The sequence below is a fragment of the Anabrus simplex genome, chromosome 1 (genome assembly GCF_040414725.1).
Source record: "Anabrus simplex isolate iqAnaSimp1 chromosome 1, ASM4041472v1, whole genome shotgun sequence".
NCBI classification, from domain to species: Eukaryota; Metazoa; Arthropoda; class Insecta; order Orthoptera; family Tettigoniidae; genus Anabrus; species Anabrus simplex.
The window spans coordinates 1,356,451,914-1,356,740,271 of NC_090265.1; the positions used below are offsets into that span (position 1 = coordinate 1,356,451,914).

Here is a 288,358-nt window from a genome sequence, read left to right on the forward strand (position 1 = left end):
ATCTGTACCCAGCCCTTTCCCTGATTATCCAGCTTATAAACAACCGCTAATTTCAGCGATGATTAAGAGAAGGGATTCAAGCACAGAGACGTCTAACAAGAGCTCTTCAAACACCATTGCAGAAAATGGTAAGCGTAAGATTTGAAGTATTACATACTAAGTAATATAATATCTGGGGACACTGTACTGTTAAATGTGAAGGTACAAAACGGAATAATATGCTGTCATAGATTCCATTGTCCGCCTCTGTGGTGGTAGTGGTTAGTGTGATTAGCTGCTAACGCCGGAGGCCCGGGTTTGATTCCCGACTCTGCTACGAAATTTGAAAAGTGGTACGAGGGCTGGAACGGGGTCCACTCAGCCTCGGGAGGTCAACTGAGTAGAGGTGGGTTCGATTCCCACCTCAGCCATCCTGGAAGTGGTTTTCCGTGGTTTCCCACTTCTCCTCCAGGCAACTGCCGGGAGCTTCCTTCACCCTTCCAAGGCCCCTGTTCAGCATAGCAGGTGAGGCCGCCTGGGCGATGTACTGGTCATCCTCCCCAGTTTCATCCGCCCGACCCAGAGTCTGAAGCTCCAGGACACTGCCCTTGAGGCGGTAGAGGTGGGATCCTTCGCTGAGTCCGAGGGAAAAGCCAACCCTGGAGGGTAAGCAGATTAAGATTCCATTACGAGTCTTTTGCTAGTAGTATAATATCGTGTCAATATACTGCTCATTTTACTACTATTATTATTTACGCAAGTAGGGCCTATTGAGTTAATTAGTTAATTCCAGTGGCTCGGGGGCTGGGGTGTGTATGGCATCTTCAGCATTAGAAATCATCCTAGGTAGGGCTTTCATCTTCACAGATATGCAAGTCGCCTAATAGGCCGTCTATTATTATTATTCCCTGAGTATGTACTTGATTTACTGGAAGATTTTCGTGAGCCCCCTGAGTCAGTGTGTGTCACTTCGGAAACTGCTTACCGGGGATTAGTGTGTGGTTATTTAGTGCGTGTAATCGAAGAAAAAACAGAATGCAGCACGTGCCTGAATAACGTTTCTACCTCATTTAATTCATCCCCATTGATAGCTGCGCCAGCCCTAGCAACGATTTATTGGCCTAATTATGAGGCTTCAGAAATTTGTTGAGGCGGCTCTACCGTACTGCAAGAAATCTGCAAGTCTGCTCCAGATTATAAAAAACTATGTTCTACCTTCTTTGTGCCAATGTAAGTTTTTAAAGTGTTTTAGTAACAATAAGCACCAGGAACTTGTGTCAGAAACTGTGCTGGCCAAAGTCGTGAAACCTCTACTTAGTAATGTAGGGAAGTACCATACAGACAAAGTTTCCAGGTTTTCTTGTTCGTCGAAACCTCTTTCTCGAAAAGTGCTGAAGCTATAACTCTCTAGAGCACCACTTTATACGTAAAATTCTTTAATATTTCTCTTACTTTCAGATTTTAAATTTTGCTGGTATGCTTATCTAGTTATATTCACGCGGTAAATGGGTACGTTTGCTGCTGCCATCTAGCGGCAGATTGTTTGTAAGGCGTGTTACACGTTTGAGTATGGAATGAGCAGGCAGTTTAAGCAGCCATCGGATGCAGATCGAGCAGGCAGTGGTTATATAGTAATTCTTTGCACATTGTGCGCGTTAAATAAATTATTATTATAAGCATCAAGAAAGCAGAAGAAGAAGTATCGGTGATGGCGGCTGGGTCTTGGTTGAAACAGCTGAAACGAAATAAGATTTTCCATGTTGTCGTTAGTTGACATGAACATAAGTTAAACTCTGTTCGTTTTTTTGGTTGCTTCGTGACCGTGTATATCTCTGTTAGAGATATCGTTTCATGTTAAGCATCACATTGTGGGTATAGTTCAAGGCTTCTGATTTTATTCAATGCGGTATGACTAACGAAAATGAGGTTTGGGAAGACTTGTCAAGTATACCAGCCGATCCGCCCAAAATGCGAGAAATTTGTACGCGATGCAGGTTAGAATATAATTCCTCCGATTAAAACTTCACCGTTGTCTTGAAATATTTGGTATGTTATTATGCTAAATGTTTCAGACGACCTTGTGTGGTTTGCTGGTGCCCGTTTCTGCCATCAACCCCACTTCACACCCTCTGTCGAGTAGTTTTACTACAGCATCCTGCTGAGGAACGGAGATGTCTTCGTACAGCTCCTATGCTCTCACACAGTCTTGCTACTGATCGATGTCTTATCTATAAAGGGAAACGGTTTCCACAAAACAGGTAAGTCTATTACCTTGTGAATTGCGTATCTATGTTCTTGTGTGGGTCCATTTTAATTTTCTGTTGTGCATTTCAGTAGCAGATAAAGTCGGTACTTTTATGTTTAATCATTTCAAATCAAAATCACTTTATTTGCACTAATGAGGTGTCTACCTCGGTGGCAAATGGTACACTAAAATACATTATTGTCAATCACTAAATTTTAAATTAACAAGAGAAGAAAACAATTTTTTTTCTAGAATACAATAATATACAATTTATGCTAACATTTTTTTTTCTATTAAACAGAGCATCCTTAATAAATTTGTATTGTTTACATCATTCTACTTATAATATCTCCTATACTTATCATAGCCAATTCATACAGTATGTGGATTTACTTCAAATAATACTATGCAACTGGTATAAGATTAAAATTTACATTGCATTTATTTACTTTTTTTTTTTTTACCCATTTTGGAACCTAAGTAGCATAACGACCTGATGCGTCTTAACCAGAGCCCCCTTTTGCCACCACTTTTCAGAGTTCCTGAGGGGCCTTCACAGCTACTGTAGCGGTCCCAGGGCCCTCGAAGTCCCCACTGTACTTCACCCCTACAGGCAGTCCCCTACTTTGGCTGTCCAAACTCCATGGACCAGGGGATGGAATTAATTATTTTTTTTAACACACATTTTTTATTTACAATAGCCTGCACTGGTCGAATGCCCTCTAACATTTCATTTATTTTCCCTGTTGCTCTTTATTCTCTTCTTGAATACCTGTACAGATTTTGGAAAAGGATCAAACACTACCCCTGGTAAACTGTTCCACTCCTTTACGCCCTTCCCAATGAGTGAAAATTTACCCCAGTCGCTTCTGCTAAAATTCCTTCTAATTTTATACTTGTGGTCAGTTCTGCCAATATAATTATTTTCCAACTGAAGCCTCTCACGGATTTCTCCCCATGCTGCTTCTCCTGTATAGGCTCTATACAATCCTATAAGTCTAGTTTTCTCCCTTCTCTTACTTAAAGTTTCCCACCCAAGTTCCTCTAACATTTCTGATACACTACTGTTTCTCCTGAAATCCCCTGTTACAAATCTTGCTGCTTTCCTCTGCACACTATCTATTTCTTTTATTAGGTATTCTTGGTGAGGATCCCAAACACTGTTTGCATATTCCAATAATGGACAAACCATACTTAAGTAACTTTTTTCTTTTAATTCTTTGTTGCGTCCTTTAAGTAGTCTCATTATGACATGTAACGATCTGTATGCTTTCCCAACAATGTCATCAACATGACCCTTCCAGTGCAAATTACTTTCAAATCTCACACCTAAGTATTTGCACTTGCCATCTTTTGGGATAACTACCTCATCCAAAGTATATTCAAATTCAGTTTTAAAGCTCCTGTTTGTAAATGTTGTAACAGTTGATTTGCCTCCATTAACCTTCATAATATTTTCTTCAACCCACTGTTGGATACTTTCAAGGTCCCTTTATAATTCTGAACAATCCTCAATGTTATTTATTTCCCTATAAACAATTATATCATCTGCATACAATCTTATTTTTGATGTTATATTGTTCCCTAAATCATTTGTGTAGCCTATATTAAGAAAAGTAACGGACCGATTATACTACCCTGTGCAATTCCCTTCCAAACTTTCTCTTCCTGTGATATATTATTTCCTACTTTGAATTTCTGAACCCTTGAATTTAGAAATGTTCTTATCCAACGTATAACCCTTACGTCCAATCCTATTCCCTCCAGTTTCTTTAATAATATTCCATGTTCCACTCTATCAAAGGCTTTGGAGAGATCTATGGCTATGCAATCTAACTGGCCTCCTGAATCCAACTGATCTGATATGTCCTGCTGAAATCCCACGAGTTGTGCCTCACAAGAAAATTTCTTTCTAAATCCATACTGACTCCTCATGAACCAATTTTTATCATCACATATCCCTCTGATGTACTTTGCTATTAAACTCTCCAGTATTTTACAAACTATACTGGTCAGGCTGATTGGTCTGTAGTTCTCTGGTTTCCTTTGAGGTGATATCTGCAATTTTACTGGTTTTATAATAAGATTATTAAGATTTTTATTATGTTGGAGTGAGTAGGCCCTAAATGTCTTTCCAAAAACAAAGTTATGAAGAAAAATCTCTCCTGCAGCTAGTTACGTACCTTGTCATTTCACTGTTCAGCGATTATGTACATAGCTAATAGACAACTTGATGTCTTTGGAGTGTACAGACCGGGAAAGGCTAGCTGATTCAGAGTTATTTGATAAGATTACCTGCTATGTGGGAAACGATATGGAAAGGAACGTGATTGTAGCGGGTGACTTCAATTTACCAAATGTCAATTGGGAAGGTAATGCGGATGACAGGAAGCATGACCAACAAATGGCCAATAAGTTAATATGGGAAGGGCAGCTGATTCAGAAAGTGATGGAACCAACTAGAGGGAAGAATATACTGGATGTGGTGCTAGTAAAACTAGATGAGCTCTATAGAGAAACGGAAGTAATAGATGGTACTAGTGATCAGGAAGCTGTTTTTGTCGTTGTTAAAAATAAATGACCACGAACCTACTACGCTGGCGTAGCAAAGGCAGAGATGATATTCCCAGGTGGCGGATGGGGGGGGGGGGGTCCTAAATGGCTTGCCAGAGGACTTGAGCGAAATAAAATAGCTCTCGCTGACCAAACACACAACCCCCTGTGGGTGGGAGACGCAGACAAAGAATACACCCACGGTATCCCCTGCCTGTCGTCAGGGGCGACCAAGGGATGATCGAATTAGAACCATGAGACTACTTGTAATTAGTACCATCACGCAGGGAACACCATGGGTCGCTTTTACTTGCGCGTAGTACCACTATGTTAGGTACACAGTAGATTTGCGATTAGTTGCAACAGTGCATGCTTCCGGCTGGCTTTTACAGTACCTGTGATTAGTACCACTGTATGAGCGATACCATGGTTCTGCCTTACCTCTGATTAGTACCCACTATGTGAGGAACACCACGCGATAGAAAGAGTCCCTGTGGTTAGTACACATATGTGAGGAACACCATAGGTCTGTGTTACATGTGCACATTACATTACCTGTGAGTAGTACCATAATGTGTGGAATACCGCGAGTCTACGCTACTATTGATTAGTATGGTACCTCAACATGACAAATACCATGGTTCTACTTTCCTAGCAATAAGTACCATTATGAGGGGCCGATGACCTGGATTTTGGACCTCTTTAGACTACAAGCATCATCGATTCAGTATTGTGCTCTAGAAGCAGTCCCTTGGTCAGTCATACTATTGTTTAACGCTAGTTTCTGGGAATGTAAGGCATTGTGGGTGTGATCCACTAATTGTTTTAAATTCATATCCATCCTTTCATTCTTCATCCTCGTGTTTTGAATTCTGGTGTGTGGAGGATTTTGTACTTTTAAATTGTCATTACATTTCGTCTCATTTCATACCATTAAGGGCCGATGACCTAGATGTTAGGCCCCTTTAAACAACAAGCATCATCATAATCATCAAAAATAAATGTGATAGAAAGGAAGATATTAAAATTAGGACTATTAGGCAGTACCATATGGCTGATAAAACAGGCATGAGGGAGTTTTTAAAAAGTAACTACGATCGGTGGAAAACGGTAAGTAAAAATGTAAACAGACTCTGGGATGGGTTTCAAGCAATTATTGACAAATGTGAAAACAGGTTTGTACCTTTAAGGGTGGTAAGAGCAGAAGCCTAGGGTACTCACTCCGCTTGCTGTACACGGAGGCTCGGCGGCAGGTGATGCTCTTTTATTTTTAGTTCACCGGATTGCCAATACAAGCGTCTTTACAATCTGCCAGTGATTTGTGAACTGTTACCAACTGTTAAGGAAGTGTCCAACGAAACATTACAAAATTGTGCAATACTATCACGAGAAGATAGGTTTAGTTGTAGTATTGCTATGGCTTTGTGTGGAGGCTGCAAGTTAAAAATTAGTTCACGTAGTCGTTTGGAGGAGAATTTAAAGGAGATCTTGGATGTTTATCAACGGCACGGGTTGATAACGAGGAAGAGAACCTGTGAGAAGTGTGGAGGACTCATAAAATTAAGTGTATTGAGAAATAACATTATTTTCCACTGCAATCGGTGCGTAGGAGGGGTGAAATACACCTGGAGTGAGAGTGACAGGAAGAACACTTTCTTTGAAAAGTCACGCCTTTCATTGTACCAGATAAGGTTCCTTTCTGTTTTGTGGTGCCTTTTAAGCAATTCGGAAACCCCTCTTCTTCAATTGGAGCTGGATATTGCAAAGCAGATTATTGACTGGAGGAGCTTCTGCTGTAAGGTGTGTGTGGCGTGGGTGGACAGAAACAAAAAGAAAATTGGAGGGACGGGTGGTTATGTCGAGTAATAAATGTAAGAAATTTGTTCCACCTATTCAATACAATTCAAAATACTGATGTTTGAGTTAAAACATCATTAAAATGAGAGTTGGGACATGTTTCAACCTTTATTATGGGGCATCATCAGCCATATCAATACCTCAAATCCTACCAGGTACCTTGATTAATTAATTAATCAATTAATTAGTGTATCGACAGGGTAGAAAATAATAAATACTTAGTTGTGAATCAGTTAAGAGCCTCTCAAAGGGATTGTGCCCCCAAAGGGGGCCACTGTTACGACAGAGCTTGGCCTGGATTTGCAAAGATAGGTTACAACTACTAAATTACTTCCTTTTTCCTTATTACTTGTTATGAGTCTCATTATGATAGCCATATTGGAGTACAGAATGTAAAAAGTTTCAAACAAACTTATTAAAAACCACCAATCCAATCCTTTTTTTTCTTGCCGTGCGGGCAGTATACGCCGCGGCGATAGTTAAGAGCCTCTCAAAGAGAGCGTTCTCATGACAGAACTTGGCCTGGATTTGTAAAGATAGGTTACAGCTACTAAATTTACATTTTTTTTCTTGCCAAGCCTTTTGCGATGTTTTTATTTTGCGTGGGTTGGTAATGGAAGCAGCGAGTTAGGAATTCTGGGAATGACGTCATGGCGGCCAATTGCTCTTAGCTGGCCGGCTAATGGTCAGTGGTGCGTGAAATCTTCGTTAGGTTATAAAAGTAAATGTACCTTTTTGGGTCGGGGTGGGTCCGTGGCATTGTTAATGAACCCATCTCTCTTCTACGAGGATCTTAAGGTATGACTCATATATATTTATATATATTTCTTCGCAAAGTTGCGTGTTATAAGCTAGAATGAGTACACTAGGTTTATAACATTGTAAGGAATGGTAAAGATCCACTATATTGTAACAGAGAAGTAAAGAGACTAAGGAGGAGGTGGAAAGAAATAGTTAGAAATGGCTGTGGAATTAAGGAGAAATTGAAGGAACTTACTAGAAAATTGAATCTAGCAAAGAAGTTGCTTAAGGATAACATGATGGCAAGCATAATTGGCGGTCATACAAATTTTAGTGAAAAATGGAAGGTTATGTATAGGTACTTCACGGCAGAAACAGGTTCCATGGAGGACATTCCAGGAATCATTAATGAAAAGGGGGAGTGTGTATGCAATGATCTACAAAAGGCAGAGGTATTGTCAGCAGTATCTAAAGATTGTTGGTTATAAGGATATTGTCTAAATAAGGAGGTGACTAATACTAAAGAAGTATTAAAATTTACCTATGATAGTGACATTTACAGTAAGATACAAAAGTTGAAAACTAGAAAAGCAGCCAGAATTAATAAGGTTTTGGGGGATATATTGAAGACAATGGGTTGGGGTATAGTACCATCTGAAGTACTTATTTGATTATTGTTGGCATGAAGGAGCTAGCTGTACCAAATGAATGGATAGTTGCTATAGTAGTCATTGTGTATAAAGGAAAGGGTGACTGATAGAGCCCTGCACGGATGCGGATACCCGCAAAGTTATATCTTGGTGGATGCAAACTGTATGGCAGTGCAGATAATTTTGCTGATGATTTCTAAATAATGTTTATTAATTTTCACTCAGGTATACTCTTAGTTTTGCTTGTGGTTAGGTGACCCATGACAGTGGTATGGGAGAATGGTGATATATAACGAGCCCTGAGACCATACAGCCATAAATCTGACCAAAACCTAACTTAGGCATTGTTTAACCGTAGACATCATCTAAATACCGTTTCTGCAATCGGCCTCTTGTGCCCCAGCGTTTCTTCGCAAGAATCCTGAATAGTGGTCTTCGAGTTCTCCCAATGTTGTGTTATATCCTGATGATTCTCCTTTTACAGTGTCTGATGAAACATTGTGAGGTATATTCTGAAATTCCAAATTTCACTGTATCAAAAGCGTGTTGACAGCTCTTCTGTAGTTTTCTCCTCTGAGCGGATAGTGAAAAATTTATAACTGATCTGGCAAGTCGGTGATCTGTCCAACAGTCATCAGCTCCTGTCATTGTTTTGGTGCTATAAACATTGTATAGATCTTTCTTGCAGACAATTCCATAATAATTAGATGCCAGTGCTTTGATCTAGGATGCTGCTGTGAAGTTTTATGGTGATTCTTTCTGCAAAAAATGGTGTTAGAGATTGTTAAATCATGTTTAGTAGATTTTGAGAGGAGCGAATACCATCAACCATTATTTTCTCTTATTGATTGACAGAATGCCATCCAGACCTGAATAAAATGATCCTTTGATATCATCAGAATCTAAGGTGGGGGCCATATGCACTGATCACCGTGGCATATTGGTTGTCTCTCAGCCAAAGTCTTAATGTTATAAGGCATTCATTACATCCAGTGGAAAGTTTTGACAGTTCCTGGAGAAGATTGTTCTTGATAGCAAAGCTGACTTTGTGCATTCGGTGCTCATTAGTAGCTTTTCCTTCCCAGCAGACGTGTAACCTGCAGCTTGTTCATTCAACTAACCTTCCTCAGTAAGGCACCTTTCCTGGAGTGCTGCAATGTTGGATGTTATATCTTCTTAATTCTCTGCTCACTAGGGCTGTTTTTTCAGGTCTCTGTGTGCAGGGTTATCATTGAGCGTTCTTACATTCCATGCTGCAAAATATAATTTCATGTTTGTTCGGGCACATAAAGATGATACCATCAGATGCGGCCATCCGATCAGTAATATTAGTGGTTGACTATGTTTAGGTCATCTTTTCTAGCCCCTTCTCCATGTGAGGTGAGCAGAGTGGACCCTGTATAGGACTGCTCAGTCGTAGATACAGCAACTGAAATGCTCTACAGCTTCAGCCCTGAGCAAAACCACCAATCACACATCTACTGCCTGTGTACCAAGTTATCACTAGAGGCTTCCAGGCATCACAATCCTGCCATGTCACAACTTCTTGATTGCCTTAGGACTTTTGGAAAAAGTTATATGATGTTTGAAGACTGCTCTGTGTAAATTTTTTTAGAGTGAGTGTGTTGCTGCACATCAACAAACACACATTACTTGATAACTAGAAAAATATGTTAGATGGCAAGCAGGTGCAAGACGATTGGAGGATTCCTAGTCACTGCAGCCTTAATCTGCCATTCCAACTGAGTAGGGACTTAGACACCCTGTCGATGCACCCGGTCCAACCATTGAGGACATTCTATGCCACTGACCACATGTGGTTTATCCGCCTTCAGGAGAAGTTTCCCATCCCAAGGTCGAGAGAGTGCCCTAACAACTACCAGCTCATTATTGCATGATAGCGGGGGACTTCTTATCCTGGGAGCCATTCAGTCGCCATAATTGAAAATTCGTTGTTTTGAACAACAATTTAATCTGTGATTTTAATTGGACTTCATGCTTCATATCATGTTCACGTCGCACCATTTTAACATTGAAGATTGACTAGACGCCATCACGCCGCGTCACAGGATACAAAGACTTTTTATTCACTTATTTCAACGTGTCCTCGCCTTATTTTTAATGTTTTGTATTTGTGACTGAAGATGTCCCATAAGAGGACGAAACATGTTTCACGAGTATAATTTAATGTAGTCTTTTTAATAAAGACAATTAAAGTATTGTAAAGGTGGAATTATAAATTCCAAATTTTCACAAGTTGTTACCTTGACAATACGGGCTCTAATATGAACTTTATAACGTGCAATAATTAAAGTGATGTGGTTTGAACATGGAAACTGTACAGGGAGACATGAACTGGTGACAACTTGCCTTGCAGTTTATCTAAGGGCCACGACTGCAGTCGATGACTTATGTTCTAATTTCAGTTTGGAGGAACCCCAAATACACAATTTGTCCCTGTCAAACTCATTCGGTTGGCTGTAGGAAGCACAAATGCATCTCCGTGGCATGGCGCCTGTTTGTTTCCCACGTTTACATCACACTGAGCCTGATGGCTGTAAACATTCCCTATTAAAGGGTACACGCAGATGGTGCTCTGGCAGCTATGTCACTACGCTATCTGTTGGCGGGCGACATTGAAACCATTATCACTACATCTACTATCCCCCAGGTGGCATCTGCCATCATCGGATCAAAATCAATGTCGTGTACTTTTTTTTTTCCCCGGTAGTGTAGTTCACATTGGAGAAAATACTGTTTGCTAGTTCAGTATGAGCTTTTAGCAAGCAAGACCATGTTAATTGGTATGTTGTGAAATCTAAAGGTGGCGACTTACTGCTAATAGAACATTGTAATGTAACACGAGCATTCACTAGTCGGTATAATGCAACAACCGGAAAACGGAGCTACTCATTGCGAGCTTCGATGTTCCACTTCGCTGTTGGTTTTTCCAGAAACCCCTTTGAGTGTTGTTACAAATTGGTATACGTCTGCGAGCCAAGTTTGCATTGGTCATCAGTTTTCCTGTCACTCGGAAAAGAAGTGGTGGTGTGACATATACTAGCACACCAGAAACTACTCATTCTCCATGCATGTACAACTCCACATCCACAGCTTCTGCATCAAACTCAGTGCATACAGTGTATGTATGTGCTCAAACCAATCTTCTTCATACATCTACACAGACCTCGACATCCATCGAAATACTTCGGACAACACCTCTGCACCCTTCAATCCAAAATCAGGAAGTGAAAGATTTTTAGAAGTATATGGCGATCTTTTTGTAGTCGTAACATTTAAAAAAACCTTGTAGGCATATGCATTTTGAAATAAATTCATTGTTAGATTAATTACTTTTTTCTTTCTCTTTTTTTTTTTTAGGTCTTCAGTCATTCCTTCACTAGTTTACCTATATATAATTTATCTGCCTGCTGTCATTTCTTGATGGATACAGTACTTTTGCATCCATCTCTTGGCACAGTCGAGAGTAAAGTGTAGCTTACACCGAAGTCCCAGTCAACATCCATGACTGTGACAATATGGAAGTTGCTGGGGTATGGGTAGTGCTGAGTAATGACATTCGGAGCATGACTAGTGCATCTGAGTGTTATGAAAGGTGCTGCTCATATTGTCAGTCGTGCTGCAATAGTACTCTCTGACCCAGTGAGGAAAGCAATGGCAAACTACCTCACTCCTCATCTTACCTAGTATGCCTCATTTTGGTGCTACCATTGGTTATTGGGGTTTCCTTATAACCGCATAACCTTTGGTGGTGCTATTTGAGGATCCAACCAGCCTCTGGGCTGATGACCTAACAGACAACACAAACACATATAATTTATATTTTAACATGTTTACTACTGATGTGTAGAGGGCAGTATATTTGCCAACCTGAGATTGATTGTTGTACGGAACTGCGTGTAACTAATTTCTTCATCTCTCTGCACCCACCGTAGTGGATTTATTTAATTTGAAATTGGTCTTTTTAGGCCTCATTAGTCGATGAAACTAAATTGTTAGTAATCTGGGCAAAACATGCATAAAACAAAAAATAAATAACATACCACAGGCAAAAATGATTGTCTCCAGTTCCAGCATTTTACTGAACTTTTTTGCAATGATGATATAATAATAATTTATTACAGTACCAGAATCACTTGTAATTTTCTTGAAATAAGAAAATACTGTTCTGTACTGTGCATTGTACACTCATGTTCATAAAAACCAGAATATCTTGAAAGACTAGAGATACGAAGTTCATATTCATAGGAGACGTGCATTAGTATGTTCTGAAGAAATTATTGTCGGCCCTCAGGTTCAAGGTCCACATCGATATCTCCTTGCACCACCGACTGGTAAAATGTGCCTGTGGCTCCCGTTGCTATAAACCGAAGGTAATGGATCGGTGTGACTTGAGCAGACGTGTAGGATGCCTCGCAGACTTATGCGAGAACTGTACCGTCGAATGAGTCTGAAAGAGGGTGCATTATTGGCATGAGAGAATGTGATGCATCCACCCGGGAAATTGCTGCTCGTGTGCGACGAAGTGTCAGCGGTGCAATGGGTGTGTATAGAATGGTTCACAGAAGGCCGTAGAACGCAACGAGATGGATCTGGTCGCACCGCCCAGACTCACTCCCCCACCCCCCGAGAAGATCGACACCCCATCCGAATGGCATTGCAGGACAGATATGCGTCCTCCTTGGCTCTGGCACAACAATGTAACACATCATACACTATCAGGAGTGACGGTCCGTCACCGTTTATTACGGTCTGGGTTACTGGCACGTCCACTTCTCCGCCTACCTTTCACTAATGTGCATACACATGCTAGACTGCAATGGTGTATGGAACGACGTCACTGGGGACAGGAATGGCAGCAGATAGTGTTTTCGAACAAATCCAGGTTCTGTGTGAAAATGATGGTCGCATTTTGGTTCGCTGCAAACAGGGGGGAGGCATCACATTGACTGCATTCGCACAAGACATGCAGCGCCAACTCAAGGCCTTATGGTGTGCGGTGCTATTGGGTACAACCACAAATCACAGTTGGTGCGCATCCAGGGCACTGCTCAGTTTGACCTATGTGAATGACATCCTGCGACCCATAGCCATACCCTTTCTGCAAGACACCCTAGATGCCATATTTCAGCAGGACAATGAACCACCACATGTTGGTTCACGAACACGTGCCTTCTTGTTGTCACAGGATGTCAGACTGTCGCCCTGGCCCGCCCGATCACTGGACTTGTCACCATTCAAAAATGTGTGGGATATGGTGAAACGACGGGTGCGACACTGTGACCCAATGCCAACCACTAAAGATGAACTGTGGAACCATGGCAGCATGGATGGCTATACCCCAAGATGCAATTTACGCCTTATACGCATAAATGCCGTCACGCATGGAACAAGTTATCAATGCCCATGGATGACCCAGTGCCTACTTGGCAACAGGACACATGCTGAACCTAAGTGATTGAAATTCTAATCGTTTCTGCAGAACATACTAATGAACATGAACTTCCTATCTCTACTCTTTCAAGGTGTTGTGGGGTTTTTTTTTTTTTTTTTTTTTTTTTTTTTTTAACATGAGTTTAGGTGTCTTCTTATTGAAGGTCCCTAAAAGACTGATGGCATGTGACGAAAACTGTGAGAGGAAATATACAGTGACCAGAGTACGCTTGCATAAATCAGACAACAGCTGAACTGGCTAGTACGTTTGGCTTACAGGAAGTGTATAACGAATTGCAAGCTGTTCTTACCAAGCAAGAAACCTGTCTTTCATTGTTCCTTGCCCTCTTCCTATTTTGATCCGCATAGAACATGTTAAAGGTACGGTAAAGTGGTAAAAAAAAAACATCTGGGCCATAAAAGTTTAAAGCAACCGTTAATCTTTCTGTCACCCAGATATAGCTCTTCTGAATACAGTGTCGTCTTTTGCAACTCTTTTAACCTAAACAGGTACTCAAAATCTCTAGAAATCATTCTAATGAAATATTTATAACGACTACAGATTTACAAATGAATGAAAGATTGTAGAGATTCTCTTCCAGTATCTCCCTGCTTGTCATAACAGGTGACTAAAAGGGACGACCAAGGTATGATCGAATTATAACCACAAAACTACTTGTAATTAGTACCATCACGCGGGGAACACCATGGGTCGCCTTTACTTGCGAGTAGTACCACTATGTTAGGTACACAATAGGTTTGTGATTACTGGCAACAGAGTGTGAATCAGGATGGGGTCTACAATGCCCATGATTAGTACCACTACATGCGGAACACCACAGGCTTACATTGCCTGTAATTAGTACCATTACGTGAGAAACACCACGGGTCTGGGTGTTGCCTGTGATTAGTACCACTATATGAGCGACACCGTGGATCTGCGTTGCCTGTGATTAGTACCCACTATGTGAGGAACATCACGGGATAGTACAAGTCCCTGTCATTAGTACACCTATGTGAGGAACACCATAGGTTTGCGTTGCCTGTAAGTTGCGCCGCAATGTGCGAAACACCCTAGGTCTGCGTTACATGTACGTAGTACATTACCATAACATGGAATACCGCGAGTCTATGCTACTTTTCATTGATACCGCAACATAAAAAATTACAGTCGTTCCACATTATTAGCGATCAGTACCATTATGAGGGGCCAATGACCTGGATTTTGGTCTCCTTTAGACAATAAGCATCATTGATTCAGGATTGTGGTTTAATAGCAGTCCCTTGGTCAGTAATACTATTGTTTTACGATCGTTTCTGGGAACGTGGGGCAATGCGGTTTGGATCCACTGATTGTTTTCAATTAATTTTTATCCATTCATTCTTCGTCATGTTTTGAATTCCGGTCAGTGGATGATTTTGGACTTTTAAGTTGTCATTACATTTTGTCTCATTTCGTGCCATTAGGGGCCGATGACCTAGATGTTAGGCCCCTTTAAACAACAAGCATCATCATCATCAACTTTCAACTGTCTTTCAGCCTCTTCAACAAATTTTTGACGAAGGTTTTATCCAAGACATTTTTGAACAAGCTGGCGAGTACACAGTTTTTACAGAGTTGGTGTGTCTATTTTAATTTGTACAAAAAATGTTTTAATGTGTGTATCCTATTTTTAGTGTGTCACTGCCATGTGATTAAAATACAGGGTCATCCGTTTGAGATATCAGAAAAGTATAACGTTATAGCTATTATGTTAATGCATATATATCTATGCAATTTTCTGTAATATACGTGACGATGGGAGTTAACAGTGACTCTCTTTGCAACAATGACTTCCGCGAGACAATGCAGCAGTGTAGTTCATAGTGCAATCACCAGATGTCAGGTACAGAGGCGGGCAAGTTAGCGCGTGCTCAGTGTTGATACAGAGTTGAGTGAAGATGGTCATTACACCACAACAACGCGCTCAGTGTGCCGTATGGTATGCCAAATTTTCGAGTGTGGTGGAGACCCAGCGAGCTTTCAGACGTCAGTACAATGTTAGGCATGTCGCATCACATCGGGACATTGTTAAATGATACATGTTTTTGGAAAATGGATTGCAGATGCCTCACACAGGTGGAAAGCGGTGTGATAGCAACAAGGAGGAAGATATTCGACAAGCCATGACGCATAGTCCACAAAAGTCACTCAGCTGCTTATCAGCAGAGCAGAATGCACCATACCCAACATGTCACAGGACTGTTAGGCATTATCTTCACATGCATCCATACCGTATGCAGCGCATGCAAACATTGACACAGCTGAATTAAGGAGCTTGACTCAATTTTGTTTCGATGATGTGTGTGCGGCACGAAGGTGACGATCAGTGGTTAAAACGATTGATGTTCACGGACGAAGCCACATTCCATGTGAGTGGCCGAGTCAACACGCATAACTGCATCATTTGGGGAACAGAAAATCCACGTCTCATACGAACTCGAAAGAGCCAGCCCTAAAGTGAATGTGTGGTGCGGTGTGACCTCTGAGAAAGAGTACGGACCATTCTTTTTTGCGGAAGAGACTGTTTGCGCCGTCAGTTATCTTGACATGATCGAGTAGTATGTGGTCCCTCAATTACAGTAAGATGGGATACTGGACACCATTATCTATCAACAGGAAAGGTGCTCCACCGCATTGGGCTATCGTAGTGAGGGAACAATTAAACCTCATATTCAACGATCGCTGGTGCGGCCGTGGTGGACCTATCCCATGGCCTCCTAATAGCCTTGACCTAACCCCTCCAAATTTTTTTGTATGGGGCTACGTCAAGTCGACAGTGTACGCACAAAGACCACAGAATCTGGCTGACCTACGGAGGGAGATTACAGCGGCCTTTCAGCAAATCACTCCAGAAATGCTGCGTGCCACGTGGCGCGACATGGATCCGAGGTATCGTTTGTACCGCGCGTGCGATGTTGGACATGTTGAGCACTAATGTGCTGTGACACAAACTCCACACGCTCCTTAACATGTAAGTACCGTTAACAAGCAATAAATAAGCATAGTTTCTTGTGTATAGCGTTTTAATTTTCTGATATCCCAAACGGATGACCCTGTATTATTTTAGTCTAGCTGAATATGGCCACAAGAAGGCCAAAACATGTTCTAGTTTAGGCATGGCTATTTAATTATTAAATAGTTGATATTAAGTATTAAATAGGTGGAATCTTAATAATAAATTATCTTTTAGAATTCATTTGAATATCTTTTTACTACTGATTTCCTTATTTTTCAAAATATTGAGTAAGTTCTGTGCACTTATGTTTCTATACAGATCCTCTTGCCATCACCGTTTGATTTCCTTTCTTCTCCATATAACACTGTCCCAAAAGAATTAAAGCAGCACTCGCAACTGTATGTCCGACATCTCAAACACAATTGAAGCATTACAAGTTGTCCATTTCATGACCGTATCGATGTTTAATCAAGATTATAAAATTCTTTTATTAATAACCACCTACTCAATACAATATAATACACTCATTGAATTATAAAATAATCATGAGGTGTCTTAAAAAATGGCTTAAATAACGGAACATGTTTCGTTCTGCATTGCGAACATCATCAGCCGTTAGTACAAAGACTACAGTAAGGTCAGGGCCCTGAACTTAAGTGATTAAAATTGTTAAAAGAATAACAATGTCGTAATAAAAAGTAATATGATGACATTAGACTTAATTAGTAACAGTATGCACAGATCAACAACAAGAATTTATGGTGAAATATATTGAGCAATAGCAGTCTGTGGAGTTAAAAACAATCATGGGGTTGTTAAAGTAAAATAAAACAAAAATAGATATTGTAGACAATTAAAATATACGTCAATGTGTAAAGCGTGGATTAACCATTGACGTTGGAGTTCTTACAATTGTGCGAAAACAAAAGTTGAATTAGTGTTAATTGAACAGTACGAGTCAAATAGAACCAGTCAAAAGGCACATGACGACGTAACCAAGGTTGATATGACGTGATCACCGGTAATTGCAAATTTTGTAGGAGAGAGAATCACAATGCCAGAAGGAATACAAGTTGAACTAGTCCATATTCACGCGCTAGCTTAAAATTAAAAACGTATACAATGTAGAACATCAATGATGAACTCATTAAGGAGTAACAGTGATCTTGAATAAGGGAGATTTCAGGCAATCTGTAGATGAATGAAGCAGATTATGGCACAATTGGAGTTTGAAATCTGGAATGAAAGAAAAGGGAGGAAAATAAAATTATGTTATAACGGAAAATGAAGAAGGAAAAAGAAAAAATTGAAAGAGGAGGCTTACCCTAGGGACTAGTGTGAGGTGTCCACTAGTGTTAGCTGCGTGAAGTAGACTGGCGAGCAGCTTTATTGCTGCTTCTAGTGTTATATGTATCTATATGTAGAGGCGGGGAGTGAGTCGTGAGGCGGAGGGGCGACCGATTCTTTGGGCGAGTCGAATGTTCGTGGAGGGGGTGTTGCATGAAGGGGCGGTAGAGCAGTAGCTGTTGTTATAGAGGAAATATTATTAGCGGTTGTATAATTAAAAATTATCATAAAGTTATTATTATTTATATTGAAAAGAGAAAGTAGTTCTGGAATTTTTTCGATTATTGGACTTTTAATTTCTGAAGTATCATTTAAATTTTGATTTCTATTAAAATACTGGTCTAAGAATATATGAATGTTCTCAAACTCTGTCATAAGTTTACTTTTATTGACGTATTTCAAGATTTGAAGGTCTTTTTCAATTGTCGTAAAACTGTGGCCAGGTTCTTCCATATGGGTGCTCATGGCGGAATACTTTTTATGTTTCGAAGGATACTGTGACTGTCATTTATTTCCTTGTTAATTATGGCATAGGTATCAACATATCGAAGCCAGAGATCGAGTTCTTTAATGTGACTTACTATCTGAGTGTGTTCCAAATAGTTGGGGTAAATATTAGCTAAAATTCCAGAAGCCGGCGCTCCCATTGGAAGTCCATCTTGCTGATATATTTTATTATTAAAAGAGAAGAAATTGTGGTTCAAAACGAATTCCAAGATAGTAATGAAGTTTTCTATTTCAGGTATATTGATACGTTTGTGAACTAATAAATTCGTCTTTATAATCTCAATGGTGTTCTTAATAGGAATATTCGTGTACATGTCCTTGATGTCGAAGGAACTTGTTACATGAGATGAAGTTAACTTCAAATCTTTAATAGCAATGCAGTCACAGTATCCTTAATACTTTGAATAATTTAGACCCGAACATAAAATTTACAGCTGAAGAAGAAGAGAAAGGCATACTCAATTTTCTGGATATCCAAACAATTCGTAAAGACAACCATTTCCAATTTAAAATATACAGGAAACCCACTTTTACCCCGACCACAATCAAAAGTGATTCTTTACATCCCATCTCGCAAAAGAAATCCGCTTATTATAGTTTCGTCAACAGAGCCTTTGAAATTCCGCTAACAGAAACAGACAGAAAAAAGGAACTTTCTTTCATTCGTCAACAGGCTCTACATAATGGTTTCAGTTTGAAATTCATCAATAAAATCATCACTAAATGCAAATACCAACAACAAATTAAACTTAAACAGCTTTCAGAAAAAGAAAAAGGATATGTAAAATTCACCTTTAATAACCCGAAGATTTACGAAATCACCAACTTATTCAAGAAACACAATACCAAAGTAGCCTTCTCTACAAACAACAACACGAAACATAGATTCTTTAATCACAATAAAGCTAATAAACTTAAAGATGATGAATTCCAGGAATCGGGTATTTATAAGCTGACTTGTGCTCAATGTAAAAAACTTACGTGGGACAATCTGGAAGGAACTTCTTAATTAGATATCAAGAACACGTCAACGCTGAAAAATACAAAAGATTCTCTGCCATGGGATCCCATATGAAAGAGTCCAACCACAAATTCACCAATATAAAACAGGACCTTCAAATTATCTGTATGATAAATAAAGGTAATCTTATGAACAACCTGGAAAACATCCACATCGTTCTTGATAAATTGGAAAACGGTGAAGAGAATCTCAACGAAAACGAGCATAAAAACATCTTATACGAGAATATTAGCAAATACTTAGAATGGGTAGACATGAAACAGACTAGAAGAACAAGAGATATATTCAAACACGACATCGCAGAAGCACAGCCCAATCTCCCTCCTCCCTCACATGTTATTTTAGATGACGATAAAACTCTACTTCCCTTCTCTCCAGAGCTTACCATGAACTGTCAAACTGTATCACATCGTTACTTCACCAGGTCGCGCTCAAACACAGACCCTCTAGACAGCGCAGAATAAACATCTTTTCCAAACAAGAACGAGAGTTCTTTATTTATACAGCTGAAGAGGACCACTAAGTGATCGAAACATGTCCTGTAAGTTTTAATTTTATTCAATTTTGCCTGAGGCAATAATACAGTATCGATTAGGTGGTTATTTACACTTACTTCTTGACAATTGAAGCACTCGCTACACTGATACTTTGCTCACTGTGAGCATTACATTACAGTGCTCAGCTCTAGTTATTTGCCATCTTAAGAGTTTACTAACTGGTGAATTGAAGTTTTAATTTATGATAGAAGTGCTGTATTTGTCTGGTGTATCTCTTTGCAGACATGATGGCCTGGAAGAAATTTTGAAATCGCCAAATTCTGTTCTGTTGTATCCTTCCAAAGACGCAGTTGAAATTCAGAACTTGCCTCTTGTATCTGAAATTATTGAGCCTTATAATTTGATTATCATAGATGGTACTTGGCCCCAAGCAAAGGCAATTTACCATAGTACAACCATGCTTCATCACCTTAAACAGGTGCGTATTGTTCAAAATTTATTTGCACACAAATTATTACACTGTGTATATTTTTATGACAGGTTATGATGATAATTATGTACTCTTGAGTTGATATCACTACATGTGTTGATCAACATAATGAAAGTGAACTAATCTTCTCTCTGAACCTTTTTTTAAATATTTGTTTTTTATGAGCACTTTTGGGACTTTATTTGTAATTTATAATCTTTGAGTGTTAAGTTTTATGCTTGTACAGTATATTGTAGCATGTCCATCATAGCCTGAATCTGTTGTGAATAGCATGTGGGGAAGCGTAACACAAAAAGAAAGATCTGGTAGTCAGGGGCTGACTACTCCGATAGAAAAGCATTATCTTGGATCACTTGAGCCAGTCGGGCAGTACTGCATTAATGCAGCACTGTTGCATGCTCATCCATGTCAGATATCACTACTGTTTACTTCAGTCTGGACTGTGTGCACATTGGCCCCTCCACAGTTTATCATTGTCACTCCAGCATGTCTGCTGGGCTGCAGTGAAGCAATGAATGATGCAAGTGATGTGACAAATGGCACAGTATTATACTTTCAAATAAATTACGCTTCTGAACAGGGCAAGACAATGCCAGGATTGGTGTCTGCAGATGACAGGAGTGTTTTGACGGGATGTATTCCATATCAAGCATATTGCTCCAAGAAGTAACTTACTGGTCCATGGTGCCTCTCATGTGAGTCGGTACTAGCATAACGAGTGCTTCAATTTAACATTGGTCAGTTGATTGCCCTTCTATATCTTCAAGGCATCCCTGGGATCACATTTCAGCAACACGATCAACTCAACATCGTGCAGTGCAAATGTTTGCCTTCTTCCATGAAAACACCTTGCCACTACAGCCCTCACCTGGAACGATATGGAAAGGAACATGATTGAAGTGGGTGATCTTAATTTACCAAATGTTAACTGAGAAGGTAAAGTGAATGACAGGATGAACAACAAATATTAAGTTTATTTGGGTAGGTCAGCTGAATCATAAAATAGTAGAGCTAAAAGGAAAATTATTTTTGAAATGGTGCTGATAAAACCAGATGGTCAGTATAGAGATACTGTAATCATAGATGGCATAAGTGATCAGCAAGCTGGTTTAGCTGCAGTTAAAAATAAATGTGATAGGAAGATTGTAAAGTAGGACTATTAAGCAGTACCATATGGTTGATAAGAAAGGTGTGGAGTTTAAAAACTCTAATTATGATTGGTGTAGAATGGTAAATAAAAATGTAAACTACTTATGGGATGGGTGTAAAGCAGTAGTCAAGGAGTGTGAATACAGGTATGTACCTTTGAATGTGGTAAGGAATAGTAAAGAACTACAGTACTCTGATATAATAGAGAAATACAGAGGTTGAGGAGGTGGTGCAGGTTAGAGAGAAACAGAGTTAGGAATGGTTGTTGAAGTAAGGAGAGATTGAAGGAAATTTCTAGGAAATTAAATTTAGCAAAAAGTCAGCCATGGATAACATGATGGCAGGTATAATTGACAGACATATGAATTTTAGTGAAAAAGGTAGGGATCTACTGTAAAATCTTTCTATAACGGACACCTCCAGGACTGAAAAATATGTCCAGTATACAAGGGTGTCTGCTTGACAGAGGGTATGAAATGGGTGTAATTAAAATAAGTAGGAACACAATTACTCATCTACTATATGTCACAAAAACTCATGCAAATTAGTAGTACATACTGTACAGTATACTGTATTATATTTCTGCAAATGAGAAAGCCTCTTTCTGAATCTTGCTAAGCAACCCTTGAAGTCTTTGAAATCTCCATTACGTAATTCTGCCGTGAATTCTTAAACTTTCACGTGTATTATTGGTCCTGGCAAGGGGACATTCTGTCTCCTTATTTTATTGAACAAGTCTAATGTTGCTTTGTCAGTGAGAACACCACCGCTTTGAAACTGTTTCATCAGCTGTTCATTGCCTTTTAAATGCTGTTCTTTCATTGGTTCCTCTTGGTTTTTTTGAATTGCTGCTTCCTCTTTCTTCACAATCTTAAACACCTTGGACAGTTTATCCTGATCACACTTCTCGCATTTATGATAGTCATTCATGTCTATCATTCCTTTTAGAGTTAAAAACGCATGTAACATAAAACACATCAAAAGCATGCGAGTGAATTTGAAAGTAACCTGACAGTGAAGGTACAAATTCCAGCATTGGTAGAGCATTGCAGATAACAGAAATGCCAAGGGATGAGAGGAGAGCTTAGTGTTACCTTCCAAGAATGTGTTCAACGTGCACTGCAAGTTACTCTTTATCAGTTTGAAAGGGGCCTCATTGTGGCTGCCTGGTTGAATTGTACATTATCCCAGATGTGACAATGGTCCGATGTAGGAATGCATGGGAATGCGAGGGGAGGCATACTCTTCGTCAGGGTCCAGTCAACCATGTCTGGTAATCGGGAGATAGTGGGTTCGAGCCCCACTGCTGGCAGCCGTGAAGATGGTTTTTCCGTGGTTTCCCCATTTTCACACCAGGCAAATGCCGGGGCTGTACCTTAAGCAAATAGCAAAAAACAAAACAAAAAAAAAAAAAGCAACCATATATATCTGACCACCAAAACCACAAACCTACTACGCGTCTAGGAATGATTGAATTAAAACCATGAAACTACTTGAACTACTTGTGGTTAGTACCACCACGCGGGGAACACCATGGGTCACTTTTACGTGCACTATGTCAGATACCATATAGGTTTGTGATTAGTAGTAACAGAGTACGGTGCCGGCTTTTACAGTACCTATGATTAGTACCACTATATGAGCGACACCATGGTTCTGGCTTGCCTATGATTAGTGCCCACTATATGAGGAACACCATGGGATAGTGCATGTCCCTGTGGTTAGTATGTGATGAACACGATAGGTTTGCGTTGCCTGTAAATTGCGCCGCAATGTGTGAAGCACCATAGGTCTGTATTACATGTGCGAATTTCATTACCTGTGAGTAGTACCATACTGTGTGGAATACTGCGAGTCTACCCTACTTTTAATTAGTACCGCACCATGACAAATACCATGGTTCTACTTTCCTAGCGATAAGTACCATTTTGAGGGGCCGATGACTTGGATTTTGGACCCCTTTATACTAAAAACATCATCGATTCAGTATAACGCTTGGTCAGTAATACTACTATTTCACGTTAGTTTCTGTGAATGCAAGACATTGCGGTTCTGATCCACTGATTGTTTTAAATTCATATCCATCCATTCATTCTTCGTCCTCACGTTTTGAATTCTGGTCAGTGGAGGATTTTGGACTTTTAATTTGTCATTCCATTTTGTCTCATTTCGTACATTTAGGGGCTGATGACCTCGATGTTAGGCCCCTTTAAACAACAAGCATCATCATCATGACCACCCAAGGGAGGATCGCCGCATTGTGCACCAAGCACATCATAACCCCTTTACATCTGCGCCTGCCATCCGAGAACAAGAAATGGACTCCCTGTAACATTCTGTGTCATCCTGCACTTTTGGTCAGAGACTAACAGCAGCCGGACTAGGTAATTGCCACCCCATGTGTAGGCTACTGTTAACACCACAACACAAACGGCTGTGCTTGGAGTGATGCTGTGACTGGGAAGCATGGACTGCTGATGAATGGCATGGCATTCTGTTCAGTGATAAATTGCAGTTCTGCACTGTCCCAGAGAGACCATCGTTAGTATGGGGGTGACCTGGAGAGAGGCCCCTTTCTTCTAGTGTTTTGGGGAGCCACAGCGGTGTTACTCCTAACATCATGGTGTGGGGAGCCATCGGATATGACTTCAAATGACAATATCGTGGTGCCATTTTTCAACATGACAATGCTCTTCCACATGTGGCACGTGTCTGTGAACTTTATGTGATGTTGAGATACTCCCGTGGCCAGCAAGATCCCCAAATCTGTCTCTGATAGAACATGTGGGACCAGCTCAGATGTTAATTCTGTCCTAGTGCCAGTATCTAGGATATGAAAAACCTGTTACAAAAGTTGTGAGCCAGCTTGCCTCAGGAGAGGATACAACGGCTTTCTGACACCCTTCCCAAGCGAATCGGTGCATACATCCAAGCCAGAGGGGGTGTAGCATCACACTGATAAGTGGGCTCATACTGCCTAGTTCTTTGTAAATTTGACTGGATTTTGTAATCACTGAAATAACATCACATACTCTCTCAACTCGTGAAGTTTCATTTCATTTCCTCCTCCCCTTCTGGGTGCTTCAATTTTTTTGTCAGGTAGTGTATATAGAGATAGATCCAGCAGTAACTGTGAGAGCGTTTAGGTCTATATTAATTGCAGGTAGAAAATAAAGTGTACTGCAATTTCTGTAATATTTTTGTTCCCATTTTTAACTTCACGTTCCTCAAATATTAATTTATTTTGTACAAGAAATATAGCTGCGACAAGACTCAAATTCACGTTATCGAAGTTCGTAGACAAGTACAGTGACCACTCGGCCGCCGCTCCAGTTGAATGCGATGTAACTCTCCAAGTATATTAACGTTGCGTTTGATTCGGGGATTCATCAATTTTTCGGAAATTATTAGGTTGCAGACCTGACATGTTGAAGTAAAAATTTTTTCGCCTTTTAATGTTCTGCGCCATGACGTTTGACCTCACTTTTTCAAAAACGAAAGCATACATTACTGTTGAGTGTCCCCCATCCTCCCCCACAGGTACATTGAAATTTGTTGAAATTGGTTGGATATTATGCTAGATGTTAAATAATATGCTTCAGACTCTTCTCGTGTAATTGTAGGTGACTATGTTCTTGAGTGCAACACGAGAGTCTAGAATTCTGCAAAGAATTCCTGTTACCATTGCAGCATTAACAAGGCATTATATTATTTTCCCTGCAATAAAAGAATGCCCCAAAATTATTTAAGATTTATCAATCATATTTTCTTGGTGATGTAGGAGGAGCCTTAGATTGCACTCATATGAGAATATATTGAATGTTGTGATATAACAGTCTGTTCTTTCATTTTTCAAGCATACTCACATACTTCCAAATTAAATCTATAAAAACATTTGTCTCCACTAACCATAACCTATAATAATGTCAACCATGTGTGACAAAATACTATTTCAACACACCACTAGGAGCAATTTATGTAAAGAAACAAAAGATACCCTTCGCCAAACACTTTCAGAAATCTCACAGAAATGTGTTCATTTGTCTTTAACAATGTTTCATAACAAATGTTGGAAGTGTGTTTGTGAAACAGGATACTTTTAACTGAAGTGTTAAATGAATAACAATTTATTGTTACTTAACATTTATTAAGTAAAATTTAACAGAGTTGAAGAAACCAGACCATAGACAAATAGTTGGGGAACAAGAAAAGGAATACAAAATAGGACAAACAAAAAGGCAGTCAGTGTGTGAAGAGGGAGCTACAGAAAGATGAAACAAGGACAAACATGAAAGGACAAAAACAATCTTTATATCTCCATACACTGCCATCAACAAATAGATAGGCTCTCTCCTCATCAATCCTATTTCTACTACATCCACCTCTTCTTTGCCCCAATGAGTTCATTTCCGCTTCCCAGTTTCATCAGGAGGGTGGGCATCAACACTCATTGAGGTGCCATCTTGACAGAACTTCAGTCTTGATACAGGAAGTGTAGGATAAAAAGAAAGATGGATAAATACAGGAAAAGGGAAGAAACATAAGTACATGTGGTAAATGATTAAGAACACACGACAAACACAACAGGAGTTTAGGATCCCAACAGTATGATATAAGTATTGGTTTGACACTTAACTTGTTTGTTCCTTTCCTGTGCTTATAGTGTGTAAAGATAGTTGGACATCAGGATAATATCCACGTAGAGAAGGTGACTAATGTTAGTGAAGTACCAAAATTTACCAATAATTAAAAATATATTTATAAAAAGATAAGTTCAAAATGAGAAAAGCAGTTGGAATTGATATGATTTCTAGGGATATGCTAAATACAATGGATTGGGATATAGTATATCTGAAGTACTTGCCTGATTGATGTTTGCATGTAGGAGCAATACCAAATGAATGGATATTTGCCTTAATTACATGTAATAAATATCATTTTTGGTCCGTATTGATGATGTAGATTGAAATAATAACATTAAGTTATTTATTAGACCACCTAATCAATACAAAATCGTCTTGGATGATTTACATAAATTTGTTAGCTAATAGTGGGACCACTATTAGCTAACAAATTTATGTAAATCATCCAAGACGATTTTGTATTGATTAGGTGGTCTAATAAATAACTTAATGTTATTATTTCAATATTTGCCTTAATACCGGTAGCTCCAGTGCGCAGAGTAAAGGGTGATAAACATATTGTATTCAAGATGGCGGCGGGTCGACATGTAGTGTTCCAAGTGCTTCGTATTTTCTTGTTGTTTATAGTGGTTAAACGCGTCACATTTGGAAATAACAAAGTGATCTTTAATGGTGTGGTGTTCAGTGAGTGTCCTAGTGGTTCAATCCTCCAAGAGAACTTGCTAATTGTGAAAAATTGTAAAATATCGTGCTTAACATGGTGTGCCAGTGAAAATGTGTACGTGACCGCTGGTACTGGCAGTGTGCTTCAAGCGAGGCGCAGGGTTGCCAGACCACCCTCTTCAACATTTCACCTCATTCTCCTTGCCATAGCTGCGTGTGGAGATGTAGAAACAAATCCAGGACCTCCGAACAGAAATGTGAGTAACATAGAATGTAATATTTGCTTTTCTAAGGGCCGCATCAATCAGCTGTACGTGAAGTGTGTGTCGTGTGAAATGTCGACGCATAAGACCTGCACGAAAATCTCTCCATCTGATTACCATAAAATTAAACATGGCTTTTCGTCTTGGCAGTGCTGGAAGTGTTGTCTCCCAGTACCATCGGACTCGTTCTTTGAAGTTCCAGACAAAGTAAATTATGTAAATAACTCTGTAAATAGTAATGACTCAGTTACCAGTGTACAGGGCTCCTGAAACATCACCATTCTCTCATTTAATGCCCGTATCATAATGGGTTATAGGAGACAGCAGGAGATAAGAACATCACTGGCAAGTATTGAACCATCAATCGTAAGTGTCTGTGAAACGTGGTTGTGCAGTGCTACTTATGACGGTGAAGTATTTCCACAACCATACTTGTTATTCAGGAAAGATAGAACGTGGACATCTGGAGGGGGTGTTCTCCTGGCTATACGACCGGAATTACAACCAATCCGGCTTGGATACTTGGAAACTGACATTGAAGCTCTATGGGTGGAGGTGACATGTAGGGGCAACAAATTCTTGATAGGTAGCATATATCGGGCTCCGAAATCCAAGCCCTGTATAAATGAAGGATTACTGGAATCTCTAAGATGAATGCAACTCATTCAGCACAAGTACAATGCCGTCTACCTCACAGGCAACTTTAATCTGGACATAATATGGACCAGTGATTCCGCTCCCATCCCTGGAAATCCATTGGCAGACACATTCCTAACCGCGTTCTACGATCTCTTTCTAGAACAACTTGTTTTAGAAGCAACACGTATCACCAAAACATCCCTTTCTATATTAGATCTATTTCTCACCAATCATCCCTCCTCAGTATCTCGAGTTGAAGTCATACCCGGCTTCAGTGATCACCACGCCATTCAAGCGACTCTAGCTACCCTAGATTGCAGAAAACCTGTCAAAAACAAATCCAGGCCTCAATATAACTTCAGGAAAGCTGACTGGAAATCCCTCTCCACCTTACTACTGAATCACCTACCCACTCCAACCTCCTTATCAACCTGTGACGTAGACTCTTTGTGGCTCGCCTGGAAAAATACATTTTTCTTGTGCGTTGACCAAACTGCACCAAAATGCACTTTAAAAAGAGAGAAGAAAGCCCCGTGGATTAAGAAAGAGCTTTTGAAGTTAATAAGGAAACGGAACAATCTATACAAAAAGTGGAAACAGTGCCAAACGGAACAAGCGTGGGGAAAGTAGGAATCCGCACGCAAAGACATTAAGAATAGGATCAAGGAGGCTTACAATCAGTACATTCACAAGGCTTGCTCAGATACCAAAGAGCTGTGGAAGCTACTAAAAAGGAACTGTGGCAGCGCTGCACCAAGCTCCTTTCAAGCTAACGTGAAATCCATCTCCACGCCCACAGACATTGCCTCAGCCTTCAGTGACAAATTTAAAGAGAATTTCTCCCAGGCACAATCAGCTGGGGACATGTATATAACCAACACACCTGTACCACCCCTCCCTCTCACCAGCCTCTACTTCTCGGAACTTGAGGTACTAGCAAGTTTGAAGAGGATTCGACCCCATGTGGCGAGCAGCCCTGATGAAATACCCAGCCGTATACTCCGTGACTGCGCTGAGTCACTGGCACCATCTCTCTGCGAACTATTCAACCTGTCGCTTCACTGTGGATCACTACCCCAAGATTGGAAGTGTGCTGATGTAGTTCCGATTTTCAAGAAAGGGTACAAAGCACTCATTGACAACTATCGGCCAGTGTCTCTCACATCCCACGTATGTAAATGTATGGAACGACTGGTAGCCTCTAATATACGGGAATACTTCCGGGAAGGTAATCTGCTAAGTGAAAGCCAGCATGGTTTTCTTCCAGGAAGATCCTGTAATACTTTATTAACAAAGGTTATTGATGAGTGGCAGTTCTCTCTGGAGAAATCTAAAATTGTTCAGGTTGACTGCGTGGCTTTGGACCGGGCTAAAGCTTTTGATCAAATCCCTCATGAACGACTTTTGTTAAAAAAGTGTACTGGCATGGTCATTTCTCGAGGGTCAAACACAACGTGTTGTGTTTGATGGAGTTTGATCATCGACCGTTAAAGTAACCTCAGGAGTATGTCAAGGCACCGTCCTCGGACCTTTATTATTTAATGCATTTGTCTCTGATTTACCTACATGTGACCTCAACCATAGCTCAGTACGCTGATGATACTGTAATGTACAGGGATATACAATGTGCTGATGATTGTCTGAAGTTACAGTTGCACTTGGACACTATAGCGATGTGGTGTTACGTCAACGGTCTCAGCATTAATGCTGGCAAATGTAAATACATTAGATTAAGTAGGTCTCGACACCCAGTAGAATGTATATATAACATTAATAATGTACATATTGAGCGAGTTAAAACTATGCATTTGTTAGGAATGACCATTTCTGAACAACTAAAATGGAACGCACAAACAGAGGAAGTGAGATGCAAAGCTGCCAGGGTGCTCAGTTTTATGCACAGAAGCCTCCATGGGTGCAAGTCGAATGCTATACGGACGGCTTACCTGACACTAGTGAGACCTATACTAACGCATGGTCTACCTGCATGGCACCCTACCACTGCAGCTAACCTTCACAAACTAGAAGGAATCCAACGTCGCACTGAACGACTAATTAACAAGAACAGCTGCCTGTCTTCCCTCCCGTCAATCGCCTCCTTGTGTAAACAAAGCGACATCACCTTCTTACACAAGTCCCTCACAGGGGCCATTCATCTTTCACCATTCCCTCAACTCTCCTTATCTTACAGTTCTGTCCGTAGAGGCAAAGAGGTGTGTCTTATACCCCCCTTTGCGCGAACTGAGTCCTACAAACTAGGTTTCTTTGCTCGTTCAGCACGGCTTTGGAATGATCTACCCGCCAACATTAAATGTAGAAATGTAAATATAGTTAAATGTTATGTTAGGAAGCACATACAGTGAGAAAATGCATGTGAATATGTGGAAGAATGTACGAGGAAGTGAAAGGTTGTATAAATGAGAAATATGTATATATTAGGCTATACTTTGTTACTTTACCTGTAAATAGTGTATATGACTGTTTTACTTTAAGATTTAGGTAATTATTTCAAAGGTCGGGGGGCACTACGTGTAGGGGACTTGTCCTTTTCCCCTGCCCTTCCATAGATACTGTAAAAGGTTTATGGTAAATAAATAATGAATGAATGAATGAATGAATGAATGAATGCAGATAATTACAGCCCAGTCAGCTGTTTCATTGCATGTAAGCTTTCGGAGAGCTTTCTTTCTGATTATATTAGACACATTTGCAAAATTACCAACTTGTGTAATAGAAGGCAGTTTAGGGTTTTGGGAAAGTTGTTTGAGTAAAGCTGAGTTCACCTGGTGGCCATGGTCTGACACTGTTTAGTCACTTCAAATCCTGTTGGTGAAAATAAATTGACTATTAAGAATGTTGGCCAGCAGGGTAGGAGAGGTGTTATACAATTTCTAATCACTAGATTGCATGCCAAAAGCCTGGGTTCAATTCCAAACCTGTCCACACTGTTCATATGGAGTGAGGGCTTATGACGCTGTTGATGTTGATTCATCCTTCAGATCGAGACGTAAAGCGTTGAGCTGACCCTTTTATGCTATTTGACAGGAGTAGGCTATGTGTCGGCACAGGGTTTCACCTACTCCCTATCATATATCACGTCATTCGTTTTATCTCGGTAACTCCTGTGATGAGATTGACATCAGGAAGGGCATCTGGTCCAGAAGTAACCATGATATTTAGTATGTTCTTCCTGTGCATGTTCAAAAGAAGTCTTCACATCATCATCTAACCGTATGATCCTGTCCATTATTTCATGGCTCAAGAAGTGACTCGCCATTGTTTAATCATCAAAACTTGCTAGCGAGTGTAATGACGACTTCCAAGTGCATCATAGTTGCCAATTATGGGTTCTTTTATGGCTGAAATGACCACTTATAGAACCACAAGCTCTGCCACAATGCTGACATACCATATTAGCCAAAACTCCATGGTGCGGTGGAAACTAGTCATTTCTTCTTCTGATTTTCTCATTACATCTTGCTTTACGTCGCACCGACACATATAGGTCTTATGGTGTGATGGGATATGAAAGGTCTAGGTGTGGGAAAGAATCGGCTGTGGCCTTAAGATACAGCTCCAGCATTTGCCGGGTGTGAACATGGGAAACCACGGAAAACCATCTTCAGGGCTGCCGACAGTGGGGCTCGAACCCACTAACTCCTGGATGGAAGCTTGACACTTGTTATGATATGAAAGACCACTCCAGGTTGCTGCCAGTTGTTTGCTAAAAATATAAGTTATGTGTTGTTGGAGATTCATAGAAAAAGACTCGTACACACTCTAACGGCGTTATGTGATTTGGATATGCAATCTCCCTGTACATAGTTTAGTATTTCAAGTATGAGCTCCTGCTATCTAGCGGAGCTACTGGGAACTGCCATATCGCTTGTATTTATGCTTTTGTTTTGTACTGGTTTGTAGTAAGCAAGAATAAAGATGGCAGCCATGACGAAGTAAAGTGATTCAGTCTTTTATTTATTAGTGATATCCCCAACATGTGTTGTCATATTCAGTTGTTTGTGTTGCTCACAAAATAAAGTGCTTTATATAGTATTTTATCTACTTTAATCCTTTAGAAATAGCTGTTCTAGTTTTGATCTTCTTTTTCTTCCCCCCTTCAGGTAAAGCTAACTTCTGGAGGTATCAGTGAATATGTGATCAGAACTCAGCCAACTGATGGATGCCTTTCTACTTTAGAAACAGCTGCGCAAGCCTTGGCTATTGTTGAAAGAAGGAAAGATATTATAGACATTCTGTTGCAACCAATGAAAGCACTGTGTTCCTTTCAACTTAATCATGGAGCAGTAACTCATCAAAGTAAGGAATTCAGAATAAAGAATGAAACATACCCTAAACAAATAGGGAAGCGTCTTAGTAGACTCTTGAAGCAGACTGAAGCTAGTAATAGTAATGTTAGTTGACATAAATGTCATTGTAGGATTTTACTGACTGAAGTATGTGATCTTTGTGCTTTAATAGAAGGATGGATATTATTTATATTTGGAATTACAGAATTATTCCCAAGTGGAAAGTTTGTTATATTAGCCAGTTAGAATCTGGTTGTTCGAACATATCGCTAATAAATACTCTATACACACAGTCTTTCATTGATGTTTTACAAGTAGATTGATTCTGTAGTAACTTAATTTGAAATGTTTTTACATTTGAGCTGGAGTAAAATATTGTGTTCTGTTGAATAAAAAGTTACTTGCCTATTCTTTTTAAATCTTTACCTATATTTCTTCCTACTTTTAACCAGGGTGCAATGATTTAAATTGGTTAATTTTTATATTAAAATCTATGATTTAAATTAGTTTATTTTTATAATATATGATTAAAAACATTTGTCTTACTTATTCTCATTTTATTACTTGCTGTCCATTGTTCAAAATTAATATAAAATCAACTACTTAAAATCAGTTTGCTCTCTTATTGTTGTCTTGTTGCTTGTGGTCTTACGGGTGGCGCTTTGGTGCACATTCCGCATGTTTGGAATCTTAGAAAATTGTTTTACTATACCTGAAGTAGCAGAGATGCTTGTCAGCAGTCCATCCCAAGAAGTTTTGTTACTTATATAGAAGAATCAAAACTGAGACAGCGTACAACATTATCCATATAAGTAATTATCAAATGTTTCCTCTTCCCCAAAGGACTTTAATATTCATAAATATTCTATGTAATAATAAGATTGAACTAGTGGTCAGTCTGAGACGGGGCCTTGAGATTTCTTGAGACTAGTGCAAGCGCCTGTTTCTCACAAGAGATATCGAGAGCGTTGTTCACGAGTTGTGCGGTGAGCAGCGTGTCGTAGACCTACAGGTAGCGTGAGCTGAACTTTGTTTGTGCCGAGTACACGAATAGCCAACCACGGGCCTTCTCCGTTCCGTAAATACATGTCAACAAGTGACTAGACCTTTCTTTCCTACAGAGGTCTATCTTGATGCGGTATAACATAATTATATAGGATACGCATTCTGGCATTGTATGCATCCTTAAGTACACGAATGAGTAGGCTAAGTGCTGAAAATGACTGCTATTGTAGGTGTACATAGTTATCACTCATACTTTATTAGAACCCACATTCAATATCTATTTGACCAGTGCTTGTGTTTATGGACGTGGTGACGAGGGAAAAAATTTCTTACAATGTTAGAGTATTTGCGTCATAATTAGTACTTTGGTATATGATGGTGCTATGTGTAATTGTGTCTAATTGTTTGCAACAATTTTAAGAAGATATCCACAACGCAATGCAAGTCTTGAACATGGGATAATTTTGAAGAGATGCCTCATAGCTGTGTTGTTTCTTCGTAAGAAGTAAAATAAGTCACCATAAATACTACTGGGATGATCCGGCACTTATTATTACTGAAGGGGAATTGTCACAGAGAACACCTCTGGCCCGGTCTGCATCACAAGTAGCTACTCTATCGCCAACAGTTGTGAGGCATCCAGGTAGGTGTACATCCTATCTACAGTTATTAAAAAATTATACACAGAGTTATTCAGCTAAGATAGGCACTCGTGAACAGTTTAAGATACTGATATCCTGTTTTAACTTTCGTTGATGGTATTAAGGGGCTCATAGTTGAGTATGCAACGCTCTTCCAGGCTTTTCCATATGAGAACGTTATTTCATGCAATGACTGCTGATACGCCAGTAGTTACTGGAACATCGCACAGATCACTGCACAGAAAAATCGGTCTCGATCTGTTGCGTCAGTCTCGAGCGAGAGCTTTGCCCATCACTATAGAGTATCCAGCGTTGAAGAAAGACTGTGGAGCCTTAGGCCGGTATTAGCCGAGGGCGACTAGATGCTCCGGCGAGTCGCGAACCATGAATCAAATGGGACCTTGTGGGGCGAATAATTGCGGCCCGGCAACCGCTCTGGCGACTCGTAATTGCTCAGGGTAGGACACTGCAGTAAATGTAACCTGTTAGCCATGCGCAATTAGTCACCCAATGTACCTGCGCACGCATAAGGAATATGACTCAAAATTGTGTTCTCCACCCATATATTTCTTCATTAGCTTGTTGGTGTCATGCTGTGGTAGGGTGAATATTTTAATCGTTCATGTGCATTACCATATTTTGGTAGTTCTTTTAATGAGCATGGATACATCAGATAAACTAGAAATGAGTTGACAAAACTATTTGAAAGTCTAATACTATACTGACCAAGCAAGTGGTTGTGTGGTTTGGGTCACGTAGCTATCCCCTTGCATTCGAGAGAAAGTGGTTTCGAAGCCCACTGTCGGCAGCCCTGAAGATGGCTTTCACACCAGGCAATTGCTGGTCGGTTGTAACTTAATTAAGGCCACAGTCGCTTCTTTCCCATTTCTAGCTCTTTCCTATCTCATCGTTGCCATCAGACCTATCTGTGTTGGTGCAATGTAAAGCCATTTATTTAAAAAAAATCTAATAAATACTCAATTAATTTTTGAGAATGAAAGAAAACTGGCCAATTGAGATTCCAGGATTGAAGCTTACACAGACAAAGTAGAAAAACTGAATTCTTCATTTTAAAGAACTTCATTCCAGAATATTTCACTCAGTGCAAAAGAATTATTTGTAGCCTAGATTGTAGTGGTTCATCCCCGGACTTTTTATACTGATTTTCATTAAATTCTCTTCAGTCGTTTTCTTGTGATGCCTGTACATACATAGACAGAAATTACAGAGAAGTAAAAAGTGCATTTCCCTGTTACTGTGGACATGGCCGGTACAGAAATACCATTCTTTTCAAGTTCTGAGCAATGTACAGACAAAACTTATTTTATATATATATTAAAGTTTTATAATAAACATAAGTTGATTTATTATCCAACTTATTTACTACTAGTTACTAAAAATATATTCAAAGCAAAGTAAATATTTCTGCAGAAATTTTATATTAAGTAACAATCATGATTTTTTCCTATTTAGAATGATTTTAAATATATTTTATTATGAAAAATTAGTTAGTGCGTAACAACTATTAAACCGTCAATGACTAGAGGCATCTGTTTTTCGCAAGGCGCGAAATTTTACGAATTAGGCTCAAACATCTGTTACTATTTACGTTTAAGCAAAATCATGAAATTATTCGGAATTGCATCATTTGAAGCTAACGACGGAGATTCGAGGCGAGTTGTGGCAATAAGATTCGATAATCGATGCCACAATCGACTTTATACCTGTTCGATATAGATCGAAAGCTAAGATATGGTATATCGATTATCCTGGGCAAGCGAGAAACTTATTCACAATTATGTGACGGAGTGATGTAATCTAAAATGCTTCAGATTGCTCAAATTCTTTCGACAGATAAGTGCACATCGTTATCAGACCCCACATTTAATAACATATGACCACTGCTTGTGCTTACTGATATTTTGGTGACGAAGGAAACAATTCCTTGCAATGTCATAGAATATTCCCGTCATAATTAGGTACTTCGATATATGACGGTGCAATGTGAAATTGTACTAGTTTTACGCAAAACTAGAAGACGATGTCCGAGACGGAACGCAAGTCGTGGATGTCGGTTATTTTGAAGAAATGTCACATAGCACAGCCTGCTGTGTTTCTTGTTCAAAAGAAGTAAAATACGTCGGCAGAAATGTTTCTGGGATGATCCGGCACGTACAAACGCATAATATCAATGAAGAGCAATCGCCATAGAACACCTCCGGCCCGGTCTGGATCAAGGGAAGCTACCCTGCCGACAACGATTGTGAGGCATCCAGGTGGGTGTACATCCTAATAACAGTTAATAACAAATTATACGGGTTATTCAGCTAAGAATTCCACCTGAAATAACTCGTGAACAGTTTAAGATACTGGCATTCTGTCTTCACTTTCGTTAATGGTATTAAGGAGCGCAAAGTTCAACATGCAGTGCTTTCCTAAGCTTTTGACAAAATTTATCGTCACACACATTTCCATACGAAAACTATTGATAACTATCAAGCTTGCACTCGTAGTTACCGGGACGACGCGTCGCACAGCTCGCAACTCACGAGAATCCGTCTCGAGATCGTTGCACATCTGAATATCCATAGCCTGTTTCCAGTCGTTTGTCCGGGTCGGGCATGAAATGAATGAAGCCCCCTTCTTGCGGCGAGGATGGTAATTGTGCCGGCCGCCGAGGACTGTCGCACTCCTCTGGAGCGTTGCCCATCTCCCTTGCTGAAATAATTGGAGCAAAGTCGGCCATTTTAGATTACACGTTCCACGCATGTGTAATGGGGGTTGCATATGTAGCAAAGCGCATCTTTCCCCGTCTCAAGTTCGAATAACGCACGCATCTAGTATCCAGAGTAGGTGTACATCCTATCTACAGTTATTCACAAATTATGCAGGGTTATTCAGCTAAGATGTCCACCTCAAATGAGCCGTGAACAGTATAAGATACTGATATTCGGTTTTCACTTTCGTTAATGGTATTAAGGGGTTCATAGTTGAACATGCAGTACCATACTTTTCCCGGCTTTTGATCAAATGTATTGGTTCACACGTTTTCATATGAGAACGTTATTTCACGCAATAACTGCCACTGATATACTATCAAGTTTACAGTCGTAGTTACTGGTACGTCGCACAGCTTGCACTACAGGAGGATCGGTCTCGAGATTCTAGAGATCTGCGACATCAGTCTCGAGCGAGAGCGTTGCCCATCACTACCTGCTACAATAATGTTCTTGTCTGTCATTTCCCACATAGCTGATTATCTTGTCAAATAATTCCTCATCAGCATCAGTGCCAGCCCTTCAAGGTTGGTACACCCCCTTCCCCCCGAAAAAGAAACATCTTTAGAGATTAGTCTCACACCTAGAATTCCATGTTTCTCATCCATAACTTTTTTGTAGTTTAAAAATTCTTCTTTCACCAGTATCAGTACTCCCCCTCCTATTGCCCCTAACCTGTTTTTACGTTAAACACTCCAGTCCTATGAAAAATATGTCTGCATCCATAATATCATTTCTCAGCCATTATTCAATTCCTATCACAATATCTGGTAAATATATGTGAATGCCTGAGAAAGAGGTATGTGCCAGAGGGATTGGTAAGGAAAGTTCAGATGCTGTAAGAGCACCGTACCAGCTGTGTACAATTGGGTGATGGACATTCATCCTGGTGGAGTCCAGCAAGGCAGTACACCATCCCCATTATTGTTTATCACCTTGATCCGTGACATAATGAAGAATGAATAATTTAATGCAATGCTTTCGCTGATGACATTATGATCTGGGGATAAACTCAGGATCATATACAGTTGAGTTAAGTTCCAGGAATTTAATCTCAAGATAAGCAAAGCCAAAACAGGAGTGATGGCAACAAACAGTGTGGGAAAACCAGCGAACATCATGCTAGAAAACATTCACTTGAAGGTGTGGAAAACTTGACATACCTGGGCAGTGTAATTTTTCGAGACACACTACCTACAAATAGAGAGCAGAAGAGCTCTCACTTTTTCCAGCAAGTATGAACACTCCTCTGGGATCTAAAATTACCAACAAAATCGAAGCTTGTGATATCCAGTCAGTACTTCATACTAATCATAACCTATGGTATCTAAACCTGCACTCTCATTAAGTAGGTCTCATCAAGGTTACAGGCATCTGAAATGAAGTTCCTGAGCTCCACAATTCAAAAAACTGGACAAGTTAAGGAATGATATCGTTAAAAAGGAAGCTGGGACTGAGATGACATTATTAGATTGGATCAGCATGTCCAGACTGAAGTGGTTCAGGCATGTAGTGAGGATAGAACCGGCAAGGACAGCTTATGTTAGCTTGGACAGACATATGGTAGGAAAACTGATGGTGGGGAGACCAAGAACCCACTGGATGAACATCTTAAAGATGGACATTGCAGACCAGGGAGGGCCATTGGAGGATGTTATTAACAACAGAATGTATCTCAACAAGACAGAGGAGAAGAGGCTTGCCAACAGCCCCTGGAAACTGGAACTGCAAAATGATTACAAAATTGTATGAATTGAAATAACTCGTACCTAGAACTGAGGTGGTGATTTTGGAAGTGGAGTGGAACATGTTCAAGAAGGCATTTGTAATATGTGCAGATAATGCTTGTGGCAAAATAGCTCAAAGTAGTGATGGGCAGTCTGAGACGAGGTCTCGAGATTTCTCGAGACTGGCGCAGGCATTATTTCTCGCGAGAAATTTCGAGAAATCTCGAGAGCGTTGTCCCACAATGTGCGCGAGCAGCGTTTCGTAGGCCTGCAGGTAGCCGGAGCTGAATGTTGTTTGTTCCCAATATGCGAATAGCCAACCACGGGCCTTCTCATTGTCGTAAATACGTGTCAACAAGCGACTAGGGCGTTCATTTAAACCGAGGTCTATTTTGACTCAGTATAACATAAAGGATACGCATTCGGGCATTGTATGCACTGGTAGGTACACAAATGAGTGGTTTAAGTACAGAACCTGACGGCTACTGTAGGTACACGTACCTGGATACTAGAGGCATGCAATATTCGAACTCGAGACGAGGCAAGATGCGCCTTGCTGCATATGTAACCACCATTACGCACGAGTGGAATGTGGAATCTAAATTGCTACAGAGTATTCGCGTCATAATCAGGTAGGTACCGTACTTCATATATGACGGTGCAATGTGAACTTTGTCGAATTGTACGCGACAACTTGAAGACGATGTCCGAAACGCAACGTAAGTCGTGGATGTCGGTTATTTTTAAGAGATGTCACATAGCACAGCCCACTGTGTTGCTTATTCAAAAGAAGTAAAATACATCGGCAGAAATACTTCTGGGATGATCCGGCACTTACAAATTTAATATAATGTCAATGAAGAGGAATCGTCACAGAACACCTCCGGCCCGCTCTGAACCACAAGAAACTACCCTGCCGACAACGATTGTGAGGCATCCAGGTAGGATCACATCCTAATAATAATTATTAACAAATTATACGGGTTATTCAGCTAAGAAATCCACCTGACATAACTCGTGAACAGTTTAAGATACTGGCATTCTGTATTCACTTTCGTTAATGGTAAGGAGCTCATAGTTCAACATGCAGTGCTTTCATAGGATTTTGAAAAAATCTATCGTCACACACGTCTCCATGTGAGAACTGCTGATGATAACTATCAAGCTTACATTCGTAGTTACTGGGACATCTCACAGGAATCGGTCTCGAGAGCGTTGCCCATCACCCCTGTTACACGTTCTACTCATGTGTAATGGGGGTTGCGTATGTAGCAAAGCACATCTCCCCCGTCTCAGGTTCGAATAATGCACGCCTGTAGCATCCAAGTAGGTGTATATCCTATCCACAGTTATTCACAAATTATGCATTGTTATTCACCTAAGATGTCCACCCAAAATAAGTCGTGAACAGTTTATGATACTGACATTCTGTTTTCACTTTCGTTAATGGTATTAAGGGGTTCATAGTTGAACACGCAGTACTTTTCCAGGCTTTTGACAAAATGTATTGGCTCACACGTTTTCATAAGAGGACGTTATTTCACGCAATAACTGCCAATGATATACTATCAATTTTACAGTCGTAGTTACTAGTACGTCGCACAGCTTGCGCTACAGGAGGATCGGTCTCGGGATTCTCGCGAGAGTCTCGAGATCTGGGACGTCAGTCTCGAGAGTCTCGAGCGAGAGCGTTGCCCATCACTAGTGACAGCTAATCACACTAACCACTGCACCACAGAGGCGAACACAAATTTAATTTTACGGGAAGAAGAAAGAGAAATACAGTGAAACGACGCTAAATATTTGCGTAACGGGCATAACATCGCTCACCAAACAGCGGCTTCAGTACGAATGTCAAAATATCAGATGTGCGGACGAAAAGATTGGATCGCTGATAATTGGTGAAAGGACGATTAAACCCAAAGTTATGCATGACCGTAATCTCGATCCGCTTATCGGATACTCTGAGGCACAATTAAAGTAATCGTTAAGAAGTGACAAACTCGCTATCAGATTTCTCTGCTTCTTTCGTGAATTACTTATTTCGTTTAACCCTATTGTAAGAAATACATTGTAGAAAATAAGTCAAACAATTCCTCTTGGTCTATCTTTGATCTCATATCTGTTTTCTGCCTTCTGAAATTACTAGTTTTAATCAGGCCCCGATTTGAAAATGGGCGGGCTGGACATTTGCCCAGGGCGCCAGTTTTTGAGGGGCGGCGGCTGGCATATCGAGTAATTATGACCTGCGTGAATTACGTATTAAATTCATTACACTCAAATTACTTTTACTTTCCACGAATTATTCCAGTTATTTTATTAGTCTATATAAAACACATTAAACTATTCTAACTTTAAAACCTGAATTTAATCTACAGTATATATTTAAATTTATGAAGAAAAGTAAATAACTGCAAACAATAAGGGAGGTATTATTTAACTCGTGCGGGTGCTGGGTGGGCAATTGTAGTTGATGGCTTGGCAACCCTGTTAGTCTAGACAGCCACTGACCTGTCTGTCATTGGCTCGTGATGGTTCATATGCGTATTGTTTACATCGGCTGACCATCAACCTGGTAACCTCACCTAGCCAACTCATTGTCTCGTGTGATTCTTACATGTTTTTCAGTATTTAACTATGAATAAAAAGTTAAGTGGTGCTGAATAAAAAACACGCTACTAAAAAGCAGAGTGATGAACTTGAACTACTTAAGAAAGTGCCTAAAATGGAAAAGTTATTTACTTTGACTAGTTAACTCCAACCTCAGAATGGGATGCCAAGATGACTTGACAAAACCATCCACTTCGTCATCGGTCCCATTTAACTTTACACAAGAAGACTTACGAGGCCTAGATATACAGACTGATCAGCCCTGTGTTAGTATTAAATTGAACGATGAGCCTGAAGTTGTCCAGGAGCCGTTTGAAACTATTTCACAATCACAACATGAGGTAACCTTACCTAATTCATTTTCTATAGATGATCCTGCTACTAGGAATGTCACGTTAAATTCGGTAGTTGAGAATGGCATTAAACATTGTCCAAAACAAAGCACAATGGTGGATTTTTCGAAATATCTGCGAACTTATAATGATGGTAAAAGAACATTGTCTCAAAACATGTTTAAGAGTACACTTCCTAGTGGAGACGTTCTTTTAAGAGACTGGTTGTTGTATTCACAGTCAAGTGGGAAAGTATTCTATATTAAATGTTGTTTATTTCAACCAGAAAATGCAAAAACACATTTTTCTACTGGTTTTAATGATTGGAAGCACAGCTACGAACTACTGAAGCATCATGAATATTCTCATGACCAACGTACATCACCAGACAAAAACAGTTAATGCAGGTTGATAAAATTCTGTTTACACTGTATGAAGAAGTGGTAAACTACTGGTGAAATAAATCTCAAGAATAGTTATGTTGTACGATGTTTGGCAGTAAGGGGTTTACCTTTCCAAGGAGACAATGAGGATTTTGGATCAACTTCAAATGGATTATATCTTGGATGCCTCGAGTTAATCAGTGAATATGAACCTTTCCTTGCCCAGCACATTGGGAAATATGTTAAGAAAGGTGAAGCGCACACCTCACACCTGTCTTCTTAAATATGTAATGAATTTATTGTAGTTATGGGGAATTGTGTGCTTAAAGCTGTAGTTGATGAAGTAAAAGAAGCCAGATACTACTCTCTCATTGTAGATTCGACGCCTGATTACTCCCACACTGACAAGTTGGCTATTGTTTTACGATATGTACCTCAAACAGAGCCAAAGCCTGTAGAACGATTCATTAAGCTTCTGCCTGGAATATCACATACATCTGCTGGACTAGAAAAAGCTGTAGTTGACTATCTCGAGAGTTTCGAAATCAACATCAAGGGTTGTAGTGGTCAAAGTTATGATAATGCTTCCAATAAGCCAGGAGCTTACTCGGGTCTTCAGGCCCGAATAAAGCAGCAAAGTCCCCTTGTTGAATACATACCGTGTGCAGCACATTCATTAAATCTTGTTGGTCCGGCTGCTGCAGAATGATGCACTGCCACAGTAGTTTTCTTTGGCTTCATCCAGGAGTCGTATGATTACTTTTCTGGGTCAACGTACAGGTGGAATATTTTGAACCAATTCTTGGCAAGAAACGGTACGCCAGTGGTAAAATCATTATCAGAAACCAGATGGTCTGCAAGAGCAGACCCTGTCGGAGCTTTAGTAAAAGGTTATAAAGAACTAGACAATCGTTGAGGCAGCTATTGAAGACTCCAGTGCAAAACCTGCTTGTAGACTTGAGGCACAAAACTTACCTTCAAGGTTTTCAGAATTTCTAGACCACATTTCTGTCAGTTGTGTGGAATGACATTTTGGAAAGAGTTGACAAATGTTCTAAAAACTTGCAGTATGAAAATCTTAATCTTGAGGGAGGAGTAAAACAAATGAAAACCCTGGAAGGATCCATCAAAGCAAAAAGGGATGAGTTTGACATATATGAGCAGTGTGCTTTGAAAATAGGTGGATGTGATATTCCAAGCTACTCAACAGTAAGAAAACGGAAAATATCTGCGGATGAAACACATGGGATTGAAGGAGACCTAGATGCAAGAACAAATTTCCAAAATAATGTGTTCCTTAAAATAATGGACACACTTATAGGAAACTTAGCAAGAAGGAAAGAATCTTATGAAATCGTAGCTTCCATATTTCAAGTGTTACCTCTACTATTGATTTGCTCATCCGAATCATCGGAAGTGAAGAACGCTGCTTTGAAACTTACTTCACTGTACCCTGAAGACATCATTCAAGATATTGTAAATGAGTGTGTACACTTTCAAATGTATGTTGAGCTCGTGAGATTCCAAAATTTGCCTAAAGTGTATTGAATTAAGCAAAACAGTTTGTCAAGTAATTTTCCCAACCTTGAAATTGCAATTAGGATGTTTATGACTTTACCAATCACCAACTGTACTGCTGAAAGGGATTTCCGTTTTAAGCAGAGTAAAAAATGCTAAGAGGGCAACTCTTCTTAATGAAAAGTTAAGCTCATTAGTCCTTATGCGCATCGAAAAAGATTAAACTTCGAAAACCAACTATAATGAAATTGTTCTAGAGTCTGCTAGGGAAAAATCAAGGAAAAAATATTTTATATAAAGTAGAATTATATACAAGAAGCCTATAAAAAAACTTGTATTTTTTATTGTGATCGAAATAAATTACAATAAATTAATGATAATCTCTTTGTGTCGTATTTCTGAAATTATTTACTTACACACAAACTAACAAACTGAACCAACGGATTTTTAAATAAAAATAAAAACCGCTTGATTCTTATTTGGCTGTTACATTTATTTGGCTTGATAAATTTAATTTGTATAAACTGCTGTTTTAAAACTCATAATCTTGAAAACTGTGATCTTTAATTTGTAAACAATTATTTTTAGACGAACAGAAAAACGAACAGTTGGGGAGGGGGCTAAATAGTATTTGCCCGGGCGCTGACTTCTTGAAATCGGGGCCTGATTTTAATGAATATTTATAGTTATTCGTATTCGAACGTGTTGCAATGAGCGGGCGAGACAGATCAGTAAAGAGAACTCTAGCAGCCACAAACAAATTATTCCTTGGAGTTGTAGAAGAGAGAAGTTTGATTTTCTGCAAACGAAATAATAGAAAGCTTGAAGAATATTAATCCATTTTCATGCGAAAGTAGAAGTTACGCGAATTTGAGGAATTACTATCATCTCAACTGCAGTAAATAGAATAACAGCAATTTGAAAATTCATTTTGTGTGTGTTTATGTGAGTGCATCATGAACGATCCTCCTGACACGGGTCAGGTAATTAACGCTGCCTTACAAGCATGCTACAGCAACTCTCCATCGATGATTCCAGACTTTACTTTAAATGCTAAAATTCCTCCGAATCCACATCAACTTCTGTCGACTCAACAACCTGTCAACACCTACTCAACAGAGATGCAAGGAGCATCTGCCGCATTACTTCAAAGAGGTCAGGTACCAGTATCCATTGCTTAAGCACAACCAGCCATCAAATCAGGTAATTCTGACTCTGAATTTTTAAGTGAATTCAATCCCCAGTGCAAAAAAAGGCGTTCTAGTGGAAGTGAACCCCGTCCTACAGAGGAGTCCGACATGTTCCTTGATGTCACAAACAGTTCCGGTTCAACTGATACCACGAATAGTTCTAATGGTGCAGATGTGGGAGAAATAAATACTTTATCCTCATCTGTAAATCAGCCCAACACTAATCAAAGAGTTGTATATCGCAATAGCAGCGAAAAAAATACAATCCTAATGATCATGGCCCTTTCGTTATCGTCGAAAGTGTAAACAAAGACGTGGGTAGTCTCCATCCAATGGCGCTTGGTAGGCTTTTATTTAACGAGCAGGTCGTTTGCCGTCAAAACATCCTGGACATAAAACCCATAGGGCGAAACAGACTTCGAGTTGAAACCACTTCAGGTGCAGTGGCGAATCAACTAGTGGAAACATATTTTTTTCGTAAACAAAATCTAGAAGCTTACATTCCGTCTAGTGTTATTCAAAGACAAGGTTTAATTAAAAATGTCGACCCCTCACTTAGTGAAGATGAAATATTACGGGAGAGACAAACCCCGTTACCAGTTGTTCGTGTAAAGCGCTACACTAAGGTTATTCGCGGGGAGAGAAGGCCTATCCCAGTTTGTCTGTTAACTTTTCGTGCACAACAACTGCCAGCATATAACCACTTACTCGGAACTAGATGCCCAGTGCAACCATTTGTGATGTCTGTGCGATTATGTGAACGATGCCTCAGATTCAATCACTCTAGCCTGCAATGCCGAAGTGCTCAACGCTGTAGCCGTTGCTCAGGGCCTCACGATATTAGTCAGTCTTCAGATTTAATTACTCCCTGTTGTGTTCACTGCAAAGGAGCTCATCTCTCCACTGGTAAAAACTGCACAGAATATAAAAAGTGGATTTCTGTTCGGGAACTTCTGGTATTTAACAATATCTCTCAAGTGGCTGCGCTTGATATTTATAACAACAGAGCGTACGCGGACTCAGCGTCACGCCCACCAATTAATTATCAAAATCGGGTGGAATTCCCCCGCTACCTAATATTTCTGAAACCTCTAACATGTCAACAGCAAGAACTTTCCAAGACAACATGAGCCCTTGACACCAAGGGTTACAGCAGAGCCACCAATGAAGGAAGATGCCCCATGGAATATCACACAACAGAACTCTCCCCACTCAACATTTAACCAACAACTCGACCATCCACTTGCCTCTCAGCGTAAAATTTCAGTTTCCGTAAACTCGTAAAGACGTCCGGTACAAACTTTTAAACCCCATTTCCCCCCGATTTCTCAACTGACCTATATTCCTCCACATTTACCTGTTACTTCGATTACTTACAATCCCTACCCTCCCCAACCCCATCGCGTAACATCAAATCCTGCTCAAAATAACGAACAACTCGTTGAGCATTTATTCAATATTATTATACTCATCGCAGGTCAGCTCCAATCTTCAGCATCCAGCAACATTCATCCAACAGCAATCCGCGACATGATTACCAATATTTTCGTCTCTGAAAATGGCCTTTAAAATCTTACAGTGGAATGGCCGGTCGGTGATCTCGAAAAGAGGTGTTCTACAGCGTGGGATTCAAAGCCAAAATGCATCCATAATCGCACTATCTGGAACATAGCTCCTTACTTTACTGATCCAACCATTTTCGTCTCAACCATCTGACTCTCTACAACCCATGGCGATCCAGTATATTCTGCGACAGATTTTCCAAGCTCATAATGGCATTTAAAATTCTTCAATGGAATGCACGATCGGCTATTTCAAACAAAGAGAATCTAGATAATACACTTCACAATATAAACCCTCACGTTGTTGTCCTGTCAGAAACATGGTTCAAACCTCAAAGATATATACATTTTCGCAACTATACCATTTTAAGGGAAGACCGTGATGATGAATATGGTGGCGTTGCTATTCTGGTACACACGACATTATCTTACAGACAGCTAACTATCCAACGTAGTGTACCATCGCCATTTCAACTGATTGCAGCTAGTATACAACTACCTTCTAGAACTCTTAAGATAGCATCTGGATATTGCCCACCGAGAACAGCAGTCACCTTGGATATTGGGCAAGAAATCTTGTCGCAACTTCCTCCCCCACAGATCATCTGTGGTGACCTAAACGCTCACTCCACAGCATGGGGTTGTCCACCCACCGATCGCTACGGCAATGATATAGTCAATATGGTCGAACATTATAATTTAGTCATCCTGAATGATCATTCCCCTACATTGGTTCCTTCACCGAATCGGCAGAAATCGGCAGTTGACCTCACTATTGCCACCCCCTCTTTATCCTTGTCCACCAACTGGTCCGTCCTTACTGATTCTGAGGGTTCCAACCACTTTCCCATTTTGATCACAATAGAGACTTCTCCTCTACCTCAGCAGAAAGTGTCAAAAGGAAAATGGAACTGCTCTAAAGCAAATTGGCCAGTACTTACAGCCAATATGGATGAAGAGATATTACGCCTTCCACTGCAAAATTCTAGTGGTGTCAGCTACAACCTCTATATCTCCGCTATGGAGAAAGCTGCATCCGATTCAATTCCCCTGAAGAAAGTTGGATCTACACACACGGGAAAACCAGCTGTCTGGTGGACCCCGGATTGTTCTCGAGCTGTTGCACGACGACGGACAGCGCTTCGGCAATATCGGGAACAACTCACTTTTGAGAGGTACCAGCAATGTCTGCACACTACAACTCAAGTAAGGAGATTTTTGAAAGAAAGGAAAAGACACAGCTGGAAGGAATTCTGTGCATCATTAGATAGGAATGCCAACATCTTCGACATCTGGAACAAAATCAAAGCCTTCCGCCACAAATATCATAGTCCACGATCCCATACGATCTCACCAGCCTGTATAGAGGGATTCTTTGACAAAATAGCTCCACCGTTTGTTGATTCTCAACCCCTTCAGTTCAACACGAACCCGAGTACTCATTTCTTATGCTTTCCCTTCACATTGACTGAGCTGCAAAATGCAATAAAACAGTCCTCAAGTACTGCACCAGGTTTTGATAATATTTGTTACCCGATGCTGGCCCATTTATCAATCCATGCTCTACAGTGGCTGCTTCGGATCATAAACGAAATATGTTCTCAAGGAGAATTTCCAATATCTTGGCTAACACAGATTGTGATACCCATCTTCAAATTCGGAAAGGAACCAGAGGATCCGAACGCTTACCGTCCTATCGCCTTGTCTTCATGTATACTGAAAACCCTCGAGCGTATGATTAAACTTCGACTCGAATGGTGGCTAGAATTGCACAATCTTCTACCACGAACTCATAATGGTTTTCGAAAAGGAAGAAGTACCTATGATATTCATGCACTGCTCACTACGGACATATATAAGACATTTGCTACGAACAGTTATATGCTTGCCCTTTTTCTGGATATTTCTGCTGCATACGACAATGTTGATATCTCAATATTATTATCTAAATTGATGGACCTCGGCCTTCCTAATCCGCTCATCAAGGGCATTTACAATCTTCTACACACCAGATGGATATATGTGCGTTATCATGACAAACTACTTGGCCCACGGAAAGTCTCACAACGTCTGCCTCAAGGTGCTGTGCTTAGTCCCCTGCTCTACACCATTTACACCAGTGATCTAGAGATCATATTTTCACCCAGGATTAAAATATTACAATATGCTGACGATGTGTGTGTATATACTAGTGCAAGATCTCTCCAGACTGTAGAAGCCCACATGGCTTTAGCTGTATATCAATTAGACCATTAGCTCCTTGAAAATAGTTTATCCCTATCGCCTTCCAAGTCTCAAGTAGTGATATTTACGCGAAAATACCTGAGAGGCCAACCCTTAACCTTCGGACCATACAACTTCAGAGTCAAACCTCAGGCAAGGTTTTCAGGTCTCACATATGACACTCGACTGACATGGTCGCCACATATATCTGAGCTTACCCCAAAACTGGAAAGATCTATGAATATTCTTCGTGCTCTCACCCGAACATGGTGGGGGCTGATCCCTGTGTTCTCCTCCTATATCGCAGTTTGATCAGATCCAAAATGGATTATGGGAGTATGTTTTATCATAACGGAAGCAAAATCGCTTTGCGCAAGCTGGACAGAATACAATATAGCTGTGTCAGAACCTGCATTGGAGCAATGGCTTCGACCCCAACAAATGCATTGTTACTAGAGTGTGTCGAACCTCCTCTTGCTGTACGTCGATAATATTTAGCAGACAAATTTGTATTATCCAGGATATATAACAATGAACCACCAATCTGCAGCAGTCTGGCTGGTTTAGAAACAGTTATGAGAGAGCACGGACACCGAAAATGGATGAAAAATATATGCCTTCTGAACAGTCTTCAGTTTCTACGCCCCATACTCCATAGTCAACACCCCACAAGTCTTGCCCTGCTTTTGAGATTCCGTACTCCTACTTATTGTTTTCTGTTCCAATACATCTTTCTACAACAGACTTACTTCCTCTAACCAGAGTTCAGTCTTACTTTGTGGAATATACTCAAAGACAGTGGCCCAATGCTCTTCAAATCATCACTGATGGCTCAAAAATACCCTCACCACCTGCAGTGGGATGCGCTTTTTACTGTCCCGCAAGTGAAGTATCTCGTATATTCACTTTACCAAATGACTGGACTATTTTTACAGCAGAAGCTGTCGCTGTTACCGAAGCTCTAGCATACAGTTTAAGAGTTAAACCTTCTGCAGTTCTTATAATTACTGACTCTCTCAGTGTCTTGAAGACTTTACAGTCACCTGCTACATACAAACTAACGGTTCATCAAATTCAGATCATTCAGAGAATTCAACGACTTATTCGTCTCAATATTGCTGTGCACTTTCTTTGGATACCTAGTCATAAAGGTATCAAACACAACGAGTATGTTGACCGGCTCGCTAGAGCAGCAACGCATTTGGGCGAACGGCTAGATTCACCAGTGTCTATTCGAGACTACGTGCCACGTATCAATCAGAGCTCCTGGGCGCAAATTGAAGAAGAATGGTATATTACAAAAGGGCAACGGGGTAAACAATACGCTGCAGTCCAACCATACCCTCCTCACTCACCTTAGTTCTCCAAATGGAATGCTTGTCGCCGATACATCACTTCTCTTATTCGCATGAGGTTCAATCACGGCAGTTTTGCAAATCATCTCTATCGGATAGGAGTCCTAAACTCGCCCTACTGTTCCTGTGACCGCCAAGCAATCGCTGACCTCAACCACATCTTCTTCTCGTGCCATCTTTATAATGTACAGCAGAAAAAATTTATAACAACTTTACTTTCATTGAACTTCCAATTACCACTCAACATCCAGTGCATTTTATCATCCCAACAACCAGAAGCGTATAATGCAATCGCCATATTCTTAAAAGACACCGATTTAAGATTATAACGTTTGACGTGATACTACTTCAGAAAAACTATGTAAACATACTGCAGTTGCAGTGTCCCAATTTGTTGTTTTGTTCTTTTTTCTCTTCGTATGTGTGTGCGCGCATTCTGTACGGGCTCGGAACGTAATACCAGTATAATACTATGGAAGATTCATAGGTGTGTATGTATTCTCAGTGTATATTTAATGTACGGTATATGCTTTGTTATCTAGTGTATTTCTAGCTGACTGTTTGGCCTGGTACCTAAAGCCAATAAATTTAAAAAGAACTCTAGCGGCACTTGCCGGAGTATCTCGAGGACGAGTCTAGTGTGCTGTATTTCCCGGCCTTGTGTATCTCGTAGGCAACGTAACAATTAAGTTTGGCGGCCGAATGTCGTTATTACCGGAATCTGCTGCCTAATATGACAGACTATAGCGGAAGAATAGAATGGGTCATAACAGAGTCATTTCCTATTATCAAAGAAATAAACTGAAAAATATAATTGTAGCATTAAGAAATTCACATAAATATTAAGAGTTTTTTGAATCATTGCTGTATAACTTACCTTAAAATACGATACTGCGATAAATGAGACAGGCATAACCTAATTCAACGAATGGAATACGAAGATAAACAGCTGATTCATGTTATGACATCGTATGTTTATTGATATGTCGTCATTTGTAAAACTTAACAATTCACTGGTAATATACAAGAGACTTTCAGTCTTTTTTGGAACAGAAATGTACAACTCCATGCATTACAAGAACTTGTAATGTACCATGACCATACTTTTGTGGAATAGCCTTCCCCTTGAGTCAATAGAATCTTGATAAACTGAATTCCTTCAGACCATTTACAAATGAAACTGACCAATTAAAGAATGATGTACATTAAATACAGGCACTAGTGTAAGTAACCACCACACACACACTTTCCTTGAAATACAGTATACTGGTGATTCAAATTTTGCACAATGAATGATGACATTACATAGATAATAATGGTTTGTATATAGATACGATAATAAGCTTTTGGGCTTTTTTTCACAGAGAATTTTGCTGTGCGTCTTCAAAAGATAGTCTCGTCTGTTCACGAGTAAGACCTCTAAAAATGAATGGTTTCAATGGCTCGAACTTAAGAATACCTTAGCGACCTTGACAATCGGGTCCACGCACTGTAATGGGAGCAGTTACACAGCCTGACACGTGGCGCTGGCGGCCTAACTATTTGCTGTAGAAATGCATATTTCTTTATGGAAAAGATACTGACTTTAATTGCCGATTTATCATAATTTAGAGTTAGGAGAATGTTACATTGATTGATACTGTTAAAATGATTACCGGTAATCCTAAATGTTACTTTCGTTGCTGTTTGCCAAAATAATGTCGTGAAATGAAACTGAGAAGTGTTGGAGTAGTCCAGCTGATGTTTCGGGAAGGGCAGTTGATTCAGAAAGTGATCGTCCAACTAGAGGGGAATATATTCTGGATGTGGAGCTGGTAAAACCAGATGAGCTCTATAGAGAAACCGAAGTAATAGATGGTATTAGTGATCCCAAAGCCCCGCTTCATACAGCGGAGATAGGCGACGCTTCCACTTGGGGTACAGGGTTCGGTGCAGTGTTGGGGGCCTGGGCTCCTCCGGCTGCAGCAGCAAAAGAGAAGTTGGGGTCGACTTCTCTTGAGGGAGGGAGAGTCCTATTTGTCGCAGATTTTAGGTACTCTCGTACCATTTTCTGTTCCATGATATTCCGGAACAGTTGGCAGCCCCTCCAAGAGGCGGGGTGCTCACCCAGGCAATTTACGCACTTAGCTGCTGCCTCCGGGGCAAGAGGGCAGGCAGCAGCTGAGTGGTTTTCACCACACTTGACGTAGCGCTAAGGCATCTTGCAATAGTTTGCAGTATGCCCCCATCGCTGACATCGACATTCTGATATTGACTCTGCCGATTCATCTTCATTTAGGGAATAAAGGAGTATGTTTCATTGACTAATACTGTTAAAACGATCAATCCTAAAGGCTACTTTCATTGAAATGTGCCAAAATAACGTCGTGAAATGTTACTGCGGAGAGATGGAGTAGTCCATCTGACGTTCCTTAACTGTGATGAATAATTGTAATCGCTTTTATTATCATGGCATTTAGATAAATAGCACGACTTACCACAATACTTTTGTCTTCTCATGTTAATCTTGAGCTTAACAGTCATTGTCCAATTAGAGTTTTAAAATTAAAGTACCTGCTCTCAGGAAGGGGGCTGGACAAAACATAACAGTCCTGGTTTTTCTATACTCGTTGTATGGATAACATAAATATTTTGACTCAAATATGTATAAATTTTAATTTCAATATACTGTATATAGTTTCAGATTACATTTCATTCATACCTTGCACTAGAATCTTAAATACCGGGCGAGTTGGTCGTGCGGTTAGGGGCGCGCATCTGGAGCTTGCATCTGGGACATAGTGGGTTCGAATCCCACTGTCGGCAGCCTTGAAGATGGTTTTCCACGGTTTCCCATTTTCACATCAGGCTGTACCTTAATTAAGGCCACAGCTGATTCCTTCCCACTCTTAGCCCTTTCCTATCCCACCGTCGCCATAAGACCTATCTGTGTCGGTGTGACGTAAAACAAATAAAAAAGAAAAATAATTTTAAATACAAATTGAGCGAGAGAAAAGTATTTTGAGTAAATACATTGTAAACTGTTCATTGCTCAGATAACACACTTCATACGTTGGCCTTACTGTCATAACGGTAATGGTTCTTACTTGTCAGCGTTTAAATGTTAAAGTTCAGACTATCTTGGATAGGAATATGTTGTGTTGCTGTCATACGGCAAATACGACTCCGCCTGAAGGATTATTCAATGAAAGAAAATTTAGGGGTAAAATATACGGGATTAGCGTGATTAGGTGCCACCCCCGGAGGACCGGGTGGTTCGATTCCCGGCTCTGCCACGAAATTTGAAAAGAGGTACGAGGTCTGGAACGGGGTCCATTCAGCCTCTGAAGGTCAACTGAGTTTGATTCTCATCTCAGCAATCCTTGAAGTAGTTTTCGTGTTTTCCCACTTCTCGTCCAGGCAAATGACGGGTTGGAACCTAACTTGGCGTACATTTCATTATGTAACGGAGGATTGCCAAAGCATTTCTTTCTAGCTTTTCTCTCATATAAATGGTATTTCAAAAAGATTCATACTTTACATGGTATGGCTCTCTCAGTTCAGAGTCAATGAATATGATTACTTAGAATCAATGCAACCGAGCTCGATAGCTGCAGTCGCTTAAGTGCGGCCAGTATCCAGTAATCGGGAGATAGTGGGTTCGTGCCCCACTGCCGGCAGCCCTGAAGATGGTTTTCCGTGGTTTCCCATGATACTGTTCGATTCATGTTCGCCTTGAGGTGCGATATGAATGCGTATCATACGGCATGTAAGTTATTTTGGTTATGGTGTCCACTGGGTGACCTGTACCTTAATTAAGGCCACGGTCGCTTCCTTCCAATTTCTAGGCCTTTCCTATCACATCGTCGCCATAAGACGTATCTGTGTCGGTGCGACGTAAAGCAAATACCAAAACAAATCAATGCATATGATTTCTTCAGTCTCCAGGTATGTTACTGCGGAGAGATGGAGTAGTCCATCTGACGTTCCTTAACTGTGACGAATAATAGTAATCGCTTTTATTATCATGGCATTTAGATAAATAGCAGGACTTACCACAATACTTTTGTCTTCTCATGTTAATCTTGAGATTAAGAGTCATTGTCCAATTAGAGTTTTAAAATTAAAGTACCTGCTCTCAGGAAGGGGGCTGGACAAAACATAGTTATGCTGGTTTTGTTTACTCAGAGATCCATGTTCTGTGTATTATTATTTTATTTATTTTCTGCAGTCTTATCTCAGTGTGCTTCCTTTTTCTTCATGTCTGCTTATTATGTTATCGTTCCTACCTTGAGCGAAAGGTAGCACTGATCCGATTGTTTCGTGTGTGTGATCAGTTTGCATGTGGGTTTTGATTGGAGACCTTTTATTTCTCTTCGGCTTCGACGTCTGGCTTGCGCTTATGTTCCGTAATATGGTTTAACGCTAATACTGTAGGATTCATGTTCGCCTTGATGTGCGATATGAATGCGTGACATGCGGCATGTAAGTTATTTTGGTTATGGTGTCGACTGGGTGAGCCAGGCCTATTTGCGGCGACCCAGATATCTGATCTGTTACGATTCTTATCGTAACGTGCCTTGATATTATTTATTCATTCTGCTTCGCATATTTGTTATCTGAGTGTGTATGTGCGGGAGTAGTATGGTTATCAGACCTGTGTTATTTTTCAGTATCTTATGGATATTTCTTTTATCATTATTCTTATTTCATCTCGTTATGGTTTCCGGCTTTCTCAGCCGATCTACATGCTTATTCGGGATTTTACTCTCATTTTACGTGTTTCATTTGACTCATGTTTATTTGTTTCCTTAACTATGACAACGCCTTTTTAACCTCCCTGTGTTCCATATTTGTTTCCTTTTCTGCCAGCATTGCTTCTCTGGCGTTTTCGATTTCTGGGGATGCAGTCTCTATGGAGATTGTTGGGAGCCATGTTTCTTTTTTATAAAATCCTTAACTTTATCTGGGGATCCGTGATAATATTTTTCTTGTGTGAAAGCTGCTACTTTCACCTCTTTATGCATCAGGTCGCTAAGAAAGAAATACTTTGGATCACGTTTTAATTACCACTCTCTGGTAATGATTGAATATAATTGTATCACTTTTCATGATACCTCTGTTGCACCAGTGTAAAATTTCGTAAGATCCAGTTTGATGAGTCAAACGACTCGGTTGCAATTGATATATCTTCACGAACTATGTATGCGAGTATTCGACTCCCTGTGTATCCCATTTTGCTTGTTCTATGCTCATATCTTAATATTTTCTTGCTAAGCTTATGTTAATATACCTTATTCGTTTTAATTGACCTCTGCTCTACGTTATTGTCTCTCTACTTTGGGGACATGCCTTTTACACTTTGTTTCTCTAGTCTTAGAGGCTCGGATTCACCTCCTGGCAGTTTCTAGCCAGATTCGACCGATCCAGTATAAATAGGTAGGTAGGTGGTGAAGTTCGTACGCGCTCTTTTGTTAAGAACGGTGTCTTGTGGCAAAACATCAAATGCCTTAGCAAAATCAATTACTACTGCATCAGTCCTTGAACCGTTGTCGGCCTTATCCGATATATCTTGACATAAAGAACAGAGCTGGCTTTCGCAGGAGAAGCTCTCCATAAAACCATGATGCCCATTAAATATCACTCCAGAAGAGTCCCATTTTAACCTCAAATAATCTACTATAAATTATTCCATTCGTGTGCATACGATTGACGTCAAAGTTACCGGACTGTGGTTATTCTAGACGATCTTGCCATCCCCTTTGTGAATAGGAACTACAATTGCCGATTTCCAATCTTCTTGAACCTTCGTATTGTTCAGTGATACATTAAAGATTCTTATTAAGCAAGGTAGGGTCGCTTCACCTCCGAGTTCAAGTGCCTCTATGGAAATAGAATCTGGCCCACAAGATTTTTTATTTTGGAATACCTTTACGTAATAATGAAGCTTTAATTTGGAAAACATAATTAGTTTTCGGAAAATTGTCCCTGAGTAACTGTGCCGCCGGATTAGAATATTTCCGTAGTGCTTATTTAATGCTTCCGCTTTATCTATATCTGTTGTCGCCAGCAAATCGCCTCCTATATAAAGAGAAGAAGTGGACTAGTTCTCTTTCTTCAACCTTCGTATATATTTAAGAAAAATGATTCCAGGAATTTAGATTTTCATTTAGGATATTATCGAGATATTTCTCTTCAGCCACTTTCTTTTCTGCTAGAAAATGATTCATCAAATTCCTTACTCCGCTTTACACGCTTCATTGTAGTTTCTTTTGTTCAACGCTCTCCTACTCTTACGCTTAACCTTACTAATAGTCGCGGTGTAGTACGGTGGATCTGAGAATTTTCACTAATTATCTTTTTGGGAACGAATAGTCCTGTATTTAAAATGGTTTTGAAATCCTCCCAAACGTCGTCCCCTTGTCCTCCTTTAACGAATTTGTATAGCACAACCTCAAATAATTTTGAAAACCTACGGAGTCTCCCCTCGCATAGATAGCACCGAATAGTCTTCGAAATTCCCACATGCCTCGTATTCAACTTCCCCAAGAGAGATGGAGTACAACTACACTTTGGTCGCTAACCCGATGAATTACATCACAAGATATTACTATGTCGTCCGGTCTGACTAGGAAAACATCTAAAAGAGCTCGTTTACCTATGTTATTTTTAACGACTTGGGAAGAGCCATTATTTCTCACCAATAAGTTAACTGCTTTCTGCGATAGGCCCCCTGTAGTTGACCCAGTCTAGTTTACCGACGCTACATTAAGATCCCGTGCAATTATAGTTCTTTTCCCATAGTTTATATTAGCACATGTCAATTCTGAAAGATGAGCGATCGTGTTTAAACCTAAATTTGGCGGGCGATAAACTCCAATAATGACTATATTTTGTTTATTAGGTGCATTATTTACCTCGCATTATTTCGCAGTCATTGAGAACCCGTTTTAACGCACTGCTCAGCTAACAATTTTGAACTGAATAGTGCTGAATTATATATTATCCGATAACCAACTTTCCGTTCCCAAAATTATATCGTGGTCACTCGCATTAACTAAATTTTCGAATTTTGTGTTTTTATTACCAACACTTCCACAGTTTACCTCCAACAATGCAAGATACTTACCCGATCCGGTATCACTGCCTCTCACATATCCTGTTGGTGGCCCCGTTGTCGCTGTAGCTCTATCGAATCTGCTCCCGTCATGGATCGTCAGTCGACTGCTCGTTCTACGCCTTCATCCGGTTGGATAGAAAAGAACTTGGTAACCCTCTAAATGAGTTCACCTAACTCATCGCTGGTTCAGATGAAGGCAATCTCTGCTGAGGTGTATGTCGTCGATCCAATTGTTACCGTCTACAAAGAGTGATCTGGCCACCCACTGAAGTTCGTCATTCAACCTGCCAACCGTCTTCCATGATACGTCTGGTCTCCTTAGTATACCACTACTTACAACATTTGGCTTCGGGTACTTTTTCTTAATCGAGATCACTAGATCATGAATGTCCCCCACTATATATTCAGTCGCCTTTTCAAATCATTAGTTCTTAGGTGGAGAATTACTACTTCCTCATTTCCTCCGCATTCGTCCTCTATTTTCCTGTTCAACTGTTCCACTCGAATTCCCGACAGGCACATCACTCAGCGACAGATCAACACTTAGTACACGTTCTAAATACGGACGTGAAGTGCATCAATGTTCAATTTATTGAATAATTTCTTTATATACGACATTCCTTGTAATTAGTTTTTTACAAATTTCTTTACGTCGCACTGGCGCACAGAGACAATGGGATGGTAAATGGCTAGATGTGGGGGGGAAGGACCGTAGCCTTAATTAAGGCACAACCCCTAACATTTGCCCGGTGTGTAAATGGGAAATCCAAGAGAACCGTCTTTGCTGCAGACAGTTGGTTGAGCCCACTATCTTCCGAATGCAACCTGATAGCTACGTGACCTAAACCACGCATCTATTTGCTAGGTGAATTACTTGTACAATTACCTTTTGACACTACTGCAACTTTTAGATATCGCTCTCTTGGCATTGCAACATTTAACTGGCCATGGCTGAACACTGGCTGAGGTATATACAGACCTTCACGTCCCTTGATGTTTATTGATTTGTGTTACAAAATGCCCAGCGAATTGGAAACTGATGCCTCTTGAAAGAAAATGAAAGAGTTTTATTGGATGTTGTCAAGTCAATTTGACCGATTAGATCTATCTGTCCAGCTTTATCTACACTTATTAATTCCAAATCTAAACAATTTTCGTACATACTTCTAACAATTCGGCCCTATTCTGGTTCTGTTTTGGAGCCGTAAGGAAACGTTCCAATTTCTAAGGAGCATTACTATGACTCCAATTTTTAGAATAAGAATATGTGAGGGCAAAACGTTAATTTCAAGGAATTCAAGAACTTCGTAGGAAATTAAAGTAGCAGGCTTTCATCTTCAATATTAATTAGTTGACAATAGCGTATGGTTTTGAACTACCGGGTATGAGTCCAATGACCTTCAAATTCATTAAGAATGGCAACTTCCGAAAAAAATGCTGAAATTGTTTGCAGAAGTGAACATTTGGCTATAATTTTCAATCGCGATAACATCATGTGCTAAAATTCTGGCTGGTAGTTCAATAACGTTTGATTCGTCATTATCTACAAAGAGGTAGTCACCGTTACAGGTTTATTGGAAAAAATCAGTGAATTCCATTTTATGTGGTTTTCCTTGCATATATTTATGTAAGCGGCGCATTTAGGAGAATGTGGGGAGAGTATTTAATACAATTATAAATAAATCATTGTTTGGCAATAAGCATGTGGTAAAACAGGCAAAATCTTCGCTTTGGAATACCATTTTAATCCAGACACTGAACTCTAATTTAAATTTAGGGGAATTTTGAATGTAATGTGCACTGTTCAACCGTTGGGCAGCAAATTAAGCGGCTATTCCTGTCCACCATGTACAGCTGACCACGAATACGTCTGAATGCTCATGCATACCTACGGCCTTCTACCTCCCCTATCATGTCTCTTTCTCAGTGCTCTCACGGTTCAGAAGAGCTTGAAGTACTGGCAAGCGCTTTGGCGAATCAGAATACTACATTTCCTTTAATAATTTTAAAATATACGGCAAGAAACGCTTATGCCTTTAAAGACACTCTGCAAATCTACAGGCCAAGAGCTTTCGTCAGAATGCTTTATAATGGCAATCGGTTCAGTCATTCCCTCAAACTCGCGATAAAAAATCAGCCTAGGGTTTTAATTATATACATGTTCTGTTCGAGTACCACCGGGAGTACCAAATACACTATAGAGAATGCGTGACACTTGGCGAGATATCGCAAGACATTGATTGTCAGCGTAACCAGCTGGACGGCCGTGTAACTGTGTGTAATAGTACTGTAATACCAATTAATTTATGTAGTATGAAATTTTGACCTTGGATTTGAGTTAAGGAGTTTGAGTGAACATTTAATTTATCCGGTTCCAAACGTTTTTGGAGGTACAATTATACTAGCACTGAACCATGTTTGGTAATGTTCGTGCAGTTTTTCACTGCAATAACTTTGAATTTGTTCAGCTATCAAAATCTTCCTTCCGCTTTCCTCGAGACGAAATATTGTAAGTAAATCAATATTGTAAAATATTAGTGTACACATCACATTAGGTTTAACATTTTGTTGTCGACACGTATTTAAACAGATACATAAAACAAAATTTATTCTCATTCTACCGCTTTTCCCAGATCTGTGCGGTGCGGGTTCGACTGCCCAAGCCGCCACAGCAAATACAGTGGAGACAATACGCGACACTCTGCGATATATCGAGGGACAGCGTTTAGAGCTCTATCTAGCGGAGTGACTGAGAGTTACTGATTCTGTCTTAAAAGCACGTGTATTCGTTTGTGAAGTTTTTGGCGTTATTTATGCATTTGCATAGAGTTAACATACGTAAATAGTAGCGTGTGTCATTCCTTTATATCTCCTCTCAATATAAGTGGAAAGATATGTGCTGTTTTTGGCTGCAATAACTATGAATTGCTGAAGGATTCGCGGTCTTTCTTCCGTTTCCCTCGTGACAAGAAAATGTAAGTAAATATTTTGTTTGCATATATATTCTTTCAATTACAAAGAGATTTTTATAGTACTTCCTAAATTTCTGACCTGCGCGACCCACATTTTAACTGGCTTAAAATATAATAAGTTTATTTTATTGTATAGTGCAGCAGTTAACATTAAATACCGATGTGTTGTTGTGGGTGTGATCTGTGGGTTTGATTTAATTCAGGAAAATACTATGTGTGTGTGTCTGGTTGTGTTCCAAGTTACCTCATTTGGAAAGTCGTAATGCGTTGTCAAGCACTGAAGAAAATATGGGTGATTTAAGGAATGTACATATTTTGTTGAAACAATATGATGATGCAAATTTGCTTTACCCTAATGTAATTGTATTACGGCAAGAATTGCTTATAGGGAAAGTTTGAATGTTTTTGAGGCTAAATTTATAGATTTTCTTTCTGTTAGTAGGCTTCAAGTTAAAAGGAAAATTGTCCAGCTCTTAAATATAAATTCATTGAATCATGTGTGTTAAGAATTTGCAGATATTTTTGTTGACAAGTGCTTTAATGTGATGATACAATGCTTTTAAATGAGAAAATTACAAATCTAGCCGTGAACGTTCAGGCAGGAATGCTAAAGCTAAACAAGTAATGCATAAATGAAATTGTTAGTGTTGAACTGTAGAAGTATTGTAAGGAAAGGAATAGAATTAAGTAATTTAATAGATATATCTTTACCAGATATTGTAATAGGAGTTGAATCATGGCTGAGAAATGATATAATGGATGCAGAAATTTTTTCATGGCACTGGAGTGTGTATCGTAGAGAAAGGATAGGAAGGGTGGGAGGGGGAGTATTCATTCTGGTGAAAGAAGAATTTGTAAGCTACGAAAAAGTTAAATATGAGACACATGAAATTCTAGGTGTAAGGCTCATTTCTAAAGATAATAGGCAACTTTATATATTTGGATTGTACAGATCGGGAAAGGGTAGCACTGACGCGGATTCGGAATTATTTGATAGGATAGTCAGCTATGTGGGAAACGACATGGAAAGAAATGTGATTGCAGCGGGAGATCTGAATTTGCCAGATGTCAATTGGGAAGGAAATGCGAACGACAGGAACAAATGGCAAATAAGTTAATATGGGAAGGACAACTGATTCAGAAAGTGATGGAACCAACCAGAGGGAAAAATATCCTGGATGTGGTGCTGATAAAACCAGATGAGCTCGATAGGAAAACTGAAGTAATAGATGGTATTAGTGATCATGAAGCTGTTTTTGTCGTAGTCAAAAATAAATGTCTTAAAAGTAGGACTGTTAGGCAGTACCATATGGTTGATAAAGCAGGCATGAGGCAGTTTCTAAAAAGTAATTACGATCGGTGGAAAACGGTAAATAAAATGTAAACAGACTCTGGGATGGGTTTAAAGAAATTGTTGAGGAATGCGAAAACAGGTTTGTACCATTAAGGGTGGTAAGGAATGGTAAAGACCATCCTTATTATAATAGAGAAATAAAGAGACTAAGAAGGAGGTGCAGACTGGAAAGAAATAGAGTTAGAAATGGCTGTGGAAGTAAGGAGAAATTGAAGGAACTTACTAGAAAATTGAATCTAGCAAAGAAGGCAGCTAAGGATAATATGATGGCAAGCATAATTGGCAGTCATACGAATTTTAGTGAAAAATGGAAGGATATATATAAGTATTTTAAGGCAGAAACAGGTTCCAAGAAGGACATTAAGGGAATAATTAATGAACAACGGGAGTGTGTATGTGAAGATCTTCAAAAGGCAGAAGTATTCAGTCAGCAGTATGTAAAGATTGTTGCTTACAAGGATAATGTCGAGATATGGGAGACTAAAGAAGTAATAAAATTTACATACGATAACAATGACATTTACAATAAGATACAAAAGTTGAAAACTAGAAACGCGGCTGGAATTGATCAGATTTCTGGGGATATACTAAAGACAATTGGTTGGGATATAGTACCATATCTGAAGTACTTATTTGATTATTGTTTGGTCGGAGGAGCTATACCAGATGAATGGAGAGTTGCTATAGTTGCCCCTGTGTATAAAGGAAAGGGTGATAGACATAAAGCTGAAAATTACAGGCCAGTAAGTTTGACATGCATTGTATGTAAACTTTGGGAAGGCATTCTTTCTGATTATATTAGATATGTTTGTGAAATTAATAACTGGTTCGATAGAAGGCAATTCGGTTTTAGGAAAGGTTATTCCACTGAAGCTCAACTTGTAGAATTCCAGCAAGATATAGCAGATATCTTGGATTCTGGAGGTCAAATGGACTGTATCGCGATTGACCTGTCTAAAGCATTTGATAGGGTGGATCATGGGAGACTACTGGCAAAAATGAGTGCAATTGGACTAGACAAAAGAGTGACTGAATGGATTGCTATATTTCTAGAAAATAGATATCAGAGTAAGGGTAGGTGAAGTTTTATCTGACCCTGTAATAATTAAGAGGGGAATTCCTCAAGGCAGTATTATCGGACCTTTATGTTTTCTTATATATATAAATGATATGAGTAAAGGAGTGGAATCGGAGGTAAGGTTTTTTGCGGATGATGTTATTCTCTATAGAGTGATAAATAAGTTACAAGATTGTGAGCAACTGCAACGTGACCTCGAAAATGTTGTGAGATGGACAGCAGGCAATGGTATGTTGATAAACGGGGTTAAAAGTCAGGTAGTGAGTTTCACAAATAGAAAAAGTCCTCTCAGTTTTAATTACTGCGTTGATGGGGTGAAAGTACCTTTTGGGGATCACTGTAAGTATCTAGGTGTTAATATAAGGAAAGATCTTCATTGGGATAATCACATAAATATGATTGTAAATAAAGGGTACAGATCTCTGCACATGGTTATGAGGGTGTTTAGGGGTTGTAGTAAGGATGTAAAGGAGAGGGCATATAAGTCTCTGGTAAGACCCCAACTAGAGTATGGTTCCAGTGTATGGGACCCTCACCAGGATTACCTGATTCAAGAACTGGAAAAAATCCAAAGAATAGCAGCTCGATTTGTTCTGGGTGATTTCCGACAAAAGAGTAGCGTTACAGAAATGTTGCAATGTTTGTGTTGGGAAGAATTGAGAGAAAGAGCTGCTCGACTAAGTGGTATGTTCCGAGCTGTCAGCGGAGAGATGGCGTGGAATGACATTAGTAGACGAATAAGCTTGAATGGCGTTTATAAAAGTAGGAAAGATCACAATATGAAGATAAAGTTGGAATTCAGGAGGACAAACTGGGGCAAATATTCATTTATAGGAAGGGGAGTTAGGGATTGGAATAACTTACCAAGGGAGACGTTCAATAAGTTTCCAATTTCTTTGAAATCATTTAGAAAAGGCTAGGAAAGCAACAGATAGGTAATCTGCCACCTGGGCGACTGCCCTAAATGCAGATAAGTATTGATTGATTGATTGATTGATTGATTGATTGATTGATTGATTGATTGATTGATTGATTGATTGATTGATTGATTGATTGATTGATTGATTGATCAAGCCCTTTCACATCAGTCCATTTCACATCTTAATTATATGTCTGATTTCAGTCTTTAAATAATAACCTATTAAATAATTCTTCATTCATTTATCCACAATTGCTTTAGAAATATTGAAGTTAATATCTTGATAACACATCCTTTCTAGACGTAATTTATTTATCCATTTCCATATATACACTTCCATTAATATTTGAATTTAGCGCGAATTTTCAGGTCACGCCACTAGGAGCGCCACTTGCGACTTGTCTCCCATTTTAACCAGGCTAAATCCAGAAGTGTCGCGTATTGTCTCTACTGCATTTGCTTACACTTACTATGCCCTGTAAAATATTACTTTTGCTAATAATGGAATCAGTTAGGTTGAATATTTCATTTCCTTCAACTTTGGCGGTTATAAAAAGCATAAAGGTATCGTTCACTTATTCCATGGTTTCGCTTTCATATTCAATTATAACAGAATCGTATTCACCGCCTCTGAGGGCGATAAAGGAGGGAAAAAATAAAAAGGCAGCGGGATCAGACAATATCTACATCGAGCACCTGAAGGAATCTATGGATATTATGCATGATCTCTGGGTAGATATAATGAACAAATGCATGGAATTAGGACAGATACCCGAAAGCTGGAGAACAGCAACAATGAAGATACTCTATAAAGGGAAAGGAGGTACTACAGGTCTGGACTCATACAGGGGAGTGGTATTGGAAAGTGCTACGTTCAGGATGTTCACGAAAGTTCTAAATGAAAGACTACTGGAAATTATTGACAATCAAATACCTCACTGTCAATTTGGATTCAGGAAGGGCAGGAGTACATTACAAACAATTTTCTACCTATTAGAGCAAATAGAAGACTCCCGTAGACACCCCGGGAGGAATTATTATGCTGTATTTGTAGACTACAGGAAAGCGTTCGACCTGGTAAACAGGAAGAAGCTTATCGAGAAACTTAAAGAAATAACTGGAAAGGACCACCCAATTGTAAGGATAACAGAAGATCTCTTAAAGTATAACTACATATTGTACCATTTCATTGCCCAGTTTGCGTCATGAACGGCAGTTACATCGCTGACATTTGCCATGCATCGCGGTAGAATGACGAAAATTATATGATAAAAGAGGATATTACAAGGAAAATATGCCGACATAACGAATCAAATGAGCCGTGAAGTACAATTATGACGATCAGACCTAAAGAATCCATGCGGCCGTGAGTAAAAAGATTGTATTGTTATCCCGAGCTGAAAAGACATTCACTGAAAAAAAGAGAAGTCAACATCGGAACGAAATATCAGACAAGATTCAATACAAGAAGAGAAGAGATTATAGTTGGAGAAGAGAATTGCTATTAATACTATTACGACTATATATGAAACGTAAAGAAAATTTCGCCAAATCTCAAATACGAATTGGAAATATTAGGCGTGAAAGAAGAGTAAGGAAGGAAGAACAGATCACGCAGTAGAAGTCGCCAAGTCAAGCTTGAAACTGTTGATCAGAAGCCCTTATATAAAAATTAGAGATCGCCAACTAGCAATTTTAAAGTTAACGATAAGCAGAAAACATTTCAATTACCGTATAAAATATTGTATCTTCAAAAATTATTTGCTAGGGAGATAGAGAATATACCCAAGAGTATTCAGTTCCTAATTGAAATATGCATCTAATGCCGTGCTTCAATATGTTTTTGACGCATGTAATCATCGGAGATTCCATGGCAGAGTGAATCAAGAGAATGGGATCGCAATCTGGAGGTACCCTGACTAGCCGTACCGCACGCCCGAGGCCCAAGTCCAGTAACCAGTAATGACGAGCACTTGAACGCGAGATGCTGGCCAAAGAAGAAGTTCCAGGATGAAATCCAACCCAGCGGGTTAGTGAAAGCAAGATAAGTGAAGTTCCATGTAGTTCTTTTACGTAGTTAAATTATTAGACTTGAAAGAATAGTGTGTGTCTAAGTTGAAATATGTGTACAGCTAGATCAATGTCGTGGTCTTCGAGATATAAACTCCATGGATAGTGTCTTTGAAAAATAATCCATATAATCATGTGGGAATACGGATCTAGGTAGTCTTTGATAGCACAAATTTATACTCCATGTATAGGAATGTTTGTTTACTTGAAGAAAGCTTTGAAAATCAGTATTTTCAACGTTGTGGTGGAGATATATGTATTTCATAGTGCAAATCAACCATAATGAAATGTAGAATGAAGTAAGATCGTACTCTAGGACATAGGAACATGACATAACGATGTCGACAAATCGATAAGAATAGATTCGCAGGGGAAATGGAGTCAATATAATGAGGAGTTGAAGAAGATAAATGAAAATGTAGTATCGACAAACAAGACTATGGAGGATAAATTCATTCTAGCACGTGACCAGATTGGGAACAAAATGGAGATGATAAATGAAGAAATGAAAAAGAGTAAAAACGAAGCAGAAGAAAGAATGCTTAGAACAGAGCAAGGAATAGATGAGATGAAGAAAGAAATTCAGAACATCAGAGGGGAAATTCAGATAACAAAAGCAGAAGTATCAAAACAATTAAACGAGCAAAGGATGGTGGATATACATATCAATGAAAGAGACTGGACACTCACGATAAGTGGAGAAACAGAACGAAGTAGCAAGAACATGATGATTGGAAATAATGAGAATGGAAGCCCAGCGATAATCAATATCATCAAACTTACAATGACAGACCTAAGCATTTCAACAACTTTGCAACAATGTCTCCGAAGAGATTTTTAAGAGAAATGAAACAGTACTTCCGGGAGAATAGAATTCCCGACGAAAAGAAGGTCAGAGTAATTGAGAAACATTTGGATGCCAATCCGATTGTATGGTATCAAACGTTTAAATACACATTTCACGATTATGAGGAATTCAAGATTGCCTTCTTAAAAAGATTTTGGAACCCAGAAATCCAACAGAACCTTAGACTAGAGCTATATTCTAGGAAATATTCGTCAATAGGACAGACTAGGTATAGTGAATACTTCGCATACCAGTTCCATAGGTTCCAAGACCTAGATTCGGCACCCAGTGAGTTGGAGGCTATATGAACTATTCAAAAACAATCCCTCCAGAAACTCAGATGCTATTGGCAGCAGCAAATGTAAAATCAGCAGTGGAGATGGAGGCATATTGAGATAACTTGACATGACATCTAGTCACGATGCGCCAAAAATAAATAGGAATACAAATAAACAAGAGGAGATAAATGTGTTGAACTGGGAAAGCAATCAAAACAAATCATTTCCTGAACGAAGAGATACCGATAGGAATCCCAGGAAAAGAGAATGTAGTGATGACGAAGAGAGGATAAGAGAACAAAGCCAATGTAAATGCAGACAAAATGGTCATGAGACAGGAAGGCAAATGCATGAGAAATTTGTGCCTTATCATCGACCATACAATCTGAACAGAGACGGCAGAAGTCGAGGCAACTTTAGACGAAAACCAATGTATAGAGGAACAGCAATAAATCATCACAACAATAGAGAAAGCAGGAACAGGCGATATAGCCAAGACTTAAGGAGAGAAACCCAAGAAAAAAAGAAGTGGGAAGAGGCGATTAACAATCAAAACATAAATGGGGATTTAGAAGGAGCCGAAAGCTTGAAACTCCAAGAGTTTAAAAGGAAAAAGAGAGATGAACAAAAACTAAACCCAGATGGCCAAACATACGAATTGGACATCCGAAAAAAACGCAAATTTTGGATTAGGAAAGAAAATAGATGGTACTAGGAATGAAACAAATGGCAAAATTGGAAGTTGGTATATACTACAGATTGAATCTTGGGACATAGATCCGGATGAATAGTTAAATGAACCGCTGGAAAAGAGTAAAGAAAATAAAGCACGTTTGCCTATCGTCGTTGTACGAACGAATGGATTGAAGACACACTGCCTAATCGACTCTGGACCAAGTATCAGCGTCATATCGAAAGTATTATTCGATGAGATCAAGCGAAAAGAAAAGGTGCCCATAATACCGCTTGCACAGACAAAGATACGTGGAATAATACCCCATAAATCAGTCGAATGCAAAGTACGAACATATTTGAAAATTAGGATCGGCGAACTAGTATTCGAACACCTGTTCATAGTGATGAACAGAAAATGATACAACGTAATCTTTGTGATCGATTTTATAACAAATACAGAGATGACCATCGATCTAAGAAAGCAAGAAATAAGATTTCCTATAACCGAGGATGATGGGAAGATAACTAAAAAGAGGATTAAGCTAAGAAACGAGATACAAGACCTAGAACATAGGAAATTCGAAGGAATGGAAGTACAGGGGCTAATGGATGAATATGAACCAAACGGGAGACTGAGTGAAACTGAGAACGGAGAAGAAATAATACAAAGCTTGGAAAAGATTTTAGCGGTTGATGAAGAAAAAGAAGAACTAAATCTATGGAAAAAATTGCTGAAACCAAATTAGAGGCCAAAGAAAATCTGAAGTTATATGCAATTATAGAGAAGCATTCTGAAGTATTTAAAGACAAACCTGGTCAGATACCAAATTTCAAATACAAGATAGTTGTAAATGATTGGACACCATTCAAAGGAAAAATATACGATATTCCCAAGAAGTATTTTCGGGAAGTAAAGAAAATTATTCAAGAGATGGTGGATGATGGGATAAAGTCATAGGGAAAACGATGAACCCAAACCCAGTATTGTCGAGATCAACCGGATGGTGACAGACAAACTTGTAGAGCAAGAAAATAAACGACTAAGAAGGGTCCAAGTGTGTCTAAGTTGAAATATGTGTACAGCTAGATCAATGTCGTGGTCTTGGAGATATAAACTCCATGGATAGTGTCTTTGAAAAATAATCCATATAATCATGTGGGAATACGGATCTAGGTAGTCTTTGGTAACACAAATTTATACTCCATGTTTAGGAATGTTTGTTTACTTGAAGAAAGCTTTGAAAATCAGTATTTTCAACGTTGTGGTGGAGATATATGTATTTCATAGTGCAAATCAACCATAATGAAAGGTAGAATGAAGTAAGATCGTACTCTAGGACATAGGAACATGACATACCGTTTAATCGTCACCAAACGTGAGTAACAAAGCCTGAGATTTTAATACATGCCTTTATTACAGGAGATGTATAATTGTTTGTGTCATTTAATATCGTAATCCTATAACATGCTATTACATTATGTTTAATAGAGTAGACGTACATTGCGCTACTCGTAGAGCAACGAATGATTAAGTGAACGAAATTGTTGATATGATCAATGACATGATGACATTGTGGGCAAGAATACTGGTCGGATGTATGGAAATATATGAAGTAGGAGGAATTATGTTAGGTATAGTGCGCATACGGCGAAATACGAGATTATATGAGAAATTGGTGATATTTATGAAGCGTAATGCTGATGTTAGATTAAAGTTGTTGTTCTTGCCATGTGAGACATACGGTAGCGTATCATGTTGGGTTAAATGGAATATGAATACGACTGTATGAGCTTATTGAACCTTGTCCGATCATCGAGAGTATATCCTAGAAGTAATGCATTTATGGTTGAAACTTAATATTTTCCTAGAGGAATTTTACATGTTAGGCTGTCTCCAAGTGGATTTCCTGTCAAAGTCATGATTGGAAGTAGGAAACGTCTTCATAATTTAGGTAACTACCGTCCGTAAATAGGTGACCTTCATATACAATTTTCTTCGAAATTTTTCGCGGATTGATGATTGTTTTTGAATCAAGGTATATCAATACCATGAGAATGACTTGCTTCTTGACACACGAGTGCTACGTTAGGTTAATCGTACACGTTTACAAGGAATATTATGAATATATAAGTTTACTTATTAGACATAATACTTACCTTTAAGTTGATTTTCGTTGATATGTTAGTGAATGGCAATTTTAAGCCATGTTAAGTGGAACTCGCTCATGTTGCTTACGTTAAAAAAACTTGAGAAAACCAAAACCAAAGATATTTAACAGATATCTTGAGAAAATCAAGGACAGTTAACTGATATTTAAGTAATTGAAGACATTTTAATAGTTTTTCAAGATGTTTCAAGGACTCTAAATGACATTTGAATGATATAAAATTGACATTCTTGATATTTAACTAGTATTTAAATAATACTTTCATGACATTTTTATACTTCTTCAAGATGGTCCATCAATTCTAAATGATATTTGAAAGGTACTTAAATGATAAATAATAATATTTTTCAATGACAATGTAAATAATATTTAAAGAAATATCTACTATATTTTAATTAGGGATCGGAATTCAGTGAATACGATTGGACATGTAAATAATTTTGGAACTTCATTCCAAGTACAATCATTTATTTTTTATTTTTTGTTCTTCAATAAACTAGGTGATAAGGATTTTGATTGGAATTCTTGTTATATATTTATTCACTTCATAATTTGAAGAGGTATTTGTAGGAATACGTACATGTTGAACAGTGAATGAATCCAAGGTTATTCTTAGTTATTGACTACAGTTGAGCGGAGATGTTTTGCGAATGAACTTAGAAAAGAAGCTGTGCATTTTCCTTAGTTGAGTCCACGTTAAAAAAAGGAAATATTTTTTATCACAATCTTTATCCCTGATAGGTATCGTGCACCGAATTGATATATATGGCCGACATCAAAACATGAAAAGTAAGTGGAATTTGATTGAATGAGTAAAAGTAGGTGGAGGCGAAGGAGTACTTATGTCGGATGGGATGAAGTATTCGAATGATAGGTCAAGTCTGGATATTTATATTATTATCTGGTCGCAGTGTTAAGATGATGTACCCATGTCTCATTCCTATCTGCATGATGACTTGATGATTGTGGGGATTCAGTACATTTATTTGACCGCCCAACATATGATAATGGATTATTGGCCGGAGTATTTGAGGTAGTTGTGAGTAAAGGCACGATACAATAATGTACCCCCGAAAGGTGCAATATGTATAAATAACAACGTGGAAACATCGAAACTGATTATTCAAACAAATGGGGGATTACAGGGGGACCCTATCAGTCTTACACTATTTAACATCTATACAGAAGACATAATGAAAATCATTAAGGAGGACTCGAATGCAACTATAATTCTATATGCAGATGACATGGTGATCGGGTCTCCTATAAGGACAGAAGTACAAGAAGAAATTAACAAGCTGGAGAATTGCGCCAGGCAAAACGATGTCAATATAAACCAAGCGAAAACTGTACAGTTGACTTTCAGGAAGAGTGGAAAAGCAGCAGCGACTGACAAAATTGTGTTTTCAGGCAATCCACTAGAGAGAGTTAACAAATTCAAATACCTAGGGGTTACACTGCAAACAACAGCATCATACAAACTTAACGTAGAACAAAGGACAGCGGCAGCAATCAGGGCAATATACTACATAAAGAATATCAGGAACCTGTCTATCAGCACGATGATGGCACTATTTAGAAGTGCAATAGCCCCGATCATCACCTACGACATACAGATCATCTGGTAAAAGTTAAAAATAGGTGAATTAAAAAAATTGAAAAGGTGAAGGCGATGTACATGAAAAGAACAATGGGAGTAGGGAAGAGAGACCCCTCACGACTTCTATACGAGATGATGGGAGAAACCTACTTCATAGAGGGCATCAGGACCCAACACCAAATACCATCAACAGGACCATATCATAAGCTACTAAACCAAACCAAACCCCATGGCACTACAGCCCTTGAAGGGCCTTGGCCTACCAAGCGGCCGCTGCTCAGCCCGAAGGCCTGTAGATTACGAGGGGTCGTGTGGTCAGCACGACGAATCCTCTCGGCCGTTATTCTTGGCTTTCTAGACCGGGGCCGCCATCTCACCGTCAGATAGCTCCTCAATTCTAATAACGTAGGCTGAGTGGACCTAGAACCAGCCCTCAGATACAGGTAAAAATCCCTGACCTGGCCGGGAATCGAACCCGGGGCCTCCGGGTAAGAGGCAGGCACGCTACCCCTACACCACGGGGCCGGCTCAAAAGCTACTAAGGAACCAAAATAAGAAGAGGGAAGAAATACCGCTGGAATTCTACAGCTCGCCTGCTATGGTGGAAAAGTCCTGGACCAGAGAAAACCAGAACCAAAGACATGTGATAGCCAGACTTTCAGTACACGTCTTTCACTACGAGCTGTGCATTAACAAGCGATTTCACAAACCAGACGTAGATTGCGTGTGTATGCTGTGCGGCAAAAATTGTGACACGTACCCACTGCCTGCTCGATCTGCATCCGATGACTGCTTATACTGCCTGCTCAATCCATATTCAAACGTGTACCACGACTTACAAACGATCTGCCGCTAGATGGCAGCACCAACCGTACCCAACCGTACCAACCGTGAATACAACTATATAAGCATACAAGCGAAATTTAAAATCTGAAAGAAACAGAAAAATTAAAGAATTGTATCTATTAATTTTTGCTCTAGAGAGTTATAGCTTCAAGACTTTTCGAGAAAGAGGTTTCGACGAACAAGAAAACCTGGAACTTTGTCTGTATGGTACTTCCCTATATTACGAAGTAGAGGTTTCACGAATTTAGCAACCACAGCTTCCGACACAAGTTTCTGGTGCTTATTGTTACTAAAAGACTTTAAAATGTTACACTTGCACAAAGAAGGTACAACATAAGTTTTTTATAGTCTGGAGCAGACTTGCAGGTTTCTTGCAGTACGGTAGAGCCGCCTCAACAAATTCCTGTAGCCCTATAATTAGGCCAATAAATCGTTGCTGGGGATAGGGCAGGCCTCCTCTATCCGACTGTCTGACAAAGTTCAACAATGGGGAAGCGTTAACTGAGGTGGAAACGTTATTCAAGCACGTGCTGCATTCTGTTTTTTCTTAGATTACACGCACTTAATAACCACACACTAATGCCTGGGAATCAGTTTCCAAAACGACACACACTGACTCAGAGGCTCACGAATATCTTCCAGTAAATCAAGTACATACTCAGGGAGCAACACTGGTTCTGTTTCGTCATGTCCGGGAGAGGATACTGAGACAGAAAATTTTGAATTTTCCTTGTGGATAACGTTAGCACCATCGGTGGACATTAAAATTCCGAATTTCAGAATTCTCTTTATGGAATACTGAGCAGCCCGGAAGTCAGTCATGTCATTGCACCCTCCTCCCATTCTTATAGCACTAAACATGTCTTCAACTGAGTCTCCTGAAAAGGCCCGTGTCAGCACATAAAAAATCCATTCTGTAGAAGATGAACAATTTAACGTCAAAAACATAATGGTCCGTATTGAAAAAAAGATTTACATTCAAAAACAGAGGTAAGGTTATCCACCTGTTCAATACTACTTACAATGTGTTATCATTAAAATGTCACATTTTATTATTGCATTTGGTGGGTACCGGTTTCGGTATTATATAATGTCATCACCAGCCCAAGATTTAAGCAAGCAAGGACACTTAATAAAATACATGTATATGTACATAGATAGCTAGCAATGGTAGTCGCGTTACATCATAAAACATTTGACCACATAATATCTCTAAAAACATATTAAAATTCTGAAATTCTGGAATTCTAGATTTAAGATAAGAGTTTTTTGTATGTACTATTCAGTATATTCTTATCATCCAATAATGCTGATTAATGACTTCTATGTGTAGAGCTACAATAGCTGCCAAGTTATGACACATCCCTCGGCAGTGGTGCCCGCCAGTCCTGTTTTAACCTTTCGTCGATTGTGTGGGGCTTGAGGTCCGGTTGAATTAAGATCCTCTAAGTTTACGCTTGACCATTGAAAACATCGTGTTTCATAAAAAAGTCAACCTTCGGCCTCAACCCACCTATATTTGAAGATATTACTGAAATTTTAGCCTCTATTATTATATGACTTATCAAGTTAAGACATATCAGTAAGATTCCAACAAATTTCAAAATGGCGCCTGCCGGTCGTGTTGCTCCTCAAGCTGTTGAGAATTTTCATAAATGTAATAGTTTAATGGAAAGTAGTGAGTGCATAAAATTTAACGACGGGAAGAAGAAGGTGTCAAATACCAGTGGAAGTGTGGATCAGGTCATAGGCCATAGGAAAAATAATTCGCGAAGTGTTTGTGTATGTGACGCACGCATCGTGCAAGCGGAAGCGGGAAAGTGTGTTGACTGTGTTACTTTATTATCCGAATTGGCCTCAAGGGATGAAATTATTCGAATGTTAAGGGAAGACATTGAAAGTATTAAACGTAATAGACTTAGTTTAAATGGTGTGACTGAAGTGCAAACTAAGACATGGTCGGAAGTAAGTACGAGGTGTTGTAACAGTAGGCCTAAAACTAATCATGATCGGGGCGTAGGCCTAGGTATTGAATTAAGGAATAAGTTCCAGGTCCTTGAATCAATTACCTCTAGTGAAGAAGAATGTGTAAAGATTAATAACATTCCAGCCATTACAAGGAAGCCTGCACTGGGGTTGAAGAAGAAAGACTGTAAGGTAGTTGTGTACGGGGATAGCCATGGTCGGGGTATTGCTGTCGAACTTGGTGATATGCTACCGGGGACTGAAGTTGTAGGTTTTGTCAAGCCAGGTGCTCTGTTCAAAGAGGTTCTTCAGTCAGATATGGAAGAGATGGGAACACTTAATGAGAATGACTACGTTGTTATTATAGCAGGGACGAATGATATTGCCAGAAATGAAGCATCAAATGTGATTTCTGGGGTGAAGAAAGCACTTTGCAAATTAAAGACCACCAATGTAATATTATGTAATATTCCACATCGACATGATTTAATTGAATGGTCTTGTGTAAATAAGTTAGTTGATGATACAAACAGGCGGCTACAGAAAACTGTCAAATGCTTTCAAAATACAGAAATAATTGATATGAGCAATATGGATCGAGGATATTTCACAAATCATGGCATGCATCTTAGCAGAAGAGGGAAAAAGCAGCTATGTAATATGATAAGAAAGAAAATACAACAGACTTTAGGAACAACTATCACAACTAATGCCATACCACTGCTGTTCGATAAAGATGAGGAAGTTGCAGAGCATTTGCAGGTAATGAAAGTAAGAAGAGTTGAGGAAGTAGTTGAGGTGAGTGCTACCACTAAAGAAGGATGCATAGGAGAAGAAAATCAGCTGAAAGGGATTAATGTGCTTCTACCACAATCATCAGAGACAGCAATACCAGAAAGCACTGAGTACTCAGGGAAAACTTGTGAGGAAACCATTGAGATCGTCAGTAGCAGTCAGTTGGATGAACGAGGAGAGGAGTTACTGGAGAAGTTGGATGTTGGAGCACCATCAGGATGAACTGAAGGAGGGCAAGCTAAACAACCAGAAATAAGAACGTCAAGTAGGACAAGGAAACGACCAGTATTACTAGAGCAGGATTTTTTACGGTAAAAGGTAGCAATAGTTATAATCTAAAGGGAGAGCTAAATTTGTTCCACCAGAATGTTCAATCTTTAAGAAATACAATTCTAAGTATGGAGGTTCTGTTGGCAGATAACCTACAAGGGTATGATGTTTTATGCTTAACTGAACATTGGTTGATAGAGGATGAGATTTCAAATTTTGTATTAGAAGGTTATGCTCTTGCAAGTAAGTTTTGTAGAAAGAAAATGAAATGTGGAGGTTCATGTATATATGTGAATAATAATATCAAATGTAAGCAGTTGGATAAATTTGAATATCTGAATGTAGAGGAGCATTTCAAGGCTAGCTTTGTTGAACTAGTGGATTATAAGTTAATACTTATATGCATTTATAGAAATCCTTCTAGTAATGTTGAAACTTTTTATAATAATATTGAAATTATTTTAGATGACCTACAGAATCATAACAAAAATGCAATAATCATGGGTGACTTCAATGTAGATTTTTTAGGGAATAATGGTGGGCGAGATAAGCAAAGGCTAGAAATGTTGTTTTCCTTGTACGGTCTAAAGGCAGTTGTAAATCAACCAACTAGAATATCTGGGGATACAAAGTCAGCAGTAGATCAAGTTGTATTGAATGAGGAAATGTGGAACTATGAAATAGAAGTTTATGATACAGGTTTTTCAGATCATTCTGCTCAAATTGTGCATCTAAATTTTAGGGTAACAGGAAACCATAATTTAAAAAATAACAATGTAATTTACAGGGAAACTAGAATGTGCAACAAGGAAAATATTTCATATTTTAACCAGTTATTGGCCAAGGAAACTTGGGAGAGTGTATATAGAAATAACTCAACTAATGAGGCCTTCAGTAAGTTTTTGGGTTTGTTCGATTATTATAATAAAGTGGCAATACCAGTCAAAAGGGTAATTGTAAAGAATTATAGGAATGGGTGGATTACAACAGGAATTAGAAATTCAAGTAGACGATTAAGGTTTTTAAGCAAATGTGTGAAAGGGAGTAACACCTCATCTGAATTGAAGGATTATTATAAGAAATATAAGAACATATATCAAGAAGTTTTGAAGGCTGCCAAAAGATTGCATAATGAAAATGAGCTAAAAAATTCTAAAAACAGGTCTAAATGTATGTGGAACATTATAAAAAGGGAGAAAGGTACTCTAGTTCCATTAAAAAATAATATTACTCTTACAGATGCAGGGAAAGAAATCAGTGATCCAGAAGAAGTTGCAGAAATATTTAGTAACTATTTTATAGAAGCAGTTCTGAGGTTAACAGAAAATTTTCAAACATCAGTGACAAGAACAAACTTGAATACAGTTCACAGGAATGTATCATCCATGTTTCTTACTCCTGTGACTGAGCAAGAGATAGATAAGGTAATAAAACAGATGGGTAAAAAGAAGTCTTCTGGATTAGATGGTTATTCAAACTACCTTATTAAATGCTGTTACCAATACATAATCAAGCCTCTCTGTTACTTGATAAATTTGTCACTAACCACTGGTAAATTTCCAGACAAATTCAAGGTAACCAAAGTTGTTCCGATACATAAAAAGGGTAGTGAAGAAGATGCTGGTAACTATAGGCCTGTCTGCCTCCCCTCTGTATTCTCCAAAATACTGGAAAGAATTATGTACGATAGACTGTTATCATTCTTAGAGAAGCATAATATATTAGCTGGTTGCCAGAATGGCTTTCGTAAAAATAGATCAACTACCACAGCATTCATTAACTTTATTGAACGGATATATGACACACTAGATGGGAAGGGTGCATGTTTAGGTATTTTCTTGGACTTAACAAAAGCTTTTGATATAATTGACCACAGCTTGCTTTTAGAAAAGTTATACATGTATGGAGTTCGGGGAATGGCTTATGACTGGTTCAAATCATTTTTAGGGGATAGAAGACAGATTGTTGAAATATCATATACCGGTACTGATTTGAGCAAAAATGTAATTAAGAATGTGTATTCCTGTGCCAGAAACATAGATCATGGTGTTCCACAGGGGTCAGTTTTAGGACCATTATTATTTTTAATATTTATTAATGATATCGTCCAAATTGTTGATGATATTCAAGGAGTGCAATTAACTTTGTTTGCAGATGATATTACTGTTTTTGTAGCTGATGAAAGTTCTGAAGGGTTAGAATTGAAGGCAGGCAATATAGTGAGTAATATCCTGAGCTGGCTTGAAGATAATAAATTAATTTTAAGTAAACAGAAAACTTCTGTGATTAGATTTCACCATAAGATTAATTTCAATATGGAAGTTAGTCCAATATCATTTGGAGAGACCATAATTGAGTACTCATCATCAACAAAGTTTCTTGGCTTGTGGATGGATGAATCATTAACCTGGGATAAACATACAGAGTTTATAGGGAAAAAGCTTAGTAGAATTTATTTCATGATAATATCTTTGAAAAATAGTTTTAATTTAAAGGCTTGCCAAATTATGTATTTTGCATATGTCCATCCCATACTAACCTATGGAATCATTTACTGGGGGAATTCACGATATAGCGAAGTCATCTTTAAGTTACAAAAGAAAATAATTAGAGGAATGGCCGGTGTCGGCAGGAGGACAAGCTGCAAGAAATACTTTAAACTTTATTTTATTTTACCATTGCCTAGCCTTTATATCTTCCATACACTTGTATATATGAAGGAGAATGTAAACAGCTACACCATAAACTCTGATGTACATAGGTATAATACTAGAAATAAACACAGTCTGCACATAGAACCACACAAAACTAAGCTATATGAATCAAGTTTGAGTTATGCAGGAGTACATTTATTTAATAAATTACCAGACTACATTAAGCAGATAAAACCATGTTCAAAATTTAAGAAAGAATTATTCAAATTTGTTTCTAACCATTGTTTTTATTCTATTGAAGAATACTTAGCTCTTGAAAATTAACTTATGTATCACTTTTTTTAAAATCTGTGCCTCTTTACCACATTGTATATTTCTCTTTATTTATCATGGCATGTATATTACTGTTTTATCCTTTGTTACTGTAAATATGATTATTGACGTGTCCCATATCACTGTATGATCAGTTGGACGAAATAAAATACAATAGAATACAATACAATACAAATACACTAAGAACAAGCTGTCCACCTGCTCTAAACATCTGACCAGTTTACAATGGCTATCTGAGTTTTACCAAGAGGAACTATTTTTTATTTACATCGAATGTATAATGGTATTCTCTCTATTTTATACTGTACAGTAATACTCTAAAATGTGATAAATATGTATATAGGATTTAATCATACACGATAGAACGTTCTCAAGGACTCTATATGGTGTTCAAGAGAAATAAATAAAATAATCGTCATTTAACTATATAGATGGTAAAAAAGAAAAAAGAATATCTTATATAACTTGGCAGCTATTGTAGCTCTATACATAGAAACCATTAATCAACATTATTGGGTGATAAGAATATACTGAATTGTACATACAAAAAAACTCTTATCTTAAATCTAGAATTCCAGAATTTCAGAATTTTAATATGTTTTTAGAGATATTATGTGGTCAAATGTTTTATGATGTAAAGCGACTACCATTGCTAGCTATCTATGTACGTATATATGTATTTTATTAAGTGTCCTTGCTTGCTTAAATCTTGGGCTGATGATGGCATTATATAATGCCGAAACCGGTACCCACCAAATGCACTAATGAAATGTGACATTTTAATGATAACACATTTTAAGTAGTATTGAATAGGTGGATAACCTTACCTCTGTTTTTGAATGAAGATGAACAATACACGAAGTAGTAGATAAATCAGTAAAAAGAATAGCTTGATGTGTTTCTTTGGTAAGTCCCTTATATTGAGAGCTTTGGACGCCTCTTGTATCTCTTCTAGATATTGACAGAAATCGTCTTTCAGCCCCTGGAGACGCTCGTCTGCTGGAGAAAAGAACATAATTTTGTACGGATGATTCTGCGTCAAGTGCTGTGTTTCATCGCTGGTGTCATGGACACTGAAGAATTAATACACAGATGTCATAAATCGTATCGTAGGTCCAGTCTCCGAAAAATCGACTCTTGCCGTCAGGCGCGATGAGTTTTCCATTAGGAACTGCAAAGCTGCTGTGACTGGCGGTGAGAACACTTGCACAGCATAGAGTACATTCATCTTTTCAAAAGAACTTGGTTCGACATGCTTCCTCGTTAAATTCCGGACCGGTTTCACTAAGAGATACTTCTGAAGAAGTTACAGCTCCTTTAAGAAAGATGAAGTGATAATGCCGTCTTTATCTGCCATATCATGTTCAAGAAATTGAGATCTGATGTTTTTAATAATATGACAATAATCGAAAGACAAATATAGTTGTCGCATGGCGTTGCATGGATGAACTACACATTACTTTAATTCTCCGTCACCAAACTTCTTAAACATTGAAGTATTTGTTCTATGATTGTCCGTCACCAGACGAATAACATAGAAACCTCATTCTTCGACAGCTTTCAAAACCTGTTGAACCAGGAGGAAAAGCTCATGTCCCTGTAATGCCTTCACCATGAAGTAGGCAGCCGGAATCGTAAATTTCTTCGTCAACCCATGAATCACAAAGCACAACAATTTGTTGGCGAATTGAGGGTTTGTTCCAGTTTCTTCGTTATAGACTCCCTCTGCTTCGACCAGTCCATAGAATCTGTCCTCTTCTTTATTATATAGCAGCCGCGCTTTAATTGCCATTTCGTAGCAAATAGAGGAGCAAACTTTCTCCAGATTATTCAAATTAGTTGCTTCTGCTTGCAGTCTTTCCTTTATTAGTGGCGAAATACCAGCTCCACACTTCACCGTCTCTAGAAACCTGTCTAATGTACTACGTGAAGGTGACAGTATTAATTTTGATCTCCGCCCATACTCGTAGCCTTTCGGAGAAGCAATCCGCCAACAAATGCAATGCCGTATAGTTTCCTCAGACCATACTGGGCGCAGTTTCTGAAAGTTATTCACTTGATCTTGAAGATAAATGGCCTTTACAACCCCCTCACCTGCAGCTTTCTTTATAATGTTCAGTGGTTTGAGTTGCGTATTACAATCTTCAAGCTGTTTACTTGATCGGTGTAATTTTTCTTCCAGATCTACTATTTTCTTCTTCATTCTGAATAGCGCAACACGAAGCCTTTTATTTGTTCTCTTTAGACTTTCCATGCTGCTGCCATCCAAGGTATCAACTTGACAACCAACGTCACACGGTTCGTTGTTACTAGTATTTAGGCCTACCTCTGTATCCGTAAACGAAGAGTCGACTGGAAAGGGAAAGAGAGAGAACCTCACATTAGTTTAGCTATAACTGTAAAACTGAAACAACTAAATAGGGACTACCTGCGTAATGAATAATAATAATAGTAATAAAAGAAGAAGAAGAACAGTATATTGACACGATAGCATATTATTCTGTTTTGTACCTTCATATTAACAGTACAATTGTCTCCAGAAATTATATTACTTAGTATGTAATACTTCAAACCTTATATAACGCTTACTATTTTCTGCAATGATGTTTGAAGAGCTCTTGTAGACGTCTGTGCGTTTGAATCCCTCCTCTTCCTCTTCGCTGAAATTAGCGGTTGATTATAAGCTGGATAATCAGGGAAAAGGCTGGGAACAGATCCTGTATTTAATTTTCGCGTTTTGCTGGTCACTTTGAAATCATCATTTACGAAATATAGACTGCAAACCACGGAATAGTCAGAAGGAATCCATTTACTTCCCTTGCAATTCGCAACTCCGTACTTGAAGATATTTTAAAAACTACGGCATTCTGGTTTCCCTTTCTTTGATTTGCACAAAGGCACGCAGCAGTACACCATTTTCACTGAAAATAAGTACAATACTACCCTGTTTCCCGCTATTTCATTCCGACAGGTCTGGAGCCGGTTGGTGCTACCACCTGCTGTGGGTATTTGTAAACGGTGTATTTCATTTAGTGCCTTGTTAAAATAATTTTGTAATGAGCAGGCAGTATAAGCAGCCATCGGATGCAGATCGAGCAGGCAGTGCACATACCACACAATACTAAAGTGCACGAAAAGAACGAAATCGATTACAGACTACAAGGTCTAAGAAACTCAACTGAGCCAAAGCCTACTAGATACTAGAAGGCCTGGACAGAGAGCCAATTTCTTGCCTTAAAAGTGGGGTAATAATTTTTCTCTTTTCCACCGCTAGGTTCGCGTTTATGTTCTGTTGTTTGGCGCGAATTCTATGATTACGTGTGTTACTGCAACATGTTTTATGAGAAGTAATAACATATTAAACTTCGTTTTATAAGGAAAGGCCTTATCTAACATGAAAGTGTTTTGTCGTTTTTTAATTTATATGGTCCCACGATTTGCAATATATGGATGGTTACTGAGATGCACTTAACATTTGTTTAGTTATGTGCGTTCAATTTACCGTGAAGGTGGTGGTGGTGTTTATTGTTTTAAGAGGAAGTACAACTAGGCAACCATCATCTATATACCACTAATCAGAGAGAGAAACTGGAAGGGACCAGACACTTCGAAAAATGAAAGTATCGGTCAGGGGAAGAAAAGGGCCACAAAGGGCGTGAAAATGAAAGACTCCCCAGCCCTCGGAAACCTAATAGATTCCGGGTTGGCAAAGAATCAGAGTTGACTAAGGAAGGTCGGATAGGATAGATGAAAGTGAGGAGCCTGGCACAAGTAAGTGGAAGAAATGCCAGGAATCAGCTATGGGCCCCGTGGTTGCCACCCCACGATCCAAATTTCAGAACCTCTGGGTCCAATTGCCGTCAAGTTTCTCTTTCATTCTGTAGCTTAAGGTGGTTTATTGTTGCGTGCCTAACTGCACATCTGACACAGCGAAGAAATATACACAAATACAAATTTTCACCTTTTTCCTAAAGATGCGAGTTTAGGGGACAAATGGAGGCTTGCTATTTCTCGACAGGGCAGCAGAAAAGGATCTCTTTGGGCTCCTAATGATAATTCCAGTATATGTAGCTTGCACTTTGTCGAATCAGATTACAGTGTAAGTACAGTGAAGGAAATTCTGCTCCCCGACAAAGTGCCGGCGCAAATTCGTCTTCTTAAAAATGTATTAATATTTACAACGCGGGCGTTAGGATATCTCTAAAAATGTAACCTTGTCCGAAAGCTGAAATTCCTTACCGCTCCAAAGTTTAAAGAAACGTTTCAGTGCCGCGACTGTGATCAAGCACACGTCACATACGTTATACTTAAAAAACTTTTCTGGCCTGTTCTTGATACTAATGCAAAGAAAGTGACTAAAGACTGTGATTTATTAGACAAATTTAAGAGCTAGCCTCTGAGCAGAAAAGTGTTGAAATTATAGAAATAGAGAAAAATCGTGTGAGTACTTCTATTTAGGCCTATTTCCCTATTCTTTATTATTCTGTGATAATCAGATGTTAAATGAAAGAAATATATGAAGTGTAATGTGTTCTAAGTTGTTTTATATATTTATATCTGATTCACTCCGGGCATAATAATAATAAAATGTATTATTTCGCGTTATTGTATGAATCTTCAATATAAGGATATAGACAGAACATGAGAACAATAGAACATAAACGCGATCCAAGCGGCCATTGCCTGAACTACTTTGTTCGCCGTGAAATGTGTCGGCTTGTCCTGGCCTTCTATTATAGCGTAGGCAACGACTGACCGCACCTTATTATTATAATATAATAATAGTTTTATTACAGCCAAATGGCCATGTAAGTAAGTACATTAATTTTAACATTTCCAAGCCACATAGGTCTCATTCTTCTGAACAGAACTTAATCAACGATTTCCCTCTATTAGGACATGTTAAGACGTGGTATCTATCACATTCACGATCGCACAATTTACACATGCATCCGAATTCAGGTTCAAGAAATGTTTTGGTTTTGCAAAGCTTAAAGTGCAAAACCATGAACAGCCGATCTAATTACAATATGTCTTAATTCGTAGTTCGCTTCCATCCATCCCCGCGTTGTCATAGCATCCGTTGCATAGAAATCTAACCAAATGTCTTCTCTTTTCCGCTTCAGTTCCGTAAGTATTCGATCGTAATTTGTCGTGGATGGTAGTGACATCTTGAAGCGTAGCTCTTCGATCAGGAAAGGTTCCCCCGTCAGAACATACTGTACGCGCACTTCTTCTTCTTCTTCTTCTTCTTCTTCTTCTTCTTCTTCTTCTTCTTGAAAGGTGTGGTTGGACTCATGTGTTATCATCCAGTCACGAAAACATTATTTACTTCAACACTGACACATGTATCACTCGTATTGTACGTTAAAATGTAATTGATAGAAAAACATACCATAGGAGTCACACAAGAAACGATGATGACATATAAGACAGAGGTTAAAGTGATTTATATCCCACCAAAATTATGATAAACATTTTGAAATGGAAGAGTGAGCATAAAGAGACTGTCAGAGGATTATAATACAATATGTGCATCATCAAGAAACTGGTTTATGCTGTTAACAAGAGCAGGAGTTAGAGAGGATAATAAACACGAAATACTTGTGGGGAAGGGGATGCCCATGTTAAGCAAAGAGGATAGGAAGCGTTGGCGGGGAGCATCAAAAGCAGGACATTGTAACAGGAGGTGATTACTGTCAGTATCAGACAAGCCACAAGCACAGGAAGTTGGGGGAGGAAGATGAAAACGATTTTTATATAGAGGAGTAAGGGCATGATTGAAACGTAGACGTATAATAGATGTGATATGGCGCCGAGAGTACGTACCATAATAAAACCACGGTTTAGGAGGAATAACAGGTTGTAATTGATGACAAAAACGTCCCTTTTCTCGTGACGTTTCATTCCAATCGGACTGCCAATGTCGATATGCTATATCCCGCACTTCATGAATGAGATCAGAAGGGGGGGATCGCAAGAAAAAGAGGGGGAGATTGTTGTGATGCTCGTTTAGCTGCCTGATCAGCAGTCTCATTCCCCATGATATCAGAGTGACTGGGAACCCAAACTAGAGTTATATAAACACCAGAACGAGTAAGGATATATAAGAGATACTTAACGCTATATAAGTACCAATTAGGGGAAGAAAGAGGCGAGCATATAGCATGCAGAACATTTTGTGCATCCGTGAAAATCGTAGCCTCATCATAAGCATGCGACCTGATGGTAATGAGGGCTTGTCGAATAGCAAACCATTCGGCGGTAAAAACAGAAAAGGCAGAAGGGAGGGAAAACTCAGAGAGAGTATACGGTTGGGGGATATAAAAGGCTGCTCCAACGCCGTGTGCTGATTTTGAACCGTCAGTATAAATACTTACTTCCCTTATGTAGAGGGAAAGTCGAATACGTTTAGTTGATAGAGGGGAAAGAGGAGTAGAATGTGTTAGACAAGAAAATGATTCAGAAGAAGATATAATTACTTGAGGACAAAAGGACTGACTGTCATAAAGGATAGAGTATAAAGGCAATGTGGGTAAACGGAGGAGCTCAACTTCTCTTGGTATAAGAGAACGAAATGCCGTATATAAATCAGGGACACGGTTTCCACGGGGAGATTTGGAAGAATAATAAGAATGTAAAAGTCGTAGCTTGGGGATAAGCTGAGACCGGGTGACAGTAAAATGTCTGTCGCTGAATCTTTAAAGGCTGTTCACCGGCTTCTATTAATAAGGCATTGGTTGGTGTAGTTTTAAGTGCTCCTAAACAGACACGTAGTGCGCGGTATTGTATTGTATTTAAACGTGCAAGGGTAGTAGCAGAAGCGGTGTCGATAAAAAGAGTACAATAATCTAGTAAGGATCGAATAGTTGCTCTGTAAAGGAGAATAGCTGTAACGGGGTCAGCGCCCCAACTTCGACGGGTGATCGTACGTAATATAGAAATAAAACGATCAGTTTTACGTTGAAGAGAGACCACATAAGGAGTCCACGATAATTTATGGTCCAATATGACTCCAAGGTAGGGATGCTGATTGACAAAGGGGATGGTAAGACGATGAAGAAGGAGAGGAGAACGGTTAGGTGCGCGAGTATGGGTAAAAAGGATTGCAGCACATTTGGAAGGCGAGAGTGAGAAGCCGTGTTCATGTAACCAGAGAGCAACCTCATGAAGGACACACTCTATTTTTCTCTCACACACATCAACACTATCATGTGATACGTATAAAACATAGTCGTCTGCGTAAGTTAAAACTCGTGCGTTCTTTGTAATTATACGTTCTAAATCTCGCATATAAAGCGCAAAGAGGATACCGCTTAGTATATCACCCTGTGGGACTCCATGCGAAACGTGCCTTCCTGGAAACGGGGGGAAGGGGGGATTTGAGAATGAGAGTACGAGAAGTATACAGGCGTTTTAATAGAGAAATAAAAGCAGAGGGAAAGCCAAGCGAATCAAGGCAAGACCATAATAAATGTAAAGGAACCGAATCATAAGCTCCTTGAATATCAAGAAAAACAGTAATAGTGCTATGTTTACGATGTCTAGCTAGTAGGAGATCAGTCAACAAAATATTGAGTGGATCTCGTGTGCTACGTCCTTTAAAAAAGACATACTGATATTTAGGAAGGATTTGATGTTTCTCCATAACCCAGAGAAGACGCCGTAGTAGAATTTTTTGAAAAAGTTTCCTAACACAGGAACTTAAAACAATGCCACGATAACTTAAGGGAGAAGAGGGATCTTTCCCAGGTTTAAGAATTGGGACTAAATGAAAGTTGTTCCACTGTGTCGGTACCTGTAAGGTGAGACGGATATTATTAAAAAGAGAAAGTAAAACAAGAAGACCGGTATGGGGTTAAAGTCGGAGCATAGTGTAAGTGATACTATCAGGACCAGGAGATGAAATACGAACTGCTTGTAAAACGGACTGTAATTCGGACAGTTGGATGGGTTGAAGTAAAACAGAAAATTGGGGGGATATGGGACGGAAGGAAGAAAAGGGGGCGGAATTGTGAAGTCAGGTGTTACAGTATATAGAAAGGAAAGAAGGACATTAGGCAGAATAATCGAATGCGCAGGGTGCACAGAAGTAACACGAGTGAGCGCGCGAATGGCATTCCAAAGGGATGTTGCAGATAGGCGATGATTAAGAGAGGAGATGAAGGCTTTCCAAGACTCGCGTCTCTTTGCATTAAATATGCGTTTGATACATGCATTATGGCGTTTCAATGTTAAATAATTAGCTAGCGTCATATTCTTACGATACAATTTAAATAAAGCTGTTCGCCGCAGTATTAACTTGTGACATTCGTCGTCCCACCAATGTATTTTCTGATAAGGACGGGGACAGAGGGAGGGGATGAATTTGCATGGATGAAAAGTCTCAACATATGAGGAGAGAATGCGTAGAAGGGTAGAATAGTCTAAGGTATTGGGAGTGTATTGAAGGAAATGGGTGTGAAGGAAACTACAAAACGATTGTTTATCAAAATTTCGGAAAGACCGAATATTACTGAGGTGGGAGGATGGGGATGAGGAAAAGGTGGTTTACAAACACCAAAAGAAATAAGAATAGGGAAATGATCACTCAGATGAGTGTCACGGAGTGTATGCCACACGGTATTAAGAGTCATGTGGTCATGGCAGAGCGAAAGATCAACAGCACTAGAGGGTGAACCAAGAGGGGTGAGTCGAGTTGGGGACCCGTCATTTAAAAGGGTAAAGTGATGGGATTGAGATGCCGTAAGAAAATTTGTCCCTTTAGATGTATATTTAGAACTACCCCAGGCAGTATGGGAACAATTAAAATCACCAAAGAGAAAAACATTGTCAATGGAATCAAATTGGGTAAGGAAGTGGGACCAGTGAGAGGTAGAGATATAAACATCAGGAGGACAATACACATTGATGAAATGTATATTTCGCATGATAATACCTAAAGCAAGAGTATTTGGAATGCAGTGCGTCAGAGGAAAGGGGACATATGGAATAGACTTATGAATAAAAATGGCAAGGCCTTCACTTCCATTAGTATCAAGGCGTTCGACACGAAACTCAGGAAGATGAAAAAGGGTGTCTGCATAAAACCACGTTTCTTGTATTATAATGATGTTAGCACATGTTTCCTGAATTAATAGTTGAAGTTCATGTTTTTTATGAAAAAGACTTCTAGCGTTCCACTGCAAAACGCGTATCATATAGGGTAAGGATATGAGCGATGCGATCTCGTAGTTGATAAATTACCGGTGAAATGGGAGACTCTCCTCCCACATTCTGAAGAAGCAAGAATAAGATTTGTAGGATTTCTTGATGTACTTGGTTTCTTTGCATTAACAGTTGCGAGTCGTGGGATCGGGGCGGGTAACTAGGACCCGAAGTAGAGGGAGGTGGTGCTGTGGGAAGAGAAGATGATGTTGTAGCAGGCGGAGGAGAAGATAATGGAACCCGGCCCGTAGAACCAGGGTCAGGGCGTACCAAGGCAAGATAACCAGTTCTATCATAACCCGGAGTCAAAGACGGAGGGGAAGATTTCTGGATTACTTGTGTAAATTTACGTTTTCTAGAAAAATCTTGAACAGGGGAAGAAGAGACTTGTTCTGGTACCAGGGGGGGGGGGAATCCTGGGGGTGTTGAGACGGATGATAATGAGGGAGGGAAGTCTTGTTCTTAGCATCTTGAAATGAGATATGTTCCGTGCTCATGACCTTCTTTATCTCTTGTTGATATTTGTGTTCCGGACAAGTTATTCCTCCCGTTGGATGTGGGCCTTTGCAATACACACATTTTGCAATCTGAGATGTACAATGATCGGTGGCGTGCTCCATTGAGCACTTCCCGCAGCGTGCTACCTGTGCACGACATTGGGCCTGTGTATGGCCATATCGGAGGCATTTTCTGCAGAGAACAGGGGAAAAAATGAAAGGCTCAACATCCAAGTAGACTTGGAATAAAGACACGTGTGTAGGCGACTTTTGGGCTCGAAAAGTAATTTTAATTGACCCAGTGGGGACATGTCTAACACCATCGTTGGAAACAATGCGACGATTGAGACGTTGTGCTGCTTTAACCGGCACGGTTGAAGTAAGGTAAAGTCGAATGTCGTCTTCAGAAAGGTTCTTATCCACATCTCGAATAATCCCCACACGAAAAATATTAGAAGACGGGATGTATGCCTTAAGATGTAGAGATGTGAGCAGAGGGTGGCACAGAAAATCGTTGGCTTGCCCCGCATTATTAAAAATTATTTGTAGGCGATTACGACCTTTACGGGAGATAGACTGGACGGAAATATTACGTTCATAAAAGTGTCTCCCAAGGGCCATAGAATGGAGTTGCCCTAAATTTTTGTTTTCCAGAGATTCAACGTATACAATATAAGGTCCAAGGTGTGAATGGGAATACTGTTCACGTTCCATAGGCGGCAGTACATTGTCACCATTAGAATTAGAATTTTGTGATAATTGTGAGACTGTCAAATTTGATTGAGCTGCCGGGTTTCCAGAAGATTCGTCTTGCATCCGAACTTCTTCCTCCTGCGCAACAACTAACTTATCTCCTAACAAAAGGCTATCACCTCCACTGGAGGCAGCCATAATAACACACGGCACTAGCACTAAAACAAGAAAAAAGAATCCTCACAACCAAGTACTGAAAACACGGAGCACACGACTAAGCGTATCGTACTGTGTAAGTACTAGGTAGCGACTGGAGGCACAAAGTTCTTCAAAATATACCAGGAAATAAACTTCAAACTATTTGCTGAAGTTCAAACAACACCTCTCTACGGTTGCCAAGGAAAACAATGACGCTCTTTTTTAGTGATAAATTTTTGTACTCGGTGAGGAGTAAGGCCCCATTCACAATGCAAACGTAACCGTAAACTTAACGACGTAACGTAACCGTAAAATTAACGTAAAATTTGTGGTATTCACAATGGAGGAACCATTAACGTAAAGAGTACACAGCAGCCAATCAAAACACTGCCATGTTATTTAGTACGGAAGTCAGGTTTTGGGCTATCTCGCAGTTTTATATTTGAATACTTCGATGGAATCAAACAACGTGGTAGCGGAATTCATATTACTTCAAACATCTATTGCTTTGCTCCTGGGAGCTGTGTAGGCCTACGGTACCTGAAAAAGGCGATGTAAACAACGGTGCAGAAAATGGGTTCATCCCTTGAATCAAAGAAGGTTATCTCAGGGCGATTTCGGTAATCTACTGTAAGAAATGACCCTCATCAGTTCGTTTTGGACATGCGGATGAAACCTGAACTGTTTGCCTTTCTTACGATTTGCTTCCCCTTTTGTAATAAAAAGAAATGTAAGGTCTCGTTTACCGACATCTGTGACCCTATCTACCACACCCCGATGAGATGTTTGGATCTATTTGTTTGGATGATATCGTTTTCGTAAAATAGTAGTCCGTCATAATGTTAAGAAATATACAGGGACACTGTTTTATTTATGACAGGGATTCTCTCTCGTCCGTTTGCCAGCGCTGCGAGCTTGCCTCCCGCCATTTATTGTCAGATTTCATTACTACAGGATATTAATTTCCACCAATTATTTTTCGGTACAGCGTATTTGTAATTCTTTTTCCTTCTATCATACATAGCCTATACACAAAGATTATTTTGAAAGAGAATTACAAGTGTTTCGTCGAAAGAAGTCATTATATCGTGCACAACACACAGTGTTTACCTCTGCTCTGATTGGCTGGTTCTTAAAGTTAACGTAAAATTAACCGCAAGAGCTTGGAGTTTGCAATCCCTTAATTGTACGGACTCGCAGTTAAGTTTACGTCGGCGCATTGTGAATGGATCCATTAGATAAGATGACCGCTAACTTCTAAGTTAACGTTAATTTTAAGTTTACGTTACGTTACGTTTGCATTGTGAATGGGGCTTAAGAAGGGAGCACTGCCGGTTCCGGTAAATACTGGCAACTGAATGGAAATGAAATCTGAATTGAATCGATAATATGATCGATCGATATGAATTTTCAAATCTTTTATTATCTTAACGCGTGTCACACATACAATATATATAGTACTAGATAATATTTCCCGATGCGAAACGTGTTCCTAGCATGAATTCTATAGTTTGGCTTTGCTGTGTAAACAACAACAGTACGAGTACATAAAGTGTACGCCAGATGTCGCACAGCGATGATAAGCGATTCTTAGTTTGTGTTTCATAGGTTGCAAATACGAATCTCGAAAGAGAACCTAAGTCGACCGATTCAGCACTAGGGTGTAAATCTATCGGTTAAAAGTGCGCAGATAGTACACAAGTCGAGATGGTGCAGGGGGGTGACACTTCATAGGAAGCGTCCGAAGCAGTTCCGAGATGGGCCCCTCATTCTTCGCCAACTAGTGAAAACTAAAATTCTATTTTAAAGGGTTAATTTAGAAGGCAGTGGTTGGCATTACACATTCAGTTGCGCGGCACAGCAAATTCAAAACAACACCGTTATCGTTGCGCGCGAAGGGAACTTGGTCGTACGGTAAGTAATAGTGCTTGTTAGACGAAAATTTGTTGAGATTCTTTCGCATTGAGCGAGATTTTTGATCCAGTTTTTTGTGGGTATGGAGTGAAATTATAATTATATGCGTTCTTAGTGTGATGAAATAGTATTATGATCATGAACGTATTTCACATTGAACTACCTAGCTGTTGCGAGTAAATGTGTGTGTGATTGTGCTTCTTACCTGCTGTTTGGAATAAAATTCAAAATATAAACTGTGCATATGCTGTGTTTTACTTCTCCTTTCCTTCTCCTGTTTTCCATTCCCATACTTAAAAGTCGTGGGAAGGGTTCAACGAACGAACGAGCGAAAGAATGAGGTTATGTTAGATCGTGATTTAGGCAAATATGGGCGTTTTGGGGTTTTATATTAATTGCATTAACATTTTCAGTAATCAATGTTGCATTTATTATTTAATATATGCAAATGTACATTAAAATGCGAACGGTGAAACAACGATACAAGCCAGCGTTATAACAGTATTGCCAACATACAAATACGGTAATTGCAATTTGCTTTTCAAGCAAAAGACACGAGAGAAGCTTTAGATACACCTTTCCTACCGAAATGCAATCATTATCTCTATCACAATTAAAATTTTAACAAAGTAACAACTGTTATTATCAAGTTTATTACGAGGTATTATCGTGGTATTTATTTCCTTGTGTTGGCGGAGATACAGGGGCCACTATAGCTTCCATGACCTGTTTTCTCAGTGAACTATATTATACAGGAGTGACGGATCTATTTCTCTTATATGATCCTTGAGATAGTGTATACTTCGAAAGCCCCAGAGCTCTCTTTAAGTATGCGGCTTTGACTCTCTCTATTTGCCGTAGACTATTAATATTTAGGTATTCCAAGACGAATTGTAGACCATAGGTGATTATAGGCACAACTTTAATATTGAAGAGCTGTATCGCTGCTTTAACTGACATCTTACGCAAATCTTTGATTTCGTTCACTGCTTTAAATGCCAAGATTATCCTATTCTCTATATGTTTTGTGAAAACATAACCTCTGGTTTGGAATATGACTCCCAGATATTTGAAGTGACTAACACTTGTTAGTTCTTTACCATTGTAATGGACTCTGTCAGTCACGGCTGGCCTTCCCCTTTTCTGAAAATAATGTAGACAGTCTTTCGGTTATTTATGCTGAGATCAATTTCATGTGCCCATGCTGCCAGAAGATCAAAAGACTCTTTCAGGTCCTCCAGCCGTTCTGCAGCGAGAACCATATCATCTGCATATACATACAACTTTACACCATTGCATCGTGTCACATCCGAAGTGATTATTGAGAACAGAAGAGGACTTAGTGGATCTCCTTGTAGTACACCATTGGTCTGTGCTATTGCATCTGATATTGATGTTATCCTGTATAAATACTGTATTGTTGGAGAGAATGTCTTTGATTATGACCGCCAAGTAGTGACTCTTACCAATTAATTGTTCCAACTTTGCCAAGAGTATGCTCCTATTGAGCATATCGGAAGCTTTAGAGAAGTCAACAAAGATTGCGTGGAGCTTCCCACCTGGTACTCTTAGTGCTTCCTCGATATCTTGTTTTAAACACTCCACTGCTTGCAGGGTAGATCTACCTCTTCTGAAACCAAACTGTTGCTCTGGTATATATTGATCCACAAGTGTTGTTAGCCTATCAGTGAGAATTTTGGTCATTACCTTAAAAAGAGTGCATTCGAGTGCGATACCTCTGTACGAGTCTGGATCTCCCATGTCCCCTTTGCCCTTGTATACCATTTTGATGTACGATCTTCTGCAATTATCTGGTATTCTACCTCTCCTAAGACATTCGTTCATCAAATAAGACCACGTTTCCTTCAAAATTAGAGTCGCCGTTTTTAAATGTTCGCAGTAAATATGATCAGGTCCACAAGCCTTTCCATTTCCCATGCTGTGTATAGCGTCCTCGATATTTATTGCTGTTATAGGCAAAACCTCAGTTACATCTTCTGATTGTGTCTGTAGTGGTCGAGTATCTTTGACCTGAAGCACTTGACATATGTTTTTCCCAGGTTTCTATTGGTATGTTCCTAGAGAATTTTGGTTTTCTTGGGTTCAGTATTTTATAAGGATGTCGTTCAGCAACTTCTATCTTCTTTATATCTAGCATTTCTTGGTACTCTTTCTTCTTTTGTTTTATTAGCTGCTTATAGAGCCTAGGTGAAAGTGTGTATATTCCAAGGTTTTCTGGAGACGGAGAATTAAAGGTAATGTGTAATTTATTCAGCGTTTCTTTCCTAGCAACATAGCAGCCTGAATCGAACCAGGGCTTTGCTTTCCGTTTGTATGGATCTGTATACTGTATAGCCTCCTGCATCTGGCGGTCTAATTGTAGAACAGCTTCGTCCCACATACCGCCCCTTATCAGTTCCTGTACTATTTCAAGATTTGCTTATTGTATTTTGGCAAAGTCAAGTGTCCTTGTGAGGTAGAGTGCTGGCATTTTCTTTATTCCATCTTGCCATAAAAGATTAAAGTTTGTTACTACTGGCAAATGTTTTCTAATGGCAATAGGGATGACCTGTTGGTGCGTTGGATGGATGTTTTGCATGTTCGTAAATACAAGATATATTGTACTCCTCCCGTTATATGCTACGTATGTAAATTGATTTCGCTGGTTGATTAATTTTAAGCCTTCTTCTTCCAAATATTCCATCACACACGTAGTTTTAAAATCTGGCTTGTCAATTCTACAATTCATATCACCAGCAAGAAACAATGGTTCATCTGGGTCCATCTTGTTTAACATAGTACCTAATCCTTCTATTATGTCATTCACTGGAGAGTGTGGTTGAAGCCCGCCTGGTGGCCATGATCGTTAAGGCGCTGAAGTCTAAAACGGTCTAACACCGAGGTTAGCCGGTTCGAGTCCCGTTGGTCGAAAAAATTTTCACCATCAGAATGTTGGCCGGCAGGGTAGGGGAGGTGGTGGTATACAATTTCTAATCACTAGATTGCGTGCCAAAAGCCTGGATTAAATTCCAAACCTCTCCGCAGTGCTCATATGGAGTGAGGGCATATGACGCTGTTGATGGTGATTCGTCCGTCGGATGGGGACGTTAAGCCTTGAGCAGACCCCTTGGTGCTATTCGACAGGAGTAGGCTATGTGCCGGCACCGGGTTTCACCCTCTCCCTACTACCATATATCACGTCATTCATTTCATCTCCCATTAACTCCTCTGATGAGGTTGACGTCAGGAAGGGCATCCGGTCATAAAAAAACCGCCACGACAAATTCATCTCACCTCATACCCGACCCCGTAGGGAAAACGGGACAAGGGTTGGACAAACAACAACAACACTGGAGAGTGTGGTTGGTTGTATACACAGCCGTCTCGATCCTCTTATACTGCCTGCTCTATGCCACTAGTTTAACACAGGAAGGCGCGACTACTGACATTTCTCCAAGTCGCCGTAAGAGTGCAGCAGTAGACGCACAATCTTCGCTGTTAGGGTGGGTGTAGCACTGTGTTATTGGTGCATGAATGTGTATGTAAACCTGAGTTATTTCGTACAATAAGTAAAGGTGTCTGGTCACTTTCGTTCGTAGAAGAGATATTTTGTATATAACTGTGAAATGAATTAATCATGTTATGCTTATAGATATTTCAAAAGTGATTTTAAGGTGTTGGTACTTGTTTCTTTCCGTTTGTGTAAGTTATATTTTTCGTAGAACTGAAACTTCAGGTTCTTTCCCCGAAATATTCACTGTTGTTTACCATTTTGCCAATCTCGGCAAGGTGGTTCACAGCCAGAGAAGATACGACTACATGAAATACCGTCTCGAAGGGAATTTAGAGAAAAGCGGCTGTCCGCTTTATCTAGGCAAGGAAGTGATTAGATATCCTCAGATTACTCTCGCATATGTGCCTTTACACCTTATTTCAGAATGTGATGGAGCCTCCGCGGCTCAGGCGGCAGCGTGTCGGCATCTCACCGCTGTGTTCCGAGGTTCAAATCCCGGTCAATCCATGTGAGATTTGTGCTGGACAAAGCGGAAGCGGGGAAGGTTTTTCTCCGGATACTCTGGTTTTCCCCGTCATATTTCATTCCAGCACCACTCTCGAATATCATTTAATTTCATCTGTCATTCATTAATCATTACCCCGGAGGAGTGCGACAGGCTTCGGCAGCCGGCACAATTCCTATCCTCGCTGCTAGATGGGGCTACATTCATTCCATTTCTGACCCGGTAGAATGACTGGAAACAGGCTGGAGATATTTTTCAGAAGGTGATTAAAGCCGTGGAGGATAGTGGATTCCTTGTGATAAGAATTGTGACGGACAATCACAAAACAAACGTATTCATGTTTAGACATTTTGGACAGCCTCAGATACCTAATCGATAATATTCCAATCAAACTAGAAACAGGAAACCAAATTCTAATTTGTGGGTACCGGTACTTAGTTCGTGTTTTTAAGGAGAAAATGGAGTGTGAAATTTGTGTTAGCAACATCTCACTGCCTAGAGCTTCGACACCGCTAAACGAAACTGATTATGCATCAGGACGAAGGAGGAGTTCGATACACAAAAACTTGTTTTGTTGCTCTGGTGAAGCATCTGCAGGAGTTCGCTGAAGCTGCTGTGCCCTATTGTCGACGTCCTTCAAACGTACGAGCTTAATACGAGGACTTGCGACGTCTTCCCTTTCAGAATACCGGGCGAGTTGGCCTTGCGGTTAACAGCACGCAGCTGTGAGCCTTCGTCCGGGAGATAGCGGGTTCGAATCTCACTGTTGGCAGCCCTGAAGATGGTTTTCCCTGGTTTCCCATTTTCACACGAGGCAAATTCTGGGGCTGTACCTTAATTAAGACCACGGCCGCTTCCTTCCCATTCCTAGGCCTTTCCTATCCCATCGTCGGTGCGACGTAAAACAACCAGCAAAAAAAAAACCTTTCAGAATGTGCTTTTTACAGTGTGAGGTCAAAGAATATCAGCAAACTGTTAGTTATATTATCCTAACCAAGTTCGTAAGACCTCTATTTTCTTATATTGCGTAGGCAAGAACACAAAAATGTACGGTACCACTCCAAGCCTTCGTCCAGGAAAATCTTTAAATTGTGCATGAAGAAGCCAACTGCGACTTCATACAGGTCATTTTGCCGATATTTAATATTACTGATGTAATTTACTAGCTTCAGTGAACATATGACCATACTGTTTTGTAGGCTGTTGTCATTAGAATAAGTTTAGAATATTGTGCGTCTACGTCTGCCATCTAGTGGAAAAATTATGTCACAGCGTAGTCGCAAAAAGGCTCGCATAGAGCAGGCAGTATAGGAGGATCGAGACGGCGGTGGTTGTATAGGCATGCTATGGAACATCTTTTAATTCTTACTATTGAAATCACGGCCTACCAGATATCAAAACTTCTTCTTATAATAAGATACCCTTAGCGATTATAGCAAGGAGTAATTACTAAATATTTTTCACATTCCCATGAATTTCTGTTGTAAATTGGCATGCCTGGAATTTAATGAAAACAGTTTAGTATTTACAACGCTCTTTTGTTCGTTAAGTGGACGATGTGTCTTATTTCCTTATAGTAAAGTCACATATAACTGGTGTCAGAGTAATTATTTTTGATTCTTGAATAAAAAATTTGTAAATATTCATTAAAATGAAGTATTTCTTTTACTTAGTTAAACTGTGAACGTGAATTTTGTGGTAGAGTATAGGTTAAGAAAGCCACTCCCCTTTCCTCCGACCTTTTAAAACTTAAAATGTTACCAAATGATTCGAGAGATAGTTCATTATTGAGAACACTACATATCCGATACCTGAAAAGGTATCTAGATATTTTACCAGGGGAATTATCATCTCATGATTCTACAAGATTAACAATTGCCTTTTTTACTATATCTGGCTTGGACATTTTAAATGCATTGGATGATTTGGATGAGGCTAAGAAACAAAACATTATTGAGTGGATTTACAGACTTCAGATTTTGCCTAATGATTCGGGTATGTAAGATTGTAGAGTAATTTCTAGTGTTAGCCTTGTTCTTGTGTAAATCATGTGTGATTTCGTCATTTATTTTCCGTTTAGAACGTGAAGAGTGTCGAAAAGCTAGTGGATTTCAAGGATCTAGTACCTTGATTTTTCCTGATACTGAATTACGGTGCTCAAAAGAATATGCCTGCAGTCATATTGCAATGACATACACAGGACTTGCTACCTTAATTATCCTTGGAGATAACTTGTCCCGAGTAGACAGAGGAGCCATCATTGAAGGACTGAAAGCTTTACAACAGCGGGATGGCAGGTTAGTATTATTATGATATAGTGGTAGCTTGTCACCTTGTCTTGTACAGTTCAATCAATCAATACTGATCTGCATTTAGGGCAGTTGCCCAGGTGGCAGATTCCCTATCATTTTCCTAGCCTTTTCTTAAATGATTGCAAAGAAATTGGAAATTTATTGAACATCTCCCTTGGTAAGTTATTCCAATCGCTAATTCCCCTTCCTATACATGAATATTTACCCCAATTTGTCCTCTTGAATTCCAACTTTATCTTCATATTGTGATCTTTCCTACTTTTAAAGATGCCATTCAAACATACTCGTCTACTAATGTCATTCTACCCCATCTCTACGCTGACAGCTCAGAACATACCACTTACAAAGACTTAATAACAATAAAAAAATCTTCCACCTTTTTGATACTTATATTTGCATTTAAGCAAATTAATTAATCATACACAGTACATGTTTCGTTCCTTTTTAGAACATCTTCAGTTGTTTTACATTGCTTAGGTGAATTCACTAAGTATTTTTCTTTTTAAGAACATCTTTAGCAGATACCTTCTTTTTCTTAAATACTATGTAAATTTAAAATAAATTAGAAACAATGTGGATGGTTGAATGGGGTAGTGAAATGAGAGGGAAATGGATCTAGTTATAGTTAGCCTAATTTAAACAAACTATTTCTATTCATTTGAACAGATGTTGTAAAAAATGTTTCCAGCACTATTATTGCTAAAATATTCTGCTTGTCTTCTAATAAAAAGGTTTTTGAAAAAATAACTTTCCTTTGTCACTGTTCTGAATATTACTAGGTGTTCTCTTCATTTACTTCCTCCAAGGAGATTGCTGTTTGCTTTAAATTTACAAAATGTCCCTTGAATTCGGTTAGTTTGGGAACCTTGAAGCTGATAACTGTTTCGCTATTGATAAAAGAGCCTCCCCATAATCTTGTTGTTGTCAAAAGCAGCCTGCTATTCCTACTGTGTCCTTGGAGCCTGCTCAGGCTGCTTCAGCCGTCGCCCCTCCAAGGACACAGTAGGAATGGATTTTGACAACAACAAGATTAGTGATGATGATGATGCTTGTTGTTTAAAGGGGCCTAACATCGAAGGTCATCGGCCCGACAACAAGATTATGGGGAGGCTCTTTAATCAATAGCAAAACAGCAATCAGCTTCAAGGTTCCTGAATTAACCAAATTCAAGGGACATTTTGTATATTTAAAACGAACAGCAACCACCTTGGAGGAAGTAAATGAAGAGAACACCTAGCAATATTCAGAACAGTGACAAAGGAATGTTATTTTTTCAAAAAACTTTTTATTAGAACACAAGCAGAATATTTTAGCGATAATAATGCTGGAAACATTTTTTACATCTGTTCATGAATAGAAATAGTTTTTTTTTAATTAGGCCAACTATAAGTAGATCCATTTCCCTCACATTTCACTACCCCATTCAACCATCCACATTGTTTTTAATTTATTTTAAATTTATGTAGTATTTAAGAAAAAGAAGGTAACTGTTTAAGATGTTCTTAAAAGATAAATAGTGAATTCACCTAAGCAATGTAAAACAGCTGAAGATGTTCTAAAAAGGAACGAAACATGCACTGTGTATGATTAATTAATTTGCTTAAATGCAAATATAAGTATCAAAAAGGTGGAAGAGTTTTTATTATTAAGTCTTTGTAAATAGGATTTGATACGGGAAATGAAGCTGATTTCTTGCAAACATACCACTTAGTCGAGCAGCTCGTCTTCTTTCTCCCAATTCTTCCCAGCCCAAACTCTGCAATATTTTTGTAATGCAATTCTTTTGTTGTAAATCACCCAGAACAAATCGAGCTGCTTTTCTTTGGATTTTTTCCAGTTCTTGAATCACGTAATCCTGGTGAGTGTACCATACACTGGAACCATACTCTAGTTGGGGTCTTACCAGAGACTTATATACCCTCTCCTTTACATCCTTACTACAACCCCTAAACACCCTCATAACCATGTGCAGAGATCTCAATCTCATTTATGTGATTAATCCAATGAAGATCTTTTCTTATATTAACACCTACATACTTACAATGACCCCCAAAAGGAACTTTCATCCCATCAACGCAGTAATTAAAACTGAGAGGACTTTTCCTATTTGTGAAACTCACAACCTGACTTTTAACCCTGTTTGTCAACATACCATTGCCTGCTGTCCATCTCACAACATTATCAAGGTCACGTTGCAGTTGTTCACAATCTTGTAACTTATTTATTACGCTATACAGAATAACATCATCCACAAAAAAGCATTATCTCTGATTCTACTTCTTTACTCATTATTTATGTGTATATAAGAAAACATAAAGGTCCAATAATACTGCCTTGAAGAATTCCCCTGTTAATTATTACAGGGTCAGATAAAGTTTCGCGTACTCTAATTCTCTGAGATCTACGAAGTACATCCAAAAAGTAAGTTCCGTTTGGTAATAAAACTAAATTGTGTACAGATACAGAAAAATTATTTATTGCACAAAATTCTACAACTCTTAAACTACTTTTCCACGTAACTGCCAAAATTTTGCAGGCATTTGTCATAGCGGGGCACAAGTTTTTGTATACCTTCTTCATAGAAGTTTGCCGCCTGTGTCTTCAACCAGTTGGAAACATTTTCATTCAGCTCTTCATCACTGTTGAAGTGTTGACCGCCAAGGAAAGACTTGAGATGTAAGAACAGATGAAAGTCGCTAGGAGCGAGGTCAGGGCTGTACGGAGGATGGTTAAACACGTCCCAGTTAAATCCCTGTAGGAGGTTTTCCGTCACATTTGCAGTGTGTGGTCGTGCGTTGTCATCAAGGAAAAAAACACCTTTTGACAGCAATCCTCGGCGCTTATTCTGTATTGCGCGCGCAATTTCCTAAGTGTCTCGCAATAAACATCTGCCTTCATTGTTTGACCATGCAGTAAGAAATCAATGAGTAAGATGCCTTTGCAGTCCCAGAACACTGTGCACATCATTTTTCGAGGTGTCAAGATTTGTTTCAGCTTAACCGTTGCTGGGGATGAAGTGTGCCTCCATTCCATTGATTAACGCTTACTTTCAGGGGTGTCGTAAGAAACCCAAGTTTCATCTCCTGTGACTATCTGTGTCAGAAATTCTTTGCCACCTTCATTATTACGGGTCAAAACTGAAGTGCACTACCCATCCGTTTTGTTTTGATTTGCTCAGTAAGAATCTTTGGTACCCAACGTGAGCAAAGTTTATGAAATTTCAGTTTTTCGGTAACAATTTCATGAATTAGTGATCGTGAGATTTGGGGAAATTCCATAGCGAGAGCACTAATTGTAAACCTGCGGTTTTCCCCGATCTTGTCATCAGTCGCGCGAACCAGTTCTTCTGTAACCAAAGATGGACGCCCACTTCGTTCTTCATCGTGCACGTCACTACGTCCTTCATTGAACTGTCGGACCCACCTTCTCACCATTGAATCACTCATCGCATTTTGTCCGTAAACGTCGCAAATTTGTCGATAAATTTCAATTGGTTTCACTTTCCTAGCATTCAGAAAACGAATCACAGATCTGATTTCACAAGCGGCGGGATTTTCAATCAACACTGACATTGTAAACAAGCACAACAAAGCATACGTGGCTGACAGCGATCTCAAAATGGCATATGCTTCTTCTCCTTGATACAGAGCGTCTACTGTGCAAGTGCGGAACTGCGATCGCAGCGCTGCAGTGGAGATAAATTGAAACGGAACTTACTTTCTGGACGTGCCTCGTATTTTCTAGAAATATAGCAACCCATTCAGCCACTCTTTTATCTAGTCCAGTTGCACTCATTTTTGCCAGTAGTCTCCCATGATCCACCCTATCAAATGCTTTAGACAGGTCAATCGCGATACAGTCCATTTGACCTCCTGAATCCAAGATATCTGCTATCTTGGTGGAATCCTACAATCCTGCTGTTGGAGAGGGCTTTCTTAATGTTTAATAGTGAATAATGCCATGAGTTAATAATCTTGTAGCTTGAGATAGCCAAAGTAGCTTCTGAAAATTTCAAAAATATGAAAGAGTCTTAATCATCCTCTGTTTTGTAAAATGCCTTTTGCAATCCTGAACTAGACCTATTTATTTATTTATTTATTTATTTATTTATTTATTTATTTATTTATTTATTTATTTATTTATTTATTTATTTATTTATTTATTTATTTATTTATTTATTTATTTATTCATTCATTCATTCATTCTATCATTCATTCATTCATTCATTCATTCATTCATTCATTCATTCATTCATTCATTTAACAGTAATTAGAATTGCACTTGTTTCCAAATGGGAGGCTGTTTTTACCACAGCCAGTGACATGCGAAAGGCATACAAGGTAATTAAGTTTGCTATCTCTGTTCTTGCTTGTTCCTACAAGACTGATAATCCTGTTTTAACACCCTGAAAACAACCATCACCATATTGCCATGTGAAGAACAAATGATAACCATACTGTCAAACATACTATACCAGAACTATCAAATATACTATAGACAGTACTGGACACTTCCATATTCTCCCGTGCTAAACTGAGAGAGATGTTGACAGTGGCTCACCTGGCCGCCCGACCTTAAACATCAGGCGGCAAGGTCGAAACTACTCAAGTTGCATGTTAAAATTGATAGAAATAATTATTTTTGCTTTGTTCCACTACGAAAGTTGAATGTTGATACTGATAGAAATAACGAAACTCAACCATGATTTTGTTTTGTCCGGATCCTTGGCTGAATAGTCAGCGTTGAGGCGTTCTGTTTAGAAGTCACGGATTTGATTCCCGGCATGATCAGGGATTTTATTCACGTCTAATTAATTCTTCTGGTTCGGGGACTGGGTTTTTTCCAACACTTTTCTCTTCATATTCAGACAACACACTACACTTCCAACCATCACAGAAACATGCAATAGTGATTACCAGACCTCGAATTTTTAGTGGCTAAAATGTTATTTAGCTGCCTAAATAGGCTCTCAAATAGATTCTAAAGTATTTTTAGGCAGTTTTGATTTTATGTATTTATGTCTTTTGCTAAATTGATAATAACCCATTAGTGGGGAAATATAAAACAAATTTCACTTACCTCTTTGCTGCAAATGTCACAAAATATAATTGTACCATCCAATGTGAATTAGGGAAACTCATGTAACATTTTAATTAAAGGCTACTTGGAACCTGACACTTTTGGCATAATTCACACACTGAACAAACAGGAATACCAAAATGTTCTCACAGAATGAAATGGAGTTTTTATTTCAGCAGGCCAGTGGATACTGTCTCTGACCTCATGACAGACTAATGGAAGTGTTCACTGCGGAAAGTTCATAAGACTTTCCAGAGAGTGTGGTTTATAGCTTTCCAATTTTAAGATTTTGTTTAAGGTACTGTAAACAAGTCAGCAAATGTTGTATTTTCTCGGAATATCTTAAGAGGATTTTAACCGATTTAGGAATAAAAAATACGAATTATAGGAATAAATAAAAAATAGGAATTATAGGAATATAGGCAAATATAGGTTCTAACATCAATTCAGGCCTTTTTAGGCACTATAGAACCTCCGTTTATAAACTTATAAATAGGCAGCATGAAACCTGTAAATACAACATTTTCAGTTCTGTCTTCAGAAGCAAAATAGGCCTTTCCCAAAAAATCCGAGGTCTAGTGATTACATCCCTCCATATAGGGTTGGCATGAGGAAGGGCATTCGGCCGCAAAATAGGGCCAAATTCACATGTGTGACACAGCTCGCACCCGTGGCCCCACAGATCTGGGAAAAGCAGTAGAATAAGTAGTAGTTTTGTTTTATGTATTTTGTTTTAATTTCCTTCATGTAATTAATCTAAGTATTCGTGTTGACAACTAAATTTTAAACCTAACGTGATGTGTATACTAACATTTTACAATATTGGAACTTACTTACAATGTTTTGTCTCGAGGAAAGCGGAAGAAAGATTTTGATAGCTCAACAAGTTCCAAGTTATTGCAGCAAAAAAAACTGCACAAACCTTACCAAACATGGTTCATTGCTTGTATGATTATAATTCCAAAACCTTTTGTCATCGGATAAATTAAATTTTCACTAAAATTACTTAATGCAAATCCAAGGTCAAAATTTCACACTACATAATCTGATTGGTAATACAGTACTACTACACTCAGTTTCAAGTCCGTCCAGCTAGGTGTGCTGGCAATCAATGTCTTGTGGTATTTGGTGTATTTGGTACTACTACTTCCCAACGATACTCCCACAGAACATCTACTGTATATATTTAAAACCTTAAGCTGATTTTTGTGATCATGATTTTGAGAGAATGGCTGAACCGATTAACGTTATAAAGCATTCTGATGAAAGCTCTTGGCCTGTAGATTTACAGAGTATCTTTAAAGACAAAAATATTTCTTGCCGTATATTTAAAATTATTAAAGAAAAATGTAGCAACTGATTTGCCAAAGCGATAGCCAGTACTTCGAGGCAATCTGAACCTTGAAAGCGCTGAGCAAGAGGCATGATAAGGGGAGGTGGAAGGGGGTAGGTACGCATGCGCATTCAGATGTCTTCATGGTCAGCTGTACATCGTGGACAGGAATAGCCGCTGTTTTGCTGCCCAGTGGTTGAAGGGTGCACATTACATTCAAAATTCCTCTAAATTTTAATGAGAGTTCGGTGTCTGGATTAAAATCACATTCCAAAGCGAAAATTTTGCCACATGCTTATTGCCAAACAATTATTTATTTATAATTGTATTAAATACCCCCCCCCCCAAATTCTTGTAAACTCGTTGCTTACATAAAAATATGCAGGGAAAAACCACATAAAATGAAATTCATTTAACTATTGAACTACCTACGCTATTGAACTACCAGCTAGAGTTTTAGCACATGATGTTATCGTGATTGAAATTTATAGACAAATGTTCACTTCTGCAAATGATTTCAGCATTTTTTCGAAAGTTGCCATTCTTAATTAATTTGAAAGTCATTGGGCTTATACCTGGTAGTTCAAAACCATATGCTATTGTCAACGGATTTATACTGAAGATGAAAACACACTACTTCAATTTCCTACATACTGCTTGAATTCCTTGGAATTAATTGTTTGCCTTCACATATTCTTATTCTAAAAATTGGAGCCATAGTAATGCTCCTTAGAAATAAAAACATTTCCCAACGACTCATAAACAGAAACAGATTAGGGCCGAATTGTAAGAAGTATGTATGAAAATGATTTAGATTTGGAAATAATAAGTGTAGATAAACCTGGACAGATAGCTCTAATCCTTCGAATTGATGTAACAACATCCAATAAAACACTTCCATTTTCTTTCAAGAGGCATCAATTTCCAATTTGCTTGGCAGTTTGTATCGCAATCAATAAACTTTAAGGGACGTGAAGGTCTCTATATACCTCAGCCAATGTTCAGCCATGGCCAGTTAAATGTTGCAGTGTCAAGAGAGTGATATTTTAAAGTTGCACCTCAAGAGGTAGCCAAATTGTACAAGGAATGCACCGAGCAAATGCTGTGTGGTTTAGGTCATGTAGCTATCAGTTTGCATTCAGGAGATAGTGGGTTTGAACCTTACTGTCTGCAGCCCTGAAGATGGTTTTCCCTGGTTCCCCATTTTCACACCAGGCAAATGCGAGGTGCTGTACCTTAAGGCCAGGGTCCCTTCCTTCCCACTTCTAGCTATTTCCCATCCCATTGTCTCTGTGCGTCAGTGCTACGTAAAGAAAATTGTAAAAAAGTAAAGTACAAGGAATGTCGTATGTAAGGAAATCCTTCAATAAATTGACCATTGATCATCATGTTTTGATGAGTTTCAGCTAGTTACCATTTAATTACATCAGCTTACATGGCCAATATTGCATGCCTTGCGAGCTTTGGATTAGGTAGCATTGAGCAGATATGTCAAAGACAAACAGATGTCCCCATTTGAAAAAATCTAAAGTATTGTGTTAGTATATTTACTATGTGTAGTAGCAAGAGGCAGGAAAGTTTTATGAGGCATTGAGTGTTGCTGTAAGGGTAAGAATGATCATGTAGTGCTAATTAATCATTTCAGTACAAGGATTGGAAATAGAAGAATACAAAATGTGTGAGGAAGGTATGGAAGCTAATGAGAATGAAATAAGCAATGGGAAGGAATGAATAAGTGACAGGTTAAGTTCCTTGTGAAAAGATAGGAACTTGGGTAGGAACACAAATAGGATAAACACAGTCACACAGTATGTCAAATCAGTGTGGAATGAAGAAGCAATAGAAAGGAAAGACAAGGCCAAACAAAAAGAAATGAAAGAAAACAAAGAAGAAGGAACAATCTCATCATCTTTATACACAGCTGTCTTGCTCCTTGTCAATCCCAGTTTTCCTACACCAATTCCTTGCATTAGTTCTGAGCTCCCACAAAATCAGTCTCTGTTTCCCGGCTTCATCAGGAAGACAGACATCAACATTTACTGAAGGGTTCAACTTGCCCAATCTTCGTTCTTGAAATGGGAAGTGTAGGATAAAAAAGAAAGCTAGATGAGCAGAGGAAGATGAATATAGAAGGTAAACTGTGAGGACAATTGGATAAATACTGAAGGAAAGAAAGTGCCCTGCAGGTCAGTATAAGGTCCTGCATTTTCCTTAACAAGACTGAAGTTCTGGCAAGTTCGACCCCTCAGTGAGTGTTGATGCCCATCCTCCGGATGACACTGAGAAGTAGAAACAACTTATTGGGAAACTGAATGAAATGGATGTAGGACATTTCAGACTGTTAAGGTGAGAGCTCATCTACGTGAAGTTGGCAATGTATGAAAATTAGCAGTTTGTCCTGATCTTCTAAGTTTTCATACTTGTGTCCTCATCTCTTCTTTCCATTGCTCAATCTTTCCAAACTGACCTGTCATTGTATTTATCCTAATGTATGTTCCTATCTTCAAGGATGGAGAAAATTTAGTTTACTGCATTTCTATCTGCTGTCATTTATTTACATTTGGAGCTGTTGCCCAGCTGGCAGATATCCTATCAATTGTTTATCTAGTAGTTTCTTAAGTGATTTCAAAGAATGTGGAAATTTATTGAACATTTCCTATGATAAATTATTCCAATCTGTAATTCCTCTTCTTATAAATTAATATTTGCTGCAATTTGTCAAATGGTAGGCCTACATTGTCATCCTGAATTTCAACTTTATCTTCATATTAGCCTATAGTCTTTCCTACCTTTAAAGCTCCACTTAAGCTTATTTGTCTACTGATGCCATTCCATGCCATCTCCCCACTGGCAGCTCAGAACATACTGCTTAATTGAGCAGCTCATCTCCTGACTCCCAAGTCTTCCCAGCCCAAAATTTGCAACATTTTCATTACTCTTTTGTTGGAAATCACCCAGAGCAAATTGTGCAGTTTTTTTTGTATCCTTTCTAGTTTTCGTATCAAGTAATATTTATGTCGGTCCCATACACCGAACCTTACTCAAATAGGGGTTTTACCAGAGATTTATATACCCTTTCCTTTACATCTTTATTACAACCCCTAAATACCTTGATGAAACATATGAAGAGATGTATAACCTTTATTTACAATCTCATTAGTGTTAATATTTATCCAATTTCCTAATGGTGAAACGTACAACGTGACTTTTCATTCTGTTTACCATCATACCATTGTCTGCTGTCCATCTCACAACAGCCGGGCTGAGTGGCTCAGACGGTTGAGGCCTTTTGAACCCAATTTGACAGGTTCAATCCTGGCTCAGTCCAGTGATATTTGAAGGTGCTCAAATACGTCAGCCTCGTGTCGGTAGATTTACTGGCAAATAAAAGAACTTCTGCGGGACTAAATTCCGGCACCTCAGCGTCTCCGAAAACCGTAAAAGTAGTTAGTGGGACGTAAAGCCAATAACATTATTATTATTTATTACCTCACAACAATGTCGAGGTCTTTTTTGTAGTTTCTCACAACCCCGTAACTTATTTACTACTCTATACAGTATAACATCATCTGCAAAAAGCCTTACTGTGATCCCAGTTCTTTACTCATATCATTTAGGTACAAATGAAAGCATGAAGGTCTAATAATACTGCCTTGTGAGACATCACTCTTAATCATAAGAGGATCAGATAATTTTGCACCTATTTTATTTCTCCGAGGTTTACTTTCTAGAAATTTAGCCTCCCATTCAACCAGTCTTTGCCTAGTCCGAGAACCCTGAATCTAAAATATTTGCTATATCTTGGAGAAATTCTACAAGTTGGGGCTCACTGGAATAACTTGACTAAATCTGAAGTGCCTTCTGTCTCACCAGTTTGTCATTTTGAAAATGTGTCTAATCAGAAAGAATGCTTTCCTATAGCTTATAAGCAACACATGTCAAGGTGACAGGCCTGTAATTATGTGCTTGTTGTTTATCACCCTTTCCTTTCTATACTGGGGCTACTGTAGCAACTCTCCATTCATTTGGTAATAGCTCCTTCACGATCAGAATATTTCATATATGGCACTATTCCCAGCCCATTGCCTTTAGTATATCCCCAGAAATCTTATCAATCTCAGCTGATTTTCTAGCTTTCAACTTTTGTATCTTTTTGTAAATGTCTTTATTACCATAGGTAAATTTCAGTTTGTTTGTCCAACCCTTGTCCCGTTTCCCTACGGGATCGGGTATGAGGTGAGATGAATCTGTCGTGGTGGGTTTTTATGACTGGATGCCCTTTCTGACATCAACCTCATCAGAGGAGTTAATGAGATGAAATGAATGACGTGATATATGATAGTAGGGAGAGAGTGAAACCCGGTGCTGGCACATAGTCTATTCCTGTCGAATAGCACCAAGGTGTCTGCTCAAGGCTTAATGTCCCCATCCGATGGACGAATCACCATCAACAGCGTCATATGCCCTCACATATGAGCGCTGCGGAGAGGTTTGGAATTTAATCCAGGCTTTTGGCACGCAATCTAGTGATTAGAAATTATATACCACCACCTCCCCTACCCTGCCGGCCAATATTCTGATGGTGAAAATGTTTTCGACCAACGGGACTCGAACCGGCTAACCTCGGTGTCAGACCGTTTTAGACTCCAGCACCTTAACGATCATGACCAGGCGAGCTTCCATAGGTAAATTTCAGTACTTTGCCAGTATTAGTCACATCCTCAACCTGGACATTATCCTTATATCCAACTATCTTTACATACTGGTGACTAAATACTTGTAGCTTCTGTAAGTCCTCACATGCACTCCCATTTTCCACCTTCTGTAAGTTCTCACATACACATGCCCTCTGTCTGTCCTTCCTGGAACTTGTTTCTGCCTTAAAGTACCTATATATATCCTCCCATTTTCCCTGAAATTCATGTTTGCCATCTTTAGCTGACATTTTTGCAAAATGCTATTTCCTGTTAAGTTTGTTGTTTCTTTCCTTACTTCCACAACCATTCCTAACTCTTATTTCTTTCTAACCTGTACATCCCTCATAATCTATTTCTCTGTTATAATATAGTGGGCCTTTACCATTCCTTACCACCTTACATATCTGTTTGCACACTCCTCAACAATTGCTGTAAACCCATTGCACGGGATGTTCACATTTTTATTCAGCATTTTCCACTGATCATAATTACTTTCTTAAACTCTTCCATGTCTGTCTTATCGATGGCCTAATAGTCCTACTTTACAACCTTCCTTTCTATTGCCTTTATGTTTTAACTATAACAAAAACAGCTTTTTGATCGCTTATACCATCCATCATATTTATTTGAAATATATTTACTTGTTATGGCATTTACAGTGTTGTACTTGGATAGTAAATATCTATCTCTTCACTAGTGATGAAACTCACTCTCTACTTATAGGCTAGCTATTATCAGTGGACGCCTGATAAGTTTTAAATATTCTTTTCAGAAACGCAGTGAACAGGGAAAGTCACATAGCATTCCAACTCTGTGCAAAATCAATCATTAAACTTGTTGAAGTATGTACATATATGTTTCACTGAATGAATAACAGGAATTTTCATAGAGGAAATTCTCTCATTCCCATCCAAGAAATTGTCAATTGTAGCTTACACACTTCAACCCCGTATGTTTGTCCGTTGGAAGACAGAACTTGTAATATGTGCTTTCTATAAATATGTAAACATAGGAATATAAAATAATGTTATTAATATTAAGCACGGTATAAATCAAACCCGAATATTTTTAAAAGGTTAGTTATTCATGCGATTGTACTGTCTTATATATATATGCACTGTATTGTCTTATCAGATAAGCTGTATCAGCGTCAGTGCCACCCTTTGCAGGTCTGTACACCTGGTAAACATCAAGTTATGTATTATTTTTATAGGTGACTATTACACCTAGAATATAATGTTTCAAATCCTTAACTTTTTCATTGCTTACAATTTTTTCTTTTGCCAGTTTGAATATTACCCCTCCTGCCATTCCCATCTTGTCTCTGTTGTAAACAGTCCAGTTCCATAGGAAATTTTCTGCATCCATAATATCCCTTGTCAGTGATGATTCAGCTCCTGTTACAATATCTGGTAAATATATATATTTATTAAGTTACTTAATACTCTCATTGCTGCTCCCTAATCCACCCCATTTCCCTGAATGTAGCCTGCCTCTCAATCTTCTAAACAAACCTTTAGCTTACACATACCATTACAGTTCAAGTAAAGACTATAAGTTGAGTTGCGTTACACTCCCTTTCACTGAAAATAATTTGTTGAACAGTTTTAGTTCTGAGTTTTTGTATCTATGCAATATTTTTTTCTGAAAAATACCTCCAAATTCAGAATTTTTGTTTTTGCTATTTGCTTTACGTCGCACCGACACAAATAGGTCTTGTGGTGACAATTGTATAGGAAAGACTTAGGAATGTGAAGGAAGCAGCCGTGGCCTTAATTAAGGTACAGCCCCAGCATTTGCCTGGTGTGCAAATGGGGAAACCACAGAAAACCATCTTCAGGGCTGCCGACAGTGGGGCTCGAACCCACTGCCTCCCGGATGCAAGCTCACAGCTACACACCCCTAACCGCACAGCCAACTCGCCCGGTTTCAAGATCTTTGATCATGCATGGATCAATGATGATTCTAAGAAGCATAAAAAGTTCAGTAATGATATTTTAACTGGGTTATAGAATAGAACATGTCATACAGGCTTACCAAGGCAGATTTATCACTGAAGAGATATGAAAATTACAGCAGTAGTTGACAGGTAATTTTTAATATGAAATCTCACGGAATGTATTGTTTTCTTAATTATGTGTCTCATACTTACCCTGAAAGGAGTACCCTGACATAAATGCTCCAGAATTTTGTAAAAAGAAACTACATCTCTGTAACCAAGTGATTACAGTCTTATCATCATTTGAAAAATACAGAGCAAGTTCCTAGTGTATCTATACGCTTAAAGTTACAGTATTGCTCCAAATTCAAGATGACTGTGTAGCCTATGCACGATGACCCCAACTTTTCCTGTCAGAAAAATTATTTCAGGCTTGAAGGGTGCTTTTTGAATTCATAGTCATATTTATAACGAATTACAAATTTAATCTGAGAAAAAAATACAGTACCAATATCTACCAATATTACAAAACTAGCTGATGTACCCGTGTTTCAATATGGAAGTCTAGATTATATACTGAACTTTAGGTGAAGTATTGTGTATGTGAGAAAAATGTTATTAAATTGTATGGCTCTTAGCGAGAAACGCGATGGGGAGGTCATCATACGTTGTTTATCATGTGAATTCTGGGTTGGGGAATTTTCATTTAAATGGCAAGCCCCATTGCCTACTGCCAGTCACAGAAATACATTCGCTGACTCCATATTAGTCCGGCTCCATGGCTAAATGGTTAGTGTGCTGGCCTTTAATCAAAGGGGTCCCGGGTTCGATTCCTGACAGAGTTGGAAATTTTAACCATCATTGGTAGAGGCCTGATTTTTTGCACTAACGATAAACTCAACAAAAAGTATTTTGAAGTGATTTTGAAATATCTTCACAAATCGTTTGATTCTGGTTAAGAAATGTTTTCACGAATTAGAGCAAATTAAAGCAACAAGGCCATTTTAAAGCAAAATTTACTTATTTTGTGATAAGTGCAAAAATGCAACAAAATTCGTCGAAAATAACGATCTTGAAATTGTATTCCAATATCATGTGTGTGTGAAGGAAAACAGAAGACAATAAGGATTTCTCATTTCGACAGAAATATCTCGTCGTATTAATATTCTATAAAATTCCTCAATGGTTGGCCATATAAGGTGAAAGAGTAATTTGTTATGTAATCTTGATTAAGGCTATATAATAACTTTAGGAAAGGATTAAAGAGAAATAAAAGCGATGGGATCAGCCCTATTTTGTGAAATAACACGAAAAATGGTTTTCTATTCGCAAAATCGAACATAAATTACTGCGAAAAAATCATTCCTCTAATCATTGGTTAATTTCGCTGGCACAGGGGTTGGGTGTATGTATCGTCTTCATCATCATTTCATCCTCATCACGACGTGCAGGTCGCCTACGGGAGTCAAATCAAATGACCTGCACCTGGCGAGCCGAACATGTCCTCAGACACTCCAGGCACTAAAAGCCATATGCCATTTCATTTGTACTCCATTATTTAATAGAACTAACCATTTGGGCTGGGCATTCACTTTTAAAAGTCCTAAGTGTACATTTTCTTATGAACCCGCACAGCTCCCTTAAGATACAAAGTTTTCAGTTGTATGCTTTCCAAATTTGAGTGTGGTCCGTCGAGTGGATTTTACGAGAAAGAAACCAGGACAAAGAGACCAAGAATAAAGCATGCAGAGAAAAACGTTTTTTTCTCAAAAACTATTAGTTAGTCCACATCAAAGTTAATAAACAATGTTAATGAAACAAAGTTAATACACAATGTTAAAGAAAACATTTCTCCAGATGTTAATAAACTTTTGTTAACAAACTTCAACATTGTGTCCACACCAAAATAGCGTTTGTGAGGTTACAATTGATAGGGCCAGGAAGAAGAAAATACAGATGCAGCTTTCATTATTTTCGTGAGTACAGTTAGAGAAAAGTGCAGATGTGAAGTGTAGGAAAGAAAAATACTGGAAAGGCAAGTAAAATTAAGTTTGGAAAGAACACTTATGTCAGAACTTTTAATTTCATGATGCAGCAATATTTCAAAATTCTCTTGAGAATTCCCCCACATGACTTTCAGTTCTTGGTGACAGTAATTGGGTCTGAAATTGCAAGTAATGAAGTAATGATAGAGATAATCAGAAAGCTGGCTCCACTAATGACAGGCTTTTTTTTTTATATATAGGCCTAGATAGGCTATAACTAAATAATAATAATAATAATAATAATAATAATAATAATAATAATAATAATCGTGTGGCCTCAGCTACCGTGTGCAGACATTTCAATTTGAGATGATAGAGATAATCAGAAAGCTGGCTCCACTAATGACAGGCTTTTTTTTTTAATATATAGGCCTAGATAGGCTATAACTAAACAACAATAATAATAATAATCGTATGGCCTCAGCTACCGTGTGCAGACATTTCAACTCGACACCATCTGGCTGTCTGCTCATCAATTTCGACATTCCGTTTTACTCTAGGCCCACTAGATGGCAGACCGAGTAAACCGAAACTCTCTTGGGCATCTATGGCTGAGATTTACTGAATTTTGTCGGGTAAACACCAAATGTGTCGCCAGAGATCTTTTACATGCCGACATCATACGACATGGAGTGTCGAATGGACTTTTTTCCGCCCTTCAAAAATCTGACTACCTCTGCCGGGTTTGAACCCGCTATCTTGGGATCCGGAGGCCGACACTCTACTACTGATCCACAGAGGCAGCTATAGGCTATAACTTATTCCCAGCAACTGGTGACATTTCACTCATATACCAATTTGTCTAGAGTATCAAAACAAACAATTTCAGTTATTTTGTCTGAGGTAATTAGTAAAGGTACGAAATAAAGAAAATCTTCATTTAACATACCTATTTAGGATAGTATTGTTTTCATGATTTACAAGCGATAATGGGAGGTTAGGTTATTCAGCGAGGAGCGAAGCTGGAAATGAAACTACATTAGAACATAGCTAAAATAATATCATACAGAATTAAAGGTAGGCCCCTACTGTATATTAGAACTTTCGCTTGCAAGTTGATAGTCTATTTTTAGAAGAAGAAATCGTCGTATTTCGCGCTACTAATTTGCATGCTTCTAATATCTAATTGCGTCCTTGCGCATGTGCGAACCGAAATGTTAATGAAAACATGAAATGGTAATGAAAAGTTTCATTCACAAAAGTTAAAGAAATTGTGTTCATCAACATGCTCGAAAAGTTAATGAGCACGCTATTTTGTTTATTAACATACAAAAATGTTCATGAACATTGTTCATTAACAGTGTTTATTAACAAAGTTAACGAAAACATCTTGGTGTGGATGCACCTTTAAACGGTATAAAGGGGTTCACCTATTCAATACAACATTTAGTGATAAATATAATCTGTAGTTTCATTAAAGAATCTTGGGACTAGTTTTGACCCTTAAAATAAAGTCATCCTCAGCCATTCAGAGTCACACAAAATTGCCAAAAGTTAATAAAAATTATATAAACATTGAAAAAAAATACAAATACATCTAAAATATGATTAAATAAGACATTTTGAAACAGTTGAGTTTTGGAAACAAATCAAAGTCTGATGGGCTCATGTCAGTCGTTAGGTTGCACACTGAGTGCGAGCTTGAAACAGAAGTAGGAGTATAGGATGGAGGATTAGTCTTGTATTTCCGTTAGGATGCCATCTCTGTTGATCTATGCGATCACTCAGGTCACTGCTTCAGAAGTCTCCTCAGTGGTTTGAAAATGTTTCCCTCGGAGTGGTTTCTTGAGTTTTGGAAACAAATCAAAGTCTGATGGGCTCATGTCCGGACTAGGGTGGATGGGAAAGGATTTCCCATACTGGTTCGACAGTATGCGGTCATGCATTATCATGCAGAATGAGAACACCAGCTCCAAAAGGGTCAGACCTTCTTTAGCAAATCTTTGGCCGCAAAACATTTTGCAGAAAGTCTGTGAAGTATCACCCTGCTTCATTTGAAATTTCTTTGCATGTTTTGCACTTATCTTCTTACAAAACGTTGTCAATAATGACAGCGGAAGTTGCAGTTACCGGCCGCCTACTCCTTGGGTTGTCTTCAGTACTTGTCCAGCCTTTGTAGAAACGGGAAGCCCACTGTGACACTGTGTTTTGATCCAGTACACTATACCCCACAAACTTCAAGTAGAGCATTATGAATTTTGGTAGGTCTTTTTCTCCGCAAACTTTCAATTTTGATGTCCGAAATGATTATTTTTTTTCGTGGTTTACTCCACTGGGTTCTTCCACTCAGTCTGCCATTGGGAACCGAGATTTCTCCTCCGCCTTCGAGACCATTGACCAGTTTTCACCTGTAACCCTAGGCAGGGGTCCATTAACAGGTTGCTACCAACCGGAGCCAGATGTTCCCCGGTTTTTTCACAAGGTTGATACTCCTCCCCCTCCTTCTTCCCCATCACTTGCAAGATGAGGCCCCGGACTTGGGACCAGCATAGCGGAGTTGTAATTATTATTATTATTATTTTCCTTAAATTGTACATGTACAATTTAGGGGTGGTAGATGGAGAAAGGGCAAACCCATGACAACAGGATTGAATAACCATTTTGTGAGTGTATTGTCTTCCATCCTAAAAATGTGTCCAAAAAATTTCAAACTTCTCCTTCATACAGTATTGATGAAACTGTCTGCAGTTCGCCTTTTGACCCAAATTCCTTTTTCTTGTATGGGGCTGAAAATTTTTTCTAAGAATTTTATGTTTTTGTTTTTCAATATCTGCAATTTTAGAATGACCTCCTAAAGTTATAGTTTCTGATGCATACAGAGCTTCTGGTAGAATAAAAGTTTTGTAATGTTACAATTTAGCATTACATGACATTACTCGTTTATTGTAGTGATCCCGTGTCAGTCTAAATGCCCTCTGAATTTTGAGCCCCTTACTGTATTGGCCAAAACTGTCTGATCCTGAAGGAAAATTATTTCTCTGAGTTGTTTAAGAAAGATACCTGAGAAATTGTCTCATATGCCATTTAAATATCTTTCTTGCACTTTTGCTAAAAATTCTACATATACTTTGTTTTCTCTAATGATATCTGAAGGCCTGCCTTTGATGCTATTCTGTGTAATGATTTGATAGCATACATATTTTCCTTCTTGTTCTTAGTGATAACTAGGTCATCTGCAAATGCCAAGCATTTCACTTTGATTTTGTTCCCACCAGTCCTGACCTTTGTAGTTATCTCTGTGATATCCTTTTACCACTCTCCGATGACTTTATCTAAAACCAAGTTAAACAGAAGAGGAGAGAGTCCATCTTCTTGACGAACACCTGTGTGTACTTCAAAAGGGTGAAAAATTGTGTTTGTGAGGGTCTGACGTATCATTTCTCTGGTCTTCTTGTCCTCTTGAAATTCTTCTGGTGTGCCAAACAAGGTCTGTCTGTTCACAGAGTCATGTGCTTTCTTCAGGTCCACGAAGGTGACTATTGTGTTGTTTGAAGAGATTGAATGATCTCTACTGTTTCTTCCAGTGTTGGTGGATGTGAATCTGGGTTTGGCGTGGGCTTTTCAAAGTGTAATTTCTCCTTTGGTGGGTCATAATTGAGTAGGTCCTGGAGCTAATATGCTAGGATCTTGCAGTTTTCTTTGGTGTTTGTCTCTAGTGTGCCATCTGATCTACAGATACATTTGCTTGGAGGCTGATAACTGGATAGACTCTCACAGAACGTCTTATAGAAATTCCTACAGTTGTTTTTGATGAAATCCTGTTTGAGTTTGTTCCTGTCATATGCACGCTTTTCCCCGCGAATTGCCTAGTCTTAACGAATGTCTCCCATCATTCAGTCGTCTGGTGTCCGTTCCATTTTTTCCAGGCTTTGATTCAGTCTTCAATTGCTTTATCACAGGTTGTATTCCACCATCTGTGTTTTCGTTTCCTTGGGGAGTGTCCTAACTTCTGTGCTGATGTTAGAATTTGGTATTGCAAGTCAGGCCAATCCTTGGGATCTTGTTCTTTTATGCCCTGAAGAAATGCATTTGAGTTTTTTTTTTTTTTTTTTTTTTTTTTTTTTTTTTTTTTTTTTTTTTTTTTTTTAAGGTATTCAGGATCCACTCTTGGTGATCTATGAAATTTGGGCTTGGATCTTTTAGGTTGGAATTACATTTTGACTTGGGTTAGGTAGTGATCAGAATTTTTTTTTTTTTTTTTTGCTATTTGCTTTACGTCGCACTGACACAGATATGTCTTATGGCGACGATGGGATAGGAAAGGCCTAGGAATGGGAAGGAAGTGGCCGTGGCCTTAATTAAGGTACAGCCCCAGCATTTGCCTGGTGTGAACATGGGAAACAACGGAAAACCATTTTCAGGGCTGCCGACAGTGGGGGTCGAACCCACTATCTCCCGATTACTGGATACTGGCCGCACTTAAGCGACTGCAGCGATCTGGAATTCCCCTAATAAGGCATTTGGTGATTTCCATGTTTTCTTGTGTGGAGGCCTGGAGAAATATGTAGACATGAGTCACAAATTAAAGAATTTACAGCAATCTATTAGGTGCTCACCATTCTTATTTGTTCTCCGACCCCCTACGGGTGGGTGCGCACAAGTAGAATACATCCACGGTATCCACTGCCTGTCGTAAGAGGCGACTAAAAGGGGCCCCAGGGGCTCTCAACTTGGGAGCGTGGATTGGCGACCACTGGGCCCTTAGCTGAGTCCTGGCATTGCTTCAATTTACTTGTGCCAGGCCCTTCGAGGCCCTTGCCTTTCTTTGTCCGTTACTTCATTTTTCGAGGTGAGGGATCACTACATTTTCCTTCTTTTTTTTTCTCTTTATCTACTCCCTGTGGGTGGGAGACACAGACGAAGAATACACCCACTGTATCCTCTGCCTATCGTAAGAGGCGACTAAAAGGGGCGACCAAGGGATGGTCAAATTAGAACCATGAAACTATTTGTGATTATTACCACCACGCGGGGAACGCCATGGGTCGCCTTTACTTGCGCGTAGTACCACTATATTGGGTACCAAATAGGTTATGATTAGTAGCAAACGTGAACACGACGGCTTTTACAGTACCTGTGATTAGTCGCACTATATGAGCGACACCATGGGGTGAGGGAACCCATGGTACTGGCTTGCCTATGATTAGTATCCACTATATGAGGAACACCACGGGATAGTACGAGTCCCTGTGGTTAGTACACTTAGGTGATCAACACCCTAGATTTGCGTTGCCTGTCAGGGCGCCGCAATGTGCGAATTTCATTACCTGTGAGTCGTGCCGTAATGTATGGAATACCGCGAGTCTACGCTACTCTTGATTAGTACTGCAACATGGGAAATACCATGGTTCTACTTTTCTAGCGATAAATACCATTATGAGGGCTATGGACCTGGATTTTGGACCTGTTTTGAGAACGAGCATATTCTAATCGATTCAGCATCGTGCTATAGAAGCAGTCCCTTTCCGTACTACTATTGTTTTGTGCCAGCTTCTGTGCATGTGAGGCACTGTGGGTCGGATCCACTGATTGTTTTAACTTCATATCAGTCCATCCATTCATTCTTCCTTCTCACGCTTTGAATTCTGGTCAGTGGAGGATTTTGGACTTTTAAATTTTTTCGTCTCATTTCGTACCATTAGGGGCCGATGACCTCGATGTTAGGTCCCTTTAAACAACAAACATCATCATCATTTGTTCTCCGATGTGTTGGATGATGGCCTATGATCCATCTATACTTTCTTTATCCACCAATCTGTGCATTAAAATCACCTAACAAGATCTTCACATGATGTGTAGGGATGCTGCTGATGGTTTCCTCAAGGAGTTACCAGAAGTCTTCAACTTTCTGAGGATTTCTCTTATTGTCACTGTTTATGGGTGCATGAGCATTAATCAAAGAATATGGTTTGTTACTTGATTTCACTGTGTGCACAGAGATCCTTGCAGAGGGAGATGTAAAACTGAAGAGCACTGAATTTGCTATTGAGTTTCTTATGAAAAAGGCTGTTCCATATCGTGGTAGAGACTCTCCAATTTTTTAGGTTGGTTTATCCTTATTCTTAAGTTTTCTGAAACAAAATGGTTCTCGTTTTGGTAGCGTGTTTCTTGTACCGCTGCAATTTGAATATCAAATTTATTCAGGATGTCAATTAGTTGTTCGAGTTTCCCAGTTTTCAAAAGGGTGTTTATGTTGACTATATCTGTGAAGTTCTTTTTCGTGGGAAGAGATTTTGAGAAGCTCCGAATCTTCTCACCATGACGCTCCCGATTCCCCAGAATCTGATGGTCAGTAGAACTCGAACTGTGTGCGCCCGGGGCCTGGGTAGTTGCTTTGATTTACTACGATCCATCATGCCAGGTTCACAAGTTGAAAGTAAGTAGTTGGAGTGATCACTTTAGACGTTCACATTATTACAACTCGATTGCTTAGATCGAGAGGTGCCACTTGATATTCTCCGGTTGTTTAAAATGTGTCTGGTCTGTGAGAGCTATTTTATTTCACTCAAGTCTGCTGGTAAGCCGGTGAGGACCGCCCTATCCGCCACGTGGGAGTATTGCCTCTCACCCTTCTACGGCAACATAGTAGGCTCATGGATTATTATTATTATTATTATTATTTATTTATTTATTTATTTATTTATTTATTTATTTATTTATTTATTTATTTATTTATTTATTTATTTATTTATTTATTTATTTATTTATTTATATTTTATGGCCTTCATTGGACCACTCTAGCCAACTTTATACAAATAATTTTTTAGTTTCCTGTCAGCCTAGTACTTCTTCATTCTCTCTGATCCTATCTGTAACCTTTATTACAGCGGTTACACTAAAACAAAACATTAAACACAGTAAAGGAAGGTAAGTGCCCTTACGTAGTACCAAAAAAAACTTCACACACAGTTGAACATCAGCTGGAACTACGCGGATCTCCGTCGACAACAACATACGTAAATATCAGTAGGGCCAACCAGTGGACAACAAACCAGGAAGGTGGAAGGAGCTAGGACCTGCCGAGGGCATGGATATGGCTTAGATTGCAGATTCCAAAATAATCAACCATGATCCTTAAATTTGAAAAATATTATTTACAAATGGATTTTACAAATACATTCCGAACAAAATCCGCCAACTTGCAACTTATGAACTATATGCTCTGTGATACACATAACTTAGAGGTTCTTTGATAATACCTTCCTACAAGTTCAAAATTTCAATCCAAGTATACATCTAGTTACAAATCCAGTTGTACAATGCAATTTACAGTGAAGTAAACGTACTTTCCAAAACTCTAGCGTACATCAAGTGACACTGAACTACCAGAGGCAAACCGCAAGATAAATATATTGAACTACAATCTACATATTTAGTGAAACAAGAAATGGGAATGCCTCGAAAACAAACAGGCAAGCCCAGCTGAAAAGCTAAGGCGTCATAAATAATTAATTTGGCAAATGTAGGTTAGGCTAGGGCAGACTCCTACCGAACATTACGGAAATTTTAGACGGAACGGAATTCAACAGTGCTTACCCGAAGGTGGGCCACCCCGGTAGCGAGGCATCGCACACGATGTAAAACTTCAGACAGACTAAGGCAGACCAAGACAAGATGACGAAATGCTGCCTCGCACTCTATATAAGGGTAAACCCTGGCCTTGGAGTAGCCAGTCAGAATGCATGAGTCCGCCTATCACCACCTAGATCCACCAATCACAACTCCTACTTTCAGTCGCGAACTTTAAGTAAGTTTCTCGAATATGCACGTTCATGAATCTTCCATTTCCAGAATAATTAGAAAATGCCTTCTAGAACGCATAACCAACAAAAGGCAACACACCCTGTTCAAAAATTCATGTAACAATTTTCTAGATACTTCCAGTAAGTACAGAACTGAAATCTACTATTTACAAATACGTATGTTACAAATATTACACTGTACAGGTTAGGTCGTTACAAATAAAACATATTACCACACTTTACAAATAAAGTTCAATAAACATTTTACACTTCCACTACATTGTTCACCTGTGACATCTTCCTCCCCCCCCGAAAGTCGAGCCACGCTCGACCATTAACATAATTTCACTGGGGAGAAAGCGATAAAACGTTCTCACACAGTACAGATAGTAAAGATACATTGCTCTAACACACACGATTTCTTGAAGTAGACTTTCTGATAACAAACAAAACAAACTGTCGCTGCATCAAGGTCCTTTTAGTAGCCAAGATTTTACGATTCACCAATAATTTTCAAAAATAATAAAGGTGTTCATAGATCCACCTATTCAATAAATATCACATAAAAATCCACCTGGATAGTCACACTACACTTCAAAACGCCTTCTGGACCTTTTACAATTGCTTTGACAATTTCTAGACTGTCCACCAAAGGATGTACACACATTCTTTCTGCCAAATGTTAGTCACCCGGAAACTTCTCACTTTGTTGCTAAACAGCATTCAAAGCCTCCTATTAGGCGAGTTATAGACTAAGTATTTTGCACCACGTTTCCACACCAGTCACAGCACAGCTAGGCCACAGGTTCTCGCTGATGATGCGGCTGCCGACACAGCCATTTGCCGCCAGCCTCCATTCAACTTCAGTTCAACCCAGGTAGCTATGTAAATTGCAGTCCAGTGGTATCTTGCACCAGATAAGCAGATGGGTGAGACACCGTCCAGTCAGACTGCCACCATTAGGATGTTTGCCACAGGATTGTGGTGCCGGATGGAAACGCCCAAGGCACAGAGTGCGCCTCCTAACTTGGCACTTCAGGTTGCCGTCAGAAAAAGCTGGTCACTGCAGCCACTGTAACATAAACAAACCGCAGCAGACAGGGGAATACTTGAGGTAAAGGTATGCTGCTGGGCTCAAAGATCTTGCGCAGTCACCCAAAGGGTGGCTTAATGAGTATTCAGTAGGGTCCCTCCCTCGCACACCAGGGATATTAGGGCACTAGCCCCGGGGTAAGCACTGCTATCAATAATTCATTTGACAAGATTACGGTGGGGTGGAAGGAAACTATAGGAGTTTACCCTAAACCTGAAAGTAAGGGGAATAAATTCCAAGGAGTGACCCTAACTAAAACCTACCTAACTTATAATACTAAATCCGTTACACTAGAGGATAGCTAAAGTATTTGCCTACACAATCACTTACAACTAACTTACAACAAAACTTATCATTACCTTATAACTAAAACCTTATAAACACCTTACAATAAACTTATTATCTTATAACTAAACTCTTACAAATAGCTTACAACTAAATCTACATGGTCACCAACAATGGTATTTACCCTTCCCTACCAGACTTAAGGTACCTTGATCTGGGAGAGGTGGACTCTGCTGATCCTTTTCCTTTCGGGATTGCTCACCAATAATGTCACCGGGGTAAAGAACTTTTTTAAGATGGTGCAAGGACCTCGAAATCTGGGGGCCAGCTTACTGATAACATGGTCCGCAGCACTACTGATGGGATGTGTTTTAATAAACAACTGGTCACCCACAGAGAGCTCGTGCGGTCTTCGCCCATGGTTGTAATTACACTGGACCTTAGCATAATAAATCTTCAAGTTCTTTCGTGCACGGTGCCAATTAGCTCGGAACTTTTCTGGGCTGGCATCGTCGGACAGAAGATCATTAATTGACCATAGGTTAGATAGAGGAGAATTTAAGGCAAAAGCCAACATTAACGAAGCAGGGGTTTGCTTGTGGCTTTCATAGACAGCAGTGTTAAATGCAAACGACAACCAATTTAGTGAGGAATCCCACTTGGAGTGGTCTGAGGAGTGATAAGCGATGAGGGCAGATCGCAGGTTACGATTCACTCTCTCAGCATAATTCGGCTTTGGGTAATACGGGGTAGTGGTTACATGAGCAATGGATAGATCAAAACAGAAATTCAGGAACTGGGTAGAAGTAAAGGCTCTTGCGTTATCACTTACTAAAAATTGAGAGGGTCCAAATGAAGCGAATATCTGCTTCAAGCATGAGATGGTGGTGTTGGCGTTAGCCATCCAAGTGGGGAACAGTCACGTAAAACGCGAAAAGGCATCAACACACACAAGTATGAAACGATGACCATTCCGAGATCTCGGGAAGGGCCCGATATAGTCTATGAACAGTCTTTCCATTGGGCGAGAAGCTTGCTCAGAAGACAAGAGACCTAGATTAGTATTTGGGGCAGGTTTGCTGATGTTACAAATCTTACAGGACTTGACAAGGGTACGCATCTCACTATCTATGGATTTCGAAATGAAGTGGTTACAAATCTTCTCTCTTGTTTTGAAAACGCCCACATGACCGCCCACTGGTGATTCATGAAAATATTTGAAGAGAGTCTGGACCAGGTTAGTTGGGACTACAATTTTGGGGTCTCTGCGACCGCGAGCAGGACAACACAGAACACCATTCTTAAGGATGTAGGGCTTAACATGCTCACCGGATTTAATCCTGTCGATAATAGCTTTTAACTCAGCATCGTCCTCTTGATGTTTGGTTATATCCTTGAAAAGGGAGAGTCTGTGAGAACTTCATTCACAAAAGCCGATACTTCTTCGGGAGATGGGTCTGCCGGCTCTAACTGAGGGTCAGAGCTGCCTGGATAGAACATCCTACGGAGGCCATCAGCCACAACATTTACCGTGCCACGAATGTGGCGGGCTTCAAATTGGAAGGCTGAGATGCGCACTGCCCAACGTGCTAGATGACCAGTCCTTCGCGGCTTGGCCAGTACCCAACTCAACACCTGATTATCAGTTTCCAGATCGAAAGGAAGATGTTCCGGTACATTCTGAAGCGTTCTAAAGAGAAGACAACAGCTAAGGCTTCCAACTCTTAAATGGAATAATTTCGCTCAGCAGGATTCAGGGCATGCGAAGCATAAGAAATAGGATGACGCCCTTCTTGAAATTCCTGAAGAAGAACACCGGATGTGCCTGAGGAAGAGGTGTTAGTCTGAAGGATGAAGCGTTTAGAAAAGTCTGGCATAGCCAATACAGGAGCGTTACATAAGGCAGATTTCAAGTCCATGAAGGCTTCGCGTTGGGCATCACCCCACACAAATTTGGCATCCTTTCTTCTCAAGCCATTTAATGGGGCTGCACATTCAGCAAAATTGGGAATGAATTTGCGAAAAAAATGAACCATGCCAATGAATCTGGCTACAGCCTTGACGTCCTTTGGAGGGGAAAAATTCTGGATGGCGGCAGTACGAGACTGATCGATTGAGACACCCCTCCCCGATACAATATGTCCTAAGAAGGACATCTGGGGTTGTGCGAAGGAAACCTTGGATGCCTTGAGGGTTAGACCTGCTTTACGCAGTCTTTCAGCACTTCGTTGAGATGGAGTAGGTGTTCCTCGAAGGTTTCACTAAAAATTACGAGATCATCAAGGTAATTATAAACGAACTTGAACTTAATGTCCGATAAGACATAATCTAGTAACCGTGTAAGGACAGCCACTCCAGTCGCCAAGCCTGATGCGCTCAAATTCATATAGGTTCCAATTGGTCGCACATGCTGTGAGATTCTTGGATTCTTCGGCAAGAGGTATCTGGTAATAGGCCTGATTTAAATCGAAGGTGGTGAAAATTTTTGCATTAGCGAGCCAAGAAAAACAAGAGTGCAAATCGGGAAAGGGGACAGATTGGAGGACAACCTTATGGTTCAACATCCGATAGTCAACTACAGGCCGATAACCACCTTGCGGTTTAGGGACCAGAAACATGGGAGAAGAATAGGCTGACTTGGATGGGTGTATCACTCCGTCAGTGAGCATTTGATCAATGATAGCCTTCAGGGCCTTCATTTTGGGAGGTGACAACCGATACGGAGGAGAGCGAACAGGTATGTTATCCGTAACTTCAATTTTGTATTCTAAGACATTGGTGACACCTAACCTGTTGGTGAAGGCATCAGGGAACTTATCGCAGAGTTTCCTAAGTTGATTGGCCTGCTCTTCAGGTAAGTGATTAAAATCAAAAGCCTTGGGTTCATCAGAATCTTCAGGAACAGCGTTAACGTGACAAGGCAGAATAGTGGAGTGATCACACAGCTCAAAGGTTCTTGCACAAAATTTAAAATGGAATCTGTTGAACTGGAGGTCCAAAATCATGCCTGTTTTAACAATAAAATTGGCACCCAATATGAATTGGCAGGATAAATCTTTTGCCACTAGTACTGGCATTTTCCAGGTGAAATCACAGACTCTAATCTTGACCTCTAGTGATCCTACAATGTTCAACGAATTAGAATTAGCAGTATGGCAGGTTAAGGACACGGGTTGTAATGTAGGTAACTTGCAAACAGTTTTCATAGAATCGTACCAGGTCTCACTCATCAAGCTGACACTACTCCCAGAGTCTAGTAAGGCACAGACAGGTTCATTATTTACCTCTATGCATAAATATGGTAGTTTACAAGAAAGTATGGCAGAAATCCTACAAGATTGCAAGAAATGAACACCAGAGTCAGACTGGGAGTAATCATTAGCCTAAGAATTAAGTAAATCATCCAAGGTACAGTCATGATTGACAAGACAAGAAGCCATGCTTTGGGGTTTACCATCAGAACTGGCGGTTAGTCATCTAGCACTACTATGGCCTGGGGGTCCAGAGCCAGAAAGGTTACGTGGGCACTGCCTAGAGAAATGCCTAGTTGATCCACAGTTACGGCAAGAAGTATTGGTGGAGGAGCCTCTACCCATTGCAGGTTTCGCATTGCCTAATGCCCCAGCCTTGGGACAATGAGCCGTGGAGCCACAACAGAAGCACAAACGAGAATTACGCGAGTTGGAAGCAGGTGACGGGGTGGTTTTAGGATCCTGAGGAGAGGGCATGCTTATAGGAGGTGGGGCTAATGCACGGCGTAACTGGTCAGTGTATCGAATGCCTTCAGCAGACACTGTAATTGCTTCCAACTGGGCGAACGTTGCTGGTCGGGGTGAAAGAGCCAGATATGATCTATAGTACGGGGCGAGACCTTCAATTATGTTGGCAACCATCTGGGTCTCTGAATAGTGGAGCTGGAAAATCTTAGCTTGGAGCTTAATATCTTGAACATATTCAGATAATGACTCATTGAGATGTTGTACTCTGAAATAGTGCTTCTGCACTAATGCAGACAAGGCACGAGCAGGAATGAAATATTCAAGCACATGGGCATGAAATTGATCTACTGACCATCTTTTGGAAATGGCCCTGACAATATGCTCAGAAAGAGCCCCAGAGACATGCGGGTATAGAATTTGAAATACATTGTCGTTACTGAGATAATACACTATTGCCTGATTCTTGAACTCAGTTAGGAAGCGAAGGAAGGAAATAACTTCATCAACGGAGTTAGCTGAAAATTTAGACACTCCCTTAAACACAGTGGGTAACGGGTGAGGCAGATTGGAGAAAATCTGGGGGAAAACAGGTGTAGGGGGTGCTTGGGAAGGTTTAGAATAGTCCAGAGGGTTTACTGAGGGCTCGTACCTTTGATTCGGGTGCCCTTGTGAAAAGGACGGAGTACAGATTAGGTTAGGACTAACATTAGCCTGCAACGTTACGGGCGGAGACAACCTCATTTGAGAAAGGTTCTCACTAATCTGAGAGACCATCGGGGCATTAACCTGTTGTGTAGGGGTTATGCAACCTAAAATAGCACTTGATACCGGTGGTGCTAAGACAGGGGGGTGGTTTTGTACCATTGAATTAGAACCGGGCTGATTAACTACAGAGGGCAAGCACTGAGCCACAACAGAATTACCAGTTACCACAGGAAAACTTGTACGGGTACCAACATGCAAAAGAGATATATCATTAGAATGACTTACAGGTGTCCTAGTTTCAGACAACGAAACAGAAGATCCCAGGGCAGCATTAGTCACCTCAGACTCCTGAATAGGCCTAACACCAGCACTAGGTGTCAGATTGCACACTTGAGCAGCAACAGATGCATCACCAGAATTAACACTTTCACACCCTTCAAATGGGATAGATACTTGAATTTCAGAAACTGTGTTAACCAACTTACTGCCTTCAAGCAAACCGCTGATTCTGTTGAAAATTCTGGAAAACTGTTCTAGTAAGGCTTGACATTTCTGCCGCTCAACTTCCGGCAATTCGAGAGACAACAAATCCTTAATTCTGTCGAGATAATGTAGTAACTGCCCCTTAACCCAAGCTAATTGGCCATGCGAGGGCTTAGAAGCACCAAAGGTCACAAGAATGGCGTTAAATTCAGGTAACCTATCTTAATCACGGCCAAAGACTCACGCAACTCATGTGTAGTTAACTTGGGTATGGTTATAGGTAGGTTAAGCGACTGTTTCAACAGGCTAGTGTCTTATCTGACATTGCCTGTTGAATTAATTTTTGGGATACGAAGTTCATAAACGAGTTCTGCTTTTCTCAAATGAAAAGAATAAGGAACAGCGCGAGCCATCCTGACGGGTAGAAACAAGATTTCAAGTGATACACGAATCACAACTTTTACGGATTTTTAGGTTAGGTATGATCACGTTTCACTTTTCTTCGTCCGTAACCTAGCGCTTGCCTCTGCTACCAAAATTTAACCTTTGTTACAGCGGTTACACTAAAACAAAACATTAAACACAGTAAAGGAAGGTAAGTGCCCTTACATAGTACCAAAAAAACTTCACACACAGTTGAACATCAGCTGGAACTACGCGGATGTCCGCCGACAACAACATACATAAATATCAGTAGGGCCAACCAGTGGACAACAAACCAGGAAGATGGAAGAAGCTAGGACCTACCGAGGGCATGGATATGGCTTAGATTGCAGATTCCGAAATAATCAACCGTGATCCTTAAATTTGAAAAATATTATTTACAAATGGATTTTACAAATACATTCCGAACAAAATCCGCCAACTTGCAACTTACGAACTATATGCTCTGTGATACACATAACTTAGAGGTTCTTTGATAATACCTTCCTACAAGTTCAAAATTTCAATCCAAGTATACATCTAGTTCCAAATCCAGTTGTACAATGCAATTTACAGTGAAGTAAACGTACTTTCCAAAACTCTAGTGTACATCAGGTGACACTGAACAACCAGAGGCAAACCGGAAGGTGAATATATTTAACTACAATCTACATATTTAGTGAAACAAGAAATGGGAATGCCTCGAAAACAAACAGGCAAGCTCAGCTGAAAAGCTAAGGCGTCATAAATAATTAATTTGGCGAATGTAGGTTAGGCTAGGGCAGACTCCTACCGAACATTACAGAAATTTTAGCCAGAACGGAATTCAACAGTGCTTTCCCGAAGGTGGGCCATCCCGGTAGCGAGGCGTCGCACACGACGTAAAACTTCAGACAGACCAAGACAGACTAAGGCAGACCACGACAAGACGACGAAATGCTGCCTCGCACTCTATATAAGGGTAAACCCTGGCCTTGGAGTAGCCAGTCAGAATGCATGAGTCCGCCTATCGCCACCTAGATCCACCAATCACAACTCCTAATTTCAGTCGCGAACTTTAAATAAATTTCTCGAATACGCACGTTCGTGAATCTTCCATTTCCAGAATAGTTAGAAAATGCCTTCTAGAACGCATAACCAACAAAAGGCAACACACCCTGTTCAAAAATTCATGTAACAATTTTCTAGATACTTCCAGTAAGTACAGAACTGAAATCTACTATTTACAAATACATATGTTACAAATATTACACTGTACAGGTTAGGTCATTACAAATAAAACATATTATCACACTTTACAAATAAAGTCTTCAATAAACATTTTACACTTCCACTACATTGTTCACCTGTGACACTATCCTTCTTTCTTCATCGGAAATCACCCTTGCTATTGTCTGTTTGTTGATTCTGATTTGCAGTCTGATTTGTTTGTCTGTGAGCTTCTTGATTTTTGTCAGTTTTGTTTCTTAGGTCTTCCACTGTAATTTGTAGTTCATCCATATCTTCCTTGATTTCTGTAATCCATTTAATGTTGCACTTACTATTCCATAATTTTTCTATTATTCTCCTAATGATCCTGTTCTCTGGTGTCCTGATTAGATGTCCAAAAAATGAAATGCGTTTCTTCCTGATTGAGCTCATTACTGGTTCTATTTCCTTGTAGACTGTTTCATTAGAAGCTACTCTCCAGTGTCCATCTTTTTGGTATGATTTGTTGATGCATGTTCTAATGATTCTTCTCTCTATCTTGAGTATTTTGTCTATTTGTGCAGTGTTAGTTGTTTTGAAGATGGTTTTGCTTGCGTATGTTATTTCTGGTTGAATGACTGTTTTCTAATGTTTTAATTTTGTTGCTATTGATAGGCCTTTTTTGTTGTAGGTATTCTTGGTGACATATTGTGCTCTGGTTATTTTATTTATTCTGTTATGCTATGCTGGCTTTTCATTGAGGTTATATGTTATGATTTCTCCCAGATATTTAAATTTATCTACAATTTTGATTTCTTGGTTTCCTATGGCAATTTTGTTTATGGGTGGTGGGTCAGTAAACATGATTACTGTCTTTTCAAAAGATATTCCAAGACCAATTTTCTGTGCTATTTCCTGTAGTGATATAACTTGTTGTCTGGTTTCCTGAATATTATAGAACAAGAGAGCAAGGTCATCGGCAAAACCTAGGCAATTTAAACTTATGTTGTCTTTGGGTCTTCCAATTCGGATGGTTTTTGGGTTACTCTTGTACCATTCCCTCATTATATATTCCAAGGCATAGTTGAACAGCAGTGGTGCCAAGCAATCTCCTTGTCTTAAGCCTGTTTTTATGATAAATGGCTTAGAGAATTCCCCTCTGAATTTGACTTTTGATTTAGTGTTGGTTAAGGTGAGTTCAATCAGTTTGATTCATTTTGGATGGAGCCCGAAATTTCTTAATATTTTCAACATTTGAAGGTCTATGGATACCGTCGTAAGCTTTTTTAAAGTAGGTTTGTTTTGCTTCTTGTAATATGCTATGGCTAATTTTAAAGTGATGATTTGTTCTGCACAGCTTCTCCAAGGTCTGAAGCCTCCTTGGTCTTCACCTAATTCTTCCTCTAGTTGCTCTCTGATCCTCCTGTATAGGATTGTGGAGAAAATCTTGTATGTGCAGTCTAAAGGCTAGTAGGCCTACACATCTAGCGACAAAGTCGTGAGACATTGTCTGGGGACAGTTGCGAGACACGGTCCCTAGACTGTTGAGATACAGTGTTCTGCGTCCACACCTATAGAGCCAGTTGCACCACAGGAATTGGCGCGAAATGGCGCAAGAAATTGCTTTATGTGCTTTTAAGTTGTGAAACTTTTTCTCCATCTTGTGAATGTACATAGTGAACTTTTTAGCGAGAGACTCCATTGCTTCCCTCCTTTTGTATCTGTTTTTATACTCGGTAGACATCACATCCCCAAGACAAGGGAGGGTGTGTAAATCCTCAATCATTTTTAGAGTAGTTTCCATCACAAAACAACACAACACGAAACACAACACCAACACGTGGTGGCTATCTGCACACTGACATCGGCGTGTCCCGGGACTTTGTCTCGCGACACGTCCAGACTGCATCATGTTGGGCAACATTTGTATCATGTATCCCATTTCAAATGGGAGACCTGCGACATGCAACTTTTGTATCACGACAGTCCCAAACACAGAAAAAATGTCGCAGGACATTCCTGGAACTTGTCACGATACACGTGTTCCGCAACTTTCACTAAGTTTTACAATATTTAAAATTCTTCCACCGTTTTGGCAAATTTTTTATTTGTCAACAGTACATGTTTCGTTCCTTATTTAGGAACATCCTCAGCTGTTATTGTAGCTTAAGTGAATTGCTAAGATTTAAAACACGTTAATTTGCAGGTACAGTACATTGATTCACTTAAAAACTACTAAAAATACCAATTAAATTAGATGATATTAAAAACAATGTAGGGGTTAGTGTGTTAATGATATGAGAGCGGATGATTACATAGTTGGTCAGCTTAAAAACTATATCTATTCATTTGAATAGTTGTTGAAAATTTCATTTTGTTACATTAAAATGTCTGCCAAAAGGCAAAAAAAGTATCAAAACGGTGAGAGAATTTTAAATATTGTAAAACTTAGTGATTAAATTTTGATACGGAAAATGAAGTTGATTACTTGCAATTCCGCAACTTTGTCGCTTGGCGTGTACTAGCCTTTAGAGAGAGATACCTCTGTAATTATCTGGATTGCTTTTATCTCCTTTTTTGTGGAGTGGGTGGATTATTGCTGTGGTCCAATGTTCGGGGAACTTTTCTGTTATCCAGATTTTTGTTAGGACCATGTGTAAGGATGTTTGAACTGTATCACTGGCATATTTCCACATGTCTGCAAAAACTTGGTCTTCTCCGCATGCCTTACAATTTTTCAACTCTTTGAGTGCTGTTTCCACCTCTTGGATTGTTGGGGGATTTATGAGTTCAGGCGGGGTTTTGATGGGCGTGTCTGTATTAATTGCTAAAAGTTCCTGGGGTTCTTCACAATTCAAAAGTTTAATGAATGCTTTTGCCATGATTTCTGCATTTTCCTTGTCATTATGTGTCGTTTTTCCATCCTCACTTTTCAGCATTAGTGTGGGAGGGGCAAATTTTTGTACTTGTCTTCCAAACATTTTGTAAAAGTCTCTGGAATTGTTTTGTGGTAGTTTTCTTCTATTGAGTTGATTAGATCTTTCTGTGATTGTCTCTTGGTTTGCCTGAGAATTTGTGTGAACTTTTTCCTGATATTTTTTAGGTTGGTTGCACATTATTATTATTATTATTATTATTATTATTATTATTATTATTATTATTATTATTATTATTATTATTATTATTATTATTTCAATTTAGAAACACACAGTGTATTTTTATCATTTATATGAATACAATAATGGAAACATGGAGACAAGGACGTCACGGTTCAATACCAATCAGTAGACACATCAAATATTTCTCTTTACTGATGATGTTGCATCGCTGGCTTTGACAGAAGATGACCTACAAAAATCAGTATTTAATCTTAGTAATATTTCTTTGGAATTTAATAATTATCTCAACAAGAAAAACTAAAATAATGACTTTCAAGGAAAGAGATCCCATCCCCAGCAAAATATGTTTAAATAATACATTATTAGAAAGAGTAAATGAGTTCAGTTACCTAGGGTTCAACTTATCTACCAAAGAGAAATATATATGTATAAATGAATAAGTTCACGAAAACATCAGGAATAATAATCAGCCACATCATGAAGCCATCACTTGTCCAGAAACATACTTGTTTGCTAGGCCAACCCTTTGCTATGGATGTGAGACATGGATATTAAAAACTCGAGACATTTTAGAAATCACAGCATGAGAAATGATTTTCATGCAGCCATACTGTAGGATACACAAAGAGAGATCATTAAAAGAACAAAGAGGTGGTCAAAAAATTGAAAATATACTGGGCGAGTTGGCCATGCGGTCAGTACGTGCAGCTGTGAGCTTGCATCCGGGAGACAGCGGGTTCGAATCCCACTGTCGGCAGCTCTGAAGATAGTTTTCCATGGTTTCCCATTTTCACACCGGGCAAATGCTGGGGCTGTACTTTAATTAAGGCCACGGCTGCTTTCTTCCAACTCCTAGGCCTTTCCTAGCCCATCGTCACTATAAGACCTATCCGCATCAGTGCGACGTAAAGCCACTAGCAAAAAAGAAGAACTGAAAATACAACTAGTAACTGACTACGTCTGCAGTTATCAGGAAAACTGGAAACATTGTATACAAAGGATGGAAGCTGGAAGACTGCCAAAAGATACTCTCCGGTATCAACACAGGGGAAAAAGATCTGTAGGACGTCCAACGAAGAGGTGGCATGACAATGCAAGACCGTAACTGGACATGTGGCCCAATGCATGAAAGGATGAGGAGGATGATGATGGATAATATTTTATTTAGACTCTTTTTTTCTTTCAAAATGTTCATTTCTATCTCATGCTTTTTATTTGCTCAGTTTCAAGAGCTATCTTTTGGCAAGCCATCTTTGCTACCATCCCTTTTATTCTTAATGTATGCAGTTCTTTATCTTGCAACTACAGTGAATCGCATCTTGAAAGTCTTTTGTCAGACTCCTTTACTACTGCAGATTTTCTTTCTCGCTGGTGGCTCTAGTGGTTGCCTTGTCATGATCTCCAGCAACAAAGAAAATACAATTTTATTATGTTAATCATACATGTTCAAATAACCAACATAATAGTGAAATGTGATGTGAGTAGTGGAATTTTAAATCATCTTTCTAATCAGTACTGTGTAGGGCTAGCATGGCTACCTCTTACCCGGAGGCCCTGGGTTTGATTCCTGGCCAGGTCATGGATTTTTACCTGGATCTAAGGACTGTTTCGAGGTCCACTCAATCCACGTGATTACAATTCAGGAGCTGTCTGATGGTAAGATAGTGGCCCTGGTCTAGAAAGCCAAAAATAACAGCCAAGAGGATTTGTCGTGCCAACCGCATGACACTTTGTAATCTGCAGGCCTCCGGACTGAGCAGCGGTCGCTTGGTAGGCATAGCCCTTCGGGGCGCTGCACCATTGGTGGGGGTACTACTCAGTGCAGAATTCTCAAATTCCTCCTCTACATGCTCCTTTATTTCTTCTTCACCATCCCTTCCCAGACTACCATCGCTTGGTACAATGTATGACTCTTTTTTTTATTTTTATTTTTTTTATTGGCCACTAATGCCAATATTTGAAATTTCTATGTCTACTGAGTTGATGGCATCGATTATCGGATCATCGTTCAAGCTGGATACTGGAAATGGACTCCCACCAGTAGGCCTCTGCCTCTTTTCCTGGGCCAGTTCCTGTTTTCCTTTTGTCTTCATATTTCCCCAGCATTTTCTAATTTGCTCTGCTTTTCCTCTGAATGAAAAACTTATGAAGCAGTCATTTTGTATCATAGGTAGATCATTATACAATGATGACTAGTAGATTAACCCTCTCACTTCACATTGGTACTTGAGAACCTCACATAATATTCAATTTAGTACATAAGTCAATTGACAATTACTAGTTAAGAGTTTATGTAAATTTAGTTCATTCTTCTACCTACATGGCAAAATGTTACTGCATTGTTGCTCTGACGTGGACAAGCCATAAATTAGTTTCACCAGCTTAATTTAAATTTATAAATACATAATCATCTGTTTGCTCAGAGTACATGCAAATACTGAGATTAATAACATTGCAATTCACATGAGTTTTGTTCATTCTCAATTAAATACATTTGTTCACTTTCATTTTGCAGTCGGAAAACAAAAAATGAAATTGTCTTTCTGCTAAATTCTCAGATAACAGATTAAAACAGAAAAGAATTTGACTTCATGTAGTAATGTACGGTCACACAACACTTGACATAAGAACAGTTAAGGTAAAACGCCAATTAGGGTGAGTTAAATAAAATACTAGGTAGTCTATTTAATTAGAATGTAACATTTCTTGCCTGATGTTGTGTATAATTTGGTAAATATACGAGGGCAAGACAATAAGTACCTGCAATCACAAGTACCTGCAATCAATTTTTTAAATTTATTATAAAAAGAGTACACATTTTTTATTGATACAATTTTTCATCATAGTCATCCTGTTTTTCAATGCAGATTGTCCACTGTTTCACAAGCTTTCTGATACTCTCTGCAAAAACGTATGCACCGTTTCCTTCACCTATTGATCGGAGCTGAATCGACAGCCTCTTAGAGCCTTTTTAAGTGGACCAAACAGATAGTAATCCGACAGGGCAAGATCGGGACTATACACGGGATGCTCCAACACTTCAAAACGCAGCATCTGAAGAGTTTGCGTTGTGTGGGCAGCAGTATGTGGACGCGCTTTGTCATGCATCAAAAGAACTCCTTTCGACAATTGACCTCTGCATTTGTTGCGAATTGCGGGTTTCAGCTTGTTTACTAGCATATTACTGTAACTTTCAGTGTTTACTGTTTTTCTGCAGAAGGTTGACTCTTGAATTTCTTTTTGACTGGGGATCTGGATTGCTTCCATTCTATGCTCTAACATTTGCTTTCTGGTTCGAAGTGGTGAACCCATGTTTCATCTCCAGTGATGATCCGTTTCAGAAGTATTTCACCTTTTTTAGCATGACGGTCCAGTAGGTGCTGACAGATTCTCACACGATTGCGCTTCTGTTCTTCATTGAGTTGTTTTGGAACCTATCTCAAACAGACTTTGTGAAAGTTAAGCCTGTTATGCATGATTTCATATGCAGGATCATGGCTGATGTGCATATAGTTTGCCACATCATCAACAGTCACTCATCTGTTATTCAGGATCATATCACACACTTGTTCAATAATAATAATAATAATAATAATAATAATAATAATAATAATAATAATAATAATAATAATAATAATAATAATAATGATAATAATAATAATAATGATGATGATGATAATAATAATAATAATAATAATAATAATAATAATAATAATAATAATGTTACTGGCTTTACGTCCCATTAACTACTTTCACGGTTTTCAGAGATTCCGAGGTGCCAGAATTTAGTCCCACAGGAGTTCGTTTACATGCCAGTAAATTTACAGACACAAGGCTGACCTATTTGAACAGCTTCAAATACCACCAGACTGAGCCAGAATCGAACCTTCCAAGTTGGGGTCAGAAGGCCAGCGCCTCAACCTTCTGAGCCACTCAGCCTGGCTGTTCAATATTGGCATCAGTTATGGGTCCAGATGGAAGCCCGGATCTTTTCTCATCCTTCACGCTTGTGCAACCCCATTTGAACTGTTCAATCCACTGGTACACACTTTGCTTTGTCAAAAACATTGTCCCCGTATTATGCTGTAAGTCTTCTGTGAATTTCCCCTCCTGGCACACCTTCAGACCACAAAAAATGGATTATGGAACGCTGTTCTTCCTTATTGCAAACAGAGAGTGACGTGGCCATCTTTAAGTCACAACAATGCAAGTTGTACTGATCTGATAACACTGAAACCTACCAAAGACGTAGACAACGGTGCCATCAAGCGGCTGGTGAGAGCCAACCTAAAGACAATTAGAGCAAAATTGCAGATACTTATTGACTTGCCTACGTATATAATGTAGTATTGATTAAAGTTTTTTAGTAGAACCAGAATATGATTTATTTTAATCCTAGAATAAAATTGCAATGCAGCATGTTATTTGTGTAATTTCTTTAATAACCAACAGCTAGGGTTGCCAGAATTCTAGACTGAAAAAATATGGACATTTTTATTTTTTCCCAAATTCAGGCAAATTATTTTCAGAAAACTTGTAAAAATGGAACATTATTATTCTACTTACTGGTGTAACAATATTATACATTACATGTTATATTTCTCATGGTTTGGTCCGTATTGAAATGTACAATGAATTCAAATAAATATTAAAATTTATTTATTTATTCCACCTATTCAATACATAAATAGAGATTTTAATTAAGAAATTAAATCTTGAATAAAATTATAGGGACATGTTTCGCCCTTTAATTAAGGGCATCTTCAGCCTTAATCTCAATCTGAAAGGTAATTAATCAGGTACCTGATTGTATTAAAATTACATATGAAAGTGAGGATGTTGTAGGAAATGTGCTTCAAATGGTGAGCAAATAGTTAACAATAGTTACGATATTCTTAAAATGATGCCTTAATAAAGTCTTAAAAAACAAATAGTAGTAAATTTATACTTTCTTGAATGTCCTAATTTCAAAATTGGTAACGAATTGTATAATGGTAATTTTATAAGAACGTAAAATGTTACGTTAAACCTTGTAAGGTGGCGCCCTGTGGAGGTTGAGGGCGATAGAATAATGATAAAAGAAAAAATGTAGTTGATAATTCCAAATGGAGTATTAAAACATATTAAAGCTAGTAAAGAGACGTTACTGTTGCTCACTTCAAGTGAAGTTTATAATAAAATTGTTATGTTGGAACAAGTAAAGCGGGGCCTTGTGATGGTTGAGGGTGTTAGATAAAATTATCGGGTTTTGAACAGTTCAAGCGTCAGGATAATGATGAAGAATGTAGTTAATAACTCCGAGTGGAGTTTAAACACAATTTTAAAAAATTAGTAAAGAGACGTTTCTGCTGCTTAGAACAAGTGGGGTTTATAATAATATAAAAATGGTTAGACTGTTGTAACTCTCGTGCGAAGAGATAAAACGGTAGTCTTGTAAAAGCACGAGTGAAGAAGAGTGCTTGATGGTAAGCAGCTGTGTTAAATATTAGCTGGAAGGAGTGATTGTAGTCTCTTGTATATAGTCGAAAGAGAAATAAGGTTTGAAGTCTGTAACAATAGGAGAATTACGTGTTAAAGAATGAATATGAATGAAAGGAGAGTGTGTAAAAACGCTTACCTCTTTATTAATGTTGAAATTGGTTAACGTAAAGATGAGTTGGAGAGAAAACGTGTGTAATTTCATTTATTTTTAATTGTAACAGTGTTAAATAGTTGCTATGGTAGCATTGAAATGACTGATATTTAAGTTACTGGTGTTACAGTTGATGTGAGATTAATGGAGGAGAGGGTTGAAGCGGTGTGTCAAGTTTATAAGTTATTGGTTGTGGCGGGTAGTGAGAGAAGAGTTCAATTCTTAGAACAATATAAAGAGAAACGATATCATCAGTATCAAGTGGATTTCAAATAAAAGTTAGAGCCAGCCTATAGTTAATCCTTTGTGAGGAGATATATTACCTTTCTTCTCGAACTACGGTGCGGGAGCGAGCGAAAGTGTGACAGTAAACATTTATAAAGTTCTATAAGAACTCAGTTAATATCTCTAAAAGGTGTTCTGTAAAGGGTCGAGGGTATAAGAAATCAAATTGTAGTATCAATAGTTTGGCGAAGCAAAGAATTTTTTTACCGGGCGAGTTTGCCGTGCGCGTAGAGGCGCGCGGCTGTGGGCTTGCATCCGGGAGATAGTAGGTTCGAATCCCACTATCGGCAGCCCTGAAGATGGTTTTCTGTGGTTTCCCATTTTCACACCAGGCAAATGCTGGGGCTGTACCTTAATTAAGGCCACGGCTGCTTCCTTCCAACTCCTAGGCCTTTCCTATCCCATCATCGCCATAAGACCTATCTGTGTCGGTGTGACGTAAAGCCCCTAGCAAAAAAAAAGTTTTTTTCTGTTTTTTTCTTTTGTGAAAAGGTAAGTAAAGCATGTAAGAGTGTTCGATGGTAAGTAGCTGTGGTTTATTTTTGTTTTGTTTTTTGTTTTTTTGTTTTTTCGTGAAAAAGTAGGTTTAGAAGTTTAGTCCTTTCAAAGCAAGTGAGAGTGAGGAAGTGTGTTTGATGGTAAGTAGCTTTTAAAAAAATATATATATGGAGATTTTTACTTGAGGTCTGCAATAAGGAGGAGAATTATGCATTAAATGTATGAGATTATAGAGTTAATCAGTGGTTTGATAATTGTTACTTGTGCTTTTGGTATTATAATGGTGAGAGAATATGGGAGGTGGAATTGGTGGAGGTGGGGGGGGGGTTAGGTGGGGTTTTAAGTTTATGTGTTGTTGGTAGTGGTGGGATTGTGGGTACGGACAGAGTAGGAGTTGTGTTTTTTGAAATTAATGGAGACTTGGAAGATAATAATTAAATATTATTTAGAATGTTATGTTGATTCAAATTTAGTGATTGCAGAAATTTAGGTAAAATTTCGTATAATGGGTTTTTTTACTTCAAGTATATCATTGAGGTTTAGATTTTTGTTATAGTATTGGTCTAAAAGTATATAGATGTTTTACTTACTTTTTTAATAATTGTGAGGTCTTGATCTATAGTGATGAAATGATGTCCTGTTTCTTTCATAGGCGAAATCATAGCTGAGAATTTGTTGTGTTTGATGGCATTAAAATGTTCTAAGTACCTAGTTTGAAAGCTTCGGCCTGTTTGACCAATGTAAGAGGCGCCAAATTGTGTGCATGCGAGTCTGTAAATGCCTGAGCCTGTGTAAAAGTTGTTGTTTGAATTGATTGTGTTGTGGTTGAAGAATAATTTTTGGTTAGTGTTGGAAGTTCTAAAGGTTATGCAAGAGTTTTTTTTTTTTTTTTTTTTTTTTTTTAATGGGGTTTGAAATTTGGTAAATGTCTGGATTGTTGTATGTGAAAGTAATAAACTTATTCTTTTTGGGTTTGTCAGGGATGAGTAATGTTGTTAATTTGAGTTTGATTTTGTTGATTAAATTGTTGATTGTTTCTAGTTTATACCCATTATTTTTTACTAAGCTTTTTATATAAGTGCATTCAGTTTGTAGGTGATAGAGGGATTTTAAAGGCTCTGTAAATTAAGCTGTGAAAGGTAGCTAGTTTATGGGATTTTGGATGTAATGAAGTATTTTTTATTGTTGTTGAGGTGTGAGTAGGTTTCCTATAAATTTGGAAGTCAAAATTATCATTATTACCTGTTACTGTGGTGTCTAGGAAATTTAAGGATCCATTGATTTCATCTTCTTTAGTAAATTTTATATTTTGGTCAAAGTTGTTTAAAAAAATTTAAATATCAGTACTTTTATTGAGTTCTTTATCAATAATTACGAAAGTGTCATCTACATATCGAAGCCACAAGTTAAGGCATTTTATCTTAGTAAAAATTTTATCATGTTCCAAAGAATATAAATAGATGTCTGCTAAGATGCCGGATAAGGGATCTCCCATGGCTAGGCCATCTTGATGGTAAATTTTACCGTTAAAAGTAAAATAGTTGTTTTTTAGAACGAAGTTTAGGAGTCTTAAGAATTCTTCTAATTCGAGCTGCTAAGTTTACTGTGTTTAGTGAGGTTATTTTTGATAATATTTATAGTTTCATTGACTGGTATGTTAGAATACATGTCAGTAATATCGAAAGAGCACATAGTGTGGTTGGGTAATAAGGTGAATTCTTTTAAAATATTACAAAATTCAACTGAATTTTTTATTGGGGATTTATTGTTAAAAATGTAATGTTTTTTGAGAAAGTTGTGGATATATTTTGAGGTTTTATATGTTGGACTATTTCTGCAATTGATGATAGGACATATAGGTATATCTTTCTTATGTAATTTAGGTAAGGTTCTTGCTGTGGAAGTAGGGTTCATAAGGATTAGTTTTTGCTGTTCTTGTTCATTTAGTAGAAATGTAGAGTTTTTTAATAATGTTTTTAAATTTCGTTGGATTCTTATTGTGGGATCTTTATTAACTATTGTGTAAGTTTTGTTTGTGATAAAATCTTCAGTTTTCTAATATAGACCTTTTTGTTTAATAAAACAGTAGTTTCCCCCTTGTCATCTTTAGTTATAATTATATTGTTATCTTTTATATTGTTTTTTATGTCTTTAATTATTTTAGTATGGTTAAGATTAGCATTTTTATTTAATCCCTCAGTTAATGTTGGTAGTTTCTTTTTTATTTCATGTCTAGTATCATTTGTAATTCCAAAGGTAATTTAGAGATATTCGTCTCAACCTCTGCTATGGTGGTGATGATATCGTTTTCTTTATGTATACTAAGACGAAGTCAACAGATCCTTAAATTTCCTAGACATCACAGTAACACGTAATAATGATAATTTTGACTTCCAAATTTATAGGAAACCTACTCACACCTCAACAACAATAAAAAATACTTCATTACATCCAAAATCCCATAAACTAGCTACCTTTCACAGCTTTATTTACAGAGCCTTTAAAATCCCTCTATCACCTAAAAACCTAAAAACTTAATGCACTTATATAAAAAACTTTGCAAAAGATAATGGGTATAAACTAGAAACAATTAACAATTTAATCAACAAAAACAAACTCAAATTAACAACATAACTCATCCCTGACAAACCCAAAGAGAATAAGTTTATTACTTTCACATACAACAATCCAGACATTTACCAAATTTCAAACCCCATAAAAAAACAAAACTCTTGCATAACCTTTAGAACTTCCAACACTAACCAAAAATGATTCTTCAGTCACAACGCAATCAATTCAAACAACAACTTTTACACAGGCTCAGGCATTTACAGACTTGCATGCACACAATGTGGCGCCTCTTACATTGGTCAAACAGGCCGAAGCTTTCAAACTAGGTACTTAGAACATTTTAATGCCATCAAACACAACAAATTCTCAGCTATGATTTCGCCTATGAAAGAAACAGGACATCATTTCACCACTATAGATCAAGACCTCACAATTATTAAAAAAGTAAGTAAAGGAAAATTAATGAATGAATTAGAAAACATCTATATATTTTTAGACCAATACTATAACAAAAATCTAAACCTCAATGATATACTTGAAGTAAAAAACCCATTATACGAAATTTTACCTAAATTTCTGCAATCACTAAATTTAAATCAACATAACATTCTAAATAATATTTAATTATTATCTTCCAAGTCTCCATTAATTTCAAAAAACACAACTCCTACTCTGTCCGTACCCACAATCCCACCACTACCAACAACACATAAACTTAAAACCCCACCTAACCCCCCCCCCACCTCCACCAATTCCACCTCCCATATTCTCTCACCATTATAATACCAAAAGCACAAGTAACAATTATCAAACCACTGATTAACTCTATAATCTCATACATTTAATACATAATTCTCCTTCTTATTGCAGACCTCAAACCAAAATCTCCATATATATTTTTTTTTTTAAAGCTACTTACCATCAAACACACTTCCTCACTCTCACTTGCTTTGAAAGGACTAAACTTCTAGACTTACCTTTTCACGAAAAAACAAAAAAACCACAGCTACTTACCATCGAACACTCTTACATGCTTTACTTACCTTTTCACGAAAGAAAAAAAAAAGGAAAAAATTCTTTGCTTCGCCAAACTATTGATACTACAATTTGATTTCTTATACCCTCGACCCTTTACAGAACACCTTTTAGTGATATTAACTGAGTTCTTATAGAACTTTATAATTATAAATGTTTACTGTCACACTTTCGCTCGCTCCCTCACCGTAGTTCGAGAAGAAGGGTAATTTATCTCCTCACAAAGAATTAACTATAAGCTGACTCTAACTTTTATTTGAAATCCACTTGATACTGATGATATCGTTTCTCTTTATATTGTTCTAAGAATTGAACTCTTCTCTCACTACCCGCCACAACCAATAACTTATAAACTTGACATACCGCTTCAACCCTCTCCTCCATTAATCTCACATCAACTGTAACACCAGTAACTTAAATATCAATCATTTCAATGCTAGCATAGCAACTATTTAACACTGTTACAATTAAAAATAAATGAAATTACACACAACGTTTTCTCTCCAACTCATCTTTACGTAAACCAATTTCAACATTAATAAAGAGGTAAGCGTTTTTACACACTCTCCTTTCATTCATATTCATTCTTTAACACGTAATTCTCCTATTGTTACAGACTTCAAACCTTATTTCTCTTTCGACTATATACAAGAGACTACAATCACTCCTTCCAGCTAATATTTAACACAGCTGCTTACCATCAAGCACTCTTCTTCACTCGTGCTTTTACAAGACTACCATTTTATCTCTTCGCACGAGAGTTACAACAGTCTAACCATTTTTATATTATTATAAACCCCACTTGTTCTAAGCAGCAGAAACGTCTCTTTACTAATTTTTTAAAATTGTGTTTAAACTCCACCCGGAGTTATTAACTACATTCTTCATCATTATCCTGACGCTTGAACTGTTCAAAATTCGATAATTTTATCTAACACCCTCAACCATCACAAGGCCCCACTTTACTTGTTCCAACGTAACAATTTTATTATAAACTTCACTTGAAGTGAGCAACAGTAACGTCTCTTTACTAGCTTTAATATGTTTTAATACTCCGTTTGGAATTATCAACTACATTTTTTATTTTATCATTATTCTAACACCCTCAACCTCCACAGGGTGCCACTTTACAAGGTTTAACGTAACAATTTACGTTCTTATAAAATTACCATTATACAATTTGTTACCAATTTTGAAACTAGGACATTCAAGAAAGTGTATAAATTTACTACTATTTGTTTTTTAAGACTTTATTAAGGCTTCATTTTAAGAATATCGTAACTATTGTTAACTATTTGCTCTCCATTTGAAGCACATTTCCAACATCATCCTCACTTTCATATGTAATTTTAATACAATCAGGTACCTGATTAATTACCTTTCAGATTGAGATTAAGGCTGAAGATGCCCTTAATTAAAGGGTGAAACATGTCCCTATAATTTTATTCAAGATTTAATTTCTTAATTAAAATCTCTATTTATGTATTGAATAGGTGGAATAAATAAATTGTAATATTTATTTGACTTCTAATACTATACATACCGAGCGAGTTGGCCATGCGGTTTGGGCACACAGCTGTGAGCTAGCATTCGGGATATAGTTGGTTCAAACCTCACTGTCAGCAGCCTTGAAGATGGTTTTCTGTGGTTTCCCATTTTCACACCAAGCAAATGCTGGGGATGTACCTTAATTAAGGTCATGGCTGCTTCCTTCCCACTCCTAGCCCTTTACTGTCCCGTCGCCGTAATAAGACTTATCTGTGTCAGTGTGACGTAAAACCAATTGTAAAAGAAGAAAAGGAACCCTATGCATGAAAAGACAATTAGTGATTTTAAAATTAATTTCATAACAACAATAATATATTTTAAATTGGTAGGATAATGTGATGAACTTATTTTACCACACATTGTATCAATTTTTTTTTTTTTTTTTTTTAACGTTTACATCATCAACATAGAACATAGAAATCTGCACATGAGTATTCTGAATTCACCTTAATTTGTAGCAAGGCCTTTATCTGGAGCCTAGAGCCAATTTCTCTGAGGTGTCCAAATACTTTACTTCAAAGAAAACACTCTCTCACAATAGGAGAAGAAGTACCTGGATGACAGTAAATAAATTCGAAAATTCTCTCAGAATTATGTTTGTACCACTTGCTTTAAATTTTTTTGAAAGTTCAACCCATAGACTTACACCCTTCAGTTCTGTGTCCTCAAGCATTTTTTTAAATTTTTTTAGCACAACATCCACAATCAGTTCATCAAATAGTTTTACCACATTTATGGCATGAATTTCACTAGAAAGAATTACATTTATAAACTCAGCTGATTTTTCAACATTTCTCCATTCTAATTCATATAATGTAACTATTTTGAATCATGAAAACTGCTCAGCACCTTCAAAAATACCTTCCCACAGTTCAAGATATGAAATGCACTGATCATAAATGTTCACAACAGTTTCTTCAAAATCTGTCACCTTCATGGACTAGTGATGCGGACTTCTGTTTATCTGCCTGAGGGATGAATTTATGTTTACTCCTCGAAATGAGCTTCTCTTTTGAGTCCTGATACTTGAAAGACACCTAAGTAGCAGAAATATCACTTCTTTCCATCTCAAGCACAGTATCATAGAAAAGTGGCAAAGAAGCATGGATAACCATACGTACACCTCACTGGAAGGATCTAAAAAAAAACATTACTCTTGGACAAAAATTGCTACTCTGAGAGAGATAGAATGATTTCAAACCATCATAAATTAACAAGATTCTGTGGACTGCTGGTAAGAGTCTGAGAAACCTGGTACTGCTATGACAGAGCACTTTATTGTATTCTACACTGGCAAATTCACAGAAGTCCTTGAGTTGAGCTACCCCCATAATATATATACACTCAACTCTCGATTTACCGTAATCGGATCAACCACGCTGTGGCTTAACCTCAATATCAAAAACACTAAAAATGCACGAGTGTTAGGAATTACACTAATACAGAATCACAAAGGGTCTGGATAATATTGCCCGGATGATACTCTCCTCACCGAAAAACTTCTTTTAAGAAACTTGAGAAGCAAAATAAAGAAAAAGTGTTTCTCGGTGCAAAAGCAGAAAACCATGACTGATTATTTTCAGAAACAGTAAAGTTAGGTAGTCTGAATATTTTTCTTTGCCTTATTAGTTTCAACGAAATATGCTGTTTATTTTTCCATTAATAATTGTGCTAAAACTTTTTGCTGGTTAACCGCAATTTTACTTATCCGGTAAGCCTTAACCCTACATTATCCCGGTTAATCGAGAGTAGAGTGAATGGACAAATTTATAGATTTTCAGAACAGTAACTTCAGTATTGATGGGTAATTGATCTGCAACATTCTGGACACAATTACAAGCATTGTGTGCACCACAACCTATACCTAGCACGTTCCTTCCTAGTCCATTATGCAGTTTACTGAGAACATTTATTTTTCCTTGTCTTCTTCACACCTTCAAAATTTGTGTTTGTGTTATTTGCACGATATGAAACTATTTTGTGTTTGAGATTATGGTTCTGTAAAGTTTTGATAACACACTGTGATAATATTTCTGAAGTTTTACCACTAACATCATGAAATTCTAACAAGCCGAACTCCAACAGTTAGGATGAAATATCTTGCTAGTACAGGAAATAACTTCAAAGCTAACCTGTAGGAAGTATCTATGGTTATGGTAACAAAATTAGCTGTTTCAAGTTCAGTTTCAACATTCTCGTTTACAAATGGGGCTATTAAATTAACTGGTAACACCTCACTTTTTGTTTTTTCACAAGTAAACATTTTATCAGCCAAATTATGTAGCAATTTTGACTTGCAAACACTCTAATGGATATTCAAATCATTCTGCACAGAATGATAAACAAAAGTTGCCTCTCAAGCAGCACACTGTAAATCTTCTGCAAATTTATTCACAAACTGCCATGCTTACACTAGAAGCTTTAACAGCTTTGCAATGCTTCTGAGTTCTCATGTGCTTATTCATGTCCCTAAAACAAAAAAATGCAATTGAAAATCATGAATTACACACAGTGCACATGACCTCATCTTCATTCCCATTTTCATTATTCCTCTTTAGAAATGGATATTCCTTTTCTAATTCAGTTGAGAAGTCAAATTTCCTCTTCGACATTTTAAGAAAGAACACAACACACATACAGATTTTTACAGAATATATAAATCTTTACCAATGAAGGGAGAAATGAAAGAATGATAAACTTTGATATTAAAAACAACATCGTGACAAGCTTTATAGTGCATATAGTGCCTTCTAGTAACTGAAATTGAAACTAAGTAATCTTTTGACTTCTTTCCTGTATCCTAATATATCCAAATAAGAAAATGCAGACATTTTGTCATTAAAAAAAAATATGATCCAGACAATGGTACTGCCCTTAAAATACAAACTGTCCATACAAAATCCAGATGTCTGGCAACCCTACCTACAGTGTAATTCAGTATTTGAATACGTAGGCCCAAATATATCAGTTCTCTATATTAGGTGCCTTTTAGTGATAACATACCCTTCCCTTCCGATTTACGTGGAAACGTTCCGGTTTTTAACTCGTCTTCCGATTTTCCGATTTATTTTTACTCCGTATTTTTGACCAATATAACCTTGAATATGGTCAATACTCTTCCCTTAGGATAAATTATTGTGTGCTTGTGTAATTTACGCAAGCTGATTTTCAAGTGTATTTATTTGGCAAGTGTACCGTCCGTCGCCTTCGTGTATCATGTTCCCCACTCACTACAGTATCGTGTGTGTTTTACAGCCGGAAATTCAGGACAGCAATCGTCCTACAAGCAAGAGAGGCTAGTGCGTGCTAGCGACTCCGTTAATCAGGACGAAAGATTGAGTTTCTTGTTCGCGCGCTGTTAACATCGTTTCTGTGCATAGTTTTGTTGCAGTTGTAGGCCACGTGGTATTTCCTACGGTTCTGTGCTTTACCCCTGTTGAAGTCATATGTTAGTAATGTATGAGACATATTGATCTGTTTTGTATGTGGTAGTTTCGTGTATTTCAGTGCATTTGTGTTCATCCTTAGTTCATAATTTGAATGAGTTGAATGTATTTCAGAGAGTTGTGTCGGTGACAGTTTCTGCTATTTTCTCTTCATATTATGGCCACAAAACATAATAAACGTTATCTCCAAGTGTTGAAAGATACCTATAAAATTGAATTTCTGTTCATGTTACAGTCTGATAAAGGAAACTATTGTGCATTTTGTTCTGTGCTTATTACATTTTCTTGTAACCATTTTTATGTTTTCTTAGTTTAAGATTTTAAATTTAATGGTCAATTCGCTTTATAACTGTAGGCCTTTCTTCATCAAGCCTGCAGCTCAATATACGTAATAAAATCCAAAAATTAAATATCTTCCTGTTTTTGATTTCTAAAGGTTGGCAGGTATGGTGATAATTTCCAAAAGTAGGCATGATAATTTACAGTAGTATTTTAATGGCTTTCTGATATGTTTTTTTTCTACTGTAAGATGTAATGTGTAGGCCTAAACATAAAATAGGTCATAACTCTAAAACATCTTGTGAAATTCTGTTATTACTCTAAACACTCCAGTAAATTTTCAATTTGCTTGGTAGAAAACTCTGGAATCAGGTGATTGTAAAGATAATACACTGAATATTTCAGGCTGTCTTTGTGGAACTTTCTGCCTTGACTAATCTCATAAATAATTTTTTTTTTTGCTAGCGGCTTTATGTCGCGCCGACACAGATAGGTCTTATGGTGACGATGGGATAGGAAAGGCCTAGGAGTTGGAAGGAGGTGGCCGTGGCCTTAATTAAGGTACAGCCCCAGCATTTGCCTGGTGTGAAAATGGGAAACCACGGAAAACCATCTTCAGGGCTGCCGATAGTGGGATTCGAACCTACTATCTCCCGGATGCAAGCTCACAGCCGCGCACCTCTACGCGCACGGCCAACTCGCCCGGTTTATAAATAAATACATGTCATGCAAGAATTATTGAAAGTATGCAAGTACTGAGGATGCTACATGAAGAAAGGTCGGACATCAAAACTGAAACTTGTTTGTGATGTTTGTGAAATCATCATCACCACTTCACATTATCCAGCTGTAGCCGGGTAAGGGAATATATGGTCCTCTCCACTTTCTTCGGTCTTTCCACAACTCCTCTTCCAATACAGTGTGTCCTTCGATCTCAATCGTGGTCTTCTGCGGCCTCGCCTTCCTTGCATTTACATTTCGATCACTTTTTTTTTTTTTTGCTTTCTATCATTCATTTTTACCATTCCAGTTTCTTACAGGATTTTCTCATTCCTTATTTTGTCTCTTCTACTCTTCTGTATCATACTCCTCAAGAATTTCATTTTGGCTGCCTGTATTCAACTCTCATCCTTCTTTGTCACTGTTCAAGTTTCTGCTCCGTAAGTTGCTATGGGAACGTAATTCATCTTGTACATAGTTTTCTTTGCTTCCATTGGCACATCTTTGTCCCATAACATGTTTCTTACACTATGATAGAAACAGCTTCCAGCTTGAATCCTCTTACTAATTTCAGCATCCAGTCGAGCATTCACTTATAGTTATGAATATCTTCAAAGAGAAAGCATGGTGGAGAAACATTTTACTTCTCTCATGTGACTCCAGGTGATGTAAAGAGCGCCCTCAATGACATAAAATCAGGGTCTACCGGACACGACGGAATAAACCTGTCCCTTTTGAGAAAAATTCTAGACATCATTCTTCCTACAATAACGCACATTATTAACACCTCTCTTATGATGGGAATCTTTCCTGAGAACTGGAAAAATGCCATCATCAGACCCTTGCCGAAAAATAGTACCCCTATAACCTTTGACGATTACCGGCCTGTTAGTATCCTCCCTGTACTAGGAAAAGTACTGGAAAAACTAGTACATAAACAAATGACAGACTATCTCTTACATCATAACTTACTCGACAGATATCAATCAGGGTTCAGATCGAATTACAGTACCAACACAGCATTGGTAAAAGTAACTAACGACATTCAGCTAGCAATGGATAACGGACAAATGACAATTCTAATTCTTCTTGACCTTACAAAAGCATTTGACTGCGTAGACAAAGACATTTTACTAGCCAAATTAGAAGCGATGAAATTTTCTAATAATGTATTATGCTGGCTACGTTCCTATCTCAGTGGACGTAAACAATGTGTGTCAGTGGGAGACAATATGTCTAGATGGCTAAATACTGAGATGGGGGTAGCACAGGGTGGGGTGTTATCACCGCTTCTGTTCTCCCTATACATGAATGACCTATCAGAACAACTGACGAACTGTAAATATCAATTTTATGTTGACGATATCCAATTGTATATTCATACCAAGCCGAATGACATACAAGAAACAACCATGAAACTAAACGAAGACCTATTTAACATTAACGAATGGACTAGTAGCCACTGCCTGAAGGTAAACCCATTAAAATCGCAATCCATCATAATAGGATCTAAAAAAGCGCACGCCAAGTTAGAAAGTATCAATATACCGGTTATCAAGATCAATGAAACACCTAAAACACTGAAAGACTCCGTTAAAAACCTTGGAATAATTTTCGATAAGTATTTAAGTTGGTCAGAGCACGTAACAAAAATTTGTCAACGTGTATTCGGCTCATTACACTCACTGCACAAACTGAGGGACTTTCTTCCTGTCAAAACCAGGAAACTGCTCGTTCAAGGACTAATTCTACCAATATTTTATTATGGTGACGTAGTCTATAATAACATAAGTTATTCACTTGGTTCCAAACTTCAACGGGCGCATAATGCCTGCATTCGATTCATTCTAAATGTTCCGCTCCATTCCCACATCAGCCCATTCCTCCATCAGCTGTCCTGGTTAAGATTATGCGATAGACGCAAGCACCATGCTGTTTCTCTTCTGCATAAAATTTGCGAACAGGTAAACCAGACTACCTGAGAATAGATTTCAGCTACCTCTCTCCCTCAGGCAGAACACCTGCAAGGTCATCAACACGATCCCTGTTGTCCATCCCCATTCACCACAGTAGGATGTATAACAACTCATTTGTACCGTGGACCATACGTTCCTGGAATTCCCTCCCGGCTGAAATTAGAGACATAAGCAACCTAAAGGTATTCAAAAGAATATGCTGGAACTTTTATCTACAATCAGAATAATTTACTCCAAGAAGTACCCTCAAATGTTAGATTAAGTCTAATGAATAAAGTGTAAATATAAAGATTAGTAACATTGACAATTTTCGAGGTATAGTTTTAATAATAGTAAATACTATAAATTCAATTTAAAATGTTAAAAACAAATTATGATACTTTACATTTTCAGTTAAATTACATTTCAAGTTAATTTTAAATTATATTAAACTTATTTTTAATTTTAAGTAGTTATAATGTTCTGTTTACACAGGTGTACAATTATATGGTTTGGCATAATAGCAGGCTACATAGCCTGAGCCCCGCCATGTACAGAAAGACATTAATAAAATAAAATAAAATAAAATAAATTTCATTGGGTTCCGTATTGAAGTGGGATTAGTAAATTAAAATTCTTTCAAGGTCCACCTATTCAATACAATGACATTTAATTGTGATTCAATCACATGTCAAATGGTACTAGTTTCGGCATCTATGTGACATCATCAGTCTTAAGTACAAATTGAACAATTACACATATGCCTAAAACATCTAAAACACATTTTAACACATTATAAAATACATTACTATGCCTAAAACATCTAAAACACATTTTAACACATTATAAAATACATTACTGTAATGATACATGAGATAAGTTAAAATTTTGTTACAATTGAATGCTGTGATATAAAATTCTTAAAATTCTGGCAATTTGTTATATAGTCCAGTCTGTGTACATCTGGGTTAAGTGAATTTGTGCTGTTTTATGCTGTCTATATGGGTGACACTTGTTCACTTGATATTAGGTGGTTCCAGGAAAGTTTAATTTGATCATGTAAGATCGCGATATAAATAGAGATGAATTCCCACTTCAATTTAAACCTGAAGAAGAGTTAGATGTTGGAAGCACTGTATGGAAGTTACTAGAATCATAAGAATCATTAAATGATGATTGACTCCCCTTCAAGAGTATGTTGTACGTGTTTGTTACCCAGACGGAGCCGGACGATGTGTTTGTGATAGCTAAGGTAGGCAGCGGTAAAGGAGGCGAGGAGAAGGAAGGAGGCGGGGCACCTGCGGGGGTATGGAACTAAGGCGGGGCGGAAGGATGGGGTAGTGGGGGTAATTGACGGGAGTGTGTATTACGGATTACTTGAAAAATCAAACTGTTTTTCGATAGTTTGATATTTTTAAGCCAATTGCATATCTGCCAACTTTCCCGATTTAGGCGGGAGACTCACGATTTTCGACGGTTTTTCCCGCCTCCCTAATTATTCTATTATTTCTCCCGATTTTAGCTTTTTTTTTTTTTTTTTTTTTTTTTGGTCAACTTCAAACATTTGTTTTCAAATCCCACCATTTCACGTTTGTACGCCTGTGGCTGAAGTCCTTCTCTCATTGGCGCTTTCAAATGAAATATCGATTGTTATTAATACGAGAAATACGCGCCAATTTGCGATGTTTATTGAATCCTGTATATCGCGATGCGTATATCGATTGTCAATCTCTTGTTCTCGCGTGCTATGTTCGTGTTTGTTCACATCAGTCCAGTCGATTCTAGAGACTAGTAGCTAGATTTGGGATGTTTTTTAGTAATTTAGTGACAATTTCAAAGATAGCGACTAGTGAATTTTCTAGAGATTCTGGCGAATTGTAATTTATTACTTGATTTAAACAGCATTGCGCTTCGCATAATCGCATCGGTGCATGATGCAATATATTCATCTCTGCATTTGCTAAGTAATGGCATCTAAATTAATGATCGATTCACAGTGTGGAGCATGAGTTCATACTATTTTCGGAAAGCTTATCAGAGACCGATCATCTTACTCACATACTTCCTGTGAGGGAATAGAGATGTCTAATTTTTAGCCTCGTACAGCAACATTCGGGTTTTGAAACAGTAAGTGTTGGTATATACCATAGTACTCCTGTACCATAGCACTCCTGTATTGCGCAAGACATTTAGAATAAGCAGTTTTGACCGATTGTATCTCCTGAGTTTTATATCAGAATCTCCTGATTTTTAGTTTTGTAAAGTTGGCAGGTATGCAATTGATTAAAAGTTTGAAAAAGATATTGGGTTTCTCGTAAATTTTGTTTAAATTATAATTGGGGTTGAAGTATTGATCACAGTTAATGTAACAACTTTCAATAATATTCATGATGGGTCCCTTATTTGCTGTTTGAAGAACTTCCATATCATTTTCGATCTCAGTAAATTTATGATTAGTGTCATGCACATGTTGACCCATGGCAGAGAACTTATTATGCCTCATCGCGTTGACATGTTCTGAATATCTAATCATAAAGTTACGTGCTGTTTGACCCACGTAAGGGCTGCTGCATTCTTTACATTTTAATCTGTATATTCCAGTTTTGGAGTAAATATTGGGGGTATTGATTGATGCAGAGTTGAGTAAAATTTTGAGGTTCTATTGTTAGTTTTGAATAAAATTCTCATATTATGTTTCCAGAAAAGGTTAGTGATTTTGTGGACGTCATTATTGTAAGTGAAGGTGGTTGAAATAGGAGCTTTTTCTTTTTCTTTTATGGGTTTTGGGGTGGTACCTATATTTGTTGATTATTTATTCTATAAACAGCCTGTTGTACCCATTGAACGTAGCAATTGCCCTTATGGTGTTAAGTTCATTATTAAGTTCTTTGTCATGGGTATGGCAAAAGCTCGATGGACCATGCTATTATATGCTGGATGTTTGTGCATTAGGGGATGTATGGAATCTTTGTGGATCGTGTTAGCAGTTTGTGTATGTTTCCCGTATATTTTGTAAGACAGACCACAGATATTTCTGATAATGGTTATATCTAGAAAATTGGTTGTTTTATTAATTTCTGGCTCTAGTGTGAATTTAATGTATGGGTCAATACTATTCAAATCTTGAAGAGTAGAGTCCGCGTTCTTGATTAATTCATCCATAATGACGAATGTGTCGTCTACATATCTGGCCCATATGAGAATATTTGGAAAGTTGTTATTGTTGATTTTTGTGTGTTCTAAGTTATCTAAATAGATATTAGCCGAAATTCCTGAAGAAGGTGATCCCATCGCCAGTCCACTCTTGATGGATAACTTTGTCAAAAACTAAGAAGTTTGTACCTAAGGCTGATGATGGCACACAGATGCCGAAACTGGTACCATTTGACATGTGACTGAATCACAATAAAATGTCATTGTATTGAATAGGTAGACCTTGAAAGAATTTTAATTTTCTGTAATCCCACTTCAATACGGAACCCAATGAAATTCATAACTATAAGTAAAGAGAAAGGCCTATCAATATATGGGCCTAAAATTAAAGTTGCCAAATTAGGCAAAGATATCAATTTCCTGAAGCAATGTATTACACATGATTTAACACCTAATTTTTTGAAAGGAACAATTAAAAAACATAGTTATGGACCACATTTGATCAAAACTCAACAAAAAACAAACAAAGTTTGGCTAAAAATGAAATTTGCTTTTTACATAAAAAAATCCTTCTTAGATAACAAATTGTACGAAACTCACCTTGAAGCAGCTCATCTGCTTTCTAGAGCACAATGGAACATATTTCAAAATCAAATTGACAACAAATTGTTTGATATTCTTTCACAAAAACAGCTTACTTTAGATAGAAAATTAAACACTTTGAAAAAGAAACAGCGTAAGTTTTCACTTGAAAATCTACCCAAAGAAATCAATTTGACAAAAAGCATAATCGAGAAATTTCATCCCCCTGTGGTTAACCTTTCCAAAGTAAACCTTAATAAGGAAGAAATCACCATCCTATCAAAAGGCCCTAACCAAAACTGGTCTAACATGAATAAAATAAATATAATGACTAACATGATTATAGAATCAGAAGCCACAATAAATAAAATGCCTTTAGAGAAACAAGACGAAATTAGGTTTGAAATAAAAAGAAAACTAGATAAGATGGGCACAGCTAAAACGTAAGCAGAAAAACCATTTCCACTAAGTCTAATGACGACAATTTTATCTCTGAACATAAACAAATCATAGAACTTAAAAATAAAATAAAACATAATTACTTAATAATCACAAAAGCAGATAAAGATAAAGTTACTGTCTTAATGAATAAAACTGATTATGTATCCAAAACTAAAGAATTTTTCAATACCAACACATTTAAAATAATCAAGAAAGACCCTACTCAAAAAATCCAGAGACAACTAAAACAAACAAACAAAGGACTTATCATTTCTTTTTACAGACCATGAAAAATATAAACCAGTAACCATGAATCCAGGCCTTCCTACAGTTAAAGCCCTTCCAAAAATTCACAAACCTAATATTCCTATCTGACGCATTATTAACTATATACCCAGTCCACTCTATAAAGCATCCCGATTCATTCAAAGTTTCCTAACCAAAAATTATCACTTTCTCTCCAATAAATCCATTAAAAACACTACCGAACTGATTGAGAAATTAAAGGCATTTAACCTACAACCTAACCACTCCCTCCACTCCTTTGACATAGAAAATATGTATCCGAGCTTACCAATTTCTAAACTTCCCAAAATCATTGAAAATAATTTAAGTAAATACAGTTCTCTTCGTAAACTAGAAATACAAGATTTCATTCAGCTTTTAAAATTGGTCATCAACAATTGTTTTCGACAAAATTATCTATCAACAGAATGGACTGGCAATGGGATCACCTTCTTCAGGAATTTTGGCTATGTCTGTTTAGATAACTTAGAACACACAAAAATCAACAATAACAACTTTCCTAATATTCTCATATTGCCAGATATGTGGACGACACATTTGTCATTATGGATGAATTAATCAAGAACACGGACTCTGCTCTTCAAGACTTGCATAGTATTGACCCATACATTAAATTCACCCTAGAGTCAGAAGTTATTAAAACAATCAATTTTCTAGATATAACCATTATCAGAAATATCTCTGGTCTGTCTTACAAAATATATGGGACACATACACAAACTGCTAACACGATCCACAAAGATTCCATACATCCCCTAATGCACAAACGTGCAGCATATTGGTGTCAGAAGTGGGATGGACAAGTGTGATAAACTAGTGGATAAACTCTTACGTAAAACTGGTGTCAGAATCAAGTACCTGGTAGTGAATTTTGTAGTCAACAGAAATATCTACTAGCGAAATGAATTCCGAACAGCTTCAGATTTTTCTAAGCAAGTTTAGTGAGCTTGAAAACAAAATCTTACCTTCCTATGGCGAACTCATTAGTGAACTGAGATCTGAGCGGAGGTCAAACCTGGACCATCTGAAAACAGATTTAAATGAACAGAAGAGTGAGCAGTTAAAGTCAGGAGCGAAGTGCGCTCTCTCGAAACCGAGGTCGACGATGACGGTGTGCGGGATGGCAACGAACTGGACGAGAAGGGATCCGAAGAGTTGCTCGCGGTTGTGGAGTCCGGAGTTCGAGGCCCAGACGTGGAAGTGAGTGCCCTGCGTGCGGAAACGATGGCTGTGGAGACGCGAATGAATCCTGCTAGCAACGACGGCGGCTTCACCATCTTGAAGGGAAACCCTACGGGACGACGGGATTACTTCCAAGAGAACATACCAGACCCAGTTCGAGACCGGATCGACGTCCAAGAAGAGTGCCAAATATCCGATCGCCGGACTACGTGTACAGAAGGTGACAGTACAACGCAGCCCCCAGCCAAGTTCGACCTACGAGGAGGTTGTGGGAGTGCTCGACGTGCGCTGTGGTGTCCAGCAACTGAGAGCCACCTACAAAGTCCAGCTGCAGGAGAGGACTCAGCACGCTGATATAACGTCGCGGAAATTCGACGCCGAGATCGAGCGACCAGGAGACGTGATTGTGGAAGAGTTATCCCGAGGTGACATCAAGCTCGAGGCGGCTTACGGCTGTGATAAACCACGTGGCGCTGAGACTCGTCCAGGGAGGACGACCGGCAAGAAGCAGAACTACGAAGAGGCTCTGACGATGGCCCATGAGACAGAGGCACCATATGCCCCAGAGGAATCACTTGATATCTTGCAAAAGCAAATAGAAGAACTTTGGAACAAGGAGACCCTACCCGAAGATTGGAAAATAGCTTTGATCCATCCATTACACAAAAAAGGCAGCATGAAGAACATCAACAACTACAGAGGAATATCTTTGCTACCTTTGACTTACAAAATTCTATCACTTGCCATCCTGGAGCATTTGGAAGCACAAGTCGAACATCAAATAGGTGAATACCAAGGAGGGTTCAGAAAAGGTCGCTCAACAGCTGAACAGATCCAAAATCTCAAAACGATCATCAGATATTGTACACTAAGGTCCAAGCAGTATGTGTCTGTCTTTGTAGACTTTAAGAAAGCGTACGACTCCATTGACCGGGAAATCGTGCTAAACATCTTAAATGAATTTGGAGTTGATTTGAAACTGCTGCCATTAATTAGAGCCACCCTGACTGATACAAAATCCAAGGTGAAGTTCCACGAATGTGTCTCGCATTCCTTTGACATCAAAACAGGAGTCCGACAAGGTGATGGGCTATCCCCGATACTCTTCAACTGTGTTCTTGAAAAGATCATCAGAACCTGGCGGGTGAGATTACAGGAAACCAACTATAGTCCATTGAGAATAGGAACCAAATCCAAGGGGATTGCAACAAACTGCTTAGCATTTGCCGATGATATTGCTGTTCTCTCAAACGACATAGAAACCGCTAGAGCTCAAGTTGAAATTTTAAAGCAAATTGCCGAACAAACTGGTTTGCAGATATCGTTTGAGAAAACAGAAGTAATGGCTAACATCAAAGAGGCTCCACCAAAACTCCATACAAAATACGGGGACATCACCCGAGTAGACAAATTCAAATACCTGGGTGAGATCATCATGAAAAATGGACTGGACAAGGAAGCACTTCAGGAGCGAGTACGCAAACTGGAAATAGCCTACCAAACATCCCGCACAATCTACAACAAAAATGCCTTTCCCAAAACACCAAGATACGTCACTATGAAACAGTTCTGAAGCCAGTAGTTCTATATGCAGCCGAAACCCTGTCTCTAAATGCCAACAAAGGACTCCTTGAAGAACTGGAGAAGAGAGAACGCAAAATTGTGAGAGGAATCTTGGGATCAAAGTTCAGAAATGGAATCCATCAAAAGAGATCCAACAAGGAAGTCTACAGCAAAATAGAGAAAATTACCAACACAATCAGAAAAAGACGGGCACGATTTTACGGTCATCTGAAAAGAATGGACGGAAGAAAGTTAACTAAAGAAATCTTTCACTTTTTTGATTCATACCCCAAAACCACAATTCCCTGGTTTAGAAATACCAAAGAAGACCTGCAAATGCTACATATCTCAGCTGAAGATGCCCTTAACAGAGATCTCTTCCGCAAGAAAATATTGACGAACGGGCTAAACCGAGACGAGCAACCGAAGAGAAGACACGGTGCCCCTTGGACAGAGGAGCGTAAACAGGCCCACTCACAAAGAATGAGGGAAATTTGGTCTCTAAAGAAGGCCAAGTTCAGTGTCAAATGCAACAAGACTTAACGTGGTCGTTGATGGCCCCAGCGAATTATATATATATATAAATAATAATAATAATAAAAATAATAAATGGTAGAGAATAAAAGATTCTACTCACGTCATGTTCATAGAGCTGCAAAACTGCAGAGGTCACCATAGGATCCCTCACTTTATAATAATAATAATAATAATAATAATAATAATAATAATAATAATAATAATAAATGGTTTGAGCATAAAAGATTCTACTCAGGTCATGTTCATAAAGCTGCAAAACTGGTACTCTGCCAACTGGACCTTACTTACAACCCCCTGCAAACGTTAGAAAATGGCAGGACCATGCTTGCAAGGCTACCATAAATAAATGTAACTACTGTTTAACTCTAATAAATATCTATACATTCAAAAGAAAAAAGATCATGTAAATTTACAAATTAATATGTACAATTTCCTGTAAAAAATCAGTCCAACCCTAATCCCACATATTATTCTCCTCTTTGTTACCACCTTTAGATGGTTACTCACTTCCGTAGCTTTCTGCTTCTGTGCCTGGATTTGAAGCCTCATGTTCCAGAACTCCAGCACCGTCCTCCATTCAATCTTCAGTTGAAGATATGTCTCCAAACTTGCGCCGTATTATCCTCTCTCATGCAAGATATGCCTAGTCACTGCTGACATAAAGTGCCACCCAACTTGATGCACTTAGTAATATTTATCAAGCAACTCCGACAGAGCCCGATAGACTGATGATGGTTCATGTGTGCCTGAATTGAAGCAGTCCACAGTTTATCCCTCACTTTACAACACTGGCACAACAAATACACTCGCTCAAACTTCATAAATATTGGGCCAGCAGCACGATATACTGACAACAGTCACGATCCACAAGCAGTGAGTATGGACTGAGAGTTACCGTAGAATAATTTTTTACCAAACAACATGAGTAACATCATGTGTCCTCTGAATCCGAATAAGCAGTCCTCCAGACTAACACTTCCTACATATTTATACGCTTGCTAATCACCTTTCTACTTCATTCAAAATGAAATCTGTTCCATTCCATCACTCCCATGTTTTCATAATCAGGTGCTTGGGTAAACCCAGCCTGCCAAATTTTCCATTCCGTATACATCATATACACATGACTGTTTTTATGTGCATATTCACATCCATGGTTTTACCCAAAATTACACTCGGAGGCTAAGTTGAAATGTCCCTGGAAAAGCTGCCTGATTCTTACCACTAATATATATTATTTTAACAAATACTTGAAATGCCTAAATTAATTAAAATAATCCAGATGAGTACATTATAATATTAGCAATTGATTTTAGCGTAGTAATAATAATAATAACAAGAACAACATAATTGCCTCAATATTTACTTACATAATAAGCTATTTCACATTAATAATATACAACAACCTAAACAATCGTGCGTGTAATGTGGAACATGTTATAATCAGTATGACTGGCTGTACTTCAAAGTTGACAAATAGAAGGCTTTATAACACTATAACACTATTATCAAGTTAGCTTATGCTATGAGATGCATCGGTGCTCCCATCTACTTGCCGCCATCATGTAGGTTTGATATGTAACAGTGTTTTATTACAGAGTTTGAAATGAATGTAATAAATGCTGTTCAGGAAACAGTCTAATTCAATTAAAGAAATACATGTGCATCAGTGAAGTAAATGTTCAAGGTTTTGATGGAGGAGTTGGATATGAGTGGGGGGTGAGGATATTTCATAGATCATAAGAAAAGTATGGGTAAAGTACACTGGGTAGTTAGGTGGTGGGGGCTCCAAAGATTTTCAGAAAGTTTGTGATTCTAAACTTTATAGTGATATCAAGATTGAAAAGAAGGAGTATATGTATGACACATGCAAAAATAATTGGCACATACTTGAGAAAACTAAAAAGAGACCTTAAGGGACGGAAACTTTCAGATGGGAAGGCAATTGGAGGTTGTGGGCCACTAACTGATGATGAAAGAGATAATAGTAGTAGTAGTAGTGTAACCGTCCGGGCTTCTCCAGCCATACTAATTTATTGTACAGTCCTATTACGTGATATCACTCAATATCAAGATTATCTGTCATCAGAAATTATTCATTAACACATATTCAATCAATTGTAAATAAGGCTTTTGGAATTATATTGTATATATTAGAACATCATTTATTATTTAAATTATAGATAGGAATTCATTATGTACTGTGAATATGGTCAATATGTTGAGACAGAGTTTGTATCATTTCATCCCATACTTGTGTACACGGAAAGGTTATTCTTAAAGCGGGGAATTTATGATGAGTCATTGGGTTTAAACATGAGTACTGTACTATACAGCGGCCCGTGTGCAAGGCTAGCAAGCTAGGAGATTACTTCGTCGCCCCGCCTACTGGTTACTTGTGAAGAATGAAGAGAGGAAGATATGATATGAGATCAACGAATCAGATGCTTTGTTGTATAGAGACTGGGTATGGAGCTGTTACCAAGAGTGGGGAGAGCTCGGGTATATTATCTTGCATGGAGCAATCCTCAACACACAACTACAATTTATTTTCGGGGCAGTGAGTTGTCGCTTCAAGACACAGTACATAGCTGCTGTGATGTTGTCGGATCAGAGTGAGATGAAACAAGCATACGGCTTGTGATATATTCCATAATTATTCTGGACGAAGAACTACATTAGTTCAAGTCCACGGTACTTGGTACAAGTCTGTATTGTATCAGTAGAATAGCTAAGCTGGATTGAGATTTCTGATAACATGGAAAAATTCACAACACTGAATTTTCTCCTCATACGATCAACGGTGATCAATTTTCACAAGCATAGGGCCAATGTCTAATTTAAAGACTAGACAGTTAGGGAGTGCTAGTCCAGATAGCCCAAACCATATCGCAGAAGTAAGGAAGGATGTCCATGGAGCCAGTCTGCAACGAGAAAAGGGGAACGAGTAACCACGGAATACAGATGACCTCAATGGAAACTTCAATTGGTGAGCCACAATTAGACAATGCAAGCAACAATATATTACAGTAACGTTAAATTCTTGATTCCCTCCAAGCTAAAAGGTACTTTTCCAACTCATCGCATTTTTTTTGTTTAATAAATTCATTTGACCAGATATTGTGTTAATTTTCTTTCTCAAAGCAACACTTAATGGTTAATTATTTAAAATCCTACCCCTGTGATTTAAGTATAAGTCTCTATGCTAGTAAATATAAATTTTGCTGTACAGTTTTGTTTAAAACTGTAAAGTTGGTGCCCAAACATTACATAGAGAAATGGGAAACCATGGAGTGATAATTGATTCTATTTGCATGACAATTTGCGGGCAATTTGCGGGCAAGCCACGTATAGTTTATATTCATGTGTCCCCAGGTATTAACTTTCGTCCCCTCAAGTGTAAAGCTTAGGAGAGCGAACAGTTACAGTAGTAGTAGTAGTAGTAGTAGTAGTAGTAGTAGTAGTAGTAGTAGTAGTAGTAGTATGGTTTGGCTACAATATTGAACGTATGGGGAAAGCAGTTTCTTTAATAAAGGATCCACTGATGATCATCCAGTTCACCAGCTTTGTCCACCTGGCATTGATTCATGGTGTTGGAATCCAAAGGCAATGGCAGAAGGGAAGAGAAATCCCTTCCATATGATGAAGTAGAAGCTATGAATCCAGTATACAGGGATTTCAGCAATGAGAATTTGTTAGAGAAGTGTTTGATGGAAGAACATAGAACCTGAACGAGAATTTCAATAGTTGATGTGATAAAAGTGTCATGTTGGGTCTAGAAACATTGAAAATAGGTGGATGCTGTTATCCGTTTTAATGGCGGAACTGCTTCAAGGTACAAAATGCTATAATCACTAGGAGTAGTTTGAAAATAGCTTTGATTGTAGTTGACTGAAGAAGGGTTTTCAAATCGGAAAAGGCAGTCCAGAAGGCAGGAAAGGAAGCTAAAATGAGGAGAAGAGAGCCCAGAACAGAAGAAAGGAAAATCAGTAGCTCAAAAATCAGGATGAATATGAATATTAAATGAATGCTTCAATTTTATCTCAGGTGCGATGAAAGTATAGGATGTCGATATCTATGATGGTTCACGAGTTATTTGAGACAGATATCTTAGCTGTATATACCAAAGTATTTTTTGGTGAAGCACAACTTTTGAGAATTTAACCCTTGACTGGTGTTGTGCGGTCTTTAAAGATACCAGTGACTTTGTACACCCCTGGTGCTTCCCCTGCATTCCGTTCTGGCTATCGCCGTTCACTGTAGCTGTCACTTAGTACAAAGTCAACTGCTATCTTGACTTGTAGCTTTTAGTAAATGTTGGTTTTCTCAGGAACTTGATTTAAATATTGTGCGGTGCTGTTTACGACCCCACAACGGCGTTTGTGTTACGAAGTTTGTCGTGACTTAAAATTTTGTAAGTGTTCATATTTCATTTGAAGTGCATATTTGATACTTTTTCTTTGTGTAAGCCTTGATATGGCTTCCATATCTCGCCCTGGCATGTCAGTGTGTGATCATAGTATCAGGATGCGCAGATGGCCTCTTGCGATTTTCTTCACCATCCTCGATATTATTGGAATAAATTCTTTTACTGTACAGACATCGCTCAAAAACTACATGCCTGCCACTAGCTTTCACTTTCTGAAAACATTGGACAGACAATTAACTGAACCCTACCTCAGTGAAAGACTTGCAAATGATCGACTTCTGAAAGAACTGTGAATGGTACTGTCAAGAATTTTTAATAAGAAAACTGTTTCAAAGGTGCAATCATCCAACTAAAACTCAAAAAAGAAGTGATGTGCACTGTGTCCTCACTCTGCTGGAAAAAAAAAAAAAAAAAAAAAAAAAAAAAAAAAAAAAAAAAAAAAAAAAAAAAAAAAAAGACAAATCAGTACTGTGTGAAGTGTGACCGTCCAACCTGCCAAACTTGCCTTTCTGTGGTGTGTAAGGATTATGGAGAAGATATGTAGCGGGTTTTAAGTGGTTGTGAAAATGATGTAAATGACTGAAATTTAAATACACCTTTGAATTTGCTTTGGAGCAATAAACATTTAAAATTTGTTTTCATTTAAGTTTAATTCATGGGAGTGCGATTTTCTTTTAAAATCAGTGACGGTAAAACAATTGTGTATTATCTCACAATCTATAATCAGTAAAGATGTTAATTTCTCATTGTAGGTAATGCAAAATGTATAAGAAAACATAATTTTTGAAACTTAAATAAAAGGTGTTTGTGGTTATCCAGTCTATCGTATCATTTTCAACCCCACAACGCCATTTACGTACCAAAGTCTTCACAACGCCAGTCGAGGGTTAAAATAGAATTCACAAATTAGACCATTTTTGGCCTCATATTGGTCCATATTAACTCTAAGCTCATGGAAATAAGTACACCGGGTGTTGGTGGGTCCTCCCTGTCAGTATTTATTGTAACCTTGTTAACTTAATCATCGATCGTCCCTATACATGTTTCGAGAAATGGCCATTATCTTCATCAGTGATAATATCATGAGCTAAATTTCCTATTATCTAAGACCCTTTATCATTAATTACAATTAAAACATTAATTGCTACAAATTTAAAATAGTGCTAAGTATAGTGAAGTTATCATATTAATTATAACCTTATGTGTTCTAAAACCGAGCTCGATAGCTGCAGTCACTTAAGTGCGGCCAGTATCCAGTAATCGGGAGATCGTGGGTTCAAGCCCCACTGTCGGCAGCCCTGAAGATGGTTTTCCGTGGTTTCCCATTTTCACACCAGGCAAATGCCGGGGCTGTACCTTAATTAAGGCCACGGCCGCTTCCTTCCAATTCCTAGGCCTTTCCTATCCCATCGTCGCCATAAGACATATCTGTGTCGGTGCGACGTAAAGCAAATAGCAAAAAAAAATGTGTTCTAAACTTCAACAATAAGAGTATAAGCAAATTTCAAAGCATTTTCTATGATTTCATGTACAAGTAATTGAGATGTAGTACTTAAATGGCCTCACCCCAGTTAATATTCACGGTTACCTACCATTGTAATACCATATTTTAAACACAATTCATGGTATTGCATTTACCCTAAAATGGTTTTAAAATAGCACTTACCTCTGTATGTTTGGAATTCAGATTGAAGTCCTCAGTGATATCCTGTCATTTCTTTTTCTTCATTGAAACTGAAACTATGTCCAATGTCCCTATATCTGAATGCCAGTTCCTTTATATACACTTTCTCACTTGCTGTAAAGAACAATAATTTTTACTTTCTTCCATTTCAGTCAATTCTGTTAAAGGACGGTACTTCCAAAAAGCAACGCGTAATAACATAAACGACACTTACCTTATATGCGAAAAATGCCACCTGTTTAGGCATGGAACAGCTGTGCGCACAAAGTATTACATCAAAATAATTATGTCAGACACGAAGGTCACTAGCTTTTAACTCATATCTAACTTAGTCGAGCTGAAGTTAGGTTTTGTCTCCGAATACAAAGTCAGACTTTAGTTCAAGTGGCCCAGCTTTTTACTTCACTAAGTAAAGGTGAAGTTAAGTTGAAGTGATGTCTCTAGTGTTATTTGACTATGTGCCAGCACCAGGTTTCACCCTCTCCCTACATCATCGTCATCACTATGCATCTGATGCACAGATTGCCCATGGGCGTTGAATAGAAAGGTCTCTTCGAAAGCCACACATCATCACATCATATCACATCACCTGAGTCTGAGGGCTGATTTGAGGTCTACTCAGCCTACATGAGAACACTTGAGATGCTATCTGACAGTGAGATAGCGGCCTTGGTCTAGAAAGCAGAAAATAATGGCTGAAAGGATTTGTCACACTGATCCTGTGTCATCCCGTAATATGCAGATCTTTGGGCTAAGCAACAGTTACTTGGTATGTCAAGGCGTATCAAGGCTGTAGCACCATAGTTTTCAAACAAATATAATACTGATTATTTGAGTATTTAAACAACCTATTATGCTATTCATTTATTTATTTACACTGTTTATGCCCACAGTGGAGCACCAACATCAAACCTTATACAAAAAAGTCGTTGATAACACTTGATAACGTTTTCCTTTCCCATACTTCTTCATTCTGGATGATCTTGTGACTCGTTCTTCTGAAGATGTACAGCTTACGCTGCAATATTTTTGGTGATAGTTGTGTGTACTTGTTATTTAGAATCCATTTCTCTTCTCTATTTTCAATTTGATCTTTAGTAATTTTCAATTCACCTAAATCCATTTGTATTTCTTTAAACCATGTGTTTTTTGTTTTTCTATTTTAAAAGAAATCAAAAAGTTCTTTCATGAGTCTAGTATTTGGTAAGCGATGTATGTGTCCAAAGAATGCAATTCTCCATTTTCGCATCATGTCAGTGATCGATTCACTTTCTTTGTAAAGTACTGAATTTGGCAAAAGTCTCCACTGGCCATCAATCTGGTGTTTTTTGTTAATAATTATCTGAAGAATTCTTCTATCAACTTTCTGCAGTTTGTTGTTGATTGGGTATTCAGTTTAAATAATGTTTCAGTCGCATATATTGCTTCTGGCTTAATGATGGAATAATGATGTTGAAAAATTTAGCACTAATAAAGAGACTGTTTCTTGTAACTCGGCCAGGTAATTTCTTCTGCTCATCTCAATTTTTGAGTTGCAGTCTTAACAGTCGGTGGACATACCTTATTCCATTCATGCATAATTTTTTCCAGCACACAATTAAAAAAAAAATGGGGATAATCCATCTCCCTCTCGGAGACCAGTATGAATTTCAAATGGCTCACAGATTTCATTACGCTATAATTAAATTGTATGGTAATGTGTGACTATATAAATACAATTGTAATTAATATTAAGGCTACCAATCTCATAAAGAGCCAATTTGTATGTACAAATACAATTTTAATCTGACATTGAAAATTTTTGCCTTATATCACAGAAGAATTCGCTGATATATTTGCTGTATTTAAGAAAGTGTATCGGTTAATTAATATTGAGGTTATTTAGAAGCCATGCTGTGATGCTCATACAAGTGATTTCTGACTCTTACAACAGAGAATTTATAATTATTGTTACTATCTGGTGTTGAACTGTTTTTTCCAATTTATACGTCTTCTATTTATTTATTTCATGTAGTGTACATTCATTCTCTCTCTGTTTCAGTTTCTGTGCAACTTTGGCTGGTAGTGAGAGTGACATGAGGTTTGTTTACTGTGCTGCCTGTATCTGTTACATGCTACGTGATTGGTCAGGAATGAATATCGAGAAAACATTAGAATTTATTGTGAATAGCATGGTAAGAACTATGTACCTTTGAATATGTAATTCTGAATGTTATATTAAAGCATGAAATTCATAAAGGAATCAAATACAAAATCAGCATATTAAATTCGCAAGTTCTTTCAGTTATGAGAAATATTACTACATAAGCTTCATTACGCTATAATTAAATTGTATGGTAATGTGTGACTATATAAATACATGAAGCTGTTCTGCAGTGAAGAAATGGTCACCATGAACAGGGTAAATCTGAATGGAGATGGAAGGGGAATCTAGTTTAACATTGACATCATAAACATTGGACAAGAGTGCTAATTGTCTGCTAGTGTGCTAGTAATGTTAATAATTATTATAATAATTGTGTGGCCTCAGCTGTTGTGTGCAAATTTTGATCTGACACTGTTTAGGCTACTTGTTTTCAATTTCAACAGTCCATTTTACTAGAGTGTAGAGAAACAAGAACTCTGTTTGGGTGATGTATTGTTGAGTTTGTAATTTTGTCAAGTAACATCAAATGTGTCACCAAAAATGCTGACATTGTGTGACATAGAGTGTTGAATGGATTTTTTTCCACCCCATGAAACATCTGACTCCCTCTGCTGGGTTTGAACTTGCAATCACCAAGCTCGATAGCTCCAGTCGCTTAAGTGCGGCCAGTATCCAGTATTCGGGAGATAGTGGATTCGAGCCTTACTGTTGGCAGCCCTGAAGATGGTTTTCCGTGGTTTCCCATTTTCACACCAGGCAAATGCTGGGACTGTACCTTAAATAAGGCCACGGCCGCTTCCTTCCCACTTCTAGCCCTTTCCTGTCCCATCGTCGCCATAAGACCTAACTGTATCGGTGCGACGTAAAGCAACTTGCAAAAAAAAAAAAAAAAAAAAAACTTTCAAACTTGGGATCCTGAGGTCGACATTCTTTCACTGATCGACAGAGGTAGCTTGGAAGTGTGCTGACAGAAGGGAGATAATGAGCTGTTGGGTGCACTTCATGATACACAAAGCGATCTGCTGAAAATTTCTAAATTCCTGAATACAAGCACAAACTGGGAAGGAAGGAGCTCATAAAGATAAAAACTTATTGGCTGCTTAATATTAGCAGTAGGCAATGATCTCACTCAAGAACCTTGAGACTAATTTTCCTGTACTGCAATCTATGTGACATCCCAGTAACTACGAGCTTAGACGATGCTCGGAACTTGGTAGCTGATATATCATTGATGATTACTTTCAGAGCTTGATAGTTGGTATATTATCACATCCTCATGTAGCAAACACAATCATAATGTGTATTCCAGTCAATTTTGTCAAAATATACTGCCTGAGTTTTAAATTGTTATTCAATGATTTATAACCATGCACAGTGTTTAGGACTGCTGACTAAATATTACATAACATGTAATATATGGTATTTTCAATCATGAAATTACCTGCATTTTGCCATATTTTAGCAGTAGCTTCGTCAATTGGATTGCCACACCTTTCCTCATGCTGGCGGCTCTGAGATACTACTGCAAGCTTCCTATGTAGGACAGTGCAGTGTCGATGCACTAGGGGAAGTAAGAACCTCCACTTGTATAAATGTACTGAGTAAGTGGCTGTGTGGTTTGGGTCACGTAGCTATCAGCTTGCATTCGAGAGATAGTGGGTTAAAAACCCACTTCGGCAGCCCTGAAGATGGTTTTCCATGGTTTCTTGTGTTCACACCAGGCAAATACTGGGGCTGTACCTTAATTAAGACCACTCCTAGATCTTTCCTACCTATCCCATCATCAAAATAGAGTAAAATAATATATTATTATTGGTCCACCTTTTCAATATATATATTACTTTACTCTATTGTAATCACAGTTCAATACAGATCTATCATTATGAAATTTATTTCTTTTAATATCCCATCATCACCATAAGATGTATCGTGTCGGTGCGACGTACAGCGGATACAAGTAATAAATCTCATTGTAGACCGTATTGGATGTTGTTTTATGTATGAACATTCTGATTGACTGACTGGCAGCAATGATATCCTTTATGTTTTTAATTATTTCACTACCAGCTCTGTATTGTACTTTTTGTTTTTAACCTCTTTTCAACACAATTGTGTGTTTTTCTCTTAGCTATGATGAACATTCTATGTTTGTTTCACACCATTTTTAAGCCTATTTGATTTTCTAAATGTAAATGTTGATTCTTAGGGTACCATATATTTTGAGGACACTAGGTTCGGGGCCCTGACCTAACTTTAGGCTAAGATTTATTTCGGCTGATGATGCTTACGACAGTTAAGAGAAACATGTCCCATCTTACAACGCCTGTTGTTAATGTTTATATCCTAAATATAAGGAAAGATAAGTATTGAAAAGGTAGTTAAACTATTATTCTTATTTTAATGTTCGTACAGTGGATAGTAAAAAATTGTATAAATGCCTGCCTTCAATTAAATTAAATTAAGGTTTCCTTCTGGTTTTCTAGTTACATTGAAACTTTATTGCCATGTATGATGTGCAGAAATGGTTTAGTCAAAATCTGATATTTGCCATGGTTATAGGTTGTTGAAAACAGTGAGTTTTCACAAAACTCAATATTTACTTTCAACCTGTTACAGCAGAAGTCAATAAACACAAACAGCATTTTACTTCTATTATGGCAAGCGTTTCCTGCAAGAAGCAACAATATTGACGATAATTGTTCACACAAATTAACTCCTGATTATCGATCAGTTTGTGCCAGCTTTTGCATGGACAAGATCACGGGAAAGAAGTGATCCTTTATATTAAAATATGCCGGACTGAGTGGCTCGGATGGTTAAGGCGCTGGCCTGCTAACCCCAACTTGGCAGGTTTGATCCTGGCTCAGTCCGGTGGTATTTGAAGGTGCTCAAATACGACAGCCTCGTGTCGGTAGATTTACTGGCACGTAAAAGAACTCCTGTGGGACTAAACCGTGGCACCTCGGCATCTCCGAAAACCGTAAAAGTAGTTAGCGGGACGTAAAGCAAATAATATTAATATTATTATTATTATTATTATTATTATTATTATTATTATTATTATTATTATTATTATTATTATTATTATATTAAAATATGGAGATGCATACAAGCGATTCAGAAAATGCCATACCTGTAACTGAGTACCCGTGTGGCTGTGTCTGCAAATTCTGCAACCCACTTATCATCCTCCATTGTCATCAAATGGGTTTTTTGCAGCTTTCAGCATCTTTAAATGTTGGGGAGAATGCTTTGTCTTATTTCAAGTGAGATGTGGTAAGCCTAGAACTGTGAGGTTCATCAATCGCACTGCAGTCATCCTCGCTCCCATTACTATGACCATGCATGTAACCTTGAGATTCGTCTGCCCATTTGTGCCTCTGCTTATTTTCAAACCTGTTCTTAAAATGCCATGAATTATCACTATCATAAACGTCTTCATCTTCCTCATAGTCATCCTCTTAATGGGTTATGATTCATGATACAGTATTAACTTATTCTTGTCTCCTTCATAGCTGAAGCATAGAACATTGCTCACACCAATCAAATCACATTCACCAAAATTATCTTGTACAAATTTTTCTCATCGTATTCAGCATCGCCATGCAAGAACTGAAAACTTTTGTAAATCTCTTAGGCATCATCTGTTCTGCCCTGTCTTTTGTTTCCATACATGAACTTAAGCAGGGTCTTAATTGTGGTTCTATCTTGACTAAGGTTGGTTGACATATTGATGGATTATTTTTCACCTGGTCACAAATTAACAACAATGCCTCTGACTTGAATATATATAGTGAACTCATGATTTAGGATTTCTACATCATCCATGTCTTACCATATGTCTTTAAATATCTGCGGTATAATTCGTCTTCTCTTCATTGGCGTCTTTGCAGTTACATCGGATCTTCCATAATTAACATCTTAAGTTCCTCCATCTTCTGTAAATCGCATTATCCCCCATCCATCTCAGACTAGTCCCAAAGTTGTAGGAAATTATATATTTGGATAGAGGAATAATACAAAAAGAACAATTTAACACTAACAAAATACAAAACCAAGACACATTGCCATCTTTTTCATTGTTCATCATCTTTCCACCCTCTATTGTTTTCTCATACTGCCGACACCAACACCACATGACTTTCAAAGTTGTTCTACACAAGCAGAGGTGGCAGACGAAGAAGTGCACCGCGTTATTGACTCCAGGCAGTATACATTCAAACTTGCACCATATCAGAATCCATCCACCTTTTCTTCTCTGTAGGAATATTAATGCTGTTTGGAATTTTCAGTTTCAGCAAATTTTCTTTTTTTTTTTCCTAAAAAGTTTGTACTATGGTAACTTTCTCCTGTCTGCTCTTGCATTTTTTTAAACTTGACATTCATATCAAAACACTTTCATGTTTCCCTACAGTTATATTGTTTTACAGGATATGATGCTCATATGGAGACATCATACATTCATTTTCCTTTTTATTGATTTGGTGTTAACTTGTCAGATCTACTTTTAGCAGCTTGAGAAAGATCTAGGGTATTGATTGGTATAGATGTGCACTATTACAACATCCCTCACAAGAATAAACAAATAGAGTGATAGGCTGTTCTCTCATGGAAACCAACAGTAATGTCTAGCAATAATTGCTAACAGGGCTGTAGTTGAGAGTATATATGCAGGTATATGCTGTATGCGTTCTACCAAGGCCACACTAGATATACAGGCCATGCTGCTCCCCGACCACCTGAGATGCCACGTCACCAGCGTGAATGGTGCAAGCAAGCACCTTGCTTCATGCACTTTCATTACCTGTCAACAATCTTGGCTGTTTGCATGTTGTTCCTTTGATCAGATCACCCTGTTCTTGACATGGTTAATCATTTCTAGATCTAGTGGTGTCATATATCATTAAATTTGAGTGTTAATTACACAACAGTAACTGAATATGCCATCTACTTGTTGCATTCCAGGTGTAAAAGCAACTATGATCCTAGAAATCTCCTACCAAGTTACATATTATCAACAGAGGAACAATGTTTTACGTCAGCTTTTAGATGTCAACATTCATCCAGTGTTTATTCATACCATGCTCAAGACTTTTAGGCATTACACAGTGACAAAGACTTTTTAAACCATCTGTTAATATTTTTTCACTTCTATTTTATTATTCAACCATCAAGTCCCTAACTTGTAAATTTTGTAAGAATGACTTTTAAGCACCATCACGTTGTATATTTTATCCAATTAATGTCATTTTATTACTAATGGTCTATATTTTGTATTATAATATATATACCTATATCTTTGTTCATTTGACCTATTGTGGCTGGTGATGGTGTCCAAAGACATCGAAACCAGTACCTAATAAAAATGTTATGATCTTGTATCAGTGACATATTTTGTATTGATATAAGGTGGATCATTTGTACTCTCCTTTATTGTGTTAGTCTCCTTTCAATACGGATCAAATATGAAGTTTTTAATATTAAATATTGTTTACTTTCGCATACAAATTTTCCAGTTCAGATGCACACTATACTGCAAAATTCCCTGTTATTTCTTGTCTAGTTAGAGATATCTTGTTTCTTGGAATTCTGAATGTGTTCTACTTCCTTCTGTCTTTGTTAGAGATCTTTTCTTTCTTGAGGGAAAACTTTCAAACGACATTGTAGATATTGTAGTTTTTGAAATTTGTGGGTATGGCATCATTAGTTCATATTAACTGATCACGTTTCACAATTAGCACAGAACCATCAGACCATATCATTGAATCTTCCTGCACTATGTACCTTTCATCCAAATGTTTGATGCATACCTTTGATAAATTAGTAACTTTACAATTACTCCTGTGGATAGCTCTAAGCCATATTTGAGATTTCGTGGGATCTTTAGGATAGGGTTGGTGTCAGGAAGAGCATCCAGTCGTAAAACAGCGTCAAATCCACATGTGTGACACAGTTCGCACCCGCGACCCCACATTGTGTGGGAAAACTGGTAGAAGAGAAGAAGATACTCATTTTAAAATATCACTCTCTTTAAAAAAAATGTCACCCCCTTAAGTGGATTTTCCAGAAACTGTGCGTTCATTTATTTTTAAAAGATTCCAACTACGGCCTACCAATTGTAACGTCTGTAACATCTTCCGTTTATGTGATATATGTATCCTCATATATTCTGGATATTCTGAAAACAAAAATTAGTTTTATTTTATTTTAAAGGAGAAATACCAAATTTTATGTCTGTAATATGTTAGGTTTTTGTGATATATTGTAGATAATCTCGCTACTGTAAGCATACTGGAGCTGATGTTGCCATGGTTACGGCAGTTCATTTCTTTATCCGATTCCTAGAGCAGGGGTAGTGTGGAGCCAATATCTCAATAATGGTTGGTTTTACGGCCTTCAAACATGGATTTTGGGCCCATAGGGCTTACAGAATTTCGTTCTTTGTGTCAAAGGGCTTAAAATGATCTTTGGCTCGTCCTTGTACGACAAATTCGATATTTCACTTATATTAGCCTAGTATTTTTATATCTCCCCACGTCGGTCCCCCCCCCCTAATTGTTTTGAAAATAAAATATATCCTATAGCACTCAGGGATAATGTATCTTTCCATTAGTGAAAGAATTTTTAGAATCGGTCCAGTAGTTCCTGAAATTAGCCATTACATAGAAACAAACTTTACGTCTTTATATATTAATATAGATAAAAGATTAGTGGCAGGTTCATTTGCTTGCATTCTACAGGTTGCTTATAAAGTATTGATTTTAAAAAAAGGACTGAAAACAGTGGATGCATTTTTGTACATCAATTTTAATTCATAATTTGAAAGTGCCACAATTAACAGTGGAAAGTATGTATTTATTTGTTTATTTACTGGTTTCTGGATGTTAACAGCTTTTAAATTTTCTTTGTTTTCTTCTTACCACTTGGTGAGACCCCACCTACCAAAATAATAGACATATCAAGAAATGCTTCCAGTCAAATATACATTACCTAATGTAGAAATAGAGTTTCATGTTCTGTTACAATCCTGTAAATAATTTTGAAAAAAAGTAAAATGAAAATATGTTATGAATATTGTGAAACTGAGAAAAACAAGGAAAAGCAATGGAGTTCCTTTCACTGTTTAATATCCTCATAATTTCATTCTTTCTCTCCCCATTAACCTCTGCAAATCTCTTGTTTCCTCCCTTCTTTGTTATTATGCCATGTTTAGAATAGTAGCATATCGCTTTCATGACAAACATGTTGCTGAATTTCCGTACTGTCTTCTGTTCGAAGAATTCAGGTCCAAATCTAAACTTTGCAAGAATGTCAGTCCTGTCTTTATTTACATCATTGAAGGCTACATCAGCTTCAAAAGCAGCTAATTTTGTCAAATGGCTGTGAAGAAAGGTTGCTTAAGGACATCTCTTCCAAAGTAGAAAATTTAAATTCTCATTAGGGTTCTGTGTATTCGCATATGTGTACATTTCTTGAGGAGTTTAGGTAAGGCTAGTGCCCTGTACACTAGCTTAAAAACTAAAGAATATTGTTCTTATGAGTAAATTGGCAGGGTAATAGACTGATACTTGTCAAAACTATGCTTACACTTAAATTACACGTGAGGTCTTGTTTATTACCCTTATCACTATGCATAAATTCTACTGTCTCCACAAACTTTGCACTGGCAAGCTGATCTAATTGCTCACTTGGCAATAATAAACCTATTAATCTAAATCCTGCCGAGCTGAGTGGATCAGACATTTGAAGGTGCTCAAATACGTCAGCCTCGTGTCAGTAGATTTACTGGTACGTAAAAGAACTCCTGTGGGACTAAATCCCGACACCTCAGCATCTTCGAAAACCGTAAAATTAGTTGGTGGGACATAAAGCCAATAACATTATTATTATTTATCATCATCATCACCATCATCAATGTCCCACTCCAGTCGCCCGGGTGTGGTTAACAATCCTCCTCCACTCCTTTCTGTCCTTCCACTTTTCCTGCTCCATTACTTCTGCCATATCCAATCCAGCTTCTCTAATGTCCTTCCAAATCTGATCCATCTACGTCTTTTTAACCGATGTTCTTAAAAATTTCATTTCTACTGCTTGGATCATACTATCCTGTCTTATTAGTTACCAGCGTTTCTAGTCTGTATGTTACAATTGGTATGAAATACTGTTTATGTAATGTTAATTTTGTTCTCTTGGGTACTTTTATTATTATTATTATTATTATTATTATTATTATTATTATTATTATTATTATTATTATTATTATAATAAATCCTGTACTTCCATCCAAGTTACTGGTAAACTCCATGGTACAGAGTTACAAATTTTCCTCACAAAGCACTGGTAGGACTTTTTCTTACCTCAGTGTTGATTTTACCTTCCTGTATATTGTTTATATGTATCTTCTTTACTGATGTGAACACTACCTAGCCTGTCTATCCTGAAATACTTTCCTTATGAATCAGCTGAAGGAAAATGAAAACTTTGCCTTCATTTTCACCAAAAATGAATACCAAACACTGCAAAACAATTGTAGATGTTAATAACAAGCACCTTGCCTTCTATTTCAGAAGTGAAGAGTATGCCTTTCCAATAACTGAACACTATGGAGTCTACAGTAGAATGTTATTTAGAGCTGTTGCTCAAGTGGTAAATTTCCTATCACCTAGTTTTTTCTTAAATGATTTCAGTTTGCTATGTCTTACATTGTCTGTCAAGATTGTTTGTAAATACTGATTATATAAAATAATATTTGACAGAGTAGGGTGCGTGGCTCTTGTAAGATTTCAGATTTTAGGGTAATTAATCTACTCAACATTTTTTACAAGCATATAACTGTCATATAAATATATTTTTATTAAATACAATTTCTGCCATCATATCCGCTTAATATCACATCACATAAAATGAAATTTTTTATTGTATAGATTAAAATCTACAAAACATTGGTAGAAACACCTGTCAAAATTATCACAAATGAATTTTTCACCTTTGGATCTACTATGATGCCCTCAATGGACTCAGTATATGTTATTCATAAGTTAGAAGTAACAGACATGAGAGTAGCGAGGATGATCACTGGTTCAAACAGGTATGATCAGTGGCAGGAGAGTACTTGGAATGAGAAGATAAAGGGTAAGTTACAAAGGTATAAAGCGGCAGGGAGGGATTAAGTTAGATAGAAATGTAGTAAGCAGTTTGTCCTATGCGGACAACTTGGTCTTAATGACAGACTCTGCTGAAACCATGCATTCTAATACCTTGCAGCTTGAAAAAAGGTGCAATAAGTATGATATGAACATTAGTCTTTCCAAGACTAAAGTGATGGCAGTAGGGAAGAACCCTAAAAGAGAATTGAAAGCCCTTTCCTGTCCCATCGTCGCCGTAAGACCTATCTGTGTCGGTGCGACGTAAAACAACTAGCAAAAAAAAAAAACCTAGTGCAATAAGCTTACAGTTGCGATCAACAGTATTCTGTAAGAACGAAGTCAGCTCCTGGACAAAACTATCTATACACCGGTCTGGTTGCAGACCACTTGTGCTGTGCAACTGCTTTCACATACACACAAAAAGGACCTACCGGTACTATCAGTTTTTCAAAATACTCTTTTGTTCCCTACATGTTCTACCACATAAAATATACACATTAATATATTGTGATAACGCCATTATCTCATCATTAATAAAAATTGGAGTTAAGGCTACTTGCCCATCAGGTGCTAATATACATAACTCACTGAGGATTCCAATAAATGTTGATAGATAAGTAGAAGGAAAACAGATTTAATTTAAGAAGTAGAACTTTTCTCAAGGGCATATATTTTATTAGATTCATTCTTGATCTAACATTGTGTACAACAGTTCCTAAACTTTAACTCTGAATATCCTTTGACCTAGTTCACTCATTCTTTCCATGTCATCGTGGAGACTTTCTAAAAATAATATTGATGAAGTTTTTTCTTCATTTTTCAGTTTCTTTTCTAAATATTTACTTAACACATCACTGTCACTTTCACAGTTTTTTCTTTTTTGTGGACTGCTGGCAGAGCTTTTTGTAGTATAGCAGAAGTCACTGGACTATAAGTTGAAGTCCCTTCAATAATACTTGAATTCCAAGAGTTAGTAGTATGCACACAAGTCTTCTGTTTAAGAAATTATTAGTTTCAATAATTATTTTAGTAAGATGATTGTTAGGTTATATTATATGTTTAAGTTATTTCTGATGCATTAATGAACAGGTGGATAGAACTTACGGCCTACAGACTGCATTTTCCCCTCACTTTCACTACTAGAACTCTGATCTGTACTGTAGGCCTACTACTAAAATAAATGTTATAGAATTATACTTTCTTTCAGCAATGAAAGGTTCCATAAAGTTGAGGGCATCAAGGTAGATTCCTTTTTTCTTTTTTTTCCTGTACAGTAGAACCTGAGGGGAATATGTTATCTCTCAGAGTTCAATACCCTGCCCTCAGAATTTGCCATTTTTTGGCACAACGTTTTCCTGAAACAATGAATTATAATATTTTGACAAAGAAAATATACATGTAGTATTTATGGCATATACACTTATTTTTCATGAAACCGAAAAATGGTGTTCATTCCATTAGGTACGAGATGGAGGTTAGGTAAGCACTGCTTATGTTTTCCAATCTTTTCTTCGATTAAGTCATGAGAACAATAATTACTACTTCTCCTAGTGTAACTTTTTTTACCAATCTATTCCATACAATATGTTTCACCAATAATTAAGTTCAGATAACACTACTCATAACATAACCATAATAAAGCTAATAATTACTGGTACCAGTTTTAGTCCCAATTCTCAGCTCTATAGAATGCCATACGAATCCATGGTCTCCCTGTTACTATATCCAGGGAGTCTATGATTATGCAACACTTCGTTTTTATGCACTAGGAAAATTAATTTTTCGATTTCATCAACAGACCACGATGTTATGTCCGCCATTATCAACCGACTGCCACTGAAAACGGACACGCCTGTTTTCACAAAGCAATCGATCTTCATCCCTCATAGCTAATTGCTGACGATCGATGCTGTGTGACTGGTTCGACTGCCCTCTGTAGGTTTAATTTTTCAGTCGGGTAATTGCAATAGTTCGATCGATCCAGTGTGACAGCCCCCTAAATGTACTGCTGTGGACTTGGAATTTGCATACTGTAGTAGCTTCCCACCTGGCTTATACTCAGTTCCTGGCTCTGTCAGAAATTTAAAATTTAAAATTGCTATGAGGGATGGGATTGGGTTGTACTCACCCTTTAGTAACATTATTAAGTAGGAAATCAAGAAAGTCCCATTCTCTGCTACCCTAAACTTGGTCTCTAACTTCATTCCAGATTAATGTTGAGATGGTTCCTAATATGTAAAAAAGAATGCTTCCTTCCCTCTCCTATCAATCAATCAATCAATCAATCAATCAATCAATCAATCAATCAATCAATCAATCAATCAATCACTACCGATCTGCATTGAGAGCAGTCGCCCAGGTGGTAGATTCCCTGTCTGTTATTTTTCTAATTTTTTCTTAAATGATCGCAAAGAAATTGGAAAATTATTGAACCTTTCCCTTGGTAAGTTATTCCAATCCCTAACTCCCCTTCCTATAAACGAATATTTGCCCCAATTTGTCCTCTTGAATTCCAACTTTATCTTCATATTATCTTTCCTACTTTTAAAGACACCACTCAAACTTATTCGTCTACTGATGTCCTCCCACGCCATCTCTCCACTGACAGTTCGGAACATACCACTTAAATACAAGGTATGTTACAAGTGTTATTATTTTTTTAATATCCACCTATTCAATACAAAGAGATCTTTTTTAGAAATTAAATATTATTATAAAATGTTAAGGGACATGTTTCGCCCATATTAAGGGCATCATCAGCCTCAAACTCAAACCTGTATGGTGAAAAATCAGGATCCTGATTGCTGTTACAAAAAGAGGATATCAATGTAGGTGTCTGTCCAAACATAAAATTTATTAGAATGTCCTTGGCTAAAATCGCAGTATCAAGCTGCATGTCAAAAGTTCACATGATTATACTTTCCGGAGCGTTGAATCAATGCACCCAAAAAAAAAAAAAAAAAAAAAAAAAAAAATTGTTGTGGGTAGAGCAATAAACAACTCAATCTTTATACTGTAATGAAACAGAAATGTGCCTCCTTGAATACTCCTGTAGAGGATCTCATTGTATTGAATAGGTGGATGTTAAAAAAATAATAACACTTGTAACATAATTTGTATTTACGTACATTTTAATACGGACCTAACATGAGAATTATAACATGTAACATACCACTTAATCTAGCAGCTCGTCTCCTTTCTCCCAAGTCTTCCCAGCCCAAACTTTGCAACATTTTTGTAACGCTACTCTTTTGTCGGAAATCACCCAGAACAAATCGAGCTGCTTTTCTTTGGACTTTTTCCAGTTCTTGAATCAAGTAATCCTGGTGAGGGTCCCATACACTGGAACCATACTCTAGTTGGGGTCTTACCAGAGACTTATATGCCCTCTCCTTTATGTCCTTAATCAATCAATCAATCAATCAGTCAATCAATCAATCAATCAATATTCTAAAGGCTGATGCCTTGTCGATGCAACCACTCTCTCCTTTCATTGGCTGTTCGTTTCAGTTCCATGTAATTGTTACAACCTAACCTCTTCTTGATGTCGTCCAAATACTTCATCCTAGGTCTTCCTCTCCCATTCTTTCCCATCACTTTCCCTTCAAGTATGGTTTTGTTTTTTTGTTTTTTTTGCTAGGGGCTTTACGTCGCACCGACACAGATAGGTCTTATGGCGACGATGGGATAGGAAAGGCCTAGGAGTTGGAAAGAAGCGGCTGTGGCCTTAATTAAGGTACAGCCCCAGCATTTGCCTGGTGTGAAAATGGGAAACCACGGAAAACCATTTTCAGGGCTGCCGATAGTGGGATTCGAACCTACTATCTCCCGGATGCAAGCTCACAGCTGCGCGCCTCTACACGCACGGCCAACTCGCCCGGTTTCAAGTATGTTAGTGATGAAAGTGTTGTGTCTGATGACATGTCTAATAAATTTTATTTTCCTGTTTTCCATTTCCTTTAAGAATCTTCTCTCTTCTTTAACTTCCCTTAAGACTTCCAGGTTGGTTTTTCTTTCCGTCCAGCTCGTTCTGGTCATTTTCCGCCATATCCACATTTCAGCAGCTTCAAGTTGATTCCTTTCTAATTTACCCAGAGTCCAACTCTCACTTCCATACTGAAGTGTACTCCATACATATGATTTTGCAAAGGACTTTCTGACATCTATATTCATGTGTGTCCTTACTACAACCCCTAAATACCCTCATAACCATGTGCAGAGATCTATACCCTTTATTAACAATCGTATTTATGTGATTACCCCAATGAACGTATTTTCTTATATTAACACCTAGGTACTTACAATGATCCCCAAAAGGAACATTCACCCCATCAATACAGTAATTAAAACTGAGAGGACTTTTCCTATTTGTGAAACTCACAACCTGACTTTTAACCCTGTTTATCATCATACCATTGCCCACCGTCCATCACACAACACTATCGAGGTCACCCTGCAGCCGCTCACAATCTTGTAACTTATTTATTACTCTATACAAAATAACATCATCTGCAAACAGCCTTATCTCTGATTCCACTTCTTTACACATTTCATTGATATATATAAGAAAACATAAAGGTCCAATAATACTGCCTTGAGGAATTCCCCTCTTAATTATTACAGGGTCAGATAAAGCTTTGCCTACTCTAATTCTCTGAGTTCTATTTTCTAGAAATATAGCCACCCATTCAGTCACTCTTTTTTTAGTCCAATAGCACTAATTTTTGCCAGCAGTCTTCCATGATCTACCCTATCAAATGCCTTAGATAGGTCAATCGCAATACAGTCCATTTGGCCTCCTGAATCCAGGATAACTGCTATATCTTGCTGAAATCCTACAAGCTGAGCTTCAGTGGAATAACCTTTCCTAAACCCAAACTGCCTTCTGTCAAACCAGTTATTAATTTCGCAAACATGTCTAATATAATCAGAAAGAATGCTTTCCCAAAGCTTACATGCAATGCATGTCAAACTTACTGGCCTGTAAATTTTCAGCTTTATGTCTATCACCCTTTCCTTTATACACAGGGGCTACTATAGCAACTCTCCATTCATTTGGTATAGCTCCTTCAACCAAACAATAATCAAATAAGTATTTCAGATATGGTACTATATCCCAACCCATTGCCTTTACTATATCCCCAGAAATTTTATCAATTCCAGCTGCTTTTCTAGGTTTCAACTTTTTTATCTTACTGTAAATGTTATCATAGGTAAATTTTAATACCTCTTTAGTATTACTCAACTCCCCTATCTGGACATTGTCCTTGTAATCAACAATCTTTACATACTGCTGACTGAATAGTTCTGCCTTTTGAAGATCCTCGCATACACACTCCCCTCGTTCATTAATGATTCTTGGAATGTCCTTCTTTGAACCTGTTTCTGCCTTAAAGTACCTATATATACCCTTTCATTTTTCACTAAAATTTGTATGCCCACCAATTATGCTTGCCATCATGTTATCTTTAGCTGACTTCTTTGCTAGATTCAATTTCCTAGTAAGTTCCTTCAATTTCTCTTTACTTCCATAACCATTTCTAACTCTATTTCATTCCAACCTGCACCACCTTCTTAGTCTCTTTACTTCTCTGTTATAATATAGTGGATCTTTACCATTCCTTACCACCTTTAAAGGTACAAACCTATTTTCATATTCCTCAACAATTGCTTTAAACCCATCCCAGAGTCTGTTTACATTTTTATTTACCATTTTCCAGAGATCTTAGTTACTTTTTAAAAACTCCCTCATGCCTGTTTTATCAGCCATATCGAACTGCCTAATAGTCCCAATTTTAATACCTTCCTTTCTTTCACATTTATTTTTAACTAGTATAAAAACAGCTTCGTGATCACTAATACCATCTATTACTTCGGTTTCTCTATAGAGCTCATCTGGTTTTATCAGCACCACATCCAAAATATTCTTCCCTCTAGTTGGTTCCATCACTTTCTGAATCAGGTACCCTTTCCATATGAACTTATTTGCCATTTGTTGTTCATGCTTCCTGTCGTTCATATTACCTTCCCAATTGACATTTGGTAAATTGAAATCACCCGCTACACTCACGTTCCTTTCCTTATTGTTTCCCACATAGCTAATTATCAAATAATTCTGAATCAGCGTCCCAGTCTGCACACTCCAAAGACATCAAGTTGCTTATTATCTTTAGAGATGAGCCTTGTTTTTCTTCCTTAACTTTTTCGTAGCTTACAAATTCTTCTTTCACCAGAAAGAATACACCCCCTCCTACCATTCTTATCCTATCTCTACGATACACACTCCAGTTCCGTGAGAATATTTCTGCATCCATTATATCATTTCTCAGCCATGATTCAACTCCTATTACAATATCTGGTAAGTATATATCTATTAAATTACTTAATTCGATTCCTTTATTTACAATGCTTCTACAATTGAGCACTAACATTTTTATGTCATCCCTACTTGATTTCCAGTTCCCTGTTCGCTTAACAGCACTCCCTATGCCACCCCGTTTCCCTGAATGTACCTGCCTATAACCCTTCTAAACAAGTTTCCTAACTTATATGTACCACTGCGGTTTAAGTGAAGGCCATCTGAGCGCAGATCCCTGTTTCCTACCTACCCATTAGGATCTAGAAATCTCACTCCCAGTTTCCCACATACCCACTCCATAGTCTCATTTAAATCCCTAATCACCTTCCAGTCAGTATCCCTCCTACACAGTATTCCACTGATAACAATCTCCTCTTCCTTAAACCTCATCCATGCTGCATTTACCAGATCCCACACACCCCCAACTATGTTGGTACTAATACCTGCTTGCCTTACGTTGTTAGTACCAACGTGAAAGACTACCACCTTCTCCTTTCCCTCTTCCTTCTCTTCTACTTTCCTCAACATCTGCCTCAGCCTGATTCCTGGATAACACTCTACCCTGGTTCCCTTTCCTCCACACACTTTCCCCACATGTCTAACGATGGAATCCCCCATGACCAGAGCCTCAACTCTACCCACCTCATTTGAACCCCTCCCCTCCTAGTCAGCCCTATCTTCTCTCACTGCTGCAGAAGCTACTTCCTCCTCCCTTTTCTCCCTCCCAGTTCCACCTGTCTTTTCCTTTCCACTAGACTACATTTCCCTTTCCTACCTTTTCCCTTCCTCCTACTTCCACACATATCAGCAACAATTCCCTGTTCCTCATCTTTCCTCGGTTGTTCTACCTGCAGTGACTCGTACCGATTTCTCACAGACACCTGTCCTGAATTCTGATCCTGAACAGAGCCCTTAGCCTGCAATCTCCTTCCTCTTAAAACATTAGATGACCTGTCTTCTACAATTCTCCCATTTCCTTCCCATCCTTCCTTTACACCTACTGTATCCTGTACGTTATTTGAGGGAGGCCTACTTTCCTTCCTGTCTTCTGAGAGAATCCTAATTATCTCCCTCAAACTCTCCAACTCCTCCCTCATACTCCTTAATTCCTGGCCACACCCACAGTTGCAACACTTGCACTACATAGCCATTATTTATGAAATAATGGGAAGAAAAGGGAAAATAAAATAACTTATTCTGTGCAAATAAAAACGAAAGGAAAGAAATATTGCCTATAAAAACGAAAGGAAAGAAATATTGTCTAGGATAGTTCACAGAGATCACACAACAATAAGGTAATTAATATAAGCTACTACTATACTACAATACTACTTAGTTGTACGAATTTTGTTTCTACAACACCCTAACAGAATGAAAATTGCTGTTAATTACTGAAAACCGAAAGTAATACACAGGAATTAGGTCTACACAATTCTAAACTGCAGTTAAGTCTACCCTAATTACTGTAACAGAATTCTAGTAAGAAAGTTAATACAGATACAACAGATTCTATTTCACAGTAATAGAATAAACACACTAATTTATGATAAGATACCTACTATAATACACTACAATGATTTTAAACTATGTTCAGACATATCCTAATAATAATACAACAGGTTCTTACTAAGCACGAACTGAAATGGAAATTACAATTAAAGTTTGAAATTCGCAAGACTACTCAAAATAATTGAATAAGCATTCTTAATTTCTAATAAGTCACTACAATACACTACAACAGTTTAAAAACTACGTTCAGACGTATCCTAATTAGAAAAGGTTATTATTAAACACAAATAGAAATGAAAATTGCAATTAGGCCTAAAGTTTGAAATTCGCAAGAACTGCCGTGCTCAAGGATTACCAACAAAGTTGAACGCGTAGACAGAAGATTATTTCTTTAGTATTACTTTATCCTACTATGCTCTAATAGAAATGAAACCTTGCGTTTGGTTAAATGCTTAAGTATCGAAAGGATTGCCGTACACAAAGAAAAACACGAATATAACAGGCAAGATACTATCTAATATGCCTTATCTTCACTACAATTCTGAACTGAAATGTGGTTATGTGATTATTACAGCTGGTGGATTACTATTATTTTCCCTACTCAACGGGACAGAGAATACAAGTGTCCTGAGTTAATTGCAATTATATCAGTAAGATACCATAATGGCACAGGTTATCTGGCAATAGAAAGCTATACACACTCTGATTTCATTGGGGCTGATGGCTAAGTTGTCCCAAATTCCACGAGAAGAAAGGTAATTTTTGAGGACCTGGTTTTGGAATACAGTATCCCAGGTTTCATAGACAAAAGATTAATAACTGAGGAACCAGTTGGAATGCTTTCAAGCGCACCCCAGCCCTTGATGGCTATGGATGATCATGTTCATATTGAAAGGAAATATTCACCCTTCTGGCATTGTCACATTGGGTTATCATTTTACAGTTACATGCACAACACTCCAGCACCTAGTGGTGAAACAGCTGCATTTTCTCTCCAGCTCATTCTGTGAGGTGGCAGTGGTATGTAGAATTGTCCATGTATATCTTGAACACTATTCTCCATAACATTGCACTACCAAGATATCTAACAGATACTGTATTTACTCGCATAACTCTCTCCCCCCCCAAAGAAACATTCACACTTTTTATTCATTAGTTAGAAGTAATGGACATGAAAGTAGCAAGAATTATTGCAGGTATAAACAAGTGGAAACAATGACAGGAGGGTACTCGGAATGAGGAGGTAAAGGACAAGTTAGGAATGAACTTGATGAATGAAGCTGTTCGCATAAACTGGCTTCATTGTGGGTATGTGAGGTGAATGGAGGAGAATAGGTTACCTAGGAGAATAATGGACTCTGTTATGAAGGGTAAGAGAAGTAGTGGGAGACCAAAGTGACTGTGGTTAGACTCAGTTTTTAACAGTTTGACCCTGACAGTAACACGTCTATAAATATCGCTTTAGTTACACCACACGTTTAAAGATAAAAACTTCATTGTTCCGTATTGAAATTATTGATGTTAAAAATTAAATAATTGAAAAGGAGGTTCAACCTATTCAATACTTAAAAGAAAGAAATGCAGTAATCACATTCCTATTTAAATGGGACCGGTTTCGACCTTAGTCCAGGTCATCATCAGCCGTAAAAACATGTACAATGTTTTGGAGGTCAGTTTCACAAAACTGACCTCCAATATTCATAAACATTGTACATGTTTTTACGGCTGATGATGACCTGGACTAAGGTCGAAACCGGTCCCATTTAAATAGGAATGTGATTACTGCATTTCTTTCTTTTAAGTATTGAATAGGTTGAACCTCCTTTTCAATTATTTAATTTTTACACCACACGTCTCGAAGACGTGCCACTCAAAGCCTATTATTGAAAGTTACATTAAAGTTACCAGACGGAATGAACAAGGAATAGAGGTGGTGGAGGGGATAACTCTCCCCTCCTTATGAGGACTAGATGGCATTCATTCGCACAACACGTCAGAAAATCGTATGGTGTAATTGTCAGGGTTAAAGATAAGAGGTATAGAACTAAAAAAGGCCACAGAACTATCTACAAATAGAGGATTGTGACGGGTTAATAAATTCACAGCGGCTTGCAGGCTGCATGCTGAAAGACATAAGTCTATAATGAAGATGTTTGTATGTATTTATTGTGATTATTAAAGGCATAATGATGATGTGTGTAATTCCAAGTCATCTTACCAGTGAACTGTATGTTTTGTATCAAGCTCTTTGCATGTTGCTAATTGTTTGAATCTAGTGAACCTAATATTTCATTACTGTCTAAAGTAAGTTTAATATCTCATTACAGTCATATGATTATGGAATTGGTCAAGGACCAGAGCAAGAGTCCCATGGAGGTACAACCTTCTGTGCTGTGGCATCACTGGCATTAATGGGAAGGCTGGAAACAACATTTTCATTGAAGCAAGTTAGTACCATTTTCAGATTATTATGATCATTAATGGCATAAAGCTAGTAGCATTTCGTGACATATAATCAGATATGACATCATTTCCAGCAATCAAGAGAGATACATTCCGTTACCAACCTGCGCAAAATAAAAACACAGTCATTGGTGGGGATTTGTCACATCAAATGCACTGCCTACCTAGAAAAGTTTATTAGTTTGTCATTTGCTACATGTAACCAGTCCACACTAATGCACTATCTGGCATAATTAATTCAGTTTTTCACCACTAGCCCACATAGAATGTGCTGCTTTTGCCCTATGGAGTACTTTTTCCCCACACCCCCTTTGCTTGACCCCAGTCATATGATTTTGTCACTATCCGGACCTAACCAATCCAGACCAGTGGTTATGTTAGTAGCTGCACCTAACAGTGTGTAGGAGTTGCCTTGTCCCCAGTTCATAAGTTGGCAAGTTGGCAGCTTCTCTTGTTCACCGCACGATCATGTTGTCCGCAAGAAAATAAAGGGACAGTTATACCGCGCCTAGATATTTGTGCTGCAAGTTGTGACTCATGGTACTAATGTTGCATAGCACAAGGTAAAACTTTGCCTTCTTTCTTATATGAATAACCCAATTGGGAAAGAGCAACAGTTGCACTGCCATTCCAGTTGACCTAAAGCAGAAAATGTATCCACCTGACTGTCTTGACACCTTTACTGAATTGACCTATTATTAAAGAGGAAAATAATTCCTCGATAGCTGTCCAGTGTAAAAATTTCTGAACTTCTTTTCCTAGTGATAGGATATTTGTAGTTTTGGAAATGTTTGCAAGCTTGTGAACAAATACTGTATTTGAGGATAGTTGCCCGGTTAAAACAATAATTGTGAAGTGGAACTGGGAAATGATACAAGTGCCACAAAATGCAAGAATGCGTTTTTGTTTTTTTGGGGTTTTTTTTTGCTAAAATTGATCTATGTGCTGTCGCCAATAATATGGAAAAGAATATAAGTTGAACCAACCTCCCTTTGTAGTTCAAAACCTCTCCGATAGATGGAACCTGGTACAAGTCCAACAGCGTTTTTGTAGGGAGTGATACAAGTGCCAGCACACATTGTGGAACTGTTTGCGTGCTAACGAGTTGTTTACTTGCAGAAAGGTTAGCAAAATGCAAGCTGCGAATGGTGGGACAAAAGCAAAACAACGGATTGTTAACAGAGAACGTTGCATTCACGGACATCCTTATGTTAATGGCAAAGGTAAAATGAAACCAGGGATACTTCTGCCTCCATCGATGGTATGTATATATGATATTTTTTCCACCTGCAGCCATGCATGTAGGTTATGTGTACATTCAAGAGTGCTAACAACATTAAATTACAATAAAACTCTGTCTCATTTAAATTTCATTAGCGTGATCACTTTAACTAAATTAAGATTTCATTATTATAATCCTCATTTGCTTGTTACAGGCGAGCTGCAAGTGTAAATACAAGTGGCGAGACCTGTCGCAGGAGCAGAATTTTACGAGTTTCTAATGAGCAACAGGGAACATACCTCATGAATCGCATAGACATTGTAAACATTGCTAGAAGGCGACATAGAACTTATTCGGATCCCAGCGGCTATGTGTTGTTGAGTTCCGAGTGGAAACAGTCTTGTTCAGGTATGTGCGAAAACATTTAAAGAAATATTTGGTGTGTCCAACAGAAGGCTACAAACATTGAATATGAAGAAGAAATTGGGCAACAGTGCCGACAATGATCAAAGAGGAAGAAACCCTTTGTCACATATCCATAAGTTGAAATATACTGAGGAAGACCATAACCTTGTTCGCGAGCACATACAATCATTTCCGAAAGAAGAGAGCCATAATAGAAGGAATGCTAGTAGCAAGCTATATCTGAGTACTGATTTAAATGTTACTCGCATGTATCATGCATTCCAGCTCAAATATCCTGAATCCCATGTGCAGTACAAGTATAATCAAGGAGTTTTAAAGAACGATTTTCCGAATGTGTCGTTTGGTAAGCCTAAAACTGACACTTGCTGTACCTGTGATCATATGCATATTCAACTTAAAAAGCTTCTCCAGCTACAAAGACTGCAACAGAAAAGCAACTTGAATTACATCAACATAAGGCTGAGAAAGCACTTTATTTACTAAGCCAAGATAGACATGCATCACAGATGCCTTTAACCCTTAGCACTCGCACAGCGGGGCATGCCCGACAATGAGAATATCCCGCATAGATCCTATGTCAGGCAATGCCCGAAATGATTTTTTCCCCTGTATAACTCCTTTGTCGGGTTACGCGTGCTTGAATTACTGGTACAATAAGCTACTGCCATCCTTCGACGACAATTTGAAGCCATGTATAGCTATAATCTCTTTGAAATCAGGCTTTCTGCACATTCTTTGAAGACCATGTCAGTTTGTAAACAGACATTGCTTAGTAACATGGCGTCGTTCGAGAAGCATGAGAAAGAAATAGCTAGACTTTTAGGTGAAAGTGACGTTGATTTCAGCAATAGTGAGAGTAATTTTCAATTAAGTGGTGAGGAAGATATTGCGGAACGAGACTGTGTTGGTGAGTTGAGTGATGAGAATCCTGATAATGAGAAAATTATGCTAAATGGCAGTGCTGGTACCTTTACTGATGGCTGGAGGGAATACCGTGACACTGACTTGTACTTCAAAAGCCCATTCACAGGTACGTCAGTTTATAAACCACCGCAAGTTTGAGTAAACTTTACTTTTTCCAATTATTCATGACTGACAAGTTATTGTCGGAAATTGTGCGCGAGACTAACCGGTATGCTAGTGTAAACATTCAAAAGGTTACGCCCCTCACATGTGAGTCTATTAGGAGGTCGTGGATAGATGTTACTCTTCCTGAATTCAAAGCATTTTTAGGTGTAATCCTAAATATGGCAGTGAACAGTAAGCTTGAATTATGATGTGAGACTGTGTTTTTCAGCAATACTTACAGAAAAAAGCCTGGATTACATCCCGGCGGGTGTTTTGGGAAGTTCCACACAATGCACTATTACAGACAAAAAGTGACTGTCTGAGATAATTTCAGGTTTGAAAATGCTGAACATTGCACCTGAATACTGTATTGTAAAAGCAAAGTCTTCTCCGTACAGGCCATGAAGGCCCTTGGAGAGGTGGAAGGTAAAGGCTTCCACTATCTATAACCTCGGCACTTGATGGGGTAGAGTGGTTAGCTCTAAGCCCGGCTGCCTTTGCCCCCAGGAATTAACCTGGTACTCATTTTTGGTGTAGGCTGAGTGAACCTCAGGGCCATATACACCTCCGGAAGTGGAAATCTCATTTCTTAAATTTTACGACTTCCTGATGGGAATTCGAACCCACGTCCTTCCGGGCGAACCGAGCACGCCTTTACCGCCTCGGTCAGGCAGCCCCTGAATACTGTATTGTACTTGTATTATATTTATTTTGTGTTTGCTTTAGTTGATTTTTTTAATATGCTGTCAGTATGTTTGTGCTGTCTCTTATCCCTCTGCACAGTCTAACCTAGTCAGCGATCGGTGACGGACGTGCTGAGTTGAGGTGCCGGAAGAGCCGGTGTGGAGTGTGACCAGTGAGTGGAAAAGTAAGACGGGAGGGAAGAGGAAGATGATAGGCGTGGATCAATATCGTGCAGCTATTGGAAGATGACAGGGGAGATGGAAGAAGGAAACAGCCAGAAATAAAGGAGGTATAGTGAAAACAAGACTGTTGGGCGAGATGATACTGACGGCAGCGGTGATTATGGTACTGCTAGCTATAGGAGGTGTGGAGGTCAACCCTGGCCCGACTTCCAGCGGCAACATGAACTGGGAAGACATGGAGGTCATAAGAAGAGTGGTGGAAGAAGTATGTCCGTTTGAGCAGATTAAAAATATGATGAAAGAACAAATCAAGAAATTTGAACATATGAGGCGTTGGATACAGGGAAAAACAGACGAGACAATGAGTAAAGTGGAAATCAGCAAGAGAGAAATTATATCACTCAAGGCAAAAATAAAGGAGATGGAGGAAGAGGTGGTGAAGCTGAAAGCAGAAATTGAAGACAGTAGCCGAGAACGAAGGAAGAAATGCTTATTTAAATATTGAACCCTTTAGGTCCATATTGAGGGATACCTACCTTCCTTACCTATCAGCAAAGCTCATGAGATCTGTCTCTTGGGTCGTTTCGGGTTCTTCGTCACTTGCTGAGGTAAAGGTAGGGTTCATTAATTCTAATCTATCTACTGGAATGAAAGGTCTGTTTAAAAGATTCCTATTTATTCAGGAAATTCTGAAGCAATCTGTCACTGGTATCATAGAAGTCAATTGTGTCCACTGGACACCACAATCATTTTTACATAATGGTCAGAACACTGGTGTGAGACTTTAACGTAACTGCCTGATGGGCATTCTTACTAGAAACCATTATCTCAATTATTAATCATTTAAGAAAGGAAAGTCTGGAAATCCTTAAATTCGGCTTCCATGTGAGACCACATGTACCATCATAGTGATTCGTTATGGTCCAGCCCTCGTAACACGAACTTTGGACTCTGGTTATAATTAAGGCCGTCCAATCGGTGTGTGCCACACAGTGGTTCTACGGCATGGACCCTTAATTGAATCGATGTGACCTGCGTCTATGTCATGGACCGACATCTACTCTTCTAAGTTACTTTAAAGTCATTGTGGATGATGACCGCAAGGAAATGATGCTACAATGGCATATGGCCCTAATCTAAGTCACTGAGGTTGATGACCCCCTGACCATCCAAGTTTCTATGCTGAAGGCTAAACACAATTAAGTTACCTCGGTTGATGACCAAAGTTCCACTTTACTATCCCCAGCACATTCACTGCTCAATCAATCAAAGTTCAATAATTACAACAATAGCAATGCTCACAAACTTTGTGGCAGTAAAATCCATTTCCTTCGGATATGTCCCTTTAATCTTTACTTTATTTTTAATATTCCCCAGACAACAAACTAAAATTTCCAGAATGCATCTCCAAGTTATTCACTTGATTAAAGTTATTTCAAAATGCGGTTTCACTGAATTTAATAATTTAATAAATTTAAATGATTTAACGAAATATTAACAAACAACAAATTTTATCTCCGCGGACTCTGGTTTCCTCACAAATTTCTACGCAGCTGCGATGTAAATTCAATATTGCGATGTTTATCTGGCTGGAAAAGAATTTGTTACATCATTCATGTCCAGCTATATATCTCGTATCGTGATATCACACTTTAAAAATCTAATCTAATCCTAACCGTTATTAACACTTGGATATCCTAATAATCCACGTACAAACCAAACAACTCGCCATATAATTACGATGTCATATCTCGTCATTACCATTATGAAATTTTGCACACCCCTCACAGACAAATCGATCATCACGACCATCGCTCTATATTTTGGACAACCCTGAAATTGGGTTACTCTGTTCCTTATACTCAAAGTTCATGGTTTCAAATGTTCATTACGTCCCCAATTACAGTATTTCACAATACTTAGATCATTACCGGCTATGAAATTTCAACTAAATCCAGCATTTTAACGTTTCCCTGGCCGAGAATACAGTCTCAATACCAAGCCTGTCCCGCTAGATAGCTGAGGTGTCTCACCCCAAGCTCGCTTGGCAGTTACAGGAACCACCTGGTTTATTCACAGATGACTGACTTCTCAAAATGCTCCCTTTAAACTCTGCCGACATGATTCAACAAATACGATATTCTAACCAACAAAATGCACAGATATGCTTCAAGATGCCCACACTAATTATACGCGTCGCCAATTATACCGCTATGGATTTCTATGAATTTCTTTCCATTCTCAACATTATAAATATTCCTCGGGCTATCATATCCCGGCTTCAATGACAGGACTCTAACCTGATTCGCACATCTCATCTCAACTCATATAAAACATTCCTCGGGCTTCCGGGTCCCGGCTTCAATGACAGGTCCAACCTGATTCACAAAACCAACCTCTGTTTCCCAGCTCCACAATTATCATCGACAAAGAACTGGAATAAAATCCTCACTAGAAATACCGACGTCTAATATCGCACAATGCATTAATCATGAATAACTTCGCATAAATGATATCGTATTTAATAACTTGATTTTTACGAGAAATGACTGAAACATTCTTCTAGATCTTTTATTGTCAGTCAGACACAGTTTAAAATGGGCATAGAAAAACGTTTCTCTCCGTGACCAAATTCATCTCCCTATGTCCTCACCCGACAGCGCGCTTCCACTCGATTGAAAATGAGTAACCATGGATTATTATTATTAACGTCAAATTGCAGTCAGAAGAATTTTACGTCGAATGAACATCTTACTTTGACATCACAAAATACAGGCAGTACACTCACACGGATGACGATCTACATTGGACGTGATGTCACTTCGAAACCCTATTCAATAACATTTTACAACATTATACGGCTTTCGCAAGACTTCAAAATTTATCCAAGTGGAAAATAAAACCAATGACTCTTTTAGTCGTACTCTCACATTTACAAAACTTAGTAGGGCGACCACTGCGTCGTACATCCCCATTCAAATACACTTTAAGAAATCACGAGACGAGATATAAGAGGTAGTAAGATGGGAAGTCACCTACCTCATGTCGTCACGCCAGTATTCGTCTTAGGGCTCACCTGTGACCCTGGCATTTTATTTAGCCATCTTTACATTCATGGCTGTACATCTCATTATGTTTCTTCAGGTTTCCTGGAATAAAGCATAAAAAAAAAGAAATACCCTTCACTTGTTTGCGGAGCGCACACGATGGATTATAATTATTCCCGCACACGAATTACTTAATCACATTAGAATATTTCAGTACTTTGACCGTCCTATCTGATACACTTATTTCTCTCAAGAAAACTATCTCCCCATGGAGTCAAGACTTAGCCGCAATGGCTAAAATCTGCAGTTGAACTCAGTCTACTTTCGTTGGTTTGATTTAGCAGAGCAGCTCAACAATTTTTCGTCCGCTTTGTATCACAAAATGCCGGAGAAGGAAACTTCGTCATGGCGTCCCTTTATATTTATAGCAGTTACCCCCTCTCTTTGGATCTCTCCCTTTGCCGCCAAGACAATTCCTATAAATTTTCTGACTTACCTAAACTGTAATTTCAAGAGTTTTGAAAGTGACTACATGCTTGCTACATTTCTGGCGGTAGTGTTCATGGACATTTAAAAATTTTACGGGTTCGATTTGTGAGATGATCGACCTCCTTTGATAGGCACTATATTTTTGACTTGGCGTGGTCACGCCGTGTACACGCGCTTTGAAATAGTTCATAAAAATGACTTGAGATTCTTCCGCCGTCGACACGTGTGGTTGACGTCACGTACCCCAGAGCGTGGGACCGAAGGTAATCACCCCCTCGTCACGTGTCAAATCCATGCTATCAAGAATCCAACTTTTAATTATTTTGTTACATTATGCATAATGTTCTTAGGGCACAAAGGTCATGGGTTCATATTTCCCCCAAGACACGAATTCCTTTCGCACAGTGACAAGGAATTTCCTTTAAATACTCCAGATGGCGAAATTTCTAATTTTGACGTCTGATGAAACATGACCTTTGAATGTAAATTCCTTTCCTCTCTCTTATGCAGTTGGTCATATTCTGGTGTGCGGATACTGGTTGATGCCCTCAGCTTCCTGGTAGTTCTCCACTGAATTTTCGACTGAGCTATTTATCCTTTCGTCGCCGTCAAAGTCTTCCTCGCTGTCAAAGTCTTCCTCCTCAGAACCTTCCTCAAATTCTCCCTGTTCTATCTCCTCTTCTGCCTCCTTAGAAACGGTAGTGAAATGGACTTCTTCCTCACACATTCTTCTCCCAGTCTGACCCAATGATTCTTCGTTTAGAGCTACTAATTCCGGTCCGTCATCCTTCCTAAATTTCACCTCTCTCCTTCCTAAATCGATGACGGCATTACTTTCACAAATGAAGTCTGCTCCCAGAATAACATTATAGTGCAGCTTTGAAATTATGACAAAAGGATGCGAAAATGTCATGTCTCCTATCTGCAAATCCAAAAATGTCTGCGTTTTACAAATGGCAGTTTTGTCGGGAATGACTCCTCTAATTTTGATATTTGCTACAGGAATTTCTGGCAATTTCTTCCGAGTAGACAATTCGTTAAAGAAATTTTGTGAAATTAAGCTGATGCTGGCGCCTGTATCCAATAAACAGCTCACCTTAAAGTTGCATATCCTGACATTAATGATGGGTAGCTCTCTTATTTTCCTAACCTCCTGTCCGAGGTGGTCTTCCACTAATTCATCTGGTTGTATAATCCAGGAGTCAATCTGGGCTACTATCCAGCCGTCGCGAGAAATATATTCAGGCTGTGTGTGGGAATCCTGTCTCGTAACCACTACTGGAAATTTGGAGGTTTTTTTTTCCGCTCGTTTGACGAGTTCAGACTTTCGTCGAAATGAGGCGCATTAGGGTTTAATTCCCTATCCTGGTGGTAGGTCTTTCGGATAGCTCCAGTATGGGACATGTCTTGAGCTCCTACACAGTCAGTGTTGACTTCCCTTCGTTGGATGCTGTCCTTCCATTTGTCCTGTCCGGTACCTGACCTCAGCTCTCTCAAATACTGTTCCCCTTCTCTCCTTCTCTCTTCAGGCCCGTGCCAACGGTCAGAACGTCTGGAATTTTTGTAACCGTCCCCTCTTCTGTTGCCTTCATTCCCGCGTGGGTTCCTTCGTCTTAGATCTGAGTTCCCCTGGTATCGACCTTGGTTTCTTCTCCATTGTTCTCGGCGTCTGTCCCACTCTTCGTGATGGTATCTGGGCTGTTCCCAGTTCTTCCTACCTTGGTATGGCCTGGTGTCGAACCGCCGCCCCTCATTCTCATATCTCGGTGCTCGTGAAACTTCCCTATCTGGCGCGCTCTCCTGGCTGTGATTTACGACATTCACCTGGGGCTCTGAATGCCTGACTATTCGCGGGGCTGATTGATGCGAATGGGTCTGGTCCAGCTGTCGCAATATCAATTCTGCCTGCATCGGGGTTTCGACCTTCGCAGCAATTAATATTCTCTGGATATCCGGTGGGAACTGTTTCTGGATAGCCTGAACCAGTTCTTGCTGACTTGGGGCTGATTCCAGTTCTTTGAACTTAACTAATTGTTCCGTAAAATATAGCGAAAATTTCGGCGGTCCTGCGGTGTTATACCGGCGACTATATAACTCTAGCCTTAGGTTCTGCTGAATCTCAGAATTCCAAAATTTGCCCAAAAATGCGGTCTGAAATTCCTCGATCGTGTCAAAGCTATATCGGAAACCTTTGAACCACAGCGACGCAACTCCATCTAGGTACCGTTCCACAGTCCTTAGTTGCCTCTCTTCAGGTATCCTATTATCGCGAATATACTCTCTAAGTTCTCTAAGAAAACCCTTTGGCGTCTGGGTACCACTGCCATCGAATTTCTTAGGCTGATCTTCCTTAAGACGAATCATGTTTATAACATTAGTGACGTTTTGCCCCTGAGAATGGGTAGAATTGTCAAAGTGTCCGTTCCCTGCAGGATGTATGGGACTACTAGCGTTGCTAGGGCAACTGAACGACATATCTGAGGTGCGGCGAGATTTACTAACCACTTCCTCTATCTTGGCCTGGACTCCTACGATATTGTTCACTAACCCATCCAGTTCCAATTTCCGGGCACTAACTTCCCCCTTAAGAGCCTCATGAACAGATGTCAACTCGTCGCTCAGTGTTATGACCTTATCTTGGGTATCTTTAAGTTGTTTCGATAGGTCTACCCTTGTATCGCCTAAATCCTTTCCTAGTTCCTCAATATCTGCTTGTACCTCCTCAATACTCCTAGCCGTTTCTTCCTGAGTTGTACCTAATTTTCTCATATCCTCTTTATTCATATGGATTAATTTAAAGTCAATGGCCTCAATACGCTGGTCTACAGTTGCCTTGACGTCTTCGGCTACCTGGTCTACTTAGTCATTTACGACGGCTATCTCTTTACGCAACATTTCCTTATGTTCATTCATTGCTGTAAAGACCTTTGACTTATCGTCTTCACGCATGATGTTGAACTTCTCTACCTCTGTCTTCAGATCGGCCTTAAGCTCAGCTTGATCTGACATCAACTGCTGATGTAGTTCCCTACTTTCGTTGACGTGCCTATCGAGGTCTCCTCTAATTATGTCCTGATTTTCACTGAGAACACGATGTAGCTCGCGAGTTTCTATGAACTGCTGATTTATTTCATGTTTAAAGTCAACCTGTGCTTTAGTGTTCTGCTCCACCTTCACATTTAAGTCACCAATGTCCTTCCTAATATCAACGCTAGCTTCCTTACAACTATCCTGAGTGTCCTGCACTTTAATGTCAACATTTTGAACAACTTCCTTCATACCTTTTAATTCTACATCTGCACTATCTAATTTATTGTCCACTGTCTCCAGCTTATTATCCAACCTTACACCCATAGATTTAATACTCTCACTTAAGTCCTTGATCATTTGGACCAACTGCCCTTGGGTCAATTCTCCCTCCTGCATAAACATACTGTATTTAACAGAAAACGATAGGTCATCGGTGAGCCCGAGACTTCAACGGCGTATAATAGGACTACAACGATAAACATCACAACATCCTCCTATCTAACACATCACACTGTTAATGCAATATTCTCTAAAATTTTATTTAATGAAATGTGAAATTCAATGTTCACTCGATCAAAGTGATCAGCCAAAACACTCAAACCAGTATTCAAAAATTTGGGAAATTACTCTAACACACTTAAATTATACCTTTCATTCAGTAGATAAATTATTCTTATAGTGGTATCTCCTAGCCTTACTCATCGGGCGTTTATCTATTTCTTCGAGTTCACTCTCAACTCTGGCGCACGATTTTATCATCCATAATGTGGCATAGCCTCAACATTATTTCTCTTTTCCCATAGTACACGATTTTTTTCAAAATATCCTTATCGTTATCGTGACTTAGGTTCCCTCATCGTTATCGTGACTTATGCCCCATCGTTAGGTGACTGATGCCACCACGTTGGAAGCCATTTTACTGAACCCTTTAGGTCCATATTGAGGGATACCTACCTTCCTTACCTATCAGCAAAGCTCATGAGATCTGTCTCTTGGGTCGTTTCGGGTTCTTCGTCACTTGCTGAGGTAAAGGTAGGGTTCATTAATTCTAATCTATCTACTGGAATGAAAGGTCTGTTTAAAAGATTCCTATTTATTCAGGAAATTCTGAAGCAATCTGTCACTGGCATCATAGAAGTCAATTGTGTCCACTGGACACCACAATCATTTTTACATAATGGTCAGAACACTGGTGTGAGACTTTAACGTAACTGCCTGATGGGCATTCTTACTAGAAACCATTATCTCAATTATTAATCATTTAAGAAAGGAAAGTCTGGAAATCCTTAAATTCGGCTTCCATGTGAGACCACATGTACCATCATAGTGATTCGTTATGGTCCAGCCCTCGTAACACGAACTCTGGACTCTGGTTATAATTAAGGCCGTCCAATCGGTGTGTGCCACACAGTGGTTCTACGGCATGGACCCTTAATTGAATCGATGTGACCTGCGTCTATGTCATGGACCGACATCTACTCTTCTAAGTTACTTTAAAGTCATTGTGGATGATGACCGCAAGGAAATGATGCTACAATGGCATATGGCCCTAATCTAAGTCACTGAGGTTGATGACCCCCTGACCATCCAAGTTTCTATGCTGAAGGCTAAACACAATTAAGTTACCTCGGTTGATGACCAAAGTTCCACTTTACTATCCCCAGCACATTCACTGCTCAATCAATCAAAGTTCAATAATTACAACAATAGCAATGCTCACAAACTTTGTGGCAGTAAAATCCATTTCCTTCGGATATGTCCCTTTAATCTTTACTTTATTTTTAATATTCCCCAGACAACAAACTAAAATTTCCAGAATGCATCTCCAAGTTATTCGCTTGATTAAAGTTATTTCAAAATGCGGTTTCACTGAATTTAATAATTTAATAAATTTAAATGATTTAACAAAATATTAACAAACAACAAATTTTATCTCCGCGGACTCTGGTTTCCTCACAAATTTCTACGCAGCTGCGATGTAAATTCAATATTGCGATGTTTATCTGGCTGGAAAAGAATTTGTTACATCATTCATGTCCAGCTATATATCTCGTATCGTGATATCACACTTTAAAAATCTAATCTAATCCTAACCGTTATTAACACTTGGATATCCTAATAATCCACGTACAAACCAAACAACTCGCCATATAATTACGATGTCATATCTCGTCATTACCATTATGAAATTTTGCACACCCCTCACAGACAAATCGATCATCACGACCATCGCTCTATATTTTGGACAACCCTGAAATTGGGTTACTCTGTTCCTTATACTCAAAGTTCATGATTTCAAATGTTCATTACGTCCCCAATTACAGTATTTCACAATACTTAGATCATTACCGGCTATGAAATTTCAACTAAATCCAGCATTTTAACGTTTCCCTGGCCGAGAATACAGTCTCAATACCAAGCCTGTCCCGCTAGATAGCTGAGGTGTCTCACCCCAAGCTCGCTTGGCAGTTACAGGAACCACCTGGTTTATTCACAGATGACTGACTTCTCAAAATGCTCCCTTTAAACTCTGCCGACATGATTCAACAAATACGATATTCTAACCAACAAAATGCACAGATATGCTTCAAGATGCCCACACTAATTATACGCGTCGCCAATTATACCGCTATGGATTTCTATGAATTTCTTTCCATTCTCAACATTATAAATATTCCTCGGGCTATCATATCCCGGCTTCAATGACAGGACTCTAACCTGATTCGCACATCTCATCTCAACTCATATAAAACATTCCTCGGGCTTCCGGGTCCCGGCTTCAATGACAGGTCCAACCTGATTCACAAAACCAACCTCTGTTTCCCAGCTCCACAATTATCATCGACAAAGAACTGGAATAAAATCCTCACTAGAAATACCGACGTCTAATATCGCACAATGCATTAATCATGAATAACTTCGCATAAATGATATCGTATTTAATAACTTGATTTTTACGAGAAATGACTGAAACATTCTTCTAGATCTTTTATTGTCAGTCAGACACAGTTTAAAATGGGCATAGAAAAACGTTTCTCTCCGTGACCAAATTCATCTCCCTATGTCCTCACCCGACAGCGCGCTTCCACTCGATTGAAAATGAGTAACCATGGATTATTATTATTAACGTCAAATTGCAGTCAGAAGAATTTTACGTCGAATGAACATCTTACTTTGACATCACAAAATACAGGCAGTACACTCACACGGATGACGATCTACATTGGACGTGATGTCACTTCGAAACCCTATTCAATAACATTTTACAACATTATACGGCTTTCGCAAGACTTCAAAATTTATCCAAGTGGAAAATAAAACCAATGACTCTTTTAGTCGTACTCTCACATTTACAAAACTTAGTAGGGCGACCACTGCGTCGTACATCCCCATTCAAATACACTTTAAGAAATCACGAGACGAGATATAAGAGGTAGTAAGATGGGAAGTCACCTACCTCATGTCGTCACGCCAGTATTCGTCTTAGGGCTCACCTGTGACCCTGGCATTTTATTTAGCCATCTTTACATTCATGGCTGTACATCTCATTATGTTTCTTCAGGTTTCCTGGAATAAAGCATAAAAAAAAAGAAATACCCTTCACTTGTTTGCGGAGCGCACACGATGGATTATAATTATTCCCGCACACGAATTACTTAATCACATTAGAATATTTCAGTACTTTGACCGTCCTATCTGATACACTTATTTCTCTCAAGAAAACTATCTCCCCATGGAGTCAAGACTTAGCCGCAATGGCTAAAATCTGCAGTTGAACTCAGTCTACTTTCGTTGGTTTGATTTAGCAGAGCAGCTCAACAATTTTTCGTCCGCTTTGTATCACAAAATGCCGGAGAAGGAAACTTCGTCATGGCGTCCCTTTATATTTATAGCAGTTACCCCCTCTCTTTGGATCTCTCCCTTTGCCGCCAAGACAATTCCTATAAATTTTCTGACTTACCTAAACTGTAATTTCAAGAGTTTTGAAAGTGACTACATGCTTGCTACATTTCTGGCGGTAGTGTTCATGGACATTTAAAAATTTTACGGGTTCGATTTGTGAGATGATCGACCTCCTTTGATAGGCACTATATTTTTGACTTGGCGTGGTCACGCCGTGTACACGCGCTTTGAAATAGTTCATAAAAATGACTTGAGATTCTTCCGCCGTCGACACGTGTGGTTGACGTCACGTACCCCAGAGCGTGGGACCGAAGGTAATCACCCCCTCGTCACGTGTCAAATCCATGCTATCAAGAATCCAACTTTTAATTATTTTGTTACATTATGCATAATGTTCTTAGGGCACAAAGGTCATGGGTTCAATATGGAGTGCCGGAAGACAATGGGGAAGACAAAGTGCTGACAATCTACAAAGTTGTGGAAGTCATCCAGAAAATGATGAGAATTAACTTTAGTGAAGTTGATATTGATGATGTGGAAAGGATAGGTAAAACACGGGGTGATAGGCCGATAAAACTGAAGTTGTTTTCCACCCTGATAGCGGAAGTAGTGATAAGAGGCGCAGACAACATACGTAACACAAAAATTTGGATTAAAAGAGACATGGGAAGAGAAGGGGTAAAGAATATAAACACTCTGAAGAAGCATTTGGCCAGGGCTAAAATACAAGGGTTAAGAGCCTACATTAAGGGTCAAAAATTAGTAGTAACCAATGGACTATGGACCAGAGTGTGGACAGCGAAGAAATTACGGGAAATGGAAGAGAATAGGAAGGACGAATTGGTAGTGGGGAAGAGAGTGGAAGAAAGGCAAGTCAGAGACAGTAAAGTGGGTGAAGACGGACATGGAGACAAAGAAAGAACCAAAGAAAATAAGGCACTGGATCCAAGCTCACAGCAAGAAGAAATTAACTTGACAGAGGAAGACGTGAATACTATTTTCAAATCGATCGAAGGAGGAGCCCGCGAGGTAACAGCTGAGATGAGGAGAGAGATAAGGAAGGAAACCAGGGAGACCAGGGCATTAATTAAGGAGCTGAGGACGGAGGCCTGTGGGAGAGAAGGAAGATACAGGGAGTGATTGTGGGGGCGGAAACACAAGATGTGACAAGAGCACACAAATGAAGTGAAAATACGGCTGGGAGCCAGGCAGAAGAAGTAAGAGGTGCCCTGGCGAAAGGGAGAAGTTTGAACCTAAGAGAGATATGGGGTAAGAAGAACAAATTGGACGAAGGTATAGTGACAAGAAGCAAAAAAAGCAATCTGCAGTAGAAAGTAAATTGCTGTACACATGAGAATAGCAGAGAGAGAGAGAGAGAGAGAGAGAGAGAGAGAGTGTGTGTTTTTTTTATTTGTAACTATGACAAGAGTGATTAAATAGTCAAATTAGTAGGTGGTAAAGTGTGTAGTGAATGAGGAAGAGAGTGATTGTAAATTAAGTAGGTGTTAAGGATAAAGCTAATATGTGGAGATGGATGGTTTATGAGCTGAGGGTCCAAGTTAACTGTGAGTGAATATGGTTTCATTTAGGTGATGAGTTGTCTGGATTCTAAAGATAATAAATATAGTGAAATAATAGAGTTTAAATAGTGGTCATCAGTAACGAAACGTAAGGTGAAAAATTGCACACCGGCACTACAGCGGAGGTAATACGAAGCCAGGTTTGCAACCTAAGTGGAATAACGGAGAGGTCAGTGTTCAAGAAAGAATGCGTTGAGTGCGAACCTGGCCGGAAGTAATATATGTTTAAAGTGCTGATACAGTCCGACACACCATTGTACTCTACTCAGTAATATGTTACCAGTTTTAGTTTCTTATTGCCATACTGCCAACAGACCATTCTGCCTCATTGCCATTTGATTATTATTATTTACATTAATATTGCCTTTTTCCTTTGTTTGGTGTTAGTTATGTTTACTTTACGAGAATTATTATTAGGGAGCGGATTTTTATGTGCTAAAAATGTGAAAAATATTTATTTTTTATGTGCTGAAAAACTTTAAAATATGTGATAAAAAATTTAAATTATTTTCCTTTAAATATTACATAACTACTCGCACTCAAGAAGTAAATAAGTATAATGTTTTGTATTAGAATATGGTGCTACCAAACGTGCTCCTTAAGGCAAAATGGTGTCTGTGTATGGAAACGTGCTGTATGGTATATTAATTTCTGATATGCCAGAGTGGATATTATGAATGGTTATTTTTTAAAGGTAATGTTTTGTTTAAATATGGCAAAAGCAACCTATCATCTTTGAAAAAATAGTACCAGTTCGTACTCGCCCATCACACGCTGGAATATTAGTTGCTTGAAGTAGTCTCAGAATTGAAGTGAACAACAAAGGTCATCTCCAAATTGTCCATCACAAATGCATGCCGATTATCTCTAAAGAACGCCTTATACTGCGAAAACGATCACTCCACATCACAGGAAGTCAGACGTGCATAGTTAAAGAGAGGAATGTCACCAACACTAACTCCATCAATTTCGCCAGCATGAGTACCCACTAATACATTAGAAATATGACACATTGTTTGAAATCCTTTATTTTTCCTGAACAAATTTTGATATTTGACCTTTAACAATCCCTGTACCTGCGAAGCCGGGAGTGAATCTAATTTATTTTCAACAGCGCGCACTTCCTTCACTGTTTCGGACAACAGGTTAGTGGATTTTTCAAGTATGTCTGTAGTTTTAAACAAGAAGCTTAGATTGGCAGATATAAACGCCAAATCATATCATTTTTCAAAGAGCTGTCTTTTAGTATCTCTTGAAGAATCTCAATTGACGACGCTTCGTTTTTATCTAGCACGTTCACAACGGATGCAAAACTTTCGAAATTGTCTGCGTAGTATACCACAGCGCTAAGCCAAGTACTCCACCGCGTAACAAGAGGCAGAGGAGGAAGCGCAAGATTCGGGTCTTTCTCTTTAAAGAGATCGATTCTTGAGGGTGCTTTTACGAAGACTTGCCATTAGACACTAATTTATCCACTTGAGGATACTGAGCCCGCACAGTTTCACATAACCTGTGTAGAGCATGAACAACGCAAGTTACGTGTATCATTTTCAGAAAGCTCACAGAAAGGCCTTTGGCTGCCTTTTCCATGTAAGCTACACTGTCAGTAAGGAAAAGCAATACATGGTCGAATTTTATACCTTTTGGCTAAAGTAAGTGCATGGCTTCATTGAATAACCTAGCTACAGTGACTTGGTTTGCAGCAAGCATTTCTTTACACGCTAGCAAATGAGAATGTTCACAAGCAGTTTTGTCATTCTTCAACACACCAACTACTACATTTCCTACTTTTCTGCCACTTGAATCAGTGGTTTCGTCAATGTTCACCCACAGTTTTTCGCTATCACATACTGCCCGAATTCTCTGTAAAGTTTCTTCGTAACATTTTGGGAGATAGATTTTCCTTAATGTGGATTCGTCTGGAGGCTCAAAATTAATGTACTTTGTTAGGAAATTTCTCAGTCCCGGATTATTTATTTTACCAAGAGGAATGTCGGCGCAAACAAATGCTCTGCACACATCTAAATAATATTGGGAATATTTAGATGGGCCTTCATTTGAAGTAGCTGGTTCAGCTATTAGTAACTGTCGCGAGCGCACACGCGAAGCAGTTGCAGTATGCTTATTTCCAGACAAATGCTGGGTTACTTGAGAACGTTGATCTGCACTTACTGTTTTTCCACACGGTTGGCGAAATAACACTTTTCCATCGGTAGTGAAAATGCTTTAAATTCCACTACATTGTTGAAGACGCGATCTTGTACTCGACTTCTCTTTTGGCATTATTTTGCAAGTTACGACACACACATTTACGGTGAATCACTGTTTCAATAAAAAGAATAGCAGCGGACACTGAAGTAAATATTTCTTATAAATCCATACAAAATCACACGACCACGGGAATGATATATGGACCCGAGCAGCTAACCTTACTCTTAGGAGTGATGAAATTCCACTACCTAATGGTGGGGCAATATTCTTCCGAGTCTCCTATGTCGTAATGGAATTACGTCACCTCATATCTCCGTGATTGCCTTTCACTGATACTCTATAAACAAAACCCGAGCAGTCTGACTCATAAAAGCGAGTTGGAATGACATCATGCAAGGAAACATCTTGTGCAGCAAATCAAATCGCTGTCTAACTGTAACGACGTAGCCAGTGACCAGCAAGTTTTAGAACTTATGGAGGGAGGTCTATAAATAGCCAAAACATTCAGATACATTATGTTAAATACACTGTTAAAAACAATACCGTAATCGTAAAATGAAAATATGAGCATTATTTTATAACACAGAAGCATTTTAAATTTTATTGATCAACAAATATTGCCAATTTATGTGCTTATTATAGATTTTCTTAAAATATGTATTTACATTTTAAAAATGTGAAAATATGTGTTTTTATGTGAAATAAGATTCAGTTTTTACACTTGGGGATGCACAATAGGAATAATGAACTTCGTAACTTGCGTTAAAACTTACGCAAGAAAAATATGTAATTACATAAAAATCCACTCCCTAATTATTATATGTGTATATCAGCTTAAGCTGCCTAGATTGGGCATTATTATTTTTCTCCCTTAATAGATCAATAAGGCTTCAATGCTGTAGATCTGGAAGAAAAATAAAGACACCTATCTATCTTATCCCTCTGCAAGCAGATTCTTAAATGGAGCTGCAGAGGCAGGAGTGTTCAGAAAAAAAGGAGGGCTAAGGGTTAAGTGACATGGACCTGCAGCAAGTTCTTTTCACACCAACCTTAACACATAGTGTTGTGTTCTATTCAAGGCAGCCCTCAAATTTTAATGTGTGTGTTAATATTGGCGATACTGGTGATAGCTACATGTGCATGTGGCACAAGGGTCGTGGAGGCAATGTAATTGCTTCATGTCTTCCATGTTCTCACATCCCATAACACTACTAAGATGAGACTGACACTGTGGTGTGATAACTGTGCCGGACAAAACAAAAATGGAATGATTTTAATGGTACTAGTGTACCTAGCAACACAAAAGCAGTTTGAGTTCACAGATATGAAATTTCCTGTCAGCGGCCACAGTTACATACCATGTGATCGGCATTTTGGTGTGATCGAGAAACATAAGAAAGTGTGTAAAGCTATGGTACCAGAGGATCTCCATAACATTGTTAGGTCGGCCAGGATTAAGAAACCTTTCAAGGTATTAGCTATGCAAAGTAGCGACTTCCTCGGTTTTGCTTCTGAGGCCGATGAGTTCTTGATACTACGAAGTTACAAATAAGTAAGGTTTCATGGATTCAGGTTTTCTCCACTACTCCCATGACTATCAAAACTAGGCACACATTCAGTGCTATGGAAGAGTGGACAACACACCGAGTTCTAAAAAAAAGGGAAGAAAGTGCAAGACTTTAAAGTTCACCCCTTCCAATTCTGGAAGCAAAATTACAACAGAGAAAAAAAAAAAAGATCTTCTGGCAATGCTGGAATATATGGATCCAAAGTATCATGACTTTTATAAAGAACTTTGTAAGTGAGAAATGCTGAGAACCTTTGTTACGAAATGTTATGAATGAACGATATTAGACCTACTTTGCTCTCTCATATTTTTGTCATCAGTTGCATAGTGTAGTATGTTCTCCTTTAATAAATGCCGTTCAGACATAATAATATTGTTATTGTCGATATCATGCTCCCTACTCCTCACACTTGTATTACTTTCTAAAGACATTTCGCATGGCACTTACATCTTTCCCCAAAACTGTACATTTGTTGCACTTCTGTGTCTCAGTGAGCAAGACTGAACTACACTGTTCTATATCATTATCTTTCTTTTAACTTAAATGATACTGGGAAATCGTCACAATGTAGTAAAACATATTAGTTTCAACGTAATATAGTTTTCTTTAATTTCCCACGATTTTTTATTTTGGCACATATATCATTTCCCAGTTTCACTTCACAATTACCACCACCACTACAAATTGTGTAGATTCTTTTTCATATTAAGATAGTGAATAAATTCTTCATCTTCATGATAATTCAGACATTTAGCCTTTTTGTACTGGATTGTAAAGCTCTAAGCAGAGTTATTGAGATTCGAGTTGTCACTTGCACAAGCTTTGCCGTTTAATATGTTTGCATGACCAACAAAAGTAGTAATTATGTATATTTTCTTAACGTGTAAATTCCACCCCGCCCCCAAGATTTTTAGGCACACTTTTTTTTTTTTTTATTGTTAAACATTGGACAGCCTTTGTACCTAAAGAGTGTGTATTCCTAAAATAATGAAAATACAATTAGGTACAGAAAACTCTACGCCATTAACAGTCCCTTCTGATTACCTGCCCTGCCTTCCTCCAGGCAAATCCAGAATTGACGAAACAAGTAGCAGCACTCAGTCTCTTAAAGCAGCAAAACAAGTGTGGCGTCAAGTGGAGTGCAAAATGGTATGAAAGAATGGTAGTAATACCGTGTCGTTTAATCTTAAAATTGTTTATTTTGTAGAAAATATGGAGTGAAGTGCATGGGAAGATAATTGGTGTAGAACCAAAATTAAACCGCTATTGGAGAGCTCAAAAAGAAGAGTTAACAAAAGCAAAGTCTGCAAGCCAGTCGTTTTTTGGCCAAAGTGCGGGAAATATCCTGAAGTCGAAAAAGAAATGCTTGATGATGTAGTGGAACTGAGAAATAATGGTATTGCTGTGGCACATGAAATGCAGCAAGTGAAAGGAAAAGATGCAGCAAAAAAAGAAAGTGTCATCACTAATGTGTATAAGGTGAGCGAGGGTTTGGCTGTTAGTTTTCTGTGGAAAGATAGTCTTAGTCTGCAAAGACAAACCGCATTGACTCGGCGATTGCCACTATTTTACATGGAATTTCATCGCTTCATCATCAGACTCAGACAAGAAAAATATTTTCTTCTGTTTCAAATTAGAGAAGCAAAACAAATTCCAGTGTTTTCTGATATTCCATGGAGTTCAACAATCTGTACGAATGTCAGATAGTTCTAAATGTGCCAGAAATTTCAGTCCTTTTGAAAGGAACTTGTTAATAGACCTCGTTTTTTCAAAGAAAAGAGGTGATTGAGAATAAGAAGAGAGATGGGGTAATAAATAATACCTCAGAAGAAAAGGTCTTGGTAGAAAGCAACCCCCTTTTGTCGTTTTTAAAAATAAAACTCTGCCAAAGTGCAGTCTTCCTGCTGGCAAAGTCATACAGATACACAAATTTGTTCATTCTTTTCAGTGTCAACTTCGTTAAGATAACCTTCAAGTCTTTTTAGTCTGTAAAAACATGAAATACAAAAGTTATGAAATGCTATAACCTATCTGTAAAAGAAAACATTAATGGCCCATTTCTGGTCTACCACAGTTACCTGTGAGTTACCTGAAAGCGCTTGTAATTTTAACTGTGCTGTTAACTTTAATGAGTTTCCGGAAACTTAAATCCAGATTTATAAGCCCTGCCAATAAACTAGTTTAGTTTAGTTTAGTGGTGTCACCACAAAGACGCACACATGCGATGCTGTCAGTTGTTTACACTATTTTATTTACAACTATATACATATATTCTACATACAAACTAATAAACTGCCATCATAAACAAAACACTACTATGAAGAATAAGAAGAAGACTGGAGACTGCAACAGCAACACTTGCAGGTGCATGTCAGCCAACTACCAACGTAACAAAATTCACTTACAGTAAAACCTTGGATTGCGAGCATAATTCGTTCCGGCAACATGCTTGTAATCCAAAGCGCTCATATATGAAAGCAAATTTTCCCATAAGAAACTATTGAAACACGGATGATTCATCCACAACACAAAAATATTTATTCGCTTAACATTTCTAAATCAAAATATAACCTAAAACAAATTAAACTGCACTTTTCCTTACAATAGAATTATTGTTGATGTGAGGGAGACAGATGATATGAGAGGAGTTACTGTGTAGCATGAATTTCACTAACGGAATCACTGCTGTCTGTTAGCTCACTGGAATTGTTTTCTTTTCGTGCAGCTTTAACAAGGAACCTGTCCAATGTCTGTTGCTTTTACCTCTTTTTTAGGATTTCACGAAAATGTAACATTGCATTGTCATTGAACAGATTCATCACTCGCACTGCTACAGCCTTATTCGGGTGGTGTTTTTCTACAAAATTTTGCACTTCTCGAATCTCAGTTGAAGTGAGAGATTCCATTGACTTTTCCTCCTCATCTTCCCTGGACGAGATCTCCTCCATACCTCCTCTTGTTGTTCGCTATGCAGGTCCATCAGTTCTTTGGTTTCTGGCTATGTTCTTACACCAGATCTTGAATGTCCACATCATTCACCTTCAGCCCCATGGTCTTCCCCAAGGACACAATTTCATCGACAATTGGTGGCTCATTGTCACCAACAATCCCCTCAGAGTCATGTCCAAGAACACAGCCAGGCCACAGCTTCTCCCAAGCGGAAGTGAGAGTTCTCTTGGTGACCCCATCCCAGGCTTTATCGATGATCTTCAGGCAGTTCACAATGTGGAAATGATTTCTCCAAAACTCTCAGAGGGTAAGGTTTGTTCCTTCGGTCACTTCGAAGCGTCGCTGAAATAGTGCTTTGATGCAGGCCTATAGCTTCTTGAAGTTCGAAATGACTTGCTGATCCATAGGCTGGAGAAGTGGAGTAGTGTTGGGAGGAAGGAATTAAACCTTAATGAACTTGAATTCCTCCAGTATCCTCAAGGCCTGGAGGATGAGATGGAGCATTGTCCATAACCGGCGAGTGGCAAATTATTTTCTGAATGGTATTTCTTCACTACAAGACCAGAGACTTCGTTCATCCATTCAATGAAGAAAATACGAGTGACCCAAGCCTTAGTGTTGGACCTCCACATAAGATTTAACTGGCTCTTCTGCACCTTGCATTTCTTGAAGGCTTGTGGATTCTCAGAATGACACACAAGCAGGGCCTTTACTTTTAAATGCCCGCTCACATTAGCACACAGTAACAGTGTTAAAGGGTCTTTCATGGGCTTGTGACTGGGCATTGAATTCTCTTCTGTTGTAATGCAGGTCCTTCGGCATCTTTTTCCAAAAAAGTCCCGTTTCATCGCTGTTAAAAACTTGCTGTGGCAGGTAACGCTCATTGTTACCGAGTGTTGTTGTTCTACGTGCTCGTACTGACAATGTGATTGTTGATGAAGATGTTGATTCCCATAGGGAACCTGGAATATTTGTTCAACTGGTGGCTGCAAGTAGCCTACGTAGTGGCCTCCATGGTGTACACTAGCCATGCGTCCTGGTAGGTGTGCTATTTACCAGCTGATGAACCCAACTTGGCAAACTTCGGTGAAATGCTGGGAAGCAGGAATGAGTTAGCTGGAAAATTTATAATGTCCAATAACGGACCAACTATATTGGTATTATTAATGTGATTGTTGCCGGGGCTAAAACTTCGCCCACCACTAGCCAGCAATTTGAGGAAAAGTTATTGAAAGGGATAGCCCGTAAACACAATCCTATGACATTACACATTCATCATTATTTTTATCCCGGACAAAAACTTTGTTTACATTCTCTCACGGGTTAAACCATGAGTTTTCCACCATCAGCCCATTCTTTTTGCAAAACTCCAGCAATTTCTTTCATTCATCATTCCTCTTTCCCCAACTTTCTTGTTCCAGCACGTTCTCATAACCTCTCCTGTCCATGCCTACGTGAGCATTTAAATCTCCCATTACTGTAATGTGGTGGCCATTTAGCTGTTTCTGCAATTGATCCTCAAAATCTTCCTTCTCTTGCAGAGTACAGCCTACCTGAGGGATATATACCTGAAGTACTTCCAAGCTCTTTCCTTTAATAAATATTTTTATTTTCATAATTCAGTTACTTATCCCTATAACTTTCACTTTCAGTCCCTTTCTCACTACTACTCCCACTCCACTATCCCTTCCTTCTTCCTTTCCACTCCCGTACAGCCAGAAACCATTCTTCAGTTCTTTATTTCTTTCTCCTCTCCGTCTTGTCTCTACCAAACCTAGTATATCTATTTTCCTTTCCTTCATCACATGCACGATTTCCTCCACTTTGTTTGTTAATGTCGTAATGTTCAGTATTCTAAATCGTAGTATGTTGGCTAGTCTTCTGATATATCCGTCCGGCTTAAGGTTCCGTTTCCTTAAAAGCAACTTTTAATTCATCACCGCCTTGCTGGGCCTGTCATGCCTTCACCATGTTATGATACGGTAAGGGAATATAGAGTGTATATACTATGACTTACAATATATCAAACTTGGAAGATGATTGGATAAGTTGAGATAGAAAAATTAATTAAGCGTAGCTGATAGCTGACGCGTTTCAATCCTGCGACCAGGATCGTCTTCAGAACGGTAACAAAACATAAATGGCAACTGTCACTCCATAGTAACCAGACTCAAGATAGAGAGACCCTGTTAGAAATATACAGTAGTTCATTCCAGGGCCTCCAGAGTCACAGAAAAAGATGTTGACGAGTTAACTATGGAGGGTAGCCATGATCTACTCAGTATATAGCCGTCATCTTTTTTTAAATTATTCGGGCGTTTAGCAATTTCTGTTGCCTCACGAATGATTCTAGGAATAAAATGTAGGCTCTTAAACAACTGAAAATGAACAAGGACTTAGTGGTGTTGAAGGCTGATAAAGTCAATGCTACTGTGGTTATGAACACTGTCGACTACAATAACAAGATTGAGGAACTTCTCAGTGACCCTACATACATGGTGCTAAAAAATGATCCTGCCGACACCATTGATAGGAAAACAGCATCTCTCGAAAGCTAGTTTAATTCCGAATGATGTTTCTTGTGGTTTGCGACTGCAGGCTTCTACAGTTCCCTGACTTTATAGTCTTCCTAAGATCCATAAAGTTTAATGCATGGATACACCTACAGATGGTGTAGAACTTCGATTTGACATATGCTGAGTAGCTATAAGGTCTCAAGGTATGCTGTATGTAGGTTCCCCTACATACAACCTGGCCAAATACCTTGGAGAACTTCTCAAGCCATACATAGGTAATGGGGCATCCAACAGGAATTCATCGCAGTTTATTGGCATTTTATACAACCTGCATGTTTCTCCTGGTGATATTGTAGTCAGTTTTGATATTGTGCCTCTGTTCACTAGGGTTCCAATCATGGACACCTTGTCTCTGTTGGATAAAATCTTTCCTGGTGACATTGTTAATCTGTTTCACCTTGTCCTCACCACCACATATTTCAGTTTTCGTGGTACAATATATGAACAAATGGATTGTGTTGTCATGGGATCGCCATTGGCACCAGTCATCGCTAATTTCTATATGCAAGATGTTGAAGAGCGTTGTCTTCAATCTTGCATGCTCAAGCCTTCCATCTGGTTGAGGTATGTCGATGACACATTTGTTACCGGGCCCCATGGTGAACACGAAGTATCCATATTTTTGGGTCACTTTAATAGCATACATACAAACATTAAATTTACCATGGAGACTGAAAGTGGAGGATGTTTGCCGTTCTTGGATGTTTTGGTTTCTAAGAAACCAGATGGAACTTTAGATCATTCGGTTTACCGTAAACCAATCCAACTAATAGATATCTTCATGGGTCCTCTCATCACTATCCTTGCCAAAAGCGCGCTGTGCTTAACACCCTAATCAGCCGAGCAAGGGAGGTTTGTGAGGAGGATAAATTAAACAGTGAAATTGAGTTCCTAACCAGAACATTTCTGAGCAATGGCTACTCAAGGAAACAGATTGATAAAGTGTTACATCCTAAGCCAAAAGACAGATTGTCACGTGATTCTTGTCCTTTGAGTCTGGCCTTCTTGCCATACGTACAATCTATCATAGATAGGATTGGCAATATTTTCAGAAAGCACAATATCAAGACCATTTTTAAGCCTGATATTATCATAGGCAATTGTTTGCGATCTGTTAAAGATCCTATTGGTTTAAACTGCACTGGAATATATATGATTCCTTGCTCCTGTGGATCGGTTTATGTTGGCCAAACATGTAGGAAGGTCGCAACAACGGTTAAAGAACACTGCAGGCACTTACGTCTTTGCCAGCTAGAAAAGTCTGCTGTGGCAGAACATGCCATACATAATGACCATCAAATAATTTTTGATGCAACTTCTGTCGTTTATAAAGAGAAACATTTTATTCCTAGAATCATTCGTGAAGTGATAGAAATTGCTAAACGCCCGAATAATTTTAACAAAGGTGACGGCTATATACTGAGTAGATCATGGCTACCCTCCATAGTTAACTAGTCAGCATCTTTTTCCGTGACTCTGGAGGCCTTGGAATGAGCTATATTTCTAACAGAGTCTCTCTATTGAGTCTGGTTACAATGGAGTGACAGTTGCCATTTATGTTTTGTTACCACTCTGATGACGATCCTGGTCGCAGGATCGAAACGCGTCAGCTGATAATTAATATTACACGACCTAATATCCCCAAATAATTATTATAATGTCATTTAGTGGTCGTGAAAGTCTACGTATTAAGATAACTGATAGGCTGACAAAGATTCAGTGGGTAACCGGTGAAAGACAAGAGACCCTCTGATGGATAAATTAAATAAACCAGAACTAATGATTTGGTCACGCTGTTCTAAGAGAGCAAGGCACCAAGATGAACAGTGGTAAGATCACCACGGATGACGACAAAATCCGTATGACCATCAGTACTGATGGTATCCCACATCATCACAGAACCTTGTCCGAATCGGTCGCCTTCCTGGACAACATTTGGCATGTACTGCTCACCACGGTGTCTCCATACACATTGATGTCCATCACGCTGTGTCAGGGAAAAAAATTACAGGAACATGTTTTTGAATGTATGCTATGCTCCACAAAACAATACCCCACACCCAGGTATATTACCAACTAAACCTTTATTCTTTACCCTTGAAGTATACAAAAGAACATCGATAGATATACTGTACGTTCATTTTCAGAAAACAAATGGAAATGTCCAAATAGGGGCAAAAGCAATGTGATAACAGTCCTCCAGGGTGGATTTTTATCACAGTTGGAGAGCTTCAGTATGGTTTTTGTCCTCCATGAGCCTTTATTACAGCTTGGCACCTACGTGGTCTTGGAGAGTTTGTGGTGTAACAGGACACCCACGAACACTTCTGTCAAGCCTATCCCGCACATATTCGATGGGAATAAGGTCAGGACTCACTGCTGGCCATTCCTTCTCTTGAACGTCCAGTTCTCGCAAGACTGCTCTGGTGATGCGTGCTACATGAACCCTGGCATTGTCGTGCATGAGTACGAATTCAGGGCCAACAATGTATGCAGCAACCAACACATGCTGTAGCGGTATCTGCTCGATTTACCCCGCAGCGGTAAGATCACCACGGATGACGACAAGATCCGTACGACCATCAATACTGATGCCATCCCACATCATCACAGAACCTTGTCCGAATAGATCGCCTTCCTGGACAACATTTGGCATGTACTGCTCACCACGGTGTCTCCATACACATTGATGTCCATCACGCTGTGTCAGGGGAAATCTGGACTAGTCTGTGAACAACACAGGTCTCCATTGGCGAAGTTGCCAGTTGACGTGGGTATGGATAAACGGAAGGTGAGCTGTGTGATGTTGCTGCATTAAGCAGGGCACTTGAACAGGACGTCTGGGTCGTAAAGACACTTCTCTTAACCCGGAAACGCCGGAGTTTTCAATTTTTGTTTTTTAAATTTTTGTTTAATATTCCCAGCATTCACATATCAGAGAACATTTAAAAGTCATTTTTCTAAAAATTGAATCGTTGGTTTTTAAATGAGGGCCTGGTACCGTGCGGTACCGCGCGGCGCTTGACATAGCTTTTGGTTGGAACATAAAAATTGTTACCTCTTTAGAATACCATGAAACTGAATGCTGAATATTGTTACAGAATATCACTTACAAATTACTGAGCAATAAACAAAAGAAGAAACGGTGTTTATAGGTTTATTTGTGATATCCCTTTGGGAATTCCGAAATATAACATTAGCTCAGACGTGACATATCTTTAGGAAATATGAGTAATATTACTTCAGATTTTCTTATTTAGTCACCTATTTCCACTCTTCACTAGTTTAGAATGGCAAAATGCTGTTTACACAAACGCCCACACTACACGTGACGCATTCTGTGCGGCCGCGGAATTCGCATTCATTCGCCGCACAGCTCCGGCTTTGGTTTGTCAGAGCGATATAGTGATGTACGCCATTGAATCTCAAGGTGTCAGATACACTAAGAAGTTTAAACAACTGCATTTATTTACCTTAAAATACCACGCAAATATATATGTCGTAATAAATATTTTGCACGTACCCTTTTCTGATTGTGGTACTTACACATAGCCACTTAGAAGGAAAATGCCGATGAAATTTTCACTTCTTCGGGGTTATTTTTCGTTTGTAAAAAGCATATACCGGTAGTTGTTGACTTCAGAGCACAAGAAATTCATAATTTCATCGTAAAGAAAAACCTCATATTTCGGTCGGCATCATATATCGAAAAGTGGAAAATTTCGCACTAGGGAATTGGAGTGAAATTGGGCCATACGCCATCCAGGTACCTGGTGGATGAGGTGATGATTTCGCTCTCTTCCCGGGCCATGAATCATTATCGGACATGGATTATCTACTCCTGTGCGGAATTTGTTGCTTTAGCACTATTTCTGCTGGTGCCCGTGATTGAGCTCCCGTAAGGTTATCTGCGAGACCCCCTTCATCTTCCTCGGATAATACCTAAGATTCCAGTGGTTCAGTATGTCATGCCGTTTAATTTTTAAAAGTAAAATCTACAATTAGAGTTTTATGACACACATAAATCATTATTTGCAACTACAGTATGAATTGTTACCCTTAGAAGTAAGGAGGAGGAAGTAAACAGAGAGGCATGGTAAGCGCCGTGCAGTACCATACGGTACCAACGGAATAATTTGTGTCATAACAGCTAACACAGGAATGCTGACCAATTGCTTGTTATTTCAATTCATGGACTTATATTTCAAGACAATAAACCACATGATACAAAATCGTATTGTCAATATTTATAAACAAAGTAAAGCAACTTACTTTAGACGGGTAGTCATTTTTATTCCTCTCGACACGATCTCAAATTACAAACAGTTGTTGCCACAAACAAATACTCAAATAAAACCTTTTGTTGATTTTAGGCATTGTAGAGAGTATCTCCTTGACAATGTAAAGCGAAGTTGCCAGATTTATGGCGCGAGTAAGGATCAGTATGAGAAAATCAGAAGTAAGGCGCACTGGTACTATACGGTACCGCACGGCGTTGCCGGGTTAACCTGTTCCTTACTGTCTGGTCAGACACCGTGACTCCAGTGATCCTCCTGAGGTCTTGTTGCAGTTCTCTGGCAATTGCTGAACGACGCCACAGCGCACAGATGGTCAGATATCAGTCATTCTGTGGGGTTGTTATGCATCCGCGACCTTGTCCAACCCTCCTTGTGAACTGGCCTGTCTCATTGTAGTGATTCCAAAAGCGTTGAATAACTGACGAAGGGACATTAAGATCCACAGCAACACGATGAGAAGTCCATCCTTGCTGGATCAAAGTGACAGCCCTTGCAAAAAGAACCTCATTAAGATGTCTCAATCATCGCCATAAGACCTATCTGTGTCGGTGTGACGTAAAGTAAAGCAACTAGCAAAAAAAAAAAAAAAAAAAAAAAAAAAAGATGTCTCGTGGGATGTGCTAGTTTACGTGCAACGTGCTCAAATGACCGCAGTAGTCTTTGTACCTCACAACGACACATGGACACACCGCTATTCACTTTGTTTTGTGGGGTCACCTGACAGTTTAATGCATGGATACGCCTACAGATGGTGTATAACTTCGATTTGACATATGCTGAGTAGCTGTAAGATCTCAAGATATGCTGTATGACAATTGGAACCCCATCTACCAAATTAACGTTCACATACCAGATGTTCCTCTCCTGCGAACCATGTGACCTTGCCGCGGTGGGGACCCCATTTGGATCTCCGGGTGGGGACTACAGAGAGGGGGTGATCATCAGGAAGATGGATACTGACATTCTGCAAGTCGGAGCATGGAATGTTAGAAGTTTGAATAGTTGTGGTAGATTAGAGAATCTGAAAAGTGGGATGGATACACTAAAGTTAGATTTAGTTGGTATAAGTGAAGTACGTTGGCAGGAAGAACAGGATTTCTGATCAGGCGACTACCGAATTATCAACACAAAATCAAACAGAGGAAATGCAGGAGTTGGTTTAATAATGAATAAGAAAATAGGGCAGCGGGTAAGCTACTATGACCAGCATAGTGAAAGAATTATTGTCGTCAGGATAGACACCAAACCAATGCCCACCACAATAGTGCAGGTCTATATGACTACTAGCGCAGCGGATGATGAGGAAATCGAAAGAACATATGAAGAGATAGAAAATTTAATACAATATGTAAAAGGTGACGAGAATCTAATTGTGATGGGAGACTGGAATGCAGTGGTAGGCCAAGGAAGAGATGGTAATACAGTAGGAGAATTCGGATTGGGACAAAGGAACGAAAGAGGAAGTCGGTTGGTTGAATTCTTCACTGATCATAATTTAGTCCTTGCCAGTACTTGCTTCAAACACCACAAACGACGGCTTTATACATGGACGAGACCTGGAGACACTGGAAGGTATCAAATAGACTTCATCATGATTAGGCAGAGGTTCAGAAACCAGGTGTTGTATTGCAAAACTTTCCCAGGAGCTGACGTGGACTCTGACCACAACTTGTTGGTCATGAAATGCTATCTGAAGCTGAAGAAATTGAAGAAAGGAAAGAATGCAAAAAGATGGGATCTAGATAAGTTGAAAGAAAAGAGTGTGACGGATTGTTTCGAGGAACATGTTGCAAAAGGACTAAATGAAAAGGCTGAGGGAAACACAATAGAGGAAGAGTGGATAGTCATGAAAAATGAAGTCAGCAGGGCTGCCGAAGAAATGTTAGGAAGGAAGAAAAGATCAACTAAGAATCAGTGGATAACTCAGGAGATACTAGACCTGATTGATGAACGACGAAAATACAAGAATTCTAGAAATGAAGAGGGCAGAAAAGAATACAGGCAATTAAAGAATGAAGTGAACAGAAAGTGCAAGGTAGCTAAGGAAGACTGGCTGAAGGAGAAGTGCAAGGATGTCGAAGGTTGTATGGTCCTAGGAAAGGTAGATGCTGCATACAGGAAAATCAAGGAAACCTTTGGAGAAAGGAAATCTAGGTGTATGAATATTAAGAGCTCAGATGGAAAGCCACTTTTAGGGAAAGAAGACAAAGCAGAAAGATGGCAGGAACATATCCAACAGTTGTATCAAGGTGAAAATGTAGATAATTTGGTTCTGGAACAAGAAGAGGCCGTTGATTCTGATGAAATGGGAGACCCAATTTTGAGATCAGAGTTTGACAAAGCTGTGAGCGACCTAAATAGGAACAAGGCACCTGGAATTGATGACATTCCCTCTGATTTACTGACTGCCTTAGGAGAAACCAGCATGGCAAGGTTATTCCATTTAGTGTGTAAGATGTATGAGACAGGAGAATTTCAGCAAAATGTTGTTATACCTATTCCCAAGAAAGCTGGTGCTGACAGGTGTGAAAACTATCACACCATTAGTTTAGTATCTCATGCCTGCAAAATTTTAACACGTATTGTTTACAGAAGAATGGAAAAACAAGTTGAAGCTGAGTTGGGAGAAGATCATTTGGCTTCAGAAGAAATGTACGAACACGTGAAGCAATCCTGACTTTACATCTGATCTTAGAGGATCGAATCAAAAAGAACAAGCCCACTTACATGGCATTCGTAGATCTAGAAAAGGCATTTGATAATTTTGATTGGACCAAGCTATTTAAGATTCTGAAGGTGATTGGGATCAGATACTGAGAACGAAGAATTATCTACAATCTGTATAAAAATCAGTCTGCAGTGATAAGAATCGAGGGCTTTGAAAAAGAAGCAGCAATCCAGAAAGGAATGAGGCAAGGCTGCAGTTTGTCCCCCCCTCTTCAATGTTTACATAGGACAGGCAGTAAAGGAAATCAAAGAGGAATTTGGAAAGGGAATCACAATCCAAGGAGAGGAAATCAAAACCTTGAGATTTGCTGATGATATTGTTATTTTATCTGAGACTGCAGAAGATCTCGAGAAGCTGCTGAATGGTATGGACGAAGTCTTGGGTAAGGAGTACAAGATGAAAATAAGTAAGTCCAAAACAAAAGTAATGGAGTGCAGTCAAACGAAGGCAGATGATGCAGGAAATATTAAATTAGGAAATGAAGTCTTAAAGGAAGTAGATGAATATTGTTACTTGGGTAGTAAAATAACTAACGATGTCAGAAGTAGGGAGGACATAAAATGCAGATTAGCACAAGCAAGGAAGAGCTTTCTTAAGAAAAGAAATTTGCTCACTTCAAACATTGATATAGGAATTAGAAAGATGTTTTTGAAAACTTTTGTATGGAGCATGGCAATGTATGGAAGTGAAACATGGACAATAACTAGCTCAGAAAGAAAGAGAATAGAAGCTTTTGAAATGTGGTGTTACAGAAGAATGCTGAAGGTGAGATGGATAGATCAAATCACAAATGAAGAGATACTGAATCGAATTGGCGAGAGGAGATCGATTTGGCTAAATTTGACGAGAAGAAGAGAGAGAATGATAGGACACATCTTAAGACACCCAGGACTTGTTCAGTTGATTTTTGAAGGAGGTGTAGGTGGTAAGAAAGGTAGGGGTAGACCAAGGTATGAATATGACAAACAGGTTAGAGCAGTTGTAGGATGCAGTACTTATGTAGAAATGAAAATGTTAGCCCGGTATAGGTTGGTATGGAGAGCTGCATCAAACCAGTCTATGGACTGATAACTCAAAAAACAACACCAGACATTACAAAACATGTTCCCCTAATTTTTTTGAAGTGTGTATAAAAATAGGCCTGTATATTTTAGTGTATCTAGGGAAGAAACCTTGAACTAGCACAAGGGGCATGTGACACTTTCAAAATGATGAGCACTTGTCTTTGTCTTAGGGCAAACAGAATAACAACATAATAACATGCCACAAGATGTAGACTACCATCATGGAGAGGATTTGCATGTTAAATCACATAATATTTTTAAAACCCTTTAAGAAGTCTGGGAGTAGCACAACAAAAGTAAGAAAGTTCTACCACTTCACTGCAGTTCACTGTCAGTTCACAAAGCTGTTAGTGTTTTAACACATGCAAAATAAGGTCAGGTTAGGTGATATACACAGTACATGCTGAGTACTTTTTAACTTATTTTAGAAAATTATATCTCTGGAATGTAAAAGATTTATATAAATTGGGATGTTATATGCACAGATTTGGGAAGTTTAACACAATTTTACTATTTAACACTAGAACCGCCGGAGCGGTCAAAATGACCGCTACATATGTTCCAAACTCAATTTTGACTACATTTTTTATTGTATGATATTGAGCTGCAGTGACTTCTCCTGATTAGTGCCCAGGAAAATCCATAATAAGTATAATTACTTTTGCATCAATAGATGGAGCGTTAGTAACGGCTATAACTACTACCGCCGGAGCAGTCATTTTGACCGCTGTATTAATTATCATAATAAAATGTTTTGTAACACATACCTCTCGTTGAGATATAATCATCTACTTATAATTATCCTATCAACAATGGTAATGTACAAAACCACAACAGTGGAAGTTGGATATATTACAAATTGTACGAGCATTATTTCCTCTGCGTCTCCGGTAGTGTTATCATTCGTCAGCTTTTGTCAGTTCGTTAGCTTGTCACATTACAGTAACCATGTCTCCTAAACCATCAGTTGCTGAGTCTATTGCATGACATTCCTGCAGATATGTCTGATGTAAAATGTGGTCCAGATATAAAGGACCTAAAAAGAGAAAATGCATACGAAGCTTACGACCAGTCAAGTGATAACTCGGAAAGCAGTGATTCATATCACACTGAAAATCGTATTGTTCAGGCTGAAGGTAAATTGATATTAGTACGAAGGGCATACTATATTGTTTTACACCTTTTTTGTTTTCTACGCAAATGAAGTACATTACACATCAGTACTTACGTCTACCTTCTCAACATAATCTCCTTGTAACTGTATGCACTTTTGCCATCGATGTGTCAGTCTCTCCAGACCTTCCTGAAACCATTCTTTCGGAGTGCTGTGTACCCATACCTTGACAACTGTGTCCAGTTCTGCAAAATCCGTAAACCGGTGACCACGCATAGGTTTCTTCATGTTCCCGAACATTACTTCTTTGGCGGTGGACTTCCCCTGAGCTTCCATTGCATCGATTGTTGTTTCGTTTGTGACCCATGGTAATGGAGCCATGTCTCATCACCAGTCACAAGGCTAGCTATGAAGTCAAATGGATCTTGATCATGGCGTTGAAAAAATTCTCTGCACACATCCACACGCCACGGCTTTTCGTCTGCAGACAAGATTCTAGGCACCCACATGGATGACTCCTTCGCCTAATTCCCGTGGCTGCTTCCATTTCCGTAAATGTGATGCATTCGTTCCCTTCGATGGCCTGTTCGACCCGGGCAATGTTGGCTGGTGCTGACACTGTTACATTCCTTCCAGAACTGGTTCCCTTGTCCATCGATGTGTGCCCTGTTTTCCAACTGTCCACCTAGTTTGTAAACTCTTTTCCACAATGGTGCATGTTCTCTACAGACTGCCACCAAGCGCTGATGAATTTCTGCAGTGGTCACACCTTCTTTCCATAGGAACGAAGTCGTACAGCGCTGTCCCTGACGGTTGCTTTCTATGCTGTCTGCTCCTACGCTGACAGTATTGTTATGAAATGGCTATGACGAGTGCATTCGTTGGCCTCTGTTCGTGTGCTGCTACCAAACTGTGGAACAAGGCACTAGTTGCACGTCACCACCTTCAAAAGTGAAATGTGAACCATACCCAGACGTACAAAAAATAAAGTGTAAAACAATACAGTGCGCCCCTTGTATTATTGTAACTATCAGTATAACAAGTTTGGTGTAAATCCTTGATTTATACTGTATTCAAATTATAACGATGCCTGACATAGGCTGAGTACTGACAAGTTTTCAATTATTCTATTACAGCCTTAGCATGGTATAATACGGGACGCAACAACCAACGTAAAAGCCTCCCATGGCAACATAATGCTCCATTAGGTACTGATGGCATCAGGGAGTAGATTGCAGCAGACTGGGAAGATGACACTTGGTTGGATTGCTCGCCATAACCCCATGAAAGAAAATCCAGGACTTAACTCCATATTCAAAGTGGCATGTTTCTGACGACAGTGTAACGAGTCGGTGGCGTCTTTTTATTGATAATTCAATATTGAAACTCATAAAGAAATGTACAGAAACAGTGGTAAAATGATAATAATGAGTAACCATGCGTATCGAGAATGAAAATATAATAATTTCAATAGCGGTCAAAATGACCGCATCGGCGGTTCCAGGTATACAATATATTCCGGCGGTTCTAGTGTTAATTAACATATTTATCATAGCCGAAAATCTATAAAGCAATATGGCAGCACAACAGTTAAACAAAATATATTTCCCCATCTTTCTTGCAGTACGCAGACATCCTCTTGAATTTCACCTTGATCGTTGTGATAGTATGTTAAAATATAAATGTTTCATATTTACATTATCTGAAGATGCTGTGCACAGTTGCAGCATGATCAGGTAGGCTTTCTGTGGGTACTAGATCGTTGTAATCCCATTTCCATGACTGGCATATCCTCTTTTTCTTCTAACTTTAAGTTGTGTCATTTAGCAGCTGCCGCTATCACTGTTAAAAGTTGTTTATCATTTAGTGCGAAATCCCACAGCCAGGATAAGAAACCTTCTCTTAGGAACACCAAAGCACCATTCAATACTATTTCTTAAGTGTATATGTGCTGAATTGAATCATTCTTGCACATTATTTTCAGGGTATAGTATTGGTGTAAGGGTGAATTTCTTCTGCTGGTATGCACTGTCAGCAAGCAAAAATTCTCAAACAAATCTGTGATTCAGTGCAAATGCACTGAAGATTGTGCTGTCATGGGTTGAACCTGGCCAGCATGCAACAATATCCATGATACACAGATTTTATAACAGACTGCTTGAACATTATAGGAAAAGTAGGATTTTCTATTTCTGTACCGTTCTGCATTTTCACAACCCGGAGAGTGAATCTTCACGTGTGTCCCATCAATGCATCCTATTACAGAGCAAAACTCAGAAATAGCATGGAAGGTTCTTTTCATTTCTGCAATTTCTATTGGGTTTCTTGGCATGTAAATAAATTCATTGCATAAAGCAACAGTTTGAGGGAGCACTTACTGCAATATGTGACTTGTCGTTGATTTACATAGGTTAATGTCATGGACAGTATGGAACACTCATCAATTTTATAATAATAGACCGAGAATGGGGAAGATACGTCATGAATACGAAGATAATCCCCAGTGAAAGTATGGAAGGTGATCATAGATTATTAATTGTGGAATTAAAAGACATAAAAATACCCTAAAATTGTACTGAAGAAGAAACCAAAGATCAGTATTAGGAAATTGGAGGAGGTGGAGGATAAAAGAATGGCATTCCAAGATTGTGTAAAAAGGAAGTTGCCTAACACAGAAATACGAAGTGGAGAAAAAGAGTGAGACAATTTAAGACAGACATTTGTGGAAGCAGCAATTGAGATATGCGGGAAAACAAAAGCTGTGGTTAAGGGAAAAAAGACATGGTGGTGGACAGGCAAAATACAAAAAGAAATAAAAGAAAGGAACAAGGTGAAGAAAGAAATGGATAAGGAAAAGCAAAAAACATATCAGAGGGATGAGAATAAGATAGAAAGGTTACATGTTGAATACAAATGATTGAAACTACAAGAAAAAAGGAGTATCAAGCAAAAAAAGGAGAAATGTTGGGGAGAGTTTACGAACAAAATTGAGCAAGATAGTTGAGAAATCAGAAATTATTATACAGAGTAATAAAATCAAAAAGAATAAATCAAGAAAAAATCGAGGCATTAGAGAGAGAAGATGGATCCATAGTACATGACGAAAAGGGTCTTCAGAAGGTGATGGCAAAGTATTTGGAAAAACTTTATAATAAGGATGACTGCTCGGAGGAAGAAGGAGATAGGAAAATGGAAATAATAGATGGAGAAAAAGAAGAGAACCCGATAACATGGTTGGAACTTGAAAGGGACAGTGAAAGCAATGACCAAAAGTAAAGCAAGTGGAAAACATGAATTCAGTGCTGATATGATTAAGCAGCAGGAAGCAGTGGACTGCAGTGGCTATACTGAGCCCTCAGTACCATATGGAAGGATGAAAGGATACCTGAGATTGGCAACACGGAAGCATTGTACCATTGTTCAAAAAAGGAAATAGGAAGAAATGTGAAAATTATAGAGGTATAACCCTATTATCACATGGACTAAAATAACGGAGAAAGTCATAGACAAAAGACTGAGGGATATAATAGTAACACAGTTAGAGGAAGAACAATATGGCTTTAGACGGAATAGATCAACAATACATTTGATATTTACAGTGCGAACAATAATGGAAAAACACCTGGAAAGGAACAAGGAAATCATCTTTGTATTTTTGGATTTGGAAAAAGCTTATGATACAGTTAAGAGAAAACATGTATGGGAATTCCTATGGAAAAGGAGTGTATCAAAATCATTAATTAACAAGATAAAAATGTCGTATCATGAGAGTAAAATGTACAAAGAAAGGTCTTAAGCACTGTCGCCATTATTGTTTATTATATTAATGTATGAAATCATAAAACATGTAAAACAGAGTATCAGTAGTGATGAAGTGAATGCTTTGGTATTTGCAGATGATGTGGTGATTTGGAGAAAGGGAGAAAAGGAGAAAAGGAAGTACAAAGGAGACTGGACATTTGGAATGGAAATCTGCTGAAGGAATTTGGAATGATAATTAATATAAAAAAAACTGTAGTCATGCACTGTGGAAAAGAGAAAAAGAGAAGCCAAGTGAACGTGGACAGAGAACAGTTAGAGAATGTAGGACAGTTTTCATATCTGGGTAGCATTATTAATGGAAGAAATGAAATCAACCCTGACTAAGTAAAGGTACAACATTTTATCATCAAGTCAGAGGGCTTTTATAGGATGACAAAGTACCCAAGAGAACAAAATTAACATTATATAAACAGTATTTCATACCAATTGTTACATACAGACTAGAAATGCTGGTAACTAATAAGAAACAAGATAGTAAGATCCAAGCAATAGAAATGAAATTTTTAAGAACATTGGTTAAAAAGAAAAGAAGAGATAAAATCCAAAATATTAAAATCAGAGAAGAGCTAAATATAGAACCGTTAGTACAGAAGATGCAAAATTTAAATCTAAGAATTTCATTTTTTGTCCGTGTTGAACTGACAACGTAAGATAGGAGCGTAAGATAGGACCCTTTTAAGTTTCCTATCTTACGAATATGCAAAAAGCTAGGCTGAGATGGTTCGGACATGTAAAAAGAATGGGAAAGGAACGGGTAGCAAGAAGGGAATTAGAAAGAGAAGTTAAGGAAACGAGACCAGTTGGAAGATCGAGAAGAAGGTGGATGGATCAGATTTGGAAGGACATTAGAGAAACTGGATTGGATGTGGCAGAAGTAATGGAGCAGGAAAAGTGGAAGGACAGAAAAGAGTAGAGGAGGGTTGTTAACCACACCTGGGCGACTGGGGTGGGACATTGATGATGATGATGATGATGATGAATGTCATCACGTAGTAAAATTTGGAAAGCTTCTTTTGCCAGAAATGTTAGGGTAGTCAGGATTTGATTTAATGAACTTAGAGATTGGTTTCAGTGTGTTTCAGGTCTAATATTTTGACCAGTTTGATGTTCTAACCTTATCAGTGTCTGTCTTCTTAATATGTCCCTCATCTGAAATTCGGTTTCATGAAAGTGATGGAGCCCTGACACTTGTGGCATTGGCAGAACACCCTAAACAGCCAAATCTTCTTCGTCTGATGACACAGAATCTGAAGATGACGAGTAAGATGAAGTTGATAATTCCATATTGCTGATATAAACTAGTATTGTAATACCATTACTATAAATGCAGGATATCTATCATAACATTTGAAAAAAAAAAAAGGGAAAGCATGTTACAACTACAATGAATGACTGAAAAGAAATTATAATTAATTCATTATCAGGTACTGATGTTTATGAAACTGATATAAGACCTTGTACAGAACACCAATGAAGTGGCACTGCATATTGGTATTTCTTGGAATCAGTTCTAATATACAGTACTAGCTGCAGTTACCAGTAATTGCGCAGATAACTGTAAAGAAGCTGAAAACTTGTTTCATAAAATTATTTTAATGATATAGATGTTGATTCCCATAGGGAACCTGAAATATTTGTCCCAATTGAGTAAATTTATAATACAGTAAAACCTCTCTATAACGGACACCTTCGGGACCAAAAAAAATGTCCATTATGAAGGGGTGACCGCCCGAGAGAGGTTATGAAATGGATACCATTAAACAGAAGTTGGAACACAATAATCCATGTATAGTATGTGTTAACAATTGTCGCAAATGTACCTTTAATTGTATACTGTACACAGTATTGTACAATATAGTGCACAGTACTCATATGAGAAAGTTGTAGATGGGCTGCTGCAGCTGCAATGTACTGTGTTAGAGACAAAAACACTTCTATGGAAACCTCTATTGAGCACACTGTACACTATTACCATTCATCATGTTAAAATTAAGAAGAACATACGAGTTTTTGAAACTTTAAATCAATGTGTAGATGTAGCAGTCTCTAGCACAGTACAGTAAAACATTAGCACTTGGAAAAATCCTCAATGTTTGTTTGTTTTATCTATTTCGGTTTAGCAATGATATTTTCACTATGTGCAATTAAATCCTGGGTCAAATTTACATCTTTTTCATCGTTTTGTTTATAATAGAATTCTTTCAGTCGCTTAACAAAGCCGAGAGCCTCACTGTACGAGGTTATTGGCAGCACATTAATTTCCATACTTTCTTCAAAGTCGTCACTAGCATCACCTTCACTCTCGCTTTCATCAGAATCTTCATTTTTGTCTTTCTTCCCTTGGATTAACTGAAGAATCGTTTTCGTGTCTCCGCTCTCTCAGTCTGTTGGAATATCTGAATCAATTTCGATATAGGTGTTCACTTGTACACTGTAACCTGCTGCATTAATCAACTCTTTTGTTGTTTTCATGCTGTCAGGAAGGGTATCAGATTCTATTTCGGGATGTCCACCACTAGCAGTTAACCCAGCTTTCAGAAAGCAGTTACAAATTGTTGAGGCTGTAACGTTTTCCATGCATTGGTTGTCCACGAAATTGCTTGGAGAACATTCAATCCCTTTGTTAGTGTTTGAAGGGTTACTTCATTCCCGTTAAGTTCTGATACTATGTGCTTCATCACCAACTGTCTCTACATAATCTTGAAGTTCTGGATCACTCCTTGGTCAAGCGGCTGAGAAACTGATGTTACATTTGGTGGGAAAAAGACGATCTTCACATTTTGCAACGTAATCATATCCGGATGCGATGCTGCATTATCGAGGAATAATAACTCTTTTCTGTCCAATTGTCCTAGCCACTCTGTCATTATTTCTCTGGTCATCCATGCTTTCCTATTCGCTTTCCATTCAGTTCCAAACTTCGTAACGTCCATATTCTTAAAACACCTTGGTTTTGCAGCTTTTCCTATCACAAGGGGCTTCTCCCGTTCTCCACCCATACTTGCACATAACAAGACCGTAAGACGTTCTTTTGCAACTTTTCCTCCAGTACGACAAAGTTTTGTCGAGTAAAACACAGAAAAATAATCCAGTTTCATCGGCATTCAAAATATTTTCCGGAGCATACCCGTCTATGATTGAAGGTACTTTTTCTTGCCAGTTTTCAACAATCTCCATATTAACACTGGATGATTCTCCGCAAGTCACTCTGAAGTTGATACCATGTCACTTTCTGAATCTTTCTAGCCAGCCATTCGAGGCTTTGAAATCTCCAATACCTAATTCTGCTGCGAATTCTAACGCTTTTGCTTGTATCATTGGTCCTGACACAGGGAGATTCTGACTTCTTATTTTAGCGAACCACTCTAGCGTTGCCTTGTCATTGAGAGTTCCACTACCATTTTGAAACAGTTCAATGCGCTGTTCGTTGCCATTTAAATGCCATTCACTAGTTCCTCTTGCTTTTTCACAATTTCAGCTGCCTGTATCTTTCCAATCTTGAACACTTTGGACAGTTTACGCACACCACACTTCTCACGTTTATGATAGTCTGTTATGCCTACCTTTTCTTTTAGAGTTAAAAACTTCCTCGGAGCCATGTTTAGACCAACTTACTATCGTAAAACTGAACACATCAAAAGCCCATGAGTCAATGAAAAGTAACCTGACAGTGAAGGTACAAATTCCAGCACTGTCGAGCATGTCAGATCACACAACTTCCGGAAGTGATAGCGTAGCTTAGTGTTGCCTTCCAAGAATGTGTACAGCCTGAACCAAAAGTTATGATGTCTGCGATTCTTGGAAGTAAGCGAATACATGCTGTACAGGACACACATACAGTATTTTTTTAAAAGGAAAGTGTCCGTTAGGAGAGGTTTAATTGGAGTTTCTCGTGGCTATGGTGTGTCCGCGTCCGTAATAAAGGGTGTCCGTATAAGACGGGTAAATTACTCATACACAACACGATATTTAATTACGGACCTAGAAAATCATCCGCCAATGAGGGGCGTCCGCCGGTGAGAGGTGTCCGTTAAGGCAGGTTTTACTGTACCAATATAACTGGAGAAATGTCCAGTAATGAACCATTTATATTGAAATTATTTTAAACATGTGACCATGTTAAGTCGCTGATAATTATGCATCTACACTTCATAAACTGGCCATAATACAGAATTACATATTTCGTTCTACAAAAACATCCTCAGATTCTATCAATCACCTTTTTTTATGTAGAAAATTGTTTGCATTGTATAAACTTGTCAGTGATTATGAATAGGTGATATTGTGAACAATTGTGAAAAACTAAAAACTGCATATAACATCTGAATAAATTTGAAAATGTTTTTGGAAGTCATTTTAGTGCAGCCCGGCTACTGTACGTCTGCTCCCTTTAACCTCTTTTCTTGGACTGAGCTACAGTATGTTGTTGGTCTTGTCAGTAGCTTGCAGCTTGCTAATATAAACCAGTCTGGTTTCCTATTAGAATCCTTTTTTTTTTTTTTTTTTTTTTTCCTTTTGCATTTGTCGTATGTTCCTATTGTTTTACCGCCTGTATTTATCTGCCTTTCCTCTTATCCTATACTTATCCCACATCAAGACTGAAGATCTGTCAAGATGGTCTCTCAATGAGTGTTGATGCCTCCTGATGAAGCTGGGAAGCAGAAATGAGCTTGTCGGGGGATGAGAAGAGACAGATGTAGAAGAACTGGGATTGATGAGAAGGGAGAGCTCATCATTTTGAAGACGGCAGAGTATGAAGATAGGGAGATTTTCCTTGTCCTTTCGTGTTTGCATGTTTGTCCTCTTCTCCTATTTCTGTTGCTCCCTCTTCCCACACTGATCTGCCATTATTTTCATCCTGTTATAGGTGTTCCTTGATAGGTATAACCGAACCCGTGTTCCACATGTACTTTTGTCAGAGTAACTTTGTGAGTGATTAGGTGAATAGTGTAAGTTTGAAAGATTGTGAAACGTTGTACTGTGCTTTAATAAAATTTGAATAAATTTCAAGTGTGTATGATCATTGAGGTTGTTTTAGTTGACTTTTATTTTTGCATTGTGTGTGTCTATTGCCTCCTTTATATTTAATGATTTGGTTGTGTAACATTTTAAGATGTGTGTGTTGATTTCTGTAAAATGATGGGAGTTGTATACTTGTTCTTTAAAAGTTGAATAAAAATTGCAAGTTGCCATACGTCGCACCGACACAGGTATGTCTTATGGCGACGATGGGACAGGAAAGGGTTAGGAGTGGGAAGGAAGCATCCATGGCCTTAATTAAGGTACAGCCCCAGCATTTGCCTGGTGTGAAAATGGGAAACCTCGGAAAACCATCTTCAGGGCTGCCGACAGTGGGGTTTGAACCCGCTATCTCCCGAATAATGATTGTATTTAATCAAATTCATAATGGAACCAAAAACATACAGGAAGATCAACTATTCAGACATCACAATCAGTAGAAATAACAATAACCTGACTTACAAATTAAACAGCAAACCCACTCAAACTTCACACACAACAAACAACTAATGCAACCATCTGAACACATGAAAAAGGAATACTGTATTGTGTTACTATTACTGTATTTGTGTATTGGTAGTCCTTCACCATACGTTTGTTTTACTTAAAAAGGTGTTAAAGAATGTGTTTATTTATTTACATGTTTAGGTATTAATTTTACAACCAACAATATTTGAGTTTCATTTTTATTTTTTCTACCTTCTAACTGAAGTCCTTTAGTGTTATGAATGATTTTTGTTCATTGATAATCCTATGGGAGAAGAATTTCTCTTCAAATCCCAGGAATGACTTCATTTATAACTCTTTCGCTTTATATAGACAGTAGAATCACTACAATTGCTCAGTGTTTTATTTGGTATTTCTGAGCTGTAATATTCTCAACAGTCTCTAAGAACTTGGGGAAGTTCTTTCTCACAATAAAAGACATTTCACATACTAGCACTGATCGTTGTTGTTGTTCCCTAAATTGAGGTCCAATTTAAGTATTGAATATCTAAGAAGGGGCTTTCTGTTTTATAAATGCAACATGTGTACATTGGATGTAGATTTTTTTTTTTTTTTTTTAGATAAAAATAAGGTCCATAAACAATAGTAGTACCTGTCAGTGTAAAATAAATTTACAAAATCACAGTTGAATTAAATAGTCTCAGCAATGGATTTCCTGTTTAAATACATGATGATGGTGTTACCTTTATTTGTTAGTGAAAGGGTTTATTACTGTTGCTTGTGAGGGATTAGTGATACCATAGTCAACAGCCCAATAATAATATGAATTTGATACTGTCTTTATTCATAGGAAATATCCTCAGAATGAATGTATTTGCTTATAGCTGGCTGGTTTACGCAAATGGGCTCTTTCACGACAAGAGAGCGGGTTTCAGGGTCGACCAAATAAGCCTGTGGATACTTGTTATTCCTTTTGGGTTGGAGCTACATTGCAGGTAGGTTATATGGTTACCTTATGTGCTTCAGTGATTTATGTTGTAAAGGCTTTCCTCAATAATATATTTGTTCCTTTGTACAGCTTCTAGAAGCATTTCATATGGTGGACTTTAAGAGTAATAAGGAATACATCTTATCAACTCAGGACCGAATTTTAGGAGGATTCTCTAAGTGGCCTGATACTACACCAGATCCCATGCATACTTGTTTAGGTAAGAATTATTTTTGCCTATGAATATGTTTTGAAAATGGAAGAAATATCAAACAGTATAAGCAATGAAACGGCAAATTTTGATTTTCATCAGGTCAGTTATTATATTGTCTGGAAAACAAATCTGTCTATATAGCTTGTCATTAGCATTTCTGAAATCACATACTCTTACATGAAAAATCAAACGGTAATATCTGTCCATCCATTTGATTTTCTTTTAAACCATACATCTTCGTTATAGACTGTTATGCCTTTCAGCATTCAGTCTGCAAGCCTCTGTGAATTTGCTAACCCCCACCACAATCATCTATTTGTAGATAGTTCTGTGGCCTCATTTAGTTCTATACCTCTTTAAACTGTTAAAAACTCAGTCTAGCCATAATCATCTTGGTCTCCCTCTACTTCTCTTACCCTGGTACCGAGGGGAATTTTATCCTTCGTCTGTCAATCGACAATAGTTTGTCTCTGGACATCCGGATGTGCTTTGCTGATGTGTAGACCCAAACCCTTGGCACCATGAAAATAATGTCCACAGTGGTTGCATTTCATCTTTGTAACTTGGTCGTTTTGTGTACAGTTCTCTAAACCAGCAGGTATTGGATTTATATTTGAGTTATCATTCATAAGTGTGCCTTTATTAGGATTTGGAGTATTCGGTTCACTCTTGAGTAATGACTTCAAAAGGTCAAGGCTGAGCGGTCATTGTAGGAATGTATTATTCCTCGCATAGGTTAGGTGTTGCAACACAAATAATAATAACATATATAAAAATCTCAAATCCAAATGGTCACTAATTATGTAATTGAATATTTAGAAATGAGGGAGCAGCTAAAAACTATCCTACAGTGGGAGGTAATTTTTATTTTTATAACCTCGATACATAACCTAAGAACCATGGCGACAATTGGTTATAATGTAAACAAACATGTTGGACGACAAATGTATCAAAATTGCCTCAGAACACTCAAGAACTCAACCAAATCACATCTAACATAAATACTCACTTAAAAAAGAACTTAAAAATAACACATTAATCATATCAAATAAAAATTAATCGTAAAACATCCATAAAATTGTAAGCCTCAAACCATACCAGACTTGCCAAGTCACTGCCTTCTACGATGTACAATAGCAACTCAAGTACAGCCCAGTATCTCAGCTTACATATATAATTTTAAAATTTTCTCTTGTGATAAAGTTAAGTGTGTTTATAGGAATAAGTGTGCAAAATTTCAGAACTTTACAAATTCTGAGGAAAAGGTACATAAATTATTTAAAATTAAATTTTCAGGAAATGCAATTTACAATTAAACAATTATTTTGTTTTTCTTCTCATTTTTCCACTTCAGAAGTCTCAAGAACTGTACCTAGTGTCCTCTTTTTCTCCAAGGCTTCTCTTCTGACCTCTTCCTTTCTGCCTTTTATCCTTGGAGTTTGAACTATCTCCCAAATGCAAGCTCACAGCTGTGCACCTCTAACTGCATGGCCAACTCGCTCGGTCTCTTCTATTTCTCTTGCTCCCTCTTCTCACACTTGACCTGCCATTGTGTTCATCTTATTATTTGTGTTCCTTTCTTATCCCCCCTCTCTCTCTCCCTCTCTCTCTGATTTTATGACTGTTTAGTAATTGTGGACCTGTTTTTATACATTAGTTACGTGGTAAAATTAGTATTATGGTCCTTTGTTCCATAATGTCCCATTAGTCATTTGAAAACATTTCTTCTATTACTGTTGATAAATCTGTGTCAAAAGATTGTATCCTGATGTCCATTCATCATAAAACTCTTGCTGTTATTCTTCCCTCATATGTGATTGCTGTTTATCATTTCTTTTGTTGGGTTTGAACATTATTATTTTATTCAGTATTGTAATATTGTTTTTATTGTTTTAGGTTTAGGTGGTCTTAGTCTGATGAAAGAGAAAGATTTATTACCAGTACATCCAGGGCTCAATATAACTTTACGAGCTCATAAACACCTAGAGGAAATACAGAGGTTATGGGATGACAAATGAAAAGTGCTGGAGCAGGGCTTCAGAATTAGAAAAATGCCAGTCAGGTTGCACCATTGTTGATTGTGAAGATTCTGTATCAGTTAAGTTATTTAGATTGTGAACTATTTTGACATGACAATGATGTTAAGTTGGAATAGTAAGAAAGGGTCTTCATAGGGCAGCAGCGGTATGCATGATATGCAAAATGCATATTTGCCCTTGTCATCATGACTGGTGATCTTTTATTTTTGATATAAAATATAACTGGATTTGTTGGGAAGTTTAAAAACACCCCAAACTTTTTGATTTGTATTGGTTAATAATTTTGTAGGTATGTGTTCTTTTTAATTGGCCGCTACAAGAATGAAAATAAGAGAGATGAAATTTACTCAAAAAAAAAAATTATTGTGAACAATCGTGTCATTTTAAATTTGTTCAACCTAATAAGCTGCTGCTTCTTTTACCTTCCTTTCATTCTTTCCTTCTCTGAGTAATGTGTGACTGAAAAGCATATCTGTTTCTCGAATCTTGCTTGAGTACTCTGAACAAGTATTCTGCAATAATTTTTCACGCCATACAGATGTGGTAATATATATGTTCAAAATATTAGTGTAGAGATGTTATTAAGTCAAGAACCTTGGTTAGGTATCAAGTTGTATGGAAAAATACTGACCATTTCCGAGGGTAAGCCCAGTAGAAAATATAGCATAACATTGTTTCATATAAAAGAAGCTCCTTCTGCAACAACATACCCCTTTTTTAGTTATTTGTTCATTTATTTATTTAGCATATGGCTTTTAGTGCCAGGAGTGTCTGAGGACATGTTCGGCTCGCCTGTTGAAGGTCTTTCTATTCAACGTAATGGCCGACCTGTACACTTGGTTTGTGTGATGATGATTTAGGGAGAGGGTGAAACCTGGTCTCAACATATAGCCTACTCCTGTCATATAACATCAAGGGGCCAGCTAAAATTTTTACGTCTCCATACAATGAACAAATCATCATCAACAGTGTTGTATGCCCTCACTCCATATGAACACTCCGGAGAGGTTTTCAATTAAATCCAGGCTTTTAGCATGCAATCTAGTGATTAGATATATACCAACACCTCTCCTATTCTGCCGGCCAATATTCTGATGGTGGAAATTTTCTCCATCGAGACTTAAACCAGCTAATCACAGTGTCAGAACATATAGACTTGATGCTTAATGATCATGGTTACCAGGTGGGCTACTCTTGCTATTGATTGGCAAGTAGCTCAATTGTTGTCCAGAAGAAATATGTTTCCCTGTTGCAAGTAAATTCAGAATAATTTCTGTATCACTATTTTTGGAAATCTTTCTGTTCTGGTTCTGATACATCAGAAAGTGGTGATTGCGTACTAGGTGAAGGCATTATTTGGCTGTCTTACGATTTTGTTCCTGGATTAACATAGTTTGTGTTGTTTTCTAATATGTGCAGTTCTGCATTATTATCAGATAGGAAGATAGACCCTTCTGTTCTTCAAGGTCAGACGTTTTGACATGTATCCTGTAAATGTTCTTACTATACAGTATGTATGTGAGAAGTAATTATATTACCTGCATTCTGGGAACTGCAGTACAATAAAACTTTATTAAGACATTTCTGCAGGGGACAAGGAAAGAGAACGTGTTAAGCGAGAAAACATTTTATTGAATGAATAAAAACTATCCAGCAGGGGGATGTTTTTCGACAAGCATGCATTTTATGTTGTGTATGTACGCATACCGTGAATCATATAGGCTATCTGCTGTCTCTAAAAATGAGATGAGAGTATTAAAAGGCATTTAAAAAAGAAAAACGAGAGAACAAATGAATCGCTCCATGCAGAAAGAGCCTCAGTCCACTTTTATGAAAATGATATTTTTATTTTTGCGTTTTGAACAATCCTAAATGCATGTAGTCATGCTGAAAAGGTTTCAGTCCGGTTTCATAGTAGTCAGTAAACGAGGAGTCGACAAACACTATTCAAGGTAAAAGGCCCTCAGTCGCAGACTGGCCTCTTCCCCATAAAGCCAAGGTGCTGCTATCTACAGGTAATTTTTGCAGAAGGGGCTGCAGTCCAGAGACTCAGTAAGGTTGAGAGCTTACAATAATCAATAATTGTAACTGTGAAACATATTTATTGTATCTGATTAACATGTTAAAATTCATGGTTGTGTTAACCTTGACATTTTCATTATATTTTAACTTTTGTTTGTTTTGTTTGTGATTTTTGCAGAAGGGGCCTCAGTCCAGTGACTTTTACAGCCTCTAAATGGAAAATGACATAGCTAAACATTGACATATTCTTACACAATCCATAACTGAGCTGTAACCTACCTACTGCACTTGTTTTAAATGTGATTCGGGTGATATATTATTCCAAAGTATCATTTTTATGTTTTCCTGAAACAGTGCTAGTTTGGACTTAGATTCTTTCTGCATGAAGAGATTCAGATATGAAAATCTTTTCCACTGAAGCTTATTAAATAATGACAGCATATTAAAAGGTGTGCAAAACACCAGACAAATATCAAAACATTTGCACTGGGGCCCATAAAAGTATCAATGATTGCACTCTTTCTATAAAAAAATCTGAAGTCTTATATTTCAGATTAGTGAGTTATTAAACTTTGTTTTCTAGTTACACTCTTCGACCATGAATTATTTGGAGGTTAACCTCGACCTTATGTTTGTGACTTTGACCGCCATCTTAAATACAACTCTTCGATTGACTCAAATCGAAAGTCAAAGGTGTGAGTTTCAACACACACGCCACCGCTGAAAGATGCGGATGCCTCTCCACTTCCTGGATTTTATTTTTATCTTCATTAGTAAGCAATTTCACAACTTTTTCAGTGTTCATAACTGGGCTACCACAAGACATATATGGATCACGCTTGTCAACTTCACACGATTATGTTTCTTATCCGTAGGTAGGCTATCATGCAACAAAGTATTTGCTATCCTTCACTGTATCCTCAACACAGAATTATTTTCTAACTTCTAAATGGAATGCAAAATACAAGCACAAACAGGCTTACTGGCTTAATCAGCAATATCACTGAAAACCAGCAAGCAAAATTGAACTTTCCTGAGGCTAATGGCTTGCTCCCAAAAGTGTAATTTACCCTATAAAGTTCAGGAATTCAAGGCTTTTTCCTGTTTTCGTGCAACTTTCCTCAACCTGCCTCTTGTAGCAAGAGTTCTATCTGTGTTGAAAATCACGTTCCGTTTACAAGGGAGAACAAAGAACATTTTCAGGGCTGCAAAAAATTTTATTGTACTAAGCGGTACTAGCAAACATTTGTGACGTAGTAAGTGAGGTATTCTTTTTATACAGATTTAATATGACTTATATTGGGACTTACGATGTGCTAAGCAAGAAAACGTAATGAGGAATGCACTAACGAGATTTCACTGTATGTGATAATATGCACAGGCCACTGCAGTATCAATTGAACTTTCTGTAGATGAACTTCAGTTTGGAATGCTGTTTGGGAGGTTGACTAGAATGGATAGGCAGGCCACAGTGTAGCAAATTACTTGCACATTCAATGCTGGACAACAACTACAGTAAGCATGAGCAGCCATACCATCCAGAATCATCTCCTTGCAGTGAGGTACAGAAGCCTCCCTGCCACTTGAATACCTGTGATCGACACACGTCACAAGGCATAAAGACTCTCAAAGCATGGACAGATGAATGGTGGTACCAGTTGGTAAAGGTCAATGGTAAGATGTATGTAGTCAAGCACATGAGGCAATGGATTTCCTTTTCAGGCCAGAGGTGGCAGTATTTTTGTATGGGGAATGTTCATGTTGGATAAAATGGGACACCTGGTGCATTTGACAACGTTTCTCATTGGTGAACGGATCATATCGTTCCACTTGTTTGCCTCCAGCACCCTGCAGGAGACCTGTTCCTCCAGTAAGACAATTGTACTAGCCAAATTGCTCCCTAATCATGGCTTATCAATTCGATGACCACTCCAGCGAAATGAGGTTGATTGCTTGGCCCATAAGGTCATACAACTTCAATCCTATTGAATACATCTGGGATGCTGTTGAGAGGGATTTGTACACGTGCACCCTCTGACCAAACTTTGTGCATTATGGGAGGCTGTGCAATGGTCATGAATCAATATGGCTCCCCAACACTTCCATTGTCTTGTGAAATCTATGCCACACCACTTTACCATCATATTCTGGGCAAAAGGGGCTGCTACACGTATCTAGCGAGTTATCTTTAATTCATTTGCTTATCAGTGTATATCTTTCCCTTCCAGATTTTTATCATTTTTGTATCAATTATTTTTCATATCTTTTGGATATTTTATTTCAGTATTTTGTCATTTAGGCAGTTGCTGTCCTTTTGTTTTGTTTTTGTTTTACTTCACACTGAATATTTTGTTATTATTGTTTAATTTGATTACCTACCCAAAACCTTCCTCAGTGGATCAGAGGTAGAGTGTCTGGCTCATAATTCCAAGTTTGCAGGTTTGAGGAGGTCAATTTTTGGGAGGATGGTCTAAAGTTGTTGTGTTCCATGTCATCATTGGTATGTTAAATATCTCTGGTGGCACACTCGGTGTCACTTGACAAAATTAAATTAGTCACTGTATCCTTCCAGTAGAATTCTGCTTTCATTGCTAGATAGCAGCACAATAGGAATGTTGAAATTAGTGGGCAGGCTGCTTAGATGGCTCCACTTCAGAACATTTCTAACTCAGTAGCTGATGCTATAGGATTGTTGTTGTTGTTGTTATTATTATTATTATTATTATTATTATTATTATTATTATTATTATTATTATTATTATTATTATCTACCCAAAATAATATGCAATTTAATCTCATGCTGACCAACTGAAAAGCCCAATATATTATTTAACCCTATGTTAGGCACGTGCAATTCAGTAATGGGCTTAGGAGCATGGATGACACCTGTCATCCATTCTGTAACTCATGTTATTTGAGTAACTTACTAACTAGAGAATGTTTACTACTTATTTATACTACAGTAATTGTACCTACCCGATGCCAGTTGTTTTAATACAACATATCTGATCGTTCAAACAATATGATATTAAAAGAAAGACACCAAACACATGGAAATACTTCTGTCCTCATTATCACTGACATATTGATGCTAAATATGTACCATTTTCAAATAATGTGAAAAATTCCATTAATACAGATCTTCAACTTCGCCTGTTCTTGAAAACAATCACCACAAACGTCCATTAGATAGTCCGGTCAGGTCCAGTTTCGGCACTCTGAGCACCACCTTCTTGTTGTCTTATTCTGACTTTGCCTACTTTGATGACAGTGGCCTTTATTGCCTCGGCTTTCCTTGATCGGTGGTCCACTTGTCGAGTTGGACTTGTTTCCTTATGTCACTGGAAATTTGAGGATTTTTTCCTCTCTTTTCAATCTGAGGTTTCAGCAGCACCTAAGCAACATTCAGTATAAAGTCCGTTCTCGTCACTTTCTCGTCGTTGTGGCTTTACAGTACTTCAGTAAAACAACGATGATATTACAGATGTGTTCTGTGTAATAGTAACTAACTTACAATATGCTGTGTAGAGAATCCCACACAGAAGGGGACTGTCTGTATTCAATCAGCAATCGCCATAAGACCTATGTATGTCGGTGCGACGTAAAGCAAGTAGCAAAAAAAAAAGAAAAAAAAAGAAAGAAAAAAAAAAGAAACTAGCAATCAGCCGAAATTTACCTAGGGCTGAATTTGGGCGTGTGGATGACAGTGGTCCTTCAAGCAAATACTGGCTAACAGCAAGGTCAATTTTGCAGAACTCCAGCTGAGATCAACTGGGTAATTAGATAAAAGATCATAGATAGGTACACAAAGCCGTGCATACGTAGTTGCTCAGAGTTTTAAACAACCGCTGTCAGAAGCTGACTGGATGAAAACGCGCCTAACCTAGGGTTACCTATAACTTGACTAGACTGAAAATCATGATTTCTTAAATAACCTGTGAGTATACTATGTTCATACATTTTCTGTATGCTTGATGTCTTGGTATATTTATGTCACATCACAATCTAGTATGAATTTGTGAATCACCTGCGGATAACTTTTTTCCTAACCTATTGTGCATGCCATTCTCACCCTTCAGATCAGTGGTAATTGAAGGGATATGAATAACAATTCTGGGATGCTAGTATTGCGGGCACTTTGAATATTAGCCAATATATAACAATAATCTGGGTATTTTTGCTTCAAACCTGATGAATGGCCTTCTGTTTACCCAGACATTATTACTGTTTGTGATTTTGGATTTGACTTGATTTGAATTAAATTTCATTTTGAATAGTTGACTTTCAGTCTGCTGTTTTCATAATGTAAGTCTGCCAGACAAGAAGGTACAATTGTTGCAAAAATGTGGGAAATTTGCCTGCCTGATCTTACTCAAGAATATATCATCAGGTATTCAGCGATGTGATTATTAAACTCTTCATAGTAATTGATCAGTTCTTGTAATAAAGAACAAAGTATGGTTGTATTACTTGATCAATTGTGTACTATTACAGATGATTACTGCCATTACTTTTTTTGACCCACTACCCAACCACCACCACCACCACCACCACCACCACCACCTTCCCCTCCTCATCCCTTTCTTAATTAGAAATATGTCAAAATTTTATTGATAGTTCATTTCATTTGTTATATATGTCAGATCATTTATTGTGTTTTTATTACACTGTTTGTCTGCTCTGATTTGGTTTTGAAACTAGGATCATTTTTTTCTTTTAAGTATTTCATTACAAGGATTTTCCCACTGTTATGTTTTTAATTATTAATAAATACTATTTTCTGTAAGCATTGTTGCCCTTTTCTTTCAATTTTTAAGTCTGTGATGAATTTTTTCCTTGATCCTTCCTTTTCCTCTATTCATATTTTGATAGGAATTATGATTTCCTGTGTTATTTGCTTTGATTATACAATTAATTATTTTTCCTGTAGAATTAATATTCTTAGTCCTCTTAAATTCCTGCAGAGATTCCATCATTTTTCTGTGTGTCTCTCTTTAAACTTACTCCTCTCTCATTTGTTAAATGAAGCATACTGATCCAAATTTAATATATTTGTTTCAAAATTATTTGGGCCAGATTAAAGAAAACGTCATTTTTCCTCGCAGCTAACCCAACTGAAATTACATTAGGAATGCATTAAATATTTTTGTTTTAATTTTGCATCACATTCAATATTTTGCTGAATAGGATCTCATAGAATTATCAAATTTTTAACCCTTTGCAGACGGAAGTACTTTGTCTGTACGCAGACCAAAAATATGGTAAATTAAAACTCATCCAGAATTATATGGATATAGATTCCCTTTGGAAACCTGAATTATTTATGAGTAAATTTATAATTCCAATATAATGGGTCCGTTATTGGACATTATAAATTTTCAGGCTAACTCATTCCTATTGCCAGTGTTTCATAGCACACTGGGGTGAAACACTGGCAACAGGATGGAGTTAGCCTGAAAAACTTATAATATCCAATATCGGACCCATTATATTGGTATCATCTAGAATTATCGAACACTAGCTATAAACATGCATATGTGTGTAATATTAATTACTTACCTTGAATATTGGATGTACTCCATCGCAGAGGTCCATAGGACATTATTGAATTTTTTTGTGGCAGAATGTTAGCACAATAAAAGGCATAAGAGTCATTTCACAAGTAAGTTATTATGCCACTCAAAATCCTTATATCAGCTAGTATTGGGGATGACCACTCTTTGATTCTGCATCTTCTATTTGGAGGTGTTGCCTGTTGTTTCCATTTGTTTCCCTGAATTACTCTTTCTTGGTGAATTATGTCAGAATTCAGGTATCAAAAAATACTCTGTAGGCTCGGTTGCTATGTCAAAATATGAATGTAAAATTGGTCCTTGATTAATATTTTATTGTATATCAGAATAGTACTTGTAGGTCCTGGGTCCAAGTTACTCACGTTAGTCCTTTCGTCAGCTGTTTTGTCCTCTGGGGCATGTGAGTCTCTCTTGCATTGAGAATACTCACTACATGAATTTCTGGCTTCAGACTCTTCAAATGAAACATCACTTTCATCCACATCCGTGGAGTCCAAATTGAAGCAATCTATTGCTCACTGACTCTCTTAGTACTAACCATGTTGCAAAATAGCTACATAAAGCGCAAAAAGCCAGTCTCAAAACTCACGACGCACGCTTCACTGAACATGATAGCCTTTCACAGCTTGTAAAAGCTAGTAGAAAGATAACAGAACTTTATTTGAGGATTCCCCATTCAGCCAGACCTATAAGTGTCCTTTACTGCCATCTGTTAAGTGACGCTGGATCTCTGACCGTTTGATATATTAAATTCCAGTTGCAGGCAAACTGTTATGGGATTTACGGTAAATTAAATGTAAGTTAAAAGCTTTTCAGTCTGTCAAACTCACAAGTTCAAAATACAAAAGAATGACGTGTTTTGTTTGTAGTAGGTTATTATTAATCACTAAAAACAAGGTCATTCACGTTTCATTTAATTAAATTCCATACTTTATTTGATCAAAATCATTAACATGTATTTACTGCCTAATACACAAAATACATTATGAGATGAAGAAGCAGAACCCTCTCTCCAACATACAGAACAAATCCACATATATTTCCATCGCCACACCTACTTCCCTTCCCCTCTCCACGAAGCAGAGTTATTGCCTTCAAAATTTCTCCTCCCACTCTCCTCCCTAACCGGCTACAAAGACCAATACCGGAAATAAACAACTGGCGACAATCCAGACAGTTGCAGAAAGTAACAACAACAGCAGCTAAGATAATTACTGGAAAATTTCCATAATTTAGTAAAGTGGCAGTAGAGGACTAATACATTAATTATTTGTACAAATTTTTTTCATTACCTCACCAATTCATAATCATTGACTAGTTTATGCAATGTAAACTGTACCGGGTGGTACACCTCCATGCCGCTAATTCAAACTTTGCGCCAGTTGAAACTCCTCTACTGGAGGAAGTCTGAACTTTATCTACTGTGTTAATTTTCTAGTTTCTCAGAAGATGTCACTACTTGTAAATTTTGAAGTTTCTGAACTGGGTCGTTTTCGATGTATTTTTGTTTTGCCTGTAGTAAGAAGTGTGGACATTCTCTTCCAGATGGCACTACTGAAGAAATACAATTATGCACCCTAGTGCGAAGTGAAAGAACTATGTTTTTGAAGACATTTTGTGTTCATAACTTTGTTCTTTGTTAAATTTCTTTCAGTTATTGTTTATGTTGGCAATATTAACCCCTTCCTTCCGCCAGGTTTGAATTTAGCCAATCCCAAATTTCTTTAATTAATTTATGACCAATCAGGTGTATCTTCTTCAACTTGGATATGTTGCTTAACCCTAGCCAATAAAATTCTTGTGGGAGGGTGTTCTCATTCCTGAAACGCCTCGAACTTTCCGCGAGGGTTTATAAACTGCTGATTTTCGGGTCTCCAGGCCACTTCAGTAACATCTATCTGTGCGTAAAGTACGTAGCAGGGGGCGGGAAGCGCCTCTTTCTTCGGGCAGCAGTTCAGCCACCAGGTAATGGCCGTTTAATAACTTCTTTTCTTGTCAGCTCAGCAGTTTAACTCTCGGGGCAGGTCCGAAGCCTTTCCACCATGTAACATTTTCCCCTAAAATGTAAAGACACTTAGTATCTATTCTATCTTTTAAACTACATATTGGGATAGAGAGTGCTTAACCCTCTCGAGCTCCCACTCATATTGCATTGAGGTGAACTTATTTTCACAACCGTTTCTTCCTTAACGTAATGTAAATTGTTTCCTTCTAAAAGTCACCTCTTTAGTATGGGATTAGCCCTTGCATTAACGGCCTAGTGCCAAGTAGGTTTTATATAAAGTGTATTAGGAGTGCAAGAACGCCTCCTCTCAAGTTGGTATTTTAGAGGCCATGTAATATTTCTGTTTCTTCTCTAAATAGGCCTCAGTAGGTTGGGTAATTTTACCCCTGTGTATGTGTCCTTGGAGGACAACTTGAATGTTGAATTTGGTGTGGCCTTTGATAGGCTTGAACTTAAGAGCGGGTCGCTCTTTCTTAAAATTTGTTTCTGTATGCCTCGAGGAGGCTTTACTGTGTAATTGGGAGCAAGAGCTCCTGGGCATGATTGGGGTCTTCTGCCCCTTTGTTGAAACTTGTATAGCGTAAGGTTGGGCTCATTGCTCAAGAATTAGGTGTCTGGCTCTCGGAGCCTAAATCCTGTAATCATTGTAATTGTACATTTTCAAATTTTGTTTCGGCTACTGAGTACCTGTTCTATTTGTTATTTCTTAATCTTTAAAAGAAAATATAACCTTGTTAAATTTTATCTTAACTTTAATTTCGTATTTTGGGACCTGTTCACCCCCGCACCTTCTTTCACCTCTACTGTTCCACAGATACCTCGGAACATAAACAATATTACTGGTATACATATATGCATCTGGTTTAAAGTAGTTATGATAGAATCTGAAGGTGTTCTTGTAGAACGAAACATGTCATTGTTTAATAGATGTATTTTTTTACAGGTTGTATATACCGGTATTTTGAACTTTTGTGTTTGACAGGCAAAAGCTTTTAAGTTACATTTAACTAATTCAACACAACACAAATAACACACTTTATATTTATTTGTTTGCCATTTGCTTTACGTAAGATAGGTAACTTAAAGGGTCCACTTTTTCAATACAAATACATGTTATAAAGTATATTTACAACATATTTTTTTACTTGGAACTAGTTTCAACGCTATTTAGCGTCATCTTCAGCCAAAATGTGTGAAATAGGCATAGGTGTATACATGCAGACATGTACAATACACAAAATGTTACATCATTATGATTAAATAGGAGTAAAAGGGACATGAAATAGTGAAATACAAGGTCAGAAATTGTCAGTCATTAGAATGGTCCATGAAGGGTGAATCAAAAACTGTATAAACATGAGTTAGGAATCAAAAACACAATCCCCCAAAAACATACAACACAACAAAACCACGCGGAAGTTTGAGATGAACTTGGCATTGAAGATTCAAATTTTTCAAGAGACACTTCCCTTCAATGTCGCCTGCCACGAGTGTAGTATAAAACATGTTAGGGTTCAATAAACATAATCTTCTCAAAAATTCACATAACATTTTTAAAAATGTTAGGATTGAGATGAACTTGGCAGTTAAGGATTCAAATTTGTAGTCACTTTTCCACTAAGCGTCAATTCAAAACCATCTGCAAAGGGTGAGATAAAATTGTACATGCACGAGTTTGGACTCGATAAAATCAATCTTTTGAAATACATGTAACACATTTGAACTTTGTGTAAGCTCGAGATGAACTTGGCAGTTAAAGATTCAAAATTTGTAGACACTGAAACTTTTAAAAATGCATATAACATTTCAAAATCCAAGTACGAGATGAACTTGGCAGTTAAAGATTCACATTTGTAGTGATTTTTCATTAAATGTCACTTGTTGAGGGTGTAGTAAACATTTTCATTTGACAAGAATACAAACTTCGAATTATGTAAAACGTTCTTCTGAGAGCTTAAAAGTTGACTGTGGTCTGTTGTTGCAACGTAATGTGTAAGATGGAGACAGTTTCTATGATGTTCGCAGTTCAATGCGGGACATGAGCCGGTAAAGCTATGGTGCAAGATAAAGAGGAACTGAGCGCAGTGGACAGCTTAGATCAGGGGAACAGCTATTGTTGTGGTAGGAGGGGAGAGGGAAGGAGGAAGAGCAGTAGGGGAGGTGTGAGGAGTGGAAGGAGGGGGAATTAGAGAGGGTGATGCGGTGAAAGTGCGTGGCGTGACAAAGTATTATGCATAATGTGAAAGACAGATCTGTTATTCAGAATAGTAATAGTTTTGAAAAATGCAATGAGAAAGTCGAACAGGATCTTTGGTTTCTCATAGATATCATTTAAGTTTAGGTTTGGATTGAAATATTGATCTAAATGAATTTAGCAGTTTTCAGTGACGTCTAGTAAAGAACCTTTGTTTAGAACTTCTAATACCTCAAGATCTTGATCTATTTCAGTAAAGTTGTGCTTAAATTCGTTCATATGTAGGCCAACTGCAGAAAAATGGTTGTGCTTTATAGCATTGACATGTTTTGCATATCTGATTTTAAAACTGCGTCCTGTTTGACCTAGGTAAGAGCTATTGCAGTCTTGGCAAGAAAACCTATATACACCTGATTTTGAAAAAGGGCTCTTTTATTTATTGATATAGAGTTATGCAGGATCTCTGTGCTTCTATTGTTAGTACGAAAGGCTATTTTAACGTTGCGTTTTTTAAAAAGTTTGTATTCTTGTCAAATGAAAAGTTTACTACACCCTCAACAAGTGACATTTAATGAAAAATCACTACAAATGTGAATCTTTAACTGCCAAGTTCATCTCGAACCAAAGGTTCAAATGTCATGTGCAATTTTGTGAAGATTGATTCTCTTAAGTCCTAACTCGTATTTGAACTGATGATGATGATGATGATGATGATGATGATGATGATGATGATGCTTGTTGTTTAAAGGGGCCTAACATTTGAAGGTCATCAGCCCCTCGTATTTGAACTACACTTGCACCAGTGACATTCAATGAATAAGTGAACACAAATCTTTAAGTGTCAAGTTCATCTCGAGCTTACACAAAGTTCAAATGTGTTACATGTATTTCAAAAGATTGAGTTTATCGAATCCAAACTCGTGCTTGTACAATTTTATCTCACCCTTCGCAGCTGGTTTTGAATTGACGCTTAGTGGAAAAGTGACTACAAATTTGAATCCTTAACTGTCAAGTTCATCTCAATCCTAAAAATTTTTTTAAATGTTATGTGCAATTTTGAGAAGATTGTGTTTATTGGACCCTAACTTATGTTTTGCGTTTATCGAGTCCAAACTCGTGCTTGTACAATTTTATTTCACCCTTCACAGCTGTTTTTGAATTGACGCTTAGTGAAAAAGTGACTAAAAATTTGAATCCTTAACTGCCATGTTCATCTCAGTCCTAAATTTTTTTTAAAATGTTATGTACATTTTTGAGAAGATTATGTTTATAGAACCCTAACTTATGTTTTATACTACACTCGTGGCAGGCGACATTCAATGGAAGTGTGTCTGAAAAATTTGAATCTTCAATGCCAAGTTAATTTCAAACTTTCGCATGGTTTTGTTGTGTTGTATGTTTTTGGGGGATTGTGTTTTTGATTCCTAACTCATGTTTATACAGTTTTTGATTCACCCTTCATGGACCATTCTAATGACTGACAATGTCTGACCTTGTAATTCACTATTTCATGTCTCTTTTACTCCTATTTAATCATAATGATGTAACATTTTGTGTAATGTACATGTCTGCATGTATACGCCTATGCCTATTTCTCACATTTTGGCTGAAGATGACGCTAGATAGCGTTGAAACTAGTTCCAAGTAAAAAATATGTTGTAAATAAACTTTATAACATGTATTAGTATTGAAAAAGTGGACCCTTTAAGTTACCTATCATACGTTCTCAATTCAATACGGACAAAAGTGAAATCTTAGATTTAAATATTTGCTTTACGTCGCACCGACACAGATAGGTCTTATATCAACAATGGGACAAGAAAGGCCTAGGAGTGGGAAGGAAGCATCCGTGGCCTTAATTAGGGTACAGCCCCAGCACACGCCTGGTGTGAAAATGGGAAACCACGGAAAACCATCTTCAGGGCTGCCGACAGTGGAGTTCACACCCACTATCTCCCGGATGCAAGCACACAGCTGCGCGATCCTAACTGTACGGCCAGCTCGCCCAGTAACACTTTATATTAACAACAAAATTGCAGAAGATGGGAGCACTGTTAATGAACTAGAATGGCTCCTGCCCAAGCATTGTCCTAGCTGCACAACATTTTTTTGTGAGTGACTCAGTTATGACTGATCAGTTCATGTGCATATGCATTACTGGAGTCTCTGTAAAAGTAATAAAAACTAATGTTAAATAGTATATTTTTGTTAAGTTTATTTTTCAAAGTAATCTTGAAATGTAGTTCGATGTTGGGTAGTGCATTGCAGGGTGAGGTAGTGAAGTTTTTGCTAAAGTCAGTAGCACTATACACATATGCTTAGGCTGTATTTATGATGAGTCTCAAGCTCTCTGAGGCAGACAGTAGATTATAGAATTGTCTTTTGTGTTTTAATTTCTAAAATAGTGTAAAGATGCTTGTGATTACTTTACAAAAATGTAAAATACCTTTGCTTGACACAGTGGCATAACAAAACTGATCCTCAATCCTAGCACACGATTTAAGTTCGAGGGTCCTTGCACAAATATGATATTTTACAATATAGAATTTTAATATTACACTTAAACCAGTATTAATTTTTATGTTAGTTGTTCATATTTTATTCCATATCAAAGTTTTAATATAAACTGTCATAAATTAGTGATTAATATCAGTAGAAGAATCCTTTTTTGAAGCTAGGGCTTAGATTGCTCAAGTTACTAACTTGTTGCAAATTATAGAACCATACAGACAACTGTATTAACTCAGCTAAAACAATGTCTGTGAGTTCCACAGTTACATCAGAATGGTTGACCTTATATCCATCAAATTTTCAGTATGGAGCTGTGTACTGTATAGCTTATGCAATTTTTTCTGAAAATTTTTGAAAATCAGGATCTCTATAAAACCTGCATTTTTTTGTGACATTGTGGTGTATGGCATATCATTAGAAAGGTCCAAATGATTTATATAGAATATTATTTTTTAGTTCCTTTTGTTTGCTTAGGAGGGGCATAATTTTCTTGCAGCTTCAATTTAACTGTTCATTTTCAGTTACACATTTACTAATATTCATGTCATTGTTAAACATTGCTATATCCCAGAATAATATTAGGAAACAGAGGTCCCAGAGATAATGAAATAAGTTTCCTTGCAACATTCTTGTGCAACAAATATATCATTTTGAAAGGTTTTGTAAGTAGAGTTCAGAAGAATAGGCCTAATATACATCAACATTTGGAACATCTCACCATCATCATCATCATCACCACCTTCTTCATTTCAATTTATTGGGGTTGGCATTTGATGTGGATTTGGCCTAGTTTTAAAGCTGCATTTCCTTCCCATGTTGAGGGATCAGAATGAGGATCTAAAACAAAATTTTAACCCCCAGTTACTCAAGTGTTATCTTCCGGGAACCATTTAAAAAAAAAATTGATGATGTTTAGGTGATTTTGATGTATCATTCAACTGCAGTATTAAATATCCAGGGAGAGGGGTATGCACCTTAAACGGTCTTTATTCTGTATTTGTAAGTAATGGAAAGGAACAAACAAGTGCAAATCAAGTTCATTTATAGAAAGATAGGAACATCGAAAGGAACACATAATACAAATACCACAATGACATTGCCGTCTTCAAATAGATTGGCTTTTTCCTCATCAACCCCACTTCATCTACATCTATTTATTCCCCCCCCCCCGGCAAGCTTGTTTTTGGTTTCTAGCTTCATCAGGAGGGCAGAGAATAAACTGGAAAAACACAGGAAAAGGGAAGAGACAAGGCTGTACCCAGGGGATGAGGTATGGGGGTTCAATCCCCCCACCCCCATATTAAAAACTTGACAAATAATTATGACAGTAAAAGCAGGTTTTTGAAAATTCAACCCATTAAATTAAAATTATTACAAACTTGGAAAATAAAACAGTTGGATTTAACCTATAAAAACTCTGTTGTCTTTTAAGTGTTTCTCTGTTTAGTTAATAAATTTACATAAAAATAAATTAAAATGTTAATTTTGGTTAGATCTGTTTGTTTTTAATAAATATTACACCATCATTCAATTATTTACACTCCAAACCAAGTTATTAATTTCTAAACTGTTTTGGGCCTTTTATTACCGGTAGCATCATATAAATACAGAAAATGGAAAACAAAGTATATTTTCATAATGTTATAAGTGTTGAAATGCTTATATATTTGAATGGTTATAAGCCTAGAAACTTACGATAATTTTTGTGTTTGTTAAATATTAAAATATATTGAAAGGTGGAAGAAAATATATATTATTCCATTTATAGGAATAATTTAATTTATCAGCTCTCTGTGGTTGGTACTAATGTGGATTAAGCCCTGTTTTATGGATGCCAGATGCCCTTCCTGATACCAGCTCTATGTAGAAGGATGTATTTACTCTTGCATGTTTTTGTGGTGGTTAGTAGTGTGATACTGTTGTGTGTAGATGGAAATGTGCTTTACGATGATCACAAACATCCAGTCTCCGAGCTAGAAGAATTTTAAAAACGTGGTTGAATTCCCCATTCCGTCCTTGAAACGAACTCAGGACCCTTTGCCAGTACACTGAGCATTCATCCTTGGAGCCAGACTTTCAGATATATGTTAGTTTGTCTAAAATAATATTTTGGACATTGCAAGTTTCACCATCGCATTGTTGTGACTGCCAGTTAACTTGTTAAACTGTTAATAATGACAGTTTGATCATGATTCGCACAAGCTACTTATTCTAACATTACAACACACCTGTAAGTTTTATGGAAATGTATTATAGACCTAAACTGTATACATTGCTATAATAAATGTTGGTATTATTTATTTATTTATTTATTTATTTATTTATTTATTTATTTATTTATTTATTTATTTATTTATTTATTTATTTATTTATTTATTTATTTATTTATTTATTTATTTATTTATTTATTTATTTTTGACTTTTTGCAACAATATACTGTAGGCCTACGTATGTAAGTAGATGTAAAGAGATTAATGAGATGCTGCATAATAATGTTTACATATTCATATGAGTATATGATTCATGAAATATTAACAATCTCCGATCATTCTTTTATTTGATTAAATCAGTTTAATAACTACTAATATAGCTTTCTTACTTGATGATAGTAGTGATTATCGTTTGAAGAGGAAGTTTAATAGGGGCTGACGACCTAGCTGTTACGCCCCTTTAAGCAACAAACATCATCATCATCATCAAAAAGTCCAGCTGGGCAGCATCTGCCCTGTAACATAACTGTGAGCACTATTATACTGCCAGAGATTTAAGAAAAGCAGGAAGGCAGCTATGTATTTAAAATGGTGCTCACCTCCATTGGGGCTGAGTGTCTGAAAAGAGCTTCACCACCTCTTGGGACGAGAATATGAGTTTTTGTCTGGCTCCTTGGCTAAATGGTTAGCATGCTGGCCTTTGAACTAAGGGATCCTGAGTTCAGTTCCCGGCTGGCTCAGGGATTTCAACCTTCATTGGTTAATTCTTCTGTTTCAGGGGCTGAGTGTTTGCGCTGTTTTCAGCATTGAAAGGACCTGCATGAGACCTCTCCAGAGTCCTTATGCCATTATTATTATTTCTGGGCAATCATCCTCTATTAACACTAATCAGGGGGAAAATGGAAAGCATGCAACCTTTGAAGAATGAAGGCATCAGCAAAAGGGATGGGCCATAAAGGGCATGGGAATGAAAGACTCCCTAGGTCTTACAATTCTAATAACATCAGGGTCAGAAGAGAAGAATTAGTTAACCAAGGGCAGTCAGATAGGAAAGATGAAAGCGACGAGACTGACATAAGTAAGTGGAAGCAATACCGATTCAGCTAAGGGAACCAGGTCCCCCTTGTAAGTACCTTGTACAACAGGCAGATGATACCATAGGTGTATTCTAATGCCCTATCCATACGATTTTTATTTGCTCCTATAATTTTTGTTTTTGGAAGTCTCCCAAAAGAATCCTATCTTCTGAAAAAGATTCCTGGATACGGCCCTGGAAAGATACAATGAGATAAAGATGAATACAAGGTGTAAAAGACTAGGAACACAGGACTAACACAAAAGGAGAAAAGGAACCTAACAGGTCAATATATGTATGTATGTATGTATGTATGTATGTATGTATGTATGTATGTATGTATGTATGTATGTATGTATGTATGTATGTATGTATGTATGTATGTATGTATTGTTCCTTTTTTTGCTAGCAGCAATCATAGACCAAGAGACACCCAGTTGTATCCATCCTATCTACTTATGATGATAGTTTATGATTGCTAAATTTACTAATTAAGTTGAAATCAACATCCAAAATTATTGCAAAACAAATAAGATGTTATCATTTTTCCCTATTACATCTAATAAATTACATTCGTTATTCAAATTGTGAATTTATCATAATATTTAATCTCCTCTTAAATGCTTTTCTTTTATGCCAAAATAAATTTTAAATTCTCAAAAGCAATGAAATGAGATTACAAAGTAATTTATGATTAAATTATTTCAAAAATGTTAATTAATTTTTGTACAAGTAGTAAATTTTCTAGTGTAAATATGAAAGTTATTTGCTTATTAACGTCAAAATTATTTGAATGATTTATTACACTCTCTTGGATATATCAACTACAAAAATTTGACACTCTCTTCCTCAGAATGATACAAGTAATCTTTCCTGTCAAAAATAAAAACAAAATTTGAATCACAATAATTTTTTTTTTTTTTTTTGCTAGTTGTTTTACGTCGCTCTGACACAGATAGGCCTTACAGCGACGATGGGACAGGAAAGGGCTAGGAGTGGGAAGGAAGCAGCCGTGTGAAAATGGGAAACTATGGAAAACCATTTTCAGGGCTGCCGACAGTGGGGTTTGAACCTACTATCTCCCAAATACTGGATGATGGCCGCACTTAAGCGACTGCAGCTATCGAGCTCGGTGAATCACAATATTATTATTATTCCTATTACATGACAAAATTTACAAAGCTGACCTAAAATTTATACAACATTGATCACCGAAACAAATTCAACGATCACACAACACAGTCATAACCTGTCTGTAACAATACAAGATGAAATATGGCATAAATATCACAATCTACTCAAAAAAAATCACACATAAGTAACGCAATATCCATGTTTATTAACAATCCTAATTGACTAATCCATGATTATTACATATGTACTATTTACTTAAGTCAAAATTGAGTATTTTGTCATATTGTCATCTTGAAGTCTGAAATTACTCCAATTCTATATAGGTGTTTTTTCAGATGGCAGTGTCTTATCAACAGTCCTACTACCCATCTTATATTTTCTCTGCTGAGTTTCAACAGTTCTTTAGTATGCTTCCTCGTTTGGTCCTTTTATCAGTTCCTTTGCAAGCCTGCATCCTGGAGTATTTTTCCAGTTTTCCATTTGTTTCTTTTGTACCCATTTTCCTATGTAGTATCGGGGTTGTCCATAGGAAATCCCGCAGGTTCTGGACCTACAAAATGTGTTTCTGCCCCTTTCCTTTCCAGTTTATCTGCTTTTCACTTCCTGCTATACCTGCATGCCCTGGTCATATTATTTTGACTGTGTTGTACTTTTAGAGCTTCAGGAGAAGTGAGTGGTAATACTAGACAATTCTGGATATTATCTGGACTGCCTCTAGTGCCTTAATGGTCGCTTGGCTGTCCATAAAAATGAAAATGTTCTTATTCCTATAGTTCATTTTCAGATTTCTTCAAGACATGTTGTGATAGCTATCATTTCAGCTTTAAAGACTGTAGTGTGCCTGTCCAGGCTCATCTGGATTGATTTCTCAGGTCTTCCTCCTGTGCCATCCGCAGTCTTTGAGCCATCTGTCCACCACATTATATCTTCTTTTTCAGTATTCCATTTTTTGATATCCCAGTCTTCTTTTTTTATTATCCGGGTCTCAAACGGTTTTTCAAAGTTGTACTTTGGTATCATATGATCAGAAGGCATGTGTAGAACTTGCTCTGTTATTACTCTGTTAATTTTACAGTGTCCTAGATTGGGTCTTTGTGCATTCCAGCACTCTGATTGTGCCAATCTATATGAACTCATTCTAGCCTGTCCTTTTATGAAATTGCACAGTGATGGACAGTCTAGTAAAGTATTCAAGGCTTCTTTCGGCACGGTTCTCATAGCCCCATTTATGGCTATGCATGCCATTCTCTGTAGGCTATCCATTCTACTGCCTACTTTTCCTTGACTTACTTTCTGCCACCAGATGATTGCAGCATAGGCCATCAACGGTCTAATGATCAGTGTATATATCCACATTACCATTGATGGTCTTAGGCCCCATGTCTTCCCAATGGCTCTTTCACATGCATACAGCAAGTTCTTGGCCCGGGTTATGTTCCTTTCTATATGTGGATTCCAGGTTAGATTTTTATCTAACACTACACCTAGGTGCAGTACCTGTTCTTCCATATATATATCTTGCCCAAAGAGCTTCAGTGATCTCTTTTCCTCTAATTTTCTCCTTCTTGTAAAAGGGACCAGAGTTATCTTGTTCGGGTTAACTGATAGTTGTTCTTCCCGGCACCAGTTCTCTACAAGGTTGAGTGATCTTTGCATGAGGTCCTGGATAACACTCATCATCTCACCTCGTACCACAATCACTAGGTCATCTGCATATCCTTGTGTATAGAAACCCTGTTCGTTGAGTATAGCTATGATTTTGTTCACCACAAGGTTCCACAGCAGAGGCGAAAGAACTCCTCCCTGAGAACAGCCTCGGGTGGCCCTAACCATCAGCGTTTCTTCAAACATGGTTGCTTTTATCTTCCTTCCGTCTAACATGGATTTAATTCATTTGACGACAGTTTTACTCACCTTGCTCTTTTCCAATGCTTTGATCATAGAGTCATAGGTTGTATTGCTGAAGGCTCCTTCTATATCTAGAAATGCCGCTAGTGCAATTTCTTTATATTCTAGGCTTTCCTCTAGTTAAACCAACTGGTGGTGTGCTACTTCAGTGGATCTGCCAGGTCTATATGCAAACTGATTTTCATGTAACGTTCAGTTCAGTTGCACCGTTCTTCTGATATACAACATAAGGATTTTCTGCGCACCAATAGCGAGAGCTGTGACTGTTCACATGACCGTTAAGATGAAACCAGAACTTTTACATAAGAAAATATGGTGTTGCAATGATAACTGTCTCACCATGTTAACAACTGAGATTCAGACTGGCAACTAATGCTTGCCAGGTTGCACACATGCAGGCTGCTTGCATGATCAAGAACAATGTGCACGCTTCCCATACAGCAGCTTACGTATCGGAGAGTAAAAACACCGCCTCAACGGTATTAATTTATGTGAGAGACCTTGTATGCTGTTATCGTGCAGTCTGTATTGTACTTTTAATTTGCTCAGTGAAATGCAGACCTGAGAAAATGAAGATAATTTAGCAATCAAAATTTTGTTCATTGACTCACTTCTCACTTCCCTGGGAAAATACGAAAAAATCCACCTTCAAATACAATTCACAAACAAGATGTTTGATGCATTGTAAATTGTTGATTTCTTTTGGGAATATCACCACCCAAAAGAAAAGGATTTGAAAGAGAGAAGTGAAGGAAGGATCTGCAAGAATAACTTGAAAAACTTTTGGACTACCCTCTATTCTGTGAATGAAGTAGGCAGTGTATTTAACCTCTGTTATGTTTTAAAAATATGTCCCTTCCCTGTAATTTCACACTATTTTGAAACTTTTCCATTTTTTTTTCATTGATATGGCATGAATTTCATGAAGAGTTTGATTACTGTACATTTCTTCTTTTCTTCATGGAGCCTCTAAATATTAGTTCCTAATTAGCATCGATCTCTAAGATCTTTTGCTACCGTGTTTAACCTTCATTCCCACCTAGATATACCTGCTCCCTTCACAAAGCTGCAGGTTGTTCTTATTGGGTTACAGTACTTTTTTTTTTTGCTAGGGGCTTTACGTCGCACCGACACAGGTAGGTCTTACGGCGACGAACTGTATATTTAAATATTAATTGCTATAAGGGTGATGTATGCATGGTCTGAAATATAAACAAAACCCCAGTTAATGTGCGATGCGAGACATGTGGATCTCCACAATATTTTTTTCAATTTCAATCATCCAATTTCTGTCATGTTTATTATTATCAATGCAGGACATTATTATCAACATGATAGATGGAAATATAAGTATACTGTAATATTATATCAAGAAATAAAGTTTATTGATTTATTTGCCCTTTTAGTGAGAAGAGAAACATTGTTTTGTAAAATAACTTTTGTTGTCTGCTGCTTTGAAAAACATATCTGAATTGTTCATTTATACTTTAAGTGTATACAGTTATATAAATGTGTTTGTGTTGAACAAACATGAAGTTGTTACTTTTGTTGCATTGTTGTCATAGTTAACTTTAAGTGATGTTTAAATGCCATTATTTTTCTTGTTTCAAAATTCCTAAATTTGTAATTATTTCTTGGTACTAGATGCCACTTGAGCTCAATGAATGTAAAGAAAAGAAAACTATGTAATGGAATGAAAGGACTTCTGTGAAATGTTCATGGAATATGAGATTCTGTAAAACTCATTCTGAGAAATTCTGGTTTAGTGAAATCAATTTAAAACATTGTGTGTGTTAAGGAAACATGAAGAAATTTCAGTAAAAACTTAAAGTTGCTGGGCTTAGTTATTGTATGTCTTCCAAAATGTTTGAAAGATGTTTCTAGTGATAACATCAAATTTTATGTCAATTCATAAACGCACATAAATAAGTAATAATTACAACGAAAGACGTTTTTGTGAAAATACTATCTTATGCATAAAAATAAATTCCAAGTTCTGTCATGAAAAAAGAATAATACATTCGGAATCAAAAGATATAAGGTAAAATATGATAAATATTTGTTTTATCTGAACTTTATGTTTTGTAGAAGAAATCCTGAACAGGTGCAATGCAAAGCTCAATTTTAATTGGAAGACTGAGTGGCTCATACAGTAGAGAATTGCCTTCCTGAGCACTAGTTTTGCAGTTCGACCCCTGCTCAGTCCGGTGGTATTTGAAAGTGCTTAAATATATCAGCCTCAGTTAGTAGATTTATCAGCTCATAAGGGAACTCCTGTGGGAGAAAATTCTGGCACTTCTGAGTCTGCATAAACCGTAAAGAATAGTTAAGGGACATAAGAAGATGTATCATTATAGACATGGATGTAGTACATTTTTAAAGTATGTAGCTCCTACTCTTAAATGTAATGTAAAATTGGAAGCCTTTGTATATCAAGTATATCAATTTCACCACCTGACAATGGAGCACAGTCTCCGAAATGCATTGTAAAGTGAATTATTTAATAGAACTTCAAAAGTGGCTGGTAGCAGTGATTTATTATTTCATAAAGAATTAATTCTCGGTCACGGACAAGGCCTACCTCAAAACGTTATCATGTGGGGTTTTTTTGTTGTTGCTTTAACATCGTTTCTGGCAATGCAAGGATGGGAAAGTAATAGGATTGGGATGGTAGCAGTTGCGGCCTTAATTAAGGTACAACCCCAGCCAGCATTTGCCTAATCGTACACCTCTACCTTCTTTTCATACAGTAAATCAAACACCACACTTATGTTGTTAAAATTTATGATGATCATGATAATAATAGTAATTGAGGCAGTTGCCATGCAGTTTGGGCCTTGTAACTGTGAGCCTGCATTTGGGACATGATCCCACCATAGGCAGCCTTGAAGAAGGTTTTCCGTAGTTTCCCATTTTCACACCCGGCAAATGCTGGGGCTGTACCTTAGTCAAGATCACGGTCAATTCCTTCCCACTCCTAGCCTTTTCCTGTCCCATCATCTCCTTTCAAATTCTGGACAATGCATGTAGAATATTTGAAATAAGTCATATCACTGTGGTCCGAATTCCACCTAAAACTAGAGGTTCCAGGACTTGGCAAATGAGAAGGTGCCATATGAACTTCCAGGAAATACAGTACATTGTAGACTTTTAAGTTTTCTTAAATATGATTAGGCTTACCATGACACTGCATATAAACTACCTTGTTGGATATGAATTCTCTTTACTGATAAAGAAAAAAAAGATATAATTAAATGAATTTGAGATAGAAAGATTAAAATGGAAAACCCTCTCTCAGTTGGGGAAAGGGGACAGCCTTCCCAATCACCAATCATATTTGAAAAGGTCTGAACATATTTCAAATTAATTCTGTACATATTCATTTTAAGAGTATCAATATTCAATCTACAAGCCTGTGTGAATGAATCATGAACTTTGGAAAAATTATGCCAACTTGCTTGAAATGGAGTAAAGAAGTTGTGAAGTAAAGAGGACAACTTAGATCAAATTAATTGTAACAGATCACTTGATTATCATCATCATAGGTAAAATATGAGGTAGGCTACTATGCTTATAAAAATTTCATTCTAGATTCTCTAGAATGCTTTTGTACAGAATTTCTTGGACAATGTTTTCAGTATAAAATAGCCTACCATTTTTTCTGATGTATTTGTTCACTGGTATCTCAGTTCTTCACTTTAGATCTTTCTGATGATTTCCAGATAGAGCAGTGGTTCCCAACCTTTTGTGGCCCATCTCCCCTTTCTGGAGGTTGACTAACACCTATCGCCCCCTTTTCATTTCCATTGGGGGCCGATGACCTTCGATGTTAGGCCCCTTTAAACAACAAGCATCATCATCATCATCATCATTTCCATTGTATGCCTAATTTTAATTTGAAGTAAAGTGCAAATAATAAAGCAGTTTTATAATTTTAGACAATTTTACTACCATATATAAAAACAAACAAAGCAGTTTTATCCGGTCACTCTTAAATAAGAAAAATATTAAAATGTAGATTTTTACAGATTTTTATGAACATAGAAGTGAAATAATTAACTAAGATCATTGACGTAGCCTACATTTAAATGTTTTCATTTTTAAATTGGAATCTAGAAAAATTGAGAAAGTTGACAATTAAATTTGAAAAAGTAAATGAAAGTTTGAAAACATTGTTTTTGTTTTATTTTGTCTTTTCAGTGGCTGCCTTGTGCTTGGTGGATTTCAGTTAAAGCTTGAATATCCGGCTTTATGTTCATCAAGTTCAGGTGCAAGTCTCCTTTCAGGCAAATGTCCGACTTATTTCTTAGTTTTGTGAGGAGCTGGACAACAGAAATAATTTTTTTTTCAGCTAAGAATGTTGACGGGAACGTGATGAGAAGTGGTCCAATTTTCCCCACAGTTGTGGATAAGTGTCTATAAACTGCACCCAGGCTAACTCGTAACTGCTCTGCTTGAAAATGATTTTCGCCTCACGGTCATACTTCAGATCTAGAAACTCTACCTGAAAAGAGTTGTCAAGCTTATCCAAAGCTTCAAACGAGCATGGATCTAGAATCCAATCCGGAATTTGTAACTTGGTCAGATCTTCATATCTTGATTCCATGTCAGTTTTTAACTGGTCAAGGTGATCAGTAAAAGTTAGGATTTTGTCTTCTGGGAGTTCAGGAGTCTCGTTATCCGACACTGAACACCTTCTAAGGGTCAGAAATTGAATCAAACTTGGCGATGAATAATGAAATAATTCCTTTGAGCTTGATAAGTTTCATCTTGTTTCCTTGAAGCTTTATATTGACTTTGTTCATTTGTTCAAAAATGTATGTAAAGTACGCATATTCCAACTTGAGTTGCTTCACATTCTCACCTAAAACAAGATCAGACGTATCGGGAAACTCAGTAACTGTGTCAAACAATTTGAAGAAACAGCGCAAACCATTTTCTTTGGAAAGCCACCTCACGGCCGTATGTAGAAGCAAGCATTCGAATTCCTCATCATTTTCACGGTAAAGTTGTCGGAGCAGATGGTCATTGAGAGAGCTTTGATATTGTTGCACCAGTAATAACCAGTTGTAGGGTTTCATACAGGACATCACTCAATGTTTTCACAGATAAGTGTTGACAGTGAATCACACAGTGAATAGTGATGACTTCTGGCACTTCTTCTGTAAGGTGGGCTAGAAACCAAGCATGGCAACCTGACATGGCAGGAGCACCATCTGTTGCTCAAGTGCTCACGTTTGTTACGGGAATCTCTTTTTCCTCAAAATAATCTTGCACCACTTTAAATATCAGCGATCCCATCGTATCAGTGATCAAAGATCAAGCAAACAACATTTCCTTGGTAATTTCCTTTTGTTCATTGATAAACCTCACGTAAGATAATTAAATACAATTGCTTTGTTATCAATCACAGTTGATTCATCAATATGCAATGCAAATTTTTTTTTCAACAAACTGGTGAGTTTGGATTCAACATCCGTGGTCGTTTCATCAATTCGTCTGGAAACAGTATTGTTGCTCAAAGGAACCAATTGAATTATTACTAGGGTCCTCGCCTAGCATGATTTCAACCTTTTTTTTTTTGTAGCCGGTAAAACAAGAGTTTCGCCAGTTGTGTGAGGTTTACCACATTTAGCGATCAATAAAGACACCTCGTAAGAAGCAAGAAGACCTTTGTCATGGTCGGTTGCTCGGTTTTTAAAATAGTTCACTCACATGGGCTGTTTATTAGCTTTAGCTTTGAGGTGTTGAAAATAACTAAGTTCTTTACTCACTTTATCACTGTGTATTCTTGATAAATGATCTTTCATTCGCAAAGACCTAATGGCTTCATTACTAGTAAATACTTTATCGCACAAAATACAATGTGGAAAGTGCACATTTTGCGGTGATGCGATAAAACCAAATTTTAAATACTCAGCTGGGTATTGACGACACTTCTTTTTTGAACCCATTGTGTATGAACTTCTACACTTCAAAACAAACGCACAAAAACTGATGGTTAGGCGCACAATGGCTAGTTAAGACTGAAGACGAATGTGGATGAATGGCAAGTGTGTTGTGATGGCAGGAGGGGGGGGGAGGCGGGTTGAGTCACCAGTTGGCCGCACTTAGCACTAACAGGTGGTGACTGTGGAGAGGGGTGAGTTCAGTGAACTCGCCGGCTGAGAACAGGCAGTGACTCGTGCTACCTGGCAACTTCTACTGTACAGTACTATTTTAATTTTCCCCTCTTTGAATACTCATCGCCCCCCACTTATTTATTGCCCCCGTGATAACCCAAATTGCCCACTTGGGGGCGATCGCCCCCAGGTTGGGAACCACTGAGATAGAGGTTTTCTTCTTCTTTACATTGGTTCTGTACTTTTTAATTACAGTTTGTAAATTTAGTAGAATGTACTGTAGAAGTTGGTGTCTACATCTCTTGATACTGAAATCATAAAATATGGAGCATAAAAGAGGTGATCACAGACTGCAGTGTAAGGTGAAATATTCATAAAAATGAAAATCCACAGCCTGTTTCCAGTCATTCGACCGGGTCAGGAATAGAATGAATGAAGCTCCCATCTAGTGGCAAGGATGGGAATTGTGCTGGCTGCTGAAGCCTGTCGCACTCCTCTGGGGCAATGATTAATGAATGACAGGTGAAATGAAATGATATTGGAGAGTGTTGATGGAATGAAATATGATAGGGAAAACTGGAATACCCGGAGAAAAACCTCTCCCGCCTCCGCTTTGTCCAGCACAAATTTCACATGGAGTAACCGGGATTTCAACCACAAAACCCAGCGGTGAGAGGCCGGTGTGCTGTCGCCTGAGCCAGGGAGGATCTGTGAAATATTTATAACAAGAGAAATTTACTATGTTTCAGATATTATGAAAGTGGTGTTTGGTTCATCATGGTATTTAATTTTAATATTAAATGGACCCAGTATTTTATCTATATACACACTCAGCGGAGTGCCAGAATTTTGCCCAGAAAGGCTTTCTTTTACATGAAGTGATGACTGTGCATCATCCACATTTAAGCACTTTTCAATTCAGTTTGACTGTGCTGGGATATCTCCCAGTACTAGAAGTAAGTGTCTAATCAATTATTTTACTCAGTCAACTTCTACAATATAAAGAAGTGCATTACTGTATTATTCCAGTTAGATATATTTTTGTATTTGTTGTGATCATTATAGTTTTTGATGTTTCAGTGTAAGGGATATTAACATCAAAGTCCTCAGCCTCATTGCATTAACTGTGCATTCCACTTACTTGTATATCTCAAAAATAAGAAAATATTCTCTTTATTATGGTTGACATGTACACTAACTAAAACATCTAATTTTATACTCTTAATGAATGTTATATTCACTGGATATGAGCAAATTGTTAAATTTCTTTGATATACATCCCAGAAATTAGAGGTGGCAGTTGAATATTGCATTCATGAAGTTCTTCCTTAGTAAATGAACACAGATTTAGGTAATGGGTGGGATATGGCAAGTTTTTGTGATCATTTATGGTAATGCTTGTAAGAACGTTTTTACTTGAAATTTAAAATACCGCTGTATCTGGCTATCAAACCAATGGAAAAATTGTACTATGTTAGTTTCACCACTTGTGCAGATGAAGTACCAGTTTATCATGACATGATACTAAAATGGCATATCATTTAGACTTTAACTTATTGACTGAGGCTAGAATAAATGATCTGATTAACAGAGACTTAAACATTTTAAACAATCTTATATATTGATAAAGTAAAATATTGCCATGTTCTAGAAAAAAGAAGAACTATTTTGTAGTTATACATTAAATGAATGCAGCCTAGCTGGAAATGCTCATCCTTTACTCACACATGTTATTGTATAGAATCTTTTATATAATAAAAGCACAATTCCAGCCTAAGATGTTATTTCTGTGTTGCTGTATTTAAATGTTGGCTTGTAATAAAATATTTGAATGTACAGTAATGGCTCTCTTTTTTCAGCTCACATTAATCATCCTAAGTTGTACACTCTCTAGAAGTTATTGTTTGCTATCCACTGGAACAATTCAGAGGAAGGGGCATGCCAGCCTTTGCTATCTTCTCACCAAGACATCCATGGTCAATGCATGTGGGATTTTTAAAATAAAAAGTAATGTCCGTGTGGTCTGGTGTGAATTTTTTTAATATCTTTTTGACTTCTACCTGTATTAGCATCATGTGATTTGTACCATGTATATACAGGTTTATTATTTTAAAAACAAAAAACAACCTCCTGTATTAACAGGCTCCCATGAATGACAAAGTAATAAGGAACATATATGATGTTTCAAAGGAATATACACATAAATTACATAATTTTCAAATTTCTTATCAGTAACGACATTATACGCTGAACAGCAATAGTTGCATGGAACTATAAACTTCTTTCGGTTTTTTAAGATATCATCATCATCATCATCATCATCACAATTTCTTCGCTCCAGCAAGCGAGGTACGGTTGTGTACGAGCCTCCTCCAGTTTGTCCTGTCCATCCACAGATGACGTTCATGTTTGCAACGCCAGTTTTCATCTCTGATTTCATGGCCCTTGAAAATCTGCTTCTCCCAAACATCACGAGGTCTTCCTTTTGGTCTCTTTCCAGAAACACTGCGGTCAAAGCATCCTCGAGGAGTCCTGTGTGGATCCACCCTTTTCATGTGACCATACCACTGCAATCTCTTCATTTTCAGGCTCTTCAGCGAGCTCCTTTCCAATCTAAGCTGTTTTCGGATATCCACATTTCTTATTTTATCCATTTTTTGTTTTTTGTAGACAAGTTAGGTAATTAGAAATGGAAATCTGTGGCATGTCCATTGACCAGACCGGGCGTGTTGGCCGTGCGATTAGAGGCGCGCAGCTGTGAGCTTGCATCCGGGATATAGTGGGTTCGAATCCCACTGTCGGCAGCCCTGTGGATGGTTTTCCGTGGTTTCCCATTTTCACACCAGGCAAATGCTAGGGCTTTGGGCGCCCATATGACAGTTTGTAGGGTGGGGGGGCAGACCTGGGGGTAAGTAGTATGTTTAATATTTTGGAAGATAAATGGCGACTTGTATTCTGCGGTAGAATAACCCACGGTATTCCCTGCCTGTTTGTGGGGGACGGTACTACCGCTTCTACATAATACTGACTTTTAAGTTTCTTGAAAGGAAAACACTTGACTACACTAGATTTTTGCCTTTCCCTGAGAGCTAGAGGGGGGCCGCGGCCCCACCCTGCCCCCGGGTATGGGCACCCTTGACTGGGGCTTACCTTAATTAAGGCCACGGTCGCTTCCAACTCCTAGGTCTTTCCTATCCCATCATCGCCATAAGGCCTATCTGTGTCGGTGCGACTTAAAGCCACTAGCATTAACCAGAGATTTCAATCCTTGTGGTGGTAGTCGCCACTGTGTATGTGGTTATCTAAAAGAGTTTAGTAGCAGTCAGTGACGGCGATAAGGACCCTGCGTGGCGGGGGTCCCATAACTGTTTTTTAATTCAATAGGTGAAGAGTGATTTTACATAGTGATAAAGCTACGGCACACAACACAGTATTATTTTTATTACAGAGGGTTATTCCAAACTTGGCCATCATAGTGCAGAGCTTCTTTTGTCAATAAAGTAATAGCAGTATGGTAGTTATTTCTTAAAGAATGTGGGTTTCCAAACCTGTTCCAATAATAACCATCCCTTGCTGCCACTCACAACAATCAAGAAGGCTTTTGCAGTAATTAGCCAGTTCTGAGAACCCAGTAGAAGATGTGATAACAAAAACATCCTCCGTAGCTAAACTCTAAATACTGAAGTTTCGAGCCTGTTTATAACTCTCGGCAGTCAGTGTAGCTAAGTAGGCCTAAAATAGACGATTGAATTATAAATAGTAGTAAATTATGAGTATTTGGTCCTAGGAATGAGATTATTTCATAATATCGTGATGCTCGGCGTATTTTGGTTATGATCATCAGTTACTGTACTGGAATGAAGTCTCATTTACGGATTTCATTAGTATTCGGTTAAATATCATATTGTCATTTTTTATTATTGATGTTATTGTTCTTGCTACTTCGAATGATCTGTAAGTGAAGTGGTTAGTCACTATCATTTTACCGCTGAATTCTGGTTTCGATTCCTGTTCAGTTCATAAGCAGTTATTGCTGGTCAAAGCAGAGGCTTTGTAGTCGAATGACCAGAACACTGGTCTTGAGTTCAATTTCCGCGCGAATGGCAAATCCCTCTTGCTCGGGGAATGAATGTTAGTAGACTGTCTGTCATACTTCACCCCTCTTCATCTGCATACATAACATCATAACACAATAGTGAATACATATGATAGCACAATAAGCCTAAAAGCTCCAGTGCTATATCAATTTTTTTTAAAGCATAGCCAATGCATGTTTCCTGGTTTCATTCTGCCGATACAGTCACCTACTAGCTAGCTTCACCCTTTTCACCACTGCTTTCTAAGGAAAGGCAGACTGTCCTGCAAATGCCTTTCTCATGTTTACTACCAGGGAAATATTGGAACTGGGAACAGTACTCATGAGAGCTGCAGACCTTTTATTCCCGAATTCTTAATAAAATCTGAGCTTTAAAAAAAACTACACTGGGCGAGTTGGCCATGCGGTTAGGAGCGCGTGGCTGTGAGCTCGCATCCAGGAGATAGTGGGTTTGAACCCCACTATCGGCAGCCCTGAAGATGGTTTTCCGTGGTTTCCCATTTTCACACCAGGCAAATGCTGGGGCTGTACCTTAATTAAGGCCACGGCCGCTTCCTTCCCATTCCTAGGCCTTTCATGTCCCATCGTCGCCATAAGACCTATCTGTTTCGGTGTGACGTAAAGCAACTAGCAAAAAAAGAAGAAAAACTACGAATAAGAGAATCGATGCCTTAGAAAGCGTCATACAAATTCAATCAATCAATACTGATCTGCATTTAAGGCAGTCACCCAGGTGGCAGATTCCCTATCTGTTGTTTTCCTAGCCTTTTCTTAAATGACTTCAATGACATTAGAAATGTATTGAACATCTCCCTTGGTAAGTTATTCCAATCCCTAACTCCCCTTCCTATAAATGAATATTTGCCCCAATTTGTCCTCTTGTATTCCAACTTTATCTTCATATTGTGATCTTTCCTACTTTTAAAGACGCCACTCAAACTTATTCGTCGACTAATGTCATTCCACGCCATTTCTCCGCTGACAGCTCGGAACATACCACTCAGATGATATAGATGTTCATTCCCATAGGAAATCTGAAATATTTGTTCCGAATGAGTAAATTTATAATGCCAATATACAGTAAGTGGTTTGTTATTGGACATTATAAATTTTTCAGCTAACTCATTCTTGGTTGCCAGTGTTTCGCCCCCGTGTGATAGGCTGGGCTCATCAGTTGGTACCTAGCACACCTACCAAGATGCTGGCCAGTGCATACCGTGGATTTTTTTTCTTTTACGGGGGGGCCCCCGTAGTCGGCTCCCCCGTCGTGGCAATCGACTCAATCTACATTGCCTCCAACATGCTATTAGTTCTAATTAAAAAGAGATAGCTGGGAAAAGTGGGTAATGATACAAGGAGTATCTGCATGTTTCCATATTAGACAAGTTACCAGGCGAGTTTGTATTGGTTGGATGGTGTTAAAGTGTTGTATTGAAGGGTCAGGGAAAAACCACATAGGCAGAAAGAGAGAAAGAGCCTACATGTAAAACCTGACATCTTTTGATAGCACTTGCAAGGATGTGGGCTGGAAAAGTCCAGAGGTTGTGTTAGTTAGGAGTATGTGTCATGCAATCATAACCATTTTCCTAGCTGTTATCAATTATTATGGGGAATCAGTCCTTCTTGTCACTGCCTGGTGCGGCTCGGGTCCGCTGGCGTCTGGGCTTTGGGCCACAGGTTAGTCCCTTGGTCCAGCAGCCAGCGGTCCCTGGTGATAAGTCTGCTTTAAGGAGAAGGAGGAGTATAGCCAAGCCTTACTTGGGGTAAGGGGCTTCTTCTTCTCGCCTGATGATTTCCCTTCTTTGCGATGTTGGTGGCACACACTTGGTCTCTGCAACCATATATACGCATACATACATACATCGTTATCATTTATACTTCACGATAGAGTGCGGCCCACTCTTCCGCTCTCATGTCCTGTGATATTAGTAATTTAAATCATTAAGTAATAGCTGTAGGGTGGTTTTCTGTCCACTCCTTTGTCTCTGGCGGGAGGCGGGGGTGGATTGGGTCGTCTCTTATTATGGCTGTGTTGCCTTTGTCATTATGTTTCTTCTCTCAATCCTCCCTCGCTTGGTTCCCTGTAACATAAGATAAGAGACATAGATAGACATGTACATATATACAGGTGTTTGCAGTGTAATGTGCATGCGTAGTATTGAGTGGAGCGGTGTAGTGAGTTGGTGTCAGCTTAGGAGGGGGGGTGTTTTTGGACTCTCGGCCTCCTTACCCTGTGGCTGAACAGAATGTGCTTCGGCGTGGGGTATTTGGTGTATAGATCGACGTCGTAGCATCCCATTCCACTGACTAGTGGGTTGATCTTATTACCCCATGACTTCATGTACATTCAGAGTGTTTGTTTTCGTATGTGTTGCCTTATCGAGTTGACTTTCGCAATTGCATGTAGGTGGCGTATTGGTGTGCCATACGGAAGTCTAGCCGCTGCTCGAATGCATTTGTTTTGTATTAGTTCCAGCTTATCCAGGTTCGTCATAGCAGTGTAGCCCCAGGCGGGGGCTGCGTACATTATTATTGGCCTAATTAGGTCCTTGTACATGTTCATTGCTACTCTCTTGTTAATACTGGATCCTTTATTCAGTATAGGATAGAGCTGTGACAGTCGTGCGTGTGTTTTCTGCTGGATGTCTTTAATGTGATATAGCATGGTTAGTTTTCTGTCCAGGACTACCCCTAGATATTTGACCTTGTCGAACCATGCTGTATCTCGATTAAATAGTTTGAGCAGTTTTATATTGGCTTGCCTATGTGTGCGTCTGCTCTTCCTAGTGGACATTGTGTGTTGTTGTTATTGCTATTTGAGTTATCAGTCCATAGACTGGTTTGATGCAGCTTTCCATGCCACCATATCATGTGCTAATCCTTTTATTTCTACGTAACTACCGCATCCTACATCTGCTCTAAACTGCTTGTCATATTCATACCTTGGTCTACCCCTACCATTCTTACCACCTACACTTCCTTCAAAAATCAACTGAATAAGTCCTGGGTGTCTTAAGATGTGTCCTATCATTCTCTCTCTTCTTCTCGTCAAATTTAGCCAAATCGATCTCCTCTCACCAATTCAATTCAGTATCTCTTCATTTGTGATTCGATCTATCCATCTCACCTTCAGCATTCTTCTGTAACACCACATTTCGAAAGCTTCTATTCTCTTTCTTTCTGAGCTAGTTATCGTCCATGTTTCACTTCCATACAATGTCACGCTCCATACGAAAGTCTTCAAAAATATCTTTCTAATTCCTATATCAATGTTTGAAGTAAGCAAATTTCTTTTCTTAAGAAAGCTCTTCCTTGCTTGAGCTAATCTGCATTTTATGTCCTCCTTACTTCTGCCATCATTAGTTATTTTACTACCGAAGTAACAATATTCATCTACTTCCTTTAAGACTTCATTTCCTAATTTAATATTTCCTGCATCACCTGCCTTCGTTCGACTGCACTCCATTACTTTTGTTTTGGACGTATTTATTTTCATCTTGTACTCCTTACTCAAGATTTCGTCCATACCATTCAGCAGCTTCTCGAGATCTTCTGCAGTCTCAGATAAAATAACAATATCATCGGCAAATCTCAAGGTTTTGATTTCCTCTCCTTGGACTGTGATTCCCTTTCCAAATTCCTCTTTGATTTCCTTTACTGCCTGTTCTATGTAAACATTAAAAAGGTGGGGGGGGAAAACTGCAGCCTTGCCTCACTCCTTTCTGGATTGCTGCTTCTTTTTCAAAGCCCTCGATTCTTATCACTGCAGACTGAATTTTATACAGATTGTAGATAATTCTTCGTTCTCAGTATCTGATCCCAATCACCTTCAGAATCTTAAATAGCTTGGTCCAATCAACATTATCGAATGCCTTTTCTAGATCTACGAATGCCATGTACGTGGGCTTCTCCTTCTTGATTCGATCCTCTAAGATCAGACGTAAAGTCAGGATTGCTTCACGTGTTCCTACATTTCTTCTGAAGCCAACTTGATCTTCTCCCAACTCAGCTTCCACTTGTTTTTCCATTCTTCTGTAAACAGTACGTGTTAAAATTTTGCAGGCATGAGATACTAAACTAATGGTGCGATAGTTTTCACACCTGTCAGCACCGGCTTTCTTGGGAATAGGTATAACAACATTCTGACGAAAATCAGATGGGACTTCTCCTGTCTCATACATCTTACACGCTAAATGGAATAACCTTGCCATGCTGGTTTCTCCTAAGGCAGTCAGTAATTTAGAGGAAATGTCATCAATTCCAGGTGCCTTGTTCCTATTTAGGTCACACACAGCTCTGTCGAACTCTGACCTCAAAATTGGGTCTCCCATTTCACCACCATCAACAACCCCTTCTTGTTCCAGAACCAAATTCTCTACATCTTCACCTTGGTACAACTGCTGGATATGTTCCTGCCATCTTTCTGCTTTGTCTTCTTTCCCTAGAAGTGGCTTTCCATCTGAGCTCTTAATATTCATACACCTAGATTTCCTTTCTCCAAAGGTTTCTTTGATTTTCCTGTATGCAGCATCTACCTTTCCTAGGACCATACAACCTTCGACATCCTTGCACTTCTCCTTCAGCCAGTCTTTCTTAGCTACCTTGTACTTTCTGTTCACTTCATTCTCTAATCGCCTGTATTCTTTTCTGCCCTCTTCATTTCTAGCATTCTTGTATTTTCGTCGTTCATCAATCAGGTCTAGTATCTGCTGAGTTATCCACTGATTTTTAGTTGATCTTTTCTTCCTTCCTACCATTTCTTCAGCAGCCCTGCTGACTTCATTTTTCATGACTATCCATTCTTCCTCTATTGTGTTTCCTTCAGCCTTTTCATTTAGTCCTTTTGCAACATGTTCCTTGAAACAATTCCTCACACTCTTTTCTTTCAACTTGTCTAGATCCCATCTTTTTGCATTCTATCCTTTCTTCAATTTCTTCAGCTTCAGATGGCATTTCATGACCAACAAGTTGTGGTCAGAGTCCACGTCTGCTCCTGGGAAAGTTTTGCAATCTAACACCTGGTTTCTGAATCTCTGCCTAATCATAATGAAGTCTATTTGATACCTTCCAGTGTCTCCAGGTCTCGTCCATGTATAAAGCCGTCGTTTGTGGTGTTTGAAGCAAGTACTGGGAAGGACTAAATTATGATCAGTGCAGAATTCAACCAGCCGACTTCGTCTTTTGTTCCTTTGTCCCAATCTGAATTCTCCTACTGTATTACCTTCTCTTCCTTGGCCTACCACTGCATTCCAGTCTCCCATCACAATTAGATTCTCGTCACCTTTTACATATTGTATTAAATCTTCTATCTCTTCATATATTCTTTTGATGTCCTCGTCATCCGCTGAGCTAGTAGGCATATAGACCTACACTATTGTGGTGGGCATTGGTTTGGTGTCTATCTTGACGACAATAATTCTTTCACTACGCTGGTCGTAGTAGCTTACCCGCTGCCCTAATTTCTTATTCATTATTAAACCAACTCCTGCATTTCCTCTGTTTGATTTTGTGTTGATAATTCGGTAGTCGCCTGACCAAAAATCCTGTACTTCCTGCCAACGTACTTCACTTATACCAACTACATCTAACTTTAGTCTATCCATCTCCCTTTTCAGATTCTCTAATCTACCACAACTATTCAAACTTCTCACATTCCACGCTCCGACTCGCAGAATGTCAGTATCCATCTTCCTGATGATCGCCCCCTCTCGTGTAGTCCCCACCCGGAGATCCGAATGGGGGACTAGTTTACCTCCGGAATATTTTACCCGGGAGGAAGCCATCATCAGTGCATCATTCATACAGAGAGAGTTGCATGTCCTCGGGAGTTAGTTACGGCTGTAGTTTCCCGTTTCTTTCAGCCATGTAGCAGTATCAACACAGCTAAGCCATGTTGAGTATTATTACAAGGCCATATCAGTCAATCATCCAGACTGTCGCCCTTGCAACTTCCGAAAGGCTGCAACCCCCCTTTTGATGAACCATTCTTTAGTCTGGTCTCTCAACAGATACCCATCCGATATGGTTTCACCTGCAGCTCGGCTATCTGCTTCATTGGGACACGCAAGCCTCCTCACCACGGCAAGGTCACATGGTTCGCAGGGGAGGAGTGAACATTACAGCTTGGCATTTGTCAACGTTGACCTTGATATGCCATTTGGTTAGTCAGGGCTACTTGTAGTCTCTTTCGGGTGCATGCTAGCTAAGGGTGTTGTACTGTGATAGCAGTGTCATCCACGTAGAGGTGTGTGGTAGTGAGTTCTGCTGTCGGCTTGTCATTCGTAAATAGGATGAACAGGATCGGGCCTATTAATGACCCCTGGGTTACGCCCGCCCGGATCGGTCGCGTGCTTGACAGTGTGTTATGAACATCTACTTGGAACTCTCGGCCTTCCAGGTATGATTTAATTAATCTTATGTACCCTGGGTGGAATTCAAGGTCTATTAATTTCGCTAATAGGCCTTCGTGCCAGACTTTATCGAATGCCTTCTGGATATCAAGGAATACCGTGCCTGTGTCCCTCCGCTTGTTTAGTCTGATGGTCTCTTGTTCTGTGACCCGAGTAAGCAGTTGCAGGGTGGAGTGGCCGTTCCTAAAACCGAATTGTTCATTTCGAATGATTCCTCTTTCCTTAATTATGTGCTATTAGCCTTTTCAGCAATATTTCCTCGAATACTTTGCTGAGGGCGTCCAGGAGGCTGATGGGCCTGTAATTATTAGGGTTAGATTTGTCCTTGCCTGGTTTGCCGAATACAAGAATTCTCGCCTTTTTCCACTTTTCCGGATAATACTGCAATTGGAACATTGCATTGTATATTTTAGTGAGTAATGCGAGGGCTTTCGGGGTTAGTTTTTTGAGTATTATGTTCTGAATCTCATCTGGGCCGGGTGCCTTCTTCGGGTTAAGGTGATCTATTATCCACTTAATTTCGTGGATATTAGTCTTCTTAACCTCGGGCTTAGGTGCATGTGCTAGGAATTTCGCCACCTTGGCCTCTGTTTGTCTAATGAAGGCGGGATCTGACGGTTCATTATTGGGCGTAAAGGCCGCTTCCAGCGAGTCAGCTATCACCTCGGCTTTATCATGGTTTTCGTATACTAGTCCATTAGGTCCGTTGACTGTTGGGATCACGTGTGGTTCTCGCGTGAAATATCTCGCTAAGTTCCACACTGGTCTGGTATTTGTGTCAAACGTACTCAGTTTCTTATTCCATCCGCGACCTGCTACTCCATTAGTTCGGTTTCGATTTCAGTTCTGAGTTCATTTTATACGTATCCGGTCTTCATAGCGGTGGTATCGGGCCCAGTTGCGCTTATGTTGGTTGCGCTTGCGTATTAGATCTTTAATGTGGGCCGGTATTTCGATGTTAGTGTGTTGTTTAGGTTTGTGTACCGGGATGCTCGCAGTTGCGGCTGTCTGGATCGTATTTATGAGTGTTTTTAAGGATTCATCCGTTTGGGCTGGGTTTACTATTTGTATGTCCTCAGTCCTCTGTAGGAGTGAGTCGAGTTTTCTTTCGAATTTACCCCATTTGGCTGCTTTATAGTTAAGTCTGCGCTTGGGGTTATTCTCATAATCCTCTGGGTTCGCTTCCAGTGCAAATATCACTGGTTGATGCCTCGACCGTAGGTCGTTTATGACTTTTATGCTGTGTCTTTGAGGAATGTGTCGCAGTAGGGCTATGTCTAGTATATCGTCGACCTGTTCGTTTGGCGCTAGGAACGTGGGTTCACTGGGGGCTGTTACCACATAGTCCTGGGATAGCATGTGGTTGTACAGCCTTGTGCCGTCTGCGTTAGGTTTCAGGTAGCCCCAGCTGGCGTGTTTCGAATTTAGGTCTCCTCCTAGGATCGTGTTTCGATTTATCCTTAGTACCGTTTCAATGTCTTGTGTGTTAAGGCTTTTAGGTCTGGCGTATGCCGATATGACATTGATGAGTGTTCCTCGCACTGGCATGGCAATTCCGCATGCCTCCAGCTCGACCAGTTCTGGTAAGTCTAGTTCCATATGTTTAATGTCCTTTCTTACCAGAACTGCCACCCCTCCGACTCTATTAGCCTTGTCGCTTCTGTGTAATTTGTAGCCTCGTATGGTGAACTTCTTCCCCGGTGGGAGGAAGGTTTCTGTTAGGAGAGCTACGTGTATAGTGTTCGTGGCTAGGAAGGCTTCGAGTTCATATTTTCTAGACCTGACGCCCATATTAGAACTCGAAGCTCCTGCGTGTTATTATTATTATTATTATTATCGTCGTCGTCGTCGTCGTCGTGTTGTTCAGACATCTCGGGTCAGGAGGTCAGAGATCGCATTAGCGAGGGGAATGGGAGCATTTTAGCCATCAAAACCCCAGTGGTTATGATTTCCGTGAGGTTCAAGTTCGGAAAGATATTTTTCAGGATTTCCTCTATCCTTTCCTTGAACACTTTTACTGCCATGTTCCCCTCTGGCTGCTGGGTGGGTGGTGTGGTGTGGTGTGGGGGGCGGTAATGCGGATGCCGGTTTGCTGTCGGCAGGTATCCTGCGGGGGGTGGAGCTGGCCTGGGGCGGGCCCTGTGGCAGCTCGGGGGAGCTCGCGTGGGCTTAACCTGCCTTTGTTTCCTTACATGGGGCTGGGCCTTCTTGTTGTTGTTGTTGCCTGAGGTCTTAGCTTGGACGGTGGTGGAGGCTGGTTGGGCTGAGGGCCCGGGGTTGTGTTTACCCTCCGTCCGTGTAGGTTCGAAGTTTAAGAGACGTCTGCCTGATGGGCGCTGGTTGCCTGAAGGGCCTTCTTTTTGGCCCTTTGTGCCTGGAGGGCCTGCAAGACCTGAAGGGTCCTTTTTGCCTGACGGGCCTGGTTTCTTGTTGCGTGAAGCGCCTGTGCCTGGAGGGCCTGCTTGGGCTTTAGGGTTGCCACGCTTGTCACCCTTTGGCCCTTTGCCTTGATAGGCGGCCTCGAAGTCCCTGCGGCTGGGACAGTCCTTGAAATTAGCCGCGTGTTTCCCCCTGCAGTTAGCGCACTTAGAGTACGCGGGGTCGCTGCGTGGGGGCAGTCGCGGGACAAGTGGGAGGCAGTGCATCTGCGGCATCTGGGCTCCAGTCGGCACGCCGCTCCTGAATGGCCAAGCCTCTGACACACTCCACATTGGGGGCCAGTGGCTGGGGGGCGGTACGGCTCGACCGACACCAGCATGTTCGCGAGCATCCGCATTTTCCGCAAATTGTCCGCTCCTGGGGTGTCCGCCACAGCAACTAGGAATAGGTTGCCCTTGGCTGGCCTATTCCCTGTTCGCATCCGCACCACGGAGAATGCGGGGATATCCTATGAAATGAAATGAAATGTCGTATGGCTTTTAGTGCCGGGATATCCCAGGACGGGTTCGGCTCGCCAGGTGCAGGTCTTTCTATTTGACTCCCGTAGGCGACCTGCGCGTCGTGATGAGGATGAGATGATGATGAAGACAACACATACACCCAGTCTCCGTGCCATTGGAATTAACCAATTAAGGTTAAAATCCCCGACCCGGCCGGGAATCGAACCCGGGACCCTCTGAACCGAAGGCCAGGACGCTGACCGTTCAGCCAACGAGTCGGACGGGATATCCTGTGATTTCAATGCAAGCTGGATTTCATCCGCATTGCTTCCGTTAATGGGAGTCCTCACTTCGAACCGCTTCATGGTGCTGTTGGGCAATACTTTTACAAAATTAATATTTAACCCTTTTAGCACCTTGATAGCGATTTCATAGCTCAAAGCTTGACATGTGCAGTCGGATCGCTTCATGCGCGTCTATTCTCGGCCGAGAGAAGTAATAATTTCTCTGTTCATGTGTTAGCTTTTTGGGGAGCTCCATTTCGAATTCCTTCGTGTCCTTGGTGTACGCCGTAAGGGATGGGGGGGGGGGGGTTGACCCCTTACGGGTGATTGGTTTCGTTGTTTGGGGTGGCTGAGGTAGTTTCTGAAGTTTCTGCCTTGTGTTTGTGATTTGTGGTGTTGGTGGTGGCATGTTCGTGTATATTGTCGTGTCTGTGGAGCTTTCGGCTCGGATACTCGGTTTTCGACCCCCGCCTTGCTTGGCCTTGCGGTTCAAAGGCTTGGGGTCTTTCCCTTTCCCCTCCCCTTTTCTCCTTCTCCCCCTCTTGGCCTCCCTGAAACCGTCTTCCTGGTTTCCGGGCTGGGTGGCTGGGTCCGAGGTTTCGGTCACCCCGTGCTCGCACAGCTCCTCTCCCTCCGTACCTTCAGAGTCGGCATCCTGGGATGTATTTGATACATCAATCACCAGTTTTTCCTCGTCCGAGTCAGAGTCCGATTTGCCGGCTTGCTTGGGGGGGGGGGAAGTAGGACTTTACGTGGCACCATCCGCCGAGTCCGTCTTTTCTTGCCCTCTTTCCTTCCCTTGTGCGCCACCTCTTCGCTCGGGTTGGTGGAACTGGGTCCCGCTTTCGCGGCGTCCGGCTGGCTTGCCACTAGGTTGGGTTTGGGGGCAAGGTTTGTGTTGGGGGGAGAGGTAGTCTCCTGTTTGCGTTTCACCTCAGTCACTGGCTCAGTGGAGTCATGTGACTGTTCCTTCCCAAGTAAGAGTTCCAGCACTTCAGGGCCTAGGCCCGGTTCCCGTTCACTCGCGCATAGCGTCATGCTCTCTGTTTCGCTTTCCCGGCGCTGGGTGCTCCTCTCTAGGAGCTCGCCGTAGCGGGGGCCGTTAGCGATGGGCTGCGCGCTTGAGGGCACCTATCCAAGCACTGACCACGCCCAATGTTGCTCAATTGCGGTGATGGAACAAGCACCGGTGTACTCAACATGGCGTGGCCATTAGTAGCTTGTGTGGGGCTCCCTGGGGGCATGTTAAGGACATAGCCCTTAAAGATGTCCTTGAGTGGTGATATGGGGCTGGTCAGCCCTACCCTACTGGGAGTGGTTGGCGGAAGGGGGTGCGCTGCGAAAACTGCGCTGTACCCTCCGCTGATGAGTTGACGGCTGTAGAGTGGGCAGAGTGCCGTGAGAACGGCTGCTCCTCACTCTCCGTCAGTTCTTGAGGTTCGTCACCTTTGTAATGGTCCCAGGCTCGCTGACAATTTGCTCTTTCCTAAGTGCATTATTGCTCTTTTGGAAATCACGAGCCTGTTTCCGTGTGTTTTGATGTGGGGACAATCTAGTTCAAGCTAGTGGACGGTCTAGCGCCTGACAATGTGCAGCCACTCGGAGTAACTCGGCTAAGTTCGGTCCGTCACCTATGAAATACAATATGACCGGCAGGTAAGCAGCTGATGGTAGTCGGCAACACGGCCGACTGGATCCCTCCCTGCGCCCTAGAGCGACGCATCAAGTCGGCCGTGTCGGCAAGCTAATTGTTCGACAATCACCCACCACGTTTGCAGTTAAGCTCCCTACATTGCCCTACTTCCTCAACTTTCAAATGCGCACAGCTCGTAGAAATTAAGTATTTGAATCTTAAATCCCATCATAGCTCACACCGATATTTACAAATCTTAATTTCTACGCTACCTTTTTAAATCAACCATGCAACTCCAGTATGCCAAGGTTTTTGAAAGTACAGTAGGTAAATTAATAAAAAGTTACCACATTAACGCTGCGTATGTTTCATAGATCTCACTGAAGTTTTTAAATCTTCCTGTTGAGAGGTTTCTATTGAATTGTATAAATCGCTCGCACTTCTGTAAATAATTTGTGGCAATGTTAATTAAAGGTGGCTTTAAAAATATTTCTAAAAAGAACTATCGATGCCCATCATTACAAGTGCCACATTATATTTCTCTCGTGAATTTGTCTTTCATGAGAGTGGAGCAGTTTAGCAATTCATTTCGAGGAAGCTGCAATAAGAAAATCAGAGATTGTCAGAAGCGATACAAAAAGTGACTAGAGTCATAACAAAGAAATAGTGACCTTCCCTTACCGGATGGATGTATTATTTCATGCTTCAAAAGTGCCACGTCCCCCACATAATGTTTCAAACATTGAAATATTAACCTGGTAATTATCGGTTACTATTCGAAGAACTTGAAAACCACCGAGAGAGTTGGCCGTGCGGTTAAAGGCGCGCAGCAGTGAGCTTGTATTCGGGAGATAGTGGTTAGAACCCCACTGTTGGCAGCCTTGAAGGTGGTTTTCCATGCTTTCCCATTTTCATACCAAGCAAATGTTGGGGCTGTACCTTAATTAAGTGCACGACCGCTTCCTTCCTACTTCTAGACCTTTTCTATCCCATCGTCACCATTAGACCTATCTATGTCGGTGCGAAGTAAAGTAACTCGTAAAAGCTTGAAAACCTTTGTACTTTGACTGCTTCAGTGGCATCTAATGTAAATTATGCCACCTGCTTTCCAGTTAGCGAATAAGTGAAATATAACAAACTGGGAGACTATTCTATAAAATGTTGGAATTCCCTTGAATAGAATACACAGTAGTTTGTTAGCCAGCTTGACTTCAACGCCCAATGCATCTCTGTCGACATCTCTCGTGCCGAAACATGTCTCAAGCTTCTATCATATTGTAGTAATATTTGAATACTGGTGTCCCATTGCTATCGGAAAGTTCAATATTACAAAGTCCATAATAAATATACTAGTTAGTAATTGAAATGAAGGTATTGCCTAATATATGGACACTGATATTCCATTACTATCTTAATGTGCGCCAGTAGAACATAGCCGACAGATGTCACCCGAGCACGGCCGTGTATAATCGACAGATCTCATCCGAGCACGGCCGAGTATAGCCGACAGATCTCACCCGAGCGTAGCCGAGTGGCTTCACATTGTCAGGCGCTAGACACAAGTCGGGATGATCCGTTGTTAAGCGGGTTCCTGGGCCACAGATTCCCTGTCTAACCCTAGATACCGAGAAGCGGTAATCGGTTGGGGCAGGTAGTGTATCCACTCGAAGTTCTCAGAAGGTCTCGGTGAGAGGAGAGGGACGGCTAAGCGAGAGGCACATACGTGTTCTCGCTAGCAAAGTCGAGCTCATCCTCATACCGTGGGGACCACTGCGTAGGCTAATTGTAGCCACCGGCAGTGTCAATGCACTATGAGAGACTTTGTCTCATTAACAAAAATTGATGCCCGCTTGGCCATCAGATGCTATAGATGTTGATTCCCATAGGGAATCTGAAATATTTGTTCCGAATGAGTACATTTATAATACCAATATAAATGGTCCGTTAATGGACATTATAAATTTTCCAGCTAACTCATTCCTGGTTGCCAGCGTTTCGCCCCCGTGTGCTAGGCTGGGTTCATCAGTTGGTACCTAGCACCTACTACTGATGAGCCCAGCCTAGCACACGGGGGCGAAACGCTGGCAACCAGGAATGAGTTAGCTGGAAAATTTATAATGTCCAATAACGGACCATTTATATTGGTATTACATACCACTCAGTCAAGCAGCTCGTCTCCTTTCTCCCAGTTCTTCCCAGCCCAAACTTTGCAACATTTTTGTAACGCTACTATTTTGTCGGAAATCACCCAGAAAAAATCGAGCTGCTTTTCTTTGGATTTTTTCTAGTTCTTGAATCAAGTAATCCTGGCGAGGGTCCCATACCCTGGAACCATACTCTAGTTGGAGTCTTACCAGAGACTTATAAGCCTTATAAGAGACTTTACATCCTTGCTACAACCCCAAACACCCTCATAACCATATGCAGAGATCTGTATCCTTTATTTACAATCCCATTTATGTGATTACCCCAATGAACATTTTTATTTATGTTAACACCCAGATACTTACAATGATCCTTAAAAGGAATTTTCACCCTATCAACGCAGTAATTAAAACTCAGAGGACTTTTCCTATTTGTGAAACTCACAACCTGACTTTAACCCCGTCAGGACATTATTTTCATGAATGGTTCAGAAGTTATGACCATTTTAGACTGTAGTGGTAATTCGTTCCCTGTTGTCTGCTGGCAAGTTGCCTCTACCTCGCTGCTAGAGGTGCTAGTATCGCTCTAGCTGTCAAATGGATGAACCTTCCTCTTATTAGAGCTTCGCGACTGTATATATTAGACTGTGGTATTAATCTCTTCCAGAGCTTTATTTCAGGAGGACCTGCAGTTATGACTGAAGAAGGTCATTTTGCAATTGCTCACAATCTTGTAACTTATTTATTACTCTATAGAGAATAACATCATCTGCAAAAAGCCTTACCTCTGATTCCACTTCTTTACTCAATTCATTTATGTATATAAGAAAACATAAAGGTCCGATAATACTGCCTTGAGGAATTCCCCTCTTAATTATTACAGGGTCAGATAAATTTCGCCTCCTCTAATTCTCCGAGATCTATTTTCTAGAAATATAGCAATCCATTCAGTCACTCTTTTGTCTAGTCCAATTGCACTCATTTTTGCCAGTAGTCTCCCATGATCCGCCCTATCAAATGCTTTAGACAGGTCAATCGCGATACAGTCCATTTGACCTCCAGAATCCAAGATATCTGCTATATCTTGCTGGAATCCTACAAGTTGAGCTTCAGTGGAATAACCTTTCCTAAAACCGAATTGCCTTCTATCGAACCAGTTATTAATTTCGCAAACATGTCTAATGTAATCAGAAAGAATGCCTTCCCAAAGCTTAGATGCAACGCATGTCAAACTTACTGACCTGTAATTTTCAGCTTTATGTATATCACCCCTTCCTTTAAACACAGGGGCTACTAGAGCAACTCTCCATTCATTTGCTATAGCTCCTTCAACCAAACAATAATCAAACAAGTACTTCAGATATAGTACTATATCCCAACCAATTGTCTTTAGTATATCCCCAGAAATCTTATCAATTCCAGCTGCTTTTCTAGATTTCAACTTTTGTATCTTATTGTAAATATCATTGTTATCATAATACTTCTTTAGCATTAGTCACCTCCTCTATCTGGACATTTTATTTTTATTTATTTATTATTGTTATTTATTTATTTATTTATTTATTTATTTATTTATTTATTTATTTATTTATTTATTTATTTATTTATTTATTTATGCATTTATTTATTTATTTATTATTTGTTATTATCGTCGTTACGTCGTCGTCAATTGTAATAATATACCTACAACCTTATATTACGAAATAAACGTGTAACTTTCCTTATCAGGAAATGAGAGGCCCATTTTCACTCATTGCGGGGGGACCCCGAGATTCTTAGCGCCGCTACTGGTACCGGTATACTTAGGTACAGTCATGTATTAAATTATGTTGCAAGTGTTGACACACCTGTTCCATTTGCAAATCCCATATATTTTAATAATTGCATTCATTGACAAAACAAAATAAAAAATTGCACACCAAGGAAGAGTTGTTGTTTTGCAGCAAAATTCAGCATGCAGTTATGTCCCAAGCAGATTGTCAAATAATTAGCGTTGTGATGTGATTAGTTGAATGGTCTTGCCACGAGAGGCTATGAATGTGCTGCCACCCGTGGCCTATATAAAGGATCAAAAAGGTTAATCGTAAAATTGTCAGGTTGTACATGTAGGCTCTTTCTCTTTTCTGCCTATGTGGTTTTCCCTGACCTTTAATACCACACCTTAACACCAGTGGTGAAACGTGAACTAAGTAAGGGGGTAGACAGATATGTTTTAAAAATTTGGTTTCAATCATATTATATATGGAATTTTATTTTCGACGCATACAGATCTGTATTCAATATTACATCAATGACTCTGAAACTAAGACAAACCCCATAACAACCTACAACCCTACGTGCACTCATTTTATTTTTAAATATAGACTGCATAGGCAGCGGGATTTGTCAAATAACAACATACTTTTAGAATAAAAAGATAGTAATATACCGTATTTCATTGTTATGTAGATTTAATAGGATAAATAAGCAATAAATGCCTAGATTTTCGTACAAGTCACCTTAAACAATATTCTTGTAAATGAGTTCAATTCGCCTGTCCTTCATTTCAGCAAATATATCTATTATTCTCGTCTTAAAATCAGGCGTCTTGCTAAGATGCCACAGCAGTTCCTTTTCTATAGCTCGAGTTCCCATTGCCCAAGTTAGACAGTCTCTGGTTGGTCATCGAATTCGTTAATTAGGTTTTAATTCGTTTGAAGACACCCATAGCGCGTTCACTAGCAACGTCCGTAGGTGAAACCTTAAATTACCCTACACGTGTCCCCCGGGTGGTGCTAAGAAAGCAACGGCGAAGAGATGCGATCGAACTGTCTGAAAAGACCTCTCGGTCATAATGCACAGAGTAATAAAGAAACCGGTCCTTATCAGGACCCGGAAGTCTATAACCGAAAAATCGGACCTTCAATTCGAATATGCCATCTTAACATCGAAGGCATCAGTAGAGCAAAATGTGAATGTCTAGCTAAAATTCTGAAAGATCAACAGATTGATGTCATTGCGCTACAAGAAACTCATACAAGCCAATGAAATGCAACTAAGAACAAGAGGCAAGATCCCAGGCTTCAAGTTAGTGGCTCACAATAATCACGAGATGTATGGCTTAGCTACCTATGTGAGAAACAATATTACCAACTACGCAGTAGTCGACTGTAGCTCAAGTGATGACATTTTCACTGTCACAATTAAAATTAATAATCTAACAATAATGAACGTATATAAGCCACCAAACACAAAGTGGCCCACTCCTCCTCTACCATCCTTACAACAGATGTGAGATAAAAAATAGACCACTTGCAGTTGTATGACTTACTTTCTACATCATCTTTCTTACACTTTGCTTAAACGAAATAAGTATTTCATGAAATAAGCAGAGAAGTCTTTTAGCGAGTTTGTCACTTCTTCCCATTTTCTCTAATTCTGCCTCAGTGTATCCGATGAACTGATCGAGATTGTGGTCATAAACAGTAGCGGCGACTAAGGGGGCGAGGAGGGGGCAGTTCTCCCCACCCCACTTTGTAGAGAAAACCTTACATTTTTATTCTATTTTAGCCGGCTGAAACTAGGAATTATTAAAAACCAATTTGTGTAAATGTATAACTATTAACAAAATGATTATCGAAAATACGCACAAAATGTCGTTCGTCGCGGCTAACCAATTTGTATAGCGCCGCAGCAAGTAGTGGAGACTTCGCAAATGCTATGAGGAAGGGTAACAGGGGTATATTTTTGCCAAGGTCGTGGACACTGAGGTATGGTTCACCTGCTTGCTGCGTGCATTCGTCAGCCTGACAGTCTCTTTAATATTGCCTGTTAGTTTCTTAGAGTGTAGTCAAATACTAAATGACTTTTTAATTTTATAATCACGCCGTACTTCTATTTAATTGTAATACGTGTGTAAAATTGTTTATTTGGTGAAAGTATAGTATTGAATCAAAATCTCAAAAAACTATTATTGCCGCACTTAAGTTAGTAAATTATCAACCTTTACCTTTCTGTCGAATTTCGCTTGAAGAGCATCAAAAACTTACCATTTAGTACCCTTTTTGTTCATTTTTGATGTATATAACGCCTCCCCCCCCCCCGCCCGCCTGCTATAATCCTCAACCCATCTACTTTCTGTTGTCTGTATATTTCCGCCCCCCCTCCCCCACTTCTAATCCCCAATCGCCGCTACTGGTCATAAATAACTTTTGGTTTAATCGCCATCTTATAAATTATCAGCTATCCTACCTTTTCATCCACACATCTGATGTTGCGACATTCGTATTGAAGCCGCTGTTTGGAGAGCGTATGCCCGTTTCGCCATTAGAAAATCAATTTTTCAGCATCTTCTGATGTGGTACAGTTAGGCTGAAAACATAGTGAAGCGGGGAGCAAAGCAGAGAGCAGAGCAGTGAGCAAAGCCTTTTATTATCAACGCGCCGATGAAAGAGGTTGGTGGTCATGGTGAAGCGGATGGCAAAATAGCGAGCAGTGCGCGCCAAAAGTCTTCGCAATCAAGTAGTGAATGATGGACGAGTTGTTTATGCTGGAAAATTCTGCATTAAAATCTGGCATGTGTTGCAAAACGCAGATACCAGTACCAGTATAAGTTGCAATGTGCATCCAATAACCCAGTGACGAAAGAGCCTGGTGAGAAATATTAGATTACCTGTCCTACATATTCTCGGAAAGAGTTGATTTTAGTCTTCAGTTGTTTAGGGCAGGTCGGAGTATTACGAAATACATTCCTACGTTCCCTCGTGCATATACTGTATAAGTCAGTAACGAAACATTCTGGTGAGAAATATTCTCCGAATGTGTCTCCACACACGCAGCGTCTCAATATAAAACGATTACCGGTACCGAAGGAGGCAAACATAGGCTAAATACCATTTAAATGTTATACTAAAATATATTATTAGGCCTTTACTACAGGCCACGTCCGTAGCTGCCGCCCTCGAAGGCCCGAATTATTCCCAAAAGCCAAAAATGTAAGATGGCAAGAGGGCCAGTATGTGTTTTAAAACAGTACATGCATCTCACCTCCTTTGACGGTGAACTTGCTGAGAGCTGCACAACCTCGGAATGAGGACAACGAACGTTTTAACTACAGCAGTGACCAAGATATTAAGCCCATTTAAACAACAAGCAGCAATCTGTAGGCCTAAAAATGTTTCAACCGCCCGGACTCAGCATTTTCCCCGTACGGAAAGAAAATTACTGCTACGGTCAACCGGCTTACGAGAAGTCCCGTAGAATGCTGCTACGCAACGCGATAGTTTAAACATTATATGTCTTTTCACGAGAGTTTAATCCTGATGTAAACAAATAGGCGGAGCACGTTGCCTTTGCACGTGAACATACACGTAGTTGATTGAAGAAGCAACCGTCGCACTCACTCGACTGTATGCGAGCTCGAAAGAAAGAAGGACGTGACATTAATTTAATTTTATTTTATTTTATTACAGTTAGAGAGTTTGTAAGAGTACGTAATCAAATTAAAATATGGTTGTCATATATACCGGTATATACAGGGTGTTAGGGGTATACGTGCAGACATTAAGCTAGACGGCAAAGAAAAATACATCTCACAATATATGCTATGTATTTTTTACCTTGTCCTATTAGTTTGCCCATAACTGAGCCAAATATTTCAGGACCTAATGTGTTTTGAACGGCCGTAGCAGGATATGCCGGTTACGTCATTCTGTCCACGCGTAGTGGAAGCACAGTAGCAGAGTATAGGGCTTGTTGAACCTGTTTCTTATCGCAGGCCAACGCATGTTGTTGTGCACTTCCCCTAAAGCCTTGGCAAGTAGGAGAGGATGACTCACGTGCCAAGCCACTTGCTGTACTCGAAAAGCGGTCTAGGGTACTCTGTGTGAAATGTACACAGAATTCTTACAGTGACCTCGAAGATACGTACCAGCACATACATGCGAATCAAGTATTGTGTAGTTGTGTGTGATTTTTAAGACGTCAATGGCATTACTCAGTGATCCCAGCTGACAAAATGAAAGGAAATAGTTAATAAGTAAATTAAAAATGAGCGCAACATTTCTGTGCTCTTATTGCGACAGTCCACGATGAATTTCTGACAATAGACAATGCGAGTTTTCTATGCTTATTCATAAACTTTTCAGGTCAGTGAAAGGACGGTGGACACTGAAAGAAAAGGTTGTAAGTATTCAGTCATACTGTTATTAATGAGACAGATTTCAAAAACCGTAGCTGCAAATATGCGTGAACATTGCTCGAAGGAAAAATAGCTACTGTGGATTTGCTTTGCTAGTTACTTTACGTCGCACCGAGACAGATAGGTCTTATGGCGACGATGGGACAGGAAAGGGCTAGGAGTGGGAAGGAAGCGGCCGTGGCCTTAATTAAGGTACAGCCCCAGCATTTGCCTGGTGTGAAAATGGAAAACCACGGAAAACCATCTTCAGGGCCGCCGACAGTGGTGTTCGAACCTGCTATCTACCGAATACTGGATACTGGCCGCACGTAAGCGACTGCAGCTATCGAGCTCGGTCTACTGTGGAATTGCCGCCTGGCATTTCTAATAGAAGGCTTATTCTTCTTTTTCCTAATCTGTTTACCCTCCAGGGTTGGTTTCCGGACTCACCACTACCGCCTCAAGGGCAGTGTCCTGGAGCGTGAGACATTTTCCTAATCTGTTTACCCTCCAGGGTTGGTTTCCGGACTCACCTCTACCGCCTCAAGGGCAGTGTCCTGGAGCGTGAGACATTGGGTCGGGGGATACAACTGGGGAGAATGACCAGTACCCCGTCCAGGCGGCCTCACCTTCTATGCTGATCAGGGGCCTTGCGGGGGAATGGGGAGATTGGAAGGGATAGACAAGGAAGAGGGAAGGAAGCGGCCGTGGCCTTAAGTTAGGTACCATCCCGGCATTTGCCTGGAGAAGTGGAAAACTACGGAAAACCACTTTCAGGATGGCTGAGGTGGGAATCGAACCACCTCTACTCATTTGACCTCCCGAGGCTTAATGGACCCCGTTCCAGCCCTCGTATCACTTTTCAAATTTCGTGGCGGAGCTGGGAATGGAACACGGGCCTCTGGGGGGTGGCAACTAATCACACTCACCACTATACCACAGAGGTGGACAGAAGGCTAATTACTGGACAGTAAGTGCCGATAGGTAATGTAACGGACCCGTTTAATTAAAACTTCCGTAATAATAATGTTACTACTACTACTACTACTACTAATATCTTAACGTTTCACTCACTAATTTTCACGGTTTTCGGAGACGCTGAAGTGCCAGAATTTTGTACCGCAGTACTTTTTTAAATGCAAGTAAATCCACAGACACGAGACAGGCGTATTTCAGCACCTTCAAATACCACCGAACTGAGCCGCCATCGAACCTGCCAAGGTGGGATCAGAAGACCAGCGCTCTATCGTCCGAGCTAGTCAGACCGCCATTGGAGCTTAGAGTAAGTTGATCGTGCGGTTAGGGGCGCGCAGCTGTGAGCTTGTATTCTAGTGATAGTGGGAAGATGGTTTTTCGTAGTTTCCCATTTTCACATCAGGGAAATGCTGGGACTGTACCTTTATTAGACTTCGAACGCTTCCATCCCACTTGTATCCCTTTTCTCTCCCATCGTTGCCGTAAGACCTATTTGTGTCGGTGCGACGTAAAACAATTTGTAAGTACATGTTTCGGTAATTTCGGAGACATGTCTGCAATTATAATATTAATAATAATTCGGACCTGTTAAAAGTTAAAAGTCGTCGCCATAAGACCTATCTGTGTCGGTGCGACGTAAAGCCCCTATCAAAAAAAAAAAAGTTAAAAGTTCACTATTTTCTTTAGTGTTTTCTGACAGATTACGAGCTACGATGTTTGAGTGGGGCGATTAACTTTTATTTTCATAATAGTTAGTAATAATAGACTAACACAGTTTTTATAATAATATTGTTACTGGCTTTTCGACGGATGCAAGCTGACAGCTGCGCGCTCCTAATCGCACGGCCAACTCGCCCAGTAATAATAATAATAATAATAATAATAATAATAATAATAATAATAATAATAATAATAATAATAATAATAATAATAATAATACATCTTTACGTGCCAATGGAGACGCGCGGTGTCGGAATTTTGCCCACAGGTATTCTTTAACGTGCCTGTAATCTACCGATCAGAAGCGGTCGTATTTGAGCACCTTGAAATACCAGCGGACTGAGCCAGGATCGAGCCTGCTAAGTTCATGAAACCAGTGCTTGAACAGTCTGAGCCACTCAGCCTGGCAACGTTTATTTTGATACGTTTACTAGGCACTGCAAAATCAGCAGTAAGCTAGAAGGCTTTCATTTACATTTAAAGTTCTCTTCGGTTGGAAGCACGAAAGGAAGGTACGTCTAATTCATTTATGTTCATAACATGTCCCTTACTTGTATGAAGTAAAACGTTCGATGTGTTTTGACATTTCAGTTCCGATACTACTCACTTGGAAATCATATCCCATGCATTCTTTCGTTGACGTAATAAACTTTATTTACATAGACGTCAACGCGGGATGTTTCTGCATACGGCGAGTTGCACTCCCAAAAGACCATGATATTGAAATCGCACTGTGGGAAAATATTCCACGTAAGCAGTTCGACAAAAGCACTAAACGTGTCTCGTGCCGATTACGTTGTCTGCTGTACCTAGGGAAGGGGATGTGGCTGGACGGGTTCCCCGCCCCTACATGAAACCGGTCTGTCTGACCTTGACCTGAATAACAGCTGTCAGAGATGCGAATTATCGTCTGTACTAGTACGCGAGTTACTTCGTAGTAGTAGAATCAGTAGTATTACTTGAATAATGCCCGTGTATGAATACCACGAATACCATGATATGCTGCTAGTGTATCGTGTGGCAGAACAGAACACGGGTCGCCCTTCATGAATCTATCGGGAAAGGCTTCGAGCAATTTATATTTTGTTTTTTATTCACTACGAGTTAAAACAGAGGACACTTTGATTTTAAGGGCCGATGACATTAAGACAGCAATCATCATCATCATCATCGTCGTCGTCATCATCATCATCATCATCACGTATAAATATTCAATAAAATAATTGTTTTATATTCATCATTACTGAAATAGGAAGTATAAGTTAACATTTAACTTAAGAAGGTTGCCTAGAGTGTTTTGTTAATTTACAAAAGAAAAATTAAAATTTCTTTTAGTGTAAGGCAATCTGTATGTTTTTGTTTTCTAAACTGTTGTACTGTAATGTTTAACATAGGTACATTTTGTTGTTCACAGGCGTTTTCGTGTACGTTCGTAAATCCGTACTTTTCTATTCGAGATAGTCTTGTTACCGTCCACCTGGAATTACGGAGCCCGTACTGTATGGTAGTTATTTTTCTACAACAGAGTGTTACTCATGCGACTGTAGTTCCTACGACCACGCCACTCTTATGTCTGTGTCACTAATGTGCGCTTTGTTCGGCTCTGTACTGCTTGACCATGTGGCTCTCGTTACCTTCTTCTGCCACTTCTTCTACTGCAGCCTTATGTCTTATTCTACCGACATCATCTTAACACGCAGTAGCGTAATCTGTTGCGATTTACCGAGCTCGATAGCTGCAATCGCTTAAGTCCGGCTCCATGGCTAAATGGTTAGCGTGCTGGCCTTTGGTCACAGGGGTCCCGGGTTCGATTCCCGGCAGGGTCGGGAGTTTAACCTTAATTGGTTAATTTTGCTGGCACGGGAACTGGGTGTATATGCCATCTTCATCATCATTTCATTCTCATCACGACGCGCAGGTCGTGGATACAGGTGCTTATGTACCACAACATCACCGGCTTTCAGGCCGGCTCCTTGGCTAAATGGTTAGCGTGCTGGTCCTTGATCACAGGGGTCCCGGGTTCGATACGCAGCGGGGTCGCGAATTCTAACCATCATAGGTTAATTTTGCCGGCACGGGGGCTGGGTGTGTGTGTTGTCTCATCATCAATTCATTCTCATTACGACACGCAGGTCGCCTACGAGTGTCAAATCGAAAGACCTGCTTCTGGCGAGCCGAACTTGTCCTCGGACACTCCCGGCACTAAAAGCCATACGACATTTCATTTCAGCGTGGCCAGTGTCCATTATTCGTGAGATAGTGGGCTCGAACCCCTCTCTCGGCAGCCCAGAAGACGGTTTTCCGTGGTTTCCCATTTTTACACCAGGAAAATGCTGGGGCTATACCTTAATTAAGGCCACGGCCGCTTCCTTCCCTGTCCTAGCCTTTCCAGTCCCATCGTCGCCATAAGGCCTATCTGTGTAGGTGCGACGTAAAGCCAATAGCTGCTGCGATTTGTTATTAGCACCATCATAGTAAAATGTAATATAGTTGTGGCGGAATCTTCTTAGATACCTTCGATATCTGTGGATTGTGTATAATTTGATAACTCATCTGTACTCATGAAAGCGACCGTCGGCCTGGCGTTCAGGTTAATAGCTACATCTCTCTAACGCGTAACCTTGATTATGTTTCTTAGATTTGTTGATGTGTATGTTTGATGTTTATACCCAGTACGAGATTACAGCTGACTCATCCCCACGAGCTTGACCTGGTTCTCGTCTTAAGCATAGTAATCTGTAGGTAACTACTGCGTCCGATGCTAACTCACGTGACATACATTTCATCTTGTTTCCTCTTAAACCACGCGTATTTTACTATTTTCTTCCACGTATTTCAGCGTTTAATTACGGTACCTGATAATAATAATAATAATAATAATAATAATAATTGCTTTACGTCCCACTAACTACACCGAGCTCGATAGCTGCAGTCGCTTAAGTGTTGCCAGTATCCAGTAATCGGGAGATAGTGGGTTCGAGCCCCACTGTCGGCAGCCCTGAAGATGGTTTTCCGTGGTTTCCCATTGTCATACCAGGCAAATGCTGGGGCTGTACTTTAATTAAGGCCACGGCCGCTTCCTTCCAACTCCTAGGCCTTTCCCATCCCATCGTCGCCATAAGACCTATCTGTGTCGGTGCGACGTAAAGCCCCTAGCAAAAAGACCTATCTGTGTCGGTGCGACGTAAAGCAAAATAGCAAAAAACTACTCCTACGGTTTTCTGAGACGCTGAGGTGCCCGAATTTAGTCCCGCACGAGTTCTTTTTATGTACCAGAAAATCTGCCGACACGAGGCTGACGTGTATTTGAGCACCTTCAAATACCACCGGACTGGGCCAGAAGTTGGAGTCAAAAGGCCTGCACCTCAACCGTCTGAGCCACTCAGCCCGGAAGGAGGTACGAAATATAGGTACGTTTAATTTATTTAGTTGTATAACATGTCCATTATTCATTTGAAACTAAACGTTCGATGTGTTTCGATAATTCAATTCCGATGCTACTCATTTGGGCATCCCATGACTGTTTTCGTTGGCGTAAGGAACTGCCATCTTTCTTCTACCTTTACGCAATGCACAACGGGGATCGTACCGTATTTCACGTCCTGGCGCGCTTATCCCAACCAATAATTATATCAGTCGTACTGGTCCCGCACCGATACAGGTTTTCAGGTCATTTCCATACTCACTAGACCACGGGGCTGATGACCACAGATATCCCAACCCCCTAAATGACAAAACAGCAAATGAACCAGTATTAACGCTGAGAATTCGGTACATCTTCAGGGTCCGAAACCGATGACCAGGGTTGTCTGAAGCCCCTAAACGGAAACTAAATACTTACAACAACGAACCCAGTCTGGCGAGAATGTAACGTAATATGGCATACACTACTGTAGTAGTCACCTTCAGCTGTTATCATAGCTCAGTGGCTCTTAAACATAAAACCAGTTTGACAAGTATGTTACGTAACATCTCGTGCAATACATTGGCAGCGTTCAGCTGTTACAGTAGCACACTTGCTTGTAAACATAAACAGAAACCAGTTTGGCACGAATGGCGCGTGACTCGCCTGTTCTCAATGCGAAGCTATTCATTCACAAGAACAAGTCATACTACCTATTCTAAAAACATCGTATCTTTTTGCTCTCGAAAATAACTTCCGAGGATTACTAAAAGTTTGATATATAGTGGTTCGTCACATCGTTCTCTATTGCTAGAAGAAATATCTGCAGGTATACACCTAACACCCTGTATATGTTTTTAAATATAAAATAGTGATTAAATAACGAGAAATGAAGGTACAAGGCGTGGTGTAATACAGGAAGTCTTCTTGTAGTGAGGGAAAGTCCCAAGCTGTACAGTGTGGAGATAAGGTGTTGCATCTTGCAGCAGCAGTCAGCGAGTATTCATAGTGAGAAAATGGAGCAAGAAGCAGGACCATCGCGTGTAGTGAAGCACAAAAGAGGAAAACTGTTTATAAGTGACCAGTTCAATAAACTAAGTTAACAGAATCCAGGTTTAGTCGTTTATTCAGAAGTTCAGATTTTCGCACTGTTGTCGTATGCGATGCGCAGCCCTGTACGTCCGAACACCAGACGTTGACGAGGTGGAGGTCGGTACTACACGCTCAGCGAATCACAACTCTTTCTTTGGCGGAGGAGTGGACATACCATGTTTACATCAGGATAAACTCTCGTGAAAAGACATAGCATAGTTAGGGACCTACCCTAACAAAACTCAGCTCATCTCCTATAGGCGCAAAATGTCAGTACACTTTACACTGATATCTCAAAATGGCAGTGTACGGTAATACAGTACATATTCTGTAATGGGAACAAAGATTCCACAACCTCGCTCTCAGATGAAGAAAAGAAAACTACCAGTTATTACCCCGTTTATCATCATACCACTGCCCACCGTTCATCTCATAACACTATCGAGATCACCCTGCAGCCGCTCACAATCTTGTAACTTATTTATTACTCCGTACAAAATGACATCATCTGTAAACAGCCTTATCTCTGATTCCACTTCTTTACTCATATCATTGATATACCAGGTGGCTCTCGAACGCCGTACTTTCTACATATAAATGCCACGCATGCACAAATGATGAATGGGATATCTACCAACTAATTTTCACAGGGGAACTATTGCCAGCGGGCAGGTTACGTCAGAATATGAAAAGATAAGAACCAGCCTGTCGCTCGCAGCATGTTACTCAGCGCTACTGGTCTAATGCATTCCTTGCATTAGTAACCATCGTTTTCGACCGCATACTTCTAGGCTGGTGTATGGTACAGCCGCACTATATTTGCTGTCTGCATATCAGCAGTGGTTAGTGTGATCAGCAGCGGTGAATACACATACATTATTTTAAGCTGGACAACCTGGTCGGAGGGCATCAGAAGCACCAAACAGACGTACGACTTCTACACACATATTTTGCCGAACAGTATGAGTTTTTGTTCCATACAATCAACTCTTTTATCGAGTTGAATGTCTACACGTGTATAAATTAATAAGTTATTAGATTTCATTTACTGCATCTTTGGCGTGTCTACAAACAGTAGCGGCGGTTAGGGGGTGGGGTGAGAAGGGACAGTCGCTCCCACTCCCACTTTGTAGAGTAAATATTACATTTTATTCCACTCTAGCCAGCTGGAACTAGAAATTATTTTAAAAAGCTATTTGCATAGGCCTTGTTGTCTTATATGCTGAATCTTTCCTTTATTGTATAGCGCTACGGCAAGTATAGAGACTTTGCGTGTTCTGTGAGGAAGGGTAGTAGGGGTACATATTTTTTTGCCGAGGTCGTGGCCACTGAGTTATAATTCACCCACTTGACGCGCGCATTCGTCAGTCAGGCAGTCTCCTTATTGTCTGTTAGTTTCTTAGTGTGTATTCAAATACTAAATGATTTTTAATTGCATAATCATGCCGTACACCTATGTACTTGTTCCGGGCGAGCTGGCCGTGTGGTTATGGGTGCGCAGCTGTGAGCTTGCACTCGGGAGATAGTGGTTTCGAATCCCACTGTCGACAGCCATGAAGATGGTTTTCCGTGGTTTCCCATTTTCATACCAGGCAAATGCTTAGGCCACGGCCGCTTCCCTCCGACAAGTTCTATCTGTGTCGGTGCGACGTAAAGTCAATTGTAAAAAAAAAGATATATTTAATTGTAATAGTAATTTCAACGCGAGAGAATACCAACTTTACTTTCACCGGAC

General features: G+C 38.8%; 2 protein-coding genes across 2 annotated transcripts; both read left to right on the top strand.

The window, feature by feature from the left end:
• Positions 1-1,674: 1,674 nt before the first annotated feature.
• On the top strand, positions 1,675-32,423 carry Dtwd2 (DTW domain containing 2). The gene is made up of 4 exons (XM_067152331.2): positions 1,675-1,973; positions 2,052-2,237; positions 20,133-20,328; positions 31,819-32,423. The coding sequence occupies exons 1-4, from the start codon at positions 1,888-1,890 to the stop codon at positions 32,116-32,118; spliced, it is 768 nt and encodes a 255-aa protein (XP_067008432.1). The 5' UTR covers positions 1,675-1,887; the 3' UTR covers positions 32,119-32,423.
• A 62,894-nt stretch (positions 32,424-95,317) lies between these two features.
• On the top strand, positions 95,318-230,550 carry betaggt-I (geranylgeranyl transferase type-1 subunit beta). The gene is made up of 7 exons (XM_067137803.2): positions 95,318-95,773; positions 95,859-96,075; positions 163,828-163,960; positions 183,273-183,392; positions 227,720-227,830; positions 227,914-228,043; positions 229,934-230,550. Exons 1-7 carry the CDS (start codon positions 95,533-95,535, stop codon positions 230,053-230,055), a joined length of 1,074 nt encoding a protein of 357 aa, XP_066993904.2. The 5' UTR covers positions 95,318-95,532; the 3' UTR covers positions 230,056-230,550.
• The last annotated feature ends 57,808 nt before the right edge of the window (positions 230,551-288,358 follow it).

Excerpts from the sequence above, each read along its gene's own strand:
- Dtwd2 (XM_067152331.2), top strand. The coding sequence starts at position 1,888 with ATGACTAACGAAAATGAGGTTTGGGAAGACTTGTCAAGTATACCAGCC. Across the intron at positions 1,974-2,051 it reads GAAATTTGTACGCGATGCAG|ACGACCTTGTGTGGTTTGCT; the intron begins GTTAGAATATAA and ends TAAATGTTTCAG. Across the intron at positions 20,329-31,818 it reads TGCTTCATCACCTTAAACAG|GTAAAGCTAACTTCTGGAGG; the intron begins GTGCGTATTGTT and ends TCCCCCCTTCAG.
- betaggt-I (XM_067137803.2), top strand. The coding sequence starts at position 95,533 with ATGTTACCAAATGATTCGAGAGATAGTTCATTATTGAGAACACTACAT. Across the intron at positions 96,076-163,827 it reads TTACAACAGCGGGATGGCAG|TTTCTGTGCAACTTTGGCTG; the intron begins GTTAGTATTATT and ends TCTCTGTTTCAG. Across the intron at positions 183,393-227,719 it reads CAACATTTTCATTGAAGCAA|CTGGCTGGTTTACGCAAATG; the intron begins GTTAGTACCATT and ends ATTTGCTTATAG.